Consider the following 288,358-nt stretch of genomic DNA (forward strand, 5'->3'; position numbering starts at 1 on the left):
GCCGCATTAATCTTTCCCTTAATTGCAACTAGTCGTCCTGTCCCTGCAGCTGAAAAACACCCCCACAGCATGATGCTGCCACCACCATGCTTCACTGTTGGGACTGTATTGGACAGGTGATGAGCAGTGCCTGGTTTTCTCCACACATACCGCTTAGAATTAAGGCCAAAAAGTTCTATCTTGGTCTCAGCAGACCAAAGAATCTTATTTCTCACCAGCACCTTGGAGTCCTTCAGGTGTTTTTTTTTTAGCAAACTCCATGCGGGCTTTCATGTGTCTTGCACTGAGGAGAAACAAACAAGATATTTGGGGGGCACACCCTAAAAGATGCATTAATGCTGGTGCAGCCATAAGACCATACAGCAGAGCATAATATTACAGCGCACACATGCAAAAAAAGACATTTACCTCCAGCAGGGCTAGTTTAAAACACCTAGACATGTCATGACACATGTCTGTGTCATGGGTGGAGACCTCAAAGTTCTCCCATATAGAAGAGTGTATTGCTCTCATGGTTCAGAGAAGCAGGATCTCCCAATCCATGGATAGTGTAGGACCCACTAATCATGGGGTACTTTGACGCAGTAAGTGGGCTTAGCACCATATAGCAATATGGTGTGACCAAATCCCCATATTTTTTGATAATATTTTTTTAAAATTGTCTAGGTGTTTTTTAAAATTGTCTAGGTGTTTTAAACTAGCCCTGCTGGAGGTAAATGTCTTTTTTGCATGTGTGCGCTGTAATATTTTGCTTTGCACTGAGGAGAGGCTTCCATCGGGCCACTCTGCCATAAAGCCCCGACTGGTGGAGGGCTGCAGTGATGGTTGACTTTCTACAATTTTCTCCCATCTCCCGACTGCATCTCTGGAGCTCAGCCACAGTGATCATTGGGTTCTTCTTTACCTCTCTAACCAAGGCTCTTCTCCCCCGATAGCCCAGTTTGGCCGGACGGCCAGCTCTAGGAAGGGTTCTGGTCGTCCCAAATGTCTTCCATTTAAGGATTATGGAGGCCACTGTGCTCTTAGGAACCTTAAGTGCAGCAGATTTTTTTTTTATAACCTTGGCCAGATCTGTGCCTTGCCACAATTCTGTCTCTGAGCTCTTCAGGCAGTTCCTTTGACCTCATGATTCTCATTTGCTCTGACATGCACTGTGAGCTGTAAGGTCTTATATAGCCAGGTGTGTGGCTTTCCTAATCAAGTCCAATCAGTATAATCAAAACACAGCTGGACTCAAATGAAGGTGTAGAATCATCTCAAGGATGATCAGAAGAAATGGACAGCACCTGAGTTAAATATGAGTGTCACAGCAAAGGGTCTGAATACTTAGGACCATGTGGTATTTCAGTTTTTCTTTTATAATAAACCTGCAAAAATATCAACAATTCTGTGTTTTTCTGTCAATATGGGATGCTGTGTGTACATTGAGGAAAAAAATAGACAAATGATTTTAGCAAATGGCTGCAAAATAACAAAGAGTGAAAAATTTAAAGGGGGTCTGAATACTTTCCGTCCCCACTGTAGAATGTGCAGTCTGTCACAACTGGGTCACTGGGTGGCTGGTCGATTGCGGTCTAGGCTTGCTAACCCATTCCAGAGCATCAAACGGAGTGCAATGCAGAGAGACTACTTGTAAATTTGGAGCTGTAGTAGGGAGCAAGAGCCACATAACCCGCCCGATGCCTCTTCTGTAGTGCTGGCTCCTATCCCATGCAGAGTGATACCAACTGCACTCCACCTCTTATCCCCACTAGTGGTCTCCAGAGTGGTGCCAGCAGCAGGAAAGGAGAGATCTTCAGGGCAATGTGAAGCAATACACTGGGCATGATAGTATAAGGCTGCTTTCACACTGATATGCTGCAGTTTACTCACACCGTGGGTGGGGTGCAGTGTACCTGCGCTATAGACTTTAATTATATCCTGCGGGTTTGGAGCACCTTTCTGAATGCAGGAGTTTTGGTGCGCTTTCAGAAAGTGCACCACAGCTGCAGGATATAATAGAAGTCTATGGCAAAGCACAGTAAGGATTCATTTACATTTGTAGTTTTTTTTGGGGGGGTAAGACCCCATAGTTAGGATTTGTTTCTACCACACCTGCCCCAATCGCACCCCTTTAGCAGCAGTGGCCAGGGGTGTACACATGTTGCAACAAGAGTTATATGCTCAGTCATGGTTGGTGGGTGTAGCACCTGCCAAGCATGACCCATTCAAGTGAATAAGGCTGCTCTGCAAGTGCCCTGCAACCTTGTGCAGTAGTCATAGTTACATAGTAGGTGAGGTTGAAAAAAAAAGACACAAGTCTAACCTATGTGTGTGATTACATGTCAGTATTACCTTGTATATCCTGTATGTTGTGATCGTTCAGGTGCTTATCTAATAGTTTCTTGAAACTATCAGTGCCCCCTGCTGAGACCACCGCCTGTGGAAGGGAATTCCACATCCTTGCTGCTCTTACAGTAAAGAACCTTCTACATAGTTTAAGGTTAAACCTCTTTTCTTCTAATTTTAATCAGTGGCCACGAGTCTGGTTAAACTCCCTTCCACAAAAAAGTTTTATCCTTATTGTGGGGTCACCAGTATGGTATTTGTATATTGAAATCATACCCCCTCTCAAGCGTCCCTTCTCCAGAGAGAACAAGTTCAGTGCTCGCAACCTTTCCTCATAACTAAGCTTAGCTTTGTTGCCCTTCTTTGTACTCGCTCCATTTCCAGTACATCCTTCCCGAGGACTGGTGCCCAGAGCTGGACAGCATACTCTAGGTGCGGCCGGACCAGAGTCTTGTAGAGCGGGAAAATGATTGTTTTATCTCTGGAATTAATCCCCTTTTTAATGCATGCCAATATTCTGTTTGCTTTGTTAGCAGCAGCTTGGCATTGCATGCCATTGCTGAGCCCATCATCTACTAGGACCCCCAGGTCCTTTTCCATCCTAGATTATCCTAGTCCATCATTTACAGATACTAACAAAACACTCACAGCGTAGGTTGGGGTTATAGGGAGGGTGCCTCAGGGGGCGTGCTCAAAAAAGCCTGCCATGTACAGAAATATAACCCACGGTGAATGAATAAGTTGCCTGTGCCCTGATATGTTTGTTATAGCATCTCCATTATAAATAACATCTTACTGATAACATGTTTGACCGATAAAAAAAAAAACTGATAAACATGTTGTAAGTGTTGACATTTTCAAAGAAGAATTAAAATGAACACTAGCACTGCATCTCCTATTACTATGAAGTAATTTATAGTAAGAACAAATGTTTTAAGGTAGAAAACATGAAGGTGACAAATTTAGACAATGAAATGTACCGGTAATAAGGAAGAGTTTGAAAGGCCACACAATGAATATAATTTCTGTTGATATAAAATCGAACATTATACATCTGTATAAGAATGGAATAGCTGGAGAAAAGGCATGTCTACAGTTAGAATGCTTTATTACAATTTAATTTTAGATACATTTACATTTTTACACGCTGTGCATTAAAAACCATGGTGTATTCAAAAGAAAAATTAAATTTGGATTAGCAGATTTTTCTTCATCACAGCTTTGCAATATGCAATCCAAAGTTTTATTCAAAAGGTCACAATAGTATTCTACCTCGTTTGCCATCTAGTGGGATGCGTTTTAAATCATGGGAAGAGGCAAAAATTAGCAATAGAACAAATGACAAAGCTTAAAGACCGCCTGTCTTAAAAAGTGTAAATGCCAACATTTCAACATTGTCAAAACAGATGCAATTATTTATGAAGGACAAGGATTCATTATTATTAAAAGGAACTAAAAAAAAAAAAGCAATGAGAACAGGCGGGCTCTTAATTGCAGAAGAGACACTGCATGTCTCTTCTGCAATAAAATACACCTACCTGCCTGTTCGCAATCCTGTAGAATGTACACTGAGCTGTCCATGAGCAGCTCAGTTTACGTTCTGGCACAGTGGCTGTGTACCAGGATGACTGCACTCCTGCACATGTATTAGAGTGATGTCATTCTGTGCCAGCCAATTAAGATGGCCAAGGGCCAAGTATCTTTGGGTATATCATGTGCCATTCCATCCCTGGTATCAGCATTAAAAAAAAGGGGGGAAATTTGGGACTTTAAATGAGGTTCTCACATAGTGGGTGTGTGTAAAAGGAAAAGATGTTTATTAACATGGAGGATATATAGATGGATCTCAATAATATAGAACAAGTAAAAATATCTGAATCATAAGGTTACACATATGGCATGGACATCAAGGATACATAATGATATCAACTTGGAAACCCATGACAATATGGCGATTACATATATAACATGGACTTCAAGGATACAAAATATTATCAACTTGCAAACACATGAATATATATATATATATATATATATATATATATATATATATATATATATATATATATATATATATATATATATATATATATATATATATATACACACATACACACATACATACACGTCCTTAGGGTGGCACAATGCAATAAAATGGCATGATGTAAAGTAATAAAAATATAATTGCTTGATAGACAGTAGACTAGGTTGATTACTGATATGGGTATGTGTTGGCATCCTAAATTTTCAGACGCGTTTCGTGTATAAAACACTCATCAGGGGCGGATGCTCCCGAATATCTAGAAAGATTGAAGTATAGTTAATCTAATGTGATACTAAGTATAACAGGAAAGGGCAGATATGCCAGTCCTGGATACTTACAAGCAAAGAGTAGACAATGGGGGTATGTTGAATGTGAGATCAGGGCCACAAAGAGGATGTCCGTCACAGTGCAAATCATACACCTTTCTATGCAGTTCACCCGACCATATATGTTATGCTATGGTGGGTCTGCCTGAATGTTAACTGAGCTACATAAAGCAGGGGTCCCCAACCACCGGGCCGCGGCCTCTCGTGCGGCAATCCGGCGGGCAGCATGAGAGAGCTGGTGGGCAGAAGGGCAGCATCGTTCTGTTCTGCCCTCACTGTGCATCTGCGGGCAGAAGAGAGATTACATCTTTCACTGCCCGCTCTCTCTCTGGGACACAGTCAATGCACATGTGCTGCACCTGGTGGCAGGTGACATGGCAAGTAACAATCTGCATCAGGTGGCAGGCGACAAGCTGCATCTGGTGGCAGGTGCCAAGCCGCATGTGGTGGCAGGTGACATGGCAAGTGACAGTGGCAAGTGACACGCTCAGGGCTCCCACTGATTCTGCATTATGAGGAGTTGAACTAATTTCATTTTATATTACAATGTAATAATAGAAATAAATGTGTTTCAATTATCCATATCAACACAGTGCCGTGATGATTGAAGCGCCAACACCAACCATTGTTCCGTCAAATTAGACATTTACATTTTCCCATGTAGATTAGTAGCTCGGTCATAAACCACATATAAAAAGAGAGGCAGATTAATCCAGGCAAACATTCAATGTAGGAGGTAAGTTTTATCAGGTCTGCATTTTCCATCAAGATTTCCTAAAAGATCTTAAACAGAATTTTATACTTTTTCAAATAGAAATCACAGAAATTTTTAATCAGGGGATTTCCTCCTTCTCATTGATAACATTAAAGATTTAGTCTTTCTCCATGCACACAACGTGCTTTTGCCATCCATGCATCCTGAAAAATAAAAACAGTAAAATAAAATGTACTAACACAACAGAAAAGGGGAAAAGAACCTCAGATTTAAAATATAGAATTGTATCTTAGACTGACGATATAGGTACTTGTGGATCATTCCTATTTACCAATTTTAAGCTTCTGTGCTTTTCAGAGAACATGGAACCATTCCCATGTCTCCTCGCCCATGAAAACACATAATTTCACTAATCCAAGGATAAACACACATGGTAGGGCTGATTTTAGGTACAAGCCAATTAATCAATCACAATAGTTTCGGATACTTGGAGAAAACCCCAAACAAATATGGGAAGAACATACAAACGCCATTCAGACAGAATCCTTAGTGCGATTCAAAGTTAGGAACTAAGCACTGAAAGAGAAAAGCACTAAATGATGCCATTTCTAAATGTAATTGCAAATGCAGACAAACCACATCTAATATCTATGTCACACCTCTTCAGGTGTCTGAAAAATAGAACAGTCCAAATGACTGCCCAAATGAAAACCTCTACAGACTACTCAATGCCTCAATTTTGCTTGGGGCGCAAACATTGCTACTAACATAAGTACAATATACAATACACAATACAATTCAGGGCTCATATGACATGCTCTCCAAATTCCTTCTGCCCTTCAGCAGTCTCTGTCACCTGCCTGCTCCTGCACATATGTTTCTCCTTTTAAGAATGATATAGAGCAGCAATGCAATTGTGGTGCGCAGGAAGGCACATTTCTCCATCTATGGTGATACTGTTCAAAAATGAAAAGATTCTGGGAGGAAATTTCACCATGGATACAAAAAAAAACAAACAAAAAAAAAAACAAACAAACACACAACCCTGAAGCCCATTCAACATAAGCCCCTTCACTATCTTTTCCATGATGTACCTACATCTATGAAATGGATAACATAATAAAGGCGGAGAGGTGGGTTCTCAACTTACAAGGTAAGCAAGAAAAATTCTGAGACATTTGGTCAGCATATACTATTCATATGATAGCCTGTGACTAATTCTTTTCCCACAACTTTTCATACAATGATCAATTCCAGGCAAGCCCTGTTAATGTGCCACTTGATTAAATTGGAGACACCATTTCTATGCTGATTATTCTTTCTTGTACCCTTATGCCCAGAAAAAAAAATGTCAAAATACTGAGATGATACTTCCTGAAAACCCCGATACCTACCTAATTCACTTGCCCTGGTATCAATTTATACATTTACCCTATGGTTGATATTTATTCTGGTATTTAATTTTTCCTCCTGTTTTTTTTTTTCTCTTCTCTATTTTTATATTTAGAGAGATAAGCAGGAACAAGGGTATGCCATAACCCAAAATGGTGTTAAAAAAAAAAAAAAAAAAACAACACACATCAGCACTAGAAAGAGAAGGGGCTCTCAAAATTTTCCAAATTTTGTCATGTTACAACCAAAAACGTACATGTATTTTGTTGAGATTGTATGTGATGGCCCAACACAAAGTGGCACATAATTGTGAAGTGGAAGGAAAATGATAAATGGTTTTCAAATTTTTTTACAAATAAATATCTAAAAATTGTGGCGAGCATTTGTATTCAGCCCCCTTTACTCTGATACCCCTAACTATAATCTAGTGGAACCAATTGCTTTCAGAAGTCACCTAATTAGTAAATAGAGTCCACCTCTGTGTCATTTAATCTCAGTATAAAATACAGCTGTTCTGTGAAGGACTCAGGTTAGTTAGTTAGAGAACCTTAGTGAACAAACAGCAATCATGAAGGCCAAGGAACATACTAGACAGGTCAGGGATAAAGTTGTGGAGACATTTAAAGCAGGGTTAAGTTATTTAAAAATAAATACTATCCCAAGCTTTGAACATCTCACAGAGCACTGTTCAATCCATCATCCGAAAATGGAAAGAGTATGGCAAAACTGCAAACCTACCAAGACATGGCCATCCAAGGAGAGCATTAATCAGAGATACAACCAAGAGGCCCATGGTAACTCTGGAGGAGCTGCAGAGATCCACAGCTCAGGTGGAAAATCTGTCCACAGGACTATTAGTCGTGCGTGTCACAAATCTGGCCTTTATGGAAGAAAAAGAAAAAAAGAAAGCCATTGTTGAAAGAAAGCCATAAGAAGTTCCATTTGCAGTTTGCGAGAAGCCATGTGGGGAACACAGCAAACATGTGGAAGAAGGTGCTCTGGTCAGATGAGACCAAAATGTTTTTTAGGCCTAAAAACAAAATACTATGTGTGATGGAAAACTAACACTGCACATCACCCTGAACACACCATCTTCACCGTGAAACATGGTGGTGGCAGCATCATGTTGTGGGGATGCTTTTCTTCAGCAGGGACAGGGAAGCTGGTCAGAGTTGATGGAAAGATGGATGGAGCCAAATACAGGGCAATCTTAGAAGAAAACCTGTTAGAGTCTGCAAAAGACTTGAGACTGCGGATGTTCACCTTCCAGCAGGACAACAACTCTAAACATACAGCCAGAGATACAATGGAACGGTTTAGATCAAAAGCATATTCTGTTAGAATGGCCCCTAGAAAGTCCAGAACTAAATCCAATTGAGAATCTGTGGCAAGACTTAAAAAAAAAAAAAAAAAAAAAAAAAAAAATCGCTGTTCACAGATGTTCTCCATCCAATCTGACAGAGCTTAAGCTATTTTGCAAAGAATGGGCAAAAATTTCACTCTAGATGTGCAAAGCTGGTAGAGACATACCCAAAAAGACTTGCAGCTGTAATTGCAGCGAAAGATTGTTCTACAAAGTATTTTGTAGGGCTGAATACAAATGCACGCCACACTTTTCAGATATTTGTAAACAATTTTGAAAAACATTTATCATTTTCCTTTCACTTCACAATTATGTGCCACTTTGTGTTGGTCTATCACATAAAATCCCAAAAAAATAAATTTACGTTTTTGGTTGTACATGACAAAATGTGGAAATCTTCAAGGGTATGAATACTTCACTGTATATGATTTACAAATTTTCTAACCTACCCTTGAAACAAGCAGCATCCTATACCTAGGAGGAAGGAAGCCTAGAGCTATTACCGCTATTAGACCGACTTCTGTTGAACTTCTGTGAGCATGCGCAGTACACATGGACCAAAAGTCATCTGGTTCCTGCTGAACCGCCTTAACACAAGGGAGGAAGACAAGGGAAAAAATTTAAGTCCTCCAACAACCCCAGAATACCCAAAGGAAGGGGAGCAGAGAAGGGGAAAAGTCTGCTACATTTAAGGAAAGGGTCAAGGGTTCACAGGTTGTGGAGTGAGCGAAGAATTGAGCTGAATAGCTCCACTCAATGACGACCCAAAGTTACCAATGCTAGATACCTGGAAAAACACCTCTAGGCAAGGTTTTTAGATGATGGAACCTTCAGCATTTACTCTTCCGGGAATGCAAGTGCTGTTAGCCAGGTCTGCAAGTGTCAGAAGACACTGAGAAGTAAGGTCCTTACTATGGAAGGGATCAGTAGAGACTGATCCCTGTTGACCTTATAGCTCAAGAGATATAGGACTGAGGAGAGTCAAGCATTGCAAGCTCTTGAGAGGGAAAAGGACTTACATTTAGGAAGGAGTAAAAGCTTAAGTGGGATATTAACCCCAAACATAGGACCTGATCAAAGGTCCTGGGGTGCAGAGAACCCAAACAAACCTGGGAAGATGCACAATGGGGTTCAGTAAAACCTAAATGGTGAGGAAGGAAGGAAGTGCCTGACCCAAAGGTCTAAATTGGAAGCTACAGCAGGGGGAGACCTGTACATAAACCAAGTAAAATTTCAGAGGATCCAGCAGGATAAACAAACAACGCCCCACTTATTACAGAAGTGGGGGGGGGTACACCTTTATGCAGACTGTTGAACAAAGGGGATAGAGGATCTCTGGATTCAAGATCTGCAATTTAAGTGGGAGGTAGGCTCTGACAGCCAAAGAGGTACTAACATTGTAGTAGTTGAAGAAGAGAGGTGGGAGTCCACCGCCATATCCACCGACCGATTTTGGTAGAAGCGCGATCTGCCCACGAATGGCAATGCTAATGATAGTATCAAAAGCAGGTCAGAATATGACGACTTCCACTGAAAGGAAACTGGAGACAGATGTTCCTCGGCATCCCAGACACAAAGCCAAAGTGCTCTATGTAGAGGTCGACCGATATATCGGCCTATATTTGGTGCTTTTTACTTAATCGGCCGATTGTGCTGATAAAAAAGGCCGATATAACTTCAGCGCAACTTGCAAATGACTTCTGTAATAGAAGTCAATACAAGTTGCCTGAAATTTTCTGTGAAGCTCTCCTCTCTGGGCAGCCTGCCAAATCTGATAAAAAGAACCTGAAGAGATACAATGGTTACACTTATGAATGAACTGTGTAGAAGCTCTCAGTTTAACCATTTAAAGACTAAATCTTTTCTGACATTTGTTGCTTACAAGTAAAAATCCTGTATTTTCTGCTAGAAAATCACTTAGAACCCCCAAACATTATATAATATATATATATATATATAATTTTTTTTTAGCAGATAATATTTTATGTCACGCGGTATTTGTGCAGCGGTCTTTCAAACACTATTTTTTTTTAACAAATACACTAATACATTTTAAAAAAAAACTAAGCAGTAAAGTTAGCCCATTTTTTTTCGTCCAAAAGTTTTGATTACCTATTTTTGTGTATTTAATATTTAAGATATAGTTTTTTTTTTTTTTCTTTATCTAAATTCTACATACAAGTGAACTGATTGGAGGTTTGTTTTGTTTAATAAATGTTTAAATGTAAAAAATTTTCTGTATCACTTAAGGTTGCTATCACACTGGAGCAGGCATGCGTTGACGGTAAAACGCTGCTAGTTTTAGAGGCGCTTTACCGTCATTTTAGCGGCGCGCTTATAACCCAGCTAGAAGCCGAGGAAGGGGTTAAATACGCCCCTGAAACGCTGCTGCCGAAACACTTTGCAGGCGCTACGGCAGTGGTGCGCATTCATTTCAATGGGCAGGAGTGGTGGTATACACCGCTCCAAAGATGCTGCTTGCAGGACTTTTTTTTAACGTCCTGCCAGCGCATCGCTTTAGTGTGAAAGCACTCGGGCTTTCACACTGAGACTGCAGGGCAGCCGTTTTACAAGCGCTATTTTTAACCCAAAAGCGCCTGAAAAATGCCCCATTGTGAAAGGGTTCTAACTGTTAGATTTTATGAGATGAAGGGGAAAAAAAAAAAAAAAAAAATCGCCATCACATATCGGCCACTGCGATTTCTAAATATCGGCCAGAGAAAAACCCATATCGGTCGACCTCTAGCTCTATGCATATGAAGAGATACCTTCCCAATGCATGACATGAGCCTAGATGCTCCTAAAGCCTTGCACACTCGATTGGATTTTCCGCAGACAAAGCGTCAGACTTTTGTCCGAAGGGCATGTGCCATGAACTTGTCTTGCATACAAACGGTACACAATTATCGGCCAACAAACACGAACGTAGTGACGTACTACGTGGAATTTCAGCTCTTGAGCGCCACCCTTTGGGCACCTTCTGCTAATGTCGTGTTTGGTGAGCACTGATTCCGAGCCGGACTTGTGTACACACGATAGGAAAAATCTGACAAGACCGCTGTCCGCCGAAAATGTACTAGCCTGCCATCCAACATTTGTTGGGGGAAAGTTGGCCAACAATTGTCTGATGGAGCGTACTAACGGTCGGATTTTAGGCAGTCTGTCATCACAGAATTCCCTGACAGAAATCCTATCGTGTGTACGAGGCTTAAGAGTCTGGTCTAAAAAACTGTCTCTTATCCACAAATTACTATTAAAATATCTACCAGCAACCAATAACTGGAGCATTTTTCTTTTAGAAGGCAGGGTTTTCTCTTATTTGGCAGGCATGTTTATGATTACTATGAGCATGATGTTCTCTTTGCAGCACATAGGCATATCACAGGTATTGCAAAAAACACACCACACAAGAGGGCGTTACTCCTTGTGCATTACCATCATAGAATTGAATAAATTCCAAATAACAAATTTTCTGTATCACTTATTACTTAAGGCTGCTTTCACACTGGAGCGGGTATGCGTTGACGGTAAAACACTGCTAGTCTTTGCGGCACTTTACTGTCATTTTAGTGGTGCTATTGGGCTGCTAGCAGGGCGCTTATAACCCAGCTAGCGGTCGAGGAAGGGGTTAAATGCGCCCGTGAAGCGCCGCTGCCGAAGCGCTTTGCAGGTGCTTCGGCAGCGGTGCGCATTCATTTCAATGGGCAGGAGTGGTGGTGCAGAGGTATACACCGCTCCAAAGATGCTGCTTGCAGGACTTTTTTTAACATCCTGCCAACGCATCGCCTCAGTGTGAAAGCACTCGGGCTTTCACATTGAGACTGCAGGGGTGCCGTTTTGCAGGCACTTTACAGGTGCCAAAAGCGCCTGAAAAATGCCCCAGTGTGAAAGGGGTCTAACTGTTAGATTTTATGAAATGAAGGGAAAAAAAAAAAAAAAAAAAAATCGGTATCATATATCAGCCACCGTAATTTCTAAATATCGGCATCGGCCAGAGAAAAACCCATATCGGTCGACCTCGAATCCTTACCATGGTGAAACAAGCAGTGAAGGGAAATTTTAAACACTGTGCAACTGTACCACAGTGAGGTACCTACTGGTGCTGCAGCCTGACTGACCTTACAAAGTTACTCCTCAGAGACTGGGTCACACCAGAGGCTGTGCCACAGCTCTGGACAGCATTTTTTTACGGCTAACTTATGCAGTACACAAAAGGTCTGGAAAGCATCACAATACAGATCCAAGTGACAAAGGACACATTCCAGCCCCCCATTCTTCCAGTCCAGCTGGGTCAGGGTACAGCTCCCAAGGCTGTTGAGGATACACTGATCTGCATAGCTGCTGTGTAGAGACTAGCTCAAACAGAGTATTGGAAGTCTTGATTATAGTCAAACAAAATAATAACTACAGTGTGAGTACTGAGTATTAGGAATAGGGAGGCTGATAGTTTATAGTTACTGTTTATCAGCAGAGCTGAAATAAAGTTGTCCAACTTCCTAGGACACTAGCAAAAACCCAAGGCATGGCTGGCTTTAGCATTTCCTCATGTGCCAAACTCCTGTGGGCAGCAGTAAAACTAAATTGTTTAAGAATTCCTTTGTCCCTCAATGGATAATAACTAAAGAATGATCCAGAATGATACAAGATTGACAAATGACATACATTAAGCTAGCAAGCAGGCTTCAGTAAAGTAGGTAGTAAACAGAAGGCAAATTCATTCACCTTTAAAGAGAGCCCATCATCCAGTCCATAGCGCTTTTGAACCATTTCAGAAACTTCCTTCTCAATGTTCTCCTGTGATGTACCCTTCACATCTATATAGTAGCAATCGGAGCTGGCATAATGGCAGGAAATTGCCTAAAATTAAAAAAAAAAAAAAAAAAAAAAAAAACAGTTTCTGAACTAAGTCTCACATTAGATAAACACTTTCTACATAGCATAATAGTGCCCTTTAAGGCCTAAATTCAGACAAAATGAAAAACAGAAAAATCATCACAATTAACATAACTTAAAGTCAGTAGGATGTGTCCATTGTGCTTAATATTATTATTATAAATACAGGATTTATATGGTGCCAACAGTTTGCACAGCGCTTTACAATATAAAGAGACAATATGATTACAATACAGTCCCATACAGAAGGAATAGGAGGGCCCTGCTCTGGTACAAAAGGTAATATCTGCGGGGGGATGATCTGATGTAGGTGGGTGAAGTACAGTTTTTAGGTGGAGGTGGGGTAGGCTTCCCTAAATAAATGAGTTTCCAAGGATCACCTAAAGGTGGACAAGAAAGGAGATAAATGGATATACTGGGGTAGGGAGTTCAAGAGAATAGGAGAGTTTCTGGAAAAGTCCTGGAGGCAAGCATGGAAAGAGGTAACAAGGGAACAAGAGCAAGATGGCTTGTGAGGAACAGAGAGAATGATTTGCAGATGAGGTTGGTGATGTATGGCTTTGTATGTTGTGGTTAGCATTTTGAATTTTATACACTGGGCTAGTGGAAGCCAGTGAAGGGATTGGCAGAGGGGGGCAGCAGTCATGGAACAGTTAGTAAGGTGTAGAAGTCTAGCAGCAGCATTCATGACAGATTGAAGGGGGGGATTAGCCTTTGTAAAGGTAGGCCAGTGAGGAAGGAGTTGTAGTATTCAAAGCATGAGATAACCAGTGAGTGAATGAGTTGGTCTGTAGTGTTGTAATGTTAAAAAGGGGAAAATTCTGGAAATGTTACTGCGGTTAAGGTGGCAAGATTTTAGCCAGTAATTGTATGTGGGGCTTGAAGGACAGATCAGAGTCTAGAATTACACCTAGCATACTGGTGTGTGTGTGTGTGTGTGTGTGTGTGTGTGTGTGTGTGTGTGTGTGTGTAAGGACCACTAATTGTGCTATTGACCGAATGGTAAAGTCAAGATGGGGGGATTGGGGAAGAGGAAATATTACAAGGTTAGCTTTTGACAGATTGAGATTGAGGACATGGTGCGACATCCATACTGATTTGTTGCTCAAAAAATGTGCGATATGTGAAGAGATTGAGGGAGTTACTGTGGATTACAGAGAAAGATCTGGGTGTCGTCAGCATAGAGGTGGTATTGGAAACCGTGAGAGGTTATCAACTGACCCAGGGAGGAGCGAGAGAATAGGAAGGGCCCCAAGGATGGAGGAAAGAGGAAGAGAAGCAAAGGCGAGTTATAGGTGACACTGAAGGTGTGCCAAGATTAGGCAGGAGGAGAACCAGAAAAGAGCAGTCACAGTGGAGTTTATTGATGAGAAGTGGGTGTTCGACTGTGTCAAAGCAGCAGAAAGTTATAAGAGTATACAGTATGTATGGAGTAATGACCATTGGTTTCAGCAGTTAGTAAGTCATTAGTAAGTTTTAGTAGGGCAGCTTCAGAGGAATGTTGCAGGCGGAGGCCAGACTGTAAGGGATCGAGAAGACTGTTATCAGCAACTCATACAGTTGTGGAAAAGGCATTCAAGAGGCTTGGAGGCCAACAGGAGAAGAGAGAGATGGGTATTAATTTGTTCAAACAGATGGAGTCCAGGATGGGGGTAACCAGTGTATGTTTGAGAGGTAAGGGAAAGGTGCTGGTGGTGGGGGAGAGATTGAAGATATGGGTTGGAGAATGTAGGAAGAAGCATGAAGGGGGCTGCAGCAGTTGTGAGGGGACAGGTGGTGAGCCTCAGAAGGAAGTTTGTCAATTTCCTCAGTGGTAACAGGGTCAAAGGAGGAAAGTATTGAGTGTGGTGTTGGACCTGGCTTATTGGTTGGAGGAGAAAGCAGAAAAACTGGAGATCTCACCATGAATTGTCATGATCATGTTTTTGAAACGATTAATGACCGATGTCCCTTCTTTTAGGTGAAATCCTTCTCCACCCATACCCCCCACCCGTTGCCATAATCTTAGTGTTCCAAGGGTTAACAGAACTAAGGGGCTGTCACAAGCTTTCATTTAGCAAGCTCAACTATGCCGCACTTTCTGCCCAGCTGATTAATTTATAGAAGGGGTGGGGGCATGAGCAGAGGAGGATTTCACCTAAAAGTGGCATCTGCACAAGGAACACATACTACTGACTGTAAGTTATTCCCTTTGAGATAGATATATATATAGATATATATATATATATATATATATATATATACACATATATATATATATATATATATATATATATATATATATATATATATATATATATATATATATATATATATATATATATATATATATATATATATATATATATATATACATATATATATATACATACATATATATACATACATATATATACATATATATATATATATATATATATATACACATATATACACACACACATACACACACACACATACATACATACATACACACAATTTCACTACTCCCCAGGGTTTATTATTTGATGCTCTCATTTACCTTTCTGAAGCCTGCAGTTTTGTTCATTCCAGATCCGTGGATAAGTGTTGGGTGGAAAAATACAGTGTCCCCCTTTTCCATTACCAAATGAACTCTGGGACTGTTTGGATCAAAATCACGTACCCCATGGTACATCTTGTTAACTCCTCCCTAGAAACAAATATTGTACTTAATGCAGGTTCTGGAATGTAAAATGCACATCAAAAAGTACACAGATATTATAAAAAGCAATGCACAACTATCTCTGTAATAAAAGACAAAATGGTCACACATGAGAAATGCAAAACTAGAACAGAAAAGCTCATTCAAAATTTCCTTTAAAATCATTTAAATTGTGGACTCCCATCGATGCTGGGGCATTTTCTACTCCCATTGGCCACAGTCTGGCACTCCTGAACATCTGAAAGGCAGGAAACAGGCTCTTTGTTTAGGAAGTTTGGAGACCCCTGGTTTAGATTACCAAATTCTAATTCATCAAGCCACTGGTAATTAATGGGTAACTCCACTTTCATGCGAGAAAAAAAAAAATTAGCAAATAAAAAAAAAAAAATACTACAGCATATACAATTGTGACGCCAGTCTTTTTGTAACCGAATGTTATTAAAATACTTTCCTTTTCAATCTGCAGCTCTGTAATTTTCTGTAAAATGTGATGCAATATGGCTACCTGGAGGCATTCTGTACACAGATGGTGTACAGAGCGCCCCCCAGATATGTCATTTCCTCCTTGGGTGATTGGCTTACTGATTTTCCCAGAAGACTGCACTAAGTTTCAAGTCAATTTTTTTTTTTTTTTGAGTATCCCCTGTAACAAAAATGTCATTTTTTGGGAGATGCCCTCAAAGGGAAAATTACATCTAAAAAGGGATGCAGACCCTGCAAACTTCCTCATTAGAGCCCTGCTGGATCAACAGCTGATGGATAATTATAATACCACTCCCATACAGATTCACTCTACAGAGTTACAGAGTTACTCTAAGGACACTTTTTAAAGCAGAACTTGGGACAGCAAAATTGCTAGGAGTTACGTTTTTTGGTAGAAGACATGCAATTGCCATTATCCTAGCAATTTTTCTGTTAGAATACACTGTGCAGTATATACCCCAGCTTGTTATCAGCATGTCAAAAATAGAGCTGGGTGCTGGGGACTATGGTAAATCATCTATGCCAGCCTTTTTCAACCAGGGGTGCCTTGAGTTTTTTCAGGGGTGCCTTGGTAAATTGACTAAAAATGTATCAAAAATTGTATACAAGCCATCAGGTGGATCAAGCCTGCCTTTTAGTTACACAAAGCCACAGGTTTTCATTATGCATCATTATAACTTTCTAGAGACTGGCATCCTAACAACCAATGACATAATCAGGAGTATGACTGTTGCCTCCACAGTATCGTTGTCTCTCCGTTGCCCTTCTCCCTCAGCACTGGGGTGACATTAGCTGACTGATGGAAAGAAATTGAGGGAGAAGAGAAACACTGGAATACTAGTCAGTACCAGTGTGCTAAAGTGTATTTGCTTTGGAAGAATAAACCACCTCTAACATTGGGTGTCCTACATGTGGATGTTGCTGCATTATGTAAAGCTATTAGAATAGTTTTTTACATTTTAGAATGGGTTGCCTCGAGACTTTCCATAATTTTAAAGAGTGCCTTGACTGAAAAAAGGTTGAGGAACACTGGCCTATGCTGATAAATATCATGCTCTGCCACACAACTGGTGCCCCAAGAGACAGTATAGGATTGTGGGGTTGCCATGTACAATTTACTTGTACCCTTTTTGTTCACCACCCTCTCTTGGTGAAAATTCAGAGCATATTATGAAATATTTAATCCTAGCCAAAAGACTGTGAAGCAATAAATCCAATTGAATCAAGAAATAAAGCATACAAAGGTAGCCTACCTCCCATTCTGGATAGTCATGTTGCTTTAGTTCACCTTTGTGTGTTCCTGGAATAACCACAAGACATCCATTGCTACGGTCAATACGTTCCATTGCTGTCCAAGCACAAACAACACGTTCTGCTGGTCTGAAGGGGAAATAGTGCAGATCTTGATGCATTGGATGACGAGAGGTCTTTTTACCTTGCAGGGAAGAACAAAATCTTGTATGCAGAAAGAATGAGAAGCAAAAGTACTGCTACTTAAATATATCTTTTTTTATAGTTCCGTATTTCTTTTAAGATTATGTTTATTAAAATTTTTACTCTAAAGTGTAAATAGACAGGGAATACAGAGCACAAAACAGTCACCAACTCCAAGTTAAAATGAAATACACATTGATGCAAAGAAAGACCACCTTATCCACTTGTGTAAACAGTGTGAGAAATCAGCCTGTAATCAGCCTGACAGCTGGATCTTAGCTATATTCCATCATTAGATGCTGTGACTAAATGCTGGTCTTGTAAGTAAAATATAAGAGAACAGTAAAGTACGAAAGACAAAAGATGCAAGGAGGGGGGAGCATAGAAAGGCCAGGAGCAAGCACCTGCCTACGAAGATGGATCTGTTATGGTCTGAGCCACAAAAAAGTATATATGGGACTATCAACTCCCAAAACCGTGATTTAGTACAAAAGTATATCCAGGAGCTCCAAATGTAATATAGCATATTATGGTTAAACAGATTCACCATTAGTTCCTCCATGCATCTCTGATATTGCATCTTGTCTATCCATTCCCTTATGGACTTTAAGGCTTTTTCTTTTGGAAGCTATTTTGTCAGAGAAGCTAGAGAGAAGAGCAAGTTGTAGAGTACTGTGTCCTTCAGTGGGCCTCAGGTGGTCATAAATATCAAATATGGTAGATCAGAACAAAGTGAGGTGTGAACATGCCAATCAAATACGCAACATTGTTTTACCTCCAATGTGTGTCAAGGATTTGTGAGAAAATGGTGTGTAGTCTACAGCAGCAACCTGGTAAGGATTTTAAAATTCTCTTCCTGTATACTGGTGGTCAAGAGAGAGTTTAGGAGCCAAGATAAAAGACTTAGCGACGACATCTCCTGAGAGGTCAGCCCCAATTCAATTTCCCATTGAGCCATGTAATGGGGGGACAGGGGACACATACAATAACAGAAGGTTATAAAGCGTAGAGACTGGGCGAATAAGTCCCTCTTTGTGTAAACATATTTTGAAAAGAGTAAATACACAAGGCCATTTCAACTCAAAGAATAGCAAAAGTCTCTGAGCTGAAGGAAAGTAAGCCAATGACCAGAACAAATCGGGTAAAGTCTTAGTAAAGCTGGTCATACATGGATCGAAATACGGCTGGTTTAGCAGGGACCTGCCGAATTTCAATCCATGCATGGGCAAGGCTGGTTGTACACAAGTCGATTAATTGACTTGTGTACAACCAGCCTGTTGGAATATGTTCTCTGGATCAGTGCCTGCGCGAATAGCTAGTGGTGGTGATGAGCGTATTTTTAAATCTCCCCGCTGTCAATACAAAGGCTCGGAGGGAGGGACTCCCCCATCCACATCAAGTGTGTGGATAGAGGGAATAGATTCATTTCCTGTCGTTCAACCCTGCTGAACCATCTATGGCCAGCTTTACTGCATATTAAACCAAAGCTAAAGCTACACCTTGCCATAAAATCAGACCTGAAAGAAGTACAGAAATAAAACACTAGATAGCCCCTTGTTTCCATGGATAGTTTAAGATAAGGGAGGAATCATAGCAACTATAATGTTCAGTGCTTGAGAGTCTCTGGCAGCAGGGTTAGAGACCATGTTTCCAAACTTTTTCAACAAAAGCCTTCCCATAGGCTTATATGTGCATTTAATATTTTTAACTATGCATATTTACCTGTAAAAGTCTTCTCTGTGTAGAACTTCAAAAGCCCTAAAAATGGTACAGGGCACCGCCATTTTGGATAAAATGTTAGCAGCCCCAACAGACTCAGTTGTCACTAAAATACTCTATTTTTCTGTGCTTTTGCCTAAAATTATGGGGACAAGGTTTTTAAGTAGAGACTGCAGAGACTCCTGCAAATTACTCCCATATCACTGGAATAAAAGATTAACTGACAGGGGGCTGCACATACAGGGGGTTCTTCCAAAGAAGTGGGGTTCTTTAAATAAGTGGCACTTCTGCTCTTGCACCATCCATCTGAACAACATCTTCTCTCTTCACAGGTAAACCTGCGTTTATACCTCCACATACCTTAAAACTGAATATTGCCTGACTGCACAAATGCTTATTTGGTAAATCTGTTTGTCACCACTGTTTCAACTCCATCTGTAGCCATGCTCACATTATTTCAATGTTTATTTAGCCATTAAGTCTTACCTAAATTATGGGTCCCTTATCTTTACAATTTTGTTCTTTTACTCCCCTTGCAGTTTGATTGTGGTGTGAAAGTTATGCCCTGCTAGCTGTGTTCCTAATATGCCCTCCTAATTGATTAATTGCCAGATTCAACCCACACCCAACACACAGTATAAAAACAAGGCCTTCCTTACGGGGGAACACATACAGGGGGCTGCATACAGGGGTTCTTCCAAAGAAGTGGGGTTCTTTAAATAAGTGGCACTTCTGCTCTTGTACTTTAGCGATTTGCACAAAGCAAACTATAAAAAGACTGCAGGTGACCCCATTTCCAAATTTTATCATCTTCTTCTCTGAAACATGCACTCTTTACCTCTCCTCCTTTTCACAATTGCTTCCTCTCTCCTCAAATTCTCTTTTCTACATCCCTCTGCTCCACCCCACAATCTGTACATATCACCCTCACTTCTCCCCTCCCCCTATTACTGCACTCATCACCTCTTTCTAACTCTAAGCCCACTTGCTAACATACCCCCCCAGGATACTGAAGCATGTCCCCTCATACAAATCATATTCTCATTTTACCTCCCTCACTCTTCTGCTTCTAATCGCTGGAGATATTTCCCCAAACCCTGGGCCCCCCTTATTTAACTGTGCCCAACACACCCATCACCCTACACCCTCTGGCAGTAGTCGCAATCTACACAATTTAGTCTCCATTCCTCTTCTTCCCAACACCAGCCTCCCCCTCTCCTGCGCCCTCTGGAACACCCGCTCTGTCTGCAACAAACTCACTGCTGTTCATGACCTCTTTGTCATTAATTCCTTTAATCTACTTGCTCTCACAGAAACCTGGCTCCACGAATATGACACCCCTTCTCCTGCTTCCCTCTCCTAGGGTGGCCTTCACTGGACTCACTCCCCTAGGCCTAATGGACGCAATACTATTCTTTCCTCCACACTGCCAAGCAAACCTATTTTACAACTCTTATTAACACCTTCTCATCCAATCCCCGTAAACTCTTCTCTACCTTCAACTCTCTACTTTGTCCTCCACTGACTTACTCACTGCCCAGGAAATCGCTAATCACTTCAAAAACAAGATTGATACAATCCGTGATGAAATCTCCACTCTACAGGTATCTCCCCCAGCTAAGACCCCATGTCAACAGGTACAACTGACACTCCCCCTATTCAAATCTGCTACTCCAGACGAAGTTGCTAAACTCCTTTCTATCGCCCACCTAACCACCTGTCCCCTGGACCCTATTCCCTCTCAAATGCTACGGTCACCCTCTGACCCCATCCTACACTCTGTAACCCACATCTTCAATCTCTCCCTCACCTCTGGCATCTTTCCTGATGCTCTAAAACATGCACTGGTCACTCCCATACTCAAAAAGCCGTCCTTGGACCCTACCAATCTTAACAACCTACGCCCTATCTCCTTGCTCCCCTTTTCCTCTAAACTCCTTGAACGCCTGGTTTACAACCAACTGAGTGACCACCTCATTAAAAACAACCTTCTTGATCCCCTTCAATCTGGCTTTCGCCCTCAACACTCCACAGAAACTGCTCTTTTAAAACTCACAAATGACCTAACAACTGCAAAAACCAACGGACACTATTCTGTACTCTTACTTCTGGATCTTTCAGCTGCCTTTGACACGGTTGACCACCCCCTCCTCCTCAAAAAACTTTACTCGCTCGGTCTCCGTGACTGTGCTCTTCAGTGGCTCTCATCCTACCTATCCCAACGCACCTTCATTGCCACTTACAATTCTACTTCCTCCACTCCTCTTCCCTTCTCTGTCGGGGTCCCCCAAGGTTCTGTTCTTGGACCTCTTTTTTTTTCAATCTACACCTCTTCCCTGGGTCAGCTCAATATCATTTCTATGTTGATGACACACAAATCTATCTCTCCACCCCTCAACTCACTCCATCAGTCTCCTCACGCATCACTAACTTACTAACCGATATATCTGTATGGATGTCACACCACTTCCTCAAACTCAACTTGTCCAAAACCGAGCTTATAATAATATTTTCTCCACCACATGCCTCTTCCCCTGACTTCTCTGTGAAGAGCAATGGCAAAACCATCCACCCATCCCCACGTCAGGGTGCTAGGTGTTATCCTAGATTCTGAACTCTCCTTTCAGCCCCACATCCAATCACTTTCCAAAGCTTGCCGCCTCAACCTCCGCAACATCTCTAAACTACGTCCCTTTCTAACCAATGAAACCACAAAGCTCCTGATTCACTCCCTGGTTATCTCTCGCCTTGACTACTGCAACTCACTCCTCATTGGCTTACCTTTGAATAGACTATCCCCCCTTCAGTCCATCATGAATGCGGTTGCCAGACTCATCCACCTTACAAACCGCTCAGTGTCTGCTAGCCCTCTCTGCCAATCCCTCCATTGGCTACCACTCGCCCAACGAATTAAATTCAAAATACTAACAATAAGTTACAAAGCCATCCACAACTGTGCCCCCAGCTACATCACTAACCTAGTCTCAAAATACCAACCTAATCAACATCTCCGTTCCTCCCAAGATCTCCTGCTCTCTAGCTCCCTCATCACCTCCTCCCATATCCGTCTCCAGGACTTCTCCCAAGCCTCGCCCATCCTCTGGAATTCCCTACCCCAATCTGTCAGACTGTCTCCAAATGTATCCACATTTAGGCGATCCTTGAAAACTTTCCTCTTCAGAGAAGCCTATCCTGCCTCCATCTAACAACTGCACTATTTTCTCCATTAGCTCATCCCCCACAGATATTACCCTTTTGTATAACTTGACCCTCCCTCCTAGATTGTAAGCTCTAACGAGCAGGGCTCTCTGATTCCTCCTGTATTGAATTGTATTGTACTTGTACTGTCTGCCCTAATGTTGTAAAGCGCTGCGTAAACTGTCGGCGCTATATAAATCCTGTATAATAATAATAACTGACCCAACCGCACTGAATTTTACCCCAGGTACATAGAAAATGGTTTAGTCAGGAACATTAGTAAATTAGAATGTACTGTGCATCAAGAGAAAGCAGGGATCATTTTGCAATTAGATTGCAAGAATGATCAAAGCCAGTCATATCAGTTAAATATTAATAGTTTGCCTTTAAATATATTTTATAATAAGCTTTAGGTACCGACTTGCCTGGGCGGCTACTTACCTGCATCAGGAGGCTTATTTATTAGCATTGTGTGCATGGACATAATGTTCGGACCAAGGAAGCATTCCACATAATTCAGAATCTAAGTAACAATTACATATATCTAGTTAAACCAAGCAAAATGTAAAAGACCGACTTTATAAAAGATGTAATTTCTAGGGTTTGGGCGCACTATAAATTAGTATGGCATTTGTGACTACTATCCATAGCAAGTTAGCAGCACAAACAATACAGCTTCTGATAAATAGTGCTGGGCGAACGGTTCGGGCCTGGCATGAGTTCGGGCCAAACATTGGCTGTTCGGCCCATTCGTCCAGCACCCAAATTTGCAGGGTGTTCGGTGGGTTTTCACCCAGCCGATTGCTCTGCACAGTCCATTTTGCGCCCTGATTGGGCAAAGCTTTGCCCAATCAGGGTGCAGTATAAGCTGGTTGTTAAGGAGTAGGGCCGGGAAGCCAGCCGTGGCGTCCTTAACAACCAATGAGTTATCAGCTGTCAATGGGCTTCCCCAGCTGACAGCTGAATAAAAAGGAAAAAAAAAAAATACGGCGTGGGGTCAAGAACCTCATTCCCACAACTGTGGCCAGCAACTGCGGGCAGATCCCCCCCATGTGAATGAGTATGGGGTACCCCTACCCATTCACCAAATAAAGTGTCAAAAAGTAATAAAAAGGAGTTTGACAATTCCTTTATTAAAAAAAAAAAAAAAAAAAAAAAAAAAAGTGTCCCACTGTAAATCCATTGTCCATCACGCCGTCTGCTGCACCTGAAAAATAAAAACACACTCCCGGTGACATGGAGGCTGGATGCAAACTGCAGGCTCCGCCGTGTGACAGTTCTTATATAGGTAAGAGGCAGGGCCACCTGGCAGCACCGCCCCCTTATGAGGTCACAAACCCCATACTCATTCACATAGGGGGGGAATCTGGGGGCCCCCCCTTGTTAAAAGGGGCTTCCAGATTCCGATAAGCCCCCGGCCGCAGACCACCACAACCACCAGCCATGGTTGTGGGGATGAGGCCCTTGTCCCCATCAACATGGGGACAAGGTGCTTTGGGGTGGAGGGGCAGCACGCACTCGTTCCACCCCCATGTTGAGGGCATGTGGCCTGGAATGGATCAGGGGGCTTTTTTTGCTGATTTTTTTTCTTCAGTCATTGGTATTGTGTAAACATTTTCATCTATTTTGTTCTTAGATTTTTTTTTAAATTTGGTACATCTATAAAAAGAACAATTTGCAAAATAAAAAGGTTTACTGATGAGTTGAAAGTTATTTTAGTTCCCAGATGGAAGAACCAATTTTGGTTACCATAAGGTTAATGAAAACCTGGCTTCACCATGTCCATTAAAGCTAATCACACTGGTTTAACCATTTATAAATCTCCAGAATGCAAAGGCCTATTGCCGAAATGTGATAAATGACGCTGGGCTCCAAAACCTAATTTTTAATCAGGAATAACATTAAATTGAACAAATTCAAGCATACTAATTCCAGAAATGCACACACTGCAGTACAGAACTGAGATGTACATAAACAAATCCAGAATTGCAAAGCTACTTTCAAGCATTAGCCATCTAAAAAGAACATAACACAGCCCCACCTAATGGCCAAAAAAGTCAATTACAGTAGAGTTGCAAAATTAAGTCATACTCAAGAAACAGATATTAGAAATCAACACTAGAGAATCTAAGACATTCTACCCCAATATCCTATTCATAACCAAATCTACTGGAGCCAACCCTGGTACATCAAGCCAACCTCCCCATACCCTGTCAAATTTAGCAGGGCATCTTCGATGCTGATAAATTACTTGTTCATATCAAAACCTCTTTAAATATACTGTATCTTTAGTAGAAGCCAATTACAAGGTGGTGTTATGATGAAATTAGGTTTCTACCAGGGTTGTAAAATTTGCTCTACTAGCTTCTTCTCAGTGATGTTCAGAATAAGGATCTATGATGCATATATAGCGCTCCTGCCAAAAAGTACAAAGGTTTTGGATTAGGGTTTTTCCCAGATTAACACCTTGTGCTTCTGAGTGTTATTGCATTCCAAATGGCCAGAATAAATATTCCTGCTAGTGAAATCTACTAATGCTTAAACACTCGACGCGCCTAAAAATGTGTGCAATATGAGGCCTTAGGTGCATTTTTTAAAGCAGAGCTCCACCCAAAAGTGGAATCTCTGCTTGTTTGCACCCTCCACTGCCACATTTGGCACTTTTTGGGGGGGAGCAGGTACCTGGTTTTGACAGGTACCCCCTCCCACTTCTGGGTAAGATCACCGATCTACGACATTTTCGGCCCCTCCTCCTTCCCTCTGCTGCCTTCTAGGACACACACAGGTCCCAGAAGATGGTGGAACCATTCAGAAAGCACAACAAGACTCGCACATGCGCAGAAGGAAACTCGCTGTGAAGCCTGAAGGGTTCACTGTCGGTTTCCCTTACTTACAAAGCCAGCGCCTGCACCTGAAGCGGATTGATGAATCGGCTTGTTGTGCCGACAGTGTGGAATCCCTGGATAGGCAAGTGTCCTTATATTTCCCTTCTAGATTGCAAGCTCTAACAAGCAGGGCCCTCTGATCTCTTTTGTATGGATTTGTATTGTAACCGTACTGTCTGCCCACATGTTGTAAAGCGCTGCGCAAGCTGTTGGCGCTATATAAATCCTGTATTATAATAATAATAATAATAATATTAAAAGTCAGCAGCTACAGTATTTGTAGCTGCTGACTTAATTTTTTTTTCCAGATTGGAGCTCTTCTTTAACCGCTTGGCGGCCACCTGCCGCAGTTATACTGCAGCAACGTGGTTCAGCTGCGCAAATCGTTGTAGGTGTACGTTGGTTCGTGCACGGACTTGTGTGGGCGTGGGAGCCCACTCGATGTTCGCTGGCGATAGTTCCCCTGCAGAGATAGAAAGGGGATCTGCCAAAGTAAACAAGCCAGATCTCTGTTCTGACAGGGGATTACACTGAGATCTTGTCTTTCTGCTATGCAGCCCATCCCCCATACAGTTAGTAAACACACCCAGGGAACACCTTGATCACCCCTGATGTTAGCCCCTCCCCTGCCAGTGTCATTAGTACAATGTCAGTGCATATTTTTAGCACTGATCACTGTAATAATGTCACTGGTTCCCAAAAAAAGTGTAAAAAATGTCAGCAACGTCGCAGTCCCGCTAAAAATCCCTGATCACCGGCATTACAAGTAAAAATAAATAAAAATGCCATAAATCTATCCCCTATAACTTTTGCGCAACCCAATATACGCTTATTGGGGTTTTTTTTACCAAAAATATGTAGCAGAATACATATTGGCCTAAATTGATGAAGAAAATTAGATTTTTTTTTCATTTTATTGGGTATGTTTTATAGCAGAAAATAAATTTCTTCAAAATTGAAGGTCTTATATTTGTTTATAGTACAAAAAAATATAAAAAAACCCAGCAGAGGTGATCAAATACCACCAAAAGAAAGCTCTATTTGTGTGGAAAGAAAAAACAAAAAAAACATTTTATTTGTGTACAGCGCCGCACGAACACGATATTGTCAGTTAAAGTAACGCAGTGTCGTATCGCAAAAAATAAGTAACCTGCATGAAAACCCATGGGTACAGCTCTGCACCTGCGCTGCAGGGAACCCACAGAGGAGCAGTGTTAAAGGTACTCTTTTTTTGCAAATTTCAACTTATTATGGGTCAATAAATATTGAATTGGCCAACAACTTACTCTCTGGTCCACTGCATTAAATAGGGAGCAATTAGAACTTCAATTGCGGGCAGTGACTGGTTGGTAATAAAGACCACTTAAATACTGTTTAACTAATATTAATAATTATTTACACCATTGGCCTATATTTATTTTGATTTTATGCCCTTTGCTGGCTACCACTGTTCTTAGAACTGCCTATTCCATTCTCATTTTTTATATCTATAATTGTTCATTAAAAAGTACACAGTGTTTAGGTACAAGCTAATGGACTGATGATATGATGTTGGTAAAATGTGTAGGATTAAACACTTACATGTTACGTTACAGGTTTTTATAATGAACTACATGTGATGATTCTTAATTTAAAAAAAAAAAAAAAAAATGAATACCAATACTAAAACTGTCTCTGGGATAACATACTAATGGTGAAAGCATTTTATATTAATTAAAAATTTACAGTATGCCAGCTATTTTTCAGATTTAGTATTAGTGTTGGTAGTCTTTAAAAATCTGTGAATTTACATCTAATAATTCAGCAGGGGTGAGGGCACCAAAATTGTAAAACATAAAGGATAAGCTGTACATCTGTTAATGTCATAGATAACTAAAAGGGTTACCTGTGGAAGACAGCAGTATCTGAAGAGTTCAGGAATCTCCTGAAATTCCTGAATCTTGGTAACAGCTTTCTGGTCTGGAACAAATTCTGATTTAGCAATGGCTACATCTCGCATGACAACCAATCCGGGTGCAGTCAGCTCTTTCTTGCACACCTTCTCAAACACCGCCCTATATGTTGTCATAAATTAAAAAGTAACAGTGGTTATGAAGAATTCTTATCTAATGTTATTTACCTTTACAAGCTGCTTATAATCTATTTTCCTTAAACTACAGCCCCCAATTCCAAGTTGGAACACACTGTAACATTTACATAAAAATCTCATAAATCAGATCTCATAAACCCAAATTTTATTCACAATAGAAAACATATCAAATGTTTATTAACCTCCTCCCGCCATCCGTATTGTAAAATTACGGCGGAGCGGGCGGCTCTCGTTCTGGGCCAACGTCATATGACATCACCCAGTCTCGGGGCACAGCAATCACGGGCACGCTGTGTCTCTGGGACACGGCGTGACCCTGATCTCCTTACCCATGTGATCAGCTGTGTCCAATCACAGCTGATCACATGTAAACAAGGAGATGCTGTTTATTGGCTCTGGCAGAGTGTGAGGAGAGGAGCTGATCAGCGGCATCTCCTCACACTGGACACATGTATAGGTAATCAGGGGCACTGATCATCAGTGCCCTGATTACAGTGCAACCCCAACAGTGCCCAGCAGTGATGCCACTCTGTGCCCATCTGTGATGCCAACCCAGTGACACCAATCAGTGCCCATCATTGATGCCAATCAGTGATGCCTTTCAGTGCCTGTCCATTAGTGCTGCCCATCATTGCCCATAAGGACCACATATCAGTGCCACCTAGCAGTGCTGTATATAAGTGCCTTCTCATCAGTGTCGCCTATCAAGTGTTTTTTTTAGCAAAAAATAAAAAAACCCAGCAGTGATTAAATACCACCAAAAGAAAAGCTCTGTGGGAAGAAAATGGTAAAAAAATTAATTTGGGTACAGCGTTGCATGACCGTGCAATTGTCAAAGTGTGATAGCGCTAAAAGCTGAAAATTCGCCTGGGCAGGAAGGGGGTGAAAGTGCCCCATATTGAAGTGGTTAAACTAAGGAAATGTATTTTTTCTTCTTAAAATGGCAAAAGTCATTTTGAAATTGATGACATCAACACATCAAAAAAGTTGGGACAGGGCCATGTTTACCTCGGTGTAGCATCCCCTCTTTTCAACATCCTGTAAATATATGGGAACTGAGGAGACCAGTCGATGGAGTTTTGGGAGAGGAAGGTTTTCCCATTCTTGCCTGATATAGTATTGTAACTGCTCAACTTTGCATATTTCACACAGCATCCCAACTTTTTCAGAATTGGGGTTGTAGACCCTAATCTGATTTTTTTAGGGTTTTAATCTGTGTTGTTCAACCCTAATCTGTTCACAGGTAAAAACGTTTTTGGGTAAACCTCTACTTAAAAATAGACATTCCTTAAAACTGTCTTCACCAACTGAATCTGCTATATCAAGCTCAATCCATTGCTTAGCTTAATATGAAAACTATTGTGTATTTTAAGTAAATATTCTGGGCTATTTTGACAGACACTAGACTAGATTTTGACGCAACTGATGATTTTTTATTCTTGCCGTTTTATATTTTGATTATTGTATTTTATATAAAATATATACAGTACAATATACAGTAACTGTATTTTTCAGAGAATGTAATTAGACCCAATATTTACTGACTGTTGCGGTGAACTTATTTAGAAGTATATCTGTACTAAAGAACAAAAATATTGTGGCTCAGTTCTTAGATACGGTGGCTGCATTGGTTTTTATTTTTTCATGGTAAGAACAGTTTTGGCAAATACAAATGCTTTCTCTTGACAGAAAGGCAGTATCTGGAGAAAAATCAATCTTTTCTTTCTTAGTAAATTACTAATCCCACATGTAACCCTAACAGAACCTACATGGCTTGTTGTAACCAAATCTTTAAAGGATAAGTTCACTTTTTAGAATAATAAATGCACATTTTTTTCAGGTAAAAAAAAAAGTGCATTTATTTATTTGGAGCCTGTAAAGCATTGCATCAGTGATCAGCAGATCGATGGTGCCATGCAGGTCTCCAGCAGATCTGCCAGTGTATCTGTGTGCCTGCACATCCTGTATGGGCAAGCAGATACAATCCGACAGGAAAAAAAAAAATCAATGAACTACCAAGGTGCTCTGTCACCCGCTCTCTGCTCTGCCCCTCCAGCATTATTGAGAACTCCAAGCTGAAAGCCACAAAGGATGTTGGGGCTTGCAGTTGATTCACACACACAGCTGTGTGTGAATGAAAGACATGGCCATGTGGGCGTAGTATACTCTGCATTTTTTTTTAGCAAACTTTACTTCCGTGGAACTTCACTCTCTCAGTCAACATGGACTATTTTTAATCCTTATGCTGCTAGAATGTAGTATATTATATTTACTTAGTTTAAACTTTTTTTTTTTACATTTATTTAGCTACTTCCTGGTTTCCATGCCTAGGCAAATGATGTCATACATCCCAGGAGTCGTCAGGAGGGGAGGAGATTTTCTCAGCTAAGCACACCTTCCTGCCTGAGCCAAGGGCAGATGGATTCCATGAAGTAAATGCTACATGATTCATCTGCCTTTACTTAAGATGGCCACTGCCAGAAATGCTAGGGAGTGGTTTTCAATGTGATTACTAAGCAAAATAAAGCGTAGCGACATGGATGGGTGGGAGAGTTTGCTTTGAATATCAAAAATTTATCAAAATAGCGTTTTTGATTTGTGGCGCTCAGATGCAGTGTAGTTCCATTTCAATGACTGTTTAACTGCAGACATGGGATGACAGTCAGGTAGATGAGAAACCCACATCTATGAGTGCCCAAAAACACAGTTGGCTGATCACTGTTGTGATAATTGCCTTGATAGGTCTAAAAACTTATTTCCATTGCTATTGTTAAACCTTAGAAAGCCAGGGTTTGTATAGAGCTGCACGATTCTGGCTAAAATGAGATTTTTTTGCTTAGAATAAAGATCACGATTCTCGTGGCATAACATCTTTCACATTATAAAAAAAACAAAAAAAAAAAAACAAAAAACAACTTTACTGTTTCTTTTTTCTTTTTTTTTTTAAATTCACTGCGCAAACACAGTGTGACATAAAATATTACAACAAACGCCATTTTATTCTCTAGGGTCTCTAAAACATAGACACACATGTATACATCATAATAGTTGTCGCCAATGTTTTTGGATATACTCGTTTATAGAATGAAAAAGAATTTGTTTAAATGCACTAAAACCTCTTTATACCTAAAGTCATCAATGTCCTCGTGTGACACTAGATTTTTCACAACAAGAAAGCCATTTTCCTCATAGAAATGTCTCTGTTCTGTAGTCAGCAGGTTATTATCCAAAGTATATCTGTTAAGAGAAAGTACAGAAGAAACATGAACCTTGTCATTCTTTCAGGATGCAGACAGTAATGCAATACACAAGTGAACAATTGTCCGTTATAATCAACAGTAAAGACGAAAATCTACTCTACAGAAATACAAAGTACTCAGTGTTAAACAGAAAAAAAGCTCATTAAAATATATCTTCTTAATTCAGTCTGTGTTGCCAAAACTAAAGTAATATTTATACAGGTGGCTTCATCAGGATTGTGGTTGACATAAGAAAAAAAAAAAAAAAAAACACCCTTAATTCCAGTTTACTTGTATACAATTCCTACCGGGGAAGTAAAACATAACTGAAAAATTGTATAATCTGCGTTTATACCCCCATGTCCTGCAAACTGAAAACTGACTGACTGCTTACATATATACCGTATTTATCAGCATATAACACGCACTTTTTTCCCCTTAAAAGCAGGGGAAAATCGCGGGTGCGTGTTATACACCGATCCCCTGTGATCCCCCGCTGACTGTGAGCAGAGCGATCGCCGGCCGCCGATATACATAGATAGCGGAGTTTGAAAATGGCGCTGCCGGCGCCGAGATACATAGCCGTGATTTGCGGCGGCTCTCGGACACTTTCGGCTTCACTCACCGGATGGGCATGACTGAGCGAGGGAGCGCCGCCCATATACAGACAGCCGAGTGTACTCGGCTAGGTTCGGCTAGCTCCGCTCACAGTCACGCCCAGTCCCGCCCTATGATGGACACAGGGACTGGGCGCGACTCGGCTATGTGTATATGGGCGGCGCTCGCTCCGCTCAGTCACATACAGGGGTTCTTCCAAAGAAGTGGGGTTCTTTAAATAAGTGGCACTTCTGCTCTTGTACTTCAGCGATTTGCACAAATCAAACTACAACAGACTGCAGGTGACCCCATTTTCAAACTATCTCATGTTCCTCTCTGAAACATGCACTCTTTACCTATCCTCCTTTTCACAATTGCTGCCTCTCTCCTCAAACTCTTTTCTTCACCCCTCTGCTCCACCCCACAATCTGTACATATCACCCTCACGTCTCCTCTCCCCCTATTACTGCACTCATCACCTCTTTCTAACTCTAAGCCCACTTGCTAACAAACCCCCCCAGGATACTGAAGCATGTCCCCTCATACAAATCCTATTCTCATACTACCTCCCTTACTCTTCTGCTTCTTCTAATCGCTGGAGATATTTCCCCAAACCCTGGGCTTCCCTTATTTAACTGTACCCAACACACCCATCATCACCCTACACCCTCTGACAGTAGTCGCAATCTACGCAATTTAGTCTCCATTCCTCTTCTTCCCAACGCCAGTCTCCCTCTCTCCTGCGCCCTCTGGAACGCCCGCTCTGTCTGCAACAAACTCACTGCTGTTCATGACCTCTGTCACTAATTCCTTTAATCCACTTGCTCTCACCGAAACCTGGCTCCACGAACATGACACCCCTTCTCCTGCTTCCCTCTCCCAGGGTGGCCTTCACTGGACTCACTCCCCTAGGCCTAATGGACGCAAGGGAGGTGGAGTGGGATTCCTCCTATCCCCCCAGAGCACCTTCCAGGTTATTCACTCTCCTCCCTCTTTTTCCCTCTCATCATTCGAAGCCCACTGTATATGTCTATTCTCTCCTACTTCCCTAAGAATTGCTGTGATCTACCGGCCCCCTGGACCATTATCGACTTTCCTTGATGCCTGGCTACCCTACTTTCTCTCTTCGGAAATTCCCACAATCCTTCTCGGTGATTTCAACATCCCTGCTAATACACACACTCCTGCTACTTCTAAACTTCTTAGTCTAACCTCTTCATTTGACCTAAAGCAATGGGTCCCCCTGTCTTCCACCACCTTTCCCTCCAATCGCCTAACCATCACCCGTAGAAACTTTCGCAACTTCAACTCCTCTCCTCTATTGTGCTACTGACCACCTCTATGACAAAATCTCTCCCCTGTCCTGCCCCAACCAAGCCACGTTCATCTACAATAAATCCCTGTCCTCCACCCTGGACAAGCTCGCTCCCCTCACTATACGCAGAATCAGGCCTCGACCCCTACAACCCTGGCAAACAGATGACACTAAAATTCTCAAAAACGTAGTCGCGCTTTTGAGCGTCTGTGGCACAAGACTAAGTCTCTCAAAAACTTCAACCAATACAAATCTGCCCTCCAAAATACTATTCTTTCCTCCACACTGCCAAGCAAACCTATTTTACAACTCTTATTAACACCTTCTCATCCAGTCCCCGTAAACTCTTCTCTACCTTCAACGCTCTACTTGGTCCTCCACCCACTGACTTACTCACTGCCCAGGAGATCGCTAATCACTTCAAAAACAAGATTGATACAATCCGTGATGAAATCTCCACTCTACAGGTATCTCCCCTAGCTAAGACCCCATGTCAACAGGCACAACTGACACTCCCCCTATTCAAATCTGCTACTACAGATGAAGTTGCTAAACCCCTTTCTATCACCCACCTAACCACCTGTCTCCTGGACCCTATTCCCTCTCAAATGCTATGGTCGCCCTCTGACCCCATCCTACACTCTCTAACCCACATCTTCAATCTCTCCCTCACCTCTGGCATCTTCCCCAATGCTCTAAAACATGCACTGGTCACTCCCATACTAAAAAAACCGTCCTTGGACCATACCAATCTTAACAACCTACGCCCTATCTCCTTGCTCCCCTTTTCCTCTAAACTACTTGAGCGCCTGGTTTACAACCGAGTGACCACCTCATGTCAGGTCACCTAGAGGCTGGGTGACAGATGCACACTGTTGGGATCAGGAGTGCACCGCAAGGTAGTGGACCCTATGGCTGACTGCTGCGGATTGAACCCTGGGAGGTTCAGGAAGCAGGTCTACTGGATCACTGACACAGATCCCACTGGGAGCTAGAGCATAGATTCCCCAGGGCGCGGAGTCTAAGAGCCAGCAGGTGTTCACCAGAGCCTTTAATGGTAAGGATGGACTGCGCTGCAGTCTGGCTCCAGGTCGCGGCCCCCGTGGGTCTCACAGCTCACGCTAGACTACAGGAGAAGAGGAAGGAGGCAGCAGGCTGGAACAACAAGGAAAGTAAGGGACAAGCCAAGGTCAGGGCCACAAGCAGACAAGGACAACAGAGTACACGCCAAGGTTCAAGGTTACAGGCAAACAGGGATGGTCGGGAACACGCCAAAGGTCAGGGTCACGAGCAGACAGGAATAGTTAAGAACAGGCCAAAGTTGGTAACAGGAATCAGATGAAGGAAACACAGCAAGTACACACAGAGGCTAACACACAATAGTTGATTAGTACTGCTGGCTTGCAGTGCACAGGTTAATATAGGGTTCCCTGATAGGGCCTGGGGTGGGGCCATGCTTAGAGGAGAGGTTACAAAAGCAGTCAGGTGAGGGTCAGCTGGTCTCTAGAGATGAACACATGGAGACAGGTATGCTGATCGACAAAATCTATTGCATAACCATGACACCTCATTAAAAATAACCTTCTTGATCCCCTTCAATCTGGATTTCGCCCTCAACACTCCACAGAAACTGCTCTTTTAAAACTCACAAATGACCTACTAACTGCAAAAACCAATGGACACTATTCTGTACTCCTACTTCTGGATCTGTCAGCTGCCCTTGACACGGTTGACCACCCCCTCCTCCTCAAAAAACTTTACTCCCTCGGTCTCCGTGACTGTGCTCTTCAGTGGCTCTCATCCTACCTATCCCAACGCACCTTCAGTGTCCCTTACAATTCTACTTCCTCCACTCCTCTTGCCTTCTCTGTCGGGGTCCCCCAAGGTTCTGTTCTTGGACCTCTTTTATTTCCAATCTACACCTCTTCCCTGGGTCAGCTGATAGACTCTCACGGCTTTCAATATCATTTCTATGCTGATGACACACAAATCTATCTCTCCACCGCTCAACTCACTCCATCAGTCTCCTCACGCATCACTTACTAACCGACATATCTGTATGGATGTCACACCACTTCCTCAAACTCAACTTGTCCAAAACCGAGCTTATAATATTTCCTCCCCCACGTGCCTCTTCCCCTGACTTCTCTGTCAAGAGCAATGGCAAAACCATCCACCCGTCCCCACGTCAGGGTGCTTGGCGTTATCCTGGACTCTGAACTCTCCTTTCGGCCCTACATCCAATCACTTTCCAAAGCTTGCCGCCTCAACCTCTGCAACATCTCTAAACTACGTCCCTTTCTAACCAATGAAACCACAAAGCTCCTGATTCACTCCCTGGTTATCTCTCGCCTCGACTACTGCAACTCCCTCCTCATTGGCTTACCTTTAAATAGACTATCCCCCCTTCAGTCCATCATGAATGCGGTTGCCAGACTCATCCACCTTACAAACCGCTCAGTGTCTGCTACCCCTCTCTGCCAATCCCTCCATTGGCTACCACTCACCCAACAAATTAAATTCAAAATACTAACAATAAGTTACAAAGCCATCCACAACTCTGCCCCCAGCTACATCACTAACCTAGTCTCAAAATACCAACCTAATCGCCATCTCCGTTCCTCCCAAGACCTCCGGCTCTCTAGCTCCCTCATCACCTCCTCCCATATGCGCCTCCAGGATTTCTCCTGAGCCTCGCCCATCCTCTGAAATTCCCTACCCCAATCTGTCAGACTGTCTCCAAATTTATCCACTTTTAGGCGATCCCTGAAAACTTTCCTCTTCAGAGAAGCCTATCCTGCCTCCATCTAACAACTGCACTATTTTTTCCATTAGCTCATCCCCCACAGCTATTACCCTTTTGTATAACTTGACCCTCCCTCCTAGATTGTAAGCTCTAACGAGCAGGGCCCTCTGATTCCTCCTGTATTTAATTGTATTTGTACTGTCTGCCCTAATGTTGTAAAGCGCTGCGTAAACTGTCGGCGCTACATAAATCCTGTATAATAATAATAATAATAATAATAAAATTGTCTAAGTAACGTATTACCAACAACTTCATTTGAGGTTAGCATGTCCTCTGTATTAGCTCCCTAGAGATCAGTATGCAGTGCTTGCTGTTGTACAACCTTAGCTGTTCACAAGACTTCCATGTCTGGAAATTGTGGAGCACACGGACAAGGGTCAAACTGTCCTCCCAGAAAGACTTGCAGACTCTTAATGTAAACGTGCAGCTTTTCTCAATGGTGACGGCTTCATAATTTATGCTGCCTACAAACTAGGTGGCATATATAAAAGTTATCCCAAAATGTTGTGCTCAGTATGCAAAACAATGACCTATGCTAATGCACAGGTCACATGGTTAGAGTGGGGAAATCATTTTTAGCATTTTATTTTTCAAGCAAAATCAACAAAAGTAAGCCAAGCACCGCTGTTTGGCATTTTCCATGTTTACTTTAAAACTGATGGTGATCCTCACCAGTCTTTCTTCCTCCTCCGATACCTTAATCATCTAGGATTAAGACCATACTTTGGGTGAAATGTGTAGGATTGGAGGAAGGAGCATGGTGGGGATTAGGCAGTTCACCAATTCCCATGTTGGCATGTCAGCCTCAGAGAACAATAAGAGCCAGAGAGCTTTGAATGGTATGGGATTCTCTATTTTACACTGTGATGCTTCTGGGAGCTTTCAACTATAGTTAAAATATAAATTAAAAAGTCACTTGAAAGCACTATATTGGGCACACATTAAAGCCCAACAATGTTGTTTGGGTCTGGTTAAAGTGGGAATAGGTTATACCATACAGTACGTCATATTTTTATTGCCACCTGTGTCCCTGTTGGGGAGATTTCACATCATGTTCTGCCCTGGTACCACACAAAATTTTAAGAGAATCTCCCTAACAAAGAAAAAAGGCAACAATAAAACCCTGATACAGCTTATAACGTTTCCCCATTCTGCATTTAAAAAACTTCCTTTATTATGGTCTGTGCCCCTGTTGGATGCCCATTTCCTTTTTTAGGCTTGGTTCACATTTATGCACGTCGGGAAAAGCGAAAAAAAGGGTCATGGAAATCTCATAGAATATCATTCTATATGCTTAAGGCCCAGTTCACACTGGTGCAATGCCAGACATCGCATGTGATTCGCAGCGCACTGCTGTTCACATCACATGTAATGTCTGTGCGATGCGATTTCAGCCATACAGATAGTATGGCTGATATTGTACTGCATTCGGTCCAAACATGCACAGGACCCTTTTTTTTGTTCGGACCAGAATCGGATCGCATGGCTGTTTACACCTGTGCGATCCGATTCATGTCCGAACTGTCAGTTCGCAGTGCGATATGCAAGCTGAACTGGGGGTATCGTTAATGCATTGACACTCCCCAGCAGTTCGCATATGACAGTGTGAACTGCCATGCGAGTCGGTGCGATGCGGGAACCCGCAGTGGATTCGCAGGGTTCTCGCATCGCACAAGTGTGAACTGGGCCTAAGACCAAACTCTCATGGATAATGGTCAATGAGAAACTCTTAGTCATCCTCATTGATAAAATACCCCAGTTTGAAGAGATATGGGAACCCTGGATTCACCCATCTTTCAGGAAACACCTAGAGTTTGAAAGCATTCCTGGAACCTTGGCATTGAGTTTTTCCATTGCACAGAATACTCTACATACTCTCTTCCTTTTTGTCAATTCCCATCCTTCTTGGAAGTGATGTTTTTTTATCCCCGGACTAGCTATTTGGGAAATGACCTGACGAGTCGAGAAAATTTACTATCAAGGGGGTGTAGAAGCAATGTCTCTTTATATGTCATTTACTATTTTGAATCATACCGTTGCCCGAATATGCTTGATAATGACTTTTTCAACCATTTATAGTTGTTTTGCATGTATCATCTAAATTCGGCCAATAAAAATTATTGGAAACTACAAAAAACTGTGCACTTTTATGACACATACAGAAATGTCCTGCTCTTTAACAGATGCACAGAGCTGCCAATAATTCTTAATGGCACGCCCATGCATTGGCGACCGCATGTTTTTCGCCTGCTCCAAACCACATGGTGCATCACAATTTTACAAAAGAATCAGGGACTTTTTCCCCTGCGTTTCCCTGGGTAGTGAAAGCACATTGAAATGAGTGGGCTGCCCTACACATGCAAGCCAAGGTGGACCAATACTGCATCTGTCACCTGCTGCCTCTAAGACCTGAGAACCAAGCACTCAGACTGCTGATTGCTCGGTTCTCAGGTCTTCAGTGAGCAGAGTCACCGGCTCTCTGCTCCTCCAGCACTCAATGCAGTGCTGGGCTGTGCAGGGGCAGGAACGGTTGGGTCAGGCTCTCAGTGGCGGGCCCAGATGCTGAGCAAGCACCCTGTCCAGGCATCTGCGTGGATCCCTGGGGGATCTCTCCAGAATCTGGACCAGCTAAGTGACATTGCTTTAGCCCCATTGGCTAAATATGGGTCACAGGAGTGCAGAACGAAGTGCACTCCTGTGGCTCACAACAAAAGTAGGACCAAAAGAGCTATGGCCCTACTTTTAATGGGCTATTTATTTATATCTTGCTATTTTTGGCCGAATCATGCCTAAATTGCTCATTACTATGCATTTTCTAACTTCTGTACACATACAGTTGATACTGAGGAGTACATATGGGTGTCAGGATTGCACTCCCCCCCCCCCCCCAGTTTTATTAGGACTGCACATTTATTATAAAAATACATATATGTTTTCCTCTATGGGACTTTTTTTTATAGATTACTGTTAGTTTATATATTGCAATTTGTATGATTGTCCCTCAAATTTATTTTTTTTTTAAGTTCCCTGTTAATACCTGATGGATAATCTAGAACCAAAAAAACCTGTTTACATAAAAAAAAAAAAAATGGATCTCTTGAAGATAAACTCAATCCCTTTTTGGATTCAGACTGCAAACATACTTACTGAAATCTTGTTGGATGACTGACAGTTGAAACCTGTCCTGATACAGGAACAGCAGTCTGAAATTTTATGTAAGGAAAAAAAACACACACACACACACACACACACACAACACAATTTGCTTGCAAACAATGCATGGCATAGCTACTGTTAAATGAAAAATAAGACGGGATCCAGGGATACCCCTAGAGCCGATCTTAGCTGTTCCACTGCAGTGCTGCCCTATTGAAAATGTGATTTGTGCATATCAGGTGTTCCCATCTAACAGGGCAAAGCCCATATATTACATGCATGTCAATGCTTACTGTACCACTGAGTTATGTTATAAACATCTCTAAAGTCATGTGGCAAATATCTTGAGATATCAGTGGTAATTATAGCATGAAAGCAGCTGTATTATTCAGAGATCACAGGTCTGTACAAAGAGCTATGAAGACTCCAGATTTAAGTAAAATAGTCAAAAATATGTACAGAGATGTATGAACATAACCTTATCCATGCAAGTAATCATTCATTATGCTGGTCATATACTGTGTGTATCAATCCGATAATAAATGTTTCAATATTCAGATTCAAGCTAGCCATCATCAGTAATTTGTTTTCAACCAATCCTGAAATTTGCGTTTCATTAAATGAACTTTCAAAAAAAAATCTGATTTCAATTAAGATGCATTGATTGAACAGTTGCATCAAATATATATGTAGGTATGGCCTGTATTAGGCCTGACCCATTAAAATATCTGTTAACTGTTAATCCCAACCATGACACTACCTGCCTGGAGTTTGCATGTTCTCCCTGTGCCTGTGTGGGTTTCCTCCGGGTACTCCGGTTTCCTCCCGCACTCCAAAGACATGCTGGTAGGTTAATTGGATCCTGTCTAAATTGTCCCTAGTATGTATGAATGTGAGTTAGGGACCTTAGATTGTAAGCTCCTTGAGGGTTAGGGACTGATGTGAATGTACAATGTATATGTAAAGCGCTGCGTAAATTGACGGCGCTATAAGTAACTGAATTAAAAAAAAAAAAATAGCAAAACTGAGCAATTTCATAAACTATACCCAAGTTTACCATTTATTTTTAGTACTGACTTGAATTAAACACAAGTGCTGTTGTCCAGTGTCAGTTTTGCGTTGGTATAATGGGAGAAAGGCAACACTCTCACTGGCCCTCCACCTATGCAGATACCAGCCTGAAAGTGTGGTATGCTTAGATGATATCTCTGGGGAAGAGCTCCCATGCTAGTGGTACCAGTTGAAAAAAATAAAAGCAGTGTAAGCCCTTGCATTTTTCCTGTAGTCATGTTATAATGCACAAGCAGATAAAAGTAGGGAAGGTTTAAAACCCCTGTCATTTTATTGTTCGCCCTCAAAACAACTGTGAAATTTTGGATTTCCCATCACTTTCTGTCTAGGTGATAACGATCACCAGGACAAATTGAAAGGGTGAAGGCAACCAAAAGAGGCGTTCTAATCCTTCCCCATCCTATACAACACCTAAAAAATAGCTATATATAGGGCTTGACAAACCCCAGGTCGCCATGGTGACCAGAAGTTTGGTGCTGGCTCCTAGGGTGCTACCCCAATTCTCCCCACACGTCCCCCCCACTATGCATCTCGGGCTCCGCTTGCCCATCTGTGGGACGGGGCCTCTCTCCACCCCTTCTAGTTGTTATCACATGTAAATTTCCGGGTCCCCGTTCACAGTTTCCATGGCCGTCAAAGAATGTGATGCAGTGCGATGTGCATTGCATTACATTCACTGGAGCTCTAAAGAAAAAGGAACAGAGGGCTTATATTCACAGAAGCACAGGAGAGACGTGCAGGGTCTTTTAGACCTTGAATGTCTCATTAAAGAAAACCTATCACCAAAAAATAAATAAATAAACTCACATAAAAAAGGGACTTTGTCCCCTATGTAATGGAATTTTTTTCAAATTGTCAAAAATGTAAGTTACACCTAAGCACAACCCCCCCCCCCCCCCCCAAAAAAAAAAAAACCCCACAACATTTCAGTATAAAAAAAAAAAAAAAACAAAACAAAACACAATGTTGGTTCATTTTAGGGAGCACAAAAAAAGCAATAACTTACCCAATTGTTTAGTAAAATAAAAAAGCTGCACCAAGTAAATAGATACCCAACACGCTAAACCTTAAACCTGTCAGTACCATATTAAAAAAAAAAAAAAAAAAAAAAAAAAAAAAAGGGAGCCCCCCCCCCTGTTTATATGCACAACGTACGTGGCAGGGCAGGGGTGCCTGAAAACGTTGATTGCGATACACGTTACGTATTGCCACGCATGCCGGAATGAGAGCAATAATTCTACCACCAGATCTCCGTAACGCTAAAGTCATGACCTAAGGGGGGCTTTAAAAGTGTTGCCTATGGAAAATATATGGTACTGACAGGTTTAAGGTTTAGCATGATGGGTATCTATTTACTTGGTGTAGCTTTTATATTTTACCAAACAATTGGGTAATTTATTGCTTTTTTGTGCTCCCTAAAATGAACCAACAATGTGTTTTTTTTACTGAAATGTTGTGTTTCCTAGGCCTTTGCTATAATATTGTGCGACATAAAAATTTGGAACTACCACCATTTTATTCTCTAGGGCAGTGATGGCAAACCTTGGCACCCCAGATGTTCTGGAACTACATTTCCCATGATGCTCATGCACTCTGCAGTGTAGTTGAGCATCATGGGTGTAGTTCCAAAACATCTGGTGTGCCAAGGTTCGCCATCACTGCTCTAGGGTGTCTGGCTCCTAGATTAAAAGCAAATTTGTCAAGCCCTGGCTATACATACACTTTAAAAATAACAGTTTCCTGCCAACCATGCAAATTCAACTTTAGTGCTTTCTCAGTCATTGACCTTTATTAACTGTGCAGATAAGGTTCTCTGACAGTCTAATTTTCCTGATGTGTATGCTGGTTATTGATAAGTGGCTCAAAGTTTAAATCTGAAGCCAAAAGAAAGCAGGCAGCTTGCATTTTTTTTTTTTTTTTTTTTTTTTTTTAGAGTTCAGTCATGGTAGCCTCTGTATTTGTTTAAGTACAGCATTTCTTAATTGCATCAACTGTGAGATGTAGTCTTATAATAAGAAGCAAACTTTAGGCAACTGATCGTGAGAAAAAAAAAAACAGTAAGACCAGGGCTGAAGATAGGAGAGATGTGCGAGTGCGAGGAGGAGGCCAGGCGCTGTGTAATACAATGAGCTTACATAAGAGGTTTTTTTTTAATCCCTGTAATGTTTTATTGTTGGTTGTGGCTAAATAGTCAAAAGCAATTTTTTTAATAGAATTCTATGGTCACAGCATACACTTCGATTTTATAACATCAGCGTTGTAATAACAATACAAACAATAGTTATTTTTGACAATCCAATGTAAGCTATGAAAAATATCCTCAGGTTGTAACTGCTGCTCATCTCCTGGGCATCATTCCCCACGGCTTTCTGGGATCCCTTTACACTTTGCAGCCTCTCCTCTGCTGTTTACTTTAAATTTCTAAGGACTACATATCCCATGGTACCTTGCTGCCTGCAAGCAGTGTTTCCTGTACCGACTACACCTCCTGAAGCTCCTCGTAGTTCAGAAGGCAGGCTCTGGGAATTCTGCGACACAGCAGTGCCTAGCCACAGGGCGTAGTGAATACATGTCATAGAATGCAAGGAAGTAAACGTGTGGGGATCTTAAAAGATGACAAACGTCAATTTACATTTTTGTTGTGATAATTTTGTTTTACAGACCAGGTGGGTGTAAAAAATAACCTGTTTTGGGTGCCCAATTTGCCAAGTATGTTTTATTCATCTTATTAAAATACGAGCGAGAGATAGAGCGAGGCGTTAGTATGGTGCTTTTGACAGCCGATTCCGATTTTTTCATCCGTCAAAAGCTGGATGTGCAGACTAACATTTTTATCGTACGTGAACTCAACGTCTGATTTTTGTTTAATCAGTACAGTTTTCGTCCAAAATAAAACCTAAGAGCAAGACTACGCATGCTTGGAAACTAAAGAATACATACAAAACTAGTTGTATTCTATCGTATGAGAATTTTCGTATGGTGAGTAACCTCTTCACTTTCAAAATGAGACTAGCATGCAAAAACGGACAAACGGTCGTCCAAAAATCTGATCGTGTGTACGAGGCTTTACTGAAACCCCAATTCCTCAGACAAAATACATTAAAAAGAAAACTTACTGGCTATGAGAATGATCAACATGCAAACAATCTAGAGGTAATATAGCCTTTGTTTCAAGACAACAAATAGTAATAGTTTAAAAAATGGTTCAACTGTTTTAAACAGAGTTGCAGTAGAATGTAGACACTAGATGAGATTTAGAAAAAAAAATGTAAATTGGGTTTATATATTTATGAATGTGGCAAATATTCACTGAAGGGTATAATGTTTGGGGATTCTAAATAATTTTCTAGCAAAAAAACTGTTTTTAACGTGTAAAACAACACATCTCAAAAAGAGGCTCGGTCCTTAATTGGTTAAATTAAATGCTCCCCTTATTAACCCTTAGCCCTAATTAACTCCTTTTTCTCCTTGTCCATTCAATTATAATTTTTCTTGTTTGTTTCTATTTTGATAACTAATAATATATAAACTTTTTTTTGTTTGTGTTTGCTTTGTTGGTTAATATTTTTACACTTAGGGCCCTTTCAAACTGGCGCGGTTTGCAGGCACTATTGCGCTAGTAATAGCGCCTGCAAACAGACCCGAAAGTGCTGCTGCTTTGTCCCGAGGGCTTTCACACTGGAGCGGTGTGCTGGCAGGACAGGAAAAAAAGTCCTGTCAGCAGCATCTTTGGAACTGGGAAGGAGCGGTGTATACACCACTCCTTCCCCGCTCCTGCCCACTGAAATCAATGGGACAGCGTGGCTATATTTGCAGAGGCGCTTTGCAGTGTTTTTTAACCCTTTCTTGGCCGCTAGCGGGGGGTAAAACCGCCCCCGCTAGCGGCCAAATACCGACAGTAAAGCCGCAGAATACCGAAAACCGCCGACGCTGCCCCCGTGTGAAAGAGGCTATTTACACATCACATTGAAATTGAAAAAAATCCAATTAATTTGTAATGCTTGGTACCAGAATCATAATTTTACTGTGCAGTAACACTATTTATATTTAAACTAAAGCTGTTCAAAAAAAAAAAAAAAGAAAAAAGAAAAAAGCACGTTTTGTTAAGTTTTGTTACATTTTAATTCCTAAGGACTGCGAAAACAAATAATTGTTGCAAGACGATATTCATGAAAAGAAAGCCTTATTTGTACTTAAAAGAACAATATATGTATTACATTGTTATGTTAACCGCTTAGCGACTGCACTACACAGATATACTGCAGCAGGGCGGCCGCTCTGTGCCAGATCACGTACCTAGTACATGATCTGACTCTTCTGTGTCTGGGGCGCGATGTCCGCAGGGACCCTCTGATCATTCAGAACGGCGGTCTGCCTATGTAAACAAGGCAGACCGCAGTTCTGTTAGAGGGGAATGAGCTGACCCCGTGTTCCTTCTAAGCAGGAACATGGATCTTTACATTCCCCATTCAAAGCACCCCCCCCCCCCCAACAGTTAGTAATCACTCCCAGGGAACACATTTAGCCCTTTGATCGCCCCTGATGTTAACCCCTTCCCAGCCAGTGTCATTAGTACAGTAACCGTGTGTGTATATATATATTTTTTAGCACTGATCACTGTAATAATGTCACAGGTCCCCAAAAAGTGTCAAGTGTCAGTTAGGTGTCCGATTTGTCTGCCGCAATGTCGCAGTCCCGCTATAAGTCGCTGATCACCGCCAAAAAAAAAAAAAAATACGCCATAGTTTGTAGACACTAACTTTTGCGCAAACCAATCAATATGCACTTATTGGGATTTTATTTTACCAAAAATATGTAGCAGAATACATATTGGCCTAAATTGATGAAGAAATTAGATTTTTTACTGGGAATGTTTTATAGCAGAAAGTAAAAAAGTGTTTTCAAAATTGTCTGTTTTTTGGTATATAGCACAAAAAATATAAAACCGCAGGGGTGATCAAATACCACCAAATCCCACCTATTTGTGGGAAAGAGGACATAAATTTTATTTTTTAGGTATAGCGTTGCACGACTGGGCAACTGTCAGCGAGGCTGGGTTCACACCTATGCAAATTGGATGTGGGTTTCTTCGCATAGCAGGAGATTGTGAGTGACTCTCTGTGGAGCCCATTCACACATCTTTGTAGAGGCCCCCGGTGCGAATTGCACAGAAGCCCTTTGTGTCTTTTCGTCCTTTTCAGATCCGAATTCAGCCAAAAATTTGGGCTGAAATCGAACCTGAAACTGTGAATGGAGACGCACCGGACTCCTGCGTGTTAGAGTGAACCCAGCCTTACAGTAACGCAGTACAGGATCGCTAAAAATGGCCTGGTCATGAAGGGGGGTAAACCTTCCGGAGCTGAAATGGTTAAGTAATGACAACGTTATCGCTGACAGGTCCATATCAAAAATGTAAGTTGAGTTGATTATGGAAGGTTTTTTTTAACCTAATGCAGAGAATGCATGAAGGTTTATAAGAAGAAAAAAAAAAAGAAAACACCTTTAGCCTTTACAAAATCTTTAACCTAAATTTCGGCACAAAGGAGGGTGATATCACAAAACTTCCGGCGAGTTCCTGCCTAACACCGAGTATCCCAAATCTCAAGAGAAGATGTTCAGGTACAGTGCAGGAGCACCTTTTCATAAGAATTGAAATATTGCATTCACAGGGATCTTGCAGGAAGGTTCATAATATCCCCCCTACAGCAGGTGGAAGCCATGGATAAAATGAAAAGATTTACTAACTTTTTCTCTGCAATTTTCTTTTCAATTCATAGCAGCAATTAAGGTTTGGGGGCCCTGATGTAAGCAGAACTCACTTAAAGGCTACACATACACAAAAGTCAATTAGTCATCTGTGGATTGACTTCACTCCTTGTGCTCCACTGGAAATGGTGTCCTTAAGATCTGCAATCTGCAGAAGCAGTCAAGAAGCTTAGACCTACAGTAGTGCTGAACTTTCTTATTAGACAATCCAGCAAAACATTGCACACCCCGAGGCTGGGTTCACAGTGGTGCACTGTGCGAGATCGCACAAGTGTGAACCGGGACTGAAACATGAAAAATGCCCTATATTAACCACTTCCCGCCTGGCCCATAGCAGATGACGACCGGGCGGTGGTTCAGTTATCCTGATTGGGCGTCATATGACGTCCAGCAGGATAACATGCCGCCGTGCGCCCCCCGGGGGCGCGCATCGCGGCGATCGGTGGAGCGGTGTGTCAGCCTGACACACCGCTCCACCGATCTTGGTAAAGAGCCTCCGGCGGAGGCTCTTTACCATGTGATCAGCCGTGTCCAATCACGGCTGATCACGCTGTCAATGGGAAGAGCCGTTGATCGGCTTTTCCTCACTCGTGTCTGACAGACGCGAGTAGAGGAGAGCCGATCGGTGGTTCTCCTGACAGAGGGGGTCTGCGCTGATTGTTTATCAGCGCAGCCCCCCTCAGATCACCACACTGGACCACCAGGGATCGCCACTAGGACCACCAGGGAAGGGGCAACACGTGGATGGCCAGGTATGTACCCCATGGCCATCCACATGTGCCCAATCTGTGCCAATCAGTGCCCACAAATGGGCACTGATTGGCACCGTTATGTTCCAGATCTGCCCAGCAATGCCCCCAATATGTTTTATCAGTGCCACCTGTCATTGCCCATCAGTGCCACCCATAAGTACCCATCAGTGCCACCCATATGTACCGGTGCCACCTATGAGTGCCCATCGGTGCCACCTATGAGTGCCCATCGGTGCCACCTATGAGTGCCCATCGGTGCCACCTAATCAGTGCCACCTCATCGGTGCCCATCAGTGCCGCCGTATCAGTGCAGCCATATCAGTGCCCGTCATTGAAGGAGAAAACGCACTTATTTACAAAAAATTTTAACAGAAACAAAGAAAAACTTGTTTTTTTTCAAAATTTTCGGTCTTTTTTTATTTGTTGCGCAAAGAATAAAAACCGCCGAGGTAATCAAATACCACCAAAAGAAAGCTCTATTTGTGGGAACAAAATGATAAAAAATTTGTTTGGGTACAGTGTAGCATGACCGCGCAATTGTCATTCAAATTGCGACAGCTCTGAAAGCTGAAAATTGGCCTGGGCGGGAAGGTGTCTAAGTGCCTGGTATTGAAGTGGTTAATTGTTCATTTGTAGAAAAAAAAAATTATGTAAAAATAAGTATATAAAACAGAATAAAATAATGGCTTTCAAATGCATTTATTTTGTATGTAAAAAGTATTCGAATTTTGTCCTATCTTCCATAACCTTTTTTTTTTTTTCTTCACAATAACACCACCACACTAAGACCCCTTTCACACTGGAGGCGTCTTTCAGGCGCTACAGCGCTAAAAATAGTACCTGCATAGCGCCTGAAAAAAGGCTCAGCTGCAAACCCAGCGTAAAAGCCAGAGTGCTGTCACACTGGGGCACTGCGCTGGCATGGCGTCACAAAAAGTTCTGCCAGCAGCTTCTTTGCAGCGGTGGAGGAGCGGTGAATACACCGCTCCTGCCCATTGAAAACAGGATTTAACCCCTTTTCGGACGCTAGCGGGGGGTTAAAACCGCCTCGATAATGGCCGAATAGCGACGCTAAAAGGCGCTAAAAATATCACCGCTTTACCGCTGACACCCGGGGCGGCTCAGTGTGAAAGGGGTCTTAACCAGATAATGATGGATACCAGATTTATGTTCTCAGGTGGAAACTTCTCTAAGACCCCTTTCACACCGAGCCGCCCCGGGCGTCAGCGGTAAAGCAGCGATATTTTTAGCGTCCCTTTACCGCAGTTTTAGCTGCGCTATTTGGCCGCTAGCAGGGCGGTTTTAACCCCCCGTTAGCGGCCAAAAAGGGGTTAAATCCACCCGCAAAACGCCACTGCAGCGGCGCTTGCCGGGGGTATGGCGGTGCTGCCCCAGTGTTTTCAATGGGCATGAGCGATGTATTCACCGCTCCTACACCACTGCAAAGAAGCTGCTGGCAGGACTTTTTGTAACACCCTGCCAGCGCAGCGCCCCAGTGTGAAAGCACTCGGGCTTTCACACTGGGTTTGCAGCTGAGGCTTTTTTCAGGGCTATTGTTAGCGCTGTAGAGCCTGGAAAACGCCTCCAGTGTGAGAGGGGTTTAAAGTTCATTACCTTCCTAGTAAATCAGATTCTTTATAGGAACCCTGTCTGGAGAGAAATAAATGGACTTCATAGACCTCTACTAGTTGTTTGGGCATTATATACGGAACCCCTGACTTTGGTATTTTGAGTTACTAACCAAAAACACAACAGGTCTGCAACAGTCTACTCTACACCTCCCCCCCCCCCCCCTTTTCCATCATAGGTTTCCTATAGAACTATATGTAAGCAGGAAGCTAGGAGATTAATTTTACCACTCTGCTCAGTTTGAAACTCCCTAAATGTAACCACTTTAGCTGGAAGCAACTGAAATGCAACAAACAGAATTAATGTACTTTTATTTACTCAACCCCAAAAGGAATTGTATAGCTTTGGAATGTAAAAGCATGCTCTTGCCCTGGGTTTTTCTTTATAAGAGACAACACTATATAAACATAACCAATAGTAACGTTTTTAAGAGTGCCTTGATTATTGTTAGTCCATTAAAAAAACAATTTAATTTTGTTTTTATGTGACTTTTTACACAAACAAAAGGCTGAAAGTAATAAAGGACAACTAAAATATTGCCAGTTAACAAACATACCATATCTTATCTGGCTTATTAACCAAGTACTGTCCAGTGAGGAATGTAAAAGGTATTTCTGTGCAAAGTGCAAGTGAGTGACTGAAGTTCATATGTTTTAGGTCAGCACTGACACTGATAAACCGTTAAACGCTCAGTCACCTAAATCTGCGGTTTTCTTCAGCCAGCCAATATTTTTCATCAAATTCTAGACTCTATCCATTTCTAGGCGATCCCTGAAAACTCATCTGTTCAGGGAAACCTGCCTTTAGCTAACAAATGAATCTTTAATTTCTCCCATCACTTCACCCCTTACAGTTATTACCTTTTGTTCCACTAGCCCCTCCCTATTAGATTGTAAGCTCCCAGGAGCAAGGCCCACCCTCTTGTATTGTTGCGGTATTGTCTGCCTTTATATTGTGAAGCGCTGCGCAAACTGTTGGCGCTGTATAAATCCTGTATAATATTATTATTATTATTATTATTAACAGTCATCGTAAGAGTTTTGTTACATTTTATTTTGTGATGTCCTTTTATTTAGAATGATGGAAGTTTAATGCTAGGTTCACACCTGTGTGTGGCTGCGGGGGATCGCTGCGATTCCTGCACCCGCAACCACCAGCAGTGAAAACATCGCGCTATATGATCTATACAAAAAAAAAACAATCAAGCAAATAAATAATTGACAGGCGTCAGAAGTGTGACGAAACGTACGTCGGGCGTGCTGACGTGCCGTATCCACCGTCTGTAGGACGGGTGTTCGTGCTAGCCGGCCGGCTTTCCATGCTGTTTTTTACTCTACACACTGTAAGTGTATTTTTAATGTCTTTTAAATAAATATCCATCCAGGATTACGCTATGTTGCTCTTCCTTCTTTTTTGGGGCATTGTTTGTGAGAACAACTCTAGGTTATGGGCATAGCCCTCTCTGCATCCTGGTCTCTTTTGTGGAGGATAGTGAGCTATCTACGGTCTGAGGAAGTGTCTAAACGGTGTTCCCATCTCACTAAAGGCCCCGACCGGGTTAAGGTCACAAGCTTTTTAAGCTTGCCATTTGGTAAGCGCCCATTTTATTCGTAACACTGTGGTGTGGTGAAGGTCCATCCAGCCCCATCTGTGTTTGCCTATAAGGGACTCAGTTGTCCGGTTTATCCATTGCACCTTTGAAGATTTTCTTCCATTTATTGGACTTTATTTTGTCACTTGATTGTTTATGAGTTTTATTTATCACTATTCACTACTTGAGATTCTACCTATATTATTTAAATCATAGCGCTGTTTCTTTTTGTTTATTTACTGTGTAGCAGTGAAAACATGCTGGTGGTTGCAGGAAATCGCACCCCATTCTGAGTGGAATCCTCACACATCCAAATTTGCAGTATGTGTGCAGGAACCACAGGCAAATCGCATGGTCCAAATGACCATGTGATTTCCCTGCGGGCTGCATTTTTCTGTGGGAAACGCAGGCACAGCAGCCCAATAAAATTAACGGGCTGCCCTGTCCACGCAAACGCTGGCTCCAAAAACGCTAAGGTGTAAACCTAGCGTTAAGGCCAATTACTAGTAGTTCCTAATCGAGAATTATTTCTCAGTATATACACTGATAGATGCTACATGAATATTTGATCAAACATTGATCAGTCATAGCTGTTCCTTCCTCATAAAAATGGATCATCATTGACAGATGTGATAAAAGGACCTATTTAGACATTTTTTTAATGAAGTGGTGCAACGTGCAGTTATTACATTCAAGTTGCAGTAGTTCATCAGTTTCAGGCTGCTGCAGTCAGATCAGCCAAGAAGTGACTAGTTCTTGTTTTCTGTGTGTCCCATTCACACCACTAGTGTGATGTGTAGTGCAGTGTGAAAAAACGTGACATATCTGCACTGCAATGCATTGCACTACTGTGCGGTGACTGTACTACATTTCCAAAAAAAAGGCCGTTCATTGCGCTGAAATATGCATCACCACGCCCCCTTGTCGAAGCCAGCATTGCTCTAGCATGCATGGTAACATTTTTACCCTCCATTGGCTGACACTTAACCAACAAATTAAATTCAAGATACTAACAATAACTTACAAAGCCATCCACAACCTGGCCCCCAGCTACATCACTAACCTAGTCTCAAAATACCAATCTAATCGTTCTCTTCGCTCCTCCCAAGACCTCCTGCTCTCCAACTCCCTCATCACCTCATCCCATGCTCACCTCCAGGACTTCTCCAGAGCCTCTCTCATCCTCTGGAATGCTCTACCCCAACCTGTCTGACTTTTTCCTACTTTGTCAACTTTCAGAAGATCTCTGAAATCCCCCACAGTTATTACCTCTTGTATCTCCTGACTTTCCCTCTTAGATTGTAAGCGCTAAGGAGCAGGAACCTCTGATTCCTACTGTATTCAAAGTGTATTGTATTTGTACTGTCTACCCTTGTAAAGCACTGCATAAACTGTTGGCGCTATATAAATCCTGAATAATAATAATGTGAAACTAGTAGAAAGATAGAAAAGATACATTGTATCTTACTCAGACAATCTGGCCATACGTTATTCCATCTTTCTTCGTTCAGCCAGCTGGCTGAGCGAAAAAAAATAAATCAATATCTCCCATTCACACATTCAAGGTGGGTGGGGAATAATGCTCACCGCTATGTCATTGTATTCTGACAGCGGGACTCCCCCGTCATCAGGATACACTGATCAGCACTGCTGAACAAGCAAAAGTAAACCCACAAGCCAGTTCATGAGAAGCCGATTGATAGCTCAACTCCTCATGAATGGGAATGGCCATACATGGATCAAAACAAGTTTGGTTCTTGCTAGAGATAAAATAGGTAGATAAGGGCTTGATACGGCAGCGTCAGCTAATGTTAAAAAAAAAAAAAAAAAAAAATTATATTTCTTTACTTCTTGGCATCCGTTTTTTTTTTTTTGCTTAAAAAAAAATTAAAAATCAGGAGATGTCCTTAACTATTTACCACCAAATGCACAATGGGGTTAATTTACTAAAGGCAAACAGACGATGCACTTTCACTCATTTTCCCTTTTAATTTTCCTTGCACCCGATTGGGTATTCTTTACAAAGTGAACCTTCACCATGTTGACATTTACTAAGAAAAAAAAAAAAAAAAGGTGCAACTGCAGTTGCAAAGTGCATAGTCTAGTTGCCTCAAGTAAATCAACCCCAATTTGACCACCTAAAAAAAAAAAAAAAAAAAAAAAAAAATGAATAAAAATAATACTAAAGCTTCATGCATGTTTTCATGTGGGCAGAAGGCACAGGTGCACACACAACCTGTAAAACTCAAGCTGAAAGCTGCTGTGGCTGCATGAGTACTGAGTGGTACTAATGTGTAGGGCAGTATGCCCCCAGGGTTGAAGGTCCAGAAAGCAGATTTCTTGTGTTTTGGGCAGGGTGGATTTGATTTAAATCAAGTCAATTTAAATCATCATTTTTAAAGAGAAACTGTCATCTGTCCCGCAGTGGCTCCTCCTCTGACCCTCTGTTGACTCACCGACACTCCCATTCACTTTAATGGAACGGCTGGTGATGCCGCAGAGACAAGGTGATAGACGTGGCGGCAGCAGGTGAGTGGATGCCGCTAACAGGCGCTGCCATGATGGATCTGAAATGACTGGTGCTCTTTAACCACTTCAGCCCCGCACCATTTGGCTGGTCAAAGACCAGAGGACTTTTTTTTATAATTTGGCACTGCGCTGCTTTAACTGGCAATTGCGCGGTCATGCAATGTTGTACCCAAACAAAATTTGCGTACTTTTTTCCCCACAAATAGAGCTTTCTTTTGATGGTATTTGATTGCGTCTGCGATTTTTAGCGACAGAAAAAGACCAAAAATTTTGAAAAGAAAAAAAAAAAAAAAAACAAAAACATATTTTCTACTTTTTGTTATAAGAAAAATCCAATAAACTCAATTTTAGTCATACATTTAGGCCAAAATGTATTCAGCCACATGTCTTTGGTAAAAAAAAAAAAAAAAGTCAATAAAGCGTATATTTATCGGTTTGCGCAAAAGTTATGGCGTCTACAAACTAGGGTACATTTTCTAGAATTTACGCAGCTTTTAGTTTATGACTGCCTCATCTCATTTCTTGAGGTGCTAAAATGGCAGGGCAGCACAAATCCCCCCAAATGACCCCATTTTGGAAAGTAGACACCCTAAGGAAATTGCTAAGAGGCATGTTGAGCCCATTGAAGATTTTATTTTTTTGTCCCAAGTGATTGAGTAATGACAAAAAATAAAATAAAATTTATTTACAAAAAGTTGTCACTAAATGATATATTGCCATATGGAATTACACCCTAAAATACATGCTGCTGCTTCTCCTGAGTACAGGGATACCACATGTGTGAGAATTTTTGGGAGCCTAGCCGCGTATAGAGCCCCGAAAACCAAGCAAGAAACTGTTGAACCCCCAAACATTATATATTTTTTTTAAAGAAAAGGCCCTACAGATTAAAATGGTGGATGTTTCATTTTTTTTTTTCACACAGTATTTGCGCAGCGATTTTTCAAACGCATTTTTTTTGGAAAAAACACACCTTTTTTAATTTTAATGCACTAAAACATACTAATTGCCCAAATGTTTGATGAAATAAAAAAAAGATGATCTTAGGCCGAGTACATGGATACCAAACACGACATGCTTTAAAATTGCGCAAAGACGTGCAGCGGCGACAAACTACATACATTTTTAAAAGCCTTTAAACGCCTTTACAGGTTACCACTTTAGATTTACGGACCAATTGCTGTTTATATATGATATTTTTAAACTGTTCTTTTCATTTAGATTTTTTATCATTTTTATTGTTATCTCAGGGAATATAAATATCCCCTATGATAGCAATAGGTAGTGACAGGTACTCTTTTTTTGAAAAAATTGGGGTCTATGACCCTAGATCTCTCCTCTGCCCTCAAAGCATCTGACCACACCAAGATTGGTGTGATAAAATGCTTTCCCAATGGTACTGTTGCATTCTCAGGTTCCCTGTTGGCACAGGAGTGCCAGAGAAAACCATGGAAGTCGGTGGGGGGGGGGGACGCATTCCCTCCCACTGCTTGTAAAAGCAGTCTAGAGGCTAATTAGCCGCTAGGATTGCTTTTACATGAAAGCCAACCGATGGCTGAAAAGAATGATACCAAGATGATACCTAAACCCGCAGGCATCATGCTGGTATACCCACTCAAAGTCCAGCAACATACCAGTACGTTGCTGGTCCTTGTTGGGCATATATTGTAATTTTTTTTTTTCATGCAGCCTGTGGGCTAAACGAAAAAAAGAGATTGATCGGTGGGTATGCCCATCATTAGAATACCTCCCTTCATCCACCCACTTCTAATGATGGGCATACATGCACCATTTTGTTTTTAACTGTGGTGGTGAAATCACCTCCTACAGCGCTGAAGTCACGGCTTTATGTATCGTGGGAGCAAATGCTGTTGCTGTCAAGATAAATAAATCCGTGCTGCAGCTGAATGGCGTACCTGCTAAGCAAATGATGGTTAACAATAAAACAAAGTAACATTACAGTATAACAGTAATGCCGCGTACACACGGTCGGACTTTTCGTCTACAAAAGTCCGACAGCCTGTCCGACAGACTTCCGGCGGACTTTCGGCGGACTTGCAGCAGACTTTCTAATGAACGGACTTGCCTACACACGACCACACAAAAGTCCGACGGATTCGTACGTGATGACGTACACCGGACTAAAATAAGGAAGTTCATAGCCAGTAGCCAATAGCTGCCCTAGCATGGGTTTTTGTCCGTCGGACTAGCACACAGACGAGCGGATTTCGGGGTCCGTCGTAGTTACGACGTAAAGATTTGAAGCATGTTTCAAATCTAAAGTCCGTCGGATTTGAGGCTGAAAAAGTCTGCTGAAAGTCCGGAGAAGCCCACACACGATCGGATTACCAGCCAGCTTTAGTCCGTCGGCGTCCGTTGGACTTTTGTAGACGAAAAGTCCGACCGTGTGTACGCGGCATAAGACTTACCATACCTGCAAAGCAAATACAAAAAAAAAAAAAAAACACCACCATAGTAAAAAAGAAAACATTTTTTTGAAAGCAACCTGTGCCTAAAATATATATATGCTGAAGCATGGGGGCATCCACCCCAAAAGTTAGGAGCAAATCGCTCCTCCACCACTGCTGCCCCCATGCTTCGGCATATATGCTCTTTTTTTTAACTGTGGTGGTGAAATCACCTCCGACAGCGCTGGAGGCACGACTTTATGTATCGTGGGAGCAAACCCTGTTGCTGTCAAGATAAATAAATCTGCGCTGCAGCTGAATGGCGAACCTGAAAAAAAAAAAAATGGTTAACAATAAAACACAATAAAACATTGCAGAATAGAATACAGTAAAAAAAGAGCAGAACAATAGAGAGAGAATAGAGAGAACAATAAAACAACTTTTTGTTTTTTTAATTTAAAAAAAAAAATTTTTACACTTTTATTTGTAACGGTTCGGTTCCAGGTTCGGGTCTCTCAAAATGCGATGGCATCTTGGGAGACCCTGTGAAAGTGTGAATAGTCTTGTGCAATGCCATACCGTACGCTAATACTCAACTAGGGTATGGTAGCGTTCAAAACATTCACCAATGCAAAGACCAGGATTGTCAGGACAGGAGGGACAATAATACCGGGTGTCACGCCTATATATGCGCTTTCTACAGACACAACATTTTCTTTGGGTAGGGGTACTCGGGAGGACATAAGGAAAATGCCCCTCATGCAGTCGGCCTACTGCATTTGGATTGGGAAGGTGAGGTGGAGCACCGTCTGGAAACAGAAGGGCTCTGACAATCTCTTCCTGGAATTTAAGGAAGGATCCAGTCCGTCCTGAAGCTCTGTATATCACATGAGCGTTCAGCAAAGCCAAATGAAATAAATAAACAGACACTTTTTTATACCAGCGTCTGGCCTTAGAGGCAATTAGGTACGGCCCCAACAACTGGTCGTTGAGGTCCACCCCTGCCATATTTTGGTTATATTCGTGAACACAGAGGGGTTTCTCCACAACACCAGTCGCTGTAGTAATTTGGACTGTCGTGTCTGCATGAAGGGAGGTAAGAACGAAAACGTTCTTATTATCCCTCCACTTCATAGCGAGCAAGTTATTACACTTCAAGCAAGCTCTCCCCCCCAACCTAAGATGGGAATCTGCAAGCCGCTGGGGAAAGCCCCGGCGATTAGGTCGCACGGTGCCACATGCTCCAATCTGATGATCAAACAAGTGACTAAAAAGTGGCACGCTCGTGTAATAATTGTCCATGTACAAGTGATACTCCTTTCCGAATAAGTGTGACACCAAGTCCCACACAATCTTGCCAGCACTTCCTATGTAGTCAGTGCAGTTTGTCGGCTCTACGTGACTATCTTTGCCCTCGTAAACCATAAAACTACATGTATAGCCTGTGGCCCTGTCACAGAGCTTATACATCTTGACCCCGTATCTGGCACGCTTGCTGGGAAGATACTGTTTGAATGACAAGCAGCCAGAAAACTTAATCAGGGACTCATCAACGCAGACAACTTGATGAGGGGTAAACAAGGCTGCAAAACGTTGGTTGAAGTGGTTTACGAGGGGCCGAATTTTGTAGAGCCGATCGTATCCAGGGTCTCCACGAGGACGACAGAGTTCATTGTTGTTGAAATGCATTAACCGCAAAATCTGCTCATATCGTGCCCTGGCCATGGAGGCAGAGAACAAGGGCATATGGTGAATTGGGTCAGTGGACCAATAATGACTGCAACGTACTCATTTTAACTATGCCCATGTCGAGGGATAGGCCCAGAAAGGTCTTAAATTCAGAAACCGTTTCCAATCTCTGGCAAGGGAGGACTGGGGATAAACGGCGATGTATTGACCAGCATACAAATTGCTTTGGTCCACAATAGATCTATAGAGATCTTTGGTGAAAAACAGTGAATAAAAATCAAGTGACGTAAAATCAACTGTTTCCACCTGAATGCCAGGATGGCCAGTGAATGGGGGAAGTACGGGTGCTGCAGAAGTGGTGGGCTCTTAATTAGGATTGGCGAATTCTGCAGGAAGGTCACTATGGGCATGACGGGCCTGTGTTTGTCTTCTTCTTGGTGGCAGCAGGACACTACTTGTGCTTGCCTCCTCGCCAGCTTGAACTGCACTTATGGGACTCACCACGTGTTACTGCAGTGCTGGATGAACGACCAGGGTGTACTATGCCGCTGGTGCTTGCCAGTTCACGAGAAGGAATGGCGGCGCTAGTACTTCTCTGCTCCATACGAGAGCCCTGCGGTTCTTGCACCTCAACAGCAGAAGATCAGGGTCTGGTACGACAGAGCTATCCATCATGGAGCCGCTGTCGTCTACAGAATTGTATTCTGAGCCTGAATCTTACAGAATCTTCACTATCTGTCATGCTCAGAAAAATGTAGACCTCTTCACTAGTATACCTTTGATTTGCCATTTTGGGCTCTAAATTTACTGGTACAGTAGTGAGACTCACAGGTAAAAAAGCTCCTAGACTGTCAGCAAATGTTACAAATGCTACCAAAAAAACTGTTAGCGATCGCAGGGATCAGGCCTGACTCTGCGAACGCTGTAGTTATGAGTGTTTTGTAAGTGACAGTGATCGATCGATACTGCACTTGGGTGGGCTGGGCGGAGGGGCAAAACGCAGGTGCTAGCAGGTATCTGGGCTGATCCTGCTAACGCTGCGTTTTTCGGAACCCTAAACTGCTGGGGACGCTAGTATAGATCTGATCAGATCTAGATCCGTTCAGATACTATACCACTAAGGGAGGTGTATGCAGCGTGCGTGGGTGTTAGCAGTACTGGTACTAATCTGACACTGCCTGGGTGACGCAGACCCTGACACTAAAGCCTAACTTATATCACCCGCCTGGCGATCAGGGGGTTAAACCTTTATTGGGTAATAAATGGCGGGTATAAAAAACAAACTAACCAGCATCGCCCGTAACAGTTATACGGTGATAACTGGTGAAAGGGTTAACTAGGGGGCAATTAGAGGGTTAAAACCTTTATTAGGTAGTATATGGGGGTACCTGATGGTGAACCTAAATACTTACCTAACTAGAGTCACCTGTGACACTAATACGGCGATCAGAAAAAAAGATTGCTTAATGACACTGTTGACAGGGGGTGATCAAGGCATTAAACCTTTATTAGGGGGGGGGGTACCCTAGACCTAAAGGGGCCTACCACTAACTGCCCTACCACTTAGAATAGTCACAAATGACACCAATGCAGTGATCAGTAAAAAAAATAAATAAATAAAAACGGCAATCTGTGTCACTGTGACAGGGGGTGATCAGGGGACGATTTGTGTGCCTACGTGTTCTACTGTTAGTGTAGTGTTGGTGCACTTACTTGATGTCTTCTCTCCTCGGGCATCGGAATCAAAAGACCGACACGAGGAGAGGTGACATCACTTCCTCTGCTTCTGTTTACATTACAGGAGCAGAGGAAGCTTCTCTTGTCAGGAGCGATCTCGAGGGGGTGGCCATGAATCGGTCTCTCCCCCTCAGCACGGATCACTCCTGCAACGATTCCGTCCGCCGCAGGCCCCCACCGCCCGCTGGGAGGCAGGAACGTACAGGTACACCCATATGCCTGCCCGTGCCATTCTGCCAACGTACATCGGCGTGCGGCGGTCGGCAAGTGGTTAAATATAAGGACTTATTCTTGCTGGTAGAGTGGCACGATTCTGGCCAAAATGAGAATCACGATTTTTTCACTTAGAATAAAGATCACGATTCTCGTGGCGTAAAATCTTTCACATTATACAAAAATAAATAAATAAATAAATAGATAGAGCTAACTTTACAGGCTAGTTTTTTTTTTTTTTTTAATTCAATAAAAGTAATTTTTTCCAAAAAAATTGCATTTGAAAGACCGCTGCACAAATACAGTGCGACATAAAATATTGAAATAACCACCATTTTATTCTATAGAGTCTCTACTAAAAAAAAAAAAATATATATAATTTTCTAGCAAAAAAAAAAAAAAGATTTTAACTTGAAACCAACAAAGGTTTAGTGTTTAAGTGGTTAAACTTTCCTCACCGAAGTCTATTCCTTTGACAAATTGTTACAATGTTTAGACTTAGTTCCACTGCTAAAGAATGTTGTGATACTTAACAGACTGCCCGTTTTTTTTTTCTTCCTTTCTTTTGACGGTGTTCCCATCGAGTAGTGCCCGCGCATGCGCAGGAAGGAGCTGCACTTCAGCTAATTTGCCGATCAGCTGGAGTGACGTGACCAGGGCGCAAGCGCACATTGTAGGAGGCATCTCTCGATGGGACATACCATTTCTCAGCCACAATTGAAACCTATACAAACAGCGGGGGAGACCGTGGTTTTGCCTGTGTGAAAGGACAGGTTGCAACACAGACAAAACCAGCTCTTCAACACAGCCACTCGCTGCCGCACTCCAGCAGCAGCGATGCACAATCTGAGAACTACGGTCTCCCCCGCTGTTCGTATAGGTTTAAATTGTGCCTGTAAAATGGTATCTCCCATCGAGAGATACCTCCTACGATGTGCACATGCGCCCTGGTTACGTCAGCCCAGCTGATCAGCAAATTAGCTGAAGTGCAGCTCCATCCTGCACACGCGCGGGCACTATTCGATGGGAACACCGTGCGGCGCATGTGCAGTACAAACCAGTCACTTCGACAGAACGGCTGTGACTTCAGCAGAGCAGAGAGAATTCTCTGCATATCGGGAAATACTTTTGTCAAGATTGCAATGGGGGGGGGAAGCGATAACGATTCTTAGCGATTAATCATGCAGCTCTACTTGCTGGTAGTAAAATCTTTAATATTTGCAAACAAAATGAAGGCTTCCTATTTAGGATAAGCTGTCAGGTTAGTAAAACAGCAATATCAGAACCAATTCAATTCAATCACACAGTTTTTAAAATACTGTATACATAGATTTGCAAATCAATGGGATAAAGGAATATTCCTGAACTTTGTTTTATCTCACAATTACTGTGCCATTGTGTGAATGCGTCAATGCAGAGCATGTTATCTCAGCTTGCATTCATTGAATGAGTTTACCAAAAATGTAAATATTGCAGAATATACAGCCTCATGCTACATAACTAAGCTCTATTTCATGCTGTATAAACTAAATTATTAATGCACCTTAAATAGAAAACTATCTTTAGATACTCCAAAAGCATTTTATTAAAATAAATTTGATTAAAAAAAAAAAAAAAAACACGATTTAAATTAAAAAAAAAAAAAAAAAAATTAAAAACTGATTTTTCTGATTAAAAAAAAAACGATTTAAATTAAAAAAAAAATAAAAATTTAAGAACTGATTTTTTTTTTTTTTAAATAAAAAAAAAACAAAAATTTGCTTTATATCCACCCTGGACACATAGCACATAACTCCGTACCCCATGCAGCTGCAGCAGCTTTCAGCTATTCTAGCGTTTTCCAGGTTACTGACCGTGAGGCTGGATGGTGCGCCTGTGTCTCCTGTCTGCACAAATATGCTGAGATCTCATGCGCTGGGGTTAAGGGTCCTGTCCCCTCACCAGTGCTTCAGCTGTCGGCCCAATCTTCAGCTCTATGTGTGTTGGATGTCAGTTCTGTGCTTCCACCAGCTACCTCTATAATGAGTCCTAGACTAGTGACAATGACTTTTCCCTTTTGCTTTCCAAGACAGAAAAGATCTGAGGCACGAGTAGGGGAACAGGTTTGTATTTAATAGTCTTTTTCTTTTAGGGGCCCTTTGTTATTTTAATTTTTGGTTTTGGCCACAAGGTGGTTTGGGTAGAACTCAGAACAAACCTTTTTTTCTATAGAGTAAGGAAGGGTTATAATCATTATAAGAGGATTTATATAGCTCGAGCAGAGCTTTACAAAATGACAGTATAAGTACAATACAATTCAATACAAGAGGAATCAGAGGCCCTGCTCATTAAAGCGTACAATCTAAGATTTGACCTCTGTAGGGCTTTTATTAGTATACATGTACCCGCTGAGGATAGTTCTCTTACTTTCCAACATGGTAATAAAAATACCAATCACCAGGGCAAGAAACAATAAAAACACTTCTCATTATCAGAGATGGAAAGTCTACAACAGGCTCTCTCAACCTTTTTAACATGGAGGAACCCTTGAAATAACTTTTTGATCCCAGGGAACCCCTGCTAATAACTAGATCTACAGCTTACTATACATTAATGTGATGGTCACTAGGAAGATTGTTCATGACATTTGTGGTCACTGGGAAGAGTTCCCCTCCTGCATATAGCCAAAAAAGATGAGTGGTCTCAGTGGTTACTTATCTAAGAGACAGAAATTGCTCATTGTTAAATGAACCCCTAACAATGTCTGGAGGAACCTTGCTGTGGAACATGTCAGACTTGTAATGGTGTTTCTGTGGGGAGATTTCCTCTCATCTTCTCACCAACGTTTTAGGAAAAAACATCAGGGGCAATCTCCTATAGGCTCAGTCCACACCTGAGGGATCTGAAGTGCTTCAACACTCATCTTGAGGATATGCATTGCATCCTATGGTGCCCCCTTACATCTGAGCGTCACGTTGCTGGAAGCTTGTTGTATTACATGAGATTCCTTGAAGCAGAGTTGTGCGTCTTTGGTCCCTATGAATTTCAATGGGAAAGCCTGAAAAAAAAGTGTGTATTTTTGTTTCTTGCCTCTTCTCCTAGTAACTAGCTTTCCATTGGCTAAAACAAAAACGCTCTAACCTGAAAACACTTGTACAAATGCGCATAGAAAAAGCTGAAGTATGACCCTAGCTCAAGACCCCATTCACTGTTTTCTCCTGTGTTTGCTGTTGTGCTGCACAAGAATGGAACATACATTATTCCCTATGGTTCCTGTTCACATCAATGCAACACTTTACATTTTTTAAAGGTGCAGGAGCTTCTTTTGGTGCAGTGCTTTTTTTTGCCCCATAGACTTTAATGGAAATGCACCAAAAACACATGTAAAATGCATGTAGGAGTTTTCTCCCACAAAAGCTTGAAGCATCAAAAATGTGCAAAGTCGCACTACAGAAACGCACCAAAAAATGTATCATCATCATTAGGGTTGTGTTAGCAGGCTCTATTTCTCTGCTTTTTAACCATTTACTGACTACCCCATGCATATATACTGCGGTAGGGTGGATGCTTTGTGCTGGATCCCGTATCCGATACGTAATCAGCACTTCTGAGTAAGAGCGATTTGTTACAGCACAAGCAGTTCAGAAGGTGCTGGCCAATGATTGATTACTGGGACTCACCGATTGGCTCCATTATTCAAAAAAAAAAAAAAAGGAGCTCTGTGTTTTTAACAAGAGCTCTGTACAATGACAGGCGACCTTGCCGTTTTTTATACCCTCCAAAGCAGGGAGAAAAAAAAAAAAAAAAAACACACAGCAAGATCAGCTAGTAAAAGCAGCACAAAACACACGCAGTAAACATTGTCAGGCACACATTCAACCCCTTGATTGTCCCTAGATGTTAACCCCTTTCCAGCCAGTGTCATTAGTACAGTGACAGTGTACAGTATTGGCACTGATCACTGTATTAGCGTAAGCTAATGTCAGATTGCCCGCCCCACTACAAGTCGTGATCATTACCATTATAAAATAAAAATTCCAGTATCTATACCAAACTCTATAGCTTTCATGTAAACCAATCAACATACACCTATTGTGAATTTTTTTTGTTCACCAAAGACATGTAGCAGAATACGTTTTGGCCTAAGGCCAGATTCACACTTATGCGTTTTTTGGTGCTTTTTTGCAGATCTGGAAACGCGCTGGTTCCCGCATTGCCCCAGTGTGAACTGAGACTGATTCATGCAAAACAGTGCTTTTTTTGGTTCCAAAGACTTCAATAGAAAAGCTGCAAGAAAAGAATGTAGTGCGTTTCTACCATGATTTGCGTTTTTTTATCAAATTGGCCAAAAAAACCCCATAAAAATTTGGGATGCACCGATACCATTTTTTTTTTTACAACTATTTTGTTTTAACTTCAGCTGTCAGCAATGGTACAAAGCATTGAAAAGTTATTTACAAATGAAATAAATTGATTATTTTTTTTAATTTAGCACTTTTTCAATGTGAAATGTGTAAATATATATGTGTAAAAATTTTCACTAACAAAAAAAAAAGTTTTAATTGTTTATAAAATAGATGTGAACAAAAGAAAAAAAAAGCAGGAAAATAATAATTAAATGGAGGAGAATAGGGAGTTAATTAAGGCTGATTAGAGTAAATTAGGGGTTATTAAAGGGTTAAACAGAGGAACATTTGTTCATCCCTTTGATCTGCAGATGAAGAAACAGAAGTATACAAAAAGAAACAATGTTTCTTTTTATTTTAGTGTTTCAGGGCTGAGCAATGTTGTTAATAAACATTGCCGGCTGCTTTTCTTTTTTTTTTGAGAGCTCCAATTACTGGACTTCTTTAAACATTGGGGAGACCCACTGACAGCTCGAAGAACCAAGCCTATAAGTATCCGTTTCAGGTATCAGTGCATTTGCACAAGTACCGATACTTGTATTCGTGCAACCCTATAAAAAACGTGAATCACAGTAGAAACACACTACATTCTTTTCTGCAGCTTCTCCATTGAAGTCTATTGGTCCAAAAAAAAAAAGCAGTTTTGCATGTAAAAAAAGTCACGGACCCTTTCCAAATATGCCATGGCTGAAAAAAGCATAGATGTGAACGTGTCCCATAGGGAACTATGTTAAAAGGACTGTAGTGCGTTTCTGCAAAGAAAAAAAAAAGGCACCAAAAACTGTATAGGTGTAAATCAGGCCTAAAAATCATGAAGAAATTAGATTTTTACAAATTATTTTGAATATGTTTAAGCAGAAAATAAAAAAAAAAAATGTTTTTTTTTTTTTTTTTTTTACTAAATTTTCCAGCATCTATTCTAGATTGTATTCCTATGGTGTGAACAGTAGGCTATATGGTTTTCAATTGTATAGTTCACACCAGTGCTTGCAGTTGAAAGAAAGAAAGAAATGCATTTTTATCTGCACTGGAATGCACATGTCCTTATTTAGGGCCAGTTCACACGACATGCAGTCCAGTGCGTTTTTTTCTGCATCGAAAATGCATGGAAAGTAGGTTATATGGTTTTCAATGGCTTAGTTAACAGTGCAGTCAGCTCCAGGGCTTTCCAGTACCAGGAAAAAAAAAAAAAAAAAGTAGAACATGCTGCATTTTTCCTGTACTGGAATGCAGTAAAACGCATCAAAAATGCACCAGATCCCAGTACAGTGGAAAAAAAAAAACTGGAAAAAGAAGAAAAAAAAAAATAGCATCTGGGCTGCATCAGAAAAGCATCAAAAACACGTTAAAAATGGGCATGTAGAAATGCATCAGGAAGGGATCTGGAGTGCGTTTTTGTGGTGTGAACCAGCCCTATCTCCCCTTTCACACAGGGCTGTCCGTTTTTACTCCTCCACTTGCTCAGTAGGGATCGCTTCGATGATTGCCGCTGAGGTGGCAGATGACAAGTCCGTCTCTGCACTCTGTTCAGGGACGGACCTGTCAGAGAGTCCACTCTCCTCTATGGGGGGGGGGGGGGGAGAAATCGGACGATTACAGACCGCCTGTCCGTTTTCATCCGATTGACAGATGCAAAATAGGACATCCATCCATCTGGATTTTGTGGATCGGATGTCAGTGGACATGTCAGTGCTGACACCCGACGCTGCAAAGAGCTACATGGAGCGACCGTTCAGATCCGCCTGAAAAAACTGACAGGAAGATCTGAACGGTCCACATGTGTGAAAGGGGCCTTAAGGTTAAGAAAAAAAAAAAAAAAAAAAAAAAAAAGGGGGGGGGGGAATACAATGAACTGCATCAAAAATGCATTGGAACGCATCAAAAATATACATGCAGAAAAGCACCTGGACTGCATTTTTATGATGTAAACTGGCCATGTGCGTTTTACTGCGTTCCAGTACAGTACTGTGTAGAAAAAAAACAAAAAACGCATGTTCTATTTTTCTGGAACTGACCGCACTGGTTTGAACTATGCCATTGGAAACCATATAACCTACCTTCCATGCGTTTTTGATGCAGAAAAAAAAAATAATAAACTGGGCTGCATGTGGTGTGAACAGGCCCCACGGCCACCAGGTGGGGGGATATGACAGAATGTGGTGACATTTCCCTCCCTAGAAGAGGTGAAAGTCAGCTGACTCCAATCACAGCAGTGTAGAGTTGTGAGGATGAGGCCCACCATGACTGGAGCTGTACTGTATACAGAGCTATGGGGACTTCCGGTGCGGGGAGACGTCTCTCCTTCCAATGGAGAGTCAGTCCCGGGCATATAGAAGAGAACACACCGAGCTCTGTGCAATATTCTCCCCTCAAATAGCCCGCACTACCATCACACAAAGGATACGAGGTGCCGCTGGAGGACGGAGAGGCGGCCGCTCCCGGCCGGGAAGTTGTGGATTCGGGCCTGCATGTCACTAGCGGTGGTAGAGGAGCTCTATAGGGGAGACCCAGTCCGAGACCTGCATGTATAGCCCTATAGAAACCCCTCCTCCGTGCAAAGTCCTATACGACCTACGTGACTAAAGCCTGCCTGCAGAGCCTCCGCCCCTTTCCTCTTTCCTCCTCCCTCTCTCCGCCCCCTCTCTCCTCCCCCTCTCCGCCCCCTCTCCGCCCCCTCTCTCCTCCCTCTATGGAGAGCAGGCAGTGCTGTGACTACTATTGCACCTCCCTGTCCCTTCCATGTGTACAGACTTTCTTCCGCAGGTTTGTGTTGTGTAGTACATGAAGAGGTGTGTACATTTAACCACTTCTCACCCAGGCCAATTCGGACTTTTTTTCTCCTACATATAAAAATAAAAATTTTTTTTTTGTTGTTACTAGAAAATTACTTTTTTTTTAAATACACTTTTACAAAGTTTAAGCACTTCAACGCCGGAAGGATTTACCCACTTCCCGACCAGGCTATTTTTTGCGATACGGCACTGCGTCGCTTTCACAATTGCGCCGTCGTCAAATTGATATCCTTTTTTTTTTTCTTAACCACAAATAGAGCTTTTTTCGGTGGTATTTGATCACCTCTGCAGTTTTTATTTTTTGCGCTATAAACAAAAAAAGCGACAATTTTGAAAAAAAAATAATATTTTTTACTTTTTGCTATAATAAATTAAAAAAAAATCATCAGTTTAGGCCAATATGTATTCTTCTACCTCTTTTTGGTATATTGATTGGTTTGCGCAAAAGTTATAGCATCTACAAAATTGGGGATAGATTTATGGCATTTTTATTAGTAATGGCGGTGATCAGCGATTTTTAGTGGGACTGCACATTGCTGCAGACTGATCGGACACTTTTGACACTTTTTTGGGACCAGTGATATTTATACAGCGATCAGAGCTAAAAATAGCCAAAAATATTACTGTATAAATGTCACTGGCAGGGAAGGGGTTAACACTAGGGGGGCGATCAAGGGGTTAGGTGTATCCTAGGGAGGTATTTCTAACTGTGGGGGAAGTGGACTGACGGAGTACAGAGAGATCGCTGTTCCTGATCACTAGGAACAACAGATCTCTCTACTTCCCAGAAAGAACTGAGATCTGTCTGTTTACATTGACAGATCCTCGTTCTGGCTTTCTGAAGAGTGTTCGCAGTTGGCCCGGCGGACATTGCGGTCGCCGGCCACGCACATCGGCTCCAGCGTCGTGCTGCAGGCGCGTGCGTTCCCCTTATAGCCCTTAAATCGGCCACTGTACAGCTACAGGGATTTGTGCAGGGGAGCCAACCTGCCACCGTATAACAACGGTGACTGGTAGACAAGTAGTTAATACAAAAAAAACAATATATAACCTAATTTTTTTTTTTTAAATCTAAAAGAAGATGTTACACTGAGTAAATAGATACCTAACACTTTAAAATTGCGCTTGCTCCATGAAACTACAATGTAATGTTTGCAATTCCCATACTTGCTTACGTATTGCATGTTTTCCCAGCTCTGTTGTTTATATTCTGAAGACAATAAAGCCTTTTGTAAAAGAAAATTGCGCACACTCCTAGAATGGCGCCAAACTACGGTACTTAAAAATCTTCATAGGTGACGCTTTAAACATGTGTGGTGTTAACACAGTTTATATTTGCAGGCGCGACCTACATATGCATTCACTTCTGCATGAAGGCGGCACAGTGGTGTAGTGGATAGCACTTTCACTTAGCAGTAAGAAGGGTCGTTGGTTCAAATCCCAACCATGACACTACCTGCCTGGAGTTTGCATGTTCTCCCTGTGCCTGTGTGGGTTTCCTCTCACACTCCAAAAAGACATGGTAGGTTAATTGGATCTTGTATAAATTGTCCCTAGTATGTATGAATGTGAGTTAGGGACCTTAGATTGTAAGCTCCTTGAGGGTAGGGACTGATGTGAATGTACAATGTATATGTTAAGCGCTGCGTAAATTGACGGCTCTATATAAGTACCTGAAATAAATAAATGAGGGGACGGGTCGTTTCATTTATTTATTTTTTTACACTGTCCCTTCAATTTTTTTTTTTTGATCACTTTTATTCCTATCACAAGAAATGTAAACATCCCAAGTGATAGAAATAAGGCATGACAGGTCCACTTTATGGAGACATCTGGGGGTCTTTGTCTCCATAAACAGGATCTGTCATGCTTTATTTCTATCACATGGGATGTTTACATTTCTTGTGATAGGAATAAAAGTGATACAAAAAAAAATATTAGAGGGAGTCCACCTGAAAAAAAATTATTAAAAGCCAGCAGCTACAAATACTGCAGCTGCTGACTTTTAATAAATGGACACTTACCTGTCCAGGAGTCCAGCGATGTCGGCAGCCGAAGCCAATCAATCGCTCAGCTCTCGGCTGCTGCCGCCGCCATTCTCGGTGAGGGAATAAGGAAGTGAAGCGTTGCGGCTTCACTTCCAAGTTCCCTACAGCACATGCGCGAGTCGCGCTGCGCGTCCTAAGTGGTCCCCGCTATCTCCTGGGACCTGTGTGTTTCCCAGGAGACAGCGGGGGGGTGCGGGAGGGGGCGTGACTCCCGCGGGAGTCTATTCCCGGAAGTGGGTGCAGATGCCTGTCTAATACAGGTATCTGCACCCCCCTCCCCCCATGAACGGTGCCAATTGTGGCACCGGAGGGGGGGAGGAATCAGATGAGTGGAAGTTCCGCTTTTGGGTGGAACTCCGCTTTAAAGGGACAGTGTAAAAAAATAAAATAATAATAAATAAATAAATATCTCCTCTACCTTGAAAGCATGAGATAAAAAAAAAAGAAAAAAAAAAAGAAGACATTGATTTCTGCTTTATAGGGAAAAAAATGTCAGTGTGTACATCTGCCAGAGCTGGAAGTAATAAATAAAATAAATATCTCCTCTACCTGGAAAGCATCAGATAAAAAAAAACATTGATCTCTGCTTTATAGGAACAAAAAAATGGCAGTGTTACATCTGCCAGAGCTGGAAGTGTTGACATGACGTCACGTCAACCCTCCCAGAATCATAGAGATGACCAGGGACCATCTGGTCTTTGGCCAGCTCTGTGGTAACCCACTGCCTCTGCTGAATCATATCCCGGGCTCACTGATCGCACAGGACAGCCCAGAGAGGCGCCAATGGGCAGTGTGAGGGGGTACATCCCCTCCGCTGCCTGTAAAAACTATCCAGCGACTAATCAGCCGCTAGGATGGCTTTTACAATAGAGGGAATCACTGGCTGAGAGAAAGATACTGTATCTGGATGATGCCTTTAGCTCAGGCATCATCTAGATATCTCCACTTCAAGTCCAATAAGTCATATGATGTCCTACGGGCAGGAAGTGGTTAACATTTTAGGCCCCTTGCACGTGTCCCTGAGCACATAGAGCCCTAAATGTGAGTACTGCTCAGTACAGAGCCCAGTCGCAGCAGACAGGAATTTTAACAGAAATGAGGCATACTATTTCTCCTCTGCATTAAACTTCCAATACCTGCCTGTATGCCCACACAGCTCAATGTACAAATTTCAGCAATGCTGAGATGAGTGAACTTCTGTGCATGCACAGGAGTGGCATCATCTTAGCCGGGCCAATGAAAGTGGCCGAACATCAGTACCTGGAAGCTGATATGGCCAAAAATGACAGTGGCCAGTGGGAAGCTCCAGGAGAACACAGCACTGAATAGAAGATGCGTATAGTTCCACTTTAAGGCCTCGTTCATACAGGGAGTACGATACCATATGCCTGTTTACCCGCACAGGGATGTGCAGGCAGTCCCATTAATGTCTATTGGGACACAGCAGCTGAACAGACACAGCCTCTATGTCCCAATACAACATCTGCACAGGTCCCCAAACTCATACTGTCTGCGTTCAACGACCCACACAGATGTCATACTGGGACACAGTGGCTGTGCAGCTGCTGTATTGCAATAGACATCAATAGGACTGCCGGCACAGGAATGCATGGAACACCTGTACATCTCTGGGCGGGTAAACATAGCCCTGAACAGATGTTCTGTATTGTACGCCCTATGTGCATGAGGCCTAACCAGTAACAGAGTTGGATGCTGGACCTGTGCCTCCTGGGCACATGAAAATATCAGGATTGCCTTGGGTGACCCACTGGCTCCCTCAAGGATTTGATGAATCCTTGCTTGGACCCTGACAAGCTATCCTGAGCATGCCTGATTAGTGTCTAACCACCTCCCACCTGACCTATTATAATAATACGGCTGGGCAGGAGCTTACTTATCCGGAGTGAACATCATATGATGTTCTGTCACTCTTGCCACTCGTGTGCGCCCCAGGCAGTTGCACCAGGTCGTCCCTGGTACCAGGTGATCGCTGTGACCAATCACAGCGATCATGTCAGTTGTACACAAAGACTTTCACTCATAGCCATTCTTAGTGTACTATTGTGCTCTCTGTGATTGGTCACAGTGATTATATGGTAGCAAGACAATCACGGCAGACCTGTATCATATGATAGCTGTGGCCAATCACAGCTATCACAACAGTACACAAGGCTATGAATGGCTATGAATGAATAGATGCCATTCTTAAAAATAATTGCTTAAAACAGTGATCAACACTATAATAAGCAATCATGGTGTAAAAAACAAAATCAAGATCAGCTTCTCAGAGCATTATAGTGTCACTATGGTGACCATATACTGCTCTAGTCACAGTATTAAAAAACTTTGTAAAAAAAGAAAAAATATATTAAAACATACTGTCACCAATCAGTGTTCATGATCACTGCCACACCAGTCATATGGGGAAGCTGTACTACTCTGGTATGTAACAAAAAAAATTGTGAAAAAAACAAAAAATTTTATTTAATTTCTTCATTTTTCAAAATATTGTGACAAAAAAATGATAACTTAAAAAAAGCTCTGTACCGTCCTGACATTTTAGGGCCTGAAGAAATTACATTGGCCATAAGCACATTAGATTGTAAGCTCTAACGAGCAGGACTCTCTGATCCCTCCTGTATTGATTTGTATTGTAAGTGTACTGTCTGCCCCATGTTGTAAAGCGCTGCGCAAACTGTTGGCGCTATATAAATCCTGTATTATAATAATAATAATAATAATTAGGATTGATTAACTACTTCTGGACCGCCCGCCGTCATTGTACGTCCGCTGTTTGAAGTGGAATACCGTTGTTATGGCAGCAAATAGCTGACATAACCCCGGTAGCCTCTTCAACTGTGGGCGGTCCGCTTTCAGATAAAAGTGGTCTCTGCACTCCTGTCGTCTCTGCTGCTTACCAGAGCCGTTGGTAGTGGTGGAGACGATCGCGTCCTTCCCCTTGACAGGCCTGGAGCCGAGTAAGCGAAAGAAACCCCCACTCGGCTCCATAACATTGGATGGCGGAAGCGTCGTCAAACGTCACTTCCGCCCAGTGGTCTTAAAGGGGACATTTTTTTTTTTTATTACATTTTAGAGTAAATGTAAGATCTGAGGTCTTTTTGACCCCAAATTTCACATTTAAAAGGGCCTGTCATGCTCTTTTTCTATTACAAGGGATGTTTACATTCCTTGTAATAGGAATAAAAGTGATCCAATTTTTGTTTCTTTTAAAAGGACAGTGTAGAAATAAAAAATAAAAGGTAAAATAAGAATTTTTTTTTTTAAAGCACCCCTTCGGGCCGAGCTTGCACGCAGAAGCAAACGCATACGTAAGTCGCGCCCGCATATGAAAACGGTGTTCAAACCAAACATGTGAGGTATCGGCGTGATTGTTAGAGCGAGAGCAATAATTCTAGCACTAGACCTCCTCTGTAACTCAAAACTGATAACCTGTAAAAAATTTTAAACGTCGCCTATGGAGATTTTTAAGGGTCAAAGTTTGTTGCCATTCCACAAGTGAGAGCAATTTTGAAGCGTGACATGTTGGGTATCAATTTACTCAGCGTAACATTATCTTTCACAATATAAAAAAAAATATTGGCTAACTTTACTTTTGTCTTAATTTGTAATTCAAAAAAGTGTATTTTTTTCCAAAAAATTGCGCTTGTAAGACCGCTGTGCGAATATAGTGTGATATAAAGTATTGCAACGACCTCCATTTTATTCTCTAGGATGTCTGAAAAAAAAATATATAATGTTTGGAGGTTCTAAGTAATTTTCTAGCAAAAAAAAAAAAAAAAGATTTTAACTTGTAAACACCAAGTCTGAAAAATAGGCCTGGTCCTTAAAGCGGTAGTCCGCTGAAAAAAAATATTAAAAGCCAGCAGCTACAAATACTGCAGCTGCTGACATTTAATATATGGACACTTACCTGTCCAGGGAGCCCGCGAAGTCGGCAGCCGAAGCCGATCCGTCCTCGGCTCTCGGCTCTTGGCTGCTGCCACCGCCATCCTCGGTAAGGGAATAAGGAAGTGAAGCCATGTGGCTTCACTTCCTGGTTCCCTACTGCGCATGAGCGAGTCGCGGTGAGCGTCCTCTCAGGTCCCTGCTGTGTTCTGGGACCTGTGTGTCTCCCAGAATACAGCGGGGGAGGACGGGGTAGGCGCCAGAAGTGGCATAAGTCACCGCCTACTTTAAGTAGTTCATTTTCAGATATATATATACTGTACCATAGTTTGTAGACTCTAAAACGTTCACATAAACTAAATAATATACACTGATTTGGGTTATTTTCACCAAAGAAATGTAGCAGAATATATTTTGACCTAAATTTATAAAGAAAGATTACTTATTTGTAAAATTGTATAACTTATAACAAAAACACATTTAAAAAAAAATATTTTGCATGTTTCGTTTATATGGCAAACAATTAAATTAAATACTACAAAAGAAAGCTCAATCTGTCTAAAAAATGACAGCGCTGAAATCTGAACATTGGCATGGGCAGGAAGGAAGTGAAAGTGTCAGGTATTAAAGTGGTTAATTTGTGTCTACAGGCAAACCACGGGGACCCCTTCCTGTCTCTCCTCTCCATTTGCAAAGGTTCTGTTTTTGTACTGTTACTGAGCACTATTGCCTTTATCATTCTACAATAATAAATATAAATAATAATAAAATATTATTGCAAGGATAAACGCTATGTTCTTTGTTCTGTAATGAATAGAAAAAAAAATTGAACCAGAAAACACCAGGATTGCACACATAGGGGATAGATGTTCCATGTAAAAAGGGCTTTGAAGAGTTTGTTCACCTTTACAAAAAAACGGCCTATGCAGATAAGGGGCGTCTGTAGATAAAAGAAAAAAGAAACTGCAGAGATTTGACCAAAAATGAATAATGACCTTGCTATAGGTGTAGCCCATTTATGTACCTCAGGAAGCCTGACTGGAAAACTGCTACTATGTTTCTAAGAAATACCTAGCTGATAGTCTTCACTTTCACCATCACAGGATCAAGCGCTCAAAAGCTGAGCTCAGAGCTACCGTATCAGGAGAGAGAAAGCGCCTAAAATCCATGTTAGGGGGTTTGAATCTGAGAAAGAGTTCCCTCCTGTGATGGTGAAGGTGACTAGTAACAGGCTTCTCTTTGCAACATGCTGGGAGTTTTCCAGTCATAAATAAATATTACCTAAATAAAATCACCACAAACATATTACAAATGCATGTAAACAGACATGTGGAACTGCACACTGATCACGGGGATAATGATGTAAACAAGCCTTTATCCACCTCCAGCCTGAGCCATTTCTGACATTTCTCTCCTACATGTAAAAATCAGCATTTTTTTGTTAGAAAATTACTTAGAACCCCCAAACTTTATATTTTTTTTAAGCAGAGGCCCAATAAAATAAAATGGTTGTCATTGCAATTTTTTTATGTTGGTTGATATTTGTGTAGCAATTTATCAAATGCAATTATTATTATTATTATTCAAGGTAGTTCTATAGTGCCGTCAATTTATGCAGCTCTTTACATATACTTTGTACTTTCACATCAGTCCCTACCCTCAATGAGCTTACAATCTAAGGTCCCTAACTCACATTCTTATACTAGGGCCAATTTAGACAGAAGCCAATTAACCTACCAGCATGTCTTTGGAGTGCAATGAATTTTAGTGCACACAAAAACAATATAATACCCAATTTTTTTGAAAAATATAAAAGATGATGTTATGCCGAGTAAATAGATACCTAACATGTCACGCTTTTTAACCATGGAAAAACTAGGTTTGTCCCACACCATGAGAATGTTCTGTTGCAAAGCTCTGAAGTAGAACTCCGGTCAAAATTGTTTTGGGCTGTGCAGTGGGGTTGTGCTGGCACTGCACCGCTTAACTACTCACTTTGTTCTAGGGGAGAGGACAGCAGAGATATATTTACCTGACCTGCTGATCCTCCCCGCACAAGATCGGTCGCTTCGGCTCTGGCCCCCCCCCCAAGTCAAGTCATTTTGAAAATGGACTGTCCCTGATGTCAGCATTCTCCATAGACAGGAACAGTCTACCACACACCACAGGACTGTAAGGGAGTGTGGTTTTCCAGAGGATCGGCGGATCAGGCAAGTATGAGCTTTCTCCTCACTCCTAGAAAAAACAAGCAGTTGACCCATGCACAGCCCCACTGCATTATAAAAAACAATGTTGTCCAGAATTGGCCTTTAAGTGAATGAAAATGCTTTGAAGGTGAATACCATCAATTTTAGAACTGACATGATTAATGTCAGGAATGAAGTTGCAGAACCTTAGCAGTTTAGCAGTTTTGTTAACTTCTCCTTGAGCAGGAAGACCTTGGCCTGAAAGATATCTGGATTAAAGCAGAGCTTCACCCAAAAGGGGAAGCTTCGCTTGTTTGCTTCCTCCCCCCCCTCCACTTGCACATTTGGCACCTTTTGGGGGGGGGGAGCGGATACCTGTCAAAACCAGGTACCCGTTCCCACTCCTGGGTAAGATCATCACACACCGATTGCGGCGATCTATGCAATTTCCGGCCCCTCCTCCACCCCCCCACTGCCTTCTGGGAAACACAGAGGACCCAGGAGACAGCAAAGACATTCAGAAAAGCGCGACTCGTGCATTCAAACTAGGAAACAGGCTGTGAAGCTGCAAGGCTTCACTTCCCGTTTCCCTAAGTGAAGATGCTGGTGCCTGCACCCACAGCCGATGGACGAATCAGCTAGGGGTGCCGACATTGCGGGATACCTGGACAGGTACGTTTCCTTATATTAAAAGTCAGCAGCTACAGTATTTATAGCTGTTGACTTTTAATTTTTTTTTTTTTTACTGGCTGGAATCCGCTTTAAGGCCTAAAGGTACAGTGGGGACGGTAAGAATTCAGACCCCCCTTAAATTTTAAATACTGCAGCTGCTGACTTTTAATAAATGGACACTTACCTGTCCAGGAGTCCAGCGATGTCGGCAGCCGAAGCCAATCAATCGCTCAGCTCTCGGCTGCTGCCGCCGCCATTCTCGGTGAGGGAATAAGGAAGTGAAGCGTTGCGGCTTCACTTCCAAGTTCCCTACAGCACATGCGCGAGTCGCGCTGCGCGTCCTAAGTGGTCCCCGCTATCTCCTGGGACCTGTGTGTTTCCCAGGAGACAGCGGGGGGGTGCGGGAGGGGGCGTGACTCCCGCGGGAGTCTATTCCCGGAAGTGGGTGCAGATGCCTGTCTAATACAGGTATCTGCACCCCCCTCCCCCCATGAACGGTGCCAATTGTGGCACCGGAGGGGGGGAGGAATCAGATGAGTGGAAGTTCCGCTTTTGGGTGGAACTCCGCTTTAAAGGGACAGTGTAAAAAAATAAAATAATAATAAATAAATAAATATCTCCTCTACCTTGAAAGCATGAGATAAAAAAAAAAGAAAAAAAAAAAGAAGACATTGATTTCTGCTTTATAGGGAAAAAAATGTCAGTGTGTACATCTGCCAGAGCTGGAAGTAATAAATAAAATAAATATCTCCTCTACCTGGAAAGCATCAGATAAAAAAAAACATTGATCTCTGCTTTATAGGAACAAAAAAATGGCAGTGTTACATCTGCCAGAGCTGGAAGTGTTGACATGACGTCACGTCAACCCTCCCAGAATCATAGAGATGACCAGGGACCATCTGGTCTTTGGCCAGCTCTGTGGTAACCCACTGCCTCTGCTGAATCATATCCCGGGCTCACTGATCGCACAGGACAGCCCAGAGAGGCGCCAATGGGCAGTGTGAGGGGGTACATCCCCTCCGCTGCCTGTAAAAACTATCCAGCGACTAATCAGCCGCTAGGATGGCTTTTACAATAGAGGGAATCACTGGCTGAGAGAAAGATACTGTATCTGGATGATGCCTTTAGCTCAGGCATCATCTAGATATCTCCACTTCAAGTCCAATAAGTCATATGATGTCCTACGGGCAGGAAGTGGTTAACATTTTAGGCCCCTTGCACGTGTCCCTGAGCACATAGAGCCCTAAATGTGAGTACTGCTCAGTACAGAGCCCAGTCGCAGCAGACAGGAATTTTAACAGAAATGAGGCATACTATTTCTCCTCTGCATTAAACTTCCAATACCTGCCTGTATGCCCACACAGCTCAATGTACAAATTTCAGCAATGCTGAGATGAGTGAACTTCTGTGCATGCACAGGAGTGGCATCATCTTAGCCGGGCCAATGAAAGTGGCCGAACATCAGTACCTGGAAGCTGATATGGCCAAAAATGACAGTGGCCAGTGGGAAGCTCCAGGAGAACACAGCACTGAATAGAAGATGCGTATAGTTCCACTTTAAGGCCTCGTTCATACAGGGAGTACGATACCATATGCCTGTTTACCCGCACAGGGATGTGCAGGCAGTCCCATTAATGTCTATTGGGACACAGCAGCTGAACAGACACAGCCTCTATGTCCCAATACAACATCTGCACAGGTCCCCAAACTCATACTGTCTGCGTTCAACGACCCACACAGATGTCATACTGGGACACAGTGGCTGTGCAGCTGCTGTATTGCAATAGACATCAATAGGACTGCCGGCACAGGAATGCATGGAACACCTGTACATCTCTGGGCGGGTAAACATAGCCCTGAACAGATGTTCTGTATTGTACGCCCTATGTGCATGAGGCCTAACCAGTAACAGAGTTGGATGCTGGACCTGTGCCTCCTGGGCACATGAAAATATCAGGATTGCCTTGGGTGACCCACTGGCTCCCTCAAGGATTTGATGAATCCTTGCTTGGACCCTGACAAGCTATCCTGAGCATGCCTGATTAGTGTCTAACCACCTCCCACCTGACCTATTATAATAATACGGCTGGGCAGGAGCTTACTTATCCGGAGTGAACATCATATGATGTTCTGTCACTCTTGCCACTCGTGTGCGCCCCAGGCAGTTGCACCAGGTCGTCCCTGGTACCAGGTGATCGCTGTGACCAATCACAGCGATCATGTCAGTTGTACACAAAGACTTTCACTCATAGCCATTCTTAGTGTACTATTGTGCTCTCTGTGATTGGTCACAGTGATTATATGGTAGCAAGACAATCACGGCAGACCTGTATCATATGATAGCTGTGGCCAATCACAGCTATCACAACAGTACACAAGGCTATGAATGGCTATGAATGAATAGATGCCATTCTTAAAAATAATTGCTTAAAACAGTGATCAACACTATAATAAGCAATCATGGTGTAAAAAACAAAATCAAGATCAGCTTCTCAGAGCATTATAGTGTCACTATGGTGACCATATACTGCTCTAGTCACAGTATTAAAAAACTTTGTAAAAAAAGAAAAAATATATTAAAACATACTGTCACCAATCAGTGTTCATGATCACTGCCACACCAGTCATATGGGGAAGCTGTACTACTCTGGTATGTAACAAAAAAAATTGTGAAAAAAACAAAAAATTTTATTTAATTTCTTCATTTTTCAAAATATTGTGACAAAAAAATGATAACTTAAAAAAAGCTCTGTACCGTCCTGACATTTTAGGGCCTGAAGAAATTACATTGGCCATAAGCACATTAGATTGTAAGCTCTAACGAGCAGGACTCTCTGATCCCTCCTGTATTGATTTGTATTGTAAGTGTACTGTCTGCCCCATGTTGTAAAGCGCTGCGCAAACTGTTGGCGCTATATAAATCCTGTATTATAATAATAATAATAATAATTAGGATTGATTAACTACTTCTGGACCGCCCGCCGTCATTGTACGTCCGCTGTTTGAAGTGGAATACCGTTGTTATGGCAGCAAATAGCTGACATAACCCCGGTAGCCTCTTCAACTGTGGGCGGTCCGCTTTCAGATAAAAGTGGTCTCTGCACTCCTGTCGTCTCTGCTGCTTACCAGAGCCGTTGGTAGTGGTGGAGACGATCGCGTCCTTCCCCTTGACAGGCCTGGAGCCGAGTAAGCGAAAGAAACCCCCACTCGGCTCCATAACATTGGATGGCGGAAGCGTCGTCAAACGTCACTTCCGCCCAGTGGTCTTAAAGGGGACATTTTTTTTTTTTATTACATTTTAGAGTAAATGTAAGATCTGAGGTCTTTTTGACCCCAAATTTCACATTTAAAAGGGCCTGTCATGCTCTTTTTCTATTACAAGGGATGTTTACATTCCTTGTAATAGGAATAAAAGTGATCCAATTTTTGTTTCTTTTAAAAGGACAGTGTAGAAATAAAAAATAAAAGGTAAAATAAGAATTTTTTTTTTTAAAGCACCCCTTCGGGCCGAGCTTGCACGCAGAAGCAAACGCATACGTAAGTCGCGCCCGCATATGAAAACGGTGTTCAAACCAAACATGTGAGGTATCGGCGTGATTGTTAGAGCGAGAGCAATAATTCTAGCACTAGACCTCCTCTGTAACTCAAAACTGATAACCTGTAAAAAATTTTAAACGTCGCCTATGGAGATTTTTAAGGGTCAAAGTTTGTTGCCATTCCACAAGTGAGAGCAATTTTGAAGCGTGACATGTTGGGTATCAATTTACTCAGCGTAACATTATCTTTCACAATATAAAAAAAAATATTGGCTAACTTTACTTTTGTCTTAATTTGTAATTCAAAAAAGTGTATTTTTTTCCAAAAAATTGCGCTTGTAAGACCGCTGTGCGAATATAGTGTGATATAAAGTATTGCAACGACCTCCATTTTATTCTCTAGGATGTCTGAAAAAAAAATATATAATGTTTGGAGGTTCTAAGTAATTTTCTAGCAAAAAAAAAAAAAAAAGATTTTAACTTGTAAACACCAAGTCTGAAAAATAGGCCTGGTCCTTAAAGCGGTAGTCCGCTGAAAAAAAATATTAAAAGCCAGCAGCTACAAATACTGCAGCTGCTGACATTTAATATATGGACACTTACCTGTCCAGGGAGCCCGCGAAGTCGGCAGCCGAAGCCGATCCGTCCTCGGCTCTCGGCTCTTGGCTGCTGCCACCGCCATCCTCGGTAAGGGAATAAGGAAGTGAAGCCATGTGGCTTCACTTCCTGGTTCCCTACTGCGCATGAGCGAGTCGCGGTGAGCGTCCTCTCAGGTCCCTGCTGTGTTCTGGGACCTGTGTGTCTCCCAGAATACAGCGGGGGAGGACGGGGTAGGCGCCAGAAGTGGCATAAGTCACCGCCTACTTTAAGTAGTTCATTTTCAGATATATATATACTGTACCATAGTTTGTAGACTCTAAAACGTTCACATAAACTAAATAATATACACTGATTTGGGTTATTTTCACCAAAGAAATGTAGCAGAATATATTTTGACCTAAATTTATAAAGAAAGATTACTTATTTGTAAAATTGTATAACTTATAACAAAAACACATTTAAAAAAAAATATTTTGCATGTTTCGTTTATATGGCAAACAATTAAATTAAATACTACAAAAGAAAGCTCAATCTGTCTAAAAAATGACAGCGCTGAAATCTGAACATTGGCATGGGCAGGAAGGAAGTGAAAGTGTCAGGTATTAAAGTGGTTAATTTGTGTCTACAGGCAAACCACGGGGACCCCTTCCTGTCTCTCCTCTCCATTTGCAAAGGTTCTGTTTTTGTACTGTTACTGAGCACTATTGCCTTTATCATTCTACAATAATAAATATAAATAATAATAAAATATTATTGCAAGGATAAACGCTATGTTCTTTGTTCTGTAATGAATAGAAAAAAAAATTGAACCAGAAAACACCAGGATTGCACACATAGGGGATAGATGTTCCATGTAAAAAGGGCTTTGAAGAGTTTGTTCACCTTTACAAAAAAACGGCCTATGCAGATAAGGGGCGTCTGTAGATAAAAGAAAAAAGAAACTGCAGAGATTTGACCAAAAATGAATAATGACCTTGCTATAGGTGTAGCCCATTTATGTACCTCAGGAAGCCTGACTGGAAAACTGCTACTATGTTTCTAAGAAATACCTAGCTGATAGTCTTCACTTTCACCATCACAGGATCAAGCGCTCAAAAGCTGAGCTCAGAGCTACCGTATCAGGAGAGAGAAAGCGCCTAAAATCCATGTTAGGGGGTTTGAATCTGAGAAAGAGTTCCCTCCTGTGATGGTGAAGGTGACTAGTAACAGGCTTCTCTTTGCAACATGCTGGGAGTTTTCCAGTCATAAATAAATATTACCTAAATAAAATCACCACAAACATATTACAAATGCATGTAAACAGACATGTGGAACTGCACACTGATCACGGGGATAATGATGTAAACAAGCCTTTATCCACCTCCAGCCTGAGCCATTTCTGACATTTCTCTCCTACATGTAAAAATCAGCATTTTTTTGTTAGAAAATTACTTAGAACCCCCAAACTTTATATTTTTTTTAAGCAGAGGCCCAATAAAATAAAATGGTTGTCATTGCAATTTTTTTATGTTGGTTGATATTTGTGTAGCAATTTATCAAATGCAATTATTATTATTATTATTCAAGGTAGTTCTATAGTGCCGTCAATTTATGCAGCTCTTTACATATACTTTGTACTTTCACATCAGTCCCTACCCTCAATGAGCTTACAATCTAAGGTCCCTAACTCACATTCTTATACTAGGGCCAATTTAGACAGAAGCCAATTAACCTACCAGCATGTCTTTGGAGTGCAATGAATTTTAGTGCACACAAAAACAATATAATACCCAATTTTTTTGAAAAATATAAAAGATGATGTTATGCCGAGTAAATAGATACCTAACATGTCACGCTTTTTAACCATGGAAAAACTAGGTTTGTCCCACACCATGAGAATGTTCTGTTGCAAAGCTCTGAAGTAGAACTCCGGTCAAAATTGTTTTGGGCTGTGCAGTGGGGTTGTGCTGGCACTGCACCGCTTAACTACTCACTTTGTTCTAGGGGAGAGGACAGCAGAGATATATTTACCTGACCTGCTGATCCTCCCCGCACAAGATCGGTCGCTTCGGCTCTGGCCCCCCCCCCAAGTCAAGTCATTTTGAAAATGGACTGTCCCTGATGTCAGCATTCTCCATAGACAGGAACAGTCTACCACACACCACAGGACTGTAAGGGAGTGTGGTTTTCCAGAGGATCGGCGGATCAGGCAAGTATGAGCTTTCTCCTCACTCCTAGAAAAAACAAGCAGTTGACCCATGCACAGCCCCACTGCATTATAAAAAACAATGTTGTCCAGAATTGGCCTTTAAGTGAATGAAAATGCTTTGAAGGTGAATACCATCAATTTTAGAACTGACATGATTAATGTCAGGAATGAAGTTGCAGAACCTTAGCAGTTTAGCAGTTTTGTTAACTTCTCCTTGAGCAGGAAGACCTTGGCCTGAAAGATATCTGGATTAAAGCAGAGCTTCACCCAAAAGGGGAAGCTTCGCTTGTTTGCTTCCTCCCCCCCCTCCACTTGCACATTTGGCACCTTTTGGGGGGGGGGAGCGGATACCTGTCAAAACCAGGTACCCGTTCCCACTCCTGGGTAAGATCATCACACACCGATTGCGGCGATCTATGCAATTTCCGGCCCCTCCTCCACCCCCCCACTGCCTTCTGGGAAACACAGAGGACCCAGGAGACAGCAAAGACATTCAGAAAAGCGCGACTCGTGCATTCAAACTAGGAAACAGGCTGTGAAGCTGCAAGGCTTCACTTCCCGTTTCCCTAAGTGAAGATGCTGGTGCCTGCACCCACAGCCGATGGACGAATCAGCTAGGGGTGCCGACATTGCGGGATACCTGGACAGGTACGTTTCCTTATATTAAAAGTCAGCAGCTACAGTATTTATAGCTGTTGACTTTTAATTTTTTTTTTTTTTACTGGCTGGAATCCGCTTTAAGGCCTAAAGGTACAGTGGGGACGGTAAGAATTCAGACCCCCCTTAAATTTTTCACTCTTTGTTATATTGCAGCCATTTGCTAAAATCATTTAAGTTCTTTTTTTTTTTCCTCATTAATGTACACACAGCACCCCATATTGACAGAAAAACACAGAATTGTTGACATTTTTGCAGATTTATTAAAAAAGAAAAACTGAAATATCACATGGTCCTAAGTATTCAGACCCTTTGCTCAGTATTTAATAGAAGCACCCTTTTGATCTAATACAGCCATGAGTCTTTTTGGGAAAAATGCAACAAGTTTTTCACACCTGGATTTGGGGATCCTCTGCCATTCCTCCTTGCAGATCCTCTCCAGTTCTGTCAGGTTGGATGGTAAACGTTGGTGGACAGCCATTTTTAGGTCTCTCCAGAGATGCTCAATTGGGTTTAAGTCAGGGCTCTGGCTGGGCCATTCAAAAACAGTTACGGAGTTGTTGTGAAGCCACTCCTTCGTTATTTTAGCTGTGTGCTTAGGGTCATTGTCTTGTTGGAAGGTAAACCTTCGGCCCAGTCTGAGGTCCTGAGCACTCTGGAGAAGGTTTTCATCCAGGATATCCCTGTACTTAGCCGCATTCGTCTTTCCCTCGATTGCAACCAGTCGTCCTGTCCCTGCAGCTGAAAAACACACCCACAGCATGATGCTGCCACCACCATGCTTCACTGTTGGGACTGTATTGGACAGGTGAGCAGTGCCTGGTTTTCTCCACACATAATGCTTAGAATTAAGGTCAAAAAGTTCTATCTTGGTCTCATCAGACCAGAGAATCTTATTTCTCACCATCTTGGAGTCCTTCAGGTGTTTTTCTGGCAAACTCCATGCGGGCTTTCAAGTGTCTTGCACTGAGGAGAGGCTTCCGTCGGGCCACTCTGCCATAAAGCCCCGACTGGTGGAGGGCTGCAGTGATGGTTGACTTTCTACAACTTTCTCCCATCTCCCGACTGCATCTCTGGAGCTCAGCCACAGTGATCTTTGGGTTCTTCTTTACCTCTCTCACCAAGGCTCTTCTCCCCCGATAGCTCAGTTTGGCAAGACGGCCAGCTCTAGGAAGGGTTCTGGTCTTCCCAAACGTTTTCCATTTAAGGATTATGGAGGCCACTGTGCTCTTAGGAACCTTAACTGCAGCAGAAATTTTTTTGTAACCTTGCCCAGATCTGTGCCTTGCCACAATTCTGTCTCTGAGCTCTTCAGGCAGTTCCTCTGACCTCATGATTTTCATTTGCTCTGACATGCACTGTGAGCTGTAAGGTCTTATATAGACAGGTGTGTGGCTTTCCTAATCAAGTCCAATCAGTATGGTCAAACACAGCTGGACTCAAATGAAGGTATAGAACCATCTCAAGGATGATCAAAAGAAATGGACAGCACCTGAGTTAAATATATGAATGTCACAGCAAAGGGTCTGAATACTTAGGACCATGTGATATTTCAGTTTTTCTTTTTTAATAAATCTGAAAAAATGTCAACAATTCTGTTTTTTTCTGTCAATATGGGGTGCTGTGTGTACATTAATGAGGAAAAAAAATGAACTTAAATGACTTTAGCAAATGGCTGCAATATAACAAAGAGTGAAAAATTTAAGGGGGTCTGAATACTTTCCATCCCCACTGTACTTCCAAGCAATGTGACAGACTCAGAGATGACTTCTCTAAGCTAAAGGTCCACCCAAGTTCTTCCAGGTCTGCATGGTGAGTCACACATTGAAGCCTAAGGCCAAAAGGTGTGCTCTTGTGGGATATTGTCCAAGTATGCAATTACTGGACTGCCTCTGCGACCAAGAAAACCCACTAGTCTCGCAAGGACCTTTGTAAATACTCTCAGGGCCGAGGAAAGACTGAAGGGGGGGACCACAAACTGATAGTGGTTGTCTCTCATGACCAAGCAAGGAAATCCCAGATGACCTAGAAAGACAGGAATATGTAAATATGCATCCTTTATGTTGATGGATGCTAACAAGTCTCTGCAATGAAGGGGGACAATAACCAACACCAGCCCTCAAACTTTCCACTCGCCTGCTCGTAGTTGGCAGGTGGAAATAGGGTGAGGACTAGTGTGGAGCCACACCAGAGGAGGGGGGGTGGGTGTGTGTGCTTCCTGCCAGGGCCGCCGATAGGGGGCCTGGACAGCAGGAGGACCGGTGTGGCAGGCAGGTGGTAGCAATTGCAGAGCACTGCCCTATGTGGCTCTTTGGAGCTGAAAGTCGTTTTCTCCTATTCTCCTTTCCACCGGTTTTCTGCTACTGGAGGGAGAGGCACAGACCAGTGGAACAACCAATAGCACTACTCATCTGAGTGGAAGGGAGTGATTGCTGATAAGTTGCCGACCCGAACCTGGAACCGGTTACAGTTATAAAAGTTACAGTTACAAAAAAAAGTGTAAAAAAAAAACAAACAAAAAAAAAATATATATAAAATAAAAAAAAATAGTTGTCGTTTTATTGTTCTCTCTCTCTCTATTCTCTCTCTATTGTTCTGCTCTTTTTTACTGTATTCTATTCTGCAATGTTTTATTGTTATTATGTTTTATCATGTTTGCTTTTCAGGTATGCAATTTTTTATACTTTACTGTTTACTGTGTTTTATTGTTAACCATTTTTTTGTCTTCAGGTATGCCATTCACGACTCTGAGTGGTTATACCAGAATGATGCCTGCAGGTTTGGGTATCATCTTGGTATAATTCTTTTCAGCCAGCGGTCGGCTTTCATGTAAAAGCAATCCTAGTGGCTAATTAGCCTCTAGACTGCTTTTACAAGCAGTGGGAGGGAATGCCCCCCCCCCCATCTTCCGTGTTTTTCTCAGGCTCTCCTGTCTCAACAGGGAACCTGAGAATGCAGCCGGTGATTCAACCAGCTGACCATAGAGCTGATCAGAGACTAGAGTGGCTCCAAACATCTCTATGGCCTAAGAAACCGGAAGCTACGAGCATTTCATGACTTAGATTTCGCCGGATGTAAACAGCCCCATTGGAAAATTGGGAAAGCATTTTATCACACCGAACTTGGTGTGGTCAGATGCTTTGAGGGCAGAGGAGAGATCTAGGGTCTAATAGACCCCAATTTTTTCAAAAAAGAGTACCTGTCACTACCTATTGCTATCATAGGGGATATTTACATTCCCTGAGATAACAATAAATGATTAAAAAAAAAATGAAAGGAAAAGTTTAAAAATAAGATAAAAAAGCAAAAAAATAATAAGAAAAAAAAAAAAAAGCACCCCTGTCCCCCCCTGCTCTCGCGCTAAGGCGAACGCAAGCGTCGGTCTGGCGTCAAATGTAAACAGCAATTGCACCATGCATGTGAGGTATCACCGCGAAGGTCAGATCGAGGGCAGTAATTTTAGCAGTAGACCTCCTCTGTAAATCTAAAGTGGTAACCTGTAAAGGCTTTTAAAGGCTTTTAAAAATGTATTTAGTTTGTCGCCACTGCACGTTTGTGCGCAATTTTAAAGCATGTCATATTTGGTATCCATGTACTGGGCCTAAGATCATCTTTTTTATTTCATCAAACATTTGGGCAATATAGTGTGTTTTAGTGCATTAAAATTTAAAAAAGTGTGCTTTTCCCAAAAAAAATGCATTTGAAACATCGCTGCGCAAATACTGTGTGAAAAAAAAATGAAACACCCAGCATTTTAATCTGTAGGGCATTTGCTTTAAAAAAATATATAATGTTTGGGGGTTCAAAGTCATTTTCTTGCAAAAAAAAAATAATTTTTTCATGTAAACAAAAAGTGTCAGAAAGGGCTTTGTCTTCAAGTGGTTAGAAGAGTGGGTGATGTGTGACATAAGTTTCTAAATGTTGTGCATAAAATGCCAGGACAGTTCAAAACCCCCCCAAATGACCCCATTTTGGAAAGTAGACACCCCAAGCTATTTGCTGAGAGGCATGACAAGTCTATGGAATATTTTATATTGTGACACAAGTTGCGGGAAAAAAGACAAATTTTTTTTTTTGCACAAAGTTGTCACTAAATGATATATTGCTCAAACATGCCATGGGAATATGTGAAATTACACCCCAAAATACATTCTGTTGCTTCTCCTGAGTACGGGGATACCACATGTGTGAGACTTTTTGGGAGCCTAGCCGTGTACGGGACCCCGAAATCCAAAGCACTGCCTTCAGGCTTTCTAAGGGCGTAAATTTTTGATTTCACTCTTCACTGCCCATCACAGTTTCGGAGGCCATGAAATACCCAGGTGGCACAAAACCCCCCCAAATGACCCTATCTTGGAAAGTAGACACCCCAAGCTATTTGCTGAGAGGTATAGTGAGTATTTTGCAGACCTCACTTTTTGTCACAAAGTTTTGAAAATTGAAAAAAGAAAAAAAAATGTTTTTTCTTGTCTTTCTTCATTTTCAAAAACAAATGAGAGCTGTAAAATACTCACCATGCCTCTCAGCAAATAGCTTGGGGTGTCTGCTTTCACAAATGGGATAATCAGGGCATAGCATAAAGCGCCTTCAATCCGTGGCCTGACTGGAGCAGGTAAGCATCAGGTATATTTGTAAATACGAACAGAGGGAAATATAGGTACAGGGCAGGTATGGTAGGGGGTGAATCCACCTAAATTGACCAGACGGAACAGAAGTCCTACCTCTCCGTTAGTTGTCACTCACTACCCCCCTGGAGACACATGGCCGCACTGCTCACTAGCGGGCCAAGGCCCGCTAAATGAGCTCCCCAACCAAGGAGGCGTACACACGCTGCCGGGACGGCAGCTTGTGACGTCAACGAGTCAGAGTCCCCACAATGCGCAGGTGCGAGATTGACGCTACTGCGCGCGCCGACTGGGCCAGTCAAACAGGGAGGCTCTGGTGGCGTAAGAGGGGAATGGTTTCTACAGAACTGCAGCGTTAGATCGCACGGTGTCACATGCGCCAATTCCATGAACAAACAAGTGACTAAAAAGTAATAATTGTAATTGTAATTGGTACCCCTTTCCAAATAAGGGTGACACCAAGTCCAACACAATCTTACCAGCGCTCCCTTTGTAGTTTGGGCAGTTCTCCGACTCCATGTGACTATCTTTTCCCTTTTTAAACCATAAAACTTCATGTATAGCCTGTTGCCCTTGTCACAGAGTGTTATACATCTTTACCCCATATCAGGCATGCTTGCTGGGAAGATACTGTTTGAATGACAAGCGGCCAGAAAATGTAATCAGGGACTCATCAACGCGGACAACTTGATCGGGAGTAAACAAGGCTGCAAACTGTTGGTTGAAGTGGTTTACGAGGGGTTGAATTTTGTGGAGCCAATTGTATTTAGGGTTACCCCGAGGAGTTCATTGTCGTTGAAGTGCATAAATCGCAAGATCTGCTCGTATCTAGCCCTGGTCATGGAGGCAGAGAACACGGGCATATGGTGAATTGGGTCAACGGACCAATATGACCGCAACTCATTTTTTTAGTTATGCCCATGAGGAGGGATAAGCCTTGGTGGCTGTGGGACACTACTTGTGCTAGCCACCGCACCAGCTTGAACTGCACTAATGGGACTTGCCACGTCACCACGTGATACTGCAGTGCTGAATGTACGACCAGGGTGTACTAGGCCGCTGTTTCTTGCCAGTTCACCAGAAGGATGAGGGGCACTAGTACTGGCTCTCTGCTCCATACGAGAGCCCTGCGATTCTTGCACCTCAACAACAGAAGAAGAACGGGGTCGAGTACGCCTGACGACAAAGTAGTGGTCCCTGCTATCTGTCAGGGTGCCGCTGCTGTCAACTGGATCGTATTCTGAGCCTGAATCTGACAGATGGGTGACTTCCTCATCACTCTCATCTGTCACGCTCAGAAACGTGTAGGCGTCTTCACTAGTGTACCTTCGATTGTACATTGTGGCCTCTAAATTTACTGGTACAACTAGTGAAACTCACAGGAAAAAAGAGCACCTGATTGTCAGCGATTGCTTCAATTGCTACCAAAAAAACTGTTAGAGTTCGCAGGGATCAGGCCTGTCTCTGCGAATGCTGCAGTTATGTTATGTGTTTTGTAAGTGACAGTATCTGGGCTGATCCCCCTAACACTGCGTTTTTGGGAACCCTAAACTGCTGGGGACGCTAGTATAGATCTGATCGGATCAGATATTGATCCGTTCAGATACTATACCACTAAGGGAGGTGTACGGTGCGTGCGTGGGTGTTAGCGCTATTGGCACTAACCTGACGCTGCCTGGGGCTGGTGCTTGCCAGTTCACCAAAATGCTACCAAAAAAACTGTTAGCGATCGCAGGGATCAGGCCTGACTCTGCGAACGCTGCAGTTATGCGTTTAGTGTTTTGTAAGTGACAGTGATCGATCGATACTGCGCTTGCGTGGGCTGGGCTGGGCTGGGCGGAGGGGCAAAACGCAGGTGCTAGCAGGTATCTGGGCTGATCCCACTAACGCTGCGTTTTTGGGAAGCCTAAACTACTGGGGATGCTAGTATAGATCTGATCAGATCAAAGATATTGATCTGTTCAGACACTATACTACTAAGGGAGGTGTATGGTGCGTGCATGGGTGTTAGCGCTACTGGCACTAATCTGACGCTGCCTGGGGCGACACAGGCCCTAACTGACGCTAAAGCCTAACTGATGTCACCCGCCGGGTGATCAGGGGGTTAAATCTTTATTAGGTAATATATGGTGGGTGCCCTGACGCTATAAAAAACTAACTAACCAGCATCACCCGTGACACTAATACAGTGATCACTGGTGACAGGTGGTGAAAGGGTTAACTAGGGGGCAATTAGGGGGTTAAAACCTTTATTAGGTAATATATGGGGGTACCTGATGCTATAAAAACCTGACAGTGAAACTAATCAACTAACTGGCTAACTAGCATCACCCGTGACACTAATACAGCAAAAAAAGATCTACTAGCGACACTGAGACAGGGGGTGAAAAGGTTAACTGGGGGGTGATCAAGGGGTTAAACCTTATTTAGGGGGGTACGCTAGACCTACCTGGGCCTACTACTAACTCCTCTAACACTGATTAGAGTCACAAGTGACACCAATGCAGTGATCAGTAAAAAATCTGAAAACTGCAATTAGTGACACAGTGACGGGGGGGAAGGTGTTCACTGGGGGGCGATTGGGGGGCGACAAGTGTGCCTCCGTGTACTGCCAGTGTAGTGTTGGTGCAACTCACTGTAAGACGTCCTCTCTCCTCTTTCTGGAATGCAAAAGAATTCCAGAGAGGGAGATGACATCACTTCCCCTGCCTGTGTTTACACTTACAGGCAGGGGAAGCACTTTCAATCACCAGAACCGATCAGCAGGTCCAGGCCAGAAATCATTGGCCTATACCTGAAGACTGATCAGTTCTGCAACAAATCCGATTGCCGCGAGCGACGTACGGGTACGTTGTTTTGCGTGCCCATGCCACTTTGCTGAGGTATATCGGCATGAGCCGGTCGGCAAGTGGTTAACTGAGAATTGTGCGGTCGTGCGATACTGTACCCAAATAAAATGGATGTCCTTTTTTTCCCACAAATCAAGCTTTCTTTTGGTGCTATTTGATCACCTCTGCAGTTTTTATTTTTTGCGCTATAAACAGAAAAAATATTTTTTACTTTTTGCTATAAAACACATCTAATAAAAAAAATCTAATTTCCTCATTAGTTTAGGCCAATTTGTATTCTGCTACATATTTGTGGTAAAATTTGTGGCACTAAGTGACACTTTTTTGGGACCAGTGACACCACTACAGTGATCAGTGCTCAAAAAAATGCACTGTCACTGTATAAATGACACTGGCAGGGAAGGGGCAATTTAAAGGGTTAACTGTGTTCCCTGGGTGTGCCTTCTTACTGAGAGGGGGGTGGGCTCTCTTTTCCTGTCTGATAGGCAGACTGGCCCTTCTCTTCTTTCCTTTTTTATGGTTTGATGTGACATAATTTAGAGTTCGTACATTCTATCAAGTGTGACCATCGGATGGGAGTCCAAGTTCGTTAGCCGGGCTGTTCTAGCTACACCATTTGCTTACCACGGATTGTGACGGAAGTATGGAGGCGTATCTCCACACCAGCTCCTTCCATCATATATCTGCTGGATTGTTGAATCCAAACACCTGATTGACCCACCGCCGTATGGTGAGTGTGTCCACTTCTCATGGTAAGTGTACCCATTCTTTCAATATTTCCATCTCGATGCGGCAAATATCTTATGAAGAGGTTATTCCTGTCACATATAGTGGTTGATTTACTATCATCTACAGGCATCATCCACACATGGGACTTTATTTCATTTTACGGAAGAATTTCCTATTTTTTTGGTTTATCACAGACAGTTTTAGTTGCAGTTTTTTTTTGTCTTACATGGACATTTTCACCTACCTGTGACAACCTTTCCTGATTTGTTTGTCCTTTTGTTGTTGTATATTGTTCACGTTGATATCTGACCTACAAGTTGCTATCAGCTTTATATTTGCACGTGAGTCTGACACACCACAACTCCGATCTAGGTAAAGAGTCTCTGACGGAGACTCTTTACCACGTGATCAGCCGTGTCCAATCACGGCTGATCACGATGTAAATAGGAAGAGCCGGTTATCGGCTTTTCCTCACTCACGTCTGACAGACGCGAGTAGAGGAGAGCCGATCGGCTGCTCTCCTGACAGGGGGGGGTCTGTGCTGATTGTTTATCAGCACAGCCCTCCCTCAGATCCCGGCCAGGACCGCCAGGGAAGCCGCCCAGGACCACCAGGATGGCCACCACACTGGACCACCAGGTACCAGGTATGCCCCCTAGACCCCCAGGGAAATACCAATATGTGCCCAGGCAGCTGCCAATCTGTGCCCACTCCAATGCCTACCACTGCCAGTGCCACCAGGGATGCCTATCATATCAGTGCCTCATATCAGTGCCGCGTATCAGTGTCCATCAGTGCCACGTATCAGTGCTGCCTATCAGTGCCCAGCAGTGCCACCCTATCAGTGCCCAGCAGTACCGCCTTTCAGTGCCCATCAGTGCCAACCAGTGCCACCCATGAGTGCCGCCTATCAATGCCCATCAGTGTTGCATATCAGTGCCACTCATCAGTGCCGCCTACCAGTGCCACTCATCAGTGCCGCCTACCAGTGCCCATCGTCAGTGCCCGCTCATTGGTGCCACCTCATCGGTGCCGCCGTATCAGTGCCTGTTAGTGCCGTATCAGTGCCCATCAGTGAAAGAGAAAACTTACTTATTTACAAATTTTTTTAACAGAAACAAAAGCAAAACTTTTATTTTTTTCAAAATTTTCGGTCTTTTTTTATTTGTTTAGCAAAAAATAAAAACCGCAGAGGTGATCAAAAACCACCAAAAAAACCCCTCTATTTGTGGGAACAAAATGATAAAAATTTAGTTTGTGTACAGTGCAGCATGACCGCGTAATTGTCATTCAAACTGCGACAGCGCTGAAAATTGGTCTGGGCAGGAAGGGGTATAAGTGCCCTGTATTGAAGTGGTTAAACAAGTGTGATTTAACTGAACTTCTGTCTTGGTCTGATTCATGGCTTCTGACACTAGAGTGGCCTAGCCAGTCTCCAGACTTTAATCCATAGAAAATATGTGGAGGGAACTGAAGGTACGACTTACCAAACGTCAGCCTCAAAACCCTAATGACTTGGAGAGGATCTGCAAAGAGGAGTGGGACAAAATCCCTCCTGAGATGTGTGCAAACCTTGTGGCCAACTACAAGAAACCTCTGACCTCTGTGATTGCCAACAAGGGTTTTGCCACCAAGTACCAAGTCATGTTTTGAGAAGGGGTCAAATACTCATTTCACTCATTAAAATGCAAATCAAATGCTTTTTTTGTTATTCTGTCTCTCACTGTTAAAATAAACCTACCATTAAAATTATAGACAGATCCTTTCTTTGTGGGCAAATGTACAAAATCAGCAGGGGATCAAATACTTTTTTCCCTCACTGTGTATGTGTGTGTGTATATATATATATATATATATATATATATATATATATATATATATATATATACACATACACACACACACACACAGAGGTAGCCCCCCCCGGGTTGCAAACAAGGTTTGTTCTTATGTTGAATTTGTATGTGAGTTTGAACAGATACATTTTTTAAGTTTTGGACAGTATAGTGTTAAAAGGCACAACATGGTTAATATCAGACATTTATTAAATTTCCTCTCTGGTTATCACAGAGCCATATGGCCTGCTGAAGGTCATCTTGAAGCACCAGGCGAATCAGTTTACACAGCAGGGTGGTTCTAACAAGGGATCGCAAATGGGAATTCATCTCCTAAAGGATGTTCTCGCATAGGCCTCCTGATGTGATGTATCGGGGGTAGAGGAGCATAAGCTCAGCTCCTGGTGAGGTGAAAATTAAAATGACCTGATTTCCTGACTCGCAGCAACTTCAAAAGAAAAGATGTGGGCTGGAGTGTTAACCTGGGTCAAGGCAGGTGTTCATAGAGTAATGTGGCCCCCTTGTGGAAGACAGTAACATACATCCTGGAGAATGTTCTTGGTTATGACATACTTCCTGGAGGATGTTCGGGGTAATAACATACTTCCTGGTTATTAGGAAGAACAGCTCCTTTTAGTTTCTCATTGAACAGAGGACTACACGAATGGGCAGAGGGTGTTTGGGGCTGTGTGTGTGAGTGCTTTAAATTGTGAGGGCAAATGATGAAAGCCCCCTCTCCCTCCTGGAGCCCAGCCAACATACAGAACCTTGAGGAAGGACTTGGGTAACGTATAATCCCTGTTCTTTTGTTTTATATGCTCTATATTACTATCCTTAGATTTTATATGTGTGCTACTCTCTTTGTAATTAAACAAGACCTTTGCTTCTGTGAGCATTCGGTTTATCTTTATAGCAAATGTTATTGGTATTATATTGTAAAGGATGTTTGTAAGTTCTGTATTTAATTGTGTACTATTTTGTATGTATTGCACACTGCACTCACTGTGCACACGGCACTAATAATGTTTTCATTACATGTTTGCATTCTTTCGAGTCCTGATTAGAATTAGCCTGCCTATGTTATGCCCCTTGTTACCATAAAAGTACAATTGTAATATTAATGTGATACCTATGTAATCATGTGTAAAACAACCTTCAATTGCTTCATAATAAAGCAGAACAGTTATTTGGAAAGATGCCGAGAGTATCTTTTTGTGTCTGTTCCCTACTGCAGTAGTTATTATTAATTTGGAATCACTAATCAATATGAGTATAGGAGTTGCCTATCTATACAGCTCTATGTCAGTTGGCGAGCCAGGCAGGAGGAGGATTTACAGGTGACCCTGAGAATACGGAACGAGGAGCTTGAGACGACCTGGGAATTTCTGATAATCAGCCGGCTGAGGTAAGCCTTTTGCTTACATTTGAGTTATCAGACTTCCTTGATCGGTAAGACATTTTTGGGACAAAGGATATCTATTTTACTCCCCCTAATCAAACTGTATTGATTGATGGTTATATGTTATGTTGTCACTGTCTACTGTCCATCGGAGTGTTATAGATAAGAAAAGGAAGAATAGTGCTGTTCACAGGTATATGTAGTATACATCTGCTAGATAAAGTAGTTTAGAGGCAAGAGGGTATAGGCACAAGTAGAGAAGAGAGAAGACTGACCAGTCTTTATAGGCAGTAAATTACGTAAGGGAATGAAGGGTAAGAGACCCTCAAAATAGCCCAGCGCAAGAGGAGCAGTATAAAATATATGAACAGAAGGTGCACTTCCACCTATACTATAGTTCTACATCTTGTGTGTGTGTGTGTGTCATGTTAGCTGTCTGAAGACATATACCCCTCCCTTATCCATTTCTCGTGAAAGAATGTGCAGTGATAGAGCAATGATAAGATGGCAAGGTCGAGTATATCATAAAAAAAATGTGCTAACTGCTGTGCGAGTTAATTAATCTAATGACAAACAATGTGATCACAATTATTTTGAATCTGTTTTCCAAACATGGTAAAATGAAGGTTACATTTTAAACATGTATTATATCCTTTGATAGTGGAAACAGTGCATTTAAAAAAAAAAAAGGGAAATTAAGTAAAATGTCCTCCTTTAACCAGTTGCCGACCGCCTCACGACGATATATGTCGGCAGAATGGCACGGGCAGGCAGAATCTTGATCTGCCTTCCCCGGGACCCCCCCCCAGTGCCCGAGGCGGTCGGCTTCTGTCTGGGAGCGATCAGACGTGAGGGGGAGGCCATCCATTCATGCCCCCCCTCGCGATTGCTCCCAGCCAATGTTAGTGTGGTAGGGCAGTTAGTGTTAGCCCCCTTTAGGTCTAGGGTACCCCCCTAAACCCTTGATCACCCCCCGTCGCCAGTGTCACTAAGCGATCATTTTTCTGATCGCTGTATTAGCGTCACTGGTGATGCTAGTTAGGGAGGTAAATATATAGGTTCGCCGTCAGCGTTTTATAGCGTCAGGGACCCCCATATACTACCTAATAAAAGGTTTTAACCCCTTGAATGCCCCCTAGTTAACCCTTTCACCAGTGATCACCGTATAACTGTTACGGTTGACGCTGGTTAGTTCGTTTATTTTTTTTATAGTTTCAGGGCACTCGCTGTTTATTACCGAATAAAGGTTTAGCCCCATGATCGCCCGGCGGTGATATAACTTAGGTTTTAGGGTCAGATAGGGTCTGCGTCGCCCCAGGTAGCGTCAGGTTAGCCCCAGTACCGCTAACACCCACGCACGCAGTATACACCTCCCTTAGTGGTATAGTATCTGAATGGATCAATATCTGATCCGATCAGATCTATACTAGCGTCCCCAGCAGTTTAGGGTTCCCAAAAACGCAGTGTTAGCGGGATCAGCCCAGATACCTGCTAGCACCTGCGTTTTGCCCCTCCGCCCAGCCCAGCCCACCCAAGCGCAGTATCGATCGATCACTGTCACTTACAAAACACTAAACGCATAACTGCAGCGTTCGCAGAGTCAGGCCTGATCCCTGCGATCGCTAACAGTTTTTTTGGTAGCATTTTGGTGAACTGGCAAGCACCAGCCCCAGGCAGCGTCAGGTTAGTGCCAGTAGCGCTAACACCCACGCACGCACCGTACACCTCCCTTAGTGGTATAGTATCTGAACGGATCAATATCTGATCCGATCAGATCTATACTAGCGTCCCCAGCAGTTTAGGGTTCCCAAAAACGCAGTGTTAGCGGGATCAGCCCAGATACCTGCTAGCAACTGCGTTTTGCCCCTCCGCCCGGCCCAGCCCAGCCCACCCAAGTGCAGTATCGATCGATCACTGTCACTTACAAAACACTAAACGCATAACTGCAGCGTTCGCAGAGTCAGGCCTGATCCCTGCGATCGCTAACAGTTTTTTGGGTAGCGTTTTGGTGAACTGGCAAGCACCAGCGGCCTAGTACATCCCGGTCGTAGTCAAACCAGCACTGCAGTAACACTTGGTGACGTGGCAAGTCCCATAAGTGCAGTTCAAGCTGGTGAGGTGGCAAGCACAAGTAGTGTCCCGCTGCCACCAAGAAGAAGACAAACACAGGCCCGTCGTGCTCATAATGCCCTTCCTGCTGCATTCGCCAATCCTAATTGGGAACCCACCACTTCTGCAGCACCCGTACTTCCCCCATTCACATCCCCAACCAAATGCCGTCGGCTGCATGAGAGGCATTTTTATGTCCTCCCGAGTACCCCTACCCAGCGAACCCCCCCAAAAAGATGTTGTGTCTGCAGCAAGCGCGGATATAGACGTGACACCGGCTATTATTGTCCCTCCTGTCCTCACAGTCCTGGTCTTTGCATTGGTGAATGTTTTGAACGCTATCATGCACTAGTTGGGTATTAGCATAGGGTACAGCACTGCACAGACTAGGCGCACTTTCACAGGGTCTCCCAAGATGCCATCGCATTTTAAGAGACCCGAACCTGGAACTGGTTACAGGTGATATATGACGAAGCATGGGGGCAGCAGAGGGTAGAGGAGCGATTTGCTCCTACCTTTTGTGGGAGGATGCCCCCATGCTTCGGCATATATAAATGGTGCATGTATGCCCATTATTATAAGTGGGTGGATGAAGGGAGGTATTCTAATGGTGGGCATACCCACCGATCAATCTCTTTTTTTCATTCATCCCACAGGCTGCATGAAAAAATAAGATTACAATATATGCCCAACAAAGACCAGCAACGTACTGGTATGTTGCTGGACTTTGAGTAGTTATACCAGAATGATGCCTGCAGGTTTAGGTATCATTCTTTTCAGCCAGCGGTCGGCTTTCATGTAAAAGCAATCCTAGCAGCTAATTAGCCTCTAGACTGCTTTTACAAGCAGTGGGAGGGAATGCCCCCCCCCCCACCATCTTCCATGTTTTTCTCTGGCTCTCATGTCCCAACAGGGAACCTGAGAATGCAGCCGGTGATTCAGCCAGCTGACCATAGAGCTGTTCAGAGACCAGAGTGGCTCCAAACATCTCTATGGCCTAAGAAACCGGAAGCTACGAGCATTTCATGACTTAGATTTCGCCGGATGTAAACAGCGCCATTGGGAAATTGGGAAGGCATTTTATCACACCGATCTTGGTGTGGTCAGATGCTTTGAGGGCAGAGGAGAGATCTAGGGTCTAATAGACCCCAATTTTTTCAAAAAAGAGTACCTGTCACTACCTGTTGCTATCATAGGGGATATTTACATTCCCTGAGATAACAATAAGAATGATAAAAAAAAAATGAAAGGAACAGTTTAAAAATAGGATAAAAAAGCAAAAAAAAAAAAGCACCCCTGTCCCCCCCTGCTCTCGCGCAAAGGCGAATGCAAGCATCAGTCTGGCGTCAAATGTAAACAGCAACTGCACTATGCATGTGAGGTATCACCACGAAGGTCAGATCGAGGGCAGTAATTTTAGCACCTCCTCTGTAAATCTAAAGTGGTAACCTGTAAAGGCTTTTAAAGATGTATTAAGTTTGTCGCCACTGCACGTTTGTGCGCAATTTTAAAGCATGTCATGTTTGGTATCCATGTACTTGGCTTAAGATCATCTTTTTTATTTCATCAAACATTTGGGCAATATAGTGTGTTCTAGTGTATTAAAATTGAAAAAAGTGTGTTTTTTCCCAAAAAAATGCGTTTGAAAAATTGCTGTGCAAATACTGTATGAAAAAAAAAAATGAAACACCCACCGTTTTAATCTGTAGGGCATTTGCTTTAAAAAAAAAAATAATGTTGGGGGGTTCAAAGTAATTTTCTTGCAAAAAAAAATAATTTTTTCATATAAACAAAAAGTGTCAGAAAGGGCTTTGTCTTCAAGTGGATAGAAGAGTGGGTGATGTGTGGCATAAGCTTCTAAATGTTGTGCATAAAATGCCAAGACAGCTCAAAACCCCCCCCCCCCCCCCAAATGACCCCATTTTGGAAAGCAGACACCCCAAGCTATTTGCTGAGAGGCATGTTGAGTCCATGGAATATTTTATATTCTGACACAAGTTGCGGGAAAAAGACAATTTTTTTTTTTTTTTTGCACTAGGTTGTCACTAAATGATATATTGCTCAAACATGCCATGGGAATATGTGAAATTACACCCCAAAATACATTCTGTTGCTTCTCCTGAGTACGGGGGTACCACATGTGTGAGACTTTTTGGGAGCCTAGCCGCGTACGGGACCCCGAAAACCAAGCACTGCCTTCAGGCTTTCTAAGGGCGTAAATTTTTGATTTCACTCTTCACTGCCTATCACAGTTTCGGAGGCCATGGAATGCCCAGGTGGCACAAAACCCCCCCAAATGACCCTATTTTGGAAAGTAGACACCCCAAGCTATTTGCTGAGAGGTATAGTGAGTATTTTGCAGACCTCACTTTTTGTCACAAAGTTTTGAAAATTGAAAAAAGAAAAAAACATTTTTTTTTCTTGTCTTTCTTCATTTTCAAAAACAAATGAGAGCTGCAAAATACTCACCATGCCTCTCAGCAAATAGCTTGGGGTGTCTACTTTCCAAAATGGGGTAATTTGGGGGGGGGGGGGGCGGGGGTTGTGCCACCTGGGCATTCCATGGCCTCCGAAACTGTGATAGGCAGTGAAGAGTGAAATCAAAAATGTACGCCCTTAGAAATCCTGAAGGCGGTGATTGGTTTTCAGAGCCCCGTACGCGGCTAGGCTCCCAAAAAGTCCCACACATGTGGTATCCCCATACTCAGGAGATGCAGCTAAATGTATTTTGGGGTGCAATTCCACATATGCCCATGGCCTGTGTGGGCAATATATCATTTAGTGACAACTTTGTGCAAAAAAAAAAAATTGTCAATTTCCCGCAACTTGTGTCAAAATATAAAATATTCCATGGACTCAACATGCCTCTCAGCAAATAGCTTGGGGTGTCTACTTTCCAAAATGGGGTAATTTGGGGGGGGTTTGTGCCATCTGGGCATTTTATGGCCTTCAAAACTGTGATAGGTAGTGAGGAGTGAAATCAAAAATTTACGCCCTTAGAAATCCAGAAGGCGGTGATTGGTTTTCGGGGCCCCGTACGCGGCTAGGCTCCCAAAAAGTCCCACACATGTGGTATCCCTGTACTCAGAAGCAGCTGAAAGTATTTTGGGGTGCAATTCCACATATGCCCATGGCCTGTGTGAGCAATATATCATTTAGTGACAACTGTTTGTAAATGTTTTTTTTTTTTTTTGTCATTATTCAATCACTTGGGACAAAAAAATTAATATTCAATGGGCTCAACATGCCTCTCTGCAATTTCCTTGGGGTGTCTACTTTCCAAAAATGGGGTCATTTGGGGGGGGTTGGACTGCCCTGCCATTTTAGCACCTCAAGTAATGACATAGGCAGTCATAAATTAAAGGCTGTGTAAATTCCATAAAATGTACCCTAGTTTGTAGGCGCTATAACTTTTGCGCAAACCAATAAATATGGGTTTGTACTGCCCTGCCATTTTAGCACCTCAAGTAATGACATAGGCAGTCATAAATTAAAGGTTGTGTAAATTCCAGAAAATGTACCCTAGTTTGTAGATGCTATAACTTTTGCGCAAACCAATAAATATACACTTATTGACATTTTTTTTTACCAAAGACATGTGGCCGAATACATTTTGGCCTAAATGTATGACTAAAATTGAGTTTATTGGATTTTTCTTATAACAAAAAGTAGAAAATATCATTTTTTTCAAAATTTTCGGTCTTTTTCTGTTTATAGCGCAAAAAATAAAAAACGGCAGAGGTGATCAAATACCATCAAAAGAAAGCTCTATTTGTGGGAAGAAAAGGACGCAAATTTCGTTTGGGTACAGCATTGCATGACCGCACAATTAGCAGTTAAAGCGACGCAGTGCCAAATTGTAAAAAGGTGCTCTGGTCAGGAAGGGGGTAAATCCTTCCGGGGCTGAAGTGGTTAAGGAAATATATCTGTGGATATTTATTAGAATTAGGGTGTGACATTGAGATTATCACTTGAGTATTTCTGATATGAGTTTAACAATTTTGTAAATAATATAGATATATTGTAACTGGTTTAGACAACCTTTAGTGGGAAATGAAATCCAAGTTATTGGGGAAATTTGTAATATGGGATTAGTTTACATTAGCATAACAATTTTGTAATTTTACATTTATACAATAAACCAATATTGAGAGTAAAAAAGATTAACTACTTAAGGACCGGAAGGATTTGCCCCCTTAATGACCAGGCCATTTTTTGCGATACGGTACTGTTGCTTTAACTGACAATTGCGCGGTCATGCGAAGTTGTATCCAAACAAAATGTATGTCCTTTTTTTCTCCACAAATAGAGATTTCTTTTGGTGGTATTTGATCACCTCTGAGGTTTTTATTTTTTGCGCTATAAACAAAAAAAGCGATTTGCATTGAGGCCAATATGTATTCTACATATTTTTGTTAAATAAAAAAAAAACGCAATAAGCGCATATTGATTGGTTTGCACAAAAGTTATAGTGCCTGCAAAATAGGGGATAGATTTATGGCATTTTTATTATTTATTTTTTTTACTAGTAATGTCGGCGATCTGCGATTTTTAACGGGACTGCGACATTGCTGCAGACAGTTTTTTGGGACCATTGACATTTATACAGCAATCAGAGCGAAAACTAGCCACTGATTACTGTATAAAATGTCACTGGCAGGAAAGGGATTAACACTAGGGGGTGATAAAGGGGTTACATGTTCTCTAGGGAGGTGTTTTTAAACTGTGGGGGGAGTGTACTGACTGAAGGAGGAGAGAAATCTCTGTCCCTAATCCCTAGGAACAGCAGATCTCTCTCTACTCCCCTGACAAAACGGGGATCTGTCTTTTTACATTGACAGATCCCCATTCTAGCTCTCTAAGGAGCGATCGCGGGTCGCCGGCGAATATGGCAGCCGCCGGCCACGTGCATCAGCTCTGGTGTCGTGCTGCGGGTGCACCCCGTATCACTCTTAAGGCTGCATTCACACCTGAGCGTTTCAAAAGTCGTGCGATTTTGCCGCAATTTTGTACAGGTTACCAATGTAAAAACGAGAAAAATGCCTATAATCTGCCCCAAAGAAGCTCATGTTCTTTTTTTTAATTAAAGGCGTTTTTCAGGCGTTTTGCTTCTGGTGACAAAACGCTCAGATGTGAACAGGTGCCATTGAAATAAATGGGATTTTGCTTGTTGGGCGTTTTTTTGGGTGTTTTATGAGCTAAAAACGCTGCAGTCTAAAGCGGCCAATGTACACCTACAGCAATTTACGCAGCCACGCCAACCTACTGCAGTATGAGAGATGAGGTTGTTAATTGGAATACAGCTAACATAAATATTTAACTAAGCCATGATGGATGGGATACATAAGAAGTTTATCTACAAAAATGAAATCTAAAGGTCTGATAATAACTTGATGTGCGGTCCATAATGTGAGAGTAATAATAAATAACATTTAAATATAACAGACCCATCACATCAAGTTCACACACCCTGTTAGGATAGATGCCACCTGCAGGCCAGCTGTTGTATATTTTCTGATCTGGCTGAGAGCTTTCTGTTCTGTCATATACAGATTGTTGGTCCTTTTGTTTTTATTTTTGAAAGCCAAAGCAGAATGTGTGGATTGTGAAATGATGTGCCCGTTTTCCTTGTAAGTGCAGTGGTATAAGCAGAAGAATACTTTAGATTTAGGAACATCTCTGCATGACCGCAGGGTATTGTTATCATTTATTATGTTATGACATCAGGAAAATAATGACAGATGGAAAGAACTTGTGTTATCTAGCTAAAACTAACAACAGCACAAGCAACGAGAAATTATAATATTGTCATGAAGAGGTTGTTTTTTTGAAAAATAAAACTGGATTTCTTACAGAAACAGCATGCCCTTATAATATATTTATGCAAGCTGTAGCTTTATGCAAAGGTGCTATTAGACAAAGTTACAGACATTATTTTGGTCAAATATTTAATTTTTAATGGTCCAACATTCTGTGCAGAAAATATTGCAAACAGCTAAGTAAACGTTTGTCTAATGAATGGTTCAAAACATGAATTTGTATAGTTGTTTATGTACAAATATAACAGTGAAAAATGCATACATTGTAATCCAGCCACCTTATTGCCTCTATTAAAGGAGACTGGAGACAAAGAAAAAACACGTGTTAAACTAATGATGTAGGAATCAGCTGCTGTGAGCCCAGTGTAGAACATACTTCCTGAAAACCCAGATGTTTGTTTTTTTGTAGGTTTGATCCTTGTTTTATACTAAGGATGGCAATACCTATACTGAGTATGCAGTTTATCTACCAGACGGATACTCTGTATTCAGTCATTGGATCTTTGTTCCCCAGCTCAAGAAGCAGAGCTCCATGCTTTAGCAAGTCTGTGAGCTATAAAAAGAATATATATTTATATAGATAGTAGAGATTTAGAGAGCTTTTGGTTCCATTTGAAGGGCCAGAAGTTTGTTTTTACTTCAGCAGGTATACCAATTAAGCATGCAAAGTTAACTGATTGGCTGTTTTCAGCCTTCCAGCTTATTGCTGAGGTAGCCATACTAACATTAAAACTCACACATGGAAGCAGACCAGGCGACCAAGGATGCTGCTGCATTACAGCCCCGGACTCTTGCTGGGTCTGTGCAACTCACAGATTCCACCCTAGTTCTGGCCCAGTATAGCTGGGATTAATAATTCAACTTTAACCACTTCCGGACCACCGCATGCCGATATATGTCCTTAGTTTGAAGGAGGATATCATTGTTATGGCAGCAGCTACCTGCCATAACCCCGGTATCCTCTTGCTCAGCCAGCGGTCCGCTTCAAGATAAAAGTGGTCTCTGCGGTGGATTTATACATTGCAGGGCGGAAGTGACGTCAAAACATCACTTCCGCCCATAGCTCTTAAAATTAAAATTTTTTTAAATTACATTTTTTTTATTGCATTTTAGTGTAAATATGAGATCTCAGGTCTTTTTGACCCCATATCTCATATTTAAGAGGTCCTGTCATGCTTTTTTTTCTATTACAAGGAATTTTTACATTCTTGTAATAGGAATAAAAGTGACGCAATTTGAAAAAAAAACCAGTAAAAATAAAAGGTAAAATAAATAAGAAAAAAAAATGCTTTAAACACGCCCCGCCCCACCAAGGTCGCGTGCAGAAGCGAATGCATACGTGAGTAGCGCCCGCATATGAAAACGGTGTTCAAACCACACATGTGAGGTATTGCTGCGATTGGTAGCGTGAGAGCAATAATTCTAGCCCTAGACCTCCTCTGTAACTCAAAACATGCAACCTGTAGAATTTTTTTAAAAGTTACCTATGGAGATTTTTAAGGGTAAAAGTTTGTTGCCATTCCACAAGCGGGCGCAAAATAGAAGCGTGACATGTTGGGTATCAATTTACTCGGCGTAACATTATCTTTCACAATATTAAAAAAATTGGGCTAACTTTACTGTTGTCTTATTTTTTAATTAAAAATGTGTATTTTTTCAAAAAAAGTGCTCTTGTAAGACCGCTGCGCAAATATGGTGTGACAGAAAGTATTGCAATGACTGCCATTTTATTCTCTAGGGTGTTAGGAAAAAAAAATGTATAATGTTTGGGGGTTCTAAGTAATTTTCTAGCAAAAAAAAATTGTTACTTACCGATAACTGTTTTTCTAGGATATCTTCCAGGACGGCATAACCTGAGAGATGACTGGTCCACCTGACAGGAAACACAATCAACATACAAGGTTAAAAGGCCCCTCCCTTCCCCCTGCACCTCAGTTCTCCCAAAGTAATAGGTTATCCGGGTGACAGAGAGAAACTCTTCCCATAGTACTTATATTAAAACATGGGTGGGAAGTAGGCCTGCCGTCCTGGAAGATATCCTAGAAAAACAGTTATCGGTAAGTAACTGTCAATTTTCTCTAGTCATCTTCCAGGACGGCATAACCTGAGAGGATGGACAAGGAGTTCAAGGCCTACCTCAGGGCGGGACCACCGCTTGTAGCACCTTTCTTCCAAATGTCAGATCCTGGGGCGACAGCAGTTCCACTCTATAGTGTTTCAAAAAGGTATCCTGCTTCGCCCAAGTGGCTGTGCGACAGACCTGTTCTATCGAGGCCCCAGCTCTCTCTGCCCAAGAGGCCGCCAAGGATCTTGTTGAGTGGGCCTTAAGGTTCCCTGGTACTGGGGAACCGGTCTGCTCATAGGCCAATGTTATTGTCTGCCTAATCCACCTAGCCACATTAGATTTAGACGCCTGCCCTCCCTTTCTAGGGCCGCTAAACAAAACTAAAAGATGATTCGACTTTCTGTAGTCCTTTACTCTATCTAGATATGTCAATAAACATTTCCTGACATCTAATAAATTAAACTTCCTCTCCTTCTCAGTTTTTAGATTATCACAGAAGGAGGGTAAAGTGATCTCCTGAGATCTATTAAACTTAGATGCGACCTTGGGAAGATATAGTGGGTCCTGTCTAAGAACCACTCTATCCTCCAGAATCAACAGAAAAGGCTCCTTAACTGACAGGGCCTGTAGGTCGCTCACCCTTCTGGCCGTGGTTATGGCCAACAGAAACACTATCTTAAGAGTTAAAAACTTAACTGAAATCTCTTGCGCTGGTTCGAAGGGCGCTTTCGTCAGCGCCTCCAAAACCAGAGATAAATTCCATGGAGGAAATACATTCACCCTGACAGGGGTTACCCTCTCCCTTGCCAGAAGAAATCTCTTAATCAGAGGTTCTAGTGCGAGCCTCTGATCCAAAAATACAGATAATGCTGCTATCTGTGCTCTCAAGGTGTTCGGGGAAATCCCCTGATCCACCCCTGCTTGCAAAAATTCCAGTACCACTGGTACTGAAGGGTAAGACACCTCCTTATCACGGCACCACTGTGAGAAGCAATTCCACACCTTGGAGTAGATCCTCCTGGTGACCAGTTTCCTGCTGCCCAAGAGGGTCTCAATTACCCTATCAGAGCAACCCTTGCCCCTAAGGATCTCCTCCTCAAGAACCATGCCGTCAGTTTGAGGAAACCCGGGTCGGGGTGGAGGACTGGCCCCTGTAGGAGAAGATCTCGTCTGATTGGAAGACGGAGCGGAGGAGAAATTGACCACTTTTTCAGAGTGGCAAACCAGGTCCTTTTTGGCCACCATGAGGCTATAAGGATCAGTCCGCAATCTGAGCGGGCCAATTTTTGTAAGACCCGTGGCATTAAGACTAGTGGGGGAAAGGCATATGCTAGACGGAAGTCCCAGTCCTGAGACAGAGCGTCCACTCCCTGAGATCCCCCTTCTCTGTTGAGAGAGAAAAAACGATCCACTTTTTTGTTCCCTCTGTGGGCAAAAAGATCTATATCCGGAGTCCCGAACTTCTGACTTATCTGGAGAAAGACCTCCTGATTTAACTCCCATTCCCCTTGGAGGATGGGTTGCCGGCTTAAGAAGTCTGCCACCACATTGGCGGTTCCTCTTATGTGAACCGCCGATATGGACTGAAGATTCTCTTCGGCCCAGTTTAAGATGTTCAGGACTAGACTCAGTAGTTTCCTGGATCTGGTGCCCCCTGACGATTCAGGTAAGAGACCGTTGTCACATTGTCTGACAGGACTTGGATCTCTAGGCCCTGAATTCTGTCTCCAAAGGATATTAACGCCTGGCCCACCGCCAGGAGTTCCCTGTGGTTGGAGGATGCCCCTGCCTGAGAAGGCGTCCAGGCCCCCTGTGCCTGGATGTCCCATAGGTGAGCGCCCCAACCCCAAGTGCTTGCATCGGTAGTGATTCTTGTGGGATTCCACTGGTCCCAGGGCAGACCCACCCTGAGCTTGTCCTGATCCAGCCACCAATCTAGGGAGGTCCTTACTCTTGTTGGAATAGACACCCTTGCATCCAATGACTCTCTCCTTTTGTCCCAGGAGGACAAAAGGAAGAACTGCAGCTTCCTGGAGTGGAGCTGAGCCCAAGGAACCGCTGGAATACACGAGGTCATTAGACCTAGAACCCTCATGATATGCCTGCGAGAGCACTCCCTGGCTTCTTTTAAAGAGGATACTGCTGTAACCACCTTTAACCGTTTTTCCTCTGGAAGAAACAGTTTCTGAGCCTCTGTATCCACCAGATATCCCAGGAACACTTATTTGGGACGGTGCCAGAGAAGATTTCTCTCTGTTTACTATCCAGCCCAAAGGACTCCAGAGTGAAAATCACTCTGCCTACGTCTACTCCCACCTGCTCAAGGGATTGCCCGTATACCAAAAGGTCTTCTAGGTAGGGTATAAGGGACACCCCCTGTAGGTGTAGGTAAGCTACAACCTCCGCCAGGACCTTTGTGAAGATCCTTGGGCTTGCAGCTAATCCAAAGGGAAGAGCGCGGAATTGCCAATGTTGAATCCCTTCGCTCGTAAGGACTGCGAATCTCAGCAGGGACTGGTGTTCCCTGGTGATCGAGATATGAAGGTAAGCATCTCTTAGATCTATGGTGGCTAAGAACGCACCCCTTAATAGATGCCTGCGCACCCTGTATATACTCTCCATCCGGAAGCTCTTTTGTCGCAAAAACCTGTTCAACTTCCTGAGATTTAATATCAGGCAAAATTTCCCTGACGGTTTTTGAATGACAAATACATGGGAGTAAAACCCTTGGTAAAGCTCTTCCGGTGGAACGGGGATGATCACCTCCTGGAATGCCAATCCCTGCAAGCTGTCCAACAGCCCTGCAGCTTTTGAAGTTTCCTTGGGGAGACGGGTCAGAAAAAAATTTTGAGGGGGAGGGGAGAGAAGTTCCAGATGATATCCCTCTGTTACAATCTGCAAGATATAGGGGCTTTCGGAGATCCTCTTCCACTGAGGGACAAAGCGGGATAATCTCCCCCCTACCCTGATGCTGGCGTCACTTAGACTGCTTGGTTGCGTCTTTAGGTCCAGAAAAGAGCAGACTACCTTTTCCCCACCTTCTATTCGCATCCTTTTTTCCTTTGAATTGACTCTGGTTAGAGGAGGGATGAAAAAACTTCCTGCCCCTTTCTCCTTTAGCTTTAACCGGGAACTTTTTTCCCTTTTCTGCTGACCTTGACAGCACCTGATCCAGGCCAGGTCCAAAGACTTGTGAACCTTCAAAGGGCAAACCACATAGCCTTGATCTAGACATATGGTCCTCTTCCCATGATTTGACCCAGACTGCCCTTCTTGCGGAGTTAAGGAGGGCCGCAGATTTGGCTGTGTTCCTGACAGACTCCACAGCCGCATCTGCCAAATATGCCACAGCCTTACCTATTATTTCAAACGAGTCTGTGATTTCTTTGGAATCACTGCCTTTAGAAACATGGTTGGAAAGTCTGCCTAACCATGCGTCCATGTTTCTTGCCACGCATGCTGACGCCAAAGCAGGAGCCATGGCAGCCACATTGGAATCCCATGCTCTGCGCAAAAGCGCCTCCACCCTTCTGTCCATTTGGTCTTTTAGGTTCCCTGAATCCTCAAAAGACAAGTCAGATTTTTTAGAAACCTGCGACAGAGCTGCGTCTACCTTAGGGGTTTTAAAGAATTTCTGCTCTTCTTCCTCCCCAAAAGGAAACCTTCTCTTCCAAGTTCTGAGTCTAAGAACCTTTCTTTCCGGGTCTTTCCACTCTCTCAAAATCACCTCCTTTAGGGCCTGATGAACTGGGAACACCCTGGACTGAGGCTTTCCCAAACCTCTGTACATCTTGTCCCGGGCCGACGCCTGAACCGGAGGTTCTGGGATATCCTCAGAGGCATAGATCGCTCTAAGTAACTGCCCCATGTCTTCCACGGGAAAGAGGTGGCTAATAGCTCTAGGACTGTCACTATCCTGGCTGTCAGCGTCTGTGTCTACACCTTCCTCTAATGAGTACTCCTCTGGGTCCTCAAACTCCTCAACTCCCGAAGTGACAGAGGAAGGGGGTCCTTGCGAGGTTTTATGACCCCTGTCTGAAAAACCTTCCTGAGAGGAAGTGCCTTCTCTAGAGGACAGGATTTCTCTATCCTCCGCTTTAGGTGCTATAGCAGTCTTAATAGACTGGAGGGTAGAAAGTATCTCCGACTGTACCGCAAGGAAGTCCCTCATAACCTGTGAGGTTTCCTTACTAGACAGTTTCTGTATGCACCTATAGCAAAAAGGTTTCACATGGTCCTGTGGGAGCTTATCATTACAGTTCCCACATCTTTTTGACCTGGGAGGAGGGGGATTTTTGCCCTTCATCTTGTGAGCCCCCTGAGCAGAGCCGCCAGGATCTAGGGAGACAAAAAAGACAAAGTCCAAACTTTAACCAGTTTCCTAAGACTTTGTGTGTGTGTCTCTCTCCCCCCCCCCATGGTGTAGGTAAGACCCCTCTTACTTCACCACATTCAAAACGGAAGAGGACTCACCACCACTGGCCTCTTCTTGGGCTAAGGTTGCAGCTGTTACCTCCTCTCCATCCATATCTGCTGCTTGGCAAGGTTTTCCGACCCCAAGAGAGGAGTATCGTGAGGCCTCCTGCTTTTCCCTGGAGCGCTGTCCATCTCCTATACACCGATGATCGGCACCATTTTGTTGGAGAGCTGCTGTCTGAGGGAGGATTTTGGCCTCTAGTGTCCGAATCCACCATTTTGGCATAGACCGGAAGTCGGAAGTTACAGCACCCGGAACTGGAAATTCCGCCATCTTACTCCACCTTGGGATGCCTGCTCCATACACAGGAGCTTCAGCATTCCCTATGAAGCCTAGGACCTCCACCAGCCCTACAAGGCACCAAGGTACCAACCTGGCTGGCGTCCTCTACCCCCTCTGCGGCCTAGACACCAGCCTGAGCTCCAGTTCCTTCATCACCTCCGTACCTGACTGGGTGGAAGGAAAAAGCATGAGGTATGTGCTCACAGGAGTTCCGGGCTACCCCTCTGTACCCGGGAGGCTCCTTGCCGGGGAAGACTCTCTCCCCGGGCCATTGGGGGGACCCACTGAGAAGGACAGGGCCATGGCTGGACCCGCCACCCTCCCCGGCTTTGGCGTCCAGCCCTCAGGGGGGGACCATCCGCTACCAGCTTCAGGTCTGAGAAAAAACAACAAACGTTTTGCTGCCGGGAAACACAATCAAGAACTGAGGTGCAGGGGGAAGGGAGGGGCCTTTTAACCTTGTATGTTGATTGTGTTTCCTGTCAGGTGGACCAGTCATCTCTCAGGTTATCCCGTCCTGGAAGATGACTAGAGAAAAAAGTTTTTTTTTTTTTTTTTTTTTCAAAAAGATTTTATTTGATTTTCAGAGAATACAATAATAAAGCAGTCTTGTGTACATTCTTGTTTTGTAGCATAAACAAAAGCAAATAATAGAAAAATTATTTGTTTACAACTTGGTTTTTACAATAAGAGAGGATTTCCAGAGTATGTACCCATGCAGGTTACTGCGTGGCATGTTTACCAGATCATAACAATGCAATAAATGGTAACAAATAGTGGAAACCTGGATGGATCTGTTAGTAACCCTGAATACATTGCATTTTAGAACTTGAAAGAAACACTAAGAAGATAATTCTAAGAGAAAAATAACGAAAGCAGGAGGGGGGGTATATGGGGGGGGAGGGGGAGCCCTATATAGATTGAGAGAATTATTATGGTAGGATATAATGTCGTTCAAAAATTGTCCAGCATTAATATTTGTTTCTATTTGAGGTATATGGCTATTTATATTTGTTCATGCAAACCCACTGACGTTGAAGTTGGCACTGGCGTTAAGTTGGCTGGTGTCGAGGATTGGAATGAGATTCCGATTGTGGTCTTGAGATGGCATCGGGGGGGAAGGAATCATGGTAGGAAAAGGAAGATGAGCTGACGTTTGATATTTCTTCTTTTGAAAGAGATGCATGCATAAAGGCTTGCCATTTGGAGTAGAAGTGATCTGAGGAGTTTTTTTGTTTGAAGTCCGTGTTTAGGCGGTCTTTGAGTAGAAGTTGCATGAGGTCCCGTTTGACTTGAGAGATATTAGGGCTTACAGGTGTAATCCAGTTTTTCAGGATGGTTCTTCTTGCAGTTAATAGGCAAGTCAAGGACCACCCTTTGTGTGATGTGGTATCCTTCGGGTTCTTTGTAGAGCCGATCGTTGTGAGAGCCGTTTTGGACCATGGCAGTAGGATTGGGTCCCAGTAGCCGAAGATAAGAAGCAGAGGATCCTTGGGCAGTTTAGTTAGAGTCACTTTAAATATGTAGGCTATAACTTGGTCCCAGAAAGTAGATATGTAGGAGCAGTGCCAGAAGCGATGGGCTAAGGATGGTTTCTGGTGTTTACAGAGTGGGCAGATGGCTTTGTTTTTGTCCGTTTTAGAAGACAAGAAAGGCATATGTGCCCTGTGGGCTATTTTCAGTTGCGTTTCTCTCCATATTTCGTTTGGTGTTATCTTTTGGACTGCGTTAAGTCCTTGTAGGATTTTCTCTACTAGGTTTGGATCAGGGAAGTCTTTATTCCAGTTTTTGATAGATGATGACGAGAGAGGTAGAGAGGATTTGTTGAGGAGTGGTTTGTATATGTCCGAGATTTTGTATGTGTTACTCATTATCATTTGGTCCATGACATTTGTTTGGAACCTTTTGACGTCTTGATTACACGCTTCCCTTAAGAAACTGATACATTGCCCATAGAAGAAGTTGTGGATGGAGGGTAGGGAGAAAGTTTTCGCGATGTGCGCGAAGGGTAGTGGTTGACCCGTCTGGATGTTGCAGAGATGAGAAAATTTAGTTAGGCCTTTCTGTTCCCATGTTTTGAATGATTTATGCTCTAGACTCGGCGGAAATGCCGGATTTCCTTGAATCGGGAGGTGTATCGACATAAAAGGGGATACCTTTAGTATTTTCCGTGATTCTCTCCAAGCTACTGCTGTGTCCCTTAATAGGAGATTATGTTGGTGGGGAGAGGGGACTGACTTCCATCTACAGTGTAAGAGGGCTACAAGTGAGTAGGGATGGGCCATGTGGGATTCCAAAGAAAAGTTTGAGTATCGAGAGGACTGGGTTATCCAGTCTAGACTTGTTCTTAGCAGACATGCAAGGTTATACATTCTGATATGCGGGAGGCTGATGCCCCCTTCGCGTCTGGGAAGATAGAGTTTTTTTAAAGCTATACGTGGTCGTTTGTTCTGCCATAAGAATTTAGATATAGCGTTATTGAGTGAGATCACATCTTTATGATGGAGAAGTAGCGGGATGGTTTGCATGGGGTAGAGTAGTCTTGCAAAACTGACCATTTTTATTAAATGACATCTTCCCAGAAGCGAAAGGGGGAGATCCATCCAGGTATTTAATTCCTGAGTTATTTTTGACACCAAAGGAGGGTAATTGAGGTGATATAGCGAAGAAGGGAGTTTTCCTATTTTTATTCCTAGGTATGTAATGTGGGATTTTGCAACAGGGAAAATTGATTGATGGGTCCATTTAGGTGCGGAGTGGGAACCGATGGGAAGAATTTCGCTTTTGGTGTAATTAATACGGAGGCCCGAGCACAAGCGAAATTCATCGAATACGTTTTTTATGGTTAGCATATCAGATGAGGGGTTGGCTGAAAATATAAGGACGTCATCTGCAAAAAGTGAGGTGCGTAAGTCGTGAGGGCCTATCTTTAATCCATGTAAGGGGGCTATTGATGTTAAATATCTGGAAAGTGGTTCTAGTGCTATATTGAAGAGGAGTGGTGATAGGGGGCAGCCCGAAAAAAGTTTTTAACTTGTAAACAACACATCTAAAAAAAAAAAAAAAAAAAAGAGGCTTGGTCCTTAAGTGGTTAAGGACCCCAAAACCAGAACAAGTGGTCCACAGAGGGCAACTTCTTATGAAACAGGACTTTGGAAAAATGTGATCTTTTATGTGTGCCAGACACTTTTCCCTCCAGTTTCACAAATGGACCGTGTCATCAGTCACAAGCAGTTATGGCTGCCTTAGTAAATGTGTGTGGGATAGATGTTTTTTTATAACATACCACTTCTTGTTTTAACTGTTACCAAAGGTGTTCCAAAAGGCTGAACATGCCTTGCAGAGATTACAAAAAGATATATCCAGATGCACAAGTCAGGATCTTCCAAGTATGCATTTTGTCTGTATGGACATGTTTTCTGGATGTCCAGTGGCAAATGCTACTGCAAAGGCCACAATAAAAAGTGTTATCAGAAGTAGTTTGTAAGTACAGAGTGCCAGAAACTACAGAAGAAATCATTTTTAGGAGAGTCCTTATTAGAAGTTTTGGGAGATTTTATTTTTACACCCTCTACTGTCTACAATGTAGCAGAAAAAGTAGAGTAAGAAACTAGAAAACTATTGCCTGAATGTTTTCTTATATTTTATCAAGCCCCTAAGGGGGTATTGGACTCTTTCCCTATCAGATTTTGTTTGTGACTGTGTCACTCATTTAGATTTTGTCTCAGCAGTTGAAGTCCTCCATTTGGATCTTGAAGAGAAAGTTGCTGATTTTTTTTTAACGATTTTGACAAACTCATTTATGTGTTTTCTCCACAATTCCAGATCCTAATAGTGTGGAAGGATCTAAAACTAAAGCCAAGTGACTTGTGGATTAAGAGACATTTAAAGATATAAGGAAATGTTTGTAGACAATACAGCGTCTATTTCATGTACAATTTAGCTCTCGCTCTAACGCACGTGACAATACCTCATGTGTGATTTGAACGGCGTTTACATATGTGGGCCTGACTTACATATGCGTTCGCTTCTGTGCTCGAGCATGCCGGGGGCACTTTAAATTTTTTTTTTTTATTCTTTATTTTACTTTTATTTTTACACTTTCTCCTCACATTTTTTTGTATCACTTATTCCTATTACAAGGAATGTAAACATACCTTGTAATAGGAATAGTGCGTGACAGGTCCTCTTTATGGAGAGATCTGGGGTCTATAAGACCCCAAATCTCTCCTTCAGGCTGGAAAGACCAAGATAAAAAAAAAAAAAAAACACTGTCTCGGCCTTTCCAGCCGAGTCCCCGGCATTGTTTACATCCACCGGCCCAGATGTGGTCACCATAAATCTCTATGGCTAACTTCCGATTCAGTCTCCGGCTCGACGATCGCATAAGAGGGCAGCAGGACATCCCCTCTCACTGCCTGTAAGATCAAGTGGCTGAACTGTGCCTATGATTGTTCTTACGGTGAACAGAATCACCGGCGGAAAAAAAATATATTTGGATGATGCCTGTAGCTGTAGGCATTGTTTAGTTATCACCACTGAAAGTCCATGACGTCATATGACGTACTGCCGGCGCAAAGTGGTTAAAATCGCGGCCGCACCCGAATACATGCTACATTTTCAGATGCATGCTGGTGCAATTAGAAATGAATGGCACCCCACAAGTCTGCAAAGGAACAGCATGTTTTGGCTGTGGGGGTGGGAACGTGCAATTTACACGCTGTCCCACAACAATGTGAACCTACAGTATCTCACAAAACAGAGTACACCCCTCATATTTTTGTAAATATTTTATTATATCTTTTCATGTGACAACACTGAATAAATGACACTTTGCTACTATGTAAAGTAGTGAGTGTACAGCTTGTATAACAGTGTAAAGTTGCTGTCCCCTCAAAATAACTCAACACACAGCCATTAATGTCTAAACAGCAGGCAACAAAAGTGAGTACACCCCTAAGTTAAAATATCCAAATTGGGCCCAAAGTGTCAAAATTTTGTGTGGCCACCATTATTTTCCAGCACTTCCTTAACCCTCTTGGGCATGGAGTTCACCAGAGCTTCACAGGTTGCCACTGGAGTCCTCTTCCACTCCCCCATGATGACATCACGGAGCTGGTGGATGTTAAGAGACCTTGCGCTCCCACACCTTCCATTTGAGGATGCCCCACAGATGCTGAATAGGGTTTAGTTCTGGATACATGCTTGGCCAGTCCATCACTTTTACCCTCAGCTTCTTTAGCAAGGCAGTGGTCATCTTGGAGGTGTGTTTGGGGTCATTTTCATGTTGGAATACTGCCCTGCTGCCCAGTCTCCGAAGGGAGGGGATCATACTCTGCTTCAGTATGTCACAGTACATGTTGGCATTCATGGTTCCCTCAATGAACTGTAGCTCCCAAGTGCCAGCAGCACTCATGCAGCCCCAGACCATGACACTCCCGCCACCATGCTTGACTGTAGGCAAGACACACCTGTCTTTGTACTCCTCACCTGTTTGCTGCCACACACGCTTGACACCATCTGAACCAAATAAGTTTATCTTGGTCTCACGACATGGTTCCAGTAATCCATGTCCTTAGTCTGCTTGTCTTCAGCAAACTGTTTGCGGGCTTTCTGCGTCGTCTTTAGAAGAGGCTTCCTTCTGGGACGACAGCCAATTTGATGCAGTGTGCAGTGTATGGTCTATGCTGACCCCCCACCCCTTCAACCTCTGCAGCAATGCTGGCAGCACTCATACATTTATTTCCCAAAGACAACCTCTGGATATGACGCTGAGCACGTGCACTCAACTTCTTTGGTCGACCATGGCAAGGCCTGTTCTGAGTGGAACCTGACCTGTTAAACCGCTGTATGGTCTTGGCCACCGCGCTGCAGCTCAGTTTCAGGGTCTTGGCAATCTTCTTATAGCCTAGACCATCTTTATGTAGAGCAACAATTCTTTTTTTCAGATCCTCAGAGAGTTCTTTGCCATGAGGTGCCATGTTGAACTTCCAGTGACCAGTATGAGAGAGTGAGAGTGATAACACCAAATTTAACACACCTGCTCCCCATTCACACCTGAGACCTTGTAACACTAACGGGTCACATGACACCAGCGAAGGAAAATGACTAATTGGGTCCAATTTAGTCATTTTCACTTAGGGGTGTACACACTTTTGTTGCCAGCGGTTTAGACATTAAAGGCTGTGTGTTGAGTTATTATGAGAGGACAGCAAATTTACAGTTATACAAGCTGTACACTCACTACTTTACATTGTAGCAAAGTGTCATTTCTTCAGTGTTGTCACATGAAAAGATATAATAAAATATTTACAAAAATGTGAGGGGTGTACTCACTTTTGTGAGATACTGTAGTGTTAAAGAGCTAGGAGCAATGACATACCATGACTGAGTTTGAAAAAAAACAGAGCCAAATTTTCTTTATGCTGGAGGATCCTTAGGTAAATATCTGCATGTGAATAAGGTATGATCCCCCAAATGCCCATTACTAATAAAACAAAAAGTAAATTCTTGCACAAAAATATATTTGACACAGAAATGGTAACGCATAAATCTTAAGTCAGCACTTTCACTACATTGTGAACTAAATGAATGTATTTATAGTGAGCATAGTATCAGATACAGAAATTGAAAACTGCAGGTTGCATTAGTAGCAAGAAAAGAAAAAACACTCAAGTTGTACAAGAGCAATAAAAAAAATTAAATATTTATTTGAATAACAAGTTTGGAGTTTAAGCTGCAATGTTGGCAATGTCAATTCTTGTTTTATTAGATCACAAACTCATGCACCAAAATTGGAAAGGAAAGAGCTACCAACTACTTAACAGCTGCTGATTTATAAAGGAAAAAATATAAAGGCATGTAATCACTATACAAAATATAAAAATGTATGAAACACTACCAACCACAGAACAGAAAAGTTATTGATTATACTTAAAAACGGTTTTGTATTTACGTGTGCGCACATAATTACTGAACTGAAGTGACGTAGGCAACTTTTAACTTTGTTTGCAGGTGGTCTGCAATTATATTGTACTTTAACACATCTAACCACACTGCAAGAGATTTGCATGTGCTACTAATATGAAAGTAGATTTGTTAATAATATGGTAAATATTAGATTTAGAGAAAACAAATCTTCTTAAACAGAAGTGCTTTAAGCATAACGTGTACACCCTGAACCCATCAATGTAATATAAACATAATTAGCATTGACAAGGTGGAGGAGTTCACTAAACAATGTATATAGAAGTCAGGGAGGGCACAGGGCTAAAGGGCTCTAGCCTTAACAAGCCTAAACTGTAAGAAAAAAAAAAAAAAAAGCAATCAAACATGCACCCTCCGGCCATGATCCACAACCTTTTTATTTATTGCCTCTCCATAATTATTTGAAGGGCATCCAACATTGTCAGACCAATAATGATAAATACACATATATAAATGAAGACACTAACTTCTTGTTTGACACTACTAATGGCAATGTCTGTGCTGGGTGAAAGCACCTTTAAAAAAAGAGCCTATGCGGCAAGAGATAAGTGTCTATAGATTCAAAATGAATCAACTGTATCGGATAACAATTCGTCAACTTAGAAGCTGCCTTAAGATTAGGTGCATCTTCAGTTAATGTAACAGGAAGTAGGGAAAAACCAACATAAAAAAAAAAAGGAAAAAAATAAAAATAAAAAAGAAAGGCAATGAATTTTTACTTCTTAAGTCATACCCATTCATGTATTGGACCCAAGGCCAAGAAATAGGCAGACACAATGATATATATTTATATATATATACTTTTTTTTACAATTATTTAAATTGTATGATGGTAAAGAATAGGGTCTATTTAAAAACAAAACAAAAAAGCTAGGTAAGCCTTAATTAAGAAGTGGCACCAGGAGTTGGGTTAACATTTTGAGTAGCCACCTGAGGAGCAACTTCAATGATTCGTGGCTTGTCTATGATTCTGGCAGTACGGTTGCCCTTTTCTACAATTCCAATAATCCATGCTTGGTGACCTTCTCCATACTTGGGGGATTTAATCTCCGCACAGAAGCGTGCAGCCTGTTCTCGTGGCAAACAGATCAAAAGACCTCCTGTAAAAGAATGCATAACAAACATGAAAACAGGGTTACATTTGGAAATGCTTTATTTTGGTGTTCAAAGCGGGGGGGGGGGGGGGGGGATAAAAAGAATGTTGCATTTAAAAGCAATAAACACAGAGATGCATCCTTTCCTTTTTATATGGTCAGCCAGCTTTAGGATACATTTAGTGTATTAACAACACTAAGGCACTGTATTTGGAAAATGTTTTTAGGAATTTGCATTATTCCATAACCATTACTTTATGTCATTTGGTAAAGTGGTTGACAGTTGAATACCACTGAAATATTGGGTAGAGAGCTTAACCACTTCCCGCCCGCCCTATAGCGGATTGACGTCCGGGAAGTGGTTCTGTTATCCTGACTGGACGTCATATGATGTCCAGCAGGATAACATGCCGCCGTGCGCCCCCTAGGGGCGCGCATCGCGGCGATCGGTGGAGCGGTGTGTCAGCCTACACCGATCTTGGTAAAGAGCCTCCGGCGGAGGCTCTTTACCACGTGATCAGCCGTGTCCAATCACGGCTGATCACGCTGTCAATGGGAAGAGCCGTTGATCGGCTCTTCCTCACTCGCGTCTGACAGACGCGAGTAGAGGAGAGCCGATTGGCGGTTCTCCTGGCAGGGGGTGTCTGCGCTGATTGTTTATCAGCGCAGCCCCCCCTCAGATCACCACACTGGACCCCCAGGGATCGCCACTAGGACCACCAGGGAATGGGCAACATGTGGATGGCCAGGTATGTACCCCATGGCCATCCACATGTGCCCAATCTGTGCCAATCAGTGCCCACAAATGGGCACTGATTGGCATCATTATGTCCAAGATCTGCCCAGCAATGCCCCCAATGTTTTATCAGTGCCACCTGTCAGTGCCCACCTATCAGTGCCCATCAGTGCCACAAATCAGTGCCACCCATAAGTACCCATCAGTACCACCCATATGTACCAATGCCACCTACGAGTGCCCATCAGTGCCGCCTATGAATGCCCATCAGTGCCGCCTATGAGTGCCCGTCGGTGCCGCCTATGAGTGCCCGTCGGTGCCGCCTATGAGTGCCCGTCGGTGCCACCTATCAGTGCTGCCTCATTGGTGCCACCTCATCGGTGCCCATCAGTGCCGCTGTATCAGTGCCTGTCAGTGCAGCCATATCAGTGCCCATCATTGAAGGAGAAAACTTACTTATTTACAAAAAAATTTAACAGAAACAAATAAAAACTTGTTTTTTTTCCAAAAATTTTCGGTCTTTTATTTGTTGCGCAAAAAATAAAAACCGCAGAGGTGATCAAATACCACCAAAAGAAAGCTCTATTTGTGGGAACAAAATGATAAAAAAATTTGTTTGGGTACAATGATGGATGACCGCGCAATTGTCATTCAAATTGCGACAGCGCTGAAAGCTGAAAATTGGCCTGGGCGGGAAAGTGTCTAAGTGCCTGGTATTGAAGTGGTTAATGTCTGAACAGTGTTCATACACTTGAAGTGCTGTAGATCACTCTATGGGCCTATTTCAATGGGCTTTTGTTAGCATCAGATTTTTCTCAGATGGTTTCTATATCCCCGTACAAGTCCATGTAAATGCATAAAGCAGCTTAAAACATATCGATACAGCCTACAAAGAGGTCAAATGCACATGGCAACACTGAATGATCTCAAAAGCAAGCAAATGTACCTAAAAGCACACTACACTGGCCCTGCAGAACAAGTTACTCTGTTTTTTTTTTTTTTTTTTTAAGCTCTTGACATATTTGGCGACCAAGGTTCTACGTGAAGCAGATGCGGTAACAAGCATCTCTCTCTGGTAAACGGACATTCAAGGCTTTCTAAAACGAAATAAGTACACTCATACATCCACAGAAACCCTTCTATATTGCTGCTGTTGGTGATAAATTGATATTTCCATGCAGAAACCTTAGTTCACATGGTCAACATTAAAATTGAAAAAAGCAATGTATGAAAAACATGATGAGAACATTGCAAAAAGAATGAATCATCAGAGTACGCTTAACACTTTGAATTCAGGGGACTGTATTATTTAAAATAGGACATTCATACTCTTGGGACTAAGCAATTGCGTTAATTGCTGTAATTTATATAAGAAATAAAATTTTGACTACACTTAAATAAAAAATAAAAAAAATTCATCAGACCTTTTTATTCTTTGCACGATTAAACAGAGGATATATGTTGAAATTAAAAATGCAAATGACACCAAGGACTCTTGCACACTGCAGTTTGAAGACATTCAATACAGCTTCTATTTTTACTGAGCTAAAATACAGCTCATTAATTGTAATGCGACTATGCACACAGGCGCAACAAGCGAAGTGCGTTCTTCAGTAAAAAAAAAAAAAGTGCTATTTCGGCCAATAATTTCCGCCTCATGTGCGCAAATACGCGTGAATGCTCACAAATGCTCATTTCCATATTGTGCAGAAAGAGAATGCGAGAATAAGTTTATGTGTGACTGCATACGAGTGAAAATGCTGGTAAATATGCGCAAATACATACCATAAAAAAAGTCTGAAAAATTAGATGCTCAAACAGGAGTATCATCTGCAAGAGGCCTAAATTGTCCAAAGCCCAGGAATGTACATGTGGGCAGAATACTGATTATTCACATTTTTAATTACATCTCCCAGTTGAACACAAATGAGGCAATGCTCACCATAAAATTATATTATATACTATTCACAAAATAAACCGGATGTCTCATAGTAAAACCTTTGAATAAATGCAAAATTAAAGTTCTAATTTTAAAGCTAGAACAGATAAGAGTGGGAGAGGCACTGTGAACCAATCAGGCTCTACTGCCTGATTGGTACTATCTACAGGTAAAAGCCAGTAAATTAGAATATTTTGAAAAACTTGATTTATTTCAGTAATTGCATTCAAAAGGTGTAACTTGTACATTATATTTATTCATTGCACACAGACTGATGCATTCAAATGTTTATTTCATTTAATTTTGATGATTTGAAGTGGCAACAAATGAAAATCCAAAATTCCGTGTGTCACAAAATTAGAATATTGTGTAAGGGTTAAATTTTGAAGACACCTGGTGCCACAAACTAATCAGCTGATTAACTCAAAACACCTGCAAAGGGCTTTAAATGGTCTCTCAGTCCAGTTCTGAAGCCTACACAAACATGGGGAAGACTTCAGATTTGACAGCTGTCCAAAAGGCGACCATCGACACATTGCACAAGGAGGGAAAGACACAAAAGGTTATTGCTGAAGAGGCTGGCTGTTCTCAGAGCTCTGCGTCCAAACACATTAATAGAGAGGCAAAGGGAAGGAAAAACTGTGGTCAGAAAAAGTGTACAAGCGATAGGGATCACCGCGCCCTAGTCAAGATTGTGAAAAAAAACCCATTCAAAAATGTGGGGGAGATTCACAAGGAGTGGACAGCTGCTGGAGTCAGTGCTTCAAGATCCACCACCAAGAGACGCTTGAAAGACATGGGTTTCAACTGCCGCATACCTCGTGTCAAGCCACTGTTGACCAAGAAACAGCGCGAAAACCGTCTCACCTGGGCTAAGGAAAAAAAGAGCTGGACTGCTGCTGAGTGGTCCAAAGTCATGTTTTCTGACGAAAGCAAATTTTGCATTTCCTTTGGAAATCGAGGTCCCAGAGTCTGGAGGAAGACAGGAGAGGCACAGGATCCACGTTGCCTGAAGTCTAGTGTAAAGTTTCCACCATCAGTGATGGTTTGGGGTGCCATGTCATCTGCTGGTGTCGGTCCACTCTGTTTCCTGAGATCCAGGGTCAACGCAGCCGTCTACCAGCAAGTTTTAGAGCACTTCATGCTTCCTGCTGCTGACCTGCTCTATGGAGATGGAGATTTCAGGTTCCAACAGGACTTGGCGCCTGCACACAGCGCAAAACCTACCCGTGCCTGGTTTACGGACCATGGTATTTCTGTTCTAAATTGGCCAGCCAACTCCCCTGACCTTAGCCCCATAGAAAATCTGTGGGGTATTGTGAAAAGGAAGATGCAGAATGCCAGACCCAACAACGCAGAAGAGTTGAAGGCCACTATCAGAGCAACCTGGGCTCTCATAACACCTGAGCAGTGCCAGAAACTCATCGACTCCATGCCACGCCGCATTAATGCAGTAATTGAGGCAAAAGGAGCTCCAACCAAGTATTGAGTATTGTACATGCTCATATTTTTCATTTTCATACTTTTCAGTTGGCCAACATTTCTAAAAAATCCCTTTTTTGTATTAGCCTTAAGTAATATTCTAATTTTGTGACACACGGAATTTTGGATTTTCATTTGTTGCCACTTCAAATCATCAAAATTAAATGAAATAAACATTTGAATGCATCAGTCTGTGTACAATGAATAAATATAATGTACAAGTTACACCTTTTGAATGCAATTACTGAAATAAATCAAGTTTTTCAAAATATTCTAATTTACTGGCTTTTACCTGTATATAAAGATAACTCTAGGAGCCTGTGGACTTCATAGAAAGTGCAGCATGCTGACTTTTCAGTGTGGGGCTGCGCCTTCACTGTCCAGATAACAGACTTGCAGTTGAATCTGAGACCATACACTATAAACCATACAAGCTAACTCCAGGGGAGGTCACCAACCTAACCTTGCTGCCAAGCACAGACTTTTCAACAACAGAACTTGTTTTTGCCAGATACGGCAATTTACATACATGAATTTTAACATCAAGTAGCTGTGTGCTTGTACCTCCTCTTTAAAAACAAGAAAACAAAACAACGTGTACACACATTATGGAAGCTCACATTTCAATTTCAAGTATGGAAAAAAAAATCTGGTCATCAGTAGCATCCAGTAAAAACATTTTTAAACGTATTCTATACAACATTTCATTGCTTTTTATTCCGTATAGATTTGGCATTAAAGTGAACCTGTGGCTAGACTATTGACGCTAAAGTACTTACATATTCTTAAGAAACAGTACTTCTGCTGTGGCTTTAACCACTTGACTTCCGGAAGATTTAACCCCCTTATGACCAGGACATTTTTTTGCGTTACGACACTGCGTTACTTTAACAGACAATTGCGCGATCATGCAATGCTGTACCTAAATAAAATTTATGTCATTTTTTCTGCCCAGAAATAGAGCTTAATTTTGGTGGTATTTAATCACCACTGCATTTGTTTATTTTTTGCGCTAACAACAAAAAAAAGAGACAATTTTGAAAAAAAAAAAAAAAAATTAATTTTTTATTACTACTTTCTGCTATAAAACATATCCAATAAAAAAATAAAAATCAAATGTCTTCATACATTTAGGCCAATATGTATTCTGTTACATGTTTTTGGTAAAAAAACAAAAAAAAAATAAAATAAGCGTATATTGATTGGTTTAGGCAAGCATCTATCTACAAACTAAGGGATATATTTTTTATTTATTTATTTTAAACTAGTAATGGCGGGGATCTGCAACTTATAGCGGGACTATGATATTATGGCAGAAAATCGGACATTGACACTGACACCAATACAGTGATCAATGCTAAAAATAGGATTTTTTTCGTCATACCTGTAAAATCCTTTTCTTTGATTACATCATGGGACACAGAGTCAGGTTAATATTCATTACCTTCTGGGACATCCCAGAATAGCCTTGAGGGGAGGGAGACACCCTGCCAAACAATAGCCATCAGAACTTATATGGCAGCCCGCAGTACACTGCGGCCAAAAGCCAAATCCTCGGCTGCTCGAACATCCACTTGATAAAATTTTGTGAACGTGTGCACTGAAGAGCAGGTAGCAGCCTTACAAATCTGAGCCACAGATACCTGATGGCGAAAAAGCCCAGGAGGTTCCTACACCCCTCATAGAATGAGCACTCGCCCTAAAAGGGAGAAGATTTACATTTCAGACCGAAGGCCTGAATGATCAATTGATGGTCCCAATTGGCAACGGAAGCCTTGGAAGCTGCCAGCCCCTTCTTAGGTCCTTTTGGTAAAACAAAAAAAGGAGTCTGATCCTCGGATCTCCGCAGATCTAGACAAATAAACCTTGACTGCCCGGACAATGCCCAAGGAGTGCAGTCATCTCTCTTCCACTGAACGAGGCTGAGAGAAAAAAGGCGGCAAAATAATGTCCTGATTTAACCTCCCTGGCGGTTTTCCCGAGTGTGGCTCGGGGTTAAAATTCAGTACCATTAGCGGTAACCCCGAGCCACACTCGGGATCGCATTGCAGGATCCTGGGGCGGCGTTACTTACCTTGTCCCCGGGATCCTGCGATGTCACCCGCAGTGTCCGAGGGCTCCGTCCTCCTCCGAAGCCTCTCCGTGCCAGGCTCCGTTCCCTGCGAGCGGCGCAACGCTCGGGGGCGGAGCCTGGCGACAAATTCAAAAAAATGTCAAAAGCATAACACATACAGTACTGTAATCTTACAGATTACAGTACTGTATGAAATGATTTCACATCCCTTTTGTCCCCAGTGCTTTGTCCCATGCCCTGCATGCAATTTTACATGATATACACTGTTCTTTCTGCCTGGAAACTGGAGATTGTCCATAGCAACCAAAAAGTGTCCCTTTAAGTCAAAAGTGGCTTTAGACCAGCTAGAAAACAGCGATAGTAAATTAGAACACTTGCAGAATTGAGCGATAGTGAATTGTGGGGAAATTTATTTTATTACTATTTTTTTTTTTTTTTTATTATTTATTTTTATTTATTATATTATAATTTATGTTTTTGTGTTTCAAACTTTATCATACCCGGGATATCTACTAGACTCTGGTTTGGACAGATTTAAGTGTGTTATTGTTAAGATTTACAGACCTACAATATAAAACGCCAAATTTCCATGCAAAATAATGGTACCGCTTTCAGCACCTAAAATCCGAAATAATCATACCGCCAGGGAGGTTAAATGAAAGGCCGACACCATTTTTGGCAAAAGGGATGAAAGGTCGTAACACGACCCTGTCGTGGTGAAGGGTCAAGTACGGTTTCCCAAGAGCAAGTCTAATGGAATTTCCTTGATAGGTTCAAATGGTTGTCTCTGTAACACAGACAGCACCAAGTTCAAGGACACATAGGTGACCTAATGGGGGGAAGCAAGCGAATTGCCCCCTGCATAAAGGTTTGGACCAGTGAATGGGAGGCCCAGGGAAGAATACTGAAACTTGACCTCTAATTGTACTAATTAATTTTCACTGCTGACTGTAGAAGAGAGAGAATTCTCCCAATCATGTATTTCCGAAGATGCCATCTTTTGGCTTCACACCAAGCAATACAAGTCTTCCAGACCTTATGATAGATCTTCCTAGTGACAGCTTTTCTAGCATTCACTAGGGTAGACATCACTGGTTCTCGAGATGCCATGGTCCTTTAACACCCTGGCTTCAATAGCCATGTCCTCAAATTAGAGAGACTGTAAATTGGGGTGGAATATAGGACCTTGAGACAGTAGATCGGGGCAACATGGAAGCGTCCATGGCCCGTCTATTGTCAATCTCACAATCTCCGGGAACCAGGGCCTTCTGGGCCAGGCTGGTGCCACCAGAATGACTGGAACTCCCTCTCTCTGAATTCTGCACAACAAATGTGGAAGGAGAGGGATCGGAGGGAAAGCATAAACCAGGGAGTACTGACTCCATGAAACTACCAGATCATCTGCTCCGATTGCCAGAGGATCCAGGGAACGCTGGATCTTAAAAACCTCTGAGGGGAAACCCCCCCCAACGCCAGCTTGTAACTACAGAATATAATTGGAGGTGACCCACTCGTCCTGAATTATTGTTCTCCAAAATGTCAGCAAAGTGCAGCAGCTTTCCCCCCCACCCAATAGTGTGGGGGCTTCTCTTCAAAAGGAGGGCTTGGTGCTGGGTTTAGAAGCATTTTGGACCCAGGGTTTTTTCTGGCCATGGCCTTGTGGCTTGCCCCTGACCCTAGCGCCATGTTGGTGGCGGAACTGCCTTGGCACTGAGACATTTGAGGAAGCAGTCCCTGAAGTTTTAAACGAGGGACGTCTGGTGCTTTTCTTCACAGGAAGTAGAGAACTCTTCCCTCCTGAAATCTTTTGGATATATTCGTCCAAATGATCACCAATAAAATGTTCCCCCTGTAAAGGGAACCATGCCAATAACTTTTCACAAGGAAGCTCGGCTGACCAGTTCTTAAACCACAAAAGTCTGTGCATATGTACACACAAGAGAGCCAAACGAAAAAAACACTGTATCAAATCCTTTTAAGGCGTCAACAGCAAAATACAGCGCTTGAGAAATATCTGTCTTATTTTCAGGCAGATCATCCTCTTGGTTAGGCCTATAAGGCTGGCAGATACCAATTGCTGCAACAGCTGGCTGAATAGCTGAACTGGCAAAAGAAAAGGAAGCCTTTACTAATGACTCCTTGTCAACAAGGTCTTTTAAGACCTGTGCGTTATCTACCTGGACAAGTTAAGTTCTTGTTTATGGAAGAGACTGCTGAATCTATGGCTGGCATGCTCCCTTTTTTAATTAACTTTTCATCCATGGGATATAAAAAAGGAAAACCTCTTAAGGCCTCTTTCACACGGACGATCCATATGTCCGTTTTTCATCCTTCCTTTTTCGGATGAAAAACGGACATACATTCATCCCTATGGAGCGTCGGATGTCAGCGGTGACATGTCCGCTGACATCCGACCCGCTCCGATCCGAAAAGTGTAACGGAGGAAAAACCTACTTTTCCATCCGTTTTCGGATCGGATGACGACGAACACTACGGTCCGTCATCATCCGATCCCCCCCCATAGGGGAGAGCGGCGCTCTGACAGGTCCACCGCTGCACAGCGTGCAGCGATGGACCTGTCATCTTCCTGTTCAGCGGGGATCGGCGGAGCGATCCCCGCTGAGCAAGCGGGTGTACACGGGGCGGATCATGACTGATCTGCCCCGTGTGAAAGAGCCCTAAGAGGAACAAAATTCTGCCAGGATGTTCCCAATCAACATACATCGCCTTTTCCAGCAGGGGATGTAGGGGGAAAGCCTGTGCGGCCTGAAGAGACCTCAGGGATCCCAAGAGAACCAGGGGGGCTCAGTCACCTCTGCTTTTTTAAGAGGCAACTTAAAAGGCAGAACAAGCCATTTCGGTCAGAGTCAGGAGGAAAACCTCTGCGGCTGAGAGGCAGACATCAACTGGATATCTTTTTGTCTAGATTGCTCGGAAGCAGACTCTTCTGCCAGGCCCTCCACAGAAACCCGAGCTTTTAGCTCTTCCCCATTCTCAACCCATTCCTGCTCCAAACTAGGAGGCTCCAGGGAGGGGGATCTGTCACGCTTCTTGCCACCGTGCGGGATGGAGGCAAACCTGCCAACAATCCTGTGCTCTAAACCGGCTAGGGCCGAGGACAGTTCATCCTTGGTGATAAAAGGTGAAGCAGCAGCGTTGACTGTAGGCACAATACCAGATAGGCGCAGCAGCTCAGATTGCTCGGAAGTCTTTGGTCATTCAGGGGATACAAAAGTAGGGCTATGCTAGGTTCATCAGGAACTCACGACATAGGTGTGCCCTTCCCTGTAGTGTTAGTCCCACTCCTCTTTTTTTGAAGACATTTACTAGCCACAAAAAGAGAGTACTTGGGTGTAGTATTAAAACACCTCAGAAGGGAGACCCTTTAATAGGGCTCACCAAGCCCCTATGCAACAATCCTGCTAAGCACCTTAGCCTGCCAAGCAACACTTGGTGACTCACGTGACCCGGGTAAGGAGTCAGGTGTCCCGTGGCTGCCTTCTGGAGGCACCGCATGCTTGGCACATACAGCTTAAATAAGCTGGCTGTACGCTGGAATGTTCTGTGCATGCGTGTGCATGTACGTGCGTGATCCCGGTGAATGGGCGTGGCTATATTCGTATATGACGCAAATCTTGTATGTGCGGCAAAGCCACGTGCCCCATTGCCGCCAAACAGCTGCTGAGCACAGCGGCACTCTTGAGAAGGCATGTGCGCCATGGTAAACCAAGGCGAAATGGTGCACCGTCATCAGGTAAAAAACAGCCAGACACAAGCAAAAAAGGTACTTTGCAAACACCCACAGCTAGCCTAAAACTCCCCCGTAGGGTCACTGCACACAGGTGTCCAACCTCTAGCTTGACTGATTGTTACAATCACTGGGACACCCCACAATCATAGGTAAAGGGGTTTCATTTACCCGTCCAGGCGCAGGGCAGCTTAGAAACAAAGAGCCCAAACTTCACCCATCATGGCGGATTCCTGTCACTTCAGGACCTTCAAGGACTGGGTACCCTTTTCATGTGTAGGGTCCACTCCCTTGGACCTGTACAGCACCCTGCAGGAATGCCTTAGCGCTGTAGTGTCCAGGATTACACTTTGCAGGGTCCAGTGCCTGGAGGCCTCATTACAGGCAAAACCTTGCAGGATCTTGAGTCTTCTTTGCGAGGCTCAGGCACCATTTATCTAAGCATATAAAGCCTGTGTCAAATGGATCCAATCGGCCAATCCCTTGATTCATTTAAGAACCGTTTGTGGGACCAGAGACCTGGAGCTCAAAGAGCTCAAACAAGCAGTGCCATCCACCTTACAGACACTGGTAAAAAACTGAAGTGTTTCCTGTATGGGAGGGGTTATATAGGGGATCACTTCCTGTCTAAAGACCTTTGGTCTACCAGTGTCCATTAACTTGGAGATGAAGTATAACCAGCAGGTAATATTAGCCTGACTCTGTGTCCCATGATGTATGAAAAAGAAAATATGCACTGTCACTGTATTAATAACACTGGCTGGGAAGGGGTTAAACATCTAGGGCGATCAAAGACTTAACTATGTAACTAGCCAGTGTTTATGTGTGTACTGTGTTAGGTGGTTTTACTATTTTTGTTCCATGCTTTGCAGGAACATGAAATCCATTCCTTTCCCCGTCAGAACTGAGATCTGCCTTGTATACATAGGCAGATCTCAGTTCTGCGTGCATTACCAAAAATCGGTAGGTACTGGCGGACATCCAGTGCCCGGCACCCGCAGATCAGCTTCTGCTGTGAATAATCACAGCAGAAGCAGCGCACCCCCTGCAGGCGGAAGTGCAGAATCATGTATTTATACTTGATTCTCTGGTCTTTAAGTGGTTAAAGATGAAATTGCGCCAAAATGCCTTTAGCTACAAAAGTCAGTGAGTGCTTTTCTTTAAAGCTCATTTATGGCTGGTTAAGAATATGGTAATATCTGAATGCCCATAGCCTGGCCACATGTTCACTTCAAAATAAAGCTCATGGAGAAACAATATATTAGCATACCATGGTGTGTAAATGAAACATAAGATTGCAGTTAAGCCAGTGGTATATTAATACTTAACACTTATAGTAAAACTTACCTGACGTTTCAGGACAAGAGCCATGCATAAGACCAAACATATTCCCACATGCCTTGCTGACAGCAGCCATCTTAGCTAGTACAGGCAGATTATGAATTACAAAGGAAACTTCATTTCGTTGCTGTTTAGCCAAGTTTTGTGCATGTCCTAAAATTCCAAAACCTGTTATGTCTGTAGCTGCATGTGCATTAAATGTGTGCATAAGACCGGCAGCTGGAAAAAGAAAGAGTACAAACATATCCTAATTACTTAAGTGTCTTGAAATCTATGCATCTCATAGATGGCTAGATACACGTACAGTATTAAAATGACAGGAAGGCCAGAGAGCACAATATAGCAAATTGTGTATCAGGTAACTTGCTCTTGGGATCTGTCTAGACAAGTACAAAAACTATAAAAAAAAACGAAATTGGAACACTGCTGGTATTTTTATTAGACCTACATTACTAGCTGCGATGTCCTAAAATATAAACGGTAGTGATAATCGATAGCCACAGTCTTGTTTTATTATCTTTTGCTGTCCATTGTTTTCTGACCGAGGTTTAGATTAGATAAAAAAAATATACAACTGCTACAGTTGATAATTATTAAAACAGAAAATGTTTAATTTAGACAGACTGACTAATGTAGGGTTTTCAACACAGCGACAAACAATTCAGTGATGTATAAATGCATTTGAATTCCTATAACTTTGATAGTATTAACAGGGTTAAACCAACAAAATATAAAAAAAGCTACAAATTTTCTCTCCCATTTAGCTATGGATAACAGGTTAGTGCAGCTCCTAGCATCACCAAACTATAAATTTGGATTATGTTTGCCATCAAAATCGGTACAAATCATTGCACCTGTTATTCATCTCATTATCTATCACATTGGAGCTTATATACAGTCTCAAAAAATGGTTCAAAAGTCTCTAGTACAGATTATTTCACATCAACAGTAGACAGAGCTTTGGCCCTATTTAGATATGTGCAATTCATCTTAGATGAGTATTGCCCCGTACACACGGTCGGATTTTCCGATGGAAAATGTGTGATAGGACCTTGTTGTCAGAAATTCCGACCGTGTGTAGGCTCCATCACACATTTTCCATCGGATTTTCCGACACACAAAGTTTGAGAGCAGGCTATAAAATTTTCCGACAACAAAATCCGTTGTCGGAATTTCCGATCGTGTGTACACAAATCCGAAGCACAAAGTGCCACGCATGCTCAGAATAAATAAAGAGATGAAAGCTATTGGCTACTGCCCCGTTTATAGTCCCGACGAGTATAAGTTTATGTTAAATAAAAATAAAAGTTCACCTATAAAAACAACATACGATAGGCATGTCCCATGCTGCTGAGTGGCAGATGCAGTGCCTATCTTATCCCCACCAATCAGCTGTTTGATAAGAACCACCCAGCTCAGAGCTGTATGGCCTTTTCCCCAGTTCATACTGACAAGTTTAAAGAGTATTACCACTTTTGATGCCAAATTGGGATAATACTTACATTATGTTTGTTACCCGTTTCATGCACACAGGATTCCTAAAAGGTGTTGTAAAGTTTCAGGGTTTTTCACCTTAAAGCGGTTGTATACCCAAAAGAAAAAAAAAAAAAAAAAACACCTATAAGGCAAAATGAGCTAGTATGCACCGCATACAAGCTCATTATGAAATACCGTATTTATCGGTGTATAACAAGCACAGGAGTATAACACGCACCCTAATTTTAAGAGGGATGTTTCAGGAAAAAAAAAAAAAAAAAAACTTAAATTTTAACTGCTTCAGCCCCCGGAAGATTTGGGTCGTGCGATGCTGTACCCAAACAAAATTGACATCCTTTTTTTCCCACAAATAGAGCTTTCTTTTGGTAGTATTTGATCGCCTCTGCGTTTTTTTTTTTTTTTTGCGCTATAAACAAAGCAAGAGTGACAATTTTGAAAAAAAAAAAAAAAAAAATAACAATATATCTTTTACTTTTTGCTATAATAAATATCCCACATTTTTTATAAAAAAAAACTATTATTTTCTTCTGTTTAAGCCGATATGTATTCTTCTACATATCTTTGGTTAAAAAAAACCCCAAAAAGACAAAACAAAAATCCAACGCAATAAGCGTAGATTGATTGGTTTGCGCAAAAGTCATAGCGTCTACAAAATAGGGGGTAGATTTAAGGCATTTTTATTATTTTTTTTTTTTTTTTTAAATTTTTACTAATGGTGCCGAGCTGCGATTTTTATTGGGACTGCGACATTATGGTGGACACATTTTTGAAACCATTGACAATTATATAGTGATCCGTAAAAATGCACGGATTACTGTGTAAGACCTCTTTCACACTGGAGTGTTTTGCAGGCACTATAGCGTTAAAAATAGCACCTGCAAACCGCCCTAAAACAGCTGCTCCAATCACTCCAGTGTGAAAGACCAAGGGCTTTCACACTGGAGCGGTGCGCTGGCAGGGCGTCAGAAAAAGTCCTGTCAGTAGCTTCTTTGGAGCGGTGAAGGAACGGTGAACTCACCGCTCCTCCCCATTGAAATCAATGGGGCAGTGCTGCAATACCGATGGCAAAACGCCGCTCCGGCGGCGTTTTGCGGGCGGATTTAACCCCTTTTTTGGCCGGTAGCGGGAGGTTAAAACAGCCCCGCTAGCGGCCGAATAGCGCCGCTAAAACGGCGCTAAAAATATCGCCGCTTTACCGTGGCGGCACAGTGTGCAAGAGGTCTAAATGTCACTGGCAGGGAAGGGGTTAACACTAGGGGGAGATCAAGGGGTTAACTGTGTTCCCTATGACCCCTTTCACACTGGGGCGTTTTCAGGCGCTTTAGCGTTAAAAAAAGCACCTGTAAAGCGCCTGAAAGAAACCTCATCTGCAATCCCAATGTGAAAGCCCAAGTGCTTTAAGAGCCCTTTCACACTGCCAGTGCCCGAAAAACACTGGTAAAGCACAGCTTTACCAGCGTTTTTTGAGCGCTAGCAGGGCCCACAAAGCGCAGCTGCCAAGACGCTTTGCAGGCGCTTCCCATTGATTTAAATGGGAAGGGGCACTTTAGGAGCAGTGTATTCACAGCTCCTAAAGCGCTGCAAAGAAGCTGCTTGCAGGACTTTTTTTTACATCCTGCCAGCACAGCGCCTCAGTGTGAAAACACTCAGGCTTTCACATTGGGATTGCAGATGAGGCTTCTTTCAGGCGCTTTTTTTAACACTAAAGCTCCTGAAAAAATGCCCCAGTGTGAAAGGGGTCTGTGTGTGTTTCTAACTGTGGGGGGATGGGACTCTCTAGGAGGAGAGAGAGAGATCGGTGTTCATACACAGTATGAACACACGATCTGTCTCCTCTCCCCTGAAAGAACCGGGATCTGTGCGTTTACACACACAGATCCCGATTCTCGCTCTGTCACGAGCGATAGCGGGAGCCCAGCGGTCATCACACCCGCCGGGCACTCGCATTGGCTCCGGGCACACGCCCCTAGTGCCCAAAAGGTGAAGCAAAGTAAGGCAACGTCATTTTGCCCAGCTGTGCCATTCTGCTGCAGAAAAACTGCGGCGGCTGGTCAGCAAGCGGTTAAATAACGGACTTTGAAGCAAAAATAAAAGGTAAGTATGACATGGTTTTTTTTTTTTTAAATTTAGGTTAGTGGTTTACCGATTATCGTGGGGGGCCGATATTCACGTTTTTCAAATTATCGGTATTGGTCAGAGACTTACTTATATTGCCGATATTGGTCAGACCCCCTCCCCCTGTCCTCGTGCGGCACTTGCTGCAGTCTCTGCTAATCTCTGTCAGTGGTGCGGTGGGTAGCAGACATCATTTCTTACTGCCCACCTCGCATCACCACTGTGGCAAGTGACAAGCTGCATGTGGGTGGCAGGTGACAGTGGCAAGTGACATGCTGCATCTGGAGGCAGGAGAGGGTGATATCGGCACCTGATATCAGCTATCGGCCTGAAAGGCGGCCTTAAAAATTGGTATCAGCCCTGAAAAAACGATATCGTTCGACCCCTAGTTCAGGAGCTAGAATTCTCCATTGTAGGTCAATGAGAACTGGATTCAGACAGTCCCCAGTCCAAGCTATTGGAAAGATCACACTGAGCTAGCTCAAAAATGCTTGCGGTCAGCCATGACACTTTTCTATCAGAAACATTGAAAAGTTGAGAAATATTTTTTAATGGTTTTTAAGTATGTTGTTTGAACAGCAATACATAACAAACATAGTGTAGTTTTCTCAAATGTGACTGCAAAAATGGAAAAAACACTTTAACCACTAGCCGACCAGCCGCCGCAGTTATACTGTGGCAGGCTGGCTCGGCAAATCGCCGGAGCTGTATGTCGCTCCTCTAAGACGTGACAGCAGGCATGCGCAACTGGCTCGTGTCCCAGGAGCCGATGCGCGTGCCCGGCACCCGCGATTGCTCATGACACAGCAAGAACCGGGATCTGTGTGTGTAAACACACAAATTCTGGTTCTCTCAGGGGAGAGGAGAAAGATTGTGTGTTCATAAAAAGTATGAACACCGATCTCTCCTTCTCTAGTCAGTTCCATCCCCCCTACAGTTCGAACACACCCAGGGAACACAGTTACCCCTTGATCGCCCCCTAGTGTTAACCCCTTCCCTGCCAATGACATTTATACAGTAATCAATGGCTATTTTTTAGCTCTGATCGCTGTAAAAATGCCAATGGTCCTAGAATAGTGTCAAAAGTGTCCGATCTGACCGCCGCAATATCGCAGTCCCGATCGCCGCCATTACTAGTAAAAAAAAAAAAAAAAAAAAAAAAACAACAATAATAAAAAATGCCATAAATCTATCCCCTATTTTGTAGAAGCTAAAACCAATCTATATATGCTTATTGCGATTTTTTTTGTACCAAAAATATGTAGAAGAATACATATCGGCCTAAAACTGAGGAATTTTTTTTTTTTTTTTTTTTTTAAGAATTTGGGATATTTATTAATTTATTATAGCAAAACTACAAAATAGTGTTTTTTTTCAAAATTGTCGCTTTTTTTGTTTATAGCGCAATTAATAAAAAACCACAGAGGTGATCAAATACCACCAAAAGAAAGCCCTATTTATGGGGAAAAAAGGACAAATTTTGTTTGGGTACAATGTCGCATGGCTGCGCAATTGTCAGTTAAAGCGACGCAGTGCCGAATCACACAAAATGGCCTAGTCGGGAAGGGGGCAAATCCTTCCGGGGCTGAAGTGGTGTAGGAACCCATTTCTGAAAAGAAGTGCTGGGAAATTACCTAACCAGAAAGGCCCATCATTCAAGCAGAGCAAGGGCACTAAAGGTTGTTAAACTTTATACCTGTGAGCATTTTTTTTTTTTTTGGTATAGTAGAGAGTGATAGTCTCTTTAAGCGTCCATGTGCACCAGGAGCAGAAAAAGCTGCATAAACATGCTCATAGTAGCTCATATCCCACAACAGTTTTGAAGAATTTATGGGCATTTGCTTTTACAAGCGTTTTTTTTCCAAAACATTCCCCTCTGTGTTTAGAATCATTTATGAGTGTTAAGCTTTTTTTTTCTGCCTCTCAAAAAAGCAATCCAGAAAAGTGTTTTTTCTGCCTCTAAACATCCTAATGTGTGTGGACACATAGGATAACATTGAGCTGCTTCTACAGGTATGAGAAAAAATTTGCAAAACTCCTGTAGAAGCAGCATTTTTTATTTCTAAACCCAGTGTGCATAGCCCCCAAGTTGCTTAGTTTAAACCAGCTCATGGGGGGGGGAAGTAATATATTTTTTTTTCCAGGTAGGTATGGAAAAGATCTCAAATGCTGCTACACACAGTAAACAATAAAATGTTACAGCTATATGCATTGTTATGAGATTTCATGACATTTCTCTGACAGCACAAAGCACAGAATACTCCTAAATATACACTAATGAAGCGAAACAGAAAAAAACACAATGCTAGGAGATAAAACTAAACATTTTTGTTGCACATTTGCAGGTGTCAAGAAATTAGGTAAAAAGTCTACCTTAAAGATCATGCAATATTACCATGGTAATGGCAGACTAACCTCTGCCTTAGTTTTACAGACGTCACATACTGAAAACATCTAGTTTGCTATACCTCTAGATTATTTTGAGAGATAAACTTTGTTGCACAATGTATACAGTGATAAATGAATGTTTATTATCATATTCACAATTAAAACTGCATAAAAAAATGCAGTGAACAGATGAGAAGCAACAGTAACCATTGTGTGTCTATGGGCATTTCAAGAGCTCTGAGGGAATCAGTTATCTGAAAGATTTTTCCAGTCATGTGTTGAGCATGTGTTGTTTTGGGGAAAATATTGAAAATAAGCACAGATCTTTAATATTAGGCAAATCATCATCCCTAAAAATAACATTCTGTGAAAAATACAAATGCACAGTGCAATGAGCCAGGATCGGCAAACTAGCACTGTTTCTCATTGTGCACCAGCAGAGCCATGTGTTGAACACAGCTTGCTGGTGTGAATGAACTGTGAAGTCTCTCTTTGTGGCTCCTTAGAATAAAATGTCACTACTAGGTGGTGTCTGGAAGAAAAACAGCCAATAATCAACACAGAAAGTATCTGTTTCTGTGTGTGCCTATGTAGGAGTATGTGTGTGTACTAGGGAGCCCCAGTCTGTGTGTGTGTGTTAACTGCCCTAGTGTGTATCTGTATGTGCTAGCAGGACTAGAGCATCTTTGTTAGTAGTTTGTTGACACTATGAAGTAGCTACATATCTGTAGGTCTCAAGGTATGTCAGCATCAATAGGAATGGTCAACCCAGTAGATGCCCCTGAAATCAGATTCCAATCTCTCCACACATGGCCAAGACCAAAGAGCTGTCCAAGGATGTCAGGAACAAGATTGTGGACCTACATAAGGTTGGAATGGGCTACAAGACCATCACCAAGCAGCTTGGTAAGAGGGTGACAACAGTTGGTGCGATTATTTACAAATAGAAGAAACGCAAAAAAACTGTAAATCTCCTTTGGTCTGGGGCTCCATGCAAGATGATCAAGATCAATGATCATGAGAACGCTGAGGAATCAGCTCAGAAATATAAGGGAGAAGCTGGTCAATGATCTCAAGGCAGCTGGGACCAGTGTCATCAAGAAAACAATTGGTAACACACTGCAGTGCTCACAAGGTCCCCCTGTTCAAGAAAGCACATGTATAGGCCCGTCTGAAGTTTGCTAATGAACATCTGAATGATTCAGAGGAGAACTGGGCGAAAGTGTATTGGTCAGATGAGACCAAAATCGAGCTCTTTGGCATCAACTCAACTCACCATGTTTGAAGAAGGAGGAATGCTGCCTATGACCCCAAGAACACCATCCCCACCGTCAAACATGGAGGTGGAAACATTATGCATTGGGGGTGTTTTTCTGCTAAGGGGACAGGACAACTTCACCGCATCGAAGAGATGATAAACGGGGCCATGTACTGTCAAGTCTTGGGTAAGAACCTCCTTCCCTCAGCCAGGGCATTAAAAATGGGTCGTGGATGGGTATTCCAGCATGACAATGACCCAAAATACACAGCCAAGGCAACAAAGGAGCGACTCGAGAAGAGCACATTAAGGTCCTGGAGTGACCTAACCAGTCTCCAGACCTCGATCAAATAGAAAATATGTGGAGGGAGCTGAAGGTTCGAGTTATCAAATGTCAGCATCAAAACCTTTATGACTTGGAGAGGGTTTGAAAAGAGGAGTGGGACAAAATCCCTCCTGAGATGTGTGCAAACCTGGTGGCCAACTACAATAAACGTTTGACCTCTGATTGCCAACAAGGGTTTTGCCACTAAGTACTAAGTCATGTTTTGTGAAGGGGTCAAATACTTAATTCACTCATTAAAACGCAAATCAATTTATAACTTTTTTGAAATGCATTTTTCTGGATTTTTTTGTTGTTATTCTGTCTCTCACTAATAAAATAAACCTACCATTAAAATTATAGACTGATCATTTCTTTGTCAGTAGGCAAATGTACAAAATCAGCAGAGGATCAAATACTTTTCTCCCTCACTGTAAGACCTGCTGGTAGGAGGGTAAAGAAAACAAACGTGCTGAGAGAAATACATGGGCTTCCCTTTTTGACCCTCTTTTTAATTTGCCATTTGCCAGACTGCCATGCTCTGTATTCGGAGTTGCTTATCTGGAACAAGCATGGAATAAGTGAAATCAGAGCAAAACTTCAGATACACCTTTTTTTGGCTTCAGTACTTTTTTCAGTCACAAAAAAAAAAAAAATGATGAGCATGACTGCTAGGACTTAGTGTTTTCAGAAAGGAAGGCTGGAACTGGCAGCCTCCATATTTTTCCAATGAGAGGTTTCCTTGGGTAAAATCCTGAGATGGATATCAAACAAGCTGTAAAAGAACACTGTTGACCGCGGTTCTTACGCCAACCTAGTCCACTGATAAGATTAAAAGGTATAGTTTTATTATGCCATGTAACAAGCTTAAAGGTCACATAATATTTAGATGTTATTGCAAGCAAGAATGTCATAACAAAATTAATATTTAAACCACTACATAAACAGAAATATTATACAGACCCCATAATCTTAGCTTGCTTGCATAAATAGTGTAAAGTACACAAAATATCAAACGTAAAATACAAAAATTCACTCCAGAGACAGCCATTTCGTATAATCTGCTGTGGTCCAGGGTGCATCCAATGCTATGCTACTTTCTTTTAGAAATTTTAAATAGAAAGTGCTAACACTTTCGATAACTTGGCAACTGCAGCATTAAACTGTAGAAATGGTATTCCTACATTTGATTTTGCTTTACAACCCTATTTTCTTATAATCATGTATAAATATTTGCTTTAAAAGGAGGTCAGGGTAGAAATATTGGAAGCTGCCACTGCCAGTTTGCTTTTGAAGGTACTACTGAAGGGCTGTCATCCTCATCCTATCACTATTTGGCAAGTCATCGACCTGCATAAACAATGTACATATCAAGCGTCAAATCACCCATTATGCACATGCTTGATTTGGGTCATTCGCTCACTAAGTTGGGAAAGGAACAGATAAAAGCTTCAGGACAAGCAACCTTGAAAAACAAGTCACCAGTGGTGGCTTTCTAGATTTCTATTCTGAGAGGTTTGAGGGGAAAAAAAAAAGGAGTAGCAGATAAGATTCTTGCATTCCCCCAAAACCAATACTCAACTGGAAAAGCCCTTGCCGAAACTGTTCAGGTTGTGTATATAAAGAGAAAAGGAAGAGTAATAATGAAGTTTAATAGCAAGAAATACAAAGCTCCACATATAAAAACAGCAGCAAAAACTAATAGTGTGTACTACTGAAACAGACTGAAGAGCAATTTTCAGTACCAGTTCGGTTTAGTCGAGCCATGTTCATCATTGCCTCCTGGTACGCCAATTCCACATCTTCCTGGGTCACCACCAATTTTATTTTATTCCATTTTTCTGGCTGGTGGTGGTAAAGAACAAAGTCAAATATTACAAAGTAAATTGCACACATAATATATATATATATATATATATATATATATATATATATATATATATATATATATATATATATATATAATATCGGGCATGGTATTAACGAGTAAATGCATGATTATTTCCATAGAACTTATATATTCAGGTTTGAAATTTCAGTTTTTTTTGGCAAAAAAAATAAAATGAAACAATGGATAATTGTTTTTTTCTGTAACATCAAAGTAAAATTCCAGGATGAACCTAGCTAATCTTAAAAATGCCCCCCCTCCCTCCTATTCTGATTTACCTGTGTAAGAATGATATGTATAATTACCCATTTTTAGGTTTTAGGCTCCAGTCACATGATCTTCTGTGTGTCAGCCAGCGCTGGATGAAGGGATGAAAGAATGCTGGACAGTGGCTGGCGATGCCCATTGTCGGCGCTCCTCTTCTCCCCTGCAGCCTTCTCTGGCTGACACAGGGGAGTCAGATCACGTGACCGGACCAACCTGAAAATAGGCAAGTATACAGAATTTTCTTACATAGGTTAGTTAAGAGTGTTAAAAGGGGTGAGGGAGCATTTTAAAAGATAACCAATCGCCGCTCCTGGGCATTGCCAGCTGTTGTCTAGCATTCTCTCCTACCTCATCCGGCACTGGATGACACACAGAAGATCATGTGATGGGAGTGGCCTGAAAATGAGTAAATATACATATCTTTGACACGTATGCCAGAATAGGTGTTAGGAGGGGGGGGGGGGTAATTTTTAAGATTAGATGGGTTTATCCAGTAAATTTACTTTAAATCAAACTTCAGAAGTTAACTGTATGGGACCCGATGCTGCTAACTTTAAGGCTCAAGGGCTTCATCCTACACATTTAGGTTTATACAGAGACCACAACTTCTGATCAGATTTAAAGAAGTCCTGCTCACTCCAACACTAAACCCCATCCCCTGACATTCAACAGTCCAATACAAGAGTCTGAATGACTGGGGCATGAGCCTTAGATGGGGCAAGATGGGGCAGAAGTCAGGCAGTTTCTATAAATCATATACTCTCTCCAGTCCTTAAAGAATTACACATCCCAGGTGGCTCCACTGCTGTTAACACTGTCTCTATACTACACATCACAGCAAACATTCCTATGCTCTTTCCAATCTCCCTAGATCTACAGTGCATTCATTAAGTATTCAGATCCCCTTCACTTTTTTCAAATTTTATTATGTTGCAGCTGGATACTTCCTTTAAATTCATTTTTTGCTCATTATTCTACACTCAGTACCCCATAATGACAAAAGAGAAAAGATAAGTTCAGAAATGTCTGTGAATTAAAAATAAAATAACATTGCAATAAGTATTAGGACCCTTTGCAACAACACTTGAAATTTAGCTCAGGTGCCTCCCATTTATCTTGATTATCGATGAGGTGTTTTTATGCCTTTATTGGAGTCCACCTGGTAAATTAAATTGATTGGACATGATTTGGAAAGGCACACACACCTCTCTATAAAAAGGCCTCACAGCTGACAATGCACACTGTATCAGAGCAAAAGCAATGAGGGTCAAATAAACTGTCTGCAGAGCTTAGAGACAGGATTATTGCAGGGCACAGATCTGGGGAAGGTTACAAAAAAATTCCGCTGCACTGAAGGTTCCAAAGAGCCCAGTGGCCTCCAAAATTCGCAAATGGTGGAAGCTTGGCACAACCAGGACTCTTCCAAGAGCTGGTCACCCAGCCAAACTGAGCAATTAGAGGAGAAGGGCCTTAGTAAGAAAGGTGACCGAGAGCCCGATGGTCACTCTGACTGAGCTCCAGAGATCCTGTGTGGAGATGGCACAAAGTTCCAAAAGGACAACCATCACTGCAGCCCTCCACCGATCTGACCTTTATTGCCCTGTACACATGGTCGGACTTTCCGACGGAATATGTGCGATCAGAGCTTGTTGTCAGAAATTCCGACTGTGTGTGGGCTCCTTCAGACTTTTTCCATCGGAATTTCCAACACACAAAGTTTGAGAGCAGGCTATAAAATTTTCTGACAACAAAATCCGTTTGCGTAAATTCCGGCCATATGTGGACAATTCCGACGCACAAAGTGCCACGCATGCTCAGAATAAATTAAGAGACGAAAGCTATTGGCTACTGCATGGATTTTGTTGTCGGAATGTCCGATCAATGTCCGATCATGAGTATAGGGCATTTGGCAGAGTGGCTGAACGGAAGCCTCCCCTCAGTGCAAAACACATGAAAGCCTGCTTGGAGTTTGCAAAAGCTTTTGAAATGGGAGACACCAGAACGAAATTTCAAGTGTTGTTGAAAAGGTTCTGAATACTTATGCCAATGTGACATTTTAGTTTTCTATTTTTAATAAATTCACAGACATTTGTAAAGTTATGTTTCGCTTTGTCATTATGGGATACGGAGTGTAGACTGAAAAAACTTGAATTTAAAACAACTGTATCTGGCAGTAACATAACAAAACTGAAAAAAGTGAAGTGGGTCTGAATACTTCATGAATGCACTGCAGAAATACGAGTACAGACCTAAACCAGCCATTTACTTTTGTACCCACATTTACTCAGTCTAAAGTTTTGAGCTTATTACCTGTTTAGGTGCTTGTGAAAGACACAATTTATCTATTAGCAGAACATGCACTGTGATTTTTCATTTTCCATGGCAGATGTCTGTTGCCCTTTTAGAGGATGCTTGCAATTTCTTTTTTCGCCAGATAGTTTAATACTCTGTATTTCCCATTGGTACAAGCTTCATTGAGTGATGTACAGAAATGTATGGTCTTTATATCAGGAACAAAATAAATTTTTTTATTAAAATGAATGTATTAAAAAGGGAGATTCTGAGATTCTGCTTTTAAGAATCAACAGCAAATCCAACCAGGTTTGTAAAGTAGCTAGGAAAATCTAAGCGGCAACACCCTTTTCTTATTTGTAGGACTACAAATTAAAGTAACCAATTCTTATTTCAACTGACGATACAATTTATTAATGTGTCAATAACAGGAACTCCTTAGAACAATTAACGAAGTGCAGCTTGATATAAAGCCCACTTGTTAAAAACACAGTACCACAACTACCTCTTGAAGCACTTGGATAAGATTAAGATGAGAACATAAATAAAGAATAATAAAAGAGGGAGAAGGATGGGGCACCATTTGTTGTAAATCTGCAAACAGGTTTTACACTGGACAATTCATAATATTACAAGAATGATAGCTAATCAAACTAAAGGAACAGAAAATTAGTGAAAAGAAGTTTACACTATTCTATAATATGCAGTAGTATACTTACAATATCCAGCCACTGGTGAACTGCTACTGCAACTTGGGTTCCCAAAGGTTTTGTCAGCACAAGTACATCTCCTGGCACAGCATTGTCTGGCCTGTGCATACACAAAATGACTATTTCCGTCAAATATTTAAGATGTGGGTCATGTTAAAAGGTAAACATTTTCTATCAATCGTACTAGAAATCTATTTCCAAACAAAAGATTGCCAATGCAAAAAGTTAAAGAATTTTTTTTTCAGGACTTTTTACATTCACTTGGGGACTGAGTGTCTCATACCGCTGCTTTCAAAAAGTAAAAGCAGAGGGAAGTGCTTTACAAATGTGCTCTGTCAGCTCTGGTATGCAAAGAATGAAGGAATTAATATTTTATGCTTAAAGTGGTATTATATTAAACCCAAAACAAAAAAGGAATTAAATTGCAACCCGACAATTCTTAGATATGATGGCTGCATTTGTTTTCCTTAAGGCTTTTTTCCTTTATTTTCACATGGTGATCCAGCCAGTAAGTCTGTTTTTTTCAACTTCCTTTAACAGACTAAGCTGTCCGACAAAGTAGCAGTTAGACGCAGAGGTCTCAAACTAGCGGCCCTCCAGCTGTTGTGAAACTACAAGTCCCATGAGGCATTGCAAGGATGACAGTTACAAGCATGACTCCCACAGGCAGAGGCATGATGGGACTTGTAGTTCTGCAACAGCTGGAGGGCCACCAGTTTGAGACCCCTGAGTTAGAGGGTTGAGACAAACCATTTATCACGGACAGGGATGCTTACAATTGTCAGCTTTTATTTATGTAAAACCTTCATTCCAAAAGGGAAAAAAATGTTTGTTCTAATTGCTTAAAAAGCATTAGCTGGAGCTCAGCTTCAATTTGTTAGTCAAGTAAATTTAAATCTGCTAGTCTAACATCCCCCCCCCCCCCAATTCAGACTGACAATTCTGCTTCACCCAGAATACAGACATCCTAAGACAGGAAATGTCTTACTGGCTGGCTCACCAGGTGAAATAAAGGAAATAGAAATTAAATGTACAAGTAAAGTAATGCAGCCAGCATTAGGCCAGCATCGATTAGCCAGCATCGAAGACTTGGTAAGCTGCAATATATTACATTTTTGTTTTTGAGTTTAATACCGATTTAAAGCTCTGATTGCTACACACCCCGAACTATTTTTATGAATACTATGGGCCGTGGTGTGTGTAGCAAAGCAGTGTATAACAGAGTGCAGATAGTGTTGTTATGCTCTTTGTTATAAATGAGCCCCTAAGTCTGTCTTGGTCATATATGCATGAGCCAGGAGGCACCACTGATTCAGCCGACACGCGAGTAGCCTCAGTGCTAGGGCACATATATCCATGTAAGCAGGAATTTTGCTTTGTATTATACTTATGTTTTAATAAACGGGATTACACTATTGGTTCCACTTTCATACAGTGGGGACAGAAAGTATTCAGACCCCCTTAAATTTTTCACTCTGTTATATTGCAGCCATTTGCTAAAATCATTTAAGTTCATTTTTTCCCTTATTAATGTACACACAGCACCCCATATTGACAGAAAAACACAGAATTGTTGACATTTTTGCAGATTTATTAAAAAAGAAAATCTGAAATATCACATGGTCCTAAGTATTCAGATTCTTTGCTCAGTATTTAGTAGAAGCACCCTTTTGATCTAGTACAGCCATGAGTCTTTTTGGGAAAGATGCAACAAGTTTTTCACACCCGGATTTGGGATCCTCTGCCATTCCTCCTTGCAGATCCTCTCCAGTTCTGTCAGGTTGGATGGTAAATGTTGGTGGACAGCCATTTTTAGGTCTCTCCAGAGATGCTCAATTGGGTTTAAGTCAGGGCTCTGGCTGGGCCATTCAAGAACAGTCACAGAGTTGTTGTGAAGCCACTCCTTCGTTATTTTAGCTGTGTGCTTAGGGTCATTGTCTTGTTGGAAGGTAAACCTTCGGCCCAGTCTGAGGTCCTGAGCACTCTGGAGAAGGCTTTCGTCCAGGATATCCCTGTACATGTCCGCATTCGTCTTTCCCTCGATTGCAACCAGTCGTCCTGTCCCTGCAGCTGAAAAACACCCCCACAGCATGCTGCCACCACCATGCTTCACTGTTGGGAATGTATTGGACAGGTGATGAGTAGTGCCTGGTTTTCTCCACACATACCGTATAGAATTAAGGCCAGAAAGTTCTATCTTGGTCTCATCCAACCAGAGAATCTTATTTCTCACCATCTTGGAGTCCTTCAGGTGTTTTTTTAGCAAACTCCATGCAGGCTTTCATGTGTCTTGCACTGAGGAGAGGCTTCCGTCGGGCCACTCTGCCATAAAGCCCAGACTGGTGGAGGGCCGCAGTGATGGTTGACTTTCTACAACTTTCTCCCATCTCCCGACTGCATCTCTGGAGCTCAGCCACAGTGATCTTTGGGTTCTACTTTATCTTTCTCACTAAGGCTCTTCTCCCCTGATAGCTCAGTTTGGCTGGATGGCCAGCTCTAGGAAGGGTTCTGGTCATCCCAAACTTCTTCCATTTAAGGATTATGGAGGCCACTGTGCTCTTAGGAACCTTAAGTGCAGCAGAAATTTTTTTGTAACCTTAGCCAGATCTATGCCTTGCCACAATTCTGTCTCTGAGCTCTTCAGGCAGTTCCTTTGACCTCATGATTCTCATTTGCTCTGACATGAGCTGTGAGGTCTTATATAGACAGGTGTGTGGCTTTCCTAATCAAGTCCAATCAGTATAATCAAACACAGCTGGACTTCAATGAAGGTGTAGAACCATCTCAAGGATGATCAGAAGAAATGGACAGCACCTGAGTTAAATATATGAGTGTCACAGCAAAGGGTCTGAATACTTAGGACCAGGTGATATTTCAGTATTTCAACTGAGCATCCCTGGAGAGACCTAAAAATGTCTGTCCGCCAACGTTTACGATCCAACATGACAGAACTGGAGAGGATCTGCAAGGAGGAATGGCAGAGGATCCCCAAATCCAGGTGTGAAAAACTTGTTGCATCTTTCCCAAAAAGACTCATGGCTGTATTAGATCAAAAGGGTGCTTCTACTAAATACTGAGCAAAGGGTCTGAATACTTAGGACCATGTGATATTTCAGTTTTTCTTTTTAAATAAATCTGCAAAAATGTCAACAATTCTGTGTTTTTCTGTCAATATGGGGTGCTGTGTGTACATTAATGAGGAAAAAAAATGAACTTAAATGATTATAGCAAATGGCTGCAAACTAACAAAGAGTGAAAAATTTAAGGAGGTCTAAATACTTTCCGTCCCCACTGTATACCTCACTCATGGGCTTTCAGAGAAAGAAATATCAAGAACAAGTCTCCAGTATTAAGCAAGTTTACACCTTGCTAAAAGCGCTGTTTGACCTTCTTTTTAAGTAAAAGGAGGTCACATCCATCTGGTAAGCAGAATCAACTTAAGGAGCAATTTGGGTGTATGATTCACAGTTGGTGACGGATACTTACCTTTGACGTTACATTGAAGATAACAAGCACTGAAGAAGTTTATTTAAAAGGACATGAAGATGTTTAATATATATTGAAGATATATTTTCACAATATGGTACATTGCACTTTAATACTGTTATAGTGGCTTTTTTCATCACTCAATCTATTAATTTCACGTATATACTAGTATTTTGCACTTTATTTTTGGACCAAGATCCTCACATCAAATATATTGTCACTTAAAGTAGTATCACCTACCTTAGCTAGGGGAGCAGCATTTAAAAAAAATAAAAATAATTTTAATAACTGGCGCAAGGTACTAACACATTTTTTAATCCCCCATCAACACTGACTGTGTTGATGGGGGAATATAGTTATTTTCTTTCCTTCCATAGGTGGAAGGATAGAAAATCGGGTCATCTATGGGCTGCTTTAGAGCAGGGCATTACAGAATGCATGAAGCACAGAAGGAAAGCACCTGCTGGTTAATAAAAAACATATAGATGTGTGGTAGAGCCATGGAGAGCCCATAAACTATGAGAATTTTTTTCATATAAGCATGCTTGAAAAATCTCCTTTCATGTTGCAAGTTCAACCTGCCTGCCAGCCATCTCTTTCTACAACTTCCTGGATTCCCTTGATGCTTTGCAGCTTCTCATCTGCTGTTTGGATTCAATCTCTAAGGACTACATATCCCACTGTTACTTGCTGCCTGCAAGCAGTGGTTGCTGTACCGACGCCGCCTCCTGAAACTTCTCATATCACCTCTGTAGTTCAGAGCGCAGGATCTTTGAATTCTGTGACACAGCAATGCCCACTCACAGGGCATAGGAAATATTGTCACAGAATTCAAGAAAGTATATGTGTGGGGATCTTTATAAAGTAAGCTTACAAATGTCAAGACTGTTCAGATTAATAGGAAAAAGCTAGAAATAATTTAAATATAACGTGGAAATGAATGTATGATTTTAAATTTCGACCTTAGATACACTTTGACAGTTGCCGTTTAAGTTAAAATCATTTATTTTTGCTAGAAAATGACTTAGAACCCCCAAAACACAATATTTTTTTCAGACACCATAGAGTATAAAATGGAGATTGTTGCAATACTTTATGTCAAACCGTACTTGCGCAGCGGTCTTACAAATGCAATATGTTTGGAAAAAATACACTTTTAAATTAAAAAATAAGAAAAAACAGTAAAGTTAGCTCAATTTTTTTCTATATTGTGAAAGACAATGTTACGGCGAGTAAATTGATACCCAACATGTCATGTTTCAAAATTGCACCCGCTTGTGGAATGGCAACAAACTTTGGCGCATAAAAATCTCCATAGGCGACGTTTAAAAATTTCTACAGGTTACCAGTTTAGAGGTACAGAGGAGGTCTAGTGCTAGAATTATTGCTCTCGCTCTAAGGATCGCAGCGATACCTCACATGTGTGGTTTGAACACCGTTTACATATGTGGGCGTGACTTGCGTATGTGTTCACTTCTGCGCGCAAGCTCGGAAGTTTAACATTTTTTTAATTCTTATTTATTTCACTTTTAATTTAAATTTTTACACTGTTCCCTAAAAAATAGGATTTTTATAACTGCTTACCTGTAAAATACTTTTCTTGGAGTACATCATGGGACAACAGAGCCATAGTTATTAACTTAATGCATACATAGGCACCTTCAGGTAACGGACACTGGTATACCCAATACAGGAAGTTCACTCCCTATATAACCCCTCCTCTTTCCAGGAGTACCTCAGTTTTTGTAGCAAAGCAATATATCTAAACCCCAAAAAGAGGAGAGGGACCTGTGTGTCCCATGATGTACTCCAAGAAAAGGATTTTACAGGTAAGCTGTTATAAAAATCCTATTTTCTTTATTGTACATCATGGGACACAGAGCCATAGTTACTAACCTAATGGGACGTCCCATAGCAATGCTATTTGAGGGGAGGGAGAGACAACCCGCAGGGTACCCCCAGACTTGAGGACTTATAGGGCGTACACACGGTCGGACTTTGTTCGGACATTCCGACAAAAAAAATCCTAGGATTTTTTCCGAAGGATGTTGGCTCAAACTTGTTTTGTCTACACACGGTCGCATAAAGTTGTCGGAAAATCCGATCGTTCTAAACGCGGTGACGTAAAACACGTACGTCGGGACTATAAACAGGGCAGTGGCCAATAGCTTTCATCTCATTATTTATTCTGAGCATGCGTGGCACTTTGTCGGATTTGTGTACACACGATCGGAATTTCCGAGAACGGATTTTGTTGTTGGAAAATTTTATCTCCTGCTCTCCAACTTTGTGTGTCGGAAAATCCGATGGAAAATGTCCGATGGAGCCCACACACGGTCGGAATTTCCGACAACACGCTCCGATCGGACATTTTCCATCGGAAAATCCGACGGGGTGTACGGGGCATTATACTGCTGCCTGCACTCCCTTATACTCCTGCCTCCCGAAGGCGATATCCTCATGCCTCCTTACATCCACCTGATAAAATTTGGTGAATGTATGTACTGAAGACCAAGTTGCAGCCTTACAGATCTGAGCCATGGAGGCCTGGTGATGCACTGCCCAAGAAGCACTAACCAACCTGGTAGAGTGTGCCTTGACTTGAAAAGGTGGAATCTTACCCCTTAAATCAGAAGTCTGAATTATAACTTACCGAATCCACTTAGCGACAGTGGATTTTGACGCTGCCTGTCCTTTCTTAGGACCCTCTGGCAGAATAAATAAGACATCAGTCTTCCGAATCTGAGCAGTCCTTTCTAAATAAACTTTGACCGCTCTCACCACATCAAGACAATGTAGTGACTTTTCTTCCCTGCAATATGGTTTTGGAAAAAAACGATGGCAGGACAATATCTTGGTTCAGGTGAAAACCTGAGACCACTTTTGGCAAAAAGTCTGGAAGAGGGCGTAACACCACTCTGTCCTCATAAATAATCAAGTATGGCTTTTTACAAGAAAGAGCAGCCAATCCCGAAACCCTCCCTGCTGAGGATATAGCAACTAAGAACACCAGCTTCCTTATCAGAAAGACTAGGGAATATGCATATCGGTTCAAATGGCTGTTTTTGTAACGCTGACAAAACTAAAGTTCAAGTCCCAAGGGTTCAAAGGTGATCTAACTGGTGGATTAATCCGCATCACCCCTTGCACAAAACCCCGGACTAAAGAATGTGTAGCAAGCGGTCTTTGAAATAAGACCGATAAAGCTGAGACTTGGCCTTTAATAGTACTTAAGGCCAACTTCATCTCTACCCCTAATTGTAGAAAGGCAAGAAATCTGCCTATGATATATATCTGAGGGTGCCAACCCTTGGATTCACACCAGGAAACATAAGCCCTCCAAACTCTATAGTATATAGTTCTGGAAGCTGGCTTCCTTGCATTAATTAAAGTAAAGATAACTGACCCGGAAAGCCCACGTTTCTTCAGAATGTGGGTTTCAATAGCCAAGCTGTTAAATTTAGCATTCGTAAGGTAGGATGGAATATCGGCCCCTGTGAGAGTAGGTCTGGCCGTAGTGGAAGGGACCATGGATCCTCCACTGCCATCTTTACGATTTCTGCATACCATGACCTTCTGGGCCATGCTGGTGCTACCAGAATTACTGGCTTTATTTCCAGCTTGATTCTGCAAAGAAATCGAGGTAGCAATTGAATAGGGGGAATGCATAAATCAGTGAGAACCGATCCCACAGGGTCACCAACGCATCTGTTCCACATGCAAGTGGATCCCTTGTCCTGGACACAAAGTTGACTAACTTCATGTAGAATCTGGATGCTAGAAGATCTACATCCGGAGTCCCCGATCTTTGGCAAACAGCCCGAAAAGTGTCGGGGTGAAGAGACCATTCCCTTGGGAATAACTGCTGGCGACTCAAGTAGTCCAACTGCCAAACTCTCTATTCCCGGAATGAAGACTGCCGATAGGCATGGAATATTCTTTTCTGCCCAAGTTAGAATATGGTTCACCTCTGTCTGCGCTGCAAGACTCTTGGTGCCCCCTTGGTGATTGATATAGGCCACTGCCGTGGCATTATCGGATTGGATCCTGACAGGACAATCCCGTAACCTGGAAGTCCAGGCCTTCAGAGCCAGACGCACTGCCTGAATCTCTAGGATATTGATGGGCAAGGCTCTTTCGGTTCTTGACCACTGTCCCTGGACAACTGTCTTCTCTAGTACTGCTCCCCAGCCTGAAAGGTGGCGTCTGTCGTTACCACTTTCCAGATAACTGGTCTAAAGGATTTTCCTTGCAGCAGATTCTGGGTTAGTAACCACCAATTGAGGCTTTGGGACACCCTTGGGCACAGCCGCATTGGCAAGTCTAAAGCTTGGATCGATTTGTTCCAAGCAGATAGAATACTGTTTTGCAACAGTCTTGAATGGAACTGGGCATAGGGAACTGCTTCGAATGAAGCCACCATCTTTCCTAACAACCTCATGCAAAGGCGAATGGAGGGATCTCCTTTCGACCTGACCAACCGCACCAGCTCTCTTATAGAGGCAAGAACACCTTTTTCTGGGCTGTATCTATGATCAGACCCAAATACTCTAGCTTTTTTTAGCGGTTTTAAGGAAGACTTCTCTAGGTTGAGAATCCAACACAGACTTTTCAGGTAATTGGTTGTAATGCGTACACTTTGCTCCAAACGAGCCAGACGAGACCGATTGGTCTATTAGCAATAGATTGTCTAGGTACGCCAAGACTGTTATGCCCTGTGCCCTTACCCTGGCTAGAGGTGGGGCCAGTACCTTTGTGAACACCCGGGTGCTGGAGCTAGTCCGAAGGGCAAGGCTACAAACTGAAAGGGCTGCTGTTCTACTTTGAACTGCAGAAACCTTTCCCTGATGTCGATAGATGCCAGAAGTTCTCCTCCTTGTAGGATAGAAACTACTGACATCTCCATTTGGTTTTGGTACTGTAAAGAGGTTTGAATAAAACCCCAAACCTTGCTCTTCTGTGGGGATCTGTATGATCACCCCCTGAGCTAGTAATCGGTCTAATGCCCGAAACAGAGATTTCCTTTTCCCTGGATCTTTGGAAATGTTTGATCTCAGAAAACGAGACGGTGGAAACTCCCGAAATTTTAGTTTGTATCCTAGAAACACTGTGGAGATGACCCATCTGTCCTGAATTTCCTCTTGCCAGACTTCTGAGTATTGCAGAAGTCTTCCCCCCCTACTCTGGCGAGGGGGGGGTGCCTCTTCATAATGAGGCATTAGTATGCTGCTTTGCAGATTTCCGGCCCCAGGTCTTCTTCTGTGCCTGGGCCTGACCCTGAGGCTTTCCTCTAGAGTGATGGTGGAGGCAGTGGCCACTGCCTAGAGGAGCAGAGGAAAGAGTCAGTTTAAATGAAGGACGTTTATACTTTCTTTTTCCCACTAGAAATCGTTTGGATGTATTTGTCCAAATCATCCCCAAATAGTCGATCCCCATGAAAAGGGAAACTAGTCAGAAGCTTTTTGCAAGGTGCTTCGGCTGACCAATTTTTTAACCACAGGGTCCTACGCAAGTGTACTAGCACAAGCGCAAGGCGGGATGCCTGATGAATAGAGTCTTTCATGGCGTCTATGGCAAAACATAGCGCCCTTGGTAGTTTGGCCAAATTGTGGGCATGTTGCGCAGGGACCTCTTTAAGGGCCTGAATAAACTGGTTCCTTAGGGACTGACAGATGCCTATTTCCGCAACTGCAGGCTGAGTAATCGCATTAACTGCTGGTACCTTCCATCTTTTGGTAAATTTCTCCTCAATGGGATAGATTGCTGTGAATCTCTTTCGAGGGAGAAAATGCTTATCTGGGTGATCCCATTCAGTATAAATAAACTTTTCTAATAATGCATGTACAGCTGATTCTGCTAGAGGTAGCTTGAAAGAGGCATGAACCATCTCTGTAATGCCCTGTACACACGGTCGGATTTTCCAACGAAAAATGTGTGATAGGACCTTGTTGTCGGAAACTCCGACCGTGTGTGGGCTCCATCACACATTTTCCATCGCAATTTCCGACACACAAAGTTTTCCGACAACAAAATCCGCTGTATGAAATTCCGATCGTGTGTACACAAATCCGACGTACAAAGTGCCACGCATGCTCAGAATAAATTAAGAGACAAAAGCTATTGGATACTGCCCCATTTAGATGGACGTACGTGTTTTACGTCACTGCGTTTAGAACTTTGTGTGACTGTGTGACTTTGTGACTTTGTGTGACTGTGTGTATGCAAGACAAGTTTGAGCCAACATCCGTCGGAAAAAAATCCATGGATTTTGTTGTCGGAATGTCCGATCAATGTCCGACCATGTGTACAGGGCATAAGAGCTCGTATCAGCAATTTCTCAGATTGAGAGGCTGAAAAAGGTTCATCTACCGTTGTTTCCTTCACAGAGTAGTAATCAGTTTGCCTTTCTTCCTGATCACCTGAGGGTAACACCTCATCCTCTACCCACTGTTCCCTTGGTAAGGGGTCTGAGGTGGGGGAGGGGGGTCTAACACGCTTTCTATCCTTTTGGATAGATGATGTGATTAAAGTCGCTAATCTTCCTTGTTGGCCCTGCAGGGCGGAGGAAAACACATCTTCAGTCACGTATACAGGGGCTGAAATGTGAGAAGCAGTTGCACCACCAATTGGTCCCAATGACTCACCCTGGCTTGCCATATCTGGTATCTCAGGCGAGGATGACAGTGTGGAGACACGACTGGAATTCCCAGCGCCTGGGGGTGGAATTTTTGGGAGCCATAGTGCTGAGCACAAAAAAACAGAGGCACTAAGTAAATGCACAACTCGCTGAGCAAAATAGTCTAGCAAAAGACAATGCTAATAAAGTTCAGCTTTAGTTTTGTTATAAATGTTATTTCCTGTACTGGAAATGCCTGCATCAACCTTATGTGCCCCCAGCGCTCGTGTCCTGTGTGTCCGCTGCAGCTGTTAGCTGTGAGCGTCTGTCTCCTGTTCCCAGCGCCTGCTCTGTATGCTCCTCATGTACTTACGTCCCGCACATGGCGCAGTGCCTTAGCCACGCCCTTAAGTCACACCCCCTCCATCATTCAACGTCCCCCCCTCTGTTTTAATTAGCCCTAGTCCGGTTGGGGGGGGGGAATACAAGCTACAGTTGTACCTCCCTCCCCTAGGGGGGAAATGTTCTAGATGAGGATCCCCCCTGGCTTGCTGAGACCACACACGGTCTGTTTAGCTGGGATTTCTGAGCTGACTGAGAAGCAACGTACCAAGGTATGCATTTACTCCCTCTAGTGGAGACTTTAGGCATGACAACATTTTTACTTATGTAAGAAAAAAAGCATAGGTGGACTTTTTACAGTTCCTAGGCTTCTTGCGTTACCTTTTCCTTGCTGCAGGATACTGCTATAACAGACAGATCCAAACTTCACCCATCACGGCGGGCTGCGTTAGCAAACCTTTAAGGACTGGGTCCCCATTACAGGGGTTCCACTGCCTTGGACCTGTATAGCACCCCTCAGGAAAACTTTAGGTAATGTAGCATGACCAAAAAAGTCCTGGGTCCTCGGGTCCAGCCCTACAAAGAGAAGCGTTACAGGGAGAATTCTCCCTAACATGTATTTCCAAAGATGCCATTTTCTGGCTTCACAAAAAACTTGTTCTTCTTATGCAAGGCCTGGGTACCATCCACCGTGGCCTTAGTGGCACTTTGTATGGATCCGGTCTATGGAGGCTGTTTAAATCCAGCAGGGTTCCCTCCAGCTTGGAGCTCTTCAGAGCACATCTTCACTTGTGACCAACACCTTAGACACTGGCGAAAAAACTGAGGTACTCCTGGAAGAAGGAGGGGTTATATAGAGAGTGAACTTCCTGTATTGGGTATACCAGTGTCCATGACCTGAAGTTGCCTATATACCCATTAACTTAATAAATATGGCTCTGTGTCCCATAATGTACGATAAAGAAAAAAACTTTTTTTTTGGATCACTTTTATTCCCATTACAAGGAATGTAAACATCCCTTGTAAAAGTAATGAACAGGACAGGTACTCTTTAATGTGAGATCTGGGGTCAAAAAGACCTCAGATCTCACATCTACACTTAAAAGCAATAAAAAAAATAAAAAGGGACCTTTAAGGCTGGAAGTGATGTTTGACGTTCCGGTTCTCCAAGGGCATCTTGCCCCGACTCGACTTCCTGCCCATCCATCACAACGATCAGATCGTTTCCACCACTGCCGCCGGGTCTGGTAAGCAGCTGGAGGGGGGGGGGCTTTTTGGCATGCAGAGACCAGTTTTATGTCAAAGTAGACAAAAAAAAAAAAAAAAAAAAAAAAAGGGATTTTTGTTGTTGTTATACTTACCTGTAGAATCCTTTTCCTTGCGTACATCACGGGACACAGAGTGAGGCTATTATTCTTTACTTACTGGGTTATATACAATCTCCAGGTGAATGGACAGGAAGTGCCCCGCTATATAACCCCTCCCATATAGAAAGTTATTCAGTTTTGTAGCAAGCACTTAATCCTCAAAAAGAAGGGAGGGACCTCTGTGTCCTGTGATGTACTCAAAGAAAAGGATTTTACAGGTAAGTATGACAAAAAAAATCCTATTTTCTTTTTCATACATCACGGGACACAGAGTGAGGCTAATATTCTTTTCTTACAGGGATGTCCCAGAGCAATAGCCTTGAGGGGAGGGAGACACCCTGCCAAAACAATAGCCATCAGACCTATACGGCAGCCTGCAGTACACTGCGGCCGAAAGCCGAATCCTCGGCTGCTTGAACATCCACTTGATAAAATTTTGTGAACATATGCACTGAAGCGCAGGTAGCAGCCTTACAAATCTGAGCCACAGATACCTGATTGCGAAAAGTCCAGGAGGTTCCTACACCCCTGGTAGAATGAGCTCTCACCCTTAAGGGAGGAGCCCTACATTTGAGACCATAGGCCTGAATGACTAACTGGCAGGCTCAATTCGCAATGGAAGCTTTGGAAGCTGCCTGCCCCTTCTTGGGTCCTTCTGGTAAAACAAAAAGAGTCCGCAAAGCTAGCCAAATAAACTCTGTTTGCTCGCACTACATCCAAAGAGTGCAGTCGTTTCTCTTCCGCTGAACGCGGCTAAGAGAGAAAAAAGAGGGCTAGCTTGCGTGACAGCAAGACTAATAGAATTTCCTTGATAGGCTCAAACGGTTGTTTCTGTAACACAGGCAGTACCAGGTTTAAGTCCCAAGGACACATAGGTGACCTAATGGGGGGAAACAAACAAGTTACCCCCTGCATAAAGGTACGGATCGGTGAAAGGGAGGCTAAAGGCCTTTGGAAGAATACTGGGCTGAAAGGCTGAAATCTGACCCCCGATTGTACTCAAAGCCAATCTGATTTCCACAGCCGACTGTAGAAAAGGGAAAATTCTCCCTAACATCCATTTCCGAGGATGCCATTTTCTGGCTTCACACCAAGCAATAGAAGTCTTCCAGACCTTATAATAGATCTTCCTAGTGACCGTTTTTCTGGCATTCACTAGGGTAGACACCACCGATCCCAAGATGCCACGATCCTTTAACAACCTAGCTTCAATAGCCATGCTGTCAAATTTAGAGACTGTAAATTGTGGTGGAATATAGGACCTTGAGACAGCAGATTGGGGCAACGCGGAAGCGTACATGGCCCATCTATTGCCAATCTCACGATCTCTGGGAAACCAGGGCCTTCTGTCCTAGGCTGGTGCCACCAGGATGACTGGAACCCCCTCTCTCCAAATCCTGCGCAACAAATGTGGAAGGAAAGGGATCGGGGGGAAAGCATAAACCAGGGAGAACTGGTTCCATGGAACTACTAGAGCATCTGCTCTGATTGCCAGGGGATCCCTTTATTCGGGACACAAATTGCTGTAGCTTGTTTTTGAACCTGGATACCAATAGATCGACCTCTGGCCATCCCAAACGCTGGCAGATTTCCCCGAAAAACGTTCGGGTGTAGGGACCATTCCCCCAGGCAGATCTGCTGGCGGCTGAGATAATCTGCCTTCCAGTTCTCTACTTCCGGGATATGGACCACCGATAGAACCGGCACATGTTCCTTTGCCCAGGTTAATATGTGGTTCACCTCCTCCTGAGCTGAATGGCTCCTGGTACCACCCTGGTGGTTGATATAGGCCACTGCAGTGGCATTGTCGGACTGAACCCTGATTGGGCAGTCCTGAAGCCCCACCGTCCAGGACCGTAGGGCCAGATGTACCTGCCGTAACTCCAGGATGTTGATGGGCAGGCTCTGCTCTGAGTTTAACCATCTCCCCTGAGCCCCTCCAGGGTTGCTCCCCAGCCTAAGAGACTGGCGTCTGGTCAGTACTCTCCAATACACCGGGAGGAAGGATCTTCCCTTTTGCAGGTTCTGATCCTGCAAGCACTAGCTTAGGCTTAAGTGTGCTTAGGGAGATAAGGACATTGGGTTAATCCAGGGCTCGTGCTCTCCTGTTCCAAGCCAACAAGATGTCTTGTTGTATAGGCCTGGAATGTAATTGAGCAAAGAGAACTGCCTCGAAGAAGGACACCATCTTTCTCAGAAGACTCATACAGAGCCGAATGGAGGGTTGCCTGGTGCCCCTTATCTGATGCACCTGATCCTTCAGGGCACAGATCTTTACGGGTGGCAGAAATACCTTTGCCTTGACTGTATCCAGGATCAGACCTAGATACTGGAGACTCTGAGCTGTTCTCAAGGCTGACTTTTCAGTACTATGACCCAGCCCTTAAAGGACCCAGTATAGATGCTAGGATCTTTGTAAACACCCGAAGTGCTGTGGCAAGCCCGAAGGGCAGTGCCACAAACTGGAAATGACAATCCTCTACTGCAAATCGCAGGAACCTCTGATGAGGCTGAAAGATAGGTACGTTTAAACTTGCGTCCTTGATATCGATGGAGGCTGAGAAGTCTCCCATCTGGTGCAAGGCTATCGAGCGGACTGACTACATCCTGAAGGATTAGATTAACAGATGTTGGTTCAGGGATCTTAGGTCCAAGATTGGCCTTACGTCCCCATTTGGTTTTAGAACCGTGAACAGGTTAGAATAAAACCCTGTGCCTCTTTCGGACAATGGAACCTGTATGATCAATCGCTGATGCACTAACTGCCTTAGTGCTTGAAACAATAAATTTATTTTTTGGAGGATCCGCAGGAACATTGGATCTTAAAAACCTCTGAGGAGGAAACCTTCATAATTCCAGCTTGTAACCGCGGTACACTGTTGAGGTGACCCACTCGTCCTGCACCACTTTTCTCCAAATGTCCGCAAATTGGAGCAGCCTTCCCCCCACCCGATAGAGTGGGGGCGTCCCCTCAAAAGGTGCCGGGTTTAGAAGAGTTCTGGACCCAGGTTTTTCTTCTGGCCCTGGCCCTGCAGCTTGCCACTGGCTCTATTGCCCTGTTGGTGGCCGAAACTGCCTTGTCGCTGAAATACCTGAGGAAGTCTCTGAGCTTTTAAACGAGGGACGCCTGGTCCTTCTCTTAACAGAAAGTAAAGAACTCTTTCCTCCGGAAATCTTTTGGATGTACTTGTCCAGATCATCACCAAACGTTCCCCCTGGAAGGGGAACCCTGCCAATAACTTCTAACAGGGAGGCTCGGCTGACCAGTTCTTAAGCCACACAAGTCTGCGCATGTGTACAGACAGGAGAGCCAGACGAGAGACTTGCTGTGTAGAATCCTTTAAGGCATCTACAGCAAAACCCAGCGCTCAAGGAATATCTGCCCTATTTTCAGCAAGATCATCCTCCTGGTTAGGCCTATCAGGTCGTCTGACCTGATTCTTTAGGAACTGGCTGACTCCAATTGCTGCGACAGCTGGCTGAATAGCTGAACTGGCCAAAGAAAAAGGAAGCCTTTAGTAAGGACTCCAGTTTCTTGTCAAAAGGGTCTTTCAAGCCTTGTGCCCTATCCACTGGACAAGTTATGTTCTTGTTTAAGCTGCTGGCAGGACTTTTTGTGACACCCTGCCAGAGCAGTGCCCCAGTGTGAAAGCACTTGGGCTTTCACACTGGGTTTGCAGCTGAAGCTTTTTTCAGGCGCTTTACGTGCGCTATTTTTAGCGCTGTAGCGCCTGAAAAATGCCTCAGTGTGAAAGGTGTCTTAAGGAAGAGACTACTGCATCTAAGGCTGGCATGCTCCATTTCCTAACAAACTTTTCCTTCATGGGATATAAAAGGGAAAACCTCTTAAGAGGAATGAAAATCCTGTCAGGATGTTCCCATTCAGCATACACCGCCTGTTCCAACAGCGGGTGCAAGGGAAAACCTGTGTCAGGGACCCCAAAGAGGACAAGGGAGGCTCAGAAACCTCCGCAGGAGGTAGCTTAAAGGCAGAACCATCTTGGTACGACTGATACCAACTGGACATCTTCTGGCCCAGATTCCTCAAAGGCAGATGTCACGGAACGCCCCACACTCCGCTTGAGTGCTTCCGTCATATACCACTTCCTCCAAGTCTGTATACAGATATCAGATATTCCAACCTCTCTGAGCACAAAACAAGGCGACACTTGCTTGTTGCTAACATGAACTCACTTTATTCAGAACCAGAATACAGTCTTATATACAGGAGAAGATGAGGTTCCCCCCTCCTGCTCATATTACTCTAACAATACAAATGTAACCTAATTAACCTAATTAACATGAGATAATTAACTAATCCTTTACACAGCCTAGGTGACTGAGACATGACCTTTTGCCCAGACTGAGTTAATTATCACAGGACATTTTCTCACAATAGCAGCAGCTCCAATAGGAGTCGTCCCGTCTCCTACATTGTATAGAGGACAATGTGATCAGCTCATTCAATTAACATAAACACAGGGTTAATTAGAACAAACAATGTGTGGAATACCCTTAGAACCTGTGGTAAGCCAATTTACATTAAACACATTATAGCAGAGAACAAGACAGGTAGTTGGAGTTGATGACACCAGCATCTCCTCGCAGTATGTGTCCCAACAGTGTGAATCAAACATACAATATATACATATATACACGACTTAGTCCAATTAGTACAGATCAGACTGGATTTCTAATTCACCTCACAAAGAGTATTGTTCCCTTGAAAATTCAGGGCCCATAATCAAAAGGCAAGAGGCTTGCATTCAGTCCTCTCCAACAGCCTCTGTCCAGGCTAAGTCTGTCACAGCAGACTCATCTGCCGGGCCTTCTCCTTAGCATCTAGCTCTTCCTCTTCCTCAACCCATTCCTGCTCCAAATTAGGAGGCTCAGGGGAGGGGGATCTGTCACGCTTCTTGCCACTCTGCGGGATGGAGGCAATCATGCCAGCAATCCTGTGCTCTAACCCGGCTAGGGCTGAGGACAGTTCATCCCTGGTGATAAAGGCTGATGCAGCAGCGATGATTGTAGGCACAGGACCAGACAGGCGCAGCGGCTCAGATTGCCCGGAAGCCTCTGGTCCCTCAGGGGATACAACACTAGGGTTTCAACTAGGCTCCTCAGGAGCTACTGACGACATAGGTGTACCCTTTACTGTAGTGTTAGCCCCGCTCCTCTTTTTTTTGGAAGACATTGCAAGCCACAAAAAGGGAGTACCTGGGTTTAGTATTTTACCCCAGAAGGTAGACCCTTTAACTACTAGCTGCCCGCCCACTGTCATATGACGGCGGGACGAGGCAGCTCTCGTTCTGGGCCAGTCATTTGACGTGATCGCCTCCCGGGCCACTAGAGGGCACGTGCCGCGTCTCTGGGTCCCGATGCGCGTGCCCGGCGCCCGCGATGTCCGCCGGGCACCCGCGATTGTGCCCAGTAACTGAGCAGGACCGTGGATCTGTGTGTGTATACACACAGATCCACGTCCTGTCAGAGGAGAGGAGACCGATGGTGTGTCCCTTGTACATAGGGACACCGATCGGTCACCTCCCCCAGTCAGTCCCCCCCCCCCCCCACAGTTAGAATCACTCCTTAGGGCACACATTTAACCCCTCGATCACCCCCTAGTGTTAACCCCTTCCCTGCCAGTCACATTTATACAGTAATCAATGCATTTTTATAGCACGGATTGCTGTATAAATGTGAATGGTCCCAAAAATGTGTCAAAAATGTCTGATATGTCCGCCGCAATATCGCAGTCACGATAAAAAAAAAAAAAAAAATGCTATAAATCTATCCCCTATTTTGTAGACGCTCTAACTTTTGCGCAAACCAATCAATATATGCTTATTTGTTTAAAAAAAAAAAAAATTGAATATTTATTATAGAAAAAAAAGTAAAAATTGTGTTTTTTCAAACTTGTCCCTCTTCTTTTGTTTATAGCGCAAGAAATAAAAACCGCAGAGGTGATCAAATACCACCAAAAGAAAGCTCTATTTGGGGAAAAAATGATAAAAATTTCATTTGGGTACAGCTTTGCATGACCGCGCAATTGTCATTCAAAGTGTGACTGCGACAGCGCTAAAAGCTGAAAAATGGCTTGGGCAGGAAGGGGGTGAAAGTGCCCAGTATTGAGGTGGTTAATAGGGCTCACTAAGCCCCTATGCAACAATCCTGCTAAGCTCTTTAGCTTGCCAACCAACACCTGGTGGCACACATGACCTGGGTAATGAGGAATGAACTGCTGAAAGCGAAAGGTTTTCAGAGCCTGCTCTGTGTCAGCGCCGCATGTCGGCCACTCTCAGCCAGGGCGCTCTGCGGTCACTGTCCCTGTGTACACAACGAATTTTTGTGTACCAACACAAAAGACAACAAGACAGCAAGAGACAACAAGAAAGCTACTGTTTCCAACAGTCAGCCCAAAGCTCCCCCCTGCGGTCACCGCTACACAGGTGTCCAGCCTTAGCTAGATTGACAGATTGTTACACACATGGGGCACCCTACAATAAGTAAATAAGGGGGGATTTCACTTACCCGTCAGGCGCAGACAACCTCAGAAACTAAAAGCCCAATCTTCACCCATCACGTCGGGTTCCGGTCACTTGAGGACCTTCTAGGATTGGGTACCCTTTTCATGTTTTAGGGTCCACTCCCTTGGACCTGTATAGCACCCTGAAGGAATGCCTTAGCTCTGTGGTGTCCAATATTACACTACGCAGGGTCCAGCGCCCGGAGGTTGCATTACAGGCAAAACCTCACAGGATCCTTGCATCTTCTTTGCGAGGCTCGGGTATCATTTATCTAAGCATATAAGCCTGTTTCAAAGGGATCCGATCGGTTAATCCCTTGATTCATTTAAGAACCGTGCTGGGACTCCAGACCTGGAGCTTGAGAGAGCTCAAACAAACATGCCCATCCACCTTGCAGACACTGGTAAAAAACTGAAGTACTTCCTGCATGTCAGTGTCCATTCACCTGAAGATGAAGTATAACCCAGTAAGGAATAATAGCCTCACTGTGTCCCGTGATGTATGATAAAGAAGATACCGGGATTATGGCAGCCATCTGCTGCCATAACAATGGTATTTAATGTCAAAGTAATGACGTATATATACAATGGGCGGTCGCCATCTGCTGCCATAACAACAGTATTCAATGTCAAAGTAATGACGTATATATACAGTGGGCGGTCCGGAAGTGGTTAAAGCGGAGTTCAACCCAAAAGTGGAACTTCCGCTTTAAGAAATGCTCGCCCCCTGACATGCCACAATTATTGCCACGTCATTTTTTTTTTGGGGGGGGGGAGTGGGCACATGGTTTTGAGAGGGACTTCCTTTCCCACTTCCTCCTTCCGGCCGCCTGGGTGACTCCTCCTCTCCCCCTAGGTGACCCGTCCCTTCCTCCCTGCAATCTTCTGGGACACATCACAGGTCCCAGAAGATTGCCTGGCCACTGAGAGAGCGCAGCGTGACTCGCGCATGTGCAGTGCGCGCACGGCTGTGAAGCCGCTAGCTGTCACAGGCGGGCGCCCACACTTACAATGCCAGTGCTGCGGAGAGGCAGGGGAGAGGAGTGAGGCATCGGGCGGCCGCATCGCTGGACCATGGGAGAGGTGAGTGTCTGTTCATTAAAAGTCAGCAGATATACTTTTGTAGCTGCTGACTTTTAATAAACTTAACCAGTGGAACTCCTCTTTAAGCATGTATTTCACAAACATCTTCCTTGAACATATGTCTTTCAGATTAGGAAATCAAGTTTGAAAATACTGATTCTGAGGAAAAAACTTTAAACGAATTACTAGTTACTAGAAGGACTTCTGTTATGATGCGTTAGCACGCCATCTGCTGGCAGGCACTGTGCATGCTAAAGTGACAGTTAAGAATTTTTAGTTTACCTACTACATAGGCATGTTACGCAATTTATATCGGAACATTTTGATATGCAGTATATACAAAACATTACAGTAAAGTAAAAATATAAAAGGTCTAAGTATTTTAGAAAAGGAAATATGTTATTCAAAGTTTAACACTGCCAGTTACAAAGTAGCAGAGCTTCAGAATGTCCAAAATATCCTGCATGCTTTCTAAATAATTTTGTAATCTGGGACTATTCTCAAAATTTACAGAGCGCCACCACTTAAATGTTATTACCATCTTGAGGTGAAGTTCCACATATCTTATTACTTTAGTGGAGTGATGTGCTTGTATATTATTGTGTGTATAGGACAGGGGACAGGGGAAACACTACAACATTCTGTGTCATTATCCCTGGACACATTTCAGCCCCCTGGCAATGTAGATAACAGTTTAAAAAGGTGGTAGTGTTATTACTAGAGGGCAGTAGGAGATAGCCCACCCTTGTGTTCCCACAGACGCAAACGCCAGGGCACTTTTCAGCCCTGACCAGGCCGCTATATTGCATTACTGCATGTGTGTTAACATGCTTAAAAATAAGGAAGTCCATTTGTTTATATTGAGCTGCTGAAGCAAAGCAAAGGACCAAAAAAAGAAAAAGACAAGACGGTTTCTGCTTTTTTTCCCATTAGCTTAAAGTGTAAGTTCACCTTTACAGAAAATCTGTAAGGCGAACTTACACTGGACCCCCCCCATCAAATCCGGTCCCGCTGTACCAGACTGCCGCAATCCCCTGCTGTACAGGTCAGGGGTTTGAAACCCCCGTGGCTTAAAGAAGTCCAACCAAAGCTCGTTTGGCTGTACTTGTCCTGTGGATGACAGGAGTGCAGTTTGTTTTGTACTCCTGTGACCTGTTTTCAGCAGAGAGCGGGCTGAAGTCCACTCTCTGCTGACGTCACCGTTGTGAGTCCAGGCACGTGTCATCGCGACCACAGAGTCCGCCAGGTCCCTGGACTGACACCCGGCTGGCTCAGGCCCTTAGCGAGCAGCTGAGAGCCTGAGCTGGCCACCCCTTCCTCCTCCACATCCCAGCGCTCCAATGAGCAAGGAGGGAGCAGAGCAGAGAGCTATGACTGACAGCCTACAGCTCTCTGCTCACTGAGCTGTGAGACTTGAGTGATCGGCGGTGTTCGATCGCTCGGTTCTCAGTGTTGAGGCACCGGGGACAGATGCAGCACCACCGAGGTAAGCAAGATTCCTAAAAGAAAAAAAAAAAAAAGAAAATCCTGGACTCCTTTTAATTTCATGTTTGCATTGCTTATCCAGTACGGATTACAAGCAATCTTATTGGTCAACACCATGGATGGCACTGACCAATCAGAAGCAGTCTAGCCCTTACCATCAACACTGCAAGGAGAGGAGAGAAAGCCGCCAGGATCTGGAACGGAACTTGGGTGGGAATTCGAACGGAACTGGGTGGGATGGGGAGGGTGTCCAGATTTTCTGTAAATGTGAACTTACATTTTAAAAGACAATGTATAATTGCTCATTAAGGGTTACTGCATTTTGCACAGTAACTACTACTGGTTCACACCCCACAATTAATAATATAAAGTCCTATAACCTATATCCACAAAAGGAAGAATCGATTTAATTTTATAGTGAAGTGACAAATCTTGGTGTAGATTATATTCTATAATAAATTCAGGTATGAACTTACATAATGAATTCATTAGGCTGGCAAACCGTTGTAGCCACTCCTCCCAGAACTACCCAAGGATTCAGCACGGTCTGACCTCCAGTTACAGACGTTCCGGCTTCTTCTGCTGCATCCTTAAAGCCCTGGATAATGAGAGGCATCACCTTGTCTCTTTCCTAGAGTAAAAACGTTATCACAGATTAAGAAAACTGTATGTTTAAACCAAAATATGCTATGATAAAAATAAGGGTTTACAGTTTTCAATGCAACTAAAACAAGTGGATGCTTATTGATAGTCTTGTGTTATGCCCATGAATACTGCATAACAGCAGCAACAAGACACAGCAGCGGTTAAACTTCTACTGTGCTTTACATCCACTGTACTACTGCTAGCAAATTTGTCTAAAAGCAGTAGGAATTTGTAGATCATGATACTGAAAGAAATCTAACATAAGGTGAATTGGAGGGTGTTGGAAAAGACCGGGATCTACAATGAAGCCAAAGTGTGCCCTTTTCATACACAAAATGGATTACATAGCAACGTACAGTTTGGTGTATGCAGTGTAATATAACGTTTGTGTCGTGAGGTCCAGAGAACATAATGACACAGTACCGCTGTTGTGTTTTATTACCTATTTATAATTTAAAATTTTGGACATTTTCATTTCTCACCACTTTGCAAGCACACAGTGCCCAGTACTGAGAAACATTAAAAAGCCCAAATCTCTGCAAAAAGTTTTTTTCCCCATGCAGTGGGGCCTTGCCCACATTGCATGGGTCAACTGCTTGTTTTTTTCTAGGGGTGAGCATACAGTTCATACTCACCTGATCCGCCAATCTTCCGGAAAACCATGCACCCCCCATGGTCCAGTGGTGGACTGTTTCGGTCTATGGAGTGTGCTCTGAGCGTGCTGACGTAAGGAATAGTCCATTTTCAAGACCACTGGAGCATGGGGTGCCAGACTAGTCTTGTGCAGGAAGGATCGAAGGGTCAGATAAGTATAACTCCGCTGTCCGCTCCCCTAGAACAAAACGGGTAGTTAGGGGAAAAAAAAAAAAAAAAATTGCCTGGAGTTCTGCTTTACTTTCATCAGCTGAATCACTCACTCTACTCTCCAGGGGGGAACTGCAGACTGCTTTGAAGTGGCTGTAGGATTTGACCCTTTTAACCCTTTCACGGGTACTGCCAAGGCAGTGCACTGAAAGAATAAAACAATCCTGCAGGTGCAGGTTTTATTTTTTGCGTGTGTTCTGCAGCCTTGTTAGAGTAATGTGGAAATGATCTGGGTGTCTATAAAGCCACACAACAACCTCTATAGTGCGCAAGCTTACCCATCTCTTTAGCAAGCCTAGAAACACTTGAGGCATAATCAGGATGGCAGATTACTCTTGGCCTCCACCTCATTAGACTGAACCCAGGAGTGCTCAGCTATAAGCACTTTCAAGTCAGAGTTGTCAAACTCCTGCAAAGATGCCAGGTGCAGAAGCTGATAAGGTGCTCTGTCCCAATCTGCTTTCTTTACTGACAGGGCAGAGACCCCTGATGTCTCCGTAAAGATATGTCACTACTATCACACTGTAATAGTAAAAAAAAAAAAAAATATACAACAGTAATAGAAAAAGGCAACCTATAACAATATAAAAAAAAATTTAACAAAAAAGGATCCTCTTGAACATGCACATACATACAGTGCCTTGCAAAAGTATTCACCCCCTTTGGCTTTTTACCTATTTTGTTACATTACAGCCTTTAGTTCAATGTTTTTTTAATCTGAATTATATGTGATGGATCAGAACACAATACTCTAAGTTGGTAACCATCCAACTTGAAGGAGCTGGAGCAGTTTTGCAAGGAGGAATGGGCAAAAATCCCAGTGGTAAGATGTGGCAAGCTCATAGAGACTTATCCAAAGCGACTTGGAGCTGTGATAGGTGCAATAGGTGGCTCTACAAAGTATTGACTTTAGGGGGGTGAATAGTTATGCACATTGACTTTTTCTGTTATTTTTTCCTATTTGTTGTTTGCTTCACAATAATAATGAAAAAAAAATCTTCAAAGTTGTGGGCATGTTCTGTAAATTAAATGATGCAAATCCTCAAACAATCCATGTTAATTCCAGGTTGCGAGGCAACAAAACACGAAAAATGCCAAGGGGAGGGGTATACTTTTGCAAGGCACTGTACACATGCAATCAGGACGCATGTACATACATAAACCATAATTACACATCGCCACTCATGGCAGAGGTAAAATAATAATTTAAAGGGGAATAATTTAAAGGAGAAGTACAGCCAAAGCTTGTTTGGCTGTACTTCTGTGAATCATAAGAGTGCAGTTCGTTTTGCACTCCTGTGACCTGTTTTCAGCAGAGAGCAGGCTGAAGTTAGCTTTCTGCTGATGTCAGAGATGTCCGTAAAAATTCCCATTATCATAATCGTACAGTACAGGACCTGTAGTCAGACCAGGAGACGCCTCCAAGCAATGAATGTAGGGGTGGGCAACATCACAGCAAACGGGCACACAGAAAACAAAGATCAACAGACCTAGATGACGGCTTGAAGCACCTTGCATCAGCAGAGGCCTGGAGATCAACCCAGTATTACTGAGAAGGTATGAACAGAGGACCAGGTGGCGGCCTTACAGAGTTGAAAAATGGATGCTCTATGCTGAAAAGCCTAATGCCGCGTACACACGTGAATGCCGCGTACACACTTTCTGTGAAACTAGGTCCGACGTTCTTCCCGCCGGACTACCGCCGGACTTTCTGAACGAACTGACGGAATTGCCTACCCACGACCGGACTTTCCGGCAGGCTAGGTCCGCCCATCTTCCCGACGGACTTTCGCAGGAGTTACGGCAGACTTTCCGAATGAACGTGACTCGGGTACGACAGGACTAGAAAAGGAAGTCAATCTCGCCGCTTTTATCAGCGGGATTGACACTTTGCTAGCCCCATCGCGGGGCATACCAGGCCCTTAGGTCTGGTATGGATTTTAAGGGGAAACCCCCCCTACGCCGAAAAAACGTCGTGCCCCCCCCCCAAAGTCCATACCAGACCTCGATCCAAGCAAGCAGCCCGGCCAGTCAGGAAAGGGGGTGGGGACGAGCGAGCGCCCCCCCCCCCCCCTCCTGAACCGTACCAGGCCGCATGCCCTTAACATGGGGGGGTGCTTTGGGGGAGGGGGAGCACTGCGGGGCCCCCCCACCACAAAGCACCTTGTCCCCATGTTGATGAGGACAAAGGCCTCTTCCCGACAACCCTGGTCGATGGTTGTCGGGGTCTGCGGGTGGAGGGCTTATCGGAATCTGGGATCCCGAGGGGGGATTGGTTCATGTACCAAGTTCTCATGGGCCAATGAGGATAACCGGAATCTGTTCTTCCTCTATCTTGCAAAACAGTTCAGGAAGAATACTCACTGAGGGTAAATGCATATACCAGTAGGAATGTGGACCAAGTAATCACAAGGGTATCCACTGTGGGTGCCAGGGGATTCCTGGACCTGGACAAAAATGAGTCTAGTTTTTGTTAAATCTAGGAGGCCCTAATGTCCACATATAGGCGTTTGCACTCATTTGCAGCAGTGAAGGACAACCTGACCACCTTGATCGTCAATAAAAAGATGACCTGTATTTTACATGACTCACACCAAGTTCCTTAAAGCTAAACTCCAGCTTCCTTTTCACTAGAACTGAATGACCAATCCCAGCATAGACCATACCTCTGTACCATGTTGCTCTCATGTCTACAGATCTTCTGATATTCTGGGTTTAACTGTGGCTTTGTATCATGTGACACTCCTGCTATAGACTGTGTCCCTTCCAAAGCCACTTCCTGCAGCAGCTATAGCCTAAAACACACCCCTTTGTAGTATTTCAGACAGCAAATGATGGAACTTTCTTTACAGCTCTGATGGTGGGTAGGATGGAATACATCCTAATTAGCATTCAATCCCGCCCAGTCACACCTACAGGAAGAGTCCAAACCTCCCAAGTCCAAAACTCACAGATCACAGCATTATTCAAAAAGGAAAGCCCTTTATATACACACATACACAGCCTGCTGGGAAAGCTCACTGTGCTGATTCTGGGAGGGATTGAATAGATAGCCCTGGGTCACACAACACCACATGAAAGTCACGTGACTTCCAGCGCAAGCATGACGCACATTGCTATGCTTTTTCAAAACACATGGCAAAGCATGAGTTTTCTTGCAGGTTACTGTGCATTTGGAAACGTGCAGATGCGAACGAATGATGCTGCAAGCGCACTGCGCATTGTCGCATGTTTTTGTACACGCACGGAAAAGCATACATTTTCTTGCGGGTTTTCCTTGCATTCGGAAACACGCAGATGCAAACAAAATGGTAATGCAAGCACAATGTGCATTGCCAAGAGTTTTTGAAAAGCATTGCATGGTGTTTATTTCCTTTTGCTGTGACTTTGGAAACGCGCAGATGCAAATGAATGGCAACACAATCAGCAGTGCGTTTTCTTGCAGATTGCCGTGTATTTGGAAATGTGCAGATGTGAACAAATGGTAACGCAAAATGCAACGCCGTTTGTATTCGAAAACGCATGACAAAGCATGTGTTTTCTATGCTGGCTGCTGTGCCTTTGGAAACATGTAAATGAGAACACAGCCTAAAGTGTGACACACATTGCTGCATGTTGTTGAAACCCATGGAAAAGCGTGCGTTTTTTAATTGCAGGTTGATGTGCGCTCAGAAGTAATGTTGCACGTAAAACGGACACTGGGGTTGTGATTCATTTACATGCACAATGCATCTGTTTTGTTTTTTAAAGTTTGGGCACCCTGGACTTATGCCTTCCCCACCTTGCATCCAACCAGTCTGGGCAATTTATAACTGCTCTCCCTGATACCTGAGTCTGTAGGACCCTTAGGCTCCATGTACACTAGCAGCTCTTAAACTTGGGAGTTGCCAAAGCTCCTAAACACAACTCCATAAAAGCCTGTGTGTCCATGTACACACAGGCTTTTAAGATCGTTTAGGAGCTGCTGCGGTTAGGGGAGGTTCAACCTCCCCTAACCTCCCTCTTCTGAATAGGGAAGAATCACGTTCAGGATAGAAACGTATTGAACCGCTGGCCACAAAATCACGGAAGAAAAAAAAAAAACGATGCGCGATTTGGCAGTGCTTTGCATTTTCCCGCGCCTGGTGGTCAAAGTAGTTCAAGTGTACATGTAGCCTTAGAAGAGGTACACATGATAGATGATCATTTCCCTGATAATCTCATTTTTTTTGCACGGTAGTCTCATATTGAAAATGAAGAGTTTACTATACTGTATTCTTGTACGACAGATGTAATGTGTTGTAGTGTATTCACATTTTATTTTCGAGTAACAACTGTACCGATTAAAACAGAAATCGTAGGATCTGGTATCGTACAAGAAAAATGTTCGCGTTTGTCCCATAGGATAATTTTGCATGAATTGTCGGGATTGGGTCTCGAAGCTGTGTACTAATGATCAGATTATCATACGATTGCTTCGAAAGCTGCATTATTTGTACAATTATCTGATCGTGTGTATGGGCCATTGCCTGACCTTTCTACCCCCTCTCCTTCCTCCCCCCTCCCTTTTTGGCAATTAGTGTCCCTGTCCTGTTCTCATTTCTTTTTGTTTGTGCACCCCTGGGTCATTGGACTTGTTCGCTCAGACCTGTGGCTCCAACCATAAGGTTGTGTAGTCGACTTTCTACCATATTGCCTACCTTTATGTTGTACAAAATCCTGTCATACATGCTTGAATGTACACTAACCCCCTGCATAGGAAAACAAACCGTTGCTTTTTATTGCTTAAAAGCTTCAATAAAAATTGGTGGTGTGAAAGAAAGATGTGCCTTCAACATTGTGGGGATCAGTGAACCCAACACCCCATCCCTCAAAACCTGGCTTTCAATAGCCATCAAAGCCAGACACCATAAAACTGGGTGGTAGACAGGGCTCCGGGACAGAAAGCACTCCCAAAGAGACAACCGCCAGGGAGTGTCTGTGACCAGCTGCACCATGTCAGCATACCACGGACAATGAGGTACCTTCCTGTTGATGCAAGGTGATCTGTGTTCGGGGTCCCCCAACGTAGACAGATCTGACGGAACTGGGGGCAGGGACCATTCCGCCTGATCAGCATCAGGGAAATCTACCTGCCAATTTTCGACACCTGGGATGTACATAGTGGAGAGAGCTGGAATGTGCGGTCAAGCCCACCGCAGAATGTGCGAGAGGCTGTTGGGGACACTTGGGGTGGGGGGTGGGGGGGGGAGCCAATACTGCCAGCGGGGGACCCAAAAAAGAAGAGGATCGGGGCTGCTCTGTGCAAAACCATTGCACAGGGCATGCAAGTATAATATGTTTGCTATTTAAATAATGACATCCTTTAGAAATCGCTTTAACCGCTTCAGCCCCGGAAGAATTGGCTGCTCAATGACCAGGCCATTTTTTGCAATACGGCACTGCGTTGCCTTAACTGACACAATCCAACGCTTGACAATTTTGAAGAAAAAAAAACAAACACAATATTTTGTATTTTTTGCTGTAATAAATAGCCCCAATTTTTTTTTTTTTTTAAAAAAAGCTAATTTTTTTCTCAGTTTAGGCAGAGATGTATTCTTCTACATATTTTTGGTAATAAAAAAAAAAAAAAAATCCGCAAAAAGCGTATGTTGATTGGTTTTGCGCAAAAATTATAGCGTCTACAAAATGGGGGATAGATTTATGGCATTATTATTATTATTTTTTTTTTTTTACTAGTAATGGCGGAGATCTGCGATTTTTATTGAGACTGTGACATTATGGCAGACACTTTAGACACTTGACACATTTTTGGGTCGATTGACAATTATACAGCGATCAGTGCTATAAAAATGCACGGATTACTGTATAAATGTCACTGGCAGGGAATGGTGTTAACACTAGGGGGCGATCAAGGGGTTAACTGTGTTCCCTATGTGTGTGTTCTAACTGTGGGGGATGGGACTGACTATAGGAGATGAGAGATCGTGGTTCCCAGCTCAAAGGAACTCATGATCTCTCTCTCCTCACAGAACTGGGATGTGTGTGTGATAGCGCCTGCTATCCCGCTTAAAGGGACCAACGTACAGCTACGACGGTTCATGGAATCATGCCGACCTGCCACAGTATAATGATGGCGGCAGGTCGGCAAAAACCCATCTGTGCAGAGAGCACATTGTGATCTCCACGTTGTCTGTAAGTGCGGAATGGGAGTCCACAGGATCAGGTCACCAAGGTAGCCAGTCACGGCAATCCCCCATGTTCTACGTAACACCAAGACTGGAGCCAACACCTTGGGGAATACCGAGGAAGCAGAGGTCAGACTGAAAGGGAGCACCACAAATGGATTATGTTGATCCCGACCACAAGGAATCAGTGAGTTTCCTTGCCAATGGCAATGTGCAGGTGTGCATCCTCGTCTATGCTAGAAAATACCCTTGATGAAAGGAGGCCACTACCAAACGGAAGGATTCCCTCTTGAACTTCTATACCCCCCACAAAACAATTCAGGGCTTTGAAGGCCACAATTGGGCAAACCCCATCTTTCTTCAGGAGTGCTAACAGATTGGTACTGGAGGTTTTACTCCATTCTGACTGTCAGCATTGGGACAATCACTCCCTGAAGAAGCAGGTCCTGCGCCGCCCAATACAAAGCTGCGAAGGGGGAGACAGATTTAAGGGAAAGAATTTCTCTGGTGGAGACTATTTTGTATCCGGATACAATCATTCAGCTTGTGGATCCACTTGTCGGAAACAAGGGAGGTCCACGGGCTCAAACACCAGTGAAGACCCAGGAGCGTTAGGCACCGCCCATTGGAAGACTTGAAGGGCTTGGAACCCCTGTCAGAGGAACGAGGGGAGCGAAAAGGTCTGTTATGTGCAGTGAAGGAAGGCTTAGACTTTTGACGTGGTTCCTTCCCCTTCTTGGCTTGTGGGCGGCAGGTACTCATGCCACCCGTTAGGTCCTTGATGATGTCATTTAAGGTAGCACTGAAGAGATGTTCACCCTGGAAGCATAGATCTGCCAGGGCCTTTTTAGTTGTCAGGTTAGCAGGCCAAAATTTGATACAAAGCACCCATTGAAGCACCACCGAGACAGAGAGCTTGAAAAGTAGCTGAGCAGCATCTAGGGATGCATCACATATGTATTTCAGGCCTTGGACGAACTGGTCCACCAGTTCCACATACATCTGTCCGGTGTTTAAACTTTGCCGTAGAAGCTGGCTCAATGGTAAGCGTCACCAAGAGACACCAATGCCACAGTCAACACAGGCCGCAACAGTAAAAACGGCAATGGTAAACAGAGGAGGCGACCAACTCTGCCCTGTGGTCCACAGGATCCTAAAAAGGAGGGAGACTCCTCCACCAGTACCATGGTTGTTTTGTTTAACCTCAAAATGGGAGGTTCCACCACAGAAGGTGAAGTCCACTTCTTCAGAAGGGGCTCCTCAAAGGGGTAACGTAATGGCTACAAGAAAAAGGGTTGCCATGCATTCCAATAACTGGCTCCCGTGCATGTCTATGGCAAGTCCACCCTAAAATGGCCAACCTTCCTGTCCACTCAAACATGGCCACAGGACAACCAGTAAAATGGATGCTGGACGCACATGGTTGCAATGCAGCCTCCCAGACCTCAGAAAGGGAACCACGGCATAGGACACCCATAGGGGCAACAGAGTAAGCCCCCCGCCCCCGCCCAGGGATGCACAAGAGGGGAGCCCAGACCACCCAGCCATCAATCCAGGGACAGGGAGGCAGGAGGAGTGGGAGGGAAGATCTGCAAGGAAGGACAAGAGGAATATCAGTGGCCAGGGCAAGGGAGGGGACCTCGCAGGACCAACCACCTCACGAAGTGCCTGTACCCCACACCCTGTCCATGGAGGGAAGAGGGGCATCTACTTACCAATCTAGGGGAGCATGTGGGTAAAGGCTACCAAGACAGCTCCTCCTCTTCACTGAAGTTGGGGAGGGGCTGCCAGCCAGGGTAACACTGACACAAACTGGTGGCGCCTGGTCATGCGTGTCCTCTCAAGACATTTGACTGCCTCGGTCCAGAATGGGGCTGTTGCAGCCAACCCAGCATGTAGCCAAAAATCTGCATGCACTCAATGTCCAAACTGGGGTGCCCACTGGATCTAGATTATTTAGCATGTTGCCCAGCCCAGCTGTTGGTCGGCGATCTCTGCAGGAGTAAAGCCCAGAAAAAAAAAGGGGGGGGGGGGGAAGCAATGGCATATGGAACCACAGGTCCCAGAAGGGAACCAGGTCCTTACTTCTAAACACAAAACTGTGTTCTTTTCTGCTTACTGTCCTACTCCTGCAGGTGGCCCTATAAATGGTCAAGAAGAGAAGGAATGTGTCTGTCAATAAAGAGAAATTTTGATTCTGCCATACTTTCAGTCCCAGTAAATCCTGTTAGTAGTAACAGTTTGCAAAAAAAAAAAAAAAAAAAAAAGAAGAAAAAAGTTTTGGCTTTAGATATACTATTACTTTATTTAAGAAAGCGGTACTTTTACGTTTAATTTGCATAGATCAAATCTTATGACAAAAGCTTAAACCTTACAAAACTTGGAGTACAAGACTTTTGCATTTTGAAACAAAGCTGAGTGCCATGGAACAGCCATTTAAAAAAGGTATGCAAACTTCCCTGGAAGGAAGTATTCTTCTGACCTAATCAAAGTATCTATATCATTCCATGTTACATGTAAAATCAACTTTATTGTTTTACAGCATTAGTTCCAGATACTGCAGCAAATCTGCTTGATGACCCATTTACCGCCAACACAGTTTCTGAAGGCAGAACTCCAGGAACATGCATGCCATTGGAGATTGTTCACATCATTGCCCTGCACTGCATTTTTAATACCACATGCAGTGTTTTTGGCGTTCATTATAACCTAGTTTCAGGCTCACTAGACTGAATGGAATCTTGTAAAACTGCAGGTATCAGGCGTTTTTATACTTTTCTAATGTATCTGCATCATGAAACACTACTTTTAAGAGAAACGTGAACCAAGGAACGATGGAGACGTCCATTACCAACATCTCCTAGAAATACTAGTTGCCCATTTGTTATGGACAACCTGTTCTTTCAGTACTTTAGGTTACCGACTTCCAAATATGTAGATTACAAGTTTTCACTTCAATTGCTGCGTCCTTTAGGTCAATAACTTTTGAAGCCATCATAAAATACGTCTGTAGACAATTTTGCAAGGTGAGTGTCTGAACTGTCAGCCTTATCCTCTGCAGAAGAACTCTAATTTTGCATGGGGGCAAGATGAAGTTGGGGCCCATTACTTCCTACTTGCCCAAGGTAGTTTTCTTTCCTTCACCACATCTAGGACACTGTTTTTCATCTCTCAAGTCTGTCTCCAGTTCACCCAAACTGAATTTTTCTACATTTTCTGGATGTGGTTTGGGGCTGTATAAGTGTGTGAGTCTATCTCTTGGCTACTATATTTTTCATAGAGAGATTTAGTTTTTGTCATTCTGGATGGTGCCTAAAAAGTGTGCACCAGCTTCTTGTTCCACCATTTCTAGGTGGCTCAGTTAGACCATCATCCACAGTTATCGTCTCAAGGACCAGGTTCCAAGGCTTTTTGACATAAAGCTACTTTTTTTCAGAAGCTGCCACCTGGATTTCCAGTTACACGTTTCCCCCCGGGATACTTCAACCATATCGGATGCCAGCTTCAGGCGTAAGGTTCTTCAGGTGGCACCGGGCTACAGGCAGTTCCCAGTTTGTTTTTTCTTTTTTTTTTATCTGGGCCTGAGCAGCAGCTGAGGTCACATAGAGCATGTAGATTTATCACAGTGATTTAGTGGCAGCACATGAGTTTTTGGTTTGTTGTTACTGTTAAGTGTTTTGACTGGTGTGTCATCCCCCCCTTCCATGCCTCAGTTGGATTGGTTTTGAACATCCTGAAGGTCAAAGACTTCCTGTGTCCCTCTCTGGGCTTCAACCCTATCTTGCCCCCATGCAAAACAAGAAAGAGTTCTTTGCATAATAAGACTGACAGTTAAGACACTCACCACTCACAATTGGAGACTACCAGAAATCCCACTTTGTGACTGAGGGAAGAGAAATCAATGTCTATAATGGGCTCGAACAGCAGTTTCTGAAGTCCCGAAAAAAACAGATTTTAGCTCCACACACTCAAAAGGGAACAGACAGGAAAGTTCCCACCGCCGTCCCTATACAAAGATCTTACTCATAGAGTGATAAGGTAGAGATCTCTGAAGTAAAACAGAAAAGACAGAAACCAGACTCTTGATCTCGCTGAAAGACAAATGCATGGTTCAGACCCAGCTGCAGAAAGGAATTTGTCCTGCAGAGAAACTCCTGCGGTGTAAGACTCAACAATAGACTTTCAGCTTTTAGCATCATTGGAATCGCAGAATTAGAGATAACCTGGGCTTTAACAGTAATGCCATTAAAGCCAGCGATCATGAAGCAGATAGGATCTTCTGTGCCAAGGATCAATTTGCCGAAAATCTGGCCATAAAGCCTCTGTCAGGAGTTCTACCAGGTCGGTGTACCACTAGGGTATCTAAAGTTTCTCCTGTGGAACGAACACTCCGGCCTGAGCTGTGTCGAGGACTAGAGCCAGATATTCTAAAATGAGTCAGTCATGTTGTCAATTAGAGCCCACATCAACAATTTCCTTGAAAGGTCACTGTGTCAGCATTTCTCCACCTTTTTTTCAGTTATGGCACCCTGTAAAGAGTATGCAGAAGCTTGAGGCAAGTATAAAACTAGTATAAAACATAGATATTACTTGTCAGTGGGAAACCTGAGCCTGGGATGATGCACACAACCACCCTAATGAAATTTACTTTAAATTAAGAAAGAGGCACCTAATATTATGGGCAGTAGATCTAGAGGGGATAAACCCTGACTGGTCAGGGTGAATTAATTTATCAATGACTTTAAATAAATAGTGTGGTAGCTAGTATACGGGCTAAGAGTTTTACGTCTGTATTCAGTAGAGATATAGGAGGATAAGAATATGGTAAGGGCATATCCTTGCCTGGCTTAGGGATCACGATCACAATGGCTTCCTGCACAGAGTCTGTTAGAACCCCAGTCTGTGCCATCTCATCTATAGCTTTCAGAGGAATAGGTAAGAGGGTTGCCCCATACCGGGTGTAGTGCTTAGCCGGTAGGCCATCTGCACCAGGAGATTTATTGGTAGGAGCCTTAGCTAGAGCTTCTGTGAGCTCCTCTATGGTAATGGATGCATTAAGAGCCGCAATGTCATCAGCAGCAGGTTGTGGAAAGAGGCAGAAATCTAAACAGGTTGATATGTCAGATGATGTACAGGTAGTCTTGGAATTATAGAGCACAGCAAAGAACTGATGAAAAGTTGCAACTTTATCCACACTGGATGTACATAATTCTCCAGTACTCGACCTTACTGCATTGACAGGAGGTCATCTCTTGCTGTGTCCTAACCACCATAGCCAACATATGGCCCGTGTTCTCTCCCTCCTCAAAATAAAGTAGCGTTTCTTTTCGGCAGCAGACTGTACTACAGAGTTGTACAGGGCTTGGGTTTCTAGCCATAGTTTGTGGGCAGAGGGAGTCAGGTTAGCCACCCGATCAGTTTTTCTATGCTGCATTTCACCACGTACAGTATCTTCCCACTCCGTAGACCTGCTTTTGACCCCAGTTATTTCCCTGATAAGCCCTCTAAGAAAAGCTTTCAGTGTTTCCCACAGGATAGTTGCCGAAGCTGTGCCCCTGTTGTGTCGCATGAAGTCAGCGAGGTCACTCAGAAGAGAATCCGGCTCCAGCAAGTGCCAACCAGAATAGGTTGACGCGCCATAAGGGGAATGAAATTAACTTTAAATCAGAAGCCCCCCCACCACATCACAGGTCCTTATCACACAGTTCTCTCTTCACAGCCCTACATTTTGGCTACAGCAGCAGGGCAGAGGGCAGGAGATCAAGCAGGTTTGCAGAAAACAGACTTTCATCCTCTCCCCAGTGCTGGGAATGGTCCAGCATGCCACCTACCCTGGATCAGCGTAATGAGATGCCATGGTGCAGGCGGGCCAACTTCTAACATCATAGAAATGAATGACGTGTGTTCTGCCTTAGAACATTGTTGGTTGTTTTTGTGCTGGTGGCCGGCCTGCATCATGGCAACCCATGATGTTGAGCCAGGGCAAACTGGGTCCAATGCTCACAGCACCCCAGGGGGAACACAGGCACCTTGGTTGAGAAACACTGGTCTAAGTAACCCACAACTGGGATGTTCCAAGGTTGCAGCAGCACTAGTAATGGGTCCAGCACCTTGGTGAATACTTTAGGTGCAGTTGATAGGCCAAAGGATAGGGCCACAAACTGGTTGTTCAGAGGTCCCACAACAAAGCTTCTGAATCACTGATGCACTGGAAAAATTGGGAATTGTAGGCAAGCACTTTTGATGTCTACAGAAGCCAGAAAAGTGAATGTAAGTGTTGCCAGATTTAGTCGATTCCATTAAGAATTTCTGGACCCCATATTCAGGGATTTGAAACACAAATATGGCTAATACCACCTTTGGGTTTGAGAACTGTGAACAGACAGGAGTAAAACCTCAAGAATGCTTGACTGACTTACAGATACAAGCATGGGAGGGACTTTGAGGCACTAGTAACCAACAAAAATAAAAATTCCAAAGATTTTATTGAAACATGGTTAAAACATCAAAAAAGAAAAGCAAATATAGAAAGAAAGGATATAAAATTGTTACTATAAATCTGTCACAAGGGCTGCAGAGCCCAATGGTGACCCCTACGCGTTTTAACTCGTAGAGCCTTCTTTAGGGGTTTTTGATGGACAGAAATAGTAGTAGATTCTATAAAACAATAACCATATATAAGAAACAAAAATATTCAAAACGAAGATGTGCAATTATTTGATTATATAGGTTTTTTTCTTTCTTATATATGGTTATTGTTTTACAGAATCTACTACTATTTCTGTCCATCAGAATCCCCTGAAGAAGGCTCTACAAGTAAAAATGCGTATGGCTCACCACTGGGCTCTGCAGCCCTTGTGACAGATTTACAGTAACAATGCTATATCCTGTCTTTCTATATTTCCGTTTCTTTTTTGAGGTTTTATCCATGTTTCAATAAAAGCTTTGGAATTTTTATATTATTTTTGTTGGTTACTGGTGCCTCAAAGTCCCTCCCATGCTAGTATCTATTTGTAATTCATTTATTGGGATTTGTGCCTCTACCAGTGAGATCCTTAGGCATAGGTACATATGTTGAATGCTTGATTGACATTTGCTAATCTGTGCAGTGACACAGGAAGGTTGGAGATGAGAAACCGATGAGGGGACAGGAGCAAAACTCTATTGGTCTCCAAAACTCCATGGCCTTCAAGAAACAATGTCCTAAAGCTCTTCACAACATCGTTAAGGATGCTATTCATTTAAAAGCACCCATCTTCCTCAACAAAAAAAGGCCAAGGAATAGACTGCAAAGCCTTTATACTCTCTGAATGTTAAGAAATGTCCTTTTTTCACAAGGGTTCCACAGTCCAGGACTTTACCAAAGTATCCCACACATGTACTAAAACATATGCAGTGAGATGGAAGTCATCCAAACTTTCACAGCTGAAATTTAAACAAATGCACTTTTTTTGCAGATAAAAAAAAGTGCATTATTTTTCGTTGCAAGCGCCTGTAAAGCATTGCACCAGTTATCAGCAGATTGCTGATGCCATGCAGGTCTCTTGCAGACCTGTCAGTGTTTCTGCTTGTTCGTACCTTGTACGAGGAAGCCGATATATTGTGACAGGAAGAATCAAATGAACTACCACAGCGCTCACATCACCAGGGGGAGTTCATTGAAAACTACAAGTTGACAGTCGCAAAGGATGTTGGATCTCGTAATTCATTCAGACACAGAGCTCTGTATTTGAATGACGCGGCTGGGTGGGCAGAGCCCCGCACAGGCTCGCCATTTTCAAAAAGTGACAGCTAGTACAGGGAACTTCTCCCCATACTGCTGCCACAGGGAGAAAGTGCAATGGGCGGCGGCTGCAGCAGTGGGAACATGTTCCCAAAGGTGAACTTATCCTTTAAAGCTACAGCAATCTGTTCCACGTGTATTATTAGCAAGCAATCAACTGCAGCAGTTGTTAGATCTCTTAAGGCATTTTGACCAGTCAGACATGATTTGACAAAGGCAGGGCAGGGCTCACCAGCGAATACAAGGTTCTAGAAAGGGCTTCCAACCACTTATCGTTTGAGTCCTTAAGGAAAAACACATTGTCTACCAGGATATCAAGTGCTTTGTTAATTAACGTGTGGGCTCAGGGTAAGAGGCAAGACTTCAAATAGTCACAAAAGCTGACAGCTGGTAGCAGGTGAGAGTGGGATTGGTCTAGTCGACCAAAGTCACTGTAAGCGGGCAGCAGGAACAGAACGAAACTGAAGTTCCACCTGTCTCTTGCAAAAACAAGCAGCAGAGCTTGCTTCATCAACACTGTATGGCGGATAACACAAGAGACATTTCACCTATTGGGTGACGCCAACACTCAGTTCCACAGAATTAACCCTTACACGATAAAACCAGGAGTAATGGGGAACAATAGCGTTCAATGACCTAAGTGAGTGAGTCTTCAGAGACAGGTCATGTTCCGAGACAATGCCTGGAACTAGAAAGCATTCTGTAGCTTTTACCAGAGTCTGGAAAGCATTCCATGCAAATGCCAGTGGCCCAAAAGTCACTTCCAGAAAACATTGTCAACATACCCCAAAAGCCAGGCTGAGGGTGACTATGCCAGATAGCTGCAATCAGAGAGTTAACCCTAACAGTGATTTAGAGACGTCAAGACTAAACAAGAAAAACAGGCAAACAGGAAAAGGACTCTGCGGGTAGGAGGGGTTATCCTGGGCTGGACTACAGTTTTATTATTTGTTTTTGTTTTCCAGCATCCAATTCTCCTGTAAGTGGGAGCATAACCCAAAGGACAAGACTTCCTTTGTCTCTCAATGGAGGAGAAAGAAAAAGTTTACCACTTTTTTTAAAATGGGGTTACATGTGCATGAAAGTTTCAAGGGTGTCTACAACCTTTAAAGAATGGAAAGTGCTTCCTTTTTTTTTTTTTACTTTATGACCTCTAGTGAAGATTTAGCAAATTTATTAGCGAAAATGTCAAACATTTATTCCAAGAATAAGGTACATTTCAGATTCCAAACTGCATTTGGCAAAAGCTATTGGAATTGTAAGAAGTGCAGAAAGAGAGTGTATTGTTATATATGCATTACTATATGGCTAGTGATGATATATAGGTAGCTTCATTATCAGATTGGTCGACATAAAACAAAAAATAGAAGGTTAAAATGGAAACTTTACTTATTCCAGTTTTCCTCAATCCTGTCACCAGAGACCACTAATGGTACATATTCTCCAGCTTTGTCACAGATCTATGTATGGTACAAATAACAGCTACGGTTCTGTGCAGACAGCCAGAAACCAAACTAGTTTGTGGTTTCTGGTACCTAGAGTTGGGTAACTAGGGAGAAATTTACAAAGGGACATGCAGTAAACTAATATGCACAATTTTCAAATTCATACAGAATGTTCAAATATTGTGTGTTTCCTATAATAAATTAAATTCTGTAATCCAAAAGGCAAATAGTTAATTTACATAACAAGTAATCTAAATGTGACGGAAGCAAAAATATTGGATGCTGGTATAAAAAAAAAAAAAATAGTTAAAAGACTTACAGTAGATATAAAAAGTTCACACACCCCTGTTAAAATCTCAGGTTTCTGTGATGTAAAAAAAAAAAAAAAAAAAAAGAGACAAAGAATAAATCATTTCAGAACTTTTTCCACCTTTAATGTGACCTATAGACTGTACAACTCATTTGAACAACAAACTGAAATCTTTTAGGTGGAGGAACGTAAAAATAGGAAAACTAAAATAATATGGTTGTATAAGTGTGCACATCCTTAAAGTGTTTGTAAACCCACTGAATTAAGTCTATGCCAGCCCCTCTATTAGAGCCTGGCATAGCACACTTCATTAGTCTTTTATAAAAACGAGGCTTCTAAATACCCGTTTAGAGTGGTCTTCAGGCCGGTCACATGACTTGCGGCCGCTGTATGCCTCCAGTACATGGATACTGCAGGAGGGACCGAGATCTCACTCTGACGTCAGCTGGAGAGGTCACATGGCCACTCAGCCCCTCCTGCAGTAGCCCTGGAAACCGGCCAAGAGTCTTGTGACCGGCCTGAAGATCGCTCTAAACAGGCATTTACAAGCCTCGTTTTTATGAAAGAATAATACAGTGTGGTATGCCAGGCTCTATTAGAGGGGCTGGCAGTGACCATTGTAACTTTACGAATAGCGGGGGGGGGGGGGGGGGCAAAGACAGACACAACTGAGAGGCAGGGAGGAGGGGATGAGGGGGAGAGATGAGAGCTGAAAGCAGGGCTGTGGATGACACAGGGATGTACTCTGACCACAGACCAGCCCTAATTATCGTGGTCAGAGCAGAGAGGGGATACAGGAAGTGGCAGGTTCAGGCAGGTTTTTTTATACAATTTAGAGGGGGACAGATTACATAGCACAAGCACTGTGCTGTTTAATCTGCTTTAAGGGCCCAGGATATCTATTTTTTTTTTGGTGGGGGGGGGTTAAACATTTTGTTGAAGCATCTTTTGATTTTATTACAGCACTCAGTCTTTTTAGGTATGAGTCTATCAGCATGGCACATCTTGACTTGGCAAGATTTGTCCACTCTTTGCAAAAACACTCCAAATCTGTCAGATTGCAAGAGCATCTCCTGTGCACAGCCCTCTTCAGATCACCCCTCAGATTTTCAATCAGGTCTGGACTCTGGCTGGGCCATTCCAAAACTTTAATCTTCTTCTGGCGAAGCCATTCCTTTGTTGGATTTGGATGTATGCTTTGGGTCCTTGTCATGCTGAAAGATGAAGTTCCTCTTCATGTTCAGCTTTCTAGCAGAAGCCTGAAGGTTTTGTGCCAGTATTGACCGATATTTGGAACGGTTCATAACTCCCTCTACCTTGACTAAGGCCCCTGTCCCAGCTGAAGAAAAACAGCCCCAAAGCATGATGCTGCCACCACCATGCTTCACCCTGGGTATTGTGTTCTTTTGGTGATGTGCAGTGTTTTTACGCCAAACATATCTTTTGGAATTCAGCCAAAAAAAAGTTCAACCTTGGTTTCATCAGACCATAACACATTTTCCCACATGCTTTTGGGAGACTTCAGATGTGTTTTTGCAAAAGTTAGCCGGGCTTGGATGTTTTTCTTCGTAAGAAAAGGCTTTTGTCTTGCTACTCTACCCCATAGCCAAGACATATGAAGAATATGGGAGATTGTAGTCACATGTATCACACAACCAGTACTTGCTAGATTTTCCTGAAGGCTTCTTGGCAGCCTCCCTGCCCAGTTCTCTTCTCGTCTTTTCATCAATTTTGGAGGGACATCCAGTTCTTGGTAATGGTGTGCCATATTTTCTCCACTTGATGACGACTGTCTTCGCTGTGTTCCATGGTATATCTAATGCTTTGGAAATTCTTTTGTACCCTTCTCCTGACTCATACCTTTTAACAATAAGATCCTTCTGATGCTTTGGACACACTCTGCGGACCATGGCTTTTGCTGTAGGATGCAACAAAGAGAATGTCCGGAAAAACCTACTAAAACAGCTGAACTTTATTTGGGGGTTAATCAGGGGCACTTTGAATGATGGCAGGTGTGTACTGACTCCTATTTAACACGAGTTAAACTCTGATTACTTTATTCTGAACACAGCTTCATCCCCAATTATAAGAGGGCATGCACACTTATGCAACCACATTTTTTTATTTTTACCCCCCCCCACCCCCCAAAAAAAAAAAAAAAAAAAAAAAGATTTCAGTTTGTTTTTCAATTGAGTTTTACAGTTTATATGTCACATAAAAGGTGGAAAAGGTTTTGAAATGATTTATCTTTGTCTCATTTCTTTACATCACAGAAACCTGACATTTTAAACAGGGGTGTGTAGACTTTTTATATCCACTGTAGGTTACATGTACTCTTGTCTACCCTGACCATGGGAAAACGCGGCAAAAACGCAGTTAAACCGTTCCTATTCTGTAGGCGATTCTTCTGCATTCAGGAGAGGGAGGTTTAACCTCACCTATACTCGGCAGCTCCTAAACTCTGCTAAAAGCCTATGTGTACATGGACACATAGGCTTTTATGGAGTTGAGTTTAGGAACTTTGGCAAAAAACTGCCAAAAGCTCCTAAACTCAAGTTTAGGAGCTGCCAGTGTACATGAAGGCTAAAATGTATTTTTTTTTTTTTACTTTGACTTGACATCGGCCTCCAGTAATACCCAGAAAAACAGTGCTAAGCTTAGGATAGGCAAGGTCTGGGTCGTGAGCCAATCGGCACCTATTACTTTGCACACTGGTATGGCAACTTATTTACAAAGTAGGCAAGAGAGAGCAAAGCTTCTCCATCCACCAAGCTGGGGTGGATCTAGCAAAATGTATACAGATACAGTATATGTTTTTTATAGGTCATGACTGCATTACAGTGTACACTTTAACAAAACAGGGCACACTTCACAAAATAGGGTGCAGTTGACAGTTTTAAAAAATAAGTGCGTAAAAAGGGCATAGTGTTGTGCAAACACTAAATTCTCACCTGCACGGTTTCCCCATGCATACAAAACTACTGGTACTGCAGAAATTACAAGCATAATGGGCAGTAACTTGTTTATTGATTGCTGGGCTCATATGAATAGCCTGGTATTTCTACCATTTGTTGCTAGAACGAAAAAAAAAGCAGCAACTATTGTTTTATTTATATTAGTTTTTAGGCAGGATTTCCTTCTGTGCCTGCACTATTGGAAAAGGGGTGGTGCTCACTGTTGCTAGGAGTCCATAAAATATTGAATGGTATAGTGGTACATAAAATTTACCATGTTTCATGCATGAGTCAAATATGGCTTTCAACAGTATTTGCTTAGATTTTGTACTTACGCATTTTATTACCTACCCGATCGGTCAGTTTATTACTGACACCAAGAAGCATAAGCATGTTGTCACATTCAGTGACTCCCATTGCATATAGGTCACTTAATACATTTGCACATGCTATCCGTCCCTGGAAAAGACAAAAATATGTAGATGATCTTTTCATGTCAATGTATTTAATAGTTTTACAATGTGTTTAACAAATAACAGATTGTACAAGTATATTTATGCAAGATAAATCACCTTGTAAAACAAGAGTTCAATAAACAGAACAACATTCAAGATTGCTGGAAGAATGAGAACATGGAAGGTTAACTGCCATGTTAGCGGAGGCCATTTAAGAATTGAGTATACGTATATTAAACTGTAAATGACATGAGTAATAATCTTTGGATTGTACGGTAAAATTAGAGCAAACAAGAAAAAGAAAGAAAGAAAAAAAGAAAAAGGAAAAAAAGAATAGGTGGGAGAGAGGCATGCCATGGGGAGGCCACACACACCATCAGTGCTTATTATAATATAGGCCCAATTTAGACAGCGATATTTGGATGGCGATATGTGATCCATGGGTATCAGATTTTGGCGTGGAATCCATCGGTTCAGGACTTGAATTCAGAAAAGTGGGTAAATTGTTTATACCACGCTCTGGCTATTGTTAATTTAAAAGTCAGCGACGAAATAGATGAGCTTAAACTGTTATTTTAGTAACACCCGAAGGTTTAAAGTGTAAAGGTGCCAGCCAGGTGTCTCTGGAGAAGCAAATTCGTAATAAAAGAGAGAATACATTGGACCAGAAGCAGCCCAACATCGAGCAGGTCCAACATATATGGAGGACATCTCCGGTAATCTGAAAAAAACAAACAAAAAAAAAAACAAAAAAAACACAGACCCAAATGCCCAGAAAACATGTGGTCTGGTTTCGAAGGCACCGAATACCACATAGCAAGTAGAATATAGACCAACTCGAGGGAGGTGACATTAATAGTGCAAATGTCATTAGTAAGATAGTAGAAGGGTTTTTGGGCCCTCAAGTCCTCTTCCCACCTTGTTACATGAGCATTGTCCAAGGAGAAAGTAGTCGGTTAGGTTGAAAATAGACCATAGAAATAGAGTGGGTGCCAGGGGAGTAGAGTGGCGAGTGTGTTCAAAAATAGTTAATGTAGTAAGTGGTGTCTATCACACTCTGCTGTATGACACCGGTCTGTGCTGTTAGAAGTTTGCTTATCTTTGGAACATTCAGTTACTCCCTATACACTAGCAACATCAGTAGCCGGGCCGCTTAATAACTCTCAGAATTTGCCTTTTGGCCTCAGTGTATTCTCAGAAATACTATATCCTTACACCCCCTACTGGCCTCCCTTCCTCTTCCTCTTTTTGTTGGAAGGCCAAGGGAGGATCGAACCCCCCTCCCTCACCATAGATATTTTTGAATGAATTTTTTCATCTCAATTTCTTCCCAATACGGATGCAAAACAAATTTCTAACAATTGAAAACCATTACTTCCTCTTGGAACCAAGAATTTCTATGGTTGACAGACCGTGTCCCTACTGTTTTTAATTTTCAATCATATGGAATGCCAAGTCAGTAACACACCACAATAATGAGCAACCGGATTGAGGAAGCTGTCCAAGGCCTATTAACCCCCGGGTTCTGGTGAGTTGGAACCCCTTGTGGGGGTGTGTTCAGCACAAGGTGATATAGCGTATGGTGAATGGTGCACTCATCCAACCTGCTACACACACTATTTATCCAGTTGGAGACCCCATGTTAATTTCTGTCACACCTTTGCTCAAGTTCTTCATTTGCACTTATAGCAGAGACACCATATACTTGTCAGTCGTATCATCAGACTGAGGAAAGCACCGCTTTGATGTGTTATCGGTTTATATCTTAGAGTTATTATTTACACATCTGTTTTAAATGTAGTAAGCGGGTCTTTGTCCCAGAGGAGCGATATAACACCTTACCTAAGTTGGTGTACCGGAACAGCTCCAAAGGAGCCTCAAATCAGTCTTCAAGGATCACCCAAGATGGACCCTCTCGCTAAGGTAGTAGTTTGTGGTGAATTTATGTGAGGATCAACAAAATAAGGACATCTGGGAATCTAATCCTGGTAGAAAAAGGTGTTACCTGTAATGTGGAGTAACTAGTAATTTGCTAGAGTATTTAAAAGGGAGTCACAAACTTTTAAGGTATGTTTCATTAAAGGGCTAAGAGTGGGTGAGAATGAGGGGGTTCATGGTAGTGATTTTAAATGCATGAGAGCAGTGTGATCAGCTTCCAATTCTACCCACAAAAGGGGCTCCATGGCTGCATAAAAAGCAACTAGAAGTGTGATCCAGGCAGCTTGGTAATATTTTAGGAAGTTGGGAACATGAAGCCCCCCCCGTCATCTGTGGATGTACAAAGTGTGTTTGGGGATTCTAGGATTATGATTATGCCAAATAAAAAGACATAACATGGTTTTGGAGAAATTTAATGGTGAAGGAAGATACCAGGGTTGGGAGAGTGCTGAAGAGAGATAGTTATTTTGTACAACAGTCATTTTAATTGAGTTAATGCACCCCATTCAAAAGACGGGGTGTCGGGACCAGGAAGAAATTCAAGATTGGAGACTGCAAATGGTCGTAATGTAATTGGCAGAGTATAAATCAGAAAAATGCGGGGTTAAGTGAATGTCCAAATATTCTAGGCTTTTATCAGCACAGGAAAATTTGTGGCAGTGGGTAAGAAGACATTGAGAGCCACCGAATTGTCCCCATTTAGGCAGAGGTTGGAAATTTGGGCGAACGAATATAAGATGGACAGCAGATTCAGTAGCGAAATAGTGAGTTGTGTTAAAGTCAATAGAAGGTCATTAGCGAAAAAGGATGACCTATATGAATACGCCATGAATGTTAGGGTAATTAAGGTGAACTAAAGGCTCGAGAAAAAGAATAAGATCAGTGGGAAGGGGGCATTCGTGACGGGTTCCCTTTCCAAAAGGGAAGAGGGAGGAATAATAATTCAGGTATTTGATGCAAGCCAAGTGGCAATTATAAAAGAGATTTTAGCCAAGAAAGGAAATTGTTCCCGAAGCTCCATTTGCATACTATGTAATGTAAATACTCCCACAAGATGGCATCAAAAGCATTATGTATATTCCAGCGGCAAGAGCTGGACTGGCAATTAGTTTCAGTGGCGTATATGGGTGTTGTCCGGAGGCCTACCTAAATATATACACACACACACAGTATCTCACAAAAGTGAGTACACCCGTCACATTTTTGTAAACATTTTATTATATCTTTTCATGTGACACCACTGAAGAAATTACACTTTCTATACTGTAAAGTGTACAGCTTGTATAACATTGTAAATTTGCTGTCCCCTCAAAATAACTAAAAACACGGCCATTAAACACTTCCCATCCGGGCAAATTCTGGTACTTCGCTCCCACATGTAAAAATCATAATTTTTTTTCTAGAAAATTACTCAGAACCCCCAAACATTATGTTTTTTTTTTAGCAGAGACGCTAGGGAATAAAATGGCGGTCATTGCAACTTTTTATGTCACACGGTATTTTCGCAACGATTTTTCAAATGCGTTTTTTTGGGGGGAAAAAAGTTTCAAGAAAAAAAAAAAAAAAACACAGTAAAGTTTCTTTTGTATAATGTGTGATATTATGTGTGTGATATAATGTGATATTACGCCGAGTAGATACCCAACATATCACGCTTTAAAATTGCGCACACTTGTGGAATGGCGCCAAACTTTGGTACTTAAAAATCTCCATAGGAGACACGGTTTAGAGTTACAGAGGAGGTCTTGTGCTAGAATTATTGCTCTTGCTCTAACGCAGCAGCAATACCTCACATGTGTGATGTGAATTCCATTTACATATGTGGGCATGACTTACGTATGCGTTCGCTCCTGTGCGCAAGCACTCAGGAATGGGGGCTCTTTTAATCACTTAAGCCCCGAACCATTTGGCTGGCCAAAGACCAGAGCACTTTTTGCGATTCGGCACTGCGACGCTTTAACTGAATTGCGCGGCCCTGAGACGTGGCTCCCAAACAAAATTGACGTCCTTTTTTCCCCCACAAATAGAGCTTTCGTTTGGTGGTATTTGATCACCTCTGTGGTTTTTATTTTTTGCGCTTTAAACAAAAATATAGCGACAATTTTGAAAAAAAAAAAAGTAAATTTTTTTACTTTTTGCTATAATAAATATCCCCCCAAAAAATATATAACAACATTTTTTTCCCCCAGTTTAGGCCGATACTTATTCTTCTACATATTTTTGGTAAAAAAAAAAAAAAAAAATTGCAATAAGCGTTTATTGATTGGTTTGTGCAAAAGTTATAGAGTCTACAAAATAGGGGATAGTTTCATGGCATTTTTATTAATATATTTTTTTTTAACTAGTAATGACAGCGATCAGCGTTTTTTATCGTGACTGCGACATTATGGCGGACAGATTGGACACTTTTGGCGCTATTTTGGGACCATTCACATTTATAGAGCGATCAGTGCGATTAAAAATGCATTGATTACTGTGTAAATGTGACTGGCAGTGAAGGGGTTAACCAGGAGGGGGCGCTGCAGGGGTTAAGTGTGTCCTAGGGATGGTTTCTAACTGTGGGGGGGATGGGCTATGTGTGACACGACACTAATCACCGCTCCCGATTACAGGGAGCTGTGATCAGTGTCCTGTCACTAGGCAGAACTGGAAATGCTTGTTTACATCAGCATTTCCCCGTTCTTCCTCTCATAGAGACTATCGCGGGTCTCCCCGTGGACACTGAGTCTGAGATCACACTCACGGAACAGCGCACGCAAACACACGGTGGCAAATTTAAAGGGACGTACCTGTACGCCAATTTGCCTGTCCGTTCCATTCTGTCAACGTATATGTACATGCGGCAGTCGGCAAATGGTTAAAAAAATAAAAAATGTATTCTTTATTTTTATACTTTCTCTTTAAACCCCACATCTCTCCTTCAGGCTGGAAAGACCGAGATAAAAAAAACAAAAAAAAAACAAATAAAAAAACAAAAAAAAACAACAACTGTCTTGGCCTTTCCAGCCGCGTCCCCGGTATTGTTTACTTCCGCCGCCCCCAACATCGCTCCCGGGCCTCCGAGTGTCATAGAGATGACTGGGGACCATCTGGTGACCAGAAATCTCTATGCTTAACTTCTTGCGGCGACGGATTCGTTCTTCGACTCGCCGATCACATGGGCGAGCTGGTAGAAGCACCGGAGGGAGGGTCCCCTCCTGCCCCCTGTAAGAACCACCAACTGGCTGAACTGCCACTATGATTGTTCTTACGGTGCAGGGAATCGCTGGCTGAAAAAGATGATATCTGGATGATGGCTGTAGCTGCAGGCATCATTCAGAAATCCCCATTCAAAGTCCAGGACGTCATATGATGTACCTTGGGTGGGAAGTGGTTAACGTCTAAACCCCTGGGAACAAAAGTGAGTACACCCCTAAGTGAAAATGTCCAAATTGGGCGCAAAGTGTCAATATTTTGTGTGGCCACCATTATTTTCCAGCAATGCCTTAACCCTCCTGGGCATGGAGTTCACCAGAGCTTCACAGGTTGCCACTGGAGTTCTCTTACACTCCTCCATGACGACAACACGGAGCTGGTGGATGTTAAGCTACTTTCAGACTGGGGCGGGCATCGGCGGTAAAGTGGCGCTAGATTTAGCGCCGCTTTACCATCTTTTTAGCGGCGCTATTCAGCAGCTAGCGGGGCAGTTTTAACCCCCGTTAGTGGCTGAAAAAGGGTTTGCAGCGCTGCCCCATTGTTTTCAATGGGAAGGGGCGCTTTAGGAGCGGTGAATACACCACTCCTACAGCGCTGCAAAGATGCTGCTTGCAGGACTTTTTTGACCGTCCTGCAAGCACACCACTCCAGTGTGAAAGCCCTCGGGCTTTCACATTGGAGTGAATTGAGCAGCTCTTTCAGGGCGCTTTGCGGGCGCTATTTTTAGCGCTATATTGCCTGCAAAGCACCTCAGTGTGAAAGTAGCCTTAGAGATCTTGCGCTCCTTCACGTCCGTTTGAGTATGCCCCACAGATGCTCAATAGGGTTTAGGTCTGAAGACATGCTTGACCAGTCCATCACATTTACCCCCAGCTTCTTTAGCAAGGCAGTGGTCGTCTTGGAGGTGCGTTTGGGGTCATTATGTTGGAATAATGCCCTGCGGCCCAGTCTCCGAAAGAGGGGGGGGGGGGGGGGGGAATCATGCTCTGCATCAGTATGTAACAGTACATGGTATCCATGGTTCCCTGAATGAACTGTAGGTCCCCAGTTCCGGCAGCACTCATGCAGCCCCAGACCATGACACTCCCACCACCATGCTTGACTGTAGGCAAGACACACTGTACTCCTCACCTGGTTGCCCCCACGCACGCCTGACACCATCTGAACCAAATAAGTTTATCTTGGTCTCATCAGACCACAGGACAAGGTTCCAGTAATCCATGTCCTTAGTCTGCTTGTCTCCAGCAAACTGTTTGCGGGCTTTCTTTTGCATCATCTTTAAGAGAGACTTCCTTCTGGAACAACAGCCGTGCAGACCATTTTGATGAAATGTGCGGCGTATAGTCTGAGCACTGACAGGCTGGCCCCCACCCCTTCAACCTCTGCAGCAATGTTGGCAGCAAAGACAACCTCTGGATATGATGCTGAGTACGTGACCTCAACTTCTTTGGTCGACCATGACGAGGCCTGTTCTGAGTGGAACCTGTCCTGTATGTCTTGGTCACTGTGCTGCAGCTCAGTTTCAGGGTCTTGATATTCTTTTTATAGCCTAGGCCATCTTTATGTAGAGCAACAATTTTTTTTTTCAGAATCTCAGAGAGTTCTTTGCCATGAAGTGCCATGTTAAACTTCCAGTGACCAGTATGAGAGAGTGAGAGCGATAACACCAAATTTAACACACCTGCGACCTTGTAACACTAGCAAGTCACATGACACCAGGGAGGGAAAATGGCTAATTGGGCCCAATTTGGACATTTTCACTTAGGGGTGTACTCACTTTTGTTGCCAGCGGTTTAGACATTAATGGCTGTGCATTGAGTTATTTTGAGGGGGCAGCAAATTTACACTGTTATACAAGCTGTACACTCACTACTTTGTAGCAAAGTGTAATTTCTTCAGTATGATCACATGAAAAGATATAATAAAATATTTACAAAAATTTGAGGGGTGTACTCACTTTTGTGAGATACTGTATATTAGTAATAGATGGGTCCTATCTATTTGGCTCTGAAGAAGAGGTTTTACCTTTGAAACACGTAAGCCAATTTAGACCCTAGACGTGTCTCTTTGGCATTGGAACACTCTGAGTCACACTTAAAACTGTGCCACGAGCTAGTGGCTTGATGTGCTGATGATGTTGCTGAACCTACATGATTTGGGAGTACATTTTTTTTTATCGGTTTTTAATAAAGTATTTATTTAAAAAAAAAAAAAAGTTGATAAAGCCATTTAGATTTCTGGCCCATATTAAAAGAGAACCTGTCTGCAATTTTAAAGGTTTTAAATTCCTGGCTTTCCGCCCGCCACTACATAAAGGAGTGTTGTGAGGAGGTGGAGGAGCTTAGCCAGCATATCATTTTTGGTGATATCGGTAAAAAGGACAGATAGAGAAGGTGAATCTCCTTAACAGGAACACAGGACAGTAATAAAAACCTGACGGGTGTTTTAATCTCTTTCCACTCCAAAACTAAAGGAAAACGTTTTGCCTTTAGTTATACCTTAACTCCTCTGAGCTAGTCAAATTAGCAAACAAGTTCATAGGCACATTGCAAGCGAAAAAAAAAATAAAAATAAAAAAAAAAAATAAAAAAAGAGAGAAGATAGGTTTACAGACAGGAAAAACGCTGCAAGTAAGCATTTATAATACTTTTATTTTTCTGTCCTTTACCAGAACTTTTTTTTTTTAATGGGTGACAGAGTGTCTTTAAAATAGATGACATCTGCACTTTAAGCAAATGCAATGCCTGAGAGAAGACAAGGTCTGTTATTATTACCAAAATTATTTTTTTTTTTTTAGTTTTCAGTTAAACAGCTTTTCAACTTTTCAGATGGAAATCTGACATCTATTTCACACAATTTTCAAAAATGTCAGACATTTCTCAGAATCAAACTGATGCGAAGTGATAGAGGTTGTATGAAATCCACTGATCTATATAACTATTGTAAAGTCATTTTTTTTATCCTAGTAGTTATTATTATAATACAGGATTTATACAGCGCCAACAGTTTGCGCTAGTAGTTATCAGAAGACCTAAACTGCCAACAACGCTCATAATGGGAAGTAGAAATATGATGAATGAGGTGCTTTTTAGAACACAGTCCCAAGGAAGTTGAACTTCTGGGAGTAGACAGATTTCAGACATGCAAATTAAAAGAGGCATTATCTGGGGGCCAGAAGCCTTTTACCGATGGGTATAATTTCATGACAGTGTCAGCTTAAAAAAAAAAAAAAAAAAAAAAAAACTGCAACATGTCAACAATATACTGGATAAACATTATTACATGCTAACAAAATATTTATTTTCGACTTAAAAAGTACCCTTTGCGGTAATATATATTTATGTATTACAATTACTTTTTTATAGATCATATTTTTATACTATAACATATTTTAAGTTTAATATATTAATTTACTAAGGTCATAACTAAAATTTCCTCTTTTATTCTGCTGGAAACAGCTGACTCAAAGCAGCAACTTATCCCTTCATTTCATTTTCTCCACAGGCAACAAAGATTGCTCCGGAAAGGAAACAACTTCTCTTTAGGAAAAAAAAAAAAACACCCCACAGTGCTCTTAGACCCCTTGGTCATGTTTTAATAAAGTGAATGTAAACCCTCACATATATCCATTGAAGTGAATAGCCTCAGATGTTACACAGGGATGAAAAAAAAATCATCCTACATAAGTTTTACATGCATATCTGCTGTCTTCAGCTTTATATACTGTTTAAAATGTGCATGTCCTGTTAGATTTTTCACTTCCTCATTCAGCAGTAGCAGTGTAGTGTTGGATTATGCTGGGAGACACCTGATTGGAGGAAAGGCACACACCCCCACTCCATATAGTAAAAGACTTGCAGGGCTCTCCTGTGTATCATGAAGCAGTCTGCTAATCTATTTATAGCAGCCTCCCACAACACAAACTTCAGGCTCCCATTTGGGAGAACTTGTCAGAAGTTATCAGGCTGATAAAAGAGCTACTGAGCAGGCAAAAGCTATGGGCCACAGTGCTTTGAAGAGAGAACAAAACACTACAGATATATGTGCCCACCTCAAATTTCATAAATCGGGTTTACATCCACTTAAATATAAAGGGCTCTTGTTTGCTCCCCTTTGGTCTGTTAAATATACCATTGAAAGTGTTTTGTTATATCTGTTTTTAGCAAACAGATATAACAAAACACTTTTAATGGTATATTTAACAGACCAAAGGGGAGCAAACAAGCCAAGTGTAAGAAAATACCAATTATGTTAGAAATCTAGTGCTGTCCTGCCTCCAGTCAGCCTTTCTGCATCAAATCAAGAACAGTAATTAGCCCTACTAATCCTTATCGTAGGACTGCAGAATGATTAGCCATTATGTTGCTGAGATGGGAGAGTAGGTGGATCTGAGTAGTTTGGCAAGGAGAAAACCCATCAGGGCTGACAATTTTGTGTTGTCAGTCCACAACATGATTAAGGATCTAACGGCATTTCTGGCAGAGTGTTACAGTGCCTTGCAAAAGTATTCACCCCCTGGCTTTTTACCTGTTTTGTTACATTACAGCCTTTAGTTCAATTTTTTTAAAATCTGAATTATATGTGATGGATCAGAACACAATAGTCTAAGTTGGTGAAGTAAAATTAGAAAAATATATACATAAAACTATTTTTCATAAATAAAAAAATTATTATTTGGCATGTGCACTTTGTTATGAAGCCCATAAAATGCTCTGGTGCAACCAATTACTGTATTTACTGGCGTATAACACTCACTTTTTCACCATGAAAATCGGGTGCAAATAGCGTGTGCGTGTTATACGCCAATACTTCAATTTTAGCTGCCTCTGAGGGGACAGGGAGGGGGACGGGATGAGCGTCGTCAGATTAAATACAGTGAGAATCTCCTGTTTATTTGGCGGCCTCTATAATAGAAATTCCCGTCTCCTGGGCCGCCATTGGGCCACTGTTCTGTCTATGATAGGAGATTCTCACTGTATGTAATCTGTCGGCGCTTGTCCCGCCCCCCTCCCTGTCCCCTCTAGGCTGCAGATGGGCATCGATCAGGCTGCATTGATGTCAGTGGTGAGGCTGCTGCATTGATAGCAGTGGTGAGGCTGCTGCATTGATGGCAATGGCAAGGCTGCTACATTGATGGCAATGGTGAAGCTGCATTGATGTAGACTAATGAGGCTGCATTGATGGCACTTGTGAGGCAGCAGATGGGCATTGATCAGGCAGCATTGATGGCATTGGTGAGGCTGCAGATGGGCACTGACCCTTATTTTGCTTCAAAGTTCCTTATTAAAAATTTAAGTTTTTTTCCTGAAACTTCCCTCTTAAAATGAATGTGCGTGTTATACGCCGATAAATACAGTACCTTCAGAAGTCACATAATTAGTGAAACGATGTCCACCTGTGTGCAATCTAAGTGTCACATGATCTGTCATTACATATACAGGCAGTCTCCGAGTTACGAACGGCGCCTACTTACGAACGGCCTGAAATGCCGGCCACTTGTGCTCCACACTGGTCCTGGATACCTCCGGACACATCCCATACTGCAGTACTACATGTACTGCATGGCCAGAAGAGCTCCCGATAACATAACAAGCGCCCGGAACATCCCACATCCATGCACAGGCGGATGTTACACTTACGAATGCAGTGTTCCGAACGGAAGTCACACTTACAAACAACTTTGACTTATCAACAAACCTACAGTCCCTATTGTGTTCGTAACTCGGGGACTTCCTATACACACCTTTTTGAAAGCCCACAGAGGCTGCAACACCTAAGCAAGAGGCACCACTAACCAAACACTGCCCTTAGGACCAAGGAACTCTCCAAACAAGTAAGGGACAATGTTGTTGAGAAGTACAAGTCAGGGTTAGGTTACAAAAAAAATATCCAAATCTTTGATGATCCCTAGGAGCACCATCAAATCTATCATAACCAAATGGAAAGAACATGGCACAACAGCAAACCTGCCAAGAGACGGCCACACGCCAAAACTCACGGACCGGGCAAGGAGGGCATCAGAGAGGCAGCACAGAGACCTAAGGTAACCCTGGAGGAGCTGCAGAGTTCCACAGCAGACACTGGAGTATCTGTACATAGGATTACAAAAAAGCCATACGCTCCATAGAGTTGGGCTTTATGGCAGAGTGGCCAGACGAAAGCCATTACTTTCAGCAAAAAACAAAATGGCACGTTTTGAGTTTGTGAAAAGGCATGTGGGAGACTCCCAAAATGTATGGAGGAAGGTGCTCTGGTCTGATGAGACTAAAATTTTACTTTTTGGTCATCAAAGAAAACGCTATGGCTGGCGCAAACCCAACACATCACCCAAAGAACACCATCCCCACAGTGAAACATGGTGGTGGCAGCATCATGCTGTGGGGATATCTTTCAGCAGTCAGGAATGGGAAACTGGTCAGAGTTGAGGGAAAGATAGATGGTGCTAAATACAGGGATATTCTTGCGCAAAACCTGTACCACTCGGTGTGTGATTTGAGGCTAGGATGGAGGTTCACCTTCCAGCAGGACAATGACCCCAAACACACTGCTAAAGCAACACTTGAGGGGTTTAAGGGGAAACATGTAAATGTGTTGGAATGACCTAGTCAAAGCCCAGACCTCAATCTAATAGAAAATCTGTGGTCAGACTTTAGGGATGCTGTGCTACCTGTTCCCTGTTTCAGGGACCAATCAGGGCCGAATCTATGCCTGAATTCGGCACTGAAACGGAGCCAAAGACGCACAGCGATTCTGTGCAGTGCGCTCCGCAGCCACAATGGAGATATGTGAACCGGCTCCCTCACATTCTCCTTCTATGCGAATTGGATGCGGGGAAACCTTTACATACCTGTAAAATGCTTTACAAGTATGCCCCTTTGTGTTTATTTGTAAAACAAAGATTCTACAACCTATTTAAATAGATAAATCAATATTAGAAAAAATAAAAAAAAATTACCCAAATTTGTTATAGCTTTCTTTTAAAGCACATACGGAAATGGATTGAAGGAATTACATAGGTAGCATTATTAAGAATTACACATCTAGGTTACCACAACCAAAGAAACATGAGTTTTTCTCACATCATCTTGGTTATACCAAAAGCTATGAAATATGAAGACCTATATTCTGCAAATTTTGTATTTGCCCCTATAAAATGAGCAATTATTTCAACTTACCATCATATAAGGATCATCTACAATGGGATAAATGTAATCTGTAGTTTGAACCAAGGAAAGGCCACCGTGTCTTAAAGGAATGACACATGTGTCCATGCCAATACCTGCAAGTAAAAAGAATTTACCAGAAAAATAAAATCATTATCTATGCAAAATTAGGAAAAAAGCAAGTAAGAGTATTCAAAGATTGTACTAATTGTGAAATAATTGGCAACCATTAAAAGTAAAACTACAGCCAAACATGCAAAAATGAATAGCCTATTAAAAGATAAATAAAGAAAAATCAGTGCTCCATACTCTCAAACTTCAAATGCTGCTTTTTACTTTTGCCAACTTTTTAACTGCTGTCCAAGGCCCCATTTGGGGAGATCACCCTACAAGAATATGAAATAGGAGCCACAGGCAGCGACAAACACAATTTATAGTAAAATTAGGAAGGGTTAAAAAAAACATCTGTTACAATAGACTTGCCCTCTGTGTCCACATTAGTGAGATTTTGCCTATATTAGTCTCACATCTGTCACTATCACACAAAGATAAATATCCTCAGGAACACAAACGGTATTTAAAACCAGACAGGGGCTCCAACCCTTTCCTGCTCTGGCCAAAACTTGATTTTCTTGACCTAGTGTGCTCCAGCAAAGAAAAATAAAGTAATATTTTAAAGTTCTTGTTTCTTTACACGGTTTTCAGTTATATATCTTAGTTATAGGTAGGACAGACATATTTGTTTATTGCAAATGCATACAGAGAAGTCTGCACAAAGATTTGTTTACTGTACTGTTCCATTGTTTGTGAAGCCTATCAGTATATATCTCTGGGTTTAGTGTATAAAAAAAAAAAAATGCAAAAACTACTTTCAACTAAAATGTTATAACTGTGAATGTGCGTTCACTGCAAATATACTAGTTAAAGCTGTACTCCAGGCAGATATACAAGTACATAAAATTAATGCAGCTCTGTACTTAATAATACATCATTGCATATATTTTATGTGAGCAGTGCCAATACAGTGTCTGAATATGACTTCGTTATTAGCTACTTGCAGTCCTTTGTACAGCAAAGCTCACAAAGGTGACAGGAGAAGCAGAACAAGGAGCCTGCTGATAACAGGAAAGAGCAGAGTGACATAGGGGAATGTGTTTATTTGTCTGAAGCATCTCTATTCACCGTCTAGTCCCAGGATGGACGTGAAAATGAAACTGCAGTAGAGAAGTATCAGATCCTTACACCTGCTAGGCTTGCTGTGTGGCAGAGCTGTAAAAATCTCAGGATTGGACAGACAGAAATACAAAGCCTTTGTTAGGAAAACAACTGTCATATGTATTTCTCTGTGTATTCAGTCAGCTGTTTGTAAGCTCAGATTTAGCCCAGGTTCACACTGACAGCGGGATTGAAATCGTGCAAGTTTAGCTGAACTCGCACAATTTCATTCCCGTATGTCAGCTCCGACTTTGGGAGCGATTTCAGAGACATCTGTGTGGGTTCCTGCACAGATGTCTATACAAAATCGCACTCCGAAGTCGCCAAAAGTAGTACAGAAACTACTTTTGGGAATACTTTGCGCGCTGCAAAGATTCATACAATGATATTGCAGGCAATTGCCACCGATTTGGCATGCGATTTGACATGTCAAATCACATGCCAAATCACATCAATGTGAACCTAGGCTTAAAGCTGAATTCCAGTTATTGTTTTTTACATACTTACATTGGCCCAGCTTGGACCAACATAAGTATATACTGTATATTCCATACCTGGCCAATCCCTGCGGAAGCAGAGAATCACTGATAGCCACTGCTACTACAGTGATACTCACAGTCTTTCAGGTACCGTGCTGAGTGGCTGCCATTCTTCATAGCAACCACTGGGGGTTGCTCACTCTACATGGGCACCATTCAGAGAACGTCTTGCATTTTTTCAGTGATTGCAAAGAATTGGACGGGTATGAAATAATAGGATTTTTATAATAGCTTACCTGTAAAATACTTTTCTTTGAGGTACATCACGGGGGAATGAGCCATAGTAGTTACTATGTGGGTTATAGGCCACCTTCAGGTGATGGGCACTGGCACGCCCTAAGACAAAATGTGCACTCCCTATATAACCCCTCCCACTACTGGTAGTACCTCAGTTTTCCAGCCAAGCAATACACATGTATACCAAAGAAGGGAGGGACCTCTGTGTCCCGTGATGTACCTCAAAGAAAAGGATTTTACAGGTAAGCTGTTATAAAAATCCTATTTTCTTATCGTACACCACGGGACACAGAGCCATAGTATTTACTATGTGGGATGTCCCATAGCAATGCCAACTGAAGGGAGGGAGACACAACAAAAGCACCAAGAGACTAGAGGACTTATACTGCAGCCTGCAGTACACTGAGCCCAAAGGCGATATCCTCATGACCTTTTACATCTACTTGATAGAATCTAGTAAATGTATGGACTGAAGACCAAGTTGCGGCCTTACAGATCTGAGCCATGGAGGCTTGGTGATGTACTGCCCAAGAAGCACTGATGGCCCTGATGGAGTGCGCTTTAATATGAAAAGGTGGAAATTTTCCTCTTTAAACCATAAGCTTGAACAATCACTTGACGAATCCATTTAGAGATAGCAGACTTCGATGCTGCCTGTCCTCTCTTAGGACCTTCTGGCAACACATACAAAACATCTGTTTTAGGAATCGGAGCAGTCACTTTCAAATAAACCTTGACCACCCTCACCACATCAAGAGAATGTAGTGACTTTTCTTCCACAGAATGAGGTTTTGGAAAAAATGAAGGCAGAACAATATCCTGGTTTAAATGAAAAGCTGATACTACCTTTGGTAGGAAATAAGGATGAGGTCGCAATACAACCTTATGAATAATCAAATATGGCTCTTTACAAGAAAGAGCAGCCACCTCTGATACTCTTCTTGCAGAAGATATGGCAACCAAGAAAACTATTTTCCTCGTCAAGAGGACAAGGGAATATCTCGAATTGGCTCAAAAGGCTGTTTGTGTAAACTAAATTTAAGTCCCAAGGATTCAGGGGAGATCTAACTGGGGGATTAATCTGCGTTACCCCCTGAATAAAGTTACGAACCAGAGAGTGTGAAGCATGTGGTTGTTGAAAAAACACAGATAAGGCCGACACCTGGCCTTTGATAGTACTCAAGGCCAGCTTCATCTCTAATCCCATCTGTAGGAATTCAAGGATCCTACCTATGACATTTTCTGGGGTGCCAACCTCTGGATTCACACCAGGAGACATATGCCTTCCAGACTCTACAGTATATGATTCTGGAGGCCGGCTTCCCAGCATTAATCACAGTCGAAACTACTGAAGTTGACAGCCCACGGTCCTTTAGAATGTGGGTCTCAATAGCCAAACTGTTAAATTTAGCGTTTGTAAGGTAGGATGGAATACCGGACCTTGCGAGAGAGGGTCTGGCCACAGTGGTAGGATCCAAGGGTCCCCTACCGCCATTTTTATGATCTCGGCAAACCAAGATCTCCTGGGCCACAAGAATCACCTCCTTCCCTTCTTGCTTGACCCTGCGAAGAGCGGAAGCAGCAAAACAGGAGGGAACGCATAGATCAGTGAGAACTGATAGCATGGAAAGACCAAGGCATCTGTTCCGCATGCCATCGGATCCCTTGTCCTTGACACAAAGTTGTTGATCTTGTTGTTGAACCTGGATGCAAACAGATCCACGTCCGGAGCTCCCTGTTTTTGACATATTTCACAGAAAGATGTTGAGATGAAGGGACCATTCTCCTGGGAACAATTGTTGGCGACTCAAGTAGTCCGCCTGCCAACTTTCTATCCCTGGAATGAAAATTGCTGATAGGCAAGGAATGTTGCTTTCTGCCCAAGAAAGAATATGAATCACCTCTCTCTGGGCCGCACAACTTCTCGTGCCCCCTTGACGATTGATGTAGGCCACTGCTGTGGCATTGTCGGATTGAATCCCGACAGGATAATTCCATAGTCTGAGCATCCAGGCCTCCAGGGCCAGGCGTACTGCCCGAATCTCTAGAATACTGATGGGCAAGGTCCTCTCTGAGTTGGACCATTTCCCCTGGACAGATGCTTCTTCCAGGACTGCTCCCCAGCCCAGAAGGCTGGCATCTGTTGTTCAACCTTCCAGGGGACTGGCAGAAAGGATTTCACTTTTTGAAGATTCTTGGATATCAACCACCAGTTGAGGCTCTGATGCACATTGGCGGATAAATGCATTGGAAAGTCCAGAGCTTGGACCTTCTTGTTCCAAGTAGACAGGATACTGTTTTGTAGCAGTCTTCAATGAAACTGCGCATAAGGAACGGCCTCGAAAGAAGCCACCATCTTTCCCAACAATTTCATGCAAAGTCGAATAGAAGCATTCTTCTTTGTTTTGACCAACTGAATTAGTTCCTTTATGGAACTGATCCTTTCCTGGGGCAGAAACACCCTCTTCTGAGCTGTATCTACGATCAGCCCCAAGTACTGCAATCTCCTGGATGGAGGATTTTTCTAGGCTGAGAAACCAACCTAGGTCTTCCAGGTAGCTGACTGCGGTGACCAAAGTTTGGTTTAAGCGGGCTACCGATTGATCTATCAAGAGTAGATCGTCTAAGTAGGCTAGTAGAGTTAGACCTTTGGCCCTTAACCTGGCTAAAGGAGGAGCCAGGACCTTTGTAAACATTCGAGGTGCAGTAGCCAGACCGAAAGGTAGCGCTACAAACTGAAGATTTTCTACCTCGAAGCGTAGAAACTTCAGATGAGTGGGGAAAATCGGCACATGGAGAGAGGCATCCTTGATGTCGATTGATGCCAGAAGTTCCCTCCTTGTTGGATGGAGACTACTGATCGGATTGACTCCACGTGAAAGGAAAGGAAATTTAAAAACCAGTTTAGATGTCTGAGATCTAAAATCGGTCTGACATCCCCGTTTGGTTTTGGAACCGTGAACAGGTTTGAATAAAAGCCCAAACCTCGCTCTTCCAAGGGGACCTCCGATATCACTCCTTGAGATAAGAGATGATCCAGAGCTAGAAAGAGACTTCTTTTTCATTGGATCTCTGGGAACGTTTGATCTGAGAAAATGAGGAGACGGGAACTCTCTGAACTCTAGTTTGTAACCTAGAGAAATTGAGGAAGCCACCCATCTGTCTCAACATTGTTTCTGCCAGACCCTTAAAACTGTAGAAGCCTTCCTCCCCCATGTCCTCTTTTGGCCCTGGGACTGACCCTGAGGTTTACCTCTTGAATCTGATGGTGGAGGGCGTCGTAACTTCCTGAAGGCTGTTGAAGAAGTACGTTTAAAAGAAAATGCTTGAACTTCTTCTTAACCGGTAAAAGGGAACTTTTCCCATTAGAAATTCTTTGGATATACTTATCCAGATCATCTCCGAACAACCGTTTACCATGAAAAGGGAAACTGGCCAAGAGCTTTTTGCATGGCGCTTCGGTTGACCAATTTTTCAACCATAGGATTCTACGCACATGTACCAGCCCTAGCATGAGCCGTGAGGCCTGGAGAATAGAATCTTTCATAGCGTCTACTGTGAAACACAATGCTTCCGATATACCAGCCAAATGCTGGGCCTGCTGATCAGGAATAACTGAGTACATCTGTAAACTGGTCCTTTAAGGACTGAGATACTCCGATTGCTGCCAGCGCAGGTTGAACGACTGAACCTGCCAGTGAAATATAGTTCTTAAAAAGGAACTCCACTTTCTTATCTGTTGGATCCTTTAGCATATGAGCATTGTCAACTGGACAAGTCAGGTTTTTATTTACAGAGGATATAGCAGCGTCAATTGCTGGAATTCCCCATTTCTTATAAAAGTCTTCCTCCATAGGATAAAGTATTGAAAACTTTTTTGGAGGGAAAAATTGTTTATCTGGGTGCTCCCATTCAGAATAAATAAGCTTCCTTAGCCATGAATGGATAGGAAAAGAATGATCAGATTGGGGAGGCTTTAGCAAACCCAAACCAGAAGTGGGCTCATCGACTGACTTCGCTGCTGGCAGTAAAAATGTAGAGCGGACCAACTCCGTGAGATTGTACCAACAATCTTTCCTGCGAACCTGATATCTCTGTATCAGGTTCCTCAAAATAGGAGACGTTAGCCTCTTCCTGGTCCTTAGAAGGCAAGTCGTCCTCTCTTGCTCCTTGTTCCTCAGAATGAGGGTCCTGAGCAATGGGCGGGAACCCTCTACGCTTAGCCCCAGTCTGGAATGCAAATAAAGCATCAATTTTTTTGCTCCAAGCTTAAAATGAAGAAAAAACCTCCTGGGTAATATACGTAGGGGCTGCAGAGTTAAGAGCAGCTGCAACACTTGCCCCTCCTGATGGCTCAATCTGATCAGCCATATCATTATCAGGGGCGGATGCCATCTTTTTTGAGATGGTTCTAGGCTGCCCTGTGACTGTAGAAGTCTTTCTAGAGCCCTTTCCTGAGGTGTTTTTTACCCCCCTTCCGCTCATAGCCCGATGCACAAAGCAGAGGTACTACAAGAAGGAATGCATCCACTGCACGAGCAATAGTCCAGCTCTATCGCTGCTATTAATGCTCAGCCTGATGCTGTAAATGTGTCAAAAAGGAATGTCTGTGTCACCAAACCTCTTAATACCACTTTTGCTCGTGTCCCTCCAGCAGAATGAAACAGCACAAATGGTGCCTTTTAAAACCTCCTTCCCCGCGTTGAACGTTTGAGGACGCCAACGCAGGGTTAAGCCCCGCCCCCGTCTACAGCCCTTCCCCTGTAACTTTTAAAAACACGCTTTTCCCACGCTCCTGATCCTATGGGATCCCAGGATGGAGGAAGGAATGGCGAGGGGGGAGCTGGAAGCCACTGAGCGGCGTCTGTTTGTTCCGTTTTTTTTCCCCCCTTCAAATTTGGCGCTTTTTCCCCCCAGGATGAGGGGAAGAAAAAAAATTGCACATGGGGCGTCTGGTGGGGAGAGGGACCCCCCCCCAGGCTTACCAGAGGTCTTGCTGCTGGCTGGAGGAGGAAGGACTTCTGCTTCCTGGATCACATTGTGGCTTTCTGAGAAGCATGAGACGAAAGTGCTCAATACAGCTCCCAGTGGTGATCACATAGGCATGACAACATTTACAAATTTAAAGGAGACATTCATAAGAAAATTTCAAAAAATTCTAGAAAACTCCACTTACCTTTCCCGCCGCAGGGTTTTCTGTGGTAAACCAAGAGACCCAATCTTCACTCTTCACGGTGGGTTCCGTTAAGGAATCCTCGAGGAAACTGGGGCTGGGGATCCTCGAGGAAACCCGCAATCCTGGACCTGTAATAGCACCACCGCCAGTAAAACTTTATGGCCCTACTACCAAAAAGTACTGGATCCCGGGGTCCAGCTATCTAAAAAGAGAAGTGTTACAGGCAAGACCTAATTTTTTCGGATAAGAGGCCCGGTTACCATTCAATTCGGCCAAAAAGTCACTTTGAATGGATCCGGTCTGCATCACTAGCCCCAGCAAGGATTGTTCCAGTGGAGCTCAGCACAGCACATCTTTACTCGTGGCCAACACCTTAGACACTGGAGAAAAAACTGAGGTACTCCCAGTAGTGGGAGGGGTTATATAGGGAGTGAACTTTTTGTCTTAGGGCGTGCCAGTGTCCATCACCTGAAGATGGCCTATAACCCACATAGTAACTACTATGGCTCTGTGTCCTGTGATGTACGATAAGAAATGTATACTTACACTGATCCACATGGAAAATCTGCTCAGCTCTGACCACTTTAGAGAGGGTGATGGACAGTGGCGGGCTAGTAGCCAGCTCTAGCCGTCACTCAGAACCAACCTGGGAAAAAAGGAGGTGTATGAAGTTCATACTTTTCCCTATGTAACCAAAGTAAACACTCAAAGCAGGTTCTAAAACAGCATGTGTATTTTTTGGGGGAAAAATACAATTCTTTCTCATCCATTGACACAAGACGTCATAAACCTTTGAGCTATAATGCTTCCTGTATAAAGACTGGACACTGGCAAACTTAAAACTGTAAGCCAGTCAGTCAAAGGATAATCCCTCCAACTACCAGCAAGCATAAGTTTTCTATTTTTTTTTTTTTTTTTTTCTTTTTTTAACTAGTGTCTTATGGGGAAGGATGTTTTTTCTTCAGCTCTGCGGACCTAATTTTGCTAGCAATTTTGCTCGTCTTTAGGACTTTCCTCTTCAATTAACACTCTTCTCTACATCCCTACTAGTGCTTCAAGTGCAGCTTTGTGGTGTAGCAGTCCTTAGCCTCATCCCAGTAACTGCTACATGTGCATGGCAGCTTGTTCTTTTGAAAAACAACAGACTTGCTGGCTGAATTATCAGGTGACAAAATAAAGGATGCCTAAAAAAATAAAAATTTAAAAAATAATGCAGCCATCACATCTAATGCCGTGTACACATGGCCGGACTTTTCTACCAAACTTGTCCGACGGAACAAATCCGTCGGACAATTCGACCGTGTGTGGGCTTCATCGGACCTGCAGCGGACCTTTTCTGTCGAAAATGTGACAGACTTTAGATTTAGAACATGCTTCAAATCTTTCCGACGGACTTGAGTCCGGGCGAAAAATCAGTTAGTCTGTATGCTAGTCCAACAGACGAAAACCGACGCTTGGGCAGCTATTGGCTACTGGCTATGAACTTCCTTATTCTAGTCCGCTCGTACGTCATCATGGTCGAATCCGTCGGACTTTGGTGTGATTGTGTTTAGACAAGTCCGATTCAACGGAAGTCCGTCGAAAAGTCCGACGTGATTCAATCCGTCGAAAGTCCGGTCGTGTGTACACAGCATAAGAATTGGTAAGCTGTAATATAATAAAATGTTTGCTTTTGGGTTTAATAGGGTTGTGACAGACTGCTGGAAGTTTCTTCGATCTACCTCCAGCACGAGTCTCCTGCCTGTACATATGTGAAGGATACTTAAAGAGGTTGTAAACTCTCATTTTTTTAAATAACAAACATGTTATACTTACCTCCACTGTGCAGTTCGTCTTGCAGAGTGGCCCCGGTACTCCACTTCTGGGGCCCCATGGCAGCGCTGGTAGCTCCTCCCTGCATAGAGTTCCCACGTTGGAGAAAGCTCTCCTAAGGTGGACACCAATGCGGGCACACTCCCGAGTCCTACTTCTGTGTCCAATCACACAGAATGCAGGACTTGGCCCCTCCCCCCAGCACCCGTCATTGGATTTGATTGACAGCAGTGGGAGCCAATGGCTGCGCTGCTATCAATCTATCCAATCAAGAGCCGAGACAACGGGCAGAGAGGTAGAGCGTATCTACGCCGTGGGAATGAATGGGCTCAGATGAGTAAAAACGGGGGGCTGGTCAGTGTCAGAAGTTTTTTCAACTTAATGCATAGGATTGTGTTTTGAGCACGAGACCTTTTCATGCAAAGAACCTTTTTTTGGTTTTGCATAGGGCTAAGCTGGTGTTGAGGCCCAGGATTTCCTTCCTACCAAAGTAATTACTGTTTTTTTTTTACTTCAACCAGGACATTGTTCGTTCATCGTTCTATGATCTCTAGGTGGCTCAGACAGACACCATTAGCCAAGCTTATGGTCTTGAGGACTGGGTACTAACCCTTCCTATCAAGGTGCACTCTACTAGGTCTATTATAAGGCAAGGCTTTTGGGGCTTTTTTCGGCATTAAGCTGTTTAAACTGTTTTTTAGATCATCGAGTATGTGACCTGCTATTCTGTTCACATTTTCTCCAACTTATACCAGGTGAGTGTTCAGGTTTTATCAGATGCCAGCTTTTGGCAAAAGGTCCTTTAGGTGTTCTTTCAAACTGCAGAAAAGTCTCTTGTTTTAGCTTGTTTGGCTTTGTGTTGCTCAACCTCCATTAGGCATGTTTTTGGAAATCCCAAAAAGTAACAAATTTCCTAATAGGATATTTGCACTCCTCATAAAATCCTGTTCTCTGAGTCTATTAGGGACACATGTCCCACCCCTCTTTGTTTAAGATCATACTCTCAATACTGCTTGCTACAAAACTGGGGAATGCTGGTAGCAGAAGGGATTATCCTGGGCTGGCCCAGTTTTCTTGCCATTATCCATTTCTCCTGTACGCAGCAGTATAACCAGGGAAAAAAAACGCAATTGCTTCCAAGGAAAGGATTTTACAGCAAGTACAAAAATCTTATTCTAGTATGAACAGGTTCTCTAATCCAAATAATATTGCTTGACCTTCTTGGCATAAAGCCACACATATCCAATTTCTGTGTCAGATTGCTTTTACAGGTAATCTTTTCTGTGAGTTATTTGCACAGTGATGCAAATAAAGTAAAACGTCTGGCCTAATTCAAGCTCCTGTATAGGATGGTGTCTGCCTCATAAGATATGAAACACAGCAAAAGTGAAAGAAAACGATACAGAATAGGTAGCAGGATGGGCACAAAGAATTCTAGTATTTTTCTGTGCATATAGGGGGGAAATTTCTGCCTTAGTTACTTAATTGACTTTGGAGAGTTTGTTTGGAGAGCGGTACTGCCTGCCAAATGTGACAGGGAGTTTAATAATTGCCATGGCTGCGAAGTAAAGCATCGGGACCACGGCATGTGTACACACACCCCCCCCCACTACCTTTGCAGTTTAAGGGGGACTCAACTTCGCGGTTTTTACCGCCCCAAAACGCAAGTATAAACAAGCTCTTCGTCAGGTCTGGACAAATTTCACCAGAAACCAGCTTAAAAAATTAGAAGCCAGCAAAATACAGCTGGTAGCCTTGGTGACCATTAATATCCAGTGTGATCTTATTGCCACATAGTAAAGCTTGTAGCTGTTTCAGTAAAACCTGTCAAGAGCAATCTCAGTAACAGTTGCCTTTGTGTTCAGACATTCTCCCATTTACACACACTTTATTATTAAAGTGTGTGTAATTATACATTATTTCATTATTTTTTAATACAAGAATGATTTTATGGCAAAAAAAAAAAAAAAGTTATTATTTAGCGATCTTTTTTCTCCATACAAATTGAGAGTGAGAGAGCCAATGAGTGAGAAGAGCAAGCAAGGCAGCAAGAAAGTTGGAGAGCAAGAATCACAACTAGAAAAAGCCAAAGTATTAAATGCCATCAGAAAGAGAGCAAGAGTTGGAGAAAGTGAGAGACCATCATCAAGAGACCCAGAACAAGCATCAGGTCACCAGAGAGCGTAAGAGTATCAAAAAGAAAGCCATAGAGTGCCCGACAGACCGACAGAAAGAGCCATAGAGAGCGTGAGAGACTTTAAAAAAGACTGACAGCTGCGAGAGACCACCAGAAAGGGCCAGAGAGCATCAAGAGACTATAAGAAAGAAAGCCAGAGAGGATGAGAGACTGCCAGAAAGATAGCCAGGGCATGTAAGAAACTGCCAGAGAGAGCCAAAGAGAGTGTAAGATACCGCCACTAGGAGAGCCAAAGAATGTGAAAGCGAAGATCAAGAGTACATTTGGTGGAAAAAGCTGAAATGATGTGCCAGCTAGATATAACTGCACCCTCGATAGATATAGCAGATCTCTCTTCGGCCCATTCACACCTGTGCATTTTGGGAACATGCGAAAACCGATCGTCACACTTGCGGTGCCATTAATAGTTAATGGCTCCCCAAACGCACCTATGAAACGCGCAGGAAAAAACAAAACAAAGAAAGCTGCAAGAACTTCTTTTGGTGCATTTGTCACGTGTAGGGCAGCCCATACAAGCCAAAGGGCTTCCCTATGCTGTCATGCAAAGAACACGCGTTAATACGATAAGAAGGAGCGAACAGGCCTTATAGTTGAAATTAAGGCCTTGTTCACACAGCCAATTGCACTGTGGTGTGGCAAGCAACGTAAATCTGTGGTGGGGATTGGTGTTTGTGATCAGCTGCAGCCAGCAAGCCTATGTAAACACAAGTTTACTACTTTTAATGAACTCCATTACATTTAGCAAATTTGCTGACAAAATGTATTTACAGAAAATGTAACCGGCCAAAAGGGTTACATTTTCACTTTGAACCTTATTCAATAAATAGATTTAGTGGTCAGGAGTGGCTGTACTTACTTTCCTTTCAAGAGGAATTTTGGATTTTACATAATGAAAAATATATTTAAAGAAAGACTAGAAAAGTGGAACAAGATGACACACAAGAGTGGAACAGAATTTCTTCCTCTTCCAGATGTGAACATTATATCTACTTACAAACAATTGTCCTGATCTTTAACAGACATAAGCTAGCAAAGATCGCGATCAAAATTCAAAAACCTCTTTAATATACTACATGCAAAACAATATTCACTAAAGCTGGAGGTATAGAAGATACTCTTCTCAAGGCCACCCCTCATATCTCCATTTTGACTGCAATTGCAGGCTCATTTGTTCAACAACAATAAAACCATTAATCCTGTGATTACTTTTCACCCTTCTGGGTTCCTCCCTGTGACATGTTTCACTCAAAAGAAATTAAATTAGTATACAGCAGGCAGACAAGAGTGATCATTGGATTATTCATTGTGGTGTGGGAATGTAACATGTGGCCTTCACTTTTCTTTTGCATCTTGTAACAATCAGAGTTTCCCCTCATTTTGGAAAGAATTCCTCTTGCTTCCGATTCTACAATTGGGACAGGAAGTGCAGAGAAATATCTCAAACAAAACACCCAAGATTTACAGTTTCAACATATGATTAAGAAAAATTTGTGTATCTTAACTGAATATGGTATGAATCTTGGGTAAAAAACATTAATAATTATTACATCAAGGGATCTAATAAAAAGGAAATAAATTGCAATTAACAGTACAACAAAATCATTTTACTACCTTATTATTCACAACTGAAAACAAAATAAAAATAAAAAAAGTATACACTGAAGATGCAGCTTTTTGGTGAGCAGAGAAATAACATTACTAGGTCTTTGCATATTTTGCAGCAAAGAACCAGAATTCACTCAATTACATGCTTAACAAAAAGGTTATTAAAAAACGCAGTTGCTTCTTAGGATTAACTGGGAGAAATGTCAAATACTACCCATAGATCCCTTGGTGCTCTTGCTCCATAGCTAGAGTAAGAGTTCTCTGATATTTAGCCCCTAATATCGAACCTGTTTGTTTTAATCAAAACCAAGACTCAACGTATGGAGCTGCCTTCCCTTGGGGGTTATGGGAAGAATCAATTTACTCAAAATTATTAATCTACTACCAAAAATACTAGACCTCTTGTGGCTTGCTCCAGTTTATATGCCTTTTAAATTCTTCCGACTTATGTATTCTCTTAACTCCTTTGTCTGGGGATCAAGTCGCCATAAGCTACCCTGGTGAACGTTGAAGAATCCCGTTTCCCTGGTGGGTGCTACCCTACTCAATTTTAACCTACATTATATACATATTTTAATATTATACACACACATATATATATACTATGTGGGATGCGGGAACACTTTGAGCGTTCTAGCATAGCCTGTCACCACCTGAGAATCTAGGACCTCATGGTATGCATGAACGGGGCGCCTACTTTCCATGCTCACACGCCTCTATGGTGTAACACCCAACTACCTGAACTCTTGACGATACCGGACCACTCCCTTTGGACTTCCAAGGGCATCCTATATGTATATCAGGTTTTCACTGGAGCTGGGCAAAAATCCTTTCAAGAGCTTAAGGATAAGTTCTGCCTTACCAATTCTTTGCTCTTTCAATAATTACAACTACAACATGCCCTACGCATCCAATTTCCTGGCTCCATCCCCAGTTCCCGGTCTTCCCCATTCTGGATTCAATACTAGGAACGGATCCTAAAAAACTGATTTCAATATTTTATAATGATCTTCTCATTCCCTCAGCCACTAGGTTGGCCTAACAGCTTAAATCTAGATGGGCGCGGGATGTCAGGGACATGGAGGATGTAGACTGGGACAAGATACTAGATGCTTGTAAACAGGTGTCTATGGCTTCACTTCACCTTACACAGCTTTACATTCTACATAGAGCACACCTGACCCCAGTACACATTTCCAAATATCGCCCCTTACATTCCCCGAAATGTCCTAGATGTTCCAACCCCCCCCCCCCCGAGGCCTTTTTCCATATCCTATGGGATTGTCCGGCTATACAAAATTACTGATCTCAAGTAGTTTGATTCCTTCATAAGATGGGCACATCTCTGACAGTCGACTCGAAGTTGTGTCGGTTAGGTTTCTTCCCTAACCCAGAAGATAAGTTTGGGATATTTTTATTACAGGAAGTGCTTTTTATTGCTAGGGAGCTTATTGCTCATTTTTGGATGCTGGCACTAACTCCTACGCTTCGAGCCTGGTGTCCTGAAGTCAATTCTTTATTGCCCTATAAGAAACGTATCTATGTACATAGAGGGTGCCCAGCTAAGTACAACAAGATCTGGGACTGATGGTTGGCTGCCCCTGATACCTGCTCCCAATCATGTGCTACTATCAAATGCGGTTTACTTATTTTGCCAATTTTTCATGTACATGTAATTATGCCTTGCAGTGTGAACATATGTTCTTCCATTGCTTGTATTGTATATTTCTTTCACATGGTTCATTCTACAGAGACGTCTCGGATAGATGACACAACCGTGACCTTGCTATATTGTATTTACCTACCATGGTTGGAACATATTGTCTCAATAAAACACATTTGAAAGTAAAAAAAAAAAAAAATAAAAAAGCAATAATGCAGTTGCTCACAGTTTAAGGGCTCATACACGAGGGGGTGAACAAGTTGCAGGAGTATTGTATCTTTTCAGAATGAAAAAGCCAAGGTTATTCTGTATATCTTCTGCCACTGCATGAATGACTAGTTGGGGGGGGGGGGGTGTAAACAATAATAGTGTAATGCCAGCACATCGTTGATATTTACATGTTGGCTCTCAGCAGCGGCCAATGGGCGCCATTTATGCTGTATTCATATAAACGTTAGGGCAAAACTGACATGTGTACAGACAACTTTTTCACGCAGTATTTTGCTGCCAGCACCAAAATAATCTGGACTGGATTCCTTTTTAATCTATGCTCTAAGTAACTAGCCACTACTCATGTCCCCATGGTCCGGCAAGGTCATGTTCATAATGACAGGTCATTACATGAGGTCACCAACCTAGGATTACCCAAATTCCACCAGTGATTTGTTTACACAGACACCATTAGGTCATGTATTACATGGCTTTGTGAAAAACTAAACCTGCAGAAGATCCTACAACTCAGTGTTACAAATGCCATGTACTGCATACAATCTTTTTAGTGAGCATCTTCAACTCATTAATTGAAGTTACACTTACAACACCCAATAACTTACCCAGCCTTGGCATAACTGCACCAAGAAATTGCTCATCATCCTGAAAGTGATTTTCCTGTAAAGATTCTAGCAATTTTTGTAAAACATCTTGAGGAACTTTGCACCCAGTGCCTTTAAGCTCTGCAAAGCGTGTTAGGCGGAAGCTTTTGTCAAGCTCATAACTCTCAGGATTGAAAGATTCCCGGACAGACATGTTTCTCAGATTAATTCTTCAGTTTGTGTCACTTAAAATCGACAATCCTTTTGGCTCCTTTGTGGACGAACCTAGAGAGTAAAACAAAACAATATAATAAAGAAAGAAAAAGATCAGCAGAGAACATAGCTTTTAAATATAGGCACAGTGGTGTAGTGGGTAGCACTCTCGCCTGGCAGTAAGAAGGTTCGCTGGTTCGAATCCCGACCACGACACTACCTGCCTGGAGTTTGCATGTTCTCCCTGTGTCTGCGTGGGTTTCCTCCGGGTACCCCGGTTTCCTCCCACACTCCAAAGACATGCTGGTAGGTTAATTGGATCCTGTCTAAATTGGCCCTAATATAGGTATGAATGTGAGTTAGGGACCTTAGATTGTAAGCTCCTTGAGGGTATAGGGACTGATGTGAATGTATAATATATATGTAAAGCGCTGTGTAAATTGATGGCGCTATATAAGTACCTGAAATAAATAAAATAAATAAATAAATATTAACTGGCAAAGATGTGCCTTTCTCCGGGCAAAAACATGAAGGCAGGGTTTTTTTTACTTTTTATCTTATATCCTTGGATAAAATAGCTCCAAATAAGGGTCTGCGTGTCCCACATCTGTATGAGCTGGAGGACCATACAGCCCCTTCTTTTAGAAGTCAGTCCTTCTATAATAGTAAAGATAAATTATAAGAATTAAAAACAAAAAAAAAAAACAAACAAAAACAAAATTTATGACCTCCACTCCCAAACACCCGAGGATATGGGTAGAACAAACAGATATTAGACAGCACATATTCCAGGGGTAGAAGAATATTTTTAAAGTCATCATTTAAAGCGGTGTTCCACCCAAAATGTTTTATTATTTTTTTTTAGGTCAGCAGCTGCAAACACTTTAGCTGCTGACTTTTAATAAGGACACTTACCTGTCCAGGGAGCCCACGATGTCAGCCCCCCAAGGGTAATCCGTCCATCGGATCGGGTGCAGGCGCCGCCATTCCAACTAAGGGAAACCGGCAGTGGAGCCTCGTGGCTTCACTGCCGGATTCCAACTGCGCATGAGCGAGTCGTGTGGCGCTTTATGAATGGCCAGCTTGTCTTCTGGGACACACACGTCCCAGAAGACAACGGGGGGGCTCGCCGCAGAAGAGGATGGGACGTCCTCGGCCCTGCTGGATCGGAAGTACTCTTAGTACTTCAAAAAAGCTACGAGAGAAAGTAAAAAAAAAAATTTTTAAATATCCAAAAACTAGGGGTGGAGAGGTGGTCTTTTGTTTAAGAGCACCTCCAAAAATTGGGTGGGACTCCGCTTTAAGTTTAACTCTAAGAGGATGATGAAAGTATAAGCAAAATGTATATATATATATATATATATATATATATATATATATATATATATATATATATATATATATATATATATATATATATATATATATATATACACACACACACACATATACATATACACACACACACATACACACACACACACAGTATACATTGATCAGCCATAACTTTATAACCACTGACAGGGTACATGAATACCACTGATTAAGGCTACCTTCACACCTGCGTTTTTGGCCGACAGAGAGCAGGAGGTCCAGACGATTAGCTGCAAGAGGTAGCCCCATTGAAAGCAAAGGGAAGCTGCCGACTACCACAGCTTACTGCAGTGGCTCACATGTATTCACTATGCAGCAATTATCAGAGAGTGATTGGCCCTGGAAGTGGGCCTGAGTTCTGCTGGGAAAACCTTGGGTCCTGCCTTTCATGTGGATGTTACTTGACACACACACTGCCTACCTTAACATTGTTGTTGACCAAATACACCCCTTCGTGGAAACGGTATTCCCTGATGGCAGTGGCCTCTTTCAGCACGATAATGTGCCCTGGTTCAAGAATGGTTTGAGGAACACGAGTTTGAGGTGTTGACTTGGCCTCCAAACTCAGCCCAATCAGGCATCTGTGGGATGTGCTGGAAAAGCAAGCCTGATCCATGGAGGCACCACCTCGTAACTCACAAGTCTTAAAGGATTTGCTACTGATGGCTTGGTGCCAGATACCACAGCATACCTTCAGAGGTCTAGTGATGTTCAAGTCTCAAAAGATCAGGGCTGTTTTGGTGGCAAAAGGGGACCTACTCAATATTAGGCAGGTGGCCATAAAGTTATGGCTGATCGGTATACACACACACACACACACTAGAATATGAAGCAGGCAGTAGGTGCACTCAACGGGACTTAAGACAGGAGGAATTTTCCAAAGTAGTTTAATCAATGTCAACATTTCGGTAAGGCACAGCCTCAAGACATGAGAAAGGCAGATTGTACCCCACCCACAGGGCAGTTGAAACCCTCTTCCGAATGCTGAAAACTGAGATGAGAACCGACAGCTTTTACATACTGAGTTTATGTGAGTTTAGCAGCAGTTATGAGCATTTGAGGTTAGAAGGGATTTTTTTTTTTTTTTTACGATAAACCCCCCCCCCCTCAATGCCCACAATGCATGGGAAAACAAGTGTGCTTTAACAATAGATTCTCTCTGTCTGTCTCTGTCCCCCCCCCCCGCCCCGCAGGCAACAGCAAGTGGTGAAAATTGTGTTTTTCCTGCATCTTACATGTTCCTCTTTAAAAACGCTTGTAAACACAAACGCGCATAAACTCGGGTTACAGCTTTTACATGCGTTTACAAGCATTTGCCATTTCAAATGCCAGTAAACTACTGTCCTGAACGCAATTTATCTGCTTTAAAAAAAAAAATGCCAGTAAACTCAACTGCCTTTAAACTTCTATAAACGACAAAGACCTCATGTACACTGCCGCTGGTAAATGGACGTTCAGAGCCAGTTGGCTGCTTTTTTCAGCTGCCCCTGAACTCCTCCAATGTTATCTTATGTGCACATGTGCCCAGGTTCGTTTAATGTCGTTTTAAGGCAGTTGAGTTTAGAGGCCTTTTTTGTAAGGCCTCATGCACACGAGACGCTGTTAAACACGCGTTCAGAGGCAGTTGGACACTTTTTTCAACTGCCCCTGAACCCATTCAATGTTATCTTATGTGTCCATGTACACAGTCTCATTTTTTGGCGTTTTTAGGCAGTTGCGTTTAACCTCGTTTTTCCAGAAGCAAATAAATGGGTTCAGACGCAAAAGTTTTCCACGTTTCAGACACCAAATGCAGCTAAACGCCGGTACCCGCGTTTAGCCGCGTTTGCGTTTATAAGTGTTTTTTACAACCCGACTTTGGGGCCACATATCTCGGGGCCACTTGGAGCTAGGAACCCCAAATTGGTGTTAGCATTGGTGTGCTGACACAGTTGGACTAACACTATAACATATCCAAATTTGGGGTTCCTAGCACCAAGGGGCCCTGAGATATGTGGCCCCAAAGTCGAGTTGTAAATTGTCATTCTCTGCTGCAGAAAAGTGCTTGACATTTTGCGACCCGACTTTGGGGCCCCATATCTTGGGGCCACTTAGAGCTAGGAACCCCAAATTTGGTGTGCTAACACAGTTGGACTAACACTATAAAATATCCAAATTTAGTGCTAGGAACCCCACATTTGGATATGTTGTAGTGCTAGTTCCACTGTGTTAGCACACCAAATTTGGGGTTTCTAGCACCAAGTGGCCTCGAGATATGGGGCCCCAAAGTTGGGTCGCAAAATGTAATTTTCTGCTCTGCAGACACTTCTAGATGCAAACGCGGCTAAACGCAGCATGCAAACGCGGCAAAACGGGCGTTTCTAAACGCCGGTTTCAGCTTTTAAAAACACATGTGTTCAGCAGAGTTTGCACTGGCGTCTCGTGTGCATGAGGCCTAAAGCAGAAAAGTAAGTTCAGATGCTGAGTTTAGAGGCATTTCAAGCGCCAAACGCTTCTAAGCACGTCTAAAACGTGGTAACTCGCATTTAGCCGCCTTTCGTTTACAGGCGTTTTTCATTTTTGCCCATTTAAAAATAAAAATAAATAAAATTGCAAATGGAGGTTTTAAACGTGGATTACTACCCATCAAGTGAAATCGTTCTGGAAAGGTTGTAAAAACGTCCCATGTACATTAGGCTTAAGTGTACATGTACACAAAAGATAACATTGAGTAGAGTTCAGGGGCTGCTGAAAAAAAACAAAAACAAAACAAAAAACAAAAAAACGCCCAACTGCTCCTAAACCTCCATTTATCAGCTGAAGTGTACATGAGGCCTTAACGTTGACATTAAAGTGTAAGTTCACCTTTACAGAAAAATCTGTAAGGTGAACTTACACAGGACCCCCTTCCTCACAGTCCCAGTCCCGCTGACCTGGAGCACGGCGACCACCTGCTATGAGCCCTAGTATAGCTGCATCACCCATGCGACGGCGCCGACCAATTAGAATGCTCCTAAACGTACCTCCTGACAGGGTATGTTTCAGAGATTAAGCTGCTGGGGATTTCTATGCCCCGGACCAGTGACGCAGCTATACCAGGGCTCATAGCGGGTGATCACTGTGCTCCAGGTCAGAGAGACTGGGGGAGGGGGCAATGAGGGGGTCCTGTGTAAGTTCACTTTATAGATTTTTCTGTAAAGGTGAACTTGCCCTTTAATTTATTGGAATATTCCTCCTGTTGCAAGTCCCATTGGGTGCACTTACTGCCTGCTACACATTCTACATACTTTTTTCATGAATTGCACCCGGGCCAATATCCCAAGTGTGTTTGGCAGCCCACCTCTACAGTATCTCACAAAAGTGAGTACACCCTTCACATTTTTGTAAATATTTTGTTATATCTTTTCATGTGACAACACTGAAGAAATTACACTTTGCTACAATATAAACGTAGTGAGTGTACAGCTTGTATAACAGTGTAAATTGTCTGCCCCCTCAACATAACGCAACACACAGCCATTAATGTCTAAGCCGCTGGTAACAAAAGTAAGTACACCTCTAAGTGAAAATGTCCAAATTGGGAACAAAGTACCAATATTTTGTGTGACCATTATTTTCCAGCACTGCCTTAACCCTCTTGGGCACGGAGTTCACCAGAGCTTCACAGGTTGCCACTGGAGTCCTCTGGTGGATGTTAGAGACTTTGCGCTCCTCCACCTTCCATTTGAGAATGCCCCACAGATGCTAAATAGGGTTTAGGTCTGGAGACATGCTCGGCTTCAGTATGTCACAGTACATGTTGGCATTCATGGTTCCCTCAATGAACTCAGTGCCAGCAGCACTCATGCAGCCCCAGACCATGACACTCCCACCTAGAGCTGGGCGATTTTCTCAAAAAAAAAAAAAAAAAAATCTGCGATTTAAAAACAAAAAAAAAACACCTCCATTCACGATTCAAATCAAGTTCCATTTTTTTTTTTTTTTTTTTTTTTTATGGACACCGCGCCGGTCCTGAGGAGCTGCGGGCAGGAGTTTTTAGGCAAGGCCGCAGCTTCGGCCTAGTCCGTGGCGTCCGGCCTCACGGACTAGGCCGAAGCCATGGCCTCGCCTAAAAACTCCTGCCCGCAGCTCCTCAGGACCGGTCCTGGTGAAAAAAAATAAAAATAAAAAAATCGATTTGCTGAAAATTTGAATCGATTTGACCTCTCAACTCGATTCACAATTCAAATCGATTTTTTCTCCAGCCCTATTCCCACCACCATGCTTGACTGTAGGCAAGACACTTGTCCTTGTACTCCTCATCTGGTTGCCACCACATATACCTGACACCATATAAACGAAATAAGTTTATCTTGGTCTCATCAGACCACAGGACATGGTTCCAGTAATCCATGTCCTTAGTCTGCTTGTCTTCAACAAACTGTGGGCTTTCTTGTGAATCTTTAGATGAGGCTTCCTTTTGGGACGACAGCCATGCAGACCAATTTGATGCAGCGTGCGGCGTATGGTCTGAGCACTGACAGGCTGACCCCCCACCCCTTCAAACCTCTGCAGCAATGCTGGCAGCACTCATAGGGCTGGGGAAAAAAAATCGATTTGAATCTTGAATCGAGTTGAGAGGTCAAATCAATTCAAATCGATTTTTAATTTTTTTTCCACCAGGCCCGGCGCTGACACCGCACCGGTCCTGAGGAGCTGCGGGCAGGAGTTTTCAGGTGAGGCCGCGGCTGCAGCCTAGTCCGCGAGGCTGGACACAGCGGACTAGGCCGAAGCCACAGCCTCGCCTAAAAACTCCTGCCCGCAGCTCCTCAGGACCGGCACGGTGTCCATCAAAAACAAAACACAACACACAACTCTTGATTCGAATCGTGAATCGAGGTTTTTAAAAAAATACATAAATAAAATCGCAGATTTTTTTTTTGGAGAAAATCGCCCAGCTCTACTCAAACGTCTATTTCCCAAAGACAACCTCTAGATATGACACTGAGCACGTGCTCTCAACTTCTTTGGTCAACCATGGCGAGGCCTGTTCTGAGTGGAACTTTTCCTGTTAAACTGCTGTGTGGTCTTGGCCACCGTGCTGCAGCTCAGTTTCAGGGTCTTGGCAATCTTCTTATAGCCTAGGCCATCTTTATCTAGATCAACAATTCTTATTTTCAGATCCTCAGAGAGTTGTTTGCCATGAGGTCCCATGTTGAACTTCCAGTGATCAGTATGAGAGAGTGAGTGAGAGCGATAACACCAAATTTACCACACCTGAGACCTTGTAACACTTATGAGTCACGTGACACCAGGGAGGGATAATGGATAATTGGGTCCAATTTGGACAATTTTCACTTAGTGGTGTACTCATTTTTATTGCCAGCGATTTAGACATTAATTGCAGTGTGTGGAGTTATTTTGAGGGGACAGCAAATTTACACTGTTATACAAGTTGTACACTCACTACTTTGCAGCAAAGTGTCATCTCTTCAGTGTTGTCACATGAAAAGATATAATAAAATATTTACAAAAATGTGAGGGATGTACTTTTGTGAGATACTGATACTGTCTGATAGAGATATATATAGATATATATATCTCTCTATCTATCACATACACACAGCATATATACACTCTGCGAGTACAGACAAATTCTTATTAACCACTTGACCACAGGGCACTTAAACCCACTTCCTAACCAGACCAATTTTCAGCTTTCAGTGCTCTCACATTTTGAATGACAATTACTCAGTCAGGCAACATGCTACCCATATGAATTTTTTGTCCTTTTTTTCACAAAATAGAGCTTTCTTTTGGTGGTATTTGGGGGTTGCGGGTTTTTTATTTTTTGTGCTATAAATTAAAAAAAAAAAAAATAGCATTTGTCTTTGTTTCGGTTATAACATTTTGCAAATTAGTCATTTTTCTTCATAAATTTTGTCCAAAATTTATACTGCCACATATCTTTGGTAAAAATAACCCAAATCAGTGTGTATATTATTTGGTCTGTGTGAAACTTATAAGTCCACAAGCTATGGTACCAATCACTGAAAATTGATCTCACCTGATCACTCCTGATGTACCGATGGGCTATCTCAATTCTTGAGACACTAACAAGCCAGGAAAGTACAAATACCCCCTAAAAAGACCCCTTTTTGGAAAGTAGACAATCCAAGGTATTTATTAAGAGGCATTTTTGAAGTTGTAATTTTTTCCCACAATTCTTTGCAACATGAAGATTTTTTTTTTCTTTTTTTCCACAGAATTGTCATATTAAACGGGTTATTTCTCTCACACAGCATATACATTCCACAAATTATACCCAAAACACATTCTACCACTCCTCCTGAGTATGGCAATACCACACGTGTGAGACTTTTACACAGCGTGGCCACATACAGAGGCCCAACATGCAGGGAGCACTGTCAGGCGTTATAGGGACATAAATTACACATTTCATTTTTTTGACTACCTCTTACAGTTTTGAAGGCTCTGGAGCACCAGGACAATGGAAACATCCACAAAATGACCCCATTTTGGAAAGTAAACACTCCAACGTATATTCTATAAGGCATAATGAGTCTTCTGAACATGTCAATTTTTTCCCACAAGTTTTTGTAAAACGTGGAAAGAAAATGAAAATGCTTTTTTTTTTTTTTTTTTTTTTTAAAGAGAAAGTTGTCCATTTATAAGATATTTCTAACACATAGCATGTACAGAGCAAAAATAACACCCCAAAATATATTCTGCTACTTCTGAGAATGGCGATACCACATGTGGGAGACTTTTCCACAGCCTGGCCATATACAGAGGCCCAACATGCCGGGAGCACCACCAGGGACATACACTTCAAATCTAATTTGACTACCTATTATACTTTTGTGAGACACTGATGGGCACTGTAGTGGCAAGGATGCAGCATGAATGAGAACTGATGTGGCAAGGATGAGCACTGTATGAGCATGGATGGGCACATGTGAAGCATGGATGGGCACATGTGAGGCATGCCTGAGCCAGTGATGGATGAATTGATGGGCACAGATCAGCACTGTGGGCACTCCAGAGACAGCCCACAGTGCTGCTGCACCCGGCTCCCTCCTCTCCTTGCACACAGTACTGATTGGTGCGAGGAGAGGGGAGGATCTGCACCGGACAAGCTCTGGTTTGTTAACAAGTGATCACTCCCTCATTGGACGGAGTGATCACGTGGTAATCACGTGGTAAAGGGCCGCTGTCATTGGCCCTTTACCCCGTTCTGTGACACGCTAGGTCCGGAGGACCTGGCGGTCACAGAAATTCCTGGGGGCGCGCGTAAGCGAGATGCTGTGAGGACATCCATGGACGCCCTCCCAGAATAAGCTGGCCGCGCTGTAGCTGTCTTTCAGCTATGGCCCGGTCGGCATGTGGTTAAGCTGCCAGAGATGCATTCAGCTCTTCATTTACTATTTTAGGTTGACAAAACAAAGCTGAAGGAACGGATTGTTGTCAGCTCTGCCCATTGTCTTTTGCCAAACTAAACTACTCAACCACTCCCGCTCTTTTCTTAGCCACAGCATATGGACTAACTTACTCACAGTCCACTATAAGAACAGGAAGGGCTAAAAATTTTTTTGGAGAAAGAGAATTCAGGAAGAGAGCACAGGAAACACCTTCAGGCCCGGTTCACACTGGTGCGACATGCGCTCCGACTTTGAGAGCACATGTCGCATGGCATGTAAAAATCAATGTTTCCCTATGAGAGCCACCTTACTGGTCCAATTAAAAAGAAGGCGAATCCTTGTCTTAATTGCTGTGATTTGGATTCGACATTACAGGAAGATTACACAGACATTCCCTGAAGTTGCTTCAAAGTCGAGTCAAAGTCGTGCACTAAAGTCACCTGGCAAAGTCGCACAGCTTTCATGTCAGAGCAGTGCGAAACCTGCCTCAACTCTATTTATAAAACAGACTAAAGCAGTGTTTCTCAACTCCAGTCCTCAAGGCGCCCCAACAGGTCATGTTTTCAGGATTTCCCTCAGATGAAACAGCTGTAATTACTAAGGCAATCAAATCACCTGTGCAAAATAATTGAAAGCATGACCTGTTGGACACCTTGAGGACTGGAGTTGAGAAACATTGGACTAAAGAATGCAAATAAGAGAAGTTCATTTAAGCACGTGTGCTTGTATGTAAGAAACTGGGGGGACAAAATATGTTTGGCAGCAAAATAGTTAATCTAATTACAAAAGGTGTGAAAGAGAAATCTCATAAAAATCTGCAAGTCAGATCAAAATTACTTTTAAAACACTGCACTAATTAGCCAAAAAAAAAAAAAAACGCTAGAAGGGGTTTTGGCAGGAGAAATTTGCAATTCTGCCAAAAAAAAAAAAACTTCTTGCTTTTTTTTTTTTTTACTTAGTGTACATGGCCTGTGGGGCACATGGGTACAGCAGCGTACACCCCATCCCATTTCCAGCATCTGCAATATGGAGGAGGGTATTCCAGGAGCCAAGTGTGCCATAATGTGCATTCTAATAGCTCACCCATCACAAAGCAGATAAGTTTTCGATTGAGAATAAAATTGCTTGACATACATACTGCATTTATCAGTCATGTATTTGTCCTTTTTAAAAAAGAATCAACATCCTTGTCCCTGTAACCATATTTAAAACAGATTTTCCAATGGTAGAAGTATTAAAGTCACCACTGCTGACTTGTCTGGGCAGCACAGTGGCTAAGTGGTTAGCATTTTTGCCTAGCAGCACTAGGGTCGTCGGTTCAAATACCAAATACGACTCTACGTGCCTGGAGTTTGCATGTTCTCCCTGTGCAGGTTTCCTCTGGGCACTTCGGTTTCCTCCCACACTCCAAAGACATGGTAGCTTAAAGTAGAACTATAGGAAAAACTCCCCCCCCCCCCCCCCCCCATTTTGAATAGAGTAAGGGAGGATTATATCACCTGTAAGATGTCCCATTGCAGACATTTCCCTTTACTTCCTGTCTCATAGCCATACAGCAATTGAGAGGAAATTTCTGCAAATAAGGGGAGTTTCTTAGGGACTCTCAGGTCAACAGAACCAGTGTCCCCATTGGAAGATTTCCCCTATAAAATTTGTGTTTTTCTTTCACTGATAATTAATGGTAAACAGGACAAATAGAGAGGGGGCACAGACAGCAAAAAACAAAAAGAAAAAAAAAAAAAAAAAAAAAAAAAAAACCTGGCAGGTGTTCTAATCCCTTTCCGCTCTATTGGGCGGCACAGTGGTGCAGTGGGTAGCACTTTCGCCTAGCAGTAAGAAGGGTCGCTGGTTCGAATCCCAACCACGACACTACCTGCCTGGAGTTTGCATGTTCTCCCTGTGCCTGCGTGGGTTTCCTCCGGGTACTCCGGTTTCCTCCCACACTCCAAAGACATGCTGGTAGGTTAATTGGATCCTGTCTAAATTGTCCCTAGTATGTATGAATGTGAGTTAGGGACCTTAGATTGTAAGCTCCTTGAGGGTAGGGACTGATGTGAATGTACAATGTATATGTAAAGCGCTGCGTAAATTGACGGCGCTATATAAGTACCTGAAATAAATAAATATTCAAAAAAAAGTTACTCTTTAACTGGCTCCTGTCCAAATTAGCCCTAGTATTTGGATGCATGAATGTGAGTTAGGGGCCTTAGAATGTAAGCTCCCGGAGGGCAGGGACTGATATGAATGAATAATGCCTTTCTGCCTGCTAACAGGCAAAAAATTTGTTCAAACACGCGAACACCGTTAAAGTCTATTGGACACGAACATGAATAATCAAAAGTGCTAATTTTAAAGGCTTATATGCAAGTTATTGTCATAAAAAGTGTTTGGGGACCTGGGTCCTGCCCCAGGGGACATGGATCAATGCAAAAAAAAGTTTTAAAAACGGCTGTTTTTTCAGGAGCAGTGATTTTAATAATGCTTAAAGTGAAACAATAAAAGTGTAATATTCCTTTAAATTTCGTACCTGGGGGATGTCTATAGTATGCCTGTAAAGGGGCGCATGTTTCCCGTGTTTAGAACAGTCTGACAGCAAAATTACATTTCAAAAGGAAAAAAGTCATTTAAAACTCGCGGCTATAATGAATTGCCGGTCCGACAATACACATAAAAGTTCATTGATAAAAACGGCATGGGAACTCCCCACAGGGGAACCCCGAACCAAAATTAAAAAAAAAAAAAGGCGTGGGGTCCCCCCAAAAATCCATACCAGACCCTTATCCGAGCACGCAACCTGGCAGGCCACAGGAAAAGAGGGGGGGGGGGGGGGACGAGAGAGCGCCCCCCCTCCTGAACCATACCAGGCCACATGCCCTCAACATTGGGAGGGTGCTTTGGGGTAGCTCCCCAAAACACCTTATCCCCATGTTGATGGGGACAAGGGCCTCATCCCCACAACCCTTGCCCGGTTGTTGTTGGGGTCTGCGGCGGGGGGGCTTATCGGAATCTGGAAGCCCCCTTTAACAAGGGGACCCCCAGATCCCGGCCCTCCCCCCTGTGTGAAATTGGTAAGGGGGTACAAAAAAAGTACCCCTACCATTTCACAAAAAACTGTCAAAAATGTTAAAAATGACAAGAGACAGTTTTTGACAATTCCTTTATTTAAATGCTTCTTCTTTCTTCCTCCATCTCTTTCTTCTTCTGGTTCTTCCTCCGGTGTTTTCGTCCTGCATCTTCATCCGCTGTGTCTTCTTCTCCTCGGGTCGCCCCGCATCCATGATGGCATGGAGGGAGGCTCCCGCTGTGTGACGCTTCTCCTCTTCTGACGGTTCTTAAATAACGGGGGGGCGGAGCCACCCGGTGACCCCCCCTCTGACGCACGGGGACTTGACGGGACTTCCCTGTGGCATTCCCCGTGACGTCAGAAAGGGGCAGGGTTACGCAACGGGTGACCCCGCCCCCCTCTGATGTCACAGGGAATGCCATCATGGATGCGGAGCGGCCCGAGGAGAAGGGAAGAAAATGCCGTGGAGAAGAAAGAAGAAGAAAGAGAGGAGAAGAAAGAAGAAGAAAGAGAGGAGAAGAAAGAAGAGGAAAGAGGAGAAGAAGAAAGAGGAAAGAGGAGAAGAAGAAAGAGGAGAAGAAGAAAGAGGAGAAGAAGAAAGAGGAGAAGAAGAAAGAGGAGAAGAAGAAAGAGGAGAAGAAGAAAGAGGAGAAGAAGAAAGAGGAGAAGAAGAAAGAGGAGAAGAAGAAAGAGGAAAGAGGAAAGAGGAGAAGAAGAAAGAGGAGAAGAAGAAAGAGGAGAAGAAGAAAGAGGAGAAGAAGAAAGAGGAGAAGAAGAAAGAGGAGAAGAAGAAAGAGGAGAAGAAGAAAGAGGAAAGAGGAAAGAGGAGAAGAAGAAAGAGGAGAAGAAGAAAGAGGAGAAGAAGAAAGAGGAAAGAGGAAAGAGGAGAAGAAGAAAGAGGAGAAGAAGAAAGAGGAGAAGAAGAAAGAGGAGAAGAAGAAAGAGGAGAAGAAGAAAGAGGAGAAGAAGAAAGAGGAAAGAGGAAAGAGGAAAGAGGAAAGAGGAAAGAGGAAAGAGGAAAGAGGAAAGAGGAAAGAGGAAAGAGGAAAGAGGAAAGAGGAAAGAGGAAAGAGGAAAGAGGAAAGAGGAAAGAGGAGAAGAGGAGAAGAGGAGAAGAGGAAAAGAGGAGAAGAGGAGAAGAGGAGAAGAGGAAAGAGGAAAGAAGAAAGAAGAAAGAAGAAGAAAGAAGAAGAAAGAAGAAGAAAGAAGAAGAAAGAAGAAAGAAGAAAGAAGAAAGAAGAAGAAGGAAGAAGAAGAAGGAAGAAGAAGAAAGAAGAAAGAAGAAAGAAGAAAGAAGAAAGAAGGAAGAAGAAGGAAGAAGAAGAAAGAAGAAAGAAGAAAGAAGGAAGAAGAAGAAAGAAGAAGCATTAAAATAAAAGGAATTGTCAAAAACTGTCTTGTCATTTTTAACATTTTTGACAGTTTTTTTGTGAAATGGTAGGGGTACTTTTGTACCCCCTTACCAATTCACAGGGGGAGAGGGCCGGGATCTGGGGGTCCCCTTGTTAAAGGGGGCTTCCAGATTCCGATAAGCCCCCCCTGCCTGCAGACCCCCACAACCACCGGGCAAGGGTTGTGGGGATGAGGCCCTTGTCCCCATCAACATGGCGACAAGGTGTTTTGGGGGGCTACCCCAAAGCACCCTCCCAATGTTGAGGGCATGTGGCCTGGTACGGTTCAGGGGGGGGGGGGCGCTCTCTTGTCCCCCCTCTTTTCCTGCGGCCTGCCAGGTTGTGTGCTCGGATAAGGGTCTGGTATGGATTTTTGGGGGGACCCCACGCCATTTATTTTTATTTATTTTTTTGGCCGGGGTTCCCCTTAAAATCCATACCAGACCTGAAGGGCCTGGTATGGAATTTAGATGGACCCCCCATGTCATTTTTTTTTTTTTGGTTCGGGGTTCCCCTGTGGGGAATTCCCATGCCGTTTTTATCAATGAACTTTTATGTGTATTGTCGGACCGGGAATTCGTTAATAGCCGCAAGTAGGTTTAAATGACTTTTTTCCCTTTGAAATGTCATTTTGCTGTCAAAATGTTCTAAACACGGGAAACATGCGCCCCTTTACAGGCATACTATAGACACCCCCCAGGTACGAAATTTAAAGGAATATTACACTTTTATTGTTTCACTTTAAGCATTATTAAAATCACTGCTCCCAAAAAAAACGGCCGTTTTTAAAACTTTTTTTTTGCATTGATCCTTGTCCCATGGGGCAGGACCCAGGTCCCCAAACCCTTTTTATAACAATAACTTGCATATAAGCCTTTAAAATTAGCACTTTTGATTTCTCCCATAGACTTTTAAAGGGTGTTCCGCGGCTTTCGAATTTGCCACGAACACCCCAAATTGTTCGCTGTTCGGCGAACTGGCGAACAGCCGATGTTCGAGTCAAACATGAGTTCGACTCGAACTCGAAGCTCATCCCTACTCTAGGGCTGATTGTTATCTTCACGGATAAGGGAGTTCCTGAACTGCATCAAGTACGTACATGTGAGATATCAGGACACTGAGCATTTACACGCTTGTTCTGGATCAGGGACTCATCGAGAATGGCCATACATCGACAGAATTTTTTTTTATCATTCAGTCTCTGAGCTGAATGAGAAAAATAGAACAGATTCCTTCATCCACGCTACACAGAACAGGCTGAACTATTGTATTTTGACAGCCGCCATGAGAATGCCCAAGACGTCACATCTCTGGAATCAAGCCAGTACTTGGTGAAACGTTTGGTAAGAGGGTAGATCTAGGCAGGGCTGCAGTGGGCTATGTTCAAGTTAAATAAAGCTGGATGTGATCTGACATCATTGCTATGCAGCTTCCTGCTTTTCCTACAGTGTACACCATTTTGGTATCTAACCTTCTGTGAGTACTTCAGTCGTGCATATATCAACACATAGCTGTTTATTTGTACTTCCCCGATTGAACACACGATTTAGATAAGGCAATAATGTATAGAAAACAATTTGCCTACTTGATGACACATTTAAATGAAGTACTAAACCCCACCTAGAAATGCCCAGACTATGCCAAGTTCTGTTGGAAGTTACATTTTTGATTATTTAAAAAAAACTAAGGCTCCATTCACACTAGCGCGTTTTTTGATGCATTTTGCATTAATGCACGGGAATTTTTTAACATGGGTTCCTATGGAACATGTTCACATCAATGCCTTTTTGTATCTCTGCATTTTTGGAAAGGGTCAGGGACTTTTTTTCATGCAAAATGCAGCGTTTTGCATGTAATGGAAGTCAATGGACAAGCATCAAAAACGCAAGTGCACCGTTTTTGCAGCGTTTTTGCCGTTTTTTTTTTTTTTTTTTTTTTTTGTTTTTTTTAATTTTTATTTAGACTGTAAAAAAAAAAAAAAAAAAAAAAAAAAAAAAACGCGGCAAAAACGCAGCTAAAAAACGCTACAAAAACGTGGCAAGCATGAAAAAAAAAAACTCCAAAAACGCTCAAAAGCAACATGCATAAGTGTGGGATATAACAGGGGATGTACTGTAGCTGTGTTCAGAATTAAGCAATTCAAACTCATGTTAAATAGGAGTCAGTACACACCTGCCAATATTTAAAGTGCCTCTGAATAACCCCAAATAAAGTTCAGATGTTCTAGTAGGTCTTTCCTGAGATTTTCTTAGCCACATCCTACAGCAAAAGCCATGGTCCACAGAGAGCTTCCAAAGCATCAGAGGGATCTCATTGTCAAAGGGTATCAGTCAGGAGATGGGTGCAAAAGAATTTCCAAGGCGTTAGATATAACATGGAACACAGTCATCAACAAATGGAGAAAATATGGCACAACAGTGATATTACCAAGCACTGGACGTCCCTCCAAAATTTATGAAAAGATGAGACGAAAACTGGCCAGGGAGGCTGCCAAGAGGCCTAGAGCAGCATTAAAAGGAGCTGCAGGAATATCTGCCAAGTACTGGCCGTGTGGTATATGTCACAACAATATCTATCTATCTAGATATATTAATATCTATATCTATATATATTCTCCTGTTTCCCCGAAAATAAGACCTAGCGTGATTGTCGTTGATGGCTGCAATATAAGCTCTACCCCCCAACCCCAAATAAGCCCTAGTTAAAGTCCTTGTAGGTCTTATTTTCAGGGTAGGGCTTATATTGCAGCCATCACTGACAATCACGCTAGGTCTTATTTTCAGGGAAACAGGAATAATATATATATAAGTGGCGCTCGCAAATGTTAGTGAACGTGTGAACCTGAGTATAAACAAGTGCAAATATAAATAAAGCAGATAAAATAAAACACCATATAAATAAAGTCCAAATATATGTGCAAAATGTTCTAATCCTCAATGGAAAAAAAAAACTGTTGAAGTGCAGTAAATCACAGACGCGTCAGAATTTTTCAGGTGCAAATCAACACCCCCACATGTGTCCCCACTCACCAAAAGGCGATGACCCCCAGCTTTGCAGTCTGGGGGTCACTTCAGGCTTAAATGATGGTATCCAGAGAAGTTCAGGGGTAGTGATGTGCACATCAGATCAGAGGATTCTTGTTGGAATTTAATCAGCAGAATCACCAGGCACCAAAAAAAGAGGAAAAAAAATGGAACCGATAGTGAAAAAGTACCGTTTAAAAGGGATTTATTCCATACATAAATGGGTACTTACAACATGGCTGGTAAATACAGGCATGTACAGGGATTAAAAGTGTATCCGAACGCCGCTCACGGCGTGCGTTCCAGGGACCTGAGGTCTTTGATAACGCCCTGTAGGCGGGCAAAACAGGTTGACGCATTTCCGGTGGCGCTGATGTCATTTCCTGGTCCCTGGAACACACACCGTGAGCGGCGTCTGGATACACCTGTGTTTTTGTTTCCAATATGTGGCAATTTTATTTATGTTCCCACTTTCCTGGTGCTCCAGGGCCTCCAAAAAATCCAATAGGTAATTCGATTCGTAATTTGTGTCCCAGGAAGGTGATTCTTTAATTTTTGGGCCCCTATGTGTGGTGGATAAGTCTAACTTATGGTATCACCATACTCGGAAGAAGCAGCAGAATGTGTTTTGGGGTGTATATCTAAAGAATGCATATAACGTGGTGAAAATCTCTCATTAACCACTTGTCGACAGCCGCATGTACATATACGTCTCTTTTTTTGGGGACGGATATCGTTATGGCAGCAGCTAGCTGCCATAACCCTGGTATCCCTGTGTTCGGCCTGCAGTCGGCTACAAGATAAAAGTGGTCTCTATGGCAGATTTGCCGCAAGATCACTTTTATTGGTGGCGGGAGAGGTCCCCCCTCCCGCCACGATCCGGTGCCCTCTGCCGCTTACCAGAGCCATCGGCAGCGGCAGAGACGATCGCGTCTGTCTGTCTCATATTTAGGAGGACCTCTCATGCTTTTTTCTATTACAAGGGATGCTTACATTCCTTGTAATAGGAATAAAAGTGACCCAAATTTTTTTTCTTCTTAAAAACAGTGTAAAAATAAATAAAGTCAAGTAAAATAAATAAGGAAAAAAAAAAAAAAATTTTAAAAAAACGCCATGTCCCGACGAGCTTGCACGCAGAAGCGAACGCACAAGTGAGTAGCGCCTGCATATAAAAACTGTGGTCAAACTACACATGTGAGGCATCGCCGCGATCGGTAGAGCGAGAGCAATAATTCTAGCCCTAGACCTCCTCTGTAACGCAAAACATGCAACCTGTAGAATTTTTAAATTTTTTCGTCACCTATGGAGATTTGAGGGTAAAAGTTTGACACCATTCCACGAGCGGGCGCAATTTTGAAGCGTGACATGTTGGGTAATACTCGGCGTAACAGCTTTCACAATATAAATAAAAAATTGGGGTAACTTTACTGTTGTCTTATTTTTTTTATTCAAAAAAGTGAATTTCTTTCCAAAAAAAGTGCGCTTGTAAGACCGCTGTGCAAATACGGTGTGAAAAAAAGTATTGCAATGACCGCCGTTTTATTCTCTAGGGTGTTAGAAAAAAACAATATATAATGTTTGGGGGTTCTAAGTAATTTTCTAGCAAAAAAAAAAAAAAACTGTTTTAAACACCAAAATCTCAAAACGAGACTGGTCTTTAAGTGGTTAACTGACAACTTTTTGTAAAGAAAAAAACAAAAAAACAAAAAACACACACATTTTCACTTTTCAAAAAACTTGTGGCAAAAAAAAAAAATTATAAATTTTAAAGATTCGTTGTACCTCTTAGAAAATAGTGTTTGCTTTTCAAAATGTGGTAATTTTGTGGGTGTTTCCATTGTCCTGGTGCTCTAAAAAAGTGATCAGTAGTAATCTATGCTCCTTAACCACTTGCCGACCGGGCCATATGGAGATTTTTAAGTAGCGACGTTTGGCACCATTTCACGAGAGTGTGCAATTTTGAAGGGTGACATGTTAGGTATCTATTTACTCGGCGTAACTTCATCTTTCACATTATGCAAAAACATTGGGCTAACTTTACTGTTTTGTTTTTTTTTAAAGCACAAAACTGTTTTTTTTCCAAAAAAAACGCGTTCGAAAAATTGCTGCGCAAATACCGTGCGAGATAAAAAGCTGCAACAACCGCCATTGTATTCTCTAGGGTCTTTGCTAAAAAATATTTATATATATATATATATATATATATATATATAATGTTTTGGGGTTCTATGTAATTTTCTAGCAAATAAATTATTTTTACATGTAGGAGAGAAATATAAGAATTGGCCTGGGTGCTCCAGAACGCCTGGAGGTGCTCCTTGCATGTTGGGCCTCTGTATGTGCCACGCTGTGTAAAAGTCTCACACATGTGGTATCTCCATACTTGGGAGTAATAGCAGAATGTATTTTGGGATGTAATTTGTTGTATGCATATGCTGTGTGTGAGAAATAACCTTCTAATATGACAATTTTGTGAAAAAAAAAAAAATCTTGATTTTGCAAAGAATTGTGGGAAAAGATGACAATTCCAAAAAAACTCACCATGCATCTTTCTAAATACCTTGGAATGTCTTCTTTCCAAATAGGGGTCATTTGGGGGTATTTTTACTTTTCTGGCATGTTAGGGTCTCAAGAAATTAGATAGGCCGTCAGTACTTCAGGTGTGATCAATTTTCAGATATTGGCACCATAGCATTTGGACTCTCTAACATTCACAAAGACCAAATAATATACACCCAGTTGTACTTATTTTTACCAAAGATATGTAGCAGTATAAATTTTGGCCAAAATTTACGAAGAAAAATTACTAATTTGCTAAATTTTATAACAGAAACAAAGAAAAATTCATTTTTTTACCAAATTTTCAGTCTTTTTTCTTTTATAGCGCAAAAAATAAAAAACCCAACGGTGATTAAATACCACCAAAAGAAAGCTCTATTTGTGTGAAAAAAAAAAATGCAAACCAGAAGGGTGTTTGGACACAGCTGATCACAGATCGAGGTAAAGGGCCAATCACAGCTGCCCTTTACCACGTGATCAGCTGTGTCCAATCACAGTTCATCACATGTAAACAAATGCTGGTTATCGGCATTTCCTTTCCTCAGTGCTGTCACTGTCTGAGGAAAGGAAAGCTGATAGCTAGCAAACCTGTGACAGGGCAAATTTATACTAATAATCAGGGCACTGATTATCAATGTTGTCGCCTCATCAGCGCACATCAGTGAACAAAAAATTACCTATTTGCAAAATTTTATAACAGAAACTAAGGCCGACCATACAGTATACGATTTTCTTGTACAACTTTCCTTTAGATTTACCAAAGCCATATAATATGAGGTCAGACCTAAACACTTTCAAATTTGTATGCATTCATGCATACCCTTGTACTATACAGTTGAAGGTAAATCTAAAGAAAATTGAATTATAACATTGTAGAACCCCTTCCCGCCGAGCGTACGCAGACGTGCGTACTCGGCTTTCTGGGGTTATACCGGGATGATGCCCGCAGCTGCAGGCATCATCCCGGTACCATTGTTTAGAGCGGGCAATCGGCTATTCGAGTATAACAACCGATGTGGCTAAAAGCCGCTCAGCTGTTATACCGGAGGAGCGGGAGGGGACGTCCCCCTTCCCGTCCCCCCTTCCCGCCGCCTCCCGCCACTCTTACCGGGCCTCCCATTCCAATCGGCCGACTCCGGCGGCTGGAACGAAGCCGCCTCCTAATCGTAAACACGGAAGCAACGTCATGACGTCACTTCCCGTTTACTCGGCTGCCAAATGCGCCAGTTTTAAAAAAAATACACAGTATTCAGAATCGCCGTTTTCGTTGATCTGAATACTTTGAAGTTCAAAAGGAGGGATCGGGGGTCTTTTAGACCCCCGATCCCTCCATAAAGAGTACCTGTCACCACTTATTACTGTGGTAATAAAAGTCAAAAATATTTTTTTTTAAACACAATAAATATAAAAATTAATAAAATAAAAAAAACATTTTTTTAAAGCGCCCCCGTCAGCTCGCGCAGCAAATAAAAAGGTATACGGAAGTCGCGCCCGCATATGTAAACGGTGTTAAAATCACACATGTGAGGTATCGCTGCGATCATCAGAGCGAGAGCAATAATTCTAGCACTAGACCTCCTCTGTAACTCTAACCTGGTAACCGTAAAAAAAAATTAAAGCGTCGCCTATGGAAATTCTTAGGTACCGTAGTTTGTCGCCATTCCACGAGTGCGTGCAATTATAAAGCGTGACATGTTTGGTATCTATTTACTCAGCGTAACATCATCTTTCACATTATACAAAAAATTGGGGTAATTTTACTGTTTGGATTTTTTAAAATTCATGAAAGTATCCCTTTTCCCAAAAATTTGCGTTTAAAACACCGCTGCACAAATACCATGTGATATAAAATTTTGCAACAATCTCCATTTTATGCTCTAGATTCTCTGCTAAAAAATGTATATATGTTTGGGGGTTCTAAGTAGTTTTCTAGCAAAAAATACAGATTTTAAGTTGTAAACACCAAATTTCAAAAATAGGCTTAGTCATGAAAAGGGATAATGTAGCCCCAGCTTAGGAAAGCGTTTTTTTTTTTTCCTCCCTAAATACTCAGTCTTTCTCCATTTGTTTAGCAAAAAATATTAAACCCAGTGGTGATTAAATACCACTAAAAGAAAGCTCTGTCTCAAAACAATGATAAAAAAATTCAGGATGGGTACAGTGCATGACCGCATAATTGTCAGTCAAAGACTGACAGCACTGAAAGCTAAAAATTGGTCTGGGTAGGAAGGGGGGTAAGAGTTCCCAGTAGGCAAACAATTAAAATATGCCTGCAAATGTCCTAATGTGCATGGACAGATAGGAGAACATTGGGCTGTTTCTACAGGCAAAACACAAGCAGCTTTTTTTTAAGCCTAAATTCACATTGATGCGATTTGACATGTCAAATCACATGCCAAATTGGCAGCAATGGCACAGATTCCCAAAAGTAGTTTCTGTACTACTTTTGGCGACTTCGGGGTGCGATTTGTTCAGACATCTGTGCAGAAACCCGCACAGATGTCTCTGAAATTGCCCCCGAAGTCGGGACTGACATGCGGGATTGAAATTGTGCGAGTTCAGCTGAACTCACACAAATTCAATCACGCTGTCAGTGTGCACCTAGGCTTAAGCTTACTTCAAGCCAAAACACTGAATCCAAATTATGCCAGGCAATCAGCATTTTCAGAAATATAGGTCAGCAATGGTACCTCCATTTTTACTCATGTCAGATTTCTTTTAATCCCATGAACATTTGTAAATGCTATAGAAATAAACTTTACATAAAGCAGCAAACTTTGCCCCCCAAAAAAAAAAAAAAAAAAAATTTTGAATCGATTTTCCTTTGTATATTAGTATAGGTTTTGTTTTCAATGACATGAAGGTATGCAGCACTCAAAAAAAAAAAAAAAAAAAAAAATTTAACAAAAAGTAAACGCAATGCCAGCTTAGACCCTCCCAATTTTTCCTACAATTAGAAACACATTGGTGGAAAAAGCAACCAAGAAAATCCATTCAAAGAGCAGAAGAAAAGAAAAAAAAAAAAAAAGAAGGAGGTGTGTACAGATACTGCTGAGAGAACGCCACTGATATGAGGGCTGCCGGAATCAGGAACACCTTAAATTTCAGACGCTGCCTTTAATGCAGCAAAGCACAGACAGGCCTTCATTGTGTGCCAGCGCCGGGCTTTGTATTACCTGCAGAAACAGCACACGCACAGCCAGGACTGCTGCAACGAACGCAACTATTAAACAGCATACAACAGACACTAACAGCCTTGATCACACTGATTCCCACAGCAATAAGTACATGTAAAAGTAGTCCAAAGTTGAATCATTAGCACAGATGTAGAGATTTTCTCCCAGCAAGAAAGTAGTACATGCGTGCAAGATATTTAATATTCTCACCAGGATAAATTCATATTTTAAAACAAAAAACACCTTCTTAGCACAATACAACAAAGAAACTATAACCAATAACCAGGTTATAACCACAAGTACACTTCTAGCTTCAAATTAGAAAACAATGCATATTTAAAAAGGAGGTTAAACATAACTAAACACAAAGTACAAACCATAAACACTAGCAAGCTAAAACAACTTCCTCCTGTCACTGGTGACCTTATTATAACCCCAAATAATCAGGTTATGTGAGGTCAGACAACCATCCGGAGGAATATTACCCTGACACAAATCACCTAGGTCACGGTTGAGCTTTGTGATGGTCACAATTTATTTCCATCCTTACCCCAAGACCTCAAAATAAAGTTTCTCCTCTCCATTTCTATGTGAAATATAATAATAATAATACTTTCCCATACAAAATCAAAGATCTGCAAGTTTGGCACCCCAATTCTTGAACTCTGTCAACAGAACCAACTTTTCTGTTTTCAATACAAGATAATTTTCCATTAGCATTGCACCACTTAGGGCTGATTCACACCAGGGTGACGCTTTGCATTGTTACACTACAAGGCACGGCTTACTTTTATATTTACTTTATTGAGGGGTCACAAAATAAGATTTAATTTAATCCTTGCACCACAATGCTGCAGTGCAGCAAGTTTTGCTGTAGAGAAATGCAGCAGCCAGTTACGCTTCAGCCGTCAACACAAGAGGAATCCTAACATTGTCTATGAGGTCCATTCACAACTAGGCAATACACGTCATATACATGACCTGGAAAGAGGTGCAGGAGATTCTTCTGGAGCAACACGGTGCATTTTTGACCCCTTAGGCCAGACACTTTGGTTGCATTATTTGCAGTGGGGTAAAGCCAACTGTGAGACAATATTCCCAGGGGCACAGCCATATAAACACCCCCCCCCCCCCCCCAATTTTGTGTATCTGAATAGATACACAAAATAAAAAAATACTGAAGATATGAATAATCAGATTAATTGTTTTATTCTGTCCAGGTAAAACATGAAACCAATTTCATAACAAACCCTGTCAGACTAGACAGGGGGAATGTATTGGAGATCTATATATCCAGTTGCTAAAATTTAGGACTCCCATTTCCCTCCAGTTTCCAGAAATCAGCCTGGATTCTGCTTTCTTTATTACACAAGAAACTATTTTACAGCCAACTTCACACATACAAGAAAATTATTGTACATTCCTCAAAATAATAAGCATTATTGTCAATGTATAAAAACAATGAAAATGTTATGTGATTTCAATGACAATACAGTATTATAACTTTAGATAAAGATAAATATTTGATAAAGAAAGCAGAATGAGTCACAAACGATTGCCCCTGTATTCAGTGACAAAAAGCACATTTGTATTTAATATTACATTAATTCAATGAAATCTCACACAACCATGAGAACGTTAATGTCATTTTGAAAAATAATTTTAATCTGCAGCTGTCAGGAAAGGTATACCCAGTGATCCTGCCATGAAAGTCCTTTGTTCCTATCATTGGGTGACAGCACTCTGTCCCCACCTCCCCATTGTGTTCCAGCATTGTCAGCCTGTCATACACTCTCCAATGCCCTTGTCAGCCTCAGCTAACCTGTCCTGAGCAAGCCACATGCACCAATCAATAAAAAGTACAAAACAAAACAAAAGTTGGAAAGTTGTTACAAAGAGGATGCAGACGATCAGCAGCATTAAGATGCAACAAGGGACAAAAAAAAAAAAAAAAGGCAAAAACACTCTTATAATTAAAAATTACTCATTCATATGGGGTTTTCATGTACTTTGTAAAGTGCATCTAGAGGTAATAAAGCAATGCAGCCATGAAGGGCAATAGGTACAAACACTGCAATGGTTACAGGAGTGGAAAATCCCCCTGTGCTGCTCATCCACACGTCCTGTATTCAGTGGGTGCTCCTAGAGAGCTAGAATAATTGGGTTGGGGGGGGGGGGGGGGGGGAGACATTTTCTTACTTATTTATGCACTGTACGGATGCTGGGGGCCCTTCCTGCACTATAGCTCTATACAGGACGATTTTGATGACCAAGGGCCCTTCCTGCACTATGGCTATAGGGATGCAAGGTCCATCACAGGGGGCACCTTCTGCACTATGGCTCTAGGGGTGCAAAGTACATCTGACTGGCCCCCTATAAAGATGTTTGGTGGCCCCTCCAGCACTGTCCATCTTATGTCTGGGGGCCCCTCCTGCACCATCGCTCTATGTAGAACCTATCTGATATGTGGGGGGCACCCTCCTGCACTATGGCTCTATGCAGGGTCCATCTGATGTCTGGGAGCCCCTTCTGCACTATGCCTCTATGCAAGGTCTGAGATCTGTGGCCCCTCCTGCACTATGGTTTCATGCAGGGTCCCTTTGATGTCTGGGGACCTCTCTTGAACTATGGCGCTATGCAGGGTCTGATGTTTGGGGCACCCCTCCTGCAATGTGTCTCTATGCAGGGTCCATCTGGCAATATGTGTCTATGCACGGTACATATGATGACTGGGGGCCCCTTCTTTATTATGTCTCTATGCAGGGTCTGATATAATGGGCCCCTCCTGCACTGTCTTTATGCAGGGTCCAATATATGGGGCCCCTCCTGCACTGTCTCTATGCAGAGTCTGATATGTGGGGCCCTTCCTGCACTGTCTCTATGCAGAGTCTGATATGTGGGGCCCTTCCTGCACTGTCTCTATGCAGAGTCTGATATATGGGGCCCTTCCTGCACTGTCTCTATGCAGAGTCTGATATATGGGGCCCTTCCTGCACTGTCTCTATGCAGAGTCTGATACATGGGGCCCCTCCTGCACAGTGTCTATGCAGAGTCTGATATATGGGGCCCCTCCTGCACTGTCTCTATGCAGAGTCTGATATGTGGGGCCCCTCCTGCACTATGTCTATGTAACGTCTAAAATATGGGGCCCCCCTTGCACTGTCTCTGTGCAGATTCTGATATGTGGGGGCCTCTCCTGCACTATGTCTCTATGCAAGGTCTGATATATGGGGCCCCCCTTGCACTGTCTCTGTGCAGAGTCTGATATGTGAGGGGCCCTCCTGCACTGTCTCTGTGCAGAGTCTGATGTCTGGGGGCCCCTCTTGCAATGTCTCTGTGCAGTCTGATATATGGGGCCCCTCTTGCACTGCCTCTGTGCAGAGTCTGATGTCTGGGGGCCCCTCTTGCACTGCCTCTGTGCAGAGTCTGATGTCTGGGGGCCCCTCTTGCAATGTCTCTGTGCAGAGTCTGATGTCTGGGGGCCCCTCTTGCAATGTCTCTGTGCAGAGTCTGATGTCTGGGGGCCCCTCTTGCACTGTCTCTGTGCAGAGTCTGATGTCTGGGGGCCCCTCTTGCAATGTCTCTGTGCAGAGTCTGATGTCTGGGGGCCCCTCTTGCAATGTCTCTGTGCAGAGTCTGATGTCTGGGGGCCCCTCTTGCACTGTCTCTGTGCAGAGTCTGATGTCTGGGGGCCCCTCTTGCACTGCCTCTGTGCAGGCTCTCTATATGGGGCCCTCCTGCCCCCGGGTGTCAGCACACATGTGTTGGTCTGTGTAGAGGAGTGAGGCCGGTGGGATGAGTGTTCCGGCCCGGGGCCCCTCTCTCTCTTCAGGCTGCCTCTATTGATTGTACAGAGTGGGGCCCAGGCCCCGGGCCGCTCACTCCTCCCCATCCGCCTTAAAGGCGCAGGGAGGCTCCTCCAGTGTCCCCGGCCAGGCCCGACCCGTCACTCAGGCCCTCGGTACAGGCCAGCGATGAAGAAAGATGTCGGCAGTCCGACTGCCATTAACCCCGCCGCTGCCAACCCCCCCGGCCCTTAAGGCGGCACGGCCTTCTTTCCCCCCTCCTCCACCCACTGCAGCCCGCCGCCCAGACACACACCGGATCAGGGAAGGGGTGACGCGGCTCTACTCACCGGATCTATATTCTTAGTTAACGGTTCCCCTTTAAGCGGCGGTGGCGGACGCCCTCCCCTGTGATTCCTCCGCTCCTCCTCCCTCCCTCTCACTTACCGGCTCTCCATCCGCCTCCCTCCGCAGGTCCCGCACACCCACAATGCACCGCGCTCAGCACACGCACACCCTCATTTCTACTTTATGATCAGACAGGAGGCGGCAGTCAGTGTGTCCGCTCACACCGATAACACCGGCCTCTCTTTGTGTGTGAGGGCCCCGGACATGAGGGGGACACCTGACTGGGACAAGGACACAGCCACCCCCCTCACTGGAATGGGGAGTTATTGTTATGGAAGAACCAAGTACTAAATGTCATAATATATAATAAACTACAACTATGGACAGTGTGCACACAATTACCACACAAACACGGCAAACTGCCTCATTTAAAGTGCAACTTCACCCATTTTATCCAGCTCTTCTCTCCCCTCATATATATATATATATATATATATATATATATTCTTACATGCTAAGCCTAGTTTCTCACAATTACATTCTGCGTGTAGTGGTGGTCCATTCATTTCAATGGGCTGCTCTACCCCCCAAAAATGTGACTAGACAAATCCCTGACGCTTTGAAACGCTCTGCACCAAGCCGCAGGGTGCCGCAGCGCTGTGTAGTTTCTTTGGCATGCATGAGAACGCCGATTATGTGTGTGGGTGCCATTAACAATTAAGGGCCCATTTACACTATGTGTGCAGTTTCATGTGGAAAAACGCAGGTAACGGCAATGACACACGGAAAACAATAGCTTTCTATGTGTTATGTTCACACCAGAACGCTGTTTCTCTGTGTTTCTTAGCAGTGCGATTTTATGCAACAGGTTGTGTCAAAATGCACCTCTCACCCACAGCCATAGCTCAGAGGAATCATGCCTTTGAAAAAAAATATATGCAGAAAAACACATGAAAACGCAACAAATGCAATGCACTGCAGGCACGTTTTTATGTGCGTTGTAGTGTGAATGGGCCCCAATGGCACCCCCACACATCTGCAAAAGTGCAGCATGTTTTCTCTGCGAGTCAGAAACATGCGTGATTTTGCTTGCATTCCCCACCACATTCACTATATTACCAAAAGTATTGGGACACCTGCCTTTACACGTACATGAACTTTAATGGCATCCCAGTCTTTGTCTGTAGGGTTCAATATTGAGTTGGCCCACCCTTTGCAGCTATAACAGCTTTAACTCTTCTAGGAAGGCTGTCCACAAGGTTTAGGAGTGTGTCTATGGGAATGTTTGACCATTCTTCCAGAAGCGCATTTGCGAGGTCAGGCACTGATGTTGGAAGAGAAGGCCTGGCTCGCAGTCTTCGCTCTAATTCATCCCAAAGGTGTTCTGGAAGAATGGTCAAACATTCCCATAGACACACTCCTGAACCTTCCGGACAGTCTTCCCAGAAGATTTGAAGCTGTTATAGCCACAAATGGTGGGCCAACTCAATATTGAACCCTACGGACTAAGACTGGGATGCCATTAAAGGAGAAGTCCAGCCTGAGCTCGTTTTGCTGGACTTCTCCTATGGGTCACAGGAGTGCATTTCGTTTTGCACTCCTGTGACCCGTTTTCAGCAGAGAGCTGACGTCACTGGAATCAGTCCAGGCACTGCATCATCACAACAATAATGTCTGGATCCGTCAGATCTGACAGACTGATGCCTGTCTCAGCCTCTCAGTGAGCCGCTGAGAGCCTGAGATGGCTGCTCCCCACCCCTCCACAGCTCAGAGCTCCAGTGAGCGTGGAGGAGCAGAGAGGAGAGCTGCTGATTGACAGTCAGCAGCTCTCCACTCGGGGATCTGTGAGAACCGAGCCATTGGCGGTGTTTGATGGCTCAGTTCTCAGTGCAGTGGCGGTGGGGGACAGATGCAGCATTGGACCGATCCTGCATCCACCTAGGTAAGTATGAATGGGCAAAAAAAAAAAAAACATACTTCTCTTTTATTTCATGTAAAACCTTTATCCCAAAAGGAAAAAACAAATGTTAATTTAAAGTATATGTAAACCCTCACCTTGTTAAACAACCCATTCAGTTTAAATAGAAATGAAGGGCAACATATTTCTGCATAGATATAAAAAAAAACCTTATAAATACCTTTTATATTTCTTTTTCTATAAGTGATCACATGACCTCTGGGCTGGGAGAGGAGGGAGTGGAGAAACAGCAGTAAGCTAATCTTTCCAATGAAGAGTTGTGCAGGATGTCAGCAGGAGGCAAAGAAAGAGCAACATGCTGATCTTCCAGTGAATGGCTGTGCAAGGGGGCATGTAAGCACAAGTCATGGCTATTTGAAGACAGGCAGGCTCTGCTTCCAGCACACCCAGAAAACTCACCACACTGGGAAGGATGAGCTCTCATGCCTAGCGCGGTCAGTTTGAAATAGGAGAGCCGGGGGACCGGCAAGATCACCAGGTATTTCACACAAAGGAAATAATACAAAGAGAACAGGATATTTTTAACACAAGTACATGGTATAACAGACACATATCAGGAATATGAAATGTTGGGGTAACATATCCTAGGGGAACCCTGAAATAATTTTATATTCTACAGCTCACAGTACATGGATGTAACAATTAATAGGCTAGTAAACTGTTAATAAAATATAAAACAGAACAACACTCTAGTTTATATATCTGAATGACAGAATCACAATATAAAAAACACTTGGTGAGATAACCTGTTGTGAGTCAACCAAATATTTGGTACATGGAAACCTGCATTTTTTTTGATTGACCAAATAATAGACCAAATAATAGTTCAGTTTGAAGGCTTTGAAATGAAAGTCTTGAATAAAATGGCAATTGCGACTTTCTGCACAAAGAGTCTCACAATCTGCACCAAATAAATACAGATACAGAAAATGAGTTTTTGAGTATTCGGCACAACAGAGGAGTGCAGTAAACAGCTATACATTTGCACCAAAAAAGGATGTCCGCTGTGGCATGTCACATTCTTCAACAACCACCATTCTTAGTTTATCTGTCCCAGTCAGTGCTCAATCCTCATCTCTAAAGGCTAGTTTACATTTATGTTAGCCCTTTGGAGAGCAATCCACAGATCCACAGAGGATGATTAACAGACGGTGAGGAGGCTTTATGTCACCTCCTCACCACCTGTTTTAACCCTAAAAGCCCACCCTACCATATGAGCAACCTGCATGCAGCTGCCAGGTGTTTGCAAAGTAGCCTCATTCACTTAAAGCAGAGCTTCACCCAAAAAGGGAAAGCTCCGCTTGTCTGCCTCCCTCCCCCCTCCACTGCCACATTTGGCACCTTTTTTTTGGGGGGGGGGGGTACCTGTTTTTGACAGGTACCCGCTCCCACTTCCGGCTGAATTTGCTGTGGCAAACTCAGCTGAAAGTTCGGCCCCCGTCCCTCTTTTCCTGCAGCCGGACCATTCAGAGAGCACACTTTGCACATGTGCAGTAGGGAGCCGGCTGTGACGTAAAACACGTACGTCGGGACTATAAACGGGGCAGTAGCCAATAGCTTTCCTCTCTTAATTTATTCTGAGCATGCGTGGCACTTTGTGTGTCAGATTTGTGTACACACGATCGGAATTTCCGACAACTAATTTTGTTGTCGGAAAATTTTATAGCAAGCTCTCAAACTTTGTGTGTCAGAAATTCCAATGGAAAATGTGTGATGGAGCCCACACACGGTCGGAATTTCCGACAACAAGGTCCTATCACACATTTTCCATCGGAAAATACGACCGTGTGTACTTTATTGTCATTTTAGCATCACTGTTCGGCCGCTAGTGGGGTGCTTTTTTAAGAAGGGCTTTGCCGGCGGTACGGCAGGGTAATGGGCAGGGGCGCTTTAGGAGCAGTCTATACACCGCTCCTACAGCGCTGCAAAGATGCTGTTTGCAGGACTTTTTTTACTGCAAGCGCACCGCTCCAGTGTGAAAGCACTCAGGCTTTCACACTGGAGTGAGAGGAGAGGCTCTTTACAGGCGCTATGCAGGCGCTATTTTTAGAGCTATAGCGCCTGTAAAGCGCCTCAGTGTAAAAGCAGCCTTATAGATAATGTTAAAGCGGAGTTCCACACAAAAATGGAACTTCCGCTTTTCAGAACCCTCCCCCCCTCCGGTGTCACATTTGCCACCTTTCAGGGGGGAGGGGGGTGCAGATACCTGTCTAAGACAGGTATTTGCACCCACGTCCGGCATAGACTCCCACGGGAGTCTATGCCTCTTCCTGTCCCTCCGCGCTGTCTCCTGGGAAACACACAGGTCCCAGGAGATATCGGGGACCAGTTACGACGCGCAGCGCGACTCGTGCATGCGCAGTAGGGAACCGGGAAGTGAAGCTGCAACGCTTCACTTCCTGATTCCCTCACCTAGGATGGCGGCGGCAGCTGCTGAGAGTCGAGCGATTTATCGGCGTCGGCTGTCGACATCGCTGGACCCTGGGACAGGTAAGTGGCCATGTATTAAAAGTCAGCAGCTGCAGTATTTGTAGCTGCTGGCTTTTAATATTTTTTTTTTAGGTGGACTCCCTCTTTAATTTGGTTTCACTGTAGCCAGAGGAGCCAGGGTTATTTAGGGTTGTTTACAGTTCAGCTGGCAGGCTCTAAGGGCTGAGCCTCCGTCGCCTCCCCCTGGCTTTCCAGAACTTAGTGGGCGGAGGGATGGAGATAAAAGCCTGAATAGTTGTGAGAGCTCTACCAATCCCTGGGTGGAAGGTGGAGAGTTTGCCGATCCAGAGGCCTAGAGGGGACCCCTGTGCTGGGGGGCTCTGCCTCCAAGCAGAAGATGTGTGGTGGCAGTGGACAGAGAGGAGTAGAGAGGTGAAGGAGCCAGAGAGGGACCCTCACCCCCTTTAGTCTCATCTTGGATGGTTGAGACACCCTTGCAAGTAAATGGAACCTAACTAGCAGGAGGCCTAGGCAGAAGTCACCATCTATGCTGCAGGATTAAAAGGGATGGAGTGAGTAACCGCTGCAATCCCCCCATCCACACAAGCCTAAAAGGGAGATTACAGCCAAGAACAATATTCACCAATATTCAGCTAGCTTTCAGAGGAACAGTATACTGTTATCCTTCACCCTTGCTGGGGGAATTCTCGATTAGAGCCAGGTGCTGGCATTTTGCAGGGAAGACTAAAGTATCTGAACTCACGTTGAGACTTCTGGCTAGCCAGGATGTACTGTTATTCCAGAGGTAGTACAGTCTGGGAGTCTTTGCTAGAAGTCTGTGATCATTCAAGTTGTTCTCAAAGATCTACATTGACCAAGTCCTGGGCATTCCATAACCACCCTAACCCCATCCAAGTTATTTACCCCAATAAATAACAAAACCAAAGCTGTTGGACTGGTTCTTTGACTATGTGTGCCTGCTGAAAATGCATGTTGCCTGGCTTTACAGATGAAGTGGGACCCAAAAATCCAGTGGCTCCTGAGGTGGTAGCGCTACAAGTACATCCTTATCCACTCCCTTTGCAGCTTAAGGTGAAGCAGTTGGGGGAGATAAAAATGCAGCTCAACCGCATGTTTTACCACCCCTAACCGCAATGTAAATGAGCCCTAATATTGTGTCAGTGTGTAATGCAAAGCATGTAGCCTTTCATCACAATTCTGAATGCAGTCTAGCTCACATACTGTACATTACATTGCACACAAATAATCTATTTGTTCTAGCTTTTCACATATCTTTCACATAAGAAAACAGAAGGCAGACATACACAAAACCTTTCAGTTCTTTCTGGCTGGCCTGTAGGGCCAGAGCACATTCCATTAAATCTGTAGTTTTAAATCTCTTGAGATCTCTTGAGATCTGTCATATGTTCTTCTCGGAATGCAAGAATTTCCTGCACTCTGTACAGTAGTATATAATATTACTGACCAAAGTTCCTAGACCAGCTTCTACGTATACTTACCCCATGGCCAATTTGGCCATGTGAATAAGACCTAAGAGTGCCATCAGGCACTCAGTAACAGCAGAAACTGTAAAGGGGAAACAGTCAAGCCACTGCTAAACGGATATACAGTGCCTTGAAAAAGTATTCATACCCCTTGAAATTTGCCATATTTTGTCATGTTACAACCAAATACGTAAATGTATTTTAATTGTTTTTTTTGTGATAGACCAACATAAAGTGGCACATAATTGTAAAGTGGAACAAACATGATAAATGGTTTTCAATTCTTTTTACAAATAAATATGTGAAAAGTATGGCATGCATTTGTTTTCAGCCTCCCTGAGTCAGGTTTTCTTCTAAGATTGCCCCGTATTTGGCTCCACCCATCTTCCCTTTAAACTCTGGCCAGCTTCCCTGTCCGTGCTGAAGAAAAGCATTCCCACACAATGATGCTGCCACCACCATGTTTCACGGTGGGGATGGTGTATTCAGGATGATGTGCAGTGTTAGTTTTCTGCCACACATAGCACTTTGCTTTTATGCCAAAAAGTTCAATTTTGGTCTCATCTGACCAGAACACCTTCTTCCACATGTTTGCTGTGTCACCCACATGACTTCTCGCAAACTGTAAAACAGGACTTCTTATGGCTTTCGTTTAACAATGGCTTTCTTCTTGCCACTCTTCCATAAAGGCCAGATTTGTGGAGTGCACGACTAATAGCTGTCCTGTGAACAGATTCCCCTACCTGAGCTGTAGTTCTCTGCAGCTACTCCAGAGGTACCATGGGCCTCTTGGCTCCTTCTCTGATTAATGCTCTCCTTGCCGGGCCTGTCAGTTTAGGTGGACGGCCATGTCTTGGTAGGTTTGCAGTTGTGCCATACTCTTTCATTTTTTGGATGATGAATTGAACAGTGCTCCGTGAGATGTTCAAAGCTTGGGATATTCTTTTTATAACCTAACCCTGCTTTAAACTAGCAAATATCGGGGGCGTGGCCAAGATGGCGCTGTGAGCGGCGGCTTTTGTAGGGAGCTCCGCTGATCCGTAACATATATCCGGATCCATCGGCACTAATCACCTTTCAAAATTACCCCTGCTGACCGAGGGGGACCTGGGGAGGACCTGTCTGCTGAGGGGAGAGGAAAATTAGCGGTTCCAGGGCCGTGATCGGCATCCCGCTGACGCTCCGGGCCTACCTTGGACGACTAGGCCGAAGCTGCGGCCTTTCCTGGCGGACCGCACCTCGGCCCGGGAGCTCCTCTATGCGATCAGCTCTGCTGCGGAGACCCATCGGCTGCTGGGGACCATGGATGGGGGCGGGAGAGGCGACCCTGGACAGATCTTAGCCTGTAATGTGGTCAGTGGATCCGCGCTACAGGCTATGTTTGCAACTGCAGCCCCCCTATGTAGGCAGGGGACACCAACGTGTACCCTCAAAAACAGATATAAAAATATATATAGGGAGTGGCGCTGTGCATAAGGGAATAATAGGCGTGTAATGATTATCTAATAAATATGATGATGGTGTCTACAAACCTAGTATAGAAGACGGCACAAACGGTAAAGATATGGATCCAATAATATGTATCCCACCTGGGAATCAATAAGTGCTGATAAAAAATGAGAATACAAGTAGGTGTTCAGTACAACCTTAATCCCATAAGCAAATTGAAAATTAGTGATCTCTAATAGTGTAATATAATGTGCATGACAAGTGCCAGAATATCAAGTGCAATTTAATTGAGTGTTCCAGCCCCTGCTGGAATGAACTACAAGTGATGTGTGAAGGAGGGGGTTCCACTACCCTCTGTGGTGCAGTTCTAAGAAATAGAAATAGAAAAAATAAAAAATAAATATATATATGTGTAGGTATATATAAAAGTGATGTTTTTTTTTTTTTTTTTTTTTTTTTATTTAAAAAATTAGATATGGAAATGGTGATTTTAATTAATATATATGTGATTCTGGTAAGCTGATAATATCACAATTAATAGCAGCACTAAATCTCATGTGAAATGAAGCAAATAATATCACAATTAATAGCAGCACTAAGTCTCATGTGAAATGAAGCAAATAGGAGTAAATTCCATGTGAGATAACAAAGAGTTCGTGTATTATCTTCCACCCGACTTCTTCCAAACTTTCTAAAGGCACAATCCCCCCTGATGTGATTCCACTCACCGGAACGCTATACCCCTGCAGGGGTATAAGCATAAGATGTTTCTATTCCAAGTACCGATCAAATCCGGGTCTCGAACACAGGGAGGAAATGGGGGAAGTTAATGATCCCTTGTTGCGATCCTATCTCCAGCCGGACATCCGCTCCAAAGATGTTATATGGAATAAAGAAATTTTGTCCACATAGCGTAACTCCTTTTAAACCATTTATTTATTAAAAGCATACAGTCCAACAATGCGGAGTTAATTCCAAGGAATAAGTTTAAAAAGCGAGGAGGGAGCGTGCAAGCTCTCTAGCTCCCTATGCTGACCCGGGACGCGGCGTAGTTCGCGACTACCGCTTGCGTTCCACCGGTCAGCTAGCAGAAACCACAAAGACAGGAAATGACGTTGTGCGTACCAAGATAGTCCCGCCTTACGCGTTTCGTCACACGGACGTCATCGGAGGCGCTCCTGTCTTTGTGGTTTCTGCTAGCTGACCGGTGGAATGCAAGCGGTAGTCGCGAACTACGCCGCGTCCCGGGTCAGCATAGGGAGCTAGAGAGCTTGCACGCTCCCTCCTCGCTTTTTAAACTTATTCCTTGGAATTAACTCCGCATTGTTGGACTGTATGCTTTTAATAAATAAATGGTTTAAAAGGAGTTACGCTATGTGGACAAAATTTCTTTATTCCATATAACATCTTTGGAGCGGATGTCCGGCTGGAGATAGGATCGCAACAAGGGATCATTAACTTCCCCCATTTCCTCCCTGTGTTCGAGACCCGGATTTGATCGATACTTGGAATAGAAACATCTTATGCTTATACCCCTGCAGGGGTATAGCGTTCCGGTGAGTGGAATCACATCAGGGGGGATTGTGCCTTTAGAAAGTTTGGAAGAAGTCGGGTGGAAGATAATACACGAACTCTTTGTTATCTCACATGGAATTTACTCCTATTTGCTTCATTTCACATGAGACTTAGTGCTGCTATTAATTGTGATATTATTTGCTTCATTTCACATGAGATTTAGTGCTGCTATTAATTGTGATATTATCAGCTTACCAGAATCACATATATATTAATTAAAATCACCATTTCCATATCTCATTTTTTAAATAAAAAAAAAAAAAAAAAAAAAACATCACTTTTATATATACCTACACATATATATATTTATTTTTTATTTTTTCTATTTCTATTTCTTAGAACTGCACCACAGAGGGTTGTGGAACCCCCTCCTTCACACATCACTTGTAGTTCATTCCAGCAGGGGCTGGAACACTCAATTAAATTGCACTTGATATTCTGGCACTTGTCATGCACATTATATTACACTATTAGAGATCACTAATTTTCAATTTGCTTATGGGATTAAGGTTGTACTGAACACCTACTTGTATTCTCATTTTTTATCAGCACTTATTGATTCCCAGGTGGGATACATATTATTGGATCCATATCTTTACCGTTTTTGCCGTCTTCTATACTAGGTTTGTAGACACCATCATCATATTTATTAGATAATCATTACACGCCTATTATTCCCTTATGCACAGCGCCACTCCCTATATATATTTTTATATCAGATCTTAGCCTGTGCTTGGGGCCTGAAGACTCTCCCCCCCCACGTTCTACTAGGCTGAGACCGCGGCCTTTCCTGGGGACTTGGAGCCGTCGGACTGGCTGAAGGAGGCCCCCCACCCCGTGGCCTGGAGGAAGTGACCCTGAAACGGCTGGGGACAGCTGCCTGGGCAGTAGGGGAACCCCTGGGCTCTTCCACCCCTGACATTTTGCTTGTGGAGGAGGGTGGCTGGACTGAAGATTCCCTGTAAGCCAGTAGAGGCCTGTGGAGGACAGATCCTGCTCTACATAGTTCCAGGTGAGGGGGAGGTTTGCTGAGGGGCCACACGTTGCACCATTCCTATTGCCTGACTACCCCTGACCCAGCAGGGCGGCTATTGCTACTTGTCAATCTACGTTAACAACAAAGATTGAAGCCGTTCAGCTGGACATGGGTCTAATCCGCCAAGATATAGACAAAATCAGGTCGCGAGTCACTGAAACAGAGCAAAGGCTGAGTACCACTGAAGACACCATTGCGGAACATGGAGCATCGCTCCGTACGCTTCAAACCAAAGTAAAGGCCCTGGAATACAGAGCCGAAGACGCAGAGAATAGGAACCGGCGCAATAATCTTCGCATAGTAGGTCTACCGGAGGGGGCGGAGGGGAATAATCCTACCTCCTTCATAGAGGGTCTGCTGCGTGACCTTCTACCCGATGCCCACTGGTCACCCTACTACGAGAGGGCACACCGCATCCCTCCTAGGCTGGGGCCTCCTGGATCCCCTCCCCGCACCTTTATTCTCCGTCTCCTCAATTTCAGAGACAGAGATGAAGTTCTCCGTGCCTCTAGAACGGTTGGGGACCTCAGATTCCAGAATACCAAGTTGATGATCTTCCCCGACTACTCGGTCGAGACCCAGAAACTCAGGAAATCTTTTGACCAAGTTAAAGCGGCTTTGCGATCACGCAACATTCGTTACAGTGTACTCTTCCCTGCATGCCTGAGAGTCCAGGATGGCGAGACAACTCGCTTCTTTACCACACCGAGAGAGGCCTCTGCCTGGCTGGATACGCTGCCACAGAATCGCTGATGGTCTTTCTGGTATGTGCTGCATGGCCCTTTTCATTGGTTCCCCACCATGGTTTAAACCTGGGTCTGGGTTATCACACGAACTACTACATGGATGACTTTGTTATGTTGCACAGGTTATGCCCAGTTCAATCCATGGTGTGTGCGGATCAGTGGGAGGAACACTGGTTATCCTTATCAGGGATATTTTAAGTTAATGCCCCTGCCAAAGAACTTGGTCAGAAGACTGTTGAGAAATGAAGTTCCTTTACACCTGCTTGACTCCACGAGGAGCGTTGGAGTTTTTGTTCTGTATCTCCTCCTAAGAGATGGATCGACTCTACAGTGAGGTCGCATTATGGAATACTTCCTTTTGTCTGACTTTCCACGTCCTCACAGCCTGCTGCATCACAAAGCGGCGATCTCACATGTGGAAAGCCGCTTGAACTGTTGCTTCCCCCCCCCCCGTGTGAAGTCTCGGGGGGTGGGCTCGCCTCTTCCACGGACCCCCTGTTGCAGCCAGCGAGCTGAATAAGTTTGGGATTGAAACCTGCCTCAGTTTTAGGGGGTTGGGTGGGGTGGGGGTGAGGAAAGTTCCCCTAATGGAGCTTGTTCCATTTACTTTAGATACTGGCATCCTTTATCTATTTTTAGTTTGGTTTATTTGTTTTTGTTTGATGTTTGTACCAAAAAAATTAACTCATCAGCATTGCACTGTTTCCAGATGTGTCCGTTTCGGGTTCCGGGGTCCAGTCCAAGAGCCGTGATCTGCACTGATCCTAACATTATTACTATTATTGGCATGTCCTCCCTTAACATCATCTCCTGGAACACCAGGGGACTGAACTCCCCGGTCAAGCATTCCCTGGTGTTCCAATTTATTAAAACTTATAACCCACATATATGCATACTCCAAGAAACACACTTAACAGGGCGTAGGGTTCTGGCCCTAAAAAAGCCTTGGGTGGGCCACCACTACCACTCCACGCACTCCACTTTCTCTAGGGGTGTTACTATTCTGGTATTGAAGTCACTCCCCTTTCGGCTCTTGGATTTGGCCCTCGACCCTGATGGTCAGTATGTTATTATTCATGCCAAAATATACTCTTTAACGTGGACCATTGTGGGCTTGTATTTGCCTCCCCCGGCTTCCTTGGTGGTGCTCAATCAGATCACTAGCAAGATAGCCGACTTTGCATCTGACAATACTGTTATACTCGGTGATTTTAATCTGGTCCCTGACCCGGATTTTGACAGGCTAACTCCTGCGGGACATCATTGCTCTGGGTTGGCTGAATGGGCAGATACTTATGGCTTGATTGATGTCTGGAGGTGGCGTCACCCCCAGACCAGGGCATACACATGCCACTCAGCCTCTCACAGAACGTTTTCCCGTATAAACTTGGTCTTTGCAGGGAGCCAGGTCCTCCCACGGGTCACAGACATACAAATACTCCCTAGGGGAATTTCTGATCACACACCCTTGCTGTTGTCATTGGATCTCTCCCTAGGCCCAGTGGGAAGGGTGTGGAGGCTCTCCAGATTTTGGATCTCAGACACCGCAGTAGATTCCCAATTTAGGACGGAATTGCTTGACTTTTGGGCAGTAAACGTGGGCTCGGCAGACCCCACAGTAGTGTGGGATGCCTTTAAGGCCACAACACAGGGGCAGTACCAGACCATCATTGCCAGAGTCTGACGAGAGCGTAGGACAGAATTGATTAAGGCTGAGAGGGATGCGGGCAGTGCGGAGGCTTTTTTTGTTCGTACCCGAGACCCTGTGCACTATTCGCATCTACAACTTATGACGAAGGAGGTGGTGCGTCTTCGTACCTCTCTCACCCAGAAGAAAATGTTGGCTCAGTCCCAGTGGATTTTTGAGCAGGGAGAGAGGTCAGGCCGTCTGTTGGCCTGGCTCTCCAGGGAACAGGCAGGTGGGATGAGTATCTCATGTATTAAAGACCTATCGGGACAGCTGATCCATACACCGGAAGGGATAAATGGCTGTTTTGCGGAATTCTATGAATCCCTCTATAGCTCCAGGGTAGACTATGGAAGAGAAGATCTAGTAGCATACTTAAATGATATTGATATCCCAACCCTTACAGCTACGTATCGTGACAAGCTCGACGCCCCAATTATGTCTCTGGAAATACTCCAGGCACTTAAATCAATGCAGACAGGGAAAACACCGGGTCCTGATGGCATCCCTGTGGAGTTTTACAAACAATACGCAACAGAACTAGTTGATAAATTACAGGACTTCTTCTCTGCGTCGGGGCGTCTTGAAAAACTCCCGGACACAATGAGCGAAGCGATTATAGTGGTGATCCCTAAGCCAGGGAAGGATCCCACGCTATGCTCCTCGTATCGCCCCATATCCCTTCTAAACGTCGATGCTAAGGTACTGGCGAAAGTGTTGGCCAACAGGCTTAATTTGGTCATTACTGCCCTCATCCACAGGGATCAAACAGGCTTCATGCCTGGGAGAGGAACGGACATTAATATCAGACGCCCTTATACCCACATAGATAGAGCAGATGAGGCGACTAAAGGAACGGTGGCCTCACTCGACACGGAGAAGGCTTTTGATTCCGTCGAGTGGGGTTACCTGTGGGAGGTGCTCTCGCGATTCGGGTTTGGCCCGGGTTTACGAAATGGCTCCGCATGTTATATCATGGCCCCTCAGCTAGAATACGTACCAACGCATGCCTATCGGGGAAGTTTAGATTGTTTCGTGGCACGCGACAGGGATGTCCTCTCTCCCCGGGTCTATTTGCTCTGGCGATGGAGCCCCTGGCTATATTGCTGAGGGATGATCCGGGTGTGAAGGGTCTCCAGGTAGGTCCAATTGAAGAAAATGTATCATTGTATGCGGACGATGCTCTGCTCTATTTAGCGGATGCGTCGTCCTCTTTACAGACTGCACTGGATCTGATTAACCGATTTGGTGGGTACTCGGGGATTTGCATTAATTGGGACAAGTCGGTTCTTTTCCCGCTCCACCCCTCAACCCCCAGGGTGCCACACCTGCAGCTCAAATGGGTAGATGACTTCAAATATTTGGGGATCCAGGTTAGCGGCAAAGTCCAAGACTACATGGATAACAATTTGCGACCACTCATGACACAGCTTACGGCTAGATGTGCTGCTTGGCGTTCCCTTCCATTGACCCCTGTTGGCAGAGTCAATTTGCTAAAAATGATCTTTCTTCCCAAGTATCTCTACTTCTTCCGTAATACACCCATACACATCCCTAGGACTTTCTTTCGAAGATTGGAGAGTCTGCTGATACACTTTGTCTGGGCTGGGAGGCCACCTAGGGTGGCCAAACAGATTTTATATCTCCCACTTTCGGGGGGGGGGGGGGGGGATTGGGGATTGGCGCTACCGAATTTTCAAATCTACTATTGGGCAGCTGTTCTGGTCACGATTCGGTGGTGGTTCTCCCAGCCCATACAGAATCCGGCGGTCACTCTGGGGGCAGCTATTTTGGGTTCCTATGCGGCCCTGAGCAATCTCCCATTTCGTGGACTTAGAGCCAGTCCGTCCATGACAACGCTGATGCGAACTACCGTGAAGGTATGGCAGGAGGCTAGGAAAATATATGGAAGCCCAATCTCATCTCACCTCACATGCCCCTATGGGGTAACTCTGTGCTCCCCCACTTTTACAGCATACCGGACCCCTCGCTTTGGGCAAAAAAGGGAATTCTTACATTAAAACATATAGTCAAAGAGGGTAGACTTATGTCTTTCCAAGCCCTGAGGCAATCCTTCGCTATCCCGCCCTCTTTCCAATTCAGGTACTGGCAGCTGAAACACGCCTTTGAAGCTCAGTTCCCTGCCCCCCTCATTCTGGAACCGGACTCCATTGAACGGCTCTTGACTTCCAGGGTGATGGGGAAACCCTCTCAACATTATATCTTTACCTTAAAGTGGAGTATGATACCAAATTAACCAAAACCTGGGAAAAGTGGAGGGTTGATATTCCCTCTTTGAACGAGGAGGAATGGAAGGAGTGTTTAATCTCCTACATTCCCTCCATGATAGCTGCAAAAGATAGGTTCATACAATTTAAGTTCCTACACAGAGCGTATTTCACCCCACAGAGACTGGCGCGAATTTACCATCAAAGAGATCCCAACTGTCAGAGATGTAGGCAGGAGGAGCGTACTTTCTGGCACATGGTCTGGTCCTGTCCCAAACTTCGCCCCTTCTAGTCTACAGTGGCCTCCACATTGAGCAAGGTCATAGGCTCACACTTACCGGTGGATCCCCAGGTACTTCTGCTTAGTCATTTGGAGGAAGTGGAGGGAGATAGATATAATAAACTGTGTCTAACCTTTGCATTATACTATGCCAGGCGTGAAATCTTATTGCGATGGAAACTAGTGGAGCCTCCTACCCTGGCCTTGTGGAGAAGGTCGGTGAATACGGCACTCCCTCTTTATAGACTGACGTATGAAAGTAGGCAATGCCCAGGAAAGTTTGATAAAATCTGGTCCTCTTGGGTGGACGCCTCCGGGGATCCTGAACCCCCATCCCCATAATCAAGACGTGAAACATATTAGAGGACATCCTACATCTCATGCCCATTCTTCTGATGCTCTTCCCCCCCCTCATCCCCTTCCTTCCCCTCCCTCCCTCGGTCCCCTCCCATCCCCCCCTTTATCCCCCCCCCTTCCCCCACCCCCATCCCCCCCCCTCCCCCCGCTATCCCTACTAGGTTTGACTGTATATTGGTTACCTACTTTATACTACCTAAGAGGTTATAACGCTTTAATGCCATAAGGAGTATTGTTAGGTGAAACTTCTGACGTTTGCATAACTGGAATATCTGCTAAATAGTGGCTTTTGACTGAGACCCCTTTTACACTTATACGACTTGTCCCACGATTTTGTACTGCACTTCAGTATGACTTTGTAAGCACAAGCCTGGCTCGCTGATCGGGAAAGGAAAACTTTTTTTTCGTTTCGCGATGAGCGACAGGCAGTGCTGACAGCTGCCTGGTATGAATCCTGAGGGGGAACGCCGCGCCAAGTTTTAAATGAAAAAAACGGCGTGGGTTCCCCCCCAGGCGCATACCAGGCCCTTAGGTCTGGTATGGATCTAAGGGGAACCCCTACGCCGAAAAATCGGCATGGGGTCCCCCCCAAAATCCATACCAGACCCTTATCTGAGCACGCAGCCCGGACGGTCAGGAATGGGGGTGGGGACGAGCAAGCACCCCCCCCCCTCCTGGACCGTACCAGGCCGCATGCCCTCAACATGGGGGGGTGGGTGTTTTGGGGCATGGGGGGCACCCTGCGGCCCCTCCACCCCAAAGCACCTTGTCCCCATGTTGATGAGGACAAGGGCCTCTTCCCGACAACCCTGGCCGTTGGTTGTCGGGGTCTGCGGGCGGGGGGCTTAATAAGGGGACCCCCAGATCCCGGCCCCCCACCCTATGTGAATGAGTATGGGGTACATGGTACCCCTACCCATTCACCTAGGGAAAAAAGTGTCAATAAAAAACACAGTACACAGGTTTTTAAAGTAATTTATTAGGCAGCTCCGGGGTCTTCTTCCGACTTCAGGGGTCCTCTTCCGACTTCGGGGGTCTCCTCCCGGTGTCCTGATCTTCTGCCGGCTCCTCCGCTATCTTCTGCAGCTCAATTGCAGAAGGTGGAGTTCCCCCTTATGATTCATACCAACTACTGTATGTTTTCATTTGTTAATGCCAAAAATGTGGCAAAGTCGTACAAAATAGTACTGCTCCCAAATCGCGGTAAAGTCGCGGCAAATGGCGGTAAAATCGCGCCCGCGAAATCGCAGTAAAATCGCGCGCCTTTGAAGTCGTATAAGTGTGAAAGGGGCCTGAAGGTAGATCTTGTTGTCACTATTCTCATCACATTGACTGTACTAATTTATTGTATTGTAATGCTGATTTGTTCAATAAAATCTTCTGTTAAAAAAAAAATAGCAAATCTCTGAGGGCTTCACAGAACAGCTGTATTTATACTGAGATTAAATTACACACAGGTGGACTCTATTTACTAATTAGGTGACTTCTGAAGGCAATTGGTTCCACTAGATTTTAGTTAGGGGTATCAGAGTAAAGGGGGCTGAATACAAATGCATGCCCCACTTTTCAGCAGATATGTATTTGTAAACAAAATTGAAAACCTTTTATCATTTTCCTTCCACTTCACAATTATGTGCCACTTTGTGTAGGTCTATCACATAAAATCCCAATAAAATACATTTATGTTTTTGGTTGTAACATGACAAAACGTTTCAAGGGGTAAGAATACTTTTTTAAGGTACTGTAAATCCACGGGAATAGTGTTTATCGGCAAAACCCTGGAGACTTCTCGCAGAACCCTAGGGATCCACAGAACTCCAGTTGAGAAACCCTGTTATAAATTCATTCTGATCCTGCTAGTGCCTGAGATTTCTTCAACAGGATATTTCCCTTGCGGTGAAATCACTGCAGCACTAACGCTCAGGTAGTGGCAAAGGGGAGGAGAAGTTGAATGGTGTCTCCATCGCCCATTCACAGACTGTGTTGCATTGTGGTAGAGTAGTAGTATGGAAGTGGAGAGGGCAAAAGGGGATGGCAAGCGGGACAACCTTTCTATTTTTCGACCGATCAGCTTGGATACAACCAGCTCACCAGATTCCCTTGTGATTTTTTTTCCCCGCTGTGAGAAGACAATTGCTGATTCCCCTGTCAACACAATCTGTGTTGATGGGGAAATCACGCAAATTTCTTTCCTGCAACCCATGTATGGCCAGCCTTAGGCCGCTTTCACACAAGAGGTCCTATCAGGTCATTCCAAAATGAAAAAAAAAAAAAGTTTTGTGTAAAGTTCCACTTAAAAGACAAATTTTATAAAGCATAATTTTACTTTATAGCTCTTTCTTCAAAATAGTTTTCCTCTTTTTTTGTGAAATTCTTGTATGTATACACGAACCCACATACAGTAGATGAAAAGACTCTTCCAGCACTGCCCAATAGAAAACAATAGGGTTTCTTGCTGCTTTGTGGTAACCAAGGACTGTGGAGTGTTATACCTATGTGAATATTTACAAAGTTAAAATCTGTGAGCTTTCGGCTAGCCGCATTTTGTGGCACCAGGCATTGCATATTTTCAATTGGCTAATAAAAAGCCTGGAAAGTAATGACAGAACACAATAATAAAACCAAAGAAAAGGGAATACAGGGATTATAACGGTGCCAGGGCAAACACAGTACATTCAAAAGTTTTTTAAAAAGAGTAATTTTTATTAATACATAGAGATTATAAAAAATAGACAAAGAAATCACAAAAACATGGTGTGCATAGACATTAAAAACATATCTGTAGCGAGCTTCACGTTGCTTGGCCTCAGGAATGTAACGGCCAAAGCAGTAGATAGGTATTTTAAGTGCCCGACATGTTTCGCCAGTATTGGCTTCTTCAGGGATAGATTGTTAATACCTAAAGCTCTACAGTAATTCTGCAAATCACCAGGGGGGTGTCACACACCTCTCCAGGGCCAAGCCTCCAGCATAGATCACACTAGGTAGCTGCAGGGAGCAATAAGAATGACCTGGCCGAGTGTACGTAAAGAAATACTCCTTGAAATTAATAGCAGGACACCGATAGATCCCTAGTGTTGAGGAGAGTTTTTCTCTTTCAGCCACAGCAAAAAACGTATCTCACTAAATATGTATAGAGTGAAATGATGGAGTAAGATAGAGCCTGCAGCCAATTACAGCGTCAGATGGGATATGCGGATCAGAAAGTAATAGGTACGTGGGTGTCCTGGAACATCTTCAGGGCTGTTCTTTCTGCCACTAAATTATACTCATGCCTGCAAAGGAAGTCACCATTAAGGGCATCTAGACATCCTGGCATCTGGGCTGAGTGGCATTTTTATGATGTACTGTGTTTACAAAAATTAAGGGACATACACAAGCAGATAAAATTACCCAGGCTGTAATCCTGGCCAGTACCCATGGTTTGATATCACTCTTGGCATTTAAAATCAGATTTAATATAAGTGCTGATGTACAGGATTGACAAGTATCTGAAACACCAGAGGATGTGCTCCATGTTCTGTGGATATGTCCCAAACTTTCATCTTACAGGCAGAGATCCATTCATTGCTGTCGATAACCTTGAGCCATGATGTGCCAGATCTTCCAAATATGTATATGCTTACTTTAATCCTAAAGCATGTACTGGGCAAGTACTCCAATACCTAGTAAGACTTTTTTTGTTCTACAGAAAAAAAGGTAATTTTTTTTAAAGTAGAACTATAGACAAAACTTTTTTTTCATTTTGGATAGAGCAAGGGAGGGTTAGAACCCCTGTCAGATTTTTTTTTTTTGCCATCTGTGTGCCATTGCGGAGTTTTACCTTCACTTCCTTTCCCATAGACAATCAGGAAGTGAGAGGAAATCCCTGCAAATTAGGGGAATTCTTTGGGGACCCCCAAGTCATCGTAACTAAGGTTGCCACCTGTATGGGTTTGACCCAGACAGTCCGGGTTTCGACTTTTAATAAACAGACGCTCGCCTGTCCCACGGTCCAATGATGTGGCTGCCCAAAGCTTCGATTCTCTCCACCTCCTCTGCCGGCATTGCAAATGTGGGTGCCCGGCTGTGGCATAAAAACCGAGCGCGCACTGCGCATGAGCGAGCTGCTCTGCATGTTATGAATGGCCGGGCAATCTTCTGGGACCTGTGACGTGTCCCAGAAGATTGCGGGGGGGGGGGGGTGAACTTCCGCTCGGCAACGCTGCACCAGGAGAGGAAATGGGAGCTGGGTACCTGTAAAAACTAGGTACCCGCTCCCCCCCCCCCCAAAAAAAAAAAAATGACATGCCAAATATGGCATGTCAGGGGGTCACAAGTACTTAAAGCAGAAGTTCCACTTTTGGGTGGAACTCCACTTTAATGAGAGCACAAACAGCAATAAAAACCTGACAAGTGTTATAATTCCTCTCCACTCTGTCCAAAACTGAAGAAAAGGTTTTTCCTTTAGTTAGACTTTAAAATGGAAGGAGCCCTCAGCACTGGATGTAAAGATATGTGTTACTAATATTAATGTACTTCCTACATATACAACTTTATAGTAGCAGGGCTTGCCCAAATAAGTTAGATAACATTTGTGGGCCTTGGCTGACAAGCTGGGTATAAGTTTTGTACACGTTATGCTAATGCATTGTATCACCCTCTGCTAAATACAGTATGTAATACTTGTTATCCAAATTTTGTTTCATTTATAGAAGCTCTACAGGGGGTAACAAGAGGAAATTGACAAGCCTATGCATAAGTGTGTGTGAAAAAAAGTTTACACATGAGCAGGTTGCCTCAATGTTCGTCTTTATTGTGAAACACTTTTTCAAAAAAGAATCGACAAGCTTCATTTATTTTATATTGGCAGATAAACCCTTGTAGAACATGTCACACATACGTTGAGCTACACAAAGGTGATTTGTGTATATGAACATTTATTTTTTTATTTTTTATTTTATACAAATTGAGCCTTAACCACACACAACTTTAGGTTATGCTCACAGAAATAAAAATGAGTAATTCTTTCCTTCCAATAATTTACTGACCAAAAGTTTAACTTGCGAATTTACTAGATTTGTATGTCGAAATAATTAGGATGTATTATATACCTAACATAATAAACTTTGTAAAAAATTAAAAAGATAAATTATTAAATTAAAACATAACGCCCACTAAGACAACTAGTTTGTTTTACTCCCTTTCTGATCTGGTCAACTGGATAATCTTACTAGAACACTGAAAACCTAAGACAGCATAGCCATAAAAGGCATCCCTGAGCTGGGATGCGGAGGATGAAAGAGACATCTTGTTCCCTATGCTTTACTGTGTCTTAAAGCAGAACTGCAGGCAATTAACATAAGACTATAAGCAGGCAGGCTATTATCACAGAAGAGACATGCAATGTCTCTATTGTAATAAAATACACCTACCTGCTCACCTTATATCGCCACCATGGTTTCTGTGTGGCGGGATGACACTCCTGCACATCCTTACATCATCTCCCCTCAGACAAGAGGAGAAGATGCCAGCGAGGGACCTGGGCCATTAGAAGAAGGTACATTTAGTGCCTTTAGGTCCGTTTTAAGCCAAGTAGATCAAAAGGCAAATAGTCACCCTATTGTAGTTGCTGTTCAGTTTTAGGTGTACAGATAAAGACTGGGTGGACTTTAACTAAAGTTGTCAATAAACAAATTGAATTGCCCCATCAAATCACCCCCATCAAATCATTCTCTGCAGCTATTACCTTTTGTACCACCACCCCCTCCCTTTAGAATGTAAGCTCCACGAGCAGGGCCCTCCTGTACCTTTTGTACTGAACTGTATTGTAATTGTGTTGTCCCCCCCTCTACATTGTAAAGCGCTGCATAAACTGTTGGCGCTATATAAATCGTGTATAATAATAATAATAAATTTCAGCCAATACCTGCTGAATCCCCCAACATTTGTTCAGTGGGTGGCCCCTTCAGCAACACCCAGGTCTACAAAATGTGATTTTTGAACTAACCTTTGTCAAAGGAGCTGGGAAGAAACTGCCAGCCAAACAGCACCTGCATCCAATCAGATGCAGGCACTGTTTTGGGTATTAAAAAAAAATGGGTGCTGGCTATCAGAATAATATGGCCTGGCTCTGCAAATTCTTCCATCTATGCTATTTAGTCAGGATGGGGGAATTAAGTAATTTTTCTAGTTCCCTTGAAGGGCCCAACAAGAGAAATCTCAACATGTATGACCACCAACAAAAATGTACAGGCCATGCAAGGACAAAAACAATAAAAAACCCTATTATGTCCCTCCCCCTCCTCCCCAGAAAAGCGTCCCCCTCCTCTCTGTAGCCCCCGACCTATAAAATAAACATTCAAGCATACACACTTTAAATCCAGACTACTTTCAGCCAGTCAAATGTTGAGTGGGGGTTCTATTTTAATGATATATTGCAGTGGGCTGTCCTCACCACTGCATACAGCAGCACTGACATATGAGCACTGTTCTATACAGCATTCTCCTCTGAGCCCAGGCTGCTTGCTGAAGAACCCCCAATAGGTGTGCCATTGACAGCTTGAGATCACAGGAAGTTAGTTGACTCTGACCTGGAAGAGGAGCAAATACCAGTAGAGGAGGAGGATGGCAGAACTTGAGAATTATAAGGGTGGGTGGTGCTGTAGCACCTTTTTTTCTGAGCAGGAGGGGGTTAAGAAGCTTTTGGCCCTGACCTATGTTGGTTATGCAAATAAGCTTTTCCTATGAAGTCCCCCTAAAATCCATCAACAGTATCCTACACTTTTTGACCCAATTTTCAATTATGTGTATACATACCTCCATGCTATACAGTATATCCCCGAATGCCCAAATTAATCAGTTAGTCCAACGATGAATAAAGCTGGCCATACATATTGGCATTACTACACCTGGTCTTTTATCATTTAAGCCACGCAAGCTGCCCTTAGCAGAAGATACCGGTGCAGTACCTTATATAAGGCATGTTAATTTCTCATCTACCATGTAAGTCTACTTGATTACAATTAATTTTCCATCATAAACTCTGTTCTACCAAAGGTTTTCATTATTCTTTATTTTTCAAATGCAGCATATTATTTAGCACTGTACAACAAAACAGTGAAGTGAGTGAAGACAAAGATACTGTATATTGCTGTAGCATTCATGATAAATTGTATGGAAGGAGTTTTGGGTAAATACCAGAGAGGTGCATAGTGCATTTGTTACATTGAGAGATTTTAAGGACAAGGTCCTTGGTGATCTCTTGGGCTAGGAGGAGGTGTATTTTGGAGATGATGCACACAAAGATGCATTACAAATTACAGATGTTCTAGATATGAGGAATGTAGGTAATGGCCAAAGCTGGCCATATACAGTTGTTAAATTATTTTTAAGATAGATGGACACAGGTTAAAGTAGTATTAAACCCTCAGTGTTAGCTTTGTACATTTAGCATAGGAAAATAAACATTCCCCCCAGTAAACTAGTGAAAATCTTTACCCCAGCACTTGCAGTGTGCAACAGTGTGCAAAGCTTCTGGCTCCTGCTTTCCTATAACTGCTTCCCTGAATTTCTGTTCTTCACAGGGAAGAGTTAACATTGGCAAGTGCCATCTCCATCCGGTATGTTAGCTTGGAGAAGAGTGGAGGAATGAGGGAGGTGAATGTCTTCCCATCCTAGGCTAGGGGGCTGCGTATTTCAGTTGATGCACTCAATGTAGGGAGTTACAACTGTAGTTCCTGCATGCAAGGGTGGCTCCATAGGATTCTGTGACAGAAAGGAGCCATCCAGAAACAAGAAACCTGGGGTAGCAGTTATGCCACCAGCTTAAAGTGGAAAATAGGCAAGGTGTAAACGGTAAAGAAGCTACAGTACAGTATATACTCACTCATTATTAAATCAGCTGCTGAAAGTACTTAAACAACTGAGAGTTTGATATCACTTTAACAGTACAAAGGGCAAATGGTGTGTCATCTATGTATATGTGAAATTGAAGGAGAAAGAAGATATTCTCAGATCTTCTGTCATTTCCTCACAGTTTGAAATAAATTCCAAATTAAAATGGTACATTTTTCAGTTAAGTCAGAGCTTTAATTGGTAAATGTCAGTTTTAGGAACAACTTATGCTAAGTTATGAAAATCATATGAGGAAGATAACAGGGGCGATTACTGCACAAGCTGAGGCTATAACCAGTCCCTACTGGCTTTGTTTAACTAATAAGTCTCATTAGTGCCAAATACTTTTGCAAGTAAATTTAATGACACTTTGGAATTATGTGGATTTTTGTAATGATGGTGCCTAACGCGCACTCGAATATTCATATATCTCATAAATAAATAGAGAGGGTCTTGTTTAAAAATGACATACACATTCTACTTGGTAATATCCTTACTGAAGAAATATTTTAAACAATCAAGGACTTTCAAGGAAAAAGTGAACCACTAGGATAATGACATTTTGAAAAGAGAATAATTGGATTAGGTATTGCAATCAGTGAGATGAGATAAGAGGCATGGTTTGAAGTTGCTATGTTTTACACAGCATATAATGCTAAGGTAAATAGAACCTTTTTTCAGAAATATCTAATCAAGATCTTTATTCACATGTCATGGTTGTGTGCTGGTTGGAGCTGTGGTCTAACAACTAGAACAGTCATTTTCAAACAAGGTTCTGTGGAATTCTAGGGTTCCTCTAGAGCAGTGTTCCCCAAAATTGTGGCGCGGGGGCTGGATGTGGCCCTTTGCATGCTTTTTTCAAGTCCTTGGGGCACTATTTCATTCACTGATACCAACGAAGAGGCACAATTCCTCCCAATGACACCAATGATGGGACACAATTCTTACAAATGACACCAGCGCTGAGGCACAGTTCCTCCCAATGACACCAACAATGGGAAGACATGGTTTCCCCCTCTTTACAATGAGACTTCAAAGGCATAGGAGAGTAACACCGGTTTGTATTAAAATTCAAAGTTAAATTTTACCTAGTAAATTTACAAAAGTAGAAAAGACATATAATTATCAAAAATACAGTGCACAATAAAAATAGGTATGTATTACCACATCCTATATTCACATTACAAATTTTTCATTGTTAAAAACAGTTGCATCAACATATCCAACGTGTTTCGGAGATATTTGACGCCTTCCTTTAGGAATATTCTTTTGCTAATAGTATAGGTGCAGTCTAAAAAATGAAAGTCATATTATAAACATTCATTAAACTGTATACATTGCTGACTTCTTAACAGTGGATGGTAATTTGGAGACAATACTTACAATGTCCTCAATCTATGACCCTCCCAGGCCATGAATAAAACACCAACAATGGGGCCCAATGACACCAATGATGCAGCACAATTCCTCCCAATGACACCAACGATGAGGCACAATTCCTCCCAATGACACCAAGAATAGGTCACATTTCTTCCTTATGACACAAACAATGGGGCACAATTCCTCTCAATGACACCAACCATGTGGCTCAGTGACACCAATGGTCTGGCACAATTCCTACCAAAGACACCAAGGATGGGGCACAATTCCTCTTACTGACACCAAAGATAGATCACTGTTTACTCCAACTGATGCTGGGAAATTTTCTACTCCCGATGGCTACAGTCTGGCTCCCCTAAACTCTGAAGGACAGTAAACTGGCCCTTTGTTTAGAAAGTTTGGAGACCCCTGGTCTAGAGGTTGTTAGGAGTTCCTTGAGCTGTGGCTGATTGACCTCCCATTTGATGGAGTCTGCATAGTTCCAGGTCCAGTGCCATTTGGCAGAGCTAACTATATGACACCAATTATCTTTTTAGCTGTCTGTAAGGGTGGCATCCTGACTACAACTGTAAGCGGGGAATCCTTTCCACAAGCCAACAATGTAATGGGCATTCTTCCCACTGACCCCAATTATTGAATTTTAGCAAGGCTTCCCCAAGATCTGAAAATTACTTCAAGAGTTCATCTGACATAAAGAGGCAGAGAAAGCCTGAATTTATAAATCATTTTGATGCTACCTGAGCTTAACCACTTGCCTACTGGGCACTTTCACCTCCTTCCTAGGCCAATTTTCAGCTTTCAGCGCTGTCACATTTTGAATGACAATTACGCGGTCATGCAACACTGTACCCAAATGAAATATTTTATAATTTTGTTCACACAAATAGAGCTTTCTTTTGGTGGTATTTAATCACTGCTGGGTTTTTCATTTTTTGCTAAAAAACCCCCCAAAAAACTGAAAATTTTGAGAAAAAAAAAACGTTTTTCTTAGTTTATGTTAGTAAATTTTGTAAATAAGTAATTTTTCTCCTTCGCTGATGTGTGCTGATGAGGCCACACTGATGGGCACTGATAGACTGCACTGATGGGCACTAATGAGGCGGCACTTATGGGCACTGATGAGGTGGCACTGAAGGGCACTGATTAGGTGGCACTGATGAGGAGGCACTAATATGCTGCACTGATGGGCTTTGATTGGGGGCACTAATATCCCACACTGATGGGAACTGATAGGTGGCACTGATATGCGGCACTGATGAGCACTGATAGGCAGCACTGATGGGGCCCTGATAGGTTCCACTGATGGGCACTGATAGGCGGCACTGGTGGGCAATGATAGGTGGCACGGATAGGCGGGACTGATTAGCAGGCACTGAAAGGCAGCACTGACTGGCATTACTAATGGGCACTGATTGGTGTCACTGCTGGGCACTGATTGATATCACTGATGGGCACTGCTGGGGCTGTACTGTAATCAGGGCCGTGATTTTCTGTTTTTTCTCAATAGCACCCAATCACATTTCAGCGTATAAAGTAGAACTAAAGGAAAACCTATTTCTTTTATTCATGTAGATAAAGGGAGAGTTAGGACCCTTGTCAAGTTTTTTGGTGCAGTCTTATTGTGGCAATTCCCCTTCACTTCCCATCTCAGGAAAACAAGCCAAAACAAGTGAGACGAAATTCCTTTAAAGCGAGTGAATTCCTAGTTGTCACCAGGCTCACCAGAACTAGTGTCCCCGTTTGAAGATTTCTTCTCTATTCCTGTTCTGGTGACTGGGGATTCTCTTTCAATTTCACATTCGGTGAGAGTGGTAAACAGAACAAATAGAGAAAGCAAATCTCCCTAATGGAGGCACAGACAGCAATAAAAACCTGACAGGTGTTCTAATCTCTCTCTACTCTATCCAAAACTATAAAAAAAAGAGTTGTTTTATAGAATAATTCTTTGCATATTTTTTTCTCCTGTCAATGAATTTGCCCCTAAGGCTGGGTTCACACTTATGCGATGCCAGACATCGCATGTGATTCACAACGCATTGCTGTGCACAGTTTGTATGGCTAAGATCGCATCGCATTCCCACCAAAATGGTGCAGGATCTTTTTTTTGTCCTTACTGGAATCAGATCGCATGGGTGTTCAGACACATGTGATCTGATTCCAATCCCATTTCACAGTTCATACTGCGTTCTGCAAACCGATTTGGCGGTGTCATTAACTTTATATTGACACCCGCAGCGGTCCGCAAAGAGCAGTGTAAGTGAGAAATGCTCCCTTGATAGAACTTGTTTGGATAAAATAAGAATTATCTTAAACTTCTTAGTAAATGTTAGTATATAGGAACTTTTATTGTTTTGAGTATATAATGGTCATATGTGTGTGCAGTCTATTCCATTAGAGTGTGCACCCCAAAGCTCAAACACACATGCCTTGCTTTGCAGGCTCAGCTGCACTGGACAGTGAATGAATAGTAAGTGCTCTGTGCTGAGCAGCTTCCTGTTCATTCACAAACGGAAGCATAGTAAACACAGTTTCGGTTATGATTGAAGAGTGATGTGAGTGTGTTCACTATGTTCATGTCAGGAACCATGAATCAGACTGAGACAAAAGAGCAGTAAAAATCACACTTTTTAATAAAATGGTAAAATGGTACAAACAGAGCAAACGTATGTAGCGATACCCCTGTAGGGGCTGCTGAGTGATGTGGCCCACCTGTCACCTTGTCCAGCCCGGCATTCACTTCCAGACACTCCGAGACAATGAAAAGTCCAGCAGTTTTGTTTCTTTGTATTTTATTGAGGCATTAAACTTGAATAGGGTTAAGGAATTCATGGGATGCCCAGAAAAGATTCTTGCATGGCTTGGGACAATTTAGATACTCTCCTCCTGCACAATACTCGCTGCAGACTATTTCTCCTTCTCGCTTCAGCACAATTCTTCAGGCGGAGCTAGCACATGGTTAGGCCTGACACTGGCTTCAGCCGGGCCTTAGCAAAAGTACCTTATTACAGGCAGGGACCGCAGACCCCTATGGTGTAGCAAAGAACGTTCTGGTGCTAGCTGCCCTCTTTTATGGACTAATGATCCCAGTCAGCCCTTTGCAGACCCTGACAACCCTCCTGGCTGCAGAAGCCCAACTTCACTGCAAATAACATCACAGTCTCTCCCGATGGCTCTACATCCATCTCAGACTGCACACTCCCAGTCTGCTCCGGCATGCCTCTCCCAGCTCTCCCGACTATGCCTGTCACTCACCGAAACCTGGTGGATCCCTCCTGGAGACTTGCCTAGCAGTATTCCCTGCAGTCCTCTCCTACTTCTGTTCAGGACACCCCTTGGATTCTATGGGGTTCCTATTCAGCTCCGAGCCTCTGGCCCAAGGTCACCCCCCAGCCTGGGGGGCTTCCTCAATGGCCCCGACAGCCTAACACTCCATCTCCAGTTCTTCCACCCGAACAACTTCTCCCCAGCTGGGCTGACCCTGGGTATTTAAGGAGGCCTACCCCCTGCCAATCCAGATTGGGGATTGGTCGGAGCTCCTCAGAACACCCCAGACAGCTCCACCCTTTTTCCCCATCTTCCTTCTGGAAGCCTCTAGAAGCAAAAGGGAGGTAACCGAAAGATGATGCTATCTGTGAGTCCCCAACATACTCTAAACCACTCCCAGTCCCACAGATCAAAACAAACAGGCCTAGCTGCCTGCTAGGCCTGCTTAAATTTACCTGCTCTACCAAAAAACGATATCTAGCACCTACCTGTGGTAGAGGGTGCTACATGTAGTCAAAACATAGCCAGGGTTCGGTAACCAGAGTGGGTAGTCAAAACAAGCCAGTGAAACAGGAATCCAGAGATTAGCGTAGTAGAGGCAGGAAACACGATCAGGAATACAGGTATATGCGCAAGAGCTAAGGCTCATATATCTCCCTTTTACAACACTTATGTCATAAAATACATAGTCTCATGGGGTCCATGTAAGAAAGGTATAATATATAGGGAAAGCAAGGGAATAGTGTCCAGGCGCTCATAGGGCTGCCGCCATAGGAGAACAGAAGCCAGGTTCCAAAACTGCAAATAAAACAAGTAGAGAAGCGCCTCTAATGCCGCGTACACACAATCAGACATTCCGACAACTAAATCCTGGATTTATTTCTGACGGGTGTTGGCTCAAACTTGTCTTGCATACACACGGTCGCACAAATGTTGTCGGAAATTCCGAACGTCAAGAACGCAGTGATGTGCAACACGTATGACAAGCCGAGAAAAATGAAGTTCAATAGCCAGTGCGGCTCTTCTACTTGATTCCGAGCATGTGTGGAATTTTGTGCGTTGGAATTGTGTACACACGATCGCAATTTCCGACAATGGATTTTGTTGTCGGAAGAATTGAGAACCAGCTCTCAAATTTTTGTTGTCAGAAATTCCGACAACAAATGTCCAATAGAGCCTGCACACGGTCGGAATTTCCGACAACAAGCTCACATCGAACATTTGTTGTTGGAAATTCCGACCGTGTGTACGCAGCATAAGAGTAGACATTTAGAAAACACTTTAATAGGCATACAGTTTATGCACTCACATTTTGAAAAAATATTATGAGTATATCGGTCCCAAAAAGTCTAGGTGGCCGCTTCTGCTGACTGCTCCCTCCGTTCGTGTTGCTCCGGCGCTGGCTGGGATAGTGTCATTCCGTACGGATGGATGCCGGCTGCTGTGGAGGAACTCGATGACCAGAACGAGGCTTGGAACTCAGGGCAGGGATGGCAGCAGGGAGATGGCGTCACCAATAGTGGATGCGTTTCCTGAGCATGCACGCTGCAATCGTACGGCAAGCCACGCTCCTTTTTCAACTGACTTCGGAAAACACAGCAGAGAGTATCCGGATATGTTGACCATGTGAAGGCATGGGAGATCTGATCCAGGCAGTTTAAATAGCCAACAGGGCTAGCTGACGAGCAGGAAATGAAGACTATGTGACTCACTGTGGAATAAAAATGTACTGGCAATTAACCGACAGCTGAGCACAGAGCTCTGAGAAGGAAGGGCTGAGCCCAGCCCTGACAGTACCCCCTCCTCAATGACCCCTCTTCCTCGGAGGACCACCAGGTTTGAGGGGAAAACATCTATGGAAAGCACGGAGGAGGAAAGGAGCATTTACGTCCGAGGATGAGACCCAAGAGCATTCCTCCAGACCGTACCCTTTCCAATAAACCAGGTACTGTGTGCGCCCACGGAACCTAAGGGAATCAGTAATAGATTGTATTTCATACTGCTCATGGTTCTCAATCTGAACTGGGTGAGGACATGGTACCGAGGTGGTGAAGCGGTTGCCTACCAGAGGTTTTAATAAGGAGACATTTGAAATACGCATATTAGAAGAAAGGTCTAAAGCGTAAGCCACTGTGTTGATCCTACGGAGAATACGGCTAGGCACAATAAACCGTGGTGCCAGTTTCGGAGGTTGTGAGAGGACAGCCAGACCCTGTGCCCAACTTGGTAGGAAGGCACAGGTAGGCATCCGCGGTCAGTATGGAGTCTGTACCTATCATTGGCATGTCACAAGGACTTTTGGAACTGTACCCAAGTGGAACGAAGACCACAGAGATGCTCCTCCAATGCAGGAATGCTCTGAGGAACAAATGAGTCAGGCAACATGGATGGTTGAAAACCATAATTCACCATGAATGGAGACAATCGGGAAGCGGTGTTGACAGCACTATTGTGAGCAAACTCCGCCCAATGTTAGAGGTCAGACCAGTTGTTATGGTGGTCAGAAATGTAGCAACGTAAAAACTGCTCCAAGGACTGGTTGGCTTATTCTGTGGCCCCCTTGGACTGTGGGTGATATGCAGAGGAGAAGGAAAGCTTAATTCCCAACTTTGCCCAAAAGGCTCGCCAAAACCTGGACACAAACTGGCTACCCCTGTCCGAGATGATAACCTTGGGTAGCCCATGTAAGCGAAAGATCTCCTGAGCAAAAATGGAAGCCAGTTCTTTGGATGTGGGCAGCTTCTTCAGTGGAATACAATTAGATATTTTCGAGAACCGGTCAACCATCATAAGGATACCTGTGTTGTCCTGAGAGTTGGGTAACTCCACAAAAAAATCTAAATAAACAGGCATGCAGCCCCAGAGTAGATTAGAGCCTGTATCTCGATGGATGACACAGACCAAGAAAGGGTAACCGGAACCAGGGGCTTATCCTTCTGTATAACTGGGGATGTAACAACGCCACTTAAGATCTGTCCCCTACAGGACCTCAGGGGCAAGCGTTTCCCGGACGGGTAGGATAAGACTTCAGGAAGTGACCTGCCTGGCCACAATAAAGGCACAATCTCTCCCTCCTCCTAAAGGCCCTTTCATCTGCAGAGAGATGTGTGAAGCCCAACTGCATGGGTTCTACTTCACTGGCAGACTCGGTACCAGGAGGTATGGGGGTGAGGGAGGCAAGAGTGGGACTGCAAAGCTCAGAGCCAAACGTACAGGAGGCTTCTGCAAGCGCTCCTTAAGGAAGGTCTCTCTCTGAGTCTGGAGTCAATGAGATTGGCAAACGTGATCAACTTCTCCAGCTCAGTGTGTATGTCTCGGGTTGCTATCTCATCTTTGATGGTATCAGAAAGAAAAAGCAGCCACGAGGGCCTCATTGTTCCAAGCCACCTCTTTTGCCAGAGTATGGAATTCAACGGTGTAATCAGCAACAGTTCTCGTACTCTGTTTGGTGGACATGAGGCTCTTGGCAGCAGAAGTGGAGCGTGCAGGAATGGCAAACACTCTTTTAAAGGAAGCCACAAACTCAGGGTAACTCAGAACGACAGGGTTTTGTATCTCCCATAGAGGATTTGCCCAGGCCAAGGCTCTCTCAGAAAGCAAAAAAATCATAAAGCCTACTTTGCTTCTATCCAATCCAATTATATCCCAACCTGGTTGAGAAACCCTGTGCATTGAACTGGATCACCTCCAAATCTCTGGGAAAGTGGACTGGAACCAGACATACCTCTTCACCGGCTCCGGGGTGCGGCATGCGCACACCTGCTACAGCATCTTAAAGAGCCGACATACAGCTACGATGGCTCGCACAGCAGTGCCATTCTGTCGCAGTATAACTGTGGCCGCTGGTCGGGTAGGGGTTAAACTCAGGTGGGTTAGCTCTCATCCAATTCCTGGCTATAACTTTCTGCACAGAAAACAGTGTTTCGTTTAGGAAAATTTTTTGTGAATCTATCTATATCTGACTCTGGGAATATACCCAGAAGGCAAGGTTTGGGGTGCAGCGTTAGAGGGGAACCCATAGTGTCATGCAGAAACTGCACTACTTGTGTCCAGAAACCTTGGGCTCTTGGACAGCTCCAAATTAAGTGATAAAATGTTCCTGTTTCTTGGTTGCACATCGGGCAATTGGCGGATTGATCGCGCTTATACCTAGACATTCTAAAAAAAATCACACTTTTTAATAAAATGGTCAAATGGTACAAACAGAGCAAACGTAGTCAAAACATAGCCAGGGTTCGGTAACCAGAGCAGGTAGTCGGAACAAGCTAGTGAAACAGGAATCCAGGGATCAGCGTAGCAGAAAGGAAGTCAGCCAGGCAAAAGTCTTTAACAGGAAAGCACAGCAGAGTGTATCCGCATATGTTGACCAGACAAAGTCACAGGAGATCTGATCCAGACAGTTTAAATAGCCAGCAAGGCTAGCTGACGAGCAGGAAATGAAGACCAGGTGAGTCACTGTGGAATGAAAAGTATGGCAATTAACCGACAGCTGAGCACAGAGCTCTGAGAAGGAAGGGCTGATCTCAGCCCTGACAGTTCATTTAGAAAAGGAAGGGGCCAGTAAATAACATATTGATTAGTGCCTTCCCCAATCTCCATTCTGAAATATCCCCTGCAGCAGCCAGGGGGAATCGGCACACCTGGCACCTGGAATCGGCACACCTGGCACACCCCCTGCGCACGCCTATACTAATGGTTCATTTCCATTAACAATATGGGAACCCATTGTGAGATTTAGCATGGTTTTAGAAGGCTTTTTCAAAAAGGTTTTAGATGATTACTCATTACCATGTTTAGTTGCATTCAACAAGAGGCCTGGACTGATTCTAGTCTAGTCAGGCACTTATGATTATTTCTAAGCTTTTTTTTACTTACTTACTTCACTTACTTATTTATTACTGGGGTTTATTACAGACTTACACTCTAAATGTTCCCAACTTTCTTTTATTGTATCGGGGATTAGTTGGAGAAAAGTTAAATATACCATCTTTTGAAGTCTCACCCCTATTCAATAACTCGTAACAAGTGGGAAGATCATGTGTTATGACTTCATTCTAATTTCACTTGATGCATTGAAAAGAAAGTATTGAAACAACAGAAAGTCAAATAGCTAGCATTTTCAGAGAACGGTCAGCCATGGTGCCATAGTCTACCTCTTTCTCTCAGTGCAGGTTTCTTTAAAGTGGTTTAAAGGCAGAAGGTTTTTTACCCTAATGCATTCTATGCGTTAAGATAAAAAAAACCTGTGTGCAGAAGCCCCCCAGCCCCCCAATATTTACCTGAGCCCCATCTTGTTCCAGGGATGTGCAGGAGAGCCTCAGTTCTCCAGGGACTCTACCTTCTCACTGGCTGAGATGACAGCCGACGCCATTTGCTCCTCTGTTAATCAAAGCCAGTGAGCCAATGAAGAGAGAGAGGGGGCGGGGTCTAGCAGCGGCTCTGTGTCTGAATGAACAAACAGAGCAGCAGCAGCAAACTGCTTGCTCTGGGGGCACTTGGCAAGAGGGAGGGGCCAGGAGAGTCGGTGGGGATCTGAGAAGAGGAGGATCCGGGGTGCTCTGTGCAAAACCACTTCACAGAGCAGGTAAGTATGATGTGTTTGTTCTTTACAAAAAAGAAAAACATAGCCTTTAATATCAGTAAGTGTAATTTCTGTCATTGTCTGCCTCCCTACACAATGCTAGTGGAGCAGATACTGCTAATTGGACAACTAAAAAGAAATGTGCCAATGACAATGCAAATGCCTCTTCCTGTCTCTGACCTTCCTGCACTGTAATGGTTAACAGCTTCCTGTGTTCAGGCAGAACAGCAGTACAGTTGTGGTACTCATCACACATGAGGGATCAGCCCTGAACGCAGGCTGCATGTCTCCATGGCTAATCACTTGCATATGATCGCTGTTTGAGTGATTACATGCGAATGGATGTTATTAACTGTGAGAGCTGGCAGTCTCCAATTGTGTGCTAATGGTGCAAACCCCCATTGGGGTTCTTACAGCTGACCACACATAGGGTGCATTGCAAGTATGAATGCTCCCTTACAGGTAGTGTAATCACTGAAAGAACTTTTCTCAATGCAGGAGGGGGAAGGTGGAATCATGTCCCCATCAGATCATCTGTGCTGCTGTTCTACCTGAAGCTGGTAATGTTAATCATTGCAGTGCTAGAAGTTCAGACACAGGAAGAGGACAGGCATCCCTGCAGTAAAGATTTCTCCAAGATCCAGCAGCCTGCACAACATGAGATATGTCATTATAAATGATGTGTCTAAAGCTGTAGGAATTATTTTATTTAGCTAAACTTCAAGGGGTTGTAAACCCTCATTTTTTTAAAATAACAAACATGTCATACTTACCTCCACGGTGCAGTTCGTTTTGCACAGAGTTGCTCCGATCCTCGACTTCTGGGGTCCCCCGGCGGCGCTGGTAGCTCCTCCCTGCATTGAGTGCCCACGTTGGAGAAGGCTCTCCTAAGGTGGACACCCGTGCGGGCGCGCTCCCGAGTCCAGCATCTGTGTACATTCCCACAGAATGCAGGACTCGGCCCTGCCCCCCTGGCGCCAGCGTCATTGGATTTGAGTGACAGCGGCGGGAGTCAATAGCTGCGCTGCTATCAATCTATCCAATCAAGAGCTGAGACAATGGGCAGAGAGGAAAGCGCGTTTCTGCCGAGGGAATGAACGGGCTCAGGTGAGTAAAACGGAGGAGCTGGGGGGGCCGTTCAGAAGTTTTTTCACCTTAATGCATGCGATGCATTAAGGTGAAAAAACACGAGGGTTTACAACCCCTTTTAGCTTTAAGCATGTGGAGACATGAGCAAGAGATTCAGTTATTGTACAACCAAACATTGCAATGGAGAATATACAGGATCTGTGGAATATTGACCATAGGTTGATTATACATGACAGTAATTGTTGAAGCATCTCAAAAGAATGGCACAAAAAGATAAATGGATCATTCTTGTCTTTTATCAGTGGTTCAGAATATTGTTGGTGGTATAAATGTTTAGGGAATGTTTTCTTAGCACACATTAGTTCACTTAATACCAAAAGAACTTTACTTTAATGCCACTTTATGACAGTAACTTATCTGTTTTCAGGTGGTTACTTTCAGCCAGGTAATGTACCGTGTCACAAAGTATACATTATCTTGTGAACATAGGTGTGCGCAGCCTATTGTATTAGGGTGTGCACCCCAAAGCTCAAATATACATGAACGCCACCTGCTGTCACAGGGAGGAGGCTCTGATGGTGGGAGACAGTTGATTGGGAGCCTATTACCTTAAATCCTAAGTATAGGTGTAATATGTTCCTACAGTTGAACCTAGCCTTTAATATAATGGGGGCATTTACACTGGCTACCGGCACCCCAACCACCCACCTGGTGCCACCCCTGGATAATGCTAATTCACATGGGGTGATTAGGGTGTGCCCAGGCACACCCGGCACACCCTGTGCGCACGCCTATGCTTGTGAATTGTTCCATGAATGATGGTGGCTTAACTGTACCCCAATGGCCTGCATGGTCCCTAAATTTCAATCGAGAATAGCTTTGGGATGAGCTTGAACAGGGGGTTTACAAAATGGCCAACAAACCAAAAGAAAATATGTGATTCAGTTGAGTCAGAATAAACTTAAAGTGACATTAAAAACACACTGTTTAATTGACGTTGTCCCTTCTATTTCTGTATGTGGATGAGGACACTGTCATTATTTTAATAAAAAAACATCTATGTACCTTTTTCCTAATCAATATACAGCTGTCACATGACCCAGCTGGTCACATGTTCAAAAAGAAAAAAAACTGTTTTTGGAATACAGAGTAAAAATAGATAATTAATATCAATAATCTGTTTTAATTGGCATACAAATATATATTTGAAATCCAAATTTTATTATTTTTTGGAAATATTATGGTGTGGGCGTATTTCTGCCAGTCAGAGGCTGTGGGAGGGAGGTGAAGCCTCCATCAATCTACATGTAATATCCCCCCCCCCCCATTGTGTTGTGCTGGTTAGTGGGCATAGAGGAGGAGGGAGGGAATGGGCTGTCATTTACCACTGTGTATACACCCACATGTGTGACTCTATAGTCACACGGGCTGCTCAGATGTGATAGGGAGGAAATGCTCAGCATAGAAACTCACTGAAAACTGAGTGTAGCGCTACCCCCATGAGGGTCGCTCAAAGATTCTGTACCCCACTGGTTGCCTTGACCTTGCAAGTCCTCCGACACCTCTGACACTCTGGGTTCTGACTTTTCCCTGTTAACCACTTGCCGACCAGCTGCCGTCATTATACTGTGGTAGGTCGGCACGATTCTGTGAACCGTCATAGCTGTACGTTGGTCCCTTTAAGCGGGATAGGAGGCGCGGGAGTGCCAATGCTCGTGACCGGTGGTCGCGATGACTGCCGGCCATGAGCGATCGTGGGCACGAGAGGCAGAACAGGGACGTGTGTGTGTAAACACACACATCCCAGTTCTGTGAGGAGAGGAGAGAGAGATTGTGAGTTCCTACGAGCTGGGAACCACGATCTCTCATCTCCTATAGTCAGTCCCATCCCCCACAGTTAGAACACACACATAGGGAACACAGTTAACCCCTTGATCGCCTTCTGATGTTAACCCCTTCCCTGCCAGTGACATTTACACAGTAATCAGTGCATTTTTATAGCACTGATTGCTGTATAAATGGCAATGGTCCCAAAAATGTGTCAAAATTGTTTGATATGTCCGCCATAATATCGCAGTCCCGATAAAAACCATTACTAGTAAAAAAAAAATAATAATAAAAATGCCATAAATCTATCCCCTATTTTGTAGACGCTATAACTTTTGCGCAAAGCAATCAATATACGCTTTTTGCGATTTTTATTAACAGAAATATGTAGAAGAAAACATATCGGCCTAAATGGGGAAAAAATTTGTTTTTTTTATAAAAATAATTGGGGCTATTTATTACAGCAAAAAGTACAAAATATTGTGTTTTTTTTTTTTTTAAATTGTCACTCTTTTTTTGTTTATAGCGCAAAAAATAAAAACCACAGAGATGATCAAATACCACCAAAGGAAAGCTCTATTTGTGGGAAAAATGGGACATCAATTTTGTTTGGGTACAGCGTTGCATGACCGCGCAATTGTTAGTTAACACGACGCAGTGCCGTATCACAAAAAATGGCCTTGTCATTGAGCAGCCAATTCTTCCAGGGCTGCAGTGGTTAAACAAAGAATTTTAGGCACACACATGCTAAGTAAACCAGGTAGATTTGTTTACTGGCAGATTAATGATAGCGAATTCAGTAACAAAGAGTTTATAACATGCAGTAGATAATACACAGACAATAAACTTAGTGGCAAAGTCAATTAAGAAATAGGCAATTATAACACATTAGGAACATATAATCTGCAGAATTTACCCATGTATAGAGTCTATGGATACAGGCCAAAAAGGGTAGAGAAGTGACTAGACTTCTATCAAGCCTCTCCCTTTAATCCCCTGACACCACAGTCCCGGTAATGTGCAAACTCTAAATTCACATTAAGCAAACACTCTAAAGTTCTTACACCTATTATCTAATAGTCCTTGGTTACTATATGGGCCTAGGTAGGCACCAAATATTCCTATGCCTTGTGGGGGGAATATCGTATTGTCCTTTAAAAAGGAAGGCTTGGAGGGAGGCTTAAGTCTTCAGCTAGCTCTTTAAAATGTGCACAGTGTGTCCTGGCAGACAAGATGTTCACTAGATTCTCTCAGTGTGGATTAAAGTGTAACAAGGGTGCCCTTGCAAGCTTGGTGGGATGGATAAGGCAATTGTGTCTGTATGCAGTATCCTTTGGTAAACAAAGAATGGGCAAGTGCCCGCTCACCAATCCCAGTGACCTTCTGTGTTGAAGAGTGACGTGGGGGCTCCGCAGCAGGCCTCTGCAGAGTCTGGCTCAAGGGACAGCTCTCAACCCTCTGTCGCACTGTGATATTATCCAGAGGGATCTGGCGTAGGTATGTGATGAGGGCGGTTTCAGGCTGCTGCCAAATGATCAGACGTGCCTGGCAGCTGATCCACCCGCTCGCAATAACTCTCTCTCCAAGTAGCACAGGCCACACCACCTGGCCATGGCACAATCTAGCACCGAGTCACTACTTGTTGATCCAGTCTGTGGTCCCAAGAGAGCGACTATGTCCCCACACAGGCTCTTTATTACCTCTCACAGCATTCGGTTCTCTTCTCCAGCCACCTGGTACTTGTAGTCAATAACAGTCTGACTTGAATGCAAAACCTGGCTCTTTGGACTACATGTCCCAAGATGCTTTGCTCCACCCTGCCTTCAGGATGTGATGACATAGAGTCCAGGCTGAGCACTAGGAGAAAATAGTCTCGCTGTAGCAAGTGCTGCAAAGTATCTCCTAATAATGCAGGCAATATTAGCCAGCTCCTGGCTACATGAGCATGTTCACAGCTGCCAACACTGCTCTGCAAAATCCCTAGCTGATTTGGGGACATGAACAGAAGGTGGAGATAGAGAACAGCAGGATAAACCAGGTTTTTTGCAGAATACATAAAACAAATCTTAAAGTGACTGGATAAGTATGAACAGCATGTAATACTGCATTTATTGATAGTTTTTTTTTATGATGTGGATTTAGTGACAGTTTAAAGTGTCATGGATCGAAATTCTGCCGGGTCAGCAGGCTGGTTGTATACAAGTCAATAATCGTTATTTATTGTAGCCTTTTGATGGGAGGGGGCAAACCGGGGGCTTTAATAAAAAAAGTTATCCTTTACATTTACATCTCTCATATTTGACTGCCAGACTAAACTGATAATCTTTAATATTTTTGTGTTTGCACTTTATTGGTAAAGAAGATCTGCAAGAATATTGAAATACCATGTTTGTGTGAATGCGTGACATATGATTGTACCTACAGGGAATCGGGCAGTGCTGTTCTGAAAACAAGGGAGCCATGGGAAAGATGGGGTTCAGAAACACTAAGAGGTTCCTGACAGAAAAAGGACATTTAAAGTTTTCCACAAAATTAAAATTCCACACACATGCAGTATATATCTATTGTGAAAAAAAAAGATTGGAATGGAATGTTGATGTATAGGTCACACAGGAACTCAGGCAGTTTGGACAACTCTGCTCAGGCCTTCTGACTGCTACTCAGATCTCTGTTCAGTGCCCTTTTTGAGGACACCAGATATGACCATATAGATGAAAATGCCTCTTCAGAGTTCATGAACAATTGCAAACAAACACAAGGAACCTAGCGAGTAAGCATTAGTATTGTGAAAATTGTCAAGGCTTCTGCATGATGCTGTCTGTATATTGTGTTTTTTAAATGAATAAAGATCTAATGAAACTGCAAAACGTTATCAAGATTCCTTGCATTTGTACTGCTTATAATGGGACTTCACAAGGTCTGAGTCACCTCTGAGGTTGAGCGGAGCAGGACTGGTAGCCAGATCTCCTTTGCGGCAACAGAAATGTATTTACATGGTTCATAAACAAATGCTTGTTAGCAACTACGGCTTAGTTCTCACAACATGAAAGGCTAAGCTGCTCAAAGCAACTTGCTCTATTACAGCAGACCTCAAGCTGCTAGGAACACTTAAAGGGAAACTAAACTGTATCTGAGTGCCACAAACTGAAAATGCTATAAAATTCAATTTCAATATTCAAAGCAAACTCATGCATCCATGTCTCCATGTTTTATTTTGTTGAGAAATTAATTTGAAAAACACCCCTTAGCTTTTCTAGCTACAGCAATCTTGAGTAAGGTCCGATTAATCATGTAGCATTTACTTCCCGGAATCCATCTGCCCTAGGCTCAGGTATGAAGGCAGAAGGGTGTGCTTAGCTCAGAAAGTCCGTCCTCCCTTCCCCCATATGAAAGAAAAAAAAATAAAAACTCCTGTGATGTATGACATCCTTTTGGTATAGGCCAGAAAACCAGGAAGCAACTGAAGTAGTTAAAGAAAGGTTTAAAACACGTAAATATATTATACCTTCCTATCTATTTATAAATGCTAGCAGCATAGGGATTAAAAATAGTTACTGTTGATTGAGAGAGTTTAGTTCCGCTTTAACTGATGTATTAGAATTCTTTAATTGCTGGGCACACGTCAGTCTATTTCCTGCTTGACTGTTTGGGGAGGAGGTCTAGAACTTTTCTTGGGGGAGATCCATCCAAACCACATGGACACTTCTCTATATTTGCAGCAGATGTGCTTCACACTGACTTCACTGGACCTGGATACCGTATGCAATTGTTAGTGGTTAAACAGTCACTAGGATGCATGAGCAAGACATACTAGTAATCATAAATACACCTAAAAATATAATAAAATGTCAACCTACAATGTCAGATTCCAGAGAGGCCAATAGAAAGAGCAGTCAGCTCCGAGCGCGTAGCCTTTCATCACTGCAGCCGATTGACAAGATTCCAGCCCTGCCTAGGTCCAATCAGACGCCGGTGACATCACTTCCTGTTCCACGGTCCATGCTGGTCTGTGTGGAGCTGCTTGGTTCCTTTGCTCCTGGAGAAACACTGTGATCCATTCCAGCCAGCTGCTCAATCCTTTCCAGCTATCCAGAACAGCGGTGGGACCCACAGCGCCATGTAGAATGCCAGGACTGCACTTTACTTTAACGAGCATGCATCTTCTATCATCTTGTAAATATTTTTAATCTTATCCTATTAAAGTCATAATTTTAATACTACACTCAGGTCGGCGGCTCCCCCTCCCTGTTTTTTCCTTACATGTCTTGCAGAGTTCGGGCACACTCTGAAGGATGGTTGCCCTCCTTTTTAACCCTTAATACCCCTTTCTATGGATACATCATCATCCAGTTATTACAGCCACAGACTATACCCCTAAGGATTACTCCATCTGGAGCGCCAGATAAACACTGACTATACTGCTACAATGTCAGATTCCAGTAAAACTGTTGTTAAAGAAGCTTTTCATTGTGAACCCTGTCGTCGTCCCCCAAAAAATCATGCAGAGGACTAGTCACTAGTATTACCTGTAGGCTCATGGCAAATGATTTCCCCTATTACTGACTTACCATGCCTTGTTCCACACTGTCTCTGTGGAGGTGGCCATCTTGGGAAAGGATCAAGGCTCCCCTTCCCCACGTCAGAGCTGTTTTCTTGGTTGATGAAATGACTGGAGAGGGGACTAGTCAAAAAACAGCAGGCAAGGTGTATGAAGCACATATAAGGCAAAGAAAGCACAGAAACAAAATAGATTAAGTAGAAGGAGGGAGATGCAATGAGTGAAGGTCCTCAGGTACATATTACTCTCCAGCAAGCAGCAAAGTAATGGGGGGGGGGGGCATGTCAGGACAAGTCTGATCATTGGAGGGGAGCACACTTAGTTCCCAGCATAGCTAGGGAACTTTTTAATAGGGAAGTAGAGGGACTAGCAGGAACACCAGGGATTTCACATAAAGGAAGCATACAAAGAGAACAGGATACCTCCCCATACAAGTACATGGTACATCAGGCACATATCAGGAATACGAAGTGATAGGGTAACAAACGCTTTAAAGTCATACTACAGGCAGAATACAAAATTATATATATAATACAGCTGGTCATCAGCATTAACAAAGCAGTCTTTGTTTTTCTGAATCCCCTTGTAACTTTTTTATCATTGATTCTGCTGCCATTTTTTAATGTCATTTAATAGACCAAGCTGTGCTATTTTTTCTGCTTGTTCTTTTTCTCTTCAGTTTTAAGGTTAGATGATATTCTTACTTGCTCTCTTCATTCATTGGATTGGAGCAAGGACGTTTACACTGTTAAAGCACATTGTGCGTATTTACTCCTGTCTCCAGACTGCAGGTATTGAGCCCTACAGTATCCAGTAAGCTGTGATTGTTTAGTTAGGCCTGATCTGTGTGCTCTGCTACTGCCAGTCTGCTGGATAGCTCCCTCTGTATCCAGGTAACTTGAGAAGTTTCTGGGTTATAGATGTGGAGCTATGCAGGTGGCAGAATGAATATTGATACAGCCCCAGCCTATTCCAGAAAGGCAGGCTATGAATGCATGCTGGGGGACTGTATTTTTTCTGGGAGCACACAGAGCTCTGGGTCTTGTCCCAGAGTTGAGAAGTCCTGTCTGAGGGGGGCACGCTGCCCTCTAAGGCACAGGCTACAGCAAGGAGGCCTCAGCTGGGTGACTTGAAGGAGAAATGCTGAAGGAGGCTTCATCTGTTCTTGGGCCTTCTGAGTACAGACATTGCAAGATCTTGGGGACCTTGTGCTTTAGCTACCGCTCTGGTTCCTTGATATATTCAGCTGTGGGTCTATTAACCACTTCCCGCCTAGCCTACAGATAATTGATGGCCGGTCAGGTACTTTCCCATCCTGACTGGATGTCATATGACGTCCTGTCAGGAAGTGGCGATTGAGTGGCCGCAGGGCTGCGCAGCAGCGCAATCTGCCACCGGCCGTGTCCACAGGAAACAGCCGATGACTGACCAGAGTACCAATCACAGCAGGTTACATGAGAGTTGTACACAATGAATGGCTTCCTTTCATGCCGTCCATTGTGCATAATTATGTTGCTAGCTGTGATTGGTCAATTTGATCACATAGCACAGCGATCTCCCCCGAATGGCTGGCTTTTGTCACACTGGCTGCCATACACATGGGCCGTGTGTTGGCCGGTTTCTACTGAACCAGCCGATGCCACTCGATATTTGGCCCCTGTGTACAGCCCCTAAGTGTCATTTTCTTCAAGTGGGTGGAAGAGAGTTGCTCTATGAATACAAGGTATTCTCTGATTAGCTCAGGCAGAGTTTGTGATGTCATCTGCCTCTCTTCTTCACCTTGGCCAATCAGATAAAACTAAAAGGGCTGACAGGGGCTCTAAAGGTTTGCCATGTGTCCAAAGCAAAACAAATAGTTTAAGCTAAAGTTGGACTTTATGACCTCTCCCTTGTTTCCTTTTCTTATTTTGATGTGTATTGCAGTGTAGTCTCTGCTTAACCATTGGTTCTTCCTCTGTTATTTTTTAAAGGGTGATTATTCCAGACTATAGGTAACCAAAGAAGACCACACTCGCAGCCCCTTTTTCCTGAAACAACTCTTTATCTAATTGACTGTGATAAACAGAACTATAGGGTAGTAAGGCAAACTCATGCAAGCTTAACAAGTTTGGCACTATTGATGAGGTGAACATCCCTGGATTCTGTTTGGGATGGGTTCCCAAATATTACTGAAATTCAAACGCCAAAGGTCAGCTCCACTGAAGTCAATGGAAGCCGAACCTTAGAAATCAGTAATGGCATTTTCTAATAGGCAAGGGGTTGCAAACAAAAGGCATGGCTGACTGGGCATTGCCCTGCAAAACATGTATCAAAGCAAAAAAAAAAAAGAAATGCACAATTCATTTAAATATCATGCCTGTGGGATGACCATAACCAGTGAAGTGGTGCATCTGTAGAATGTATACAATATACAACAGCAAAACTGACATTTACAAAGAAAAAAATGCTGGTAAATGACAGCTCCCTGCTGCTTCAAGTGGCCAGGGATTCCTTTTATCCATACCAGATCCTTATACCAAATGAGAGTCTGATATATATATATATATATATATATATATATATATATATATATATATATATTTATATATTTATATATATTAATAAGGGACCCACACAAGAAAAAGAATGACATGTGGGCCCCCCTAAAAGCACATACCAGATCCTTTTTTTTGATCAGGGTCTGGTATCGATGTCAAGAAGGACCTCCCTTCGGAGGCTACATTCCCTGAACAATATTATGTACTATATTTAATCATTTAGTGACATTTTATATTTCCTTGGTTAAACCAATTACAACTTTTTAGCTCCTAAATGTATTTGTTTCTTTGTCATTTAACTGTACTCAATGCACCCATTACCCTGCAACCTCTGGCTGCAGCCGCAATGCACATAATCTAGTTCCCATTTCTCTTCTTCCCAAGACCAGACTCCCTTTCTCCTGCGCCCTTTGGAATGCCCGCTCTGTATGTAACAAACTCACCTCTCTCCATGATCTCTTTATCACTAACCCATTTAATCTACTCCCCATTACCGAAACCTGGCTTCATGAATCCGACACTGCGTCTTCTGCTGCCCTATCCCATGGTGGTCTTCTCTGGACTCACCTCCCCAGACCCAGTGGACGCAAGGGAAGGGGTGTTGAAATCCTTCTAGCCCCACATAGCACCTTTCAGGTACTTCACCCACCTGTCACTCTCCTCATTTGAGGCACAGTGCATTTGTCTTTTATCCCCAGTTTCTCTATGGATTGCTGTGATCCACCGGCCCCCTGGACCAGTATCAACCTTTATTGATGACTTCTCTGCCTGGCTACCCTACTTTCTCTCTTCTGAAATCCCCACAATAATTCTCGGGGACGTCAACATCCTTACTAATACTAACACTCCTGCTACTTCCAAACTTCTCAGTCTAACCTCCTCATTTGATCTGAAGCAATGGATACATGCTTCCACTCACTCTGAAGGCAATACCCTTAACCTGGTTTTCTCCCACCTGTGCACTCTGTGCACCCTCTCCAACTATCCTTTCCCTCTCTCTGATCACTACCTTATTAGTTTCACTTTCTCCTTCTCCTCCACCTCCTCTCCCTCCAACTGCCTAACAGCTACCCGTAGAAACCTACGCCATCTCAGCCCTTCTCTTCTCTACTCTGCTACTGACCACCTCTATGACAAAATCGCACCCCTGTCCTGCACTGACCTAGCCACTTCTGTCTATAACGCTTCACTTTTAGCCTCCCTGGACACACTGGCCCCTCTCACTACACACAGAATCAGGCCCCGCCCCCTTCAACCTTGGCAAACAGATGACACTAGAAGTTTGAAAAAACCTAGCCGTGCTCCTGAGCGCCTGTTCTGTAAGACTAAGTCTCAGAAAGATTTCAACCAAAATATATCTGCCCTCCAAAAATACAATTCCTGCCACCTCACTGCCAAGCAGACCTATTTTATCACTCTCATTAACAACTTATCATTCCGTCCCCGTCAACTCTTCTCTACCTTTAACTCTCTACTACGTCCTCCACTGCCTCCACCCACTAAATAACTCACTGCCCAGGAGATCACCAATCACTTCAAACAGAAGATTGAAACAATTCATGAGGAGGTCTCTGCTGTTCAGATACCTTCCACGCTTTACACTTCATGCCCACAGGTACAATCATTACTTTGCTCATTCAATGAGGTTGCTAAACTACTTGCTAACCATCTGCCCTCTGGATCCTGTTCCCTCGCAAATGCTTCGTTCACCCTCTGACTCTATTCTACAATCTCTAACCCACATCTTCAATCTCCCCCTCTATTCTGGCATCTTCCCCAACTCTCTAAAACATGCACTAGTCAGCCCCATGCCTAAAAAGCCTTCACTGGACCCAACCAATCATACCAATCTATGCCCCATCTCCTTGCTGCCCTTTTTATCCAAACTCCTTTAACATCTGGTCTACAACCGATTGAGCAACCACCTTGCCAAGAATAGCCTTCTTGATCACCTTCAGTCTGGATTTTGTCCTCAACACTCCACTGAAACTGCTCTCCTAAAACTAACAAACGATCTACTAACAGCCAAAACCAATGGACACTACTCTATACTACTACTCTTGGACCTTTCTGCTGCCTTTGATACGGTTGACCACCCCCTTCTCCTCAAAAACCTCCATGCCGTTGGTCTCCGTACTCTTGTACTCTTCGCTGGTTCTCTTCCTACTTATCCAACCGCACCTTTAGCGTTACTTACAACTCTACTTCCTCCTCTCCTCTTCCTTTCTCTGTTGGGATCCCCCAAGGTTCTGTTCTTGGGCCTCTCCTATTTTTAATCTACACCTCCTCCCCGGGTCAGCTCCTCCCATGGCTTCAAATATCATCTCTATGCTAAAAGGAATGGATGGCTGCACACAGAGGTAGTGATGAATCTCTTTATTGTAAAATCCATAACATGAATAACACCACAGGACAGGCAAACAGGTACAGGTAGACGTGTTTCACACAGTGATGCTGCCCTTATTCATTACTTTTCTTGGGCCTCTCCTATTTTCAATCTATACCTCCTCCCTGGGTCAGCTCCTCCAATGGCTTCAAATATCATCTCTATGCTGACGACACCCAAATCTATTTCTCTACCCCCTCAGCTCACTCCCTCAGTCTCCTCATGTATCACTAATTTACTAGTTAACAGATATATCAGTCTGGATGTCACACCACTTCCTCAAACTCAATCTATCCAAAATGGAACTTATAATTTTTCCTCCACCACGTGTCCCTTCCCCTGATCTCTCTGTAAAAATTGATGGCACAACTATCAGCCCATCCCCGCATGCCAAGGTCCTAGGTATAGTCCTGGACACTCCTTTACGCCCCACGTCGAATCGCTGTCCAAATCTTACCGCCTCAACATCTCTAAAATAGGCCCCTTTCTAACCAATGACACAACAAAGCTCTTAATTCACTCCCTGGTCATCTCTCGCCTCGACTACTGCAACTCCCTACTCATTGGCTGCACATACATAGGCTATTCCCCCTTCAATCTGTCATGAATGCTGCTGCCAGACTCATACACCTTGCCAATTGCATTGTGTCTGCTATTCCTCTCTGTCAATCCCTCCACTGGCTCCTGCTCACCCAACAAATTAAATTCAAAATATTTACAACAACTTTCAAAGCCATCCACAATTTAGCCCACAGCTACATCACAGCTACATCACTAGCCTAGTCTCAAAATAGCAACCTAATCGTCCTCTTCATTCCTCCCAAGACCTCCTGCTCTCTAGCTCCCTCATCAACTCCTCCTTTGCTCGCCTCCAGGACTTTTCCAGAGCCTCTTCAGTCCCATGGAACTCCTTACCCCAACCTGTCCGATTATCTCCTACTCTATTAGTTTTTAGACGATCCCTGAAAACCCTCCTTTTCAGAGAAGCCTATCCTACCCACACCTAACAACTGCATTTTCATTTTCTTCATCAGTTCATTCCCCAAAGTTATTAACTTTTTTTCACCTGACCCTGCCTTCTAGATTGTAAGCTCTAACGAGCAGGGCCCTCTGATTCCGCCTGTATTGAATTGTATTGTAACTGTACTGTCTGCCCTTAGGTTGTAAAGCGCTCTGCAAACTGTTAGCGCTATATAAATCCTGTATAATAATAAAATAATTATAATAAGCAATGCTCAGCTATGATAAAAGGGGGAGAGTAGCAATCATCCCCAGAAGAGAGAGAAGATTCAAATTAGACACTACCTATGTAATATATACTAGATTACCAAAAGTATTGGGACACCTGCTTTTACATGCACATGAACTTTAATGGCATCCCAGTCTTAGTTCCTAGGGTTCAATATTGAGTTGGCCCACCCTTTGCAGCTATAACAGCTTCAACTCTTCTGGGAAGGCTCTCCACAAGGTTTAGGAGTGTGTCAATGGGAATGTTTCACCATTCTTCCAGAAGCGCATTTGTGAGGTCAGGCATTGATGTGGACAAGAAGGCCTGTCTCGCAGTCTTCACTCTAATTCACCCCAAAGGCATTCTATTGGGTTGAGGTCAGGGCTCTGTGCAGGCCAGTCAAGTTCCTCCACTCCAAACTCACTCATCCATGTCTTTATGGACCTTATTTGTGCACTGGTGCACAGTCATGTTGGAACAGGAAGGGGCCATCCTCAAAATGTTCCCACAAAGTTTGGAGCATGAAATTGTCCAAAAGGTCTTGGTATGCTGACGCCTTAAGAGTTCCCTTCACTGGAACTAAGGAGCCAAGCCCAAACCCTGAAAAACAACCCCACACCACAATCCCCACTCCACCAAATGATTTGGGCCAGTGCACAAAGCAAGGTCCATAAAGACATGGATGAGCGAGTTTGGGTGGAAGAACTTGACTGGTTTGCACAGAGTCCTGACCTCAACCAGATAGAACAGCTTTGGGATGAACTAGAGTGGCGACTGTCAGCCAGGCCTTCTCTCCAACATCACTGCCTGACCTCACAAATGTGATTCAGGAAGAATGGTGAAATATTCTCATAGACACATTTCTAAACCTTGTGGACCGCCTTCTCAGAACAGTTGACGCTGTTATAGCTGCAAAGGGTGGGGCAACTCAATATTGAACCCTACGGAATAAGACTGGGATGCCATTAAATTTCATGTGTGTGTAAAGGCAGGTGTCCCAATACTTTTGGAAATATAGTGTATATTACATAGGTAATGTCTAATTTTAATCTTCTCTTCTTCTGGGGATGATTGCTGCTCTCCCCCTTTTATGATAGCTGAACATGGCTTATTATTATTATTTTATTATTATACAGGATTTTCCCATGTGGTCTCTGCTATGTGGGAGAGACCACACAAGCATTTAAGGACCACATTGCAAGACATAAATATATCATTAGAGATAAGCAGGTAGAACTAAGACTAGTAAGACACTTTATTGAGAAGGGTTGAGAAGGGTTGCACTGTCTCTTAGATAGGGTGTATGGCCATCAATCATTCCCAAATTAAGGAGAGGTGGGGGTCAAGTGAAGCAGATACATAACTTACACACTTTTTTTCTTTTCAAAAAGTAGTTTCTGTACTACTTTTTGCGATTTCAAGCTGCGATTTACATTGACACTCAAAGGACTTCAGAAAACAAATAAACAAACTGAAATCTAAAATGAGTTTCCTCCACCAAACTAGTGACCTTCTGTTGTGTGTGTGTGTGGTTACCTCCGTACTTACTGTATATTGAACATCGGGGGTTATGTACTAAAGGCAAATCCACTTTGCACTACAAGTGCAAACTACAAGTGCAAAGAGCACTTGAAATTGCACTGAAAGTGCACTTGGAAGTGCAGTCACTGTAGATCTGAGGGGGACATGCAAGGAAAATAAAAAACAGCATTTTAGCTTGTACATGATTGGATAATAAAATCATCAGAGCTTCCCCTCATTTCAGATCTTCCCCTCAGATTTACAGCGACTGCACTTCCAAGTGCACTTTCAGTGCAATTTCAAGTGCACTTTGCACTTGTAGTGCAAAGTGGATTTGCCTTTCGTAAATAACCCCCATAGTCTTGCAGTGCCACTCCAATGATTCTTTATTAATGCTTGTTCTTTACTATAAAGTAATCATTGCAGAAAGCAACAGATTTGGATACATGGGGTTACCATACCAGACAGGTCATTGTATTCTATATCGATAAGGTTTGTGTTTTGGATCATTGTCCATCTATACTGTGAAGCGCCGCCCAATCAACTTTGCTGCATATGGCTGAATCTGGGCTGACAGTATATCTCTAAACACTGCAGAATTTTTTTCAGCTGCTTCTGTCTTCTGTCACATCATCAATAAACACCAATGACCCAGTGCCACTGGAAGCTATGCATGCCCATGCCATCACACTGCCTCCACCATGTTTTACAGATGACGTTGTGTGTTTTGGAACATGAGCTGTTCCAAGCCTTCTCCACACTTTTTTCTTCTCATCATTCTGGTACAGATTAATTTTAGTTTCATTCGTCCAAAGAATGCTTTTCCAGAACTGGTCTGGCTTTTTTAGATTTTTTTTTGGCAAAGTCTAATCTGGCTTTTCTACTCTTTAGGCTTATAAATGGTTTGCACCCTGTGGTGAACCCTCTGTATTTGCTCTCATGGAGTCTTCTCTTGATTGTAGACTTTGACAATGAAACGCCCACCTCCTGGAGAGTGTTTCAAAAATTGGGGCAAACCAATCTACCCATAGCATCCAATCAGAATTGAGCATATACTGGTCTAACTTCTGTAAAGTGAACTATGAGTGCCTGGTGTAGGTAACTGCACTTTCCTCATTTCACTGTTTATTAAATAGGGACCCTGGTCTATTGACATTGATGTCAAATTGTATTCAATACAAGGAATATACTGCACAGTGCTAAAACAAGTAGCAGAGAGCAGGGCCGGGACAACGGGACAATGGGTGGGCAGGAGGGGTGACTGCCCTGGGCACTGTGGTATCATGTGAGCTGGGGGGGCACCGCAAGGAGATTGGGGGTAGGGATTTTGGGGGCAAGCAGGGGATAAGATTTTTTTAGCGGGGAAATGTGTGTGTGTGTGTGGGGGGGGGGGTACTAGGAGTGGTGATTTGGTGGAGATTTGTGTTGGGAGGGGGGAGGGGGATTTGTGATAGGAGGATTTATGTTGGGGGTTTGTGCTAGATGAGGTTTTGGGGGGGACGATTGGGGGTATTTGTGCTAGGAGGGGAAAATTGGGGGGGGGGGGTTATGCTAAGAAGGGGATGGGGGGGATTTGTGCTGGGAGGGGTGTTTTTTGGAGGGCGGATTTGGGGAGAGAGAAGATTTTAACTGGGAGAGGGGATGGGGGGGGCAAAGATTTTTGCTGGGAGGGGTGATTTGTACTGGGAGGAGAGGGGATTTATACTTAGGTGGTAAGCATGCAGATTAGTGCTCAATTTTTTTTGGAAGGAGGGTGGAGGGGATTTTTACTGACACATAATGCTCATGCAACTTGAGGGGGAGGGGGGGCCCAGTTTGGCATGTTCGCCCTGGGCTCTAAATTACCTTGTCCAGGCACTGGCAGAGCGTACCATAATATATGATCTCTAATTTTCACAGAATTCTGGCTATCATTAACTTTTTAGATTCTTCAATTTCTGGTATTGTCACAGCGTCTATGTCTAACTTCTACCCATGCAGGAACAATCCTGTTCAAACTGAGGTGACATTACTTTAGCAGCCATCCAATCGCATTCAGTATCTGAATACAGCTCTTGATTCTGTTATACGGCACATTATACACATGTACACATTCACAAATGTGGTTACATTACAAGCATTCTCTCAGTTTTTAGTACAGTTCTAGCAGAGGGAAAGGTATTGTCTGGCAGGAGGAACATTGCCGTCTGGCACCAGGCCCCAGCCCGGTGATTGAAAACCATTTTTATATGATATTATGCTTTATGAAAGAAAAACGAACATGTATGATTCAAGCTTGGATCTTAAAAAATCTAAAGTGAGCGTGTGCTTTGCTCATGTGAGTTTATGTTTTAAAACTCATTGTTTGTGCCTATAACTTGTATCTAGTAGTATGTGCATAGCCATAAAGTATTTGCTTATTACATAATTCGGCTCTGCTTCCTGCTTTGCAGGAATGATTCTGCTTTACTTCTCACAATGCAAATATATTAGCTGGTTGACTTATTGAAAACAATGCACACTTTCTGTGGTTGATATCGTATGTTAACAGTTTAATCAGCAAGGTTGAAAAGTTTAACTCAAATACAGAGCTCACACTAGTGGTTATCTACAAATCGAATTATTATTACATTATTATTGATAATAAATTGTCATTATTACATTAAGAATACAAAACAATAATGCAATATTACAGTGAATGTGTAGCCTTTTTTCAGTTTTGGATAAAGTAGGGAAGGACAAACCCTTCTTTTATTTTTGCTGTCTGAGACATTTTGGGGAGATTTTCCCTAATTTTTTTTATGAAGAAGCAACAGAAAGTGACAGGAAATTTCTACAAAGTGCAGAGAATTCCAATCTTAGAGAGTTGTCACTTAAATAGGCATCCCCTTTGAAAGGTTTATCCATACCTCTTTTTCTGGCAACAATTGTAACATTTTGGATTTGGATTTGGATTTCGGATCACTATCAGAAAGTTGTCAGGGGTTCTAATGCTTCCCCATTCTGTCCAAAATGTATATATATATATATATATATATATATATATATATATATACACACACAGTATCTCACAAGAGTAAACCCCTCACATTTTTGTAAATATGTTATTATATCTTTTCATGTGACAACACTGAAGAAATGACACTTTGCTACAATGTAAAGTAGTGAGTATAACAATGTAAATTTGCTGTCCCCTCAAAATAACACAACACACAGCAATAATGTCTAAATGCAAAAGTGAGTACACCCCTAAGTTAAAATGTCCAAATTGGGCCCAATTAGCCATTTTCCCTCCCCGGTGTCACGTGACTCGTTAGTGTTACAAGTTCTCAGGTGTGAATGGGGAGCAGGTGTGTTCAGTTTGGTGGTTTTTTTTTCAATTGTTTATTTATTAAGTATATTCAAGTATACAGAAACAGAGTATACATTCACATAGAAAAGTCATTGATAACAGTATAGTCTCAATGAGACAACATTTTTTGTAGCTTATTATACAGCAAGAAGAAATAACATCAAGTGTCAAATGATTCTCAGACATTACATACACATCATGGTAAAGAATAAGAGGGTCAATTAGTGAAACAAAGCAATGTTATGGTCATTGGCCCTGTTTTACTCATACAATAGAGGAATCTGTCATTACACCTCATTAACTCTGGACTACCTGGGGATTCTCTATGTTGTATTCAGAAGAGTCCCAGTGTCCCCATATAGCATCAAATCTGGAAAGGGAGTCATCAATTATGGCTGTGATATGTTCCATCCTGCGAATATCTGTGATGGCTGACAAAAATTGTGCAAAAGTAGGGGGGGTAGTGGCTAACCAACATTGGGGTATAACCCGTTTAGCTGCTAGTAAAATGAAGGCTATCAGTTTCCTGAGGGTTTTTGGCATGTTTGGGAGGGGCAGGCCTAGTAAGAGATGTATAGATTGGTGGGGTACAGAAATTTTTAGGATCTTTTCCAGTAGGTGTTATCGCTTTCACTCTCTCATACTGGTCACTGGAAGTTCAACATGGCACCTCATGGCAAAGAACTCTCTGAGGATCTGAAAAAAAGAATTGTTGCTCTAAATAAAGATGGCCTAGGCTATAAAAAGACTGGCAAGACCCACAAATAGAGCTGCAGCACGGTGACCACGACGATACAGTGGTTTAACAGGACAGGTTCCACTCAGAACAGGCCTTGCCATGGTTGACCAAAGAAACTGAGTGCACGTGCTCAGCATCATATCCAGAGGTTGTTTTTGGGAAATAGACGTATGAGTGCTTCCAGCATTACTGCAGAGGTTGAAGGGGTGGGGGGTCAGTCTGTCAGTGCTCAGACCATACGCCACACACTGCATCAAATTGGTCTGCATGGCTGTCATCTCAGAAGGAAGCCTCTTCTAAAGATGATGCAGAAGAAAGCCTGCAAACTGTTTGCTGAAGACAAGCATGATATCCAAAACTGGGACCGTGCGACAAAACAAAGCCAGGGGTAAGCCATGGAGCCTGGCCCGGGAGCTGAGAGGGGGACCTCAACGAGGAACACCGGACCGCACACACCAACACCCCGCAGTGGAGGGGACTTCTATAATGTAGGAGATATATAAAATGTATCTATGATGATACAAGTAACATCATCAGTTTAATGCATGCAATGCGTTTTTATGCCATGTTGATCATTGGTCCTTAATAAACATACATATGTTTGTACCTCTGTGAGTGTGATTGGGCTGCATTATGCGCACCTCGTTTAAAGTCCCACCCCCCACCCCTCTTTTTCATGACATTAAGGATGGGGGCGCAAACTTTCCCTTGTGTCCCAATTAAAGTCCTAAGTTCTCTTTTCCCCCCATTGCTTTCATTGATTAGGGATGGAGGTGCTCATGATTGCAGCCCATCGCTCTCTTATGGTGGATTCCTACCGGGTCTGGCCGTAATTCAGCATGCTTTATATGGAACGTTTATTGCACTGACAGTTCACATACTTTGATCTTTCACCACTTCATACATCTTTTACTTCCTGTGGTCAGACTGGGTCTGTGTGACTCATTGTCAGTGGATGGACAGATGTCCTGTTTCCCGGGAGCTGCGATGCATGCTGGTATCCACCCTCCTACC

General features: G+C 43.0%; 2 protein-coding genes across 4 annotated transcripts; both read right to left on the reverse strand.

Moving 5' to 3' along the window:
• Positions 1-3,419: 3,419 nt before the first annotated feature.
• Positions 3,420-65,076, reverse strand: PHYH (phytanoyl-CoA 2-hydroxylase). Its single transcript, XM_073619511.1, has 9 exons — positions 64,840-65,076; positions 38,657-38,712; positions 30,679-30,789; positions 27,349-27,517; positions 23,020-23,101; positions 17,481-17,662; positions 15,583-15,732; positions 12,891-13,025; positions 3,420-5,616 (listed from the first exon to the last, which is right to left on the reverse strand). Exons 1-9 carry the CDS (start codon positions 64,903-64,905, stop codon positions 5,563-5,565), a joined length of 1,005 nt encoding a protein of 334 aa, XP_073475612.1. The 5' UTR covers positions 64,906-65,076; the 3' UTR covers positions 3,420-5,562.
• A 48,809-nt stretch (positions 65,077-113,885) lies between these two features.
• SEPHS1 (selenophosphate synthetase 1) lies at positions 113,886-235,008 on the reverse strand. Of its 3 annotated transcripts, XM_073619515.1 has the most exons (10): positions 234,760-234,796; positions 224,896-225,002; positions 208,446-208,709; positions 193,181-193,284; positions 180,769-180,876; positions 160,726-160,880; positions 139,357-139,447; positions 135,936-136,035; positions 126,617-126,829; positions 113,886-115,296 (listed from the first exon to the last, which is right to left on the reverse strand). In XM_073619515.1, the coding sequence occupies exons 3-10, from the start codon at positions 208,636-208,638 to the stop codon at positions 115,082-115,084; spliced, it is 1,179 nt and encodes a 392-aa protein (XP_073475616.1). In that variant the 5' UTR covers positions 208,639-208,709; positions 224,896-225,002; positions 234,760-234,796; the 3' UTR covers positions 113,886-115,081. The 3 variants fall into 3 exon arrangements, with proteins under 3 accessions (XP_073475616.1, XP_073475614.1, XP_073475613.1); XM_073619513.1 differs by lacking the exons at positions 224,896-225,002; positions 234,760-234,796 and adding an exon at positions 234,857-235,008; XM_073619512.1 differs by lacking the exon at positions 224,896-225,002 and having other exon boundaries at positions 234,760-234,899.
• Positions 235,009-288,358: the final 53,350 nt, after the last annotated feature.

Source organism: Aquarana catesbeiana, linkage group LG03, assembly GCF_042186555.1.
Source record: "Aquarana catesbeiana isolate 2022-GZ linkage group LG03, ASM4218655v1, whole genome shotgun sequence".
Classification (NCBI taxonomy): Eukaryota; Metazoa; Chordata; class Amphibia; order Anura; family Ranidae; genus Aquarana; species Aquarana catesbeiana.

Coding starts and splice junctions, on each gene's coding strand:
- PHYH (XM_073619511.1), bottom strand. CDS start 64,905: ATGCAGGCCCGAATCCACAACTTCCCGGCCGGGAGCGGCCGCCTCTCC. Junction 27,518..30,678: donor GAGGACATTGATGACTTTAG/GTATAAAGAGGT, acceptor GACAACATATAG/GGCGGTGTTTGAGAAGGTGT. Junction 23,102..27,348: donor GATACTGCTGTCTTCCACAG/GTAACCCTTTTA, acceptor ATTGTTACTTAG/ATTCTGAATTATGTGGAATG.
- SEPHS1 (XM_073619513.1), bottom strand. CDS start 208,638: ATGTCTGTCCGGGAATCTTTCAATCCTGAGAGTTATGAGCTTGACAAA. Junction 180,877..193,180: donor TAGATGATCCTTATATGATG/GTAAGTTGAAAT, acceptor TGTCTTTTCCAG/GGACGGATAGCATGTGCAAA. Junction 160,881..180,768: donor GTAATAAACTGACCGATCGG/GTAGGTAATAAA, acceptor TTTTTACTCTAG/GAAAGAGACAAGGTGATGCC.